Source organism: Peromyscus eremicus, chromosome 16_21 (genome assembly GCF_949786415.1).
Source record: "Peromyscus eremicus chromosome 16_21, PerEre_H2_v1, whole genome shotgun sequence".
Lineage (NCBI taxonomy): Eukaryota > Metazoa > Chordata > Mammalia > Rodentia > Cricetidae > Peromyscus > Peromyscus eremicus.
The window spans coordinates 10707573-10951365 of record NC_081432.1 but is presented as its reverse complement, the minus strand read 5'-3'; the positions used below and the strand labels follow the sequence as shown (position 1 = coordinate 10951365).

Below are 243793 nucleotides of genomic sequence, written 5' to 3'. Positions count from 1 at the left end.
CAAGGCCACACCTCCTAATATTGCCACTCCCTATGAGCCATGGGGGACATTTCTATTCAAACCACCATGGTAAGCCTTTCCAGAGACCTTGGAAGAAAGAAAACACAGCTGCTATGCATCCAAGTCTCTGCCAAAATGCTTATGTTGAGACCTTGCTACATTGCCCAAGTAGCCCCCTCTTCCTCCACATCCAGGTCACCTATAGAATCACACCTTGAAGTTTTAAGATAACCCATAAAATGGTAAGTTATCAGCTGTGGGAGATGAAATAGCAGGAATCACATTTAGAAAGCCCTATTGTGCTGTTCTTGTCATTTGGTTATTTCGAGTAGTGCTGTGGGATGGTTTGTATGTTAAATTGCTCTGGTCAATAAATAAAACACTGATTGGCCAGTGGCCAGGCAGGAAGTATAGGCAGGACTAACAGAGAGGAGAATTGGAACAGGAAGGCAGAGAGAGTCACTGCCAGCCGCTGCCATGACAAGCAGCATGTGAAGACGCCGGTAAGCCAGTAAGCCATGAGCCACGTGGCAAGGTATAGATTTATAGAAATGGATTAATTTAAGATATAAGAACAGTTAGCAAGAAGCCTGCCACGGCCATACAGTTTATAAGCAATATAAGTCTCTGTGTTTACTTGGTTGGGTCTGAGCAGCTATGGGACTGGCGGGTGACAGAGATTTGTTCTGACTGTGGGCCAGGCAGGAAAACTCCAGCTACAGAGCAGGGCCTCTGCCCAGTGTGTTAGCATAAATAAAACGTGTTCCATAGGGAAGCCTTAGAGTCCCATCCCTCTGATCAGGATCCCACAGCACCATAGTCTTGATCTGTGACGTAAATTTCATCCAAATTATAAGCCCCAAAGAAATACAGGGCTTTGGAAACTTTGAAATAAATAAATAATTAACCTTGTTTTCAAGGGATAACTTTTCTACCATAGAGAATACTATGTGCTTTAAAAGGGACCTTTTCCTCAGCCCTTCCTCTGTTCTGCTCTGTCACCTCTTTGCATCTTCCCTCTTTGGCTCTCTTCCACTCTCCCTAGTCTGCAGCTGAGCCTGTCCAGTCGTGAATGTGCTGTCTTTTCCATCAACAAACATTCCGCTCATCACTTTCAGTTTGAACCCCATTTCTCACTTTTATCGCTTACTCTTATACACTACCAAGTATATTGACTGCTGAAGGGGCTAAGGTCCCAAAACCTGGACACATGGGAGAAGTTTAAGGTCCATGTGTCCAAGATCATCTCTGATATCTTGCTCCATTTACCTGAGGTTTGATCATTAACCCCATGCCTACATAAAGATAGAAGTCATCTGTAGGAAGGAAACAGAACCGCCTGAAGCCATGGCTAGCACATTAAGTCCTGGTACTACAGCTCAGCCTGAAGGGCCTCCTGCAATGTCAGAGCGCATTCAAAATGCTGCTGACATCTCTGTTATTGTCATCTATTTCATAGTTGTGCTAGCTGTGGGACTGTGGGTATGTGGGAACCATGCAGGCTTTTTGGGTGGGCACCAGGCTCGGGGGACAGTGTCTTAGAATGGAAGAGGTGTGTCATGGTAAACTGAGACAACAATAGATTGTTACTAATGTCATTGTCTTTCTATATGAATCATTTTCTGGTATGTGGTAGTGCTGGGTGGGCTCATTTTTAAGGCAACATAATTATTATTATTATTATTTTTTTTTTAGTTTTTCAAGACAGGGTTTCTCTGTGTAGCTTTGCGTCTTTCCTGGAACTCACTTTGTAGCCCAGGCAACATAATTATTTGAATAGAGAGAAGACTGAGAACAGCAGACTTACTCTGTTTACATCTCCAGCATCTGGAAAAAAAAAGGGGGGGGGAACGTACTATCTCGTTTTCTTTATTTCTCAATATTGTTTGAATTTCTGACTTGGTGAGTTGGCCACTGAAATCATTAGTGTTCTCTTCATTCATTTTCAGTATTGAATTCTATGGTGCAAATATTCACCCATCACAGCACAGCACCTCATACTGTTTTCGCAGCTCACAGCAAATGGCTGCTCTTCAGAGAGGATGGTTTCTTAAAATCCTCCTGGTCCTTGAATTCCACTGAGCATCGGTCCACGCAACAGTGCTGAAAATCCACTACTGCTCCACCCTGGCCAGTGGGACTGGAGCACTGCACCTGCTGCTCTTTACCCCTCTCTCTTCTTCCTTCCTACTCAGGCAATGGTGAGAAGCAACAGAGGCACTGTTGGAGGCTTCTTCCTGGCTGGTCGAGATGTGTCTTGGTGGCCGGTAAGTGGGACAGAGATTTCTGGAGATACATTCGTTTATTCATTCATTCACTCATTCATTCTCCATGTTTACATTGGGAATATTAATCATTAATGATGTGCTGGTGGCTCCTTTCTGAAATCTTTGACTTCAGGGTTATGGCCAATTATAGAGAAACTGGAGTGCCACGAATTGAGAGGCTCAGCCTTGCCTTCAGGAGTCCTCAATTGAGCTCTACTCATGTTCTTTCCCCAGGAGTATTATCAAGAGCCTTCCTCCTTGGCTTCTTACTAGCTCCAAACACTCTTCCTTTGTTCCCAATCCTGAGCTAATTCTGCCCTGTTTCCAGGTTAGTCTGACTCTGCTTTTCTTTCAATGTCCAGATAAGTCCCTGATCATTCCAGCCCTGCCAGGTATTTCTGGCTAACTCTTATGTTGTATGTAGTCTCTCTGATAGTGTGTTATGCCCTTGTGATGGTGTTTATGGCCATCTTCTTCAACTCTTACCTCTTGGGCATTTTCCTTTCTGTGTTTTAATGTGTAAACATTTTGGCTAGATTTCCATTGTAAGAGGCTGCATCTTTCTGACCCTAGAAAGTGTTAGAGTTGGATTCTGTGTGTAGTAGGTTCTCAGGAAATGACTCTATCAAAAATCTGTTTTACTAGTCTATATTGGTTGGAGGGAAATGGGGATTGGGAAATGACCTAGCTTGCTGCAAGTACAAAATAGACTTTCATTTTTGACATGTAGTCAGACATTGCCTTCCCCAAACATGTATTAGCCAGCCCTAAAGCTGCAACGTATCTCAATTTCATCCAGTTAGCTGAATTGAAAAAGTAATGTGTAGAGGATTGAAAGTGTGGGAGTAGATACAGCACTCTGAGGTTCCCAAATTCCAGTTTTGCTGAATAAGGTTTGGTACTCATCCATGGCCTCTCATAAGACCACTCTTGGCATTTGAGGCTTAAGAACAGCAGATAACAGCACAGAAAGGAAGGTGACTGAAAAGAAGGTCCTAGGCTTGGAGATTGGAGAGGAATTCCCTCATTCTGGAGTATGAGGTCCTTAAGATTGGTTTAAATCATAAAACTCTTATGAGGGCCTGGCAGTGGGCCAAAGGGGCTTATTTAAATGTATATGGGCAGAAACATCAAAGTACCTCAAGGCAGTGCTTGAAAAGCTTTTCTGGGAGGCAAAATTGTAAGCATGTTAGGGTCCATGGGCTGTATAACCTTCAACAACACAGTCCTGCCAATGCAGCACAAAAGGTGCCCATAGTCAATGTGTTAAACCAATGAGCTTGGTTATCTTCCAACAAAACTGTTTACAGAAAAGAAATTTACCTTTATTTCCACTTTCCCCAAAATATCATCACTCTTGAGGTTTTAAAACAATTTAGTCATTCAAAATCTTTAAGTTGCATTCTTCAACCTGTTGTGGAGATAAAGGGTTAGGTTTGCTCTATGTCATGCAAAAATGCATCCTCACCAATCGGCAGGTGACAGGGAAAAACTTGGAAACTCTACAGTTAAATGATACCATAATTCAATGGACCTAACAGCTGTCTACAAAAAATTCCATTCACATAGCAGCCCATGGGGCTTTCACTGAAACAGATCACAGATGAGAATCCAAAGTCAGTCTTACCAAAAATGCATAAGCTATTCTAAAGAATTATAAGAATTCCACACACTGGAAAATCTAAAAAAAAAAAAAAAAATGAATTCTAGATAGATATAACCTACCCAAACTAAAACAAGATGATGTAAATCACTTAAGCAGAAATATGATTGTTGTGGTTAGATGTTAAATTGGTGTGAAAAGAAATTCAGTTCCTATGAGAATAAGCAGTCAGTGTACCAATGAAGTCTTTAGCACTAGTCAAGTAGGAAAAAATGCTTTAGCGATTGGATGGTTAGAGTTTCTTCTCCTCCTTCTCCTCCTTCTTCTTCTTTTCCTCCTTCTCCTCCTCCTCCTCCTCCTCCTCCTCCTTCTCTTCCTCCTCTTCCTTCTTCAAAAGAGATCTTTTGCTTTAAATTTTTTTTTTTAAATTTGAGACAGGATCTCTGGAACTAATTCCTAGGCTGGCCTCAAACTCAGTTCTCCTGGCTCCACCAGTCAAGTACTGGAATCATAGGTATGCACTGCTCTACATGGCAGAGCAACCTGCTGTTTGTTTTGGTTTTTGTGAAGTAGGGTCTTAGCGTACAGCAGAGGCTAGCTTTGAACTTGTGATTCTTTTACTTCAGCCTCCCACCTGCTAAGTTTTCATGTGTGTGCCACCACATCCAGCATGCAAAGTAATTGTTTTACCCTGTGTATGTGTGTGGTATTTGGTATGTGTGTGGATGCATGTCTGCATGTGTGAGGGTGTATGTGTGTATGAAGCTGTGCATTTGTATGGGTATACTCTCATGTGGGGGCCTAAAGTTTACACTGTTTCTTCCTGGGTCACTTTCCACTTCATTGATTTAGACAAGTCTCTCCCTGAACCTGGAGCTCACCACTTCTAGCAAGAATTAGTTTGACCCCAGTTTCCACCCTTGAATCCTGAGATTAAGGTTGCTGACACAACTGTCTGGATTTACTGGGTTCTGGGGTCTTAAGTGCAGTCTTCAACCTTGCACCAAAAATGCTTTATCTACCGAGCCATCTCTCCAGTCCCTGTAAGGCAATCTTTAAAGGAAACCATTGGAGGGTATTTTTCATTGATATTCAATGATACATTCTATGTAAACATTTGGTTTCCTTCTGCCTCAGATAGTGTGTCTTTTGTTCAATAAAACAAAAGGACTCCTCCAAAATCTCTCTTTGTCTCTGCCTCTCTGCCTCTCTGTCTGTCTCTGTCTATCTGTCTGTCTGTCTGTTTCTCTGTCTCTGTCTCTGTCTGTCTCTCTCTCTCTCTCTCTCTCTCTCTCTCTCTCTCTCTCTCACACACACACACACACACACACACACACACATATGCACACACAATTTCAGACCATTAACTGCAGTTGATAGAATTCTGTTCTAAGAAGTGATTGAAACACAACATCTTCTGTTGTCAATAACTCTACTTTGGATCTTTTTAACTTCAGCCACACTCTTTATTTTGCATTTCAGATGGGTGCCTCTCTCTTTGCCAGTAACATTGGCAGTAACCATTTTGTGGGTCTGGCTGGAACGGGAGCAGCTTCAGGGATTGCCACTGCAGCGGTGGAATGGAATGTGAGTGATGTCAAAAGATGTCCTATAACTCAACATCCGCTTTCACTTCCCCAGGACCAAATGAACTCTCAATTTTCTCTCTCCTTCCTGGACCCCATATTTATAGGAATCAACTACATAAAATACAAAAGCAATGGTTCCCCCTTGTGAGAAGCTTCCAAATGACCTCAGTGGTGTAGAGAACATTGGGAGAGAATCTGCACAGCATACTGAGGGACCCTTTGAGAGGACTTCCCTCACAGACAATGTTAAGGACTTAGCACATGCTGCAGGAGCTTGATCTTATCTCTGCCCTCAATGTTTTTGTGTAGTGTGTGCATACTGGTGAGTGGAAGACACCAGTGTAGAAGAAAGTCAGATCATGGTCAAAGTCTAGACAGACCATCCCTAGATGGACTTAGGAGTGACTGGGAATCACCATAAATACCTTGCTCTTCCCTTGTTATGGATATCTCCTAATTTTTATAATAGTAGCATGAGGGCCTCCAGTATATACCCATCCTCCAGATATGCCCTTTGGCTAGAGTTTGATTCTGATAGTGCCATGGACTTTGCCTCTAGAGTCACGTTCAGATGGCCCTCGGTGTGACCCATGGGCTGCAGATAACTCAGCTGTCCCCCTTTAGCCTGTGACACTGTGCTTGTCTAAACTCTATGAGGTGCAGTTTCCACTTCTATAAGAATAACTGCTTAAAGTAGCTGCCTCACTTGGTTGTTGAAGCAACATGGGTACACCTGTCAAGAACCTACAAACGCCATGTGGTAACAATTGGTTGTGTCTTTGCTATTGTTTTGTCTTGGGAGGTATGATTAGCACCCAGAATCTTCATGTAGCTCCAGATTTCCTTTTGATTGCTTTATCCATTCAAGAATATCTTGCTCACTGCCTACCATTCAAGGGTAATACTTTGTGATAAGATTTTATGCTTTTCCAGTGGCTAAACTAGGCCCCCCTCTGCCATGTAGTCTGATCATCTTTCATCTCACATCTTGGGTCATATCCTATGTCTCAGGAAGTGTTGGCCTCTGAATCATAAACACAGAGGAAAGGAAGTAACAGTTGTCAGAGGATCTCAACTGTTCAGTAGGACAAGATATAATGAAATATCTTTCTCTGGTTTTCTACTCAGTGGTGTATGTCTCCCAAGCAGTACCTCTTTAACTTTACACTCCCTCCTCGGTTTCTTACAGGCCCTCCTTATGGTGCTAGTTCTCGGGTGGGTGTTTGTCCCCATCTACATCAAGGCAGGGGTGAGTATCCACACATCTACAAATGAGCATTCCAGAAGTAATCTCCAGAATGCTTTTCTTCACTAACATCTTTGGAGTGAAACTTAATATTCAACCTTCTCCTGGTCTACTGCTAAAAATATATGGGTGACAAAGATCCCATTCCTTTCCTGGAAGGGGTCAGTGCAGAATGTGGCCTCAGACTGGTGAGAAATCTGTAAGGCCCTGTGTCATGACCACTGTGGTCATCTTTACCTGGTGTGGGAAGCTGAGTCTAGGACCACCCATGTGTTTTAAGAGACACTCATCAGAAGGAATCAGAAATGACCTGGCATTACCCTGAGGGGCATCTCCTTTGTAGGCAGGAAAAGTCAGATCCCAGAATGCTAGAGAAAACATTCAGAGGCTAAACATCATGAAAGATCTTACATTGTTTGGAGGTCAGTTAAAAAAAATAGAGAGCATGTGCAGGAAGTGTGGTAGGAGACTGAGGTAGGTTTGCGTGTGTGTGTGTGTGTGTGTGTGTGTGTGTGTGTGTGTGTGTGTGTGTGTGTGTTGGGGAGCAGTGTGTGGTGGGGGTTCAATTGTGAAAGACATTCATCCTCTCACCTTCTGGGAAGTGAGCATCATGGATGTTCAGAAACTCAGGGTTCATGACCAGATTCATATTTTAATCCTAATGCTCTACTAGATCAGCTGAGAGGAGAATCAACTTGTTTAAGTGACCTCTGGGTGGCAATTTAACAAAGACAGTACAAAATAAACCATACTTTCATAGGAGGGGAATAGATTGGAAAGGGAGATCTTCCTGGGACAGAGACAATAGGCTTAATGACAAATGATAATTGAGGGTGGATTTGGTGTGGAACCTCCATTAGTGGAGCTGAGATTACAATGGGGTGATAAGGGGTTAACAGGAAAAGCAATGACTCCCCTTGGGAATGGGAATAGGTGCCTTTGGTGTATGTGTTAGTTAATTCCATGCATCTACATTTTAGTTTATTTCATGCATCTGTGTTTTAGTTCATTCCATGCATCTGTGCTTTAGTTAATTCCATGTATCTATGTTTTAGTTAATTTCATGTATGTATGTTTTAGTTAATTTCTTTTCTTTCTTTTGTTCTTTTTTTTTTTTTAACTTATGAATGCCCAGCCTTAGCATGGTTTGTTTCTAGCCAGCTTTTCTTTCTTTTTTTTTCAATTAAAAAATATTTTAAAATTTATTTTACATATTAACCACAAATCCCCCCTCTCATCCCTCCTCCCCCTCGCCCGCCTTTCCCTCCAGCCCACCCCTGATTCCCTCCTCCAAAAGGATAAGTCCTCCCATGGAGGAGACAGCAAAACCTGGTACATTCAGTTGAAGTAGGACCAAGCCCCTCCCCACTGCATCAAGGTTGAGCAAGGTGTTTGACCATAGGCAATGGGCTCCAGAAAGCCAGCTCATACACCAGGGATAGATCCTGATCACACTGTGATCAGGGGCCCCTCAAACAGACCCAGCTCCACAACTGTCTTCCGTATGCAGAGGGTCTAGGCCGATCCCATGCATTTCCACCACTGTCTGTCTAAAGTTAGTGAATTCCTATGGTCTTGGTTCAGTTGTCATCATGATCTTGACTCCCCTTGCCCATATAGTCCCTCTTCCTTCTCTTTGACTGGATTCCTGGGGCTCGGCCTGGTGCTAGTTGTGAATCTCTGCATCTGCTTCTATCAGTTACTGGATGAAGGCTCTATGATGACAGATTATTCACCAATATGATTACCAGGGTAGGCCATACCTCCTAATCACTGAGCTTTCAGGTGAGAAATGTGATAAAGACCTCCCATTGAGTGCTGAGTGCTCCGAAGTCTTTTATTCTCTGTACATGGACCACTTCTGGATCTCTGGCAAAAAGAGGCCTCTCTGATGAAGGTTGAGTGATGCACTGATCTATGGATATAGGATATGTCATTAGGAGACATTTTATTGCTTTGTTCATTTGGCAGACTAATAGTAGAAGATTTTCCCTTGTGGCTTATAAGCTGTCTTATCTCAGGTTCTTAGCATCAGTAACAATGTCAGTAATGGGCCCATCTCTTGGAACAGGGCTTAAATCCAATCTAACATTGGTTGGTTACTCCCACATTTTTGCCACTATTACACCGTGGATATATCTTACAGCAAGTTACTATTATAACTCACAAGGTTTGTAGGTGAGTGAGATTGGTGATTGATTTTCTCTCCCATTAGTTTTTAAACACTATAAACATCACTCAGTAGGGGTAAAGCTAGTTGAGCACCAACTCTACCTATTTTGTTCAATGACATAAGTATGCAATAACTTCAACAATAAGATCTTACCATTAGGCTGTGGAAGGTAACCAGTAACACTGACAATAGTCTGTAATATTTGGAGTGGGGTTTGGGAACCCATTGGCCAATGACTCAAAAAGATATAAATCATTTCTAGTACTGGGGGTTTTATTTGGTAAGATATGATGTCTAGTTAGGGTATTGGTACACAAGGAAGGCAGTTGTAAGAGGAAATTTCATAGGTTTAAAGCTTCTCTAAAGTGAGCTGGGTGAGGTTCTGATCTACAGGTATAGCAATATGTCATTAGGAGTCATTTTATTGCTATGTTCCTTTGTCAGAATACTAGTATTAGGTTTCCCCCTAGGCCTGTTGCCTACCTACTCAGGTTCCTGGCCTCTTTAGCACTGTCAGGTGTGGATTCCATTTCATGGAGTGGGCCTTAAAATCTGATCACAAAGTATTTGGTTACTCCCATAACCTTTGAGTCACTATTACACCAGTATATCTTATAAGCAGGTCACTGTTGTAGGTCATAACATTTGTAGCTGGGTGATTTTGATGACTACCTTTCTCCTCCAGTGGCATGCAGTGTACTCTGCAGTACCATGAATGCTAGTCAGTAAGGGTAAAACTTCTAGTTAGGCATCAGCTTGACTTCTCTATGATATAAGTAAATGTTGTCTTCAGCAACAGGACATGCCATCAGGTTGTGGAGAATAACCAATAGCCTTGGCAATAGCCTGTGGTATTTGGGGGTTTACACGAGCCCCCTTGCCAATGACTCAAGAAGATATAACTCATCCCTGGCACTGGAGATTTTACTTCACAGCATAAGGTATCTAGTGGAGCATTGTCTCCCCTGTTATTTGGTGACTCCATTTAGATTGTGTTCATTTATATACACATTTTAGGGCAGTTTCTACAGTAGTCAGTTTCTATATGTTTTTTTTCAAATGGCCTCTAGTGGTAGTTTTCCCTCCCCACATTCCCTCCTTTCCCTTCTTTTCCATTTCCCTCCCTAGTTAATCCTCCTAGTTTCCCTTTTGTATCTCCATAACAATATATTCACCTTTTCCTTCCTTAGGAAAGCCTCCCTCCCTAAATCCTTTACTTGGTACTCGACCTCTGTAGTTATTTGAATTGTACCACACATTTCAAAAGCTTAAAAAGCTACCATCCACATATAAGAAAAAAAAACAAAAAACAAAACCCAATATTTGTCTTTTTGGGTCTGGGTTACTTCAGGATGATTTTTTTTCTAGCTCCATTCATTTATCTGCAAATTTCATTTTTTCTTAACAGCTCAGTAATATCCCATCGTGTAAATGTAATTCCTTTTCCTTATCTATCCACCAGTTGATGGACACCTAGGCTGTTTCCAAATTCTGACTGTTATGAATAGAGAATCAATGAACATGATGAGCAAGGATCTCTGTAGTAGGGTGTAGAAGCCTTGATGTATATACCCAAGAGTGATATAGTTGGATTTTGAGATAGATCTATTCCCAGATTCCTGAGGAACCACCACAAAGATTTTCATAGTGGCTGTAGTTTTGATTTGCATTTTCCTGATGGCTTTGGGCACTGAACCTTCCTTTCAGTGTTTCTCAGCCACTTGTATTTTATGTTTTGAGAACTCTGCTTATTTCTGTACCCCATTTTTACATTGGGTTATTTTTTTCTCGATATTCAGTTTTTAAAATTCCTTATGTATTTTAGATACTAATTATCTTTTAGATACGGGGTTGTTAAAGGTCTTTTCCCATTCTGTAGGCTGCTGCTTTGTCTGAATGACAGTGTCCTTTGCAGCACAGAAGCTTGTCTGTCTCATGGGTCCCATTTATAAATTGTTGATCTTAGTGCTTGTGCTATCTGCTTAGTTTTTGTCTGGACAATCTGTCTTTTGGTAAGAGTGGGGAACTGGTGTTACTCCCTCTCACTGTGTTAAGGTCAATGCATGATTTTTGATGTCATAGTGTTTCTTTAAGAAATTGTGTGTCCTTGTGTTTGGGGCATAAATGTTTGGTGCGTTAATATCTTCTTGGCGGATTTTTCTTTTAATGAGTAGATAGTGTCCTTCCCTGTCTTTGGTTAGTCTTCACTTGAGGCTATTTTGTTTAATATTAAAATAGCCACACCAGATTGCTGCTTGGTTCCATTTGCTTTCAATAACATTCATCATGCTTTTGCCCTAAGGTGGTTTCTGTCCTTGATGGTTATTTATGTTTCTTGGATGCAGCAGGAAGATGGATCCTGTTTTCTAATCTAATCTGTTAGTCTGTGTCTTTTAAATGAGACAGTTAATATTGAGGGTTATTACTTATCAGTGTTTAATTCTTGTAATGTTGTTGCTTTTACTTCCTTTGGTCAACTGTTCTGGGGTTATTTATTCCTTTTGTCCTCTTGTGTACAGCTAACCTTCATTTCAGGCTTGAAATTTTCCTTCTGGTGTCTTTTGTAGAGCTGTATCAGTGGACAAAATTGGTTAAATGTGTTTTTAGTGTATAATTTTTTTTCTTTCTCCTTCGATTGTGGGAGATAGTTTTCTCTGGGTCTAGTAGACTGAGCAGGCATCTTCAGTCTTATAGAACATCCATCTAAGCCTTTCTGGTTTTCAGAATCTCTGCTGAAAGGTCAGATGTTATTCTAATAGGTCTGCCTTTACGTGTGAATTGGTCTTTTCCCCTGGCAGCAGCTTTTTATTTTTTTATTTTTTATTTTTTTATTTATTTATTTTTTTAAGAATTATTTATTATGTATATAGTGTTCTGCCTGCACACCAGAAGAGGGCACCAGATCTCATTACAGATGGTTGTGAGCCACCATGTGGTTACTGGGAATTGAACTCAGGACCTCTGGAAGAGCAGCCCGTGCTCTTAACCATCTGAGCCATCTCTCCAGGCCCAGCTTTTGTCCTTTCTTTGTTCTGCACATTTAATGTTTTGATGATTATGAGTTGTGGAGAGTTTCTTTTCTGGCCCTGTATTTTTTGGTTCAGTGTGCCTCTTGCACCTTGTAGGTACCTCTTTCTTCTATTATTTGAAAAGTCTTCTATTATTGAAAAGAATATTTTCTGTGCCATTGACCTGGGTTTCTTCTCCTTCCTCTATTCCTGCTATTCATAGATTTGATCTTTTCATAGTGTCCCAGGGTTCCTGGACATCTTGTGCCTCGGTTTTTCTTTTCAGATTGAACATTTTATTTGACTGAGCTATTGGTTTCTCCTACCTTATCTTCAAGATCTAATGTTTACCTTCCATTTCATCTAGTCTGTTGATATGGTTTTCCTCTGAGCTCTGTGTTTGCATTCCTGAATTTTCCATTTTGAGGTCTATTTCAGTTTGGCTCTTCTTTAGTAATTTTATTTCTTTGCTAAGTTCTGTTTCCATGTCTTGAATTGTTTTTATTATTTCATTCAACTGTTTGTGTTTTGATGGTTTTCATATGATATTTGTTCATATCCTTGTTAAGGTCCTTGAACAAACTCATAATTGCTGTTTTGAACCCATTGTCTTGTGCTTCCAATAGATTGCTTTTCTTGGGGAATTTTGCAATAGTGATGCTGGCTTCTGGAACAGGAATGCTGTTTTGGTTGCTCGTGTTTGTGGTTTTGCACTGGGATTTAAGCATCTGAAGTTATGACAGTCATAGTATTTCTTGGTGTGGATATCTGGTCTTACTTTTTTTGGGTGGATATTTGGTTATTTGGTTTCTGTTACTCCAATCTGACAGGTTGTTGACCAGCAGAGTGATGATCTGTTTTCAGTCTTGGGACCACTCTGGGCTTCAGGTTTCAGATTCTGACTGGTCCCAGATCTTACATTTTGGTTGGAACTCTGAAGTCAGACTCTAAACAGTCCCAGATCAGGGCAATGGGTGGTGTGGGTAATAGTCTAGCAAGAAGGGGAAGGGAACTGATGCTGGAAGTCTCTTAAAGTAGGGTTTGGGGTCTGGCTCCACGGAGGACAGCAGAGGCAGAACTAGGGGTATCCTGGGTCCAGCCACAAATGTCAGTGAGTTCCAAGGGAGTGGAGATTGTCTAAACAGAAGGGTTGAGTTGGAAGGGTTAGAAATACCCTAGAGGGGCTAGAGGGACAAGGTAGACTAGCCTACCTTGTCAGATATGAGAGAGACAGAGACAGAGACAAAGAGAGAGACAGAGAGACACACAGAGGCACACACAGAGATTCACAGATAATAAAAAGATATTTAAAACTATTTTTCAAAGGTCAATACATCTAGTAAATGTCAGGAAGCAATCATAAGATGATCTGCCTCAAGTCCCCATGATGATTGTGATTCTACCATCTTTCCCACTTGATTATTCCCAAGACACCATAAATAGTACTTAACTGTCCATAGGTGCTTAGCAGACTTAGGCTCTGAGGTGAATTCCTGTTGATGTCTGTCTCTGCAGGTGTTGACCATGCCAGAATACCTCAGGAAGCGGTTTGGTGGGAAGCGGCTCCAGATCTACCTATCAGTCCTCTCCCTCTTCATCATGGTGGCCATCCAAATCTCTGTGAGTGCGATGCCTCCTGACAGTGGAGCTGTCAGAGGTCACTTGACAGGATTGGGGTGACAAGGTCACAAGATGGGGTGTGTGCTTTCTTAACAACCTTGAGCCTTAACTTCCTTGAGGTTTTTCTATGAAGCATCAGTGGGATAAAGGGGAACTTTAGAGATGTTGTATCCATAGAGGTGTAGACCATCAAATCCTATGAGCCTTAAGAGTGTAAATCTGCTGTCAGTAAGGATATGAAAAATGGATATATATGTATATATATACATACATATATGTATATGTAACATACATGTGTAATATATGTATGAATGTATATGTAATATACATACATAGTAAAACTTCTCTTTAAGCAAGAGCTATTCAGCAATAGAGAGGGCACATCTTATGTCTTTCATAAGGCTGGAGACAAACTGTACAGTCAGAGGAGCTAGGCAGGGTATAATGCCTTTCCAGGTTTTTTGTTGTTGTTGTTGTTCCTGGTTGTTTTTTTGTTTTTGTGATGGGCCTGTACATATATATCACTTGGTCTTTCTCTCTTGTCACTGTCAATAGCCTTTCTTTATTCTGTACATTTAGTCTTTTGGCTATTATCTGACATGGGGAGTTTCTTTTCTCTTCCCATCTATTTGGTGTTCTTTACAGGTTTTGGACCTTGATACACATCTCTTTGTTCAGATTTAGGAAATTTTCTTCTGTGATTTGTTGAAAATATCTTCTTTGTCTTTGACCTGGGGTTCTTCTCCTTCTTGTTTACCTACTATTCATAGGCTTGATCTTTTATAGTGTTCTGTTCCTGGTTTTGCCTTTTCTTTCTTTTATTTAACATTTTCTTTGACTGAGTGATCCATTTCCCCTACTTTGTCTTCAAGACTTGATATTCTTTCTTAATCCAATCTGTGTATGATACTTTCTGAACTCTTTAATTATCTTACAAACTATTAGGTTTCCATATGACTTTTTAAAAAACGTATCCTTAGCATTGTCTAAATCTTCCTCCACCCTCTCTTTTTACACATCCCCCTTCTTCTACCCTCTCTTCTACTGTCTGTCCCTGGTATTCCCTTTGCTTCTACCTTCATGTCCTAGGTGTCTCCACAAACACTCTAAGAACACAAATCCAAAAATTAAAAGCTAGGATTCACATATAAGATAGGACATGTGGCATTTGTCTTACCCCCGTTAGTATATTTTAGTTTCATTTTCCTGAAAATTTCCTAATATCAATTTTTTATATAACTAAATAAAATCCTTTTGTGTTATGTGCCACATTTTGATTATCCCTTCATCAGCTGGTGGCCATCAAGGCTGATTCTATTCCCTAGCCACTATGAAGACAAGCAGCGACGAACTTGAGTGTGCAAGTATCCCTGCATTCTGCAGTAGAACACACAGTATAGACCCAGGAACGGTATAACTGGATCGTATGCTAGTTCCCTTTTCAGCATTTTGAGAAACTTCCACCCCGATTTCCATAGCGACTTTAGATAGTGGTTTATATTCTGTCAAATCTGTCTTCATTTTAGTAGCTTTCCTTCCTGTCATATCGGGGACTTGTATTTATCACACGCAGATTTTCAGTTTTCTGGCTGAGCAGGCCATACCTGATAAGTTTTGAATCCCTGGTTGTTATGTATCTGCTGCCACTGATGTAACAAGCCAATTAAGCCGAATTAATGAATCCAGGTTTAATGAACACAGCAAAGCAACCCAGGATGACCCTTGGAAAAGCAGGGGAGGAGTCACATGGCAAATATGGTTCCCAGACCTTAAGTAACCTGTAGTTGTGGTCTTGAGCAGCCCCTGGGGGAGGAGCTGGCCTTTGGCAGGCTTTCTGAGTGGGGAGGGTCTAGGGAGAGAGAGAGAGGTGGGGCTTCCACCTAATCAATACCAGCCTCCTGAGATCCCTAAATTTGTATCCATGTACTGGCTAATGTTCTAGGTGAGGTGGAACATGTCTCCCAAGTCTACTGAGGTGGGGAAGCAAACAAAACACGGAGAAACATGTGTCTGGATACGTTTCTGTACTTTCAGAATCTGCTAAGCATTGATTTCACTGCTAGAGAGATGTAGCTGTGGATGTCAGGTGGTTCAGAGTTCTTGGTTTCCTCAGAAGTGAGACTCTGGGGAAACAGGTTGCTCCAGAGGGTCATCTCTCTGCTGACCTTAGGGATATCGAATTCCAAAGTCATAATCAGTTGATCAGGTCTGCTTCTGTTCACCAAGGGTGGGGTCCCTCACATCATTGCCCGAGCTGAGCCTCCTGCTGCCCCTGCGTTGCTACCTACTCTTCACATTGCACCCAATGGTTACCCCTGAATTTTGAGCTGAGGCAGGTTGATGAGTCCTCCATGTTCTCAGGTCTTGGGTAGCCCAATATTAAGCAATAGGCTCTGTTCTGGTTGGCTTTATGCCAACTTGATTCAAGCTGGAGTCGTTAGAGAGGAAGGAGCCTTTGTTGAGGAACGGCCTCCATGAAAGCCAGCTGTAAGGCATTTGCTCAGTGATCAATGAGGGAGGACCCAGCGCATGGTGGGTGGTGCCATCCCTGAGCTGGTGGTCCTGAGGTCTGTAAGAAAGCGGCCTGAGCAAGCCAGGGACAGCAAGCCAGTCAGCAGCACTCCTCCATGGCCTCTGCATTAGCTCCTGCCTCCAGGTTCCTGCCCTGCCTGAGTTGCTGTCCTGACTTCCTTCAATAAAGAACAGTGCTGCGGAAGTGTAAGCTGAATAAACCCTTTTCCTCCCAACTTGCTTTTTTGGTCATGGTGTTTCATCACAGCAATAGAAACCCTAACAAAGACAGGCTCCCTCTTCCTCTGCAGATGGCAGGTGGCTATGCTCCTTTTAGTCATGGGGAGTGACAGAGAATTCCTCTCTGCGCTGACACATCCTACCACAGGAGTCACTGTGAGGGCTGGGAGGATGCGTCCTGTGGGCACCGCCAGCCTTTTCTCAGGGCTGTCTGGCTTACCTTCTGGATTTAGCTTTTGCTTGTCCTTCCCCTCCTGGGGAGAAGGAAGCTCTGTGTAGCTTGTTTCCCAGTGAGTCAGCTTACTTCTCCATGTTTTTACTATCCTTTCACGCCCTCCATAACTTTTTTTTGTTCCTTTTCCTGTCTTGCTTTGGGAATAGTCTGTTCTTTTTTTTTTTTTTATCCCGACTCTTCTTTTCCAACCCATCCTAGAGAGGAAGCATCTCATCATCTGCATTGCCACCCAGGAGTCACACTGTCTTTACTGACAGTCAATTTCTGAAGAGTAATTTGCTTTCACCAGCTTCATATATGTGTGTTTATTCCTTCTTTCGGAATTGAGAAAGCTGGCAATCCAAGCAATCTTTTGTTTACCAGTGTTGTATATCAGGTATGGGTTCATGTGGGTTCATAGAAATCATCTAAGGATAATTTTTAGCTTTTCCAGCTGCAGGGGGAATCAATCTCTCAGGACTGACTTACTCATAGCTTAGCAAAGGGCTTTTTTTTTTTATTATTGTTCTCCAATTTACACCATTAGCAAGTTAATTTTCATATCCCAAAATCTCTTATCTAAGCTCCCCAGAGGGACAATGCCAAATGCAAATTCTCAGTTAAGGAAAACCATAGTTTTCTGGGTCGTTCCCCAATCAAGTTTTGCATAGGCTTTGTACCTTTAGAAAACTCTCAGACAAGATTCACATAGAAGGTACTGGAGGCAATAGGTATTAATCACAAAAAGCAGATTAAACCTATGTGCTAACACTCCAGAATCAAACCAGCTGCAGCTCTGCAGGAATCCCCCCCTCCCCCCCGCGAGCAGACCAGTTTTATAATACATCAAAAAAAAATTTTTTAATGCCTCAACCATAGCACAAAAAAAACTTAATTCAGGATTTTTTGTAAGTCTTCTATCCAAACAAGACTAAAGTGCATAGTCAAAGGTAGTGTTGATTATTTTACTACAATTTATCCTATTTCTGGAAGTTTTCCTCAGTGAAAATCCTATTGTCAAAGTGAATTTCACCTAGTCTCTTCTGACTTTGTTCAGAACATAAGATGATACCCTTACAATCACCTACAAGTTACAGAGAAAATTTTGACTAACTTTATCTACACTTTTAAAATTGATTCATTGCTTCCAAACTAACAGATGTTGGCAAGATGAGAATGTCTAATTCTTACATCCTTCATAAAGGTCATCATCTCTCTCTCCTTTCTAGACTTTTCTATCATTATTAGGGCTAAAGTCAATTTGTCCATGTGCCTTACATGTTTGACTCATGTAATTATCTTTTTCTTGTTAGTTTGACTATAAAATTATTTTGTCTAATGTAGTAATTCATGAAGGTTCAAAAAAAAAAAAAAAACCACCACTGTCTCAGCCACAGCATCCAAGGATAATGTCTGTATTTCATTAAGTGAACTCCCACAAGAGCACAATAACAAAGTGCTTAATAGTCTGGGATTTGGAGGAGCATCATACAGGTTCAAAACTTCAGCTTACAACTATCTGTCCGGGTGACATAGGCCAAATAGTCTGAGCTTGAGTTTCCTTGGCTTCAAAATGATTGTAAGAGCAACACCTGTATAGGATCCTGCCCTCACTCCCGTACATGCGCAGCTCGGGATCTTGCGTCTTACATCATGGGTGTGTGTGTGGGGTGTGTGGGCACATGGCTTGGTCACAGAATCTGCGCCTTAAAAGCCAGATGCAGACCCCCATGCTCTTTCTGCTCTCTTTCCGCTCTGCTCTGCTCTCTCCTCCTCCCACCATCATTCTTTCTCCAGGCCTGGATCTTCTCTGGGTTCTGTGGTGACCATGACCTTTCCACACGGTAACCAGCACCATGTGCTGTTTAACATCATTTCAATGGGTAACTTAGGAACAGTAGAGAAGTGTGGCTGTGAATTCTTTCAAGAATTCTATGATAAATACATCCTCAAAGTTAAAATATTTTCACAGCAGAGAAACAAATTCACCCCAGCCATTTTTTTGGAGCAGACCTAACCCTCCATGTGAAAAATAAAACCTTATAATCATAAAGTTTTCATTGATAGAATGCTAATGTTAATATATATTCTTTGTTGATCTCTGATCAAGAGACTTTCTATAAGCAATTGCTGAGCCTCTCTAACATACAGAAAAAGCTTTTGGGACATTCCACTTAATTTCCTGTCTTGATTGAGTAGCTACTATCAATGTACAGAAGAGAGAGTGAAAATTGTTTGACGACTTGCAAGGATATTGTCATAGGACCGCCTCAGTGGTGTCCCAACAGATTAACACAAGTCTATCAGGAAAAGGACACGTAGATGTTAGAGTACAAAAAGCGGATGTCTGAAATAATGCTTCTTTCTCATCTGGACTGTTGCTTTTTTAGTCGAGCATATTTTCCGGAGCCATATTCATTCAACTAGCTTTGGGATTGAATCTTTACCTGGCAGTCTTCATCCTCTTGGCTATCACTGCTGTTTACACAGTGGCTGGTGAGTTCACAGTTTGTTTTACTCATTCATACTGTGTTCTGTGCATCTTTCCCCAATTTGTGATTAGCAACCTTGGTTGTAGCCTTCTGATGGCCAAACTAAGGGTGCCATTCTATGGCCGCCATGGGAGTAAAGCACAGGATCAGAACCACAACTATAGTAAACACAACAGAATGCCCGTAATTAGATTCAAGGGGATTGATCAAGAAAAGATGGATTGGGGAAGTTATGGTCTTGCTCAGCTGTGTGTTTGGCACCTAAATCACCGTTTAAGATTATGCTGATGGAATACAGCTTGGACAAGGGAACAGTTGCAATATAAGACTGGAAAACACAATGTGAGGCTGAAACTGCTATAGAATGTCAGATCACAGAATGTCATAATTGATATGGAGGAACTGCAGGGGTAGGTTGACTGTGGAAAGTCTGTGACAATAGTCCAAACAGGCTCCCCTGAACCTTAGATGTTGATCTAGTGTCTCATGCATGCTAAACTAAACTCATTTCATACATTTTAAATCAGCTGCTATAGTTTATGGTAGCTGACTTGGAAGAATTAAGATAATCTGAGGTGACTGTTGTGCATTGAACACAATTTCAGATTCATGAGTGATGGGCCTGACCTCTGATTTCCCGGGTCATCCTTGTCTCCTCATCATGCTCACCAAAAGGAAACACCTTTGGATGGAAAATCCAATGAGTCTAGAATTTAAAGAGGATTTTTTTTTTTTGCATACAACATTGTTACAAAGCACAAGCCAGTCATTATTTCTGGACTCCAACTAATAAAACAGTGATGTGTTCCAAACAAACAAGGTTTGCTACATTTGAGACAGGATATACCAACCTAAATGGGGGTAATTAAATAGATAATTGTGATAAACTTGCAGGGTATAAAATCTTCACTTTTCCCTTATGCAATATTCAAAAACTCAGCAAGATGGAACTTCACCATAATTCACTGAACTTTGAATCTCATTAAGACAAGAGAAAGAGGAAATGAACTAAATACATAAATAAGCACTTAGGAGAACCTGATGTCAAGACAAGTTTGTGGCTCACACAGGAACTATGATATGCTGTCTGTTGACTCACTTCTGTGTTTGAGATAGAGTACAACCCACAGGTGAAGACAGAGAAATCAGAATGCATGGATAAAATGTTCTGATTTATTATTTTCTTTCCACAGGGGGCTTGGCCTCAGTGATCTACACAGATACTATCCAGGCTTTTATCATGCTGGTTGGTTCTTTAATTCTCATGGGGTTTGGTAAGTACAGTGTGCTGTACCTGGGCTGGGAAATTATGGAAGAGGTTTCTGTCTGTCTGCTCTGTAGTATTGCCTCTCAGTTTTACTGGGTCATATTTTCATATCCTATAGTTCCATTGATGGGAATGTTAAGAGTCAGCTAGCTCTGTCCTTCAGCTCTAGTGGATAGAAAACGTGGGTAGACAAAGAAAATCTCTTCAGTCCCAGTAGTGCCAGGCCCATTTATCTGTTGATCATCACTGTCATATGAACTTTTCCTAGGTAGATGTGAACAAATATCTATTCACCCCAGATAGGGCACTAAGTAACAACCCCCAAAATGTTTTCATCCAAGTCTAACTTAATGGACCAATGCATTTAGCTGGGTTACCTGTAGGAGCATAGGCCAGGTGATACCTGCAGTAACAAGAGCAAATTACTAGTAGCTACACCACTGAAGAAAATGTATCCCTTCAACCAGCAACCACTAACTGCTTACTTTCTCAGGGATGGGAGGAGCCTTATGCATGTAGTGTGCTGCCTTGTGAACCCTCTTTGCTCTCTACTAGAGAGCACTAGTGGGATCTACCTTGTTAGTATAGCATATATGTAATCACGGCTGCCCTTGGTTTCGAGATGGGAATGGTCCTGTCATGCCAGAGAACAGAGTTCCACAACAGGCACCTAGGCTGACTAAATAAAATTGTGAATGGTGCCGTGATAAAGGGGTTTACAGGTGTTTATTAACTTTGTTTTTTTTTAAGGCATGTATCTGAAGCTATATCAGGTGGTAGTTCTATTTTTAACTTTGGGGAGAACAGCCTTACTCACTTCTATAGTAGTTGGACTAATTTGCATTCACATCAAGAGTAAAAATTATAACTTGTCCTAAAACCTTGCCAGAATTGAGAGGGAATCCTAATATAGTTTGGTTTGGATTTAACTGATGACTCAAGATGTTGAGCCATTTTGTCATATTTTTAATGGTCAATTATTCTTTGTTTGAAAACTGATCACTCCCATTGCCTACTTATACCACTAAGCTGAATTTTTCTTCTGATGCTGAAGTTTTTGAGTTTATTTTTTTTTTTTAAAGTATGGTCTAACTACGTGGATCAAGGTGCTTGAGACTCACTAGGCTGGCCTCAAGATCACGATTGTCACATTCCTCAACCTCTCAAGTTCAGGGAGGTTTTATGCTTTTAAAATATCCAAGATGCTAATTCTCTGTTGGCAAAATACCCTGCAAAGATTTTCTATTATTGTATCCATGCCCAGAAACATGTCTCCTAGGCAATTCTAGATTTTGTCAAGTTCATAAATGTCAAACCATCATACCCACCATGTTGAATTCTTTTTGGGGAAGCCTTTCCCCTATAGCAAGACCAGCTCTCCAGGGCAGCCATCACTGAGCACCAGCTCTTTACTATAGGTTCCCAGTATTAGGACAATGCACAGAACTTTGATTTTTTTTTTGATAGCTGGATTTTTTTTTTATTTGAGATTATAATACAGTTATAACATTTCTTCTTTCCCTTTCATCTTTCTAAGCCTTCCTATTACCCTCTTTGTTTTCTTTGAAATTCATGGCCTCTTTTTTCCCCATATACATATTCCTAAATATAACCTGCTCAGTCTGTATACTATTACCTATATGTATTTACATTTTAAATGTCAACTTGCCAAAATTTAGAATCAGCAAGAAGAGCACCTCAGTTAATGAACTATCTATAGCAGGTAGGCCTGTGGACATATCTACATGGGTTGTTTGAGTGTTAGTTGAGATGTAAAAACCCACCCTGGGTGTGGATGCAACCATTTTCATGGCTGTTGCCTGAACTGAGTAATAATGAAGAAAACTGCCTAAGCATGAGTCTCTTGGGTGCGTTAGTTTCTCTCTGCTCCTGTCTGCGGATATGCGGTAGCCAACTGTCTGAAGATCCTGGCCCTTTTTCCTTCCTTAAGATGATGGACTATAACATGCAGTGTGGGCCAAATCCCTGCTGTTGCTCTTTTTCTGGGGGGGGGGGAGAGGAAAAGAGTAACAGAAATGAAACAAGTCACAATGTGTTGCCTCAAAATTGTTTATGAAGTCCCTAAACATCACTGGAATTGATATGTAACTCCTGGTGTCCATCCTTCCTTTTCTTCTTTTATTGAAATTAGATTTTTCATACAGTATATTCTGATTACAGTTCCATTGCCCTTTCCCTCTCAGTTGCCCCCCCTTCCACTCCCACCCACATCCATTCCCTTACTGTCTCTTGTTAGAAAACAAAAAGAAATCTAAGGAATACTAATAACATAAAATGAAAAGCAAGCAAATAAGAATAGAAAAAAAAAACAACAGAAGAAAATGAGCAAAAGAAATACATATAGATACAGTGACACATGTTCACACACACAGGAATCCCATAAAAACCCCAAACCGGAAGCCATTACACACACACACACACACACACACACACACACACACACACACACACACCCCACATATGGACCTGTAAGATAGGAAGAAAAAAAAGCCCTAAAATAACATCATGAGATGAAGAGTCTCATCTTCATGTTATAGGTTGGTCATCTACTGCTGGGCATGGTGCCTACCCTTAAGAGTGGTTTGTTTCCCCAGTGAGATGCCCTTGGAGAAAACTAAGTTCTCATTTCAAGTGCTTATAAACTGGAGATAGCTTCTGGGTGAAGGATGGGGGCTTGTGTTTACTTCTCCCTTCAGCTCTGGGACCCCAAATAGTGCAGACCCTGTGCATGCTGCCGCAGTCGCTGTGAGTTTATATGTACATTGGGCATGCTGGGTTCAGAAGACTTGATTCCTTGGAGTCTTCCATCCTCTGTGGCTCTCACACTCTTTCTGCCTCCTTTTCTGCAGAGTTCCCCGAGTCCTGAGGGAAAGGATTTGATGGAGACATTCCATTTAGGGCTGTTCCTAAGTCTCTCACTCTCTGCACATTGTCTGAGTGTGAGTATTTTTTCCCATATGCTGCAGGAGGAAACTTCTCCAATGATGGTTGAGCAAGGCATTGATCTACAAGTATAGGAGAATGTCATTAGGAATCATTCTATTGCTACATTCCTTTAGTAGAACAGTAGTGTTTGGTTTTACCGTAGGTTCTTGGTCTATCTAGTCTCAGGTTCTTGGCCATCCAGCCAGTGTTAGGTATGGGATGTAGCTCATACAGCAGGTCCTAAGTTCAGTCAAACATTTGTTAGTTACTCCTACAAGCTTTCTGCAACTACTGCACCGGTGTATCTTACACGCAGGTCACCACTGTAATTTGAAGGGTTTGTAGCTGGGTTGGTATTTACACAACCTTTGGTAGTGTGAACAGTACCCTTCCAGTACCATGAACATTAGTCCACAGGGGTGAAGGCTCTAGATAGGCACCAGCTCGACTTCTCCATGTTCAATGAGTTGTATAGGTATTGTCTTCAGCAATGGGGCCTTACCTAACTCAGTTTGTGGAGAGCAACCAATAACTTTGGCAACAGACTGGGTTGTTTGGGGGTTCCATGGGACCCCTTTGGCCAACAACTTGATTAGATATAACCCATTCTTGGCACTGGAAGCTTCATTTGGTGATGAGAGATGTCTGTTAGGGACTGTGTCTCCTCCATCATTTGGCCCATTTAGATTGCCTTCGTATATGTGTGTATTTTAGGAAGCTTCTACTGTATTAGGTTTCCATATGACCCTTCAAATGACCCATAGTTTTACCTGTCCTTCCTCATACTCCCTCCCTCACCCCTCTTACCTTCGCCTCCCTGTTTGATCCTCCTTTTCTAGTCCCCTTATTTCATCCATTCATTACTATCTATTCCATTTCCCCTTCCAAGGGAGAACCATCCCTCCCCTAGTCCCTTACTCTATACTTTTTTTCCTTTATTTTTTCCCTTTTTTTAATTAAGAGATTTTCTATTCATTTTACATACCAACCACAGATTCCCCTGTCCTCCCTCCCCCCCGCCCCAGCCTTAACCTTTAGCTTTTTTTTTTTTTCCCTAGCTTACTAAACCAGTAAGTTTACTGAGATCTTACAGGAGTTTGGGTAAAAGGTCACTAGAAGAGCCCAGTTGACCTGAGAGGCAGCTGCCTCCTCAGAGCTCCTGCAGAACCCGCAGGCAGGCAGCTGGAGACAGCCCTTTTCCTGGCAGTTGTTTAGGGCTTCTAGCACCTTGGGCAAATGCCTTGTGAAACTTGCAACTTACTAGCTTTCTGAGCCTGGAGAGCTTCATTAGCTTCCCTAATCTTCCATTTATTCATTTTAAAGACAGGCTTTCATTGGGTAGTGGTGGCACACGTCTTTAATCCCAGCACTCAGGAGGCAGAGCCAGGTGGATCTCTGTGAGTTGGAGGCCAGCCTGGTCTACAGAGTGGGTTCTAGGACAACAAGGGTTATACAGAGAAATGCTGTCTCAAACCAAACCAAACCAAACTAAACCAAACCAAACCAAACCAAACCAAACCAAACCAAACAAAAACCCCAAGTTCTCACGATGCAACCCTGGCTGGCCTCAGATTCACAGAGATCCACCCACCTCTGCCTCCCCACTGCTGGGATTACAAAGGCCTGTGCTGCCATGCCAGGAAGCTATCTCTCAGCTTTAATCTGTGGTAGTCAGATAGGGTGCAAGATGTCATATGAATTTTCTTATATCTGTTGAGACTTGCTGTGTACCTGAGTATGTGGTCAGTTTTGGAGAAAGATCCATGAGGTGCTGAGGAGAAGATTTTTGTATTTAGGGGGCATGTTCTATAAATATTTTTAAAGTCCATTTGGTTTATAGTGTCTGTTAGCTCCGAAATTTCTGTTTAGTCTTTGACTGGATGATCTTTCTATTTTTGAGTGTAGATTCCTCCCCCCTCTTTTGATTTGCTTTTTTCTCAGTATCTGACCATAAGGACCACCAGAAACAATTTGTTTTCACTTGGTAAAGCCAGCAGTATACATTTACAGTTTTCTCTCAAGGCTATATGAACTCTCCAGCCATGTGTCATAACTTTGCTCAAAGGGATCTTGATTGTCTGTCTCTCTCACAAAATGTCACACTGATCCATCACATTATGACAGGCCAATTGGACCATTGAGCAGGAGGTAGCAACCACTTTGGACTTGATGGTGACATATATATTAAAGAATGTGAAATAAGGGGCTGGAGAGATGGCTTAGCGGTTAAGAGCACTGTTCTTCCAGAGGTCCCAAGTTCAATTCCCAGCAACCACATGGTGGCTCACAACCATCTGTAATGAGATCTGGTGCCCTCTTCTGGCATGTAGGCATACATGCAGGCAGTACATTGTCTACATAATAAATTAATAAATAAATAAATCTTTAAAAAACAAAGAATGTGAAATAAATCCAGCCAAAATTCAAGGGTCTTCTACCTCAGCGAAATAAATTAATAAATAAATAAATCTTTTAAAAATGTGAAATAAATCCAGCCAAAATTCAAGGGTCTTCTACCTCAGCAAAATTCTTAGGAGTTCAGTAGTGTAGAGCATGCATATTCCTTCTAAGGTGGAAGGTAAGTTACTACATCTGGCCCCTCCCACTACCAAGAAAAAACAATGTTTAGTGGGCCTATTTGGATTCTGGAGACAGTACTTTCTCCTCTTAGATGTGTTACTCTAGTCTATATACCAAGTGACTCAGAAAGCCGTTAGCTTTGAGTGGGGCTCGGAATAGTGGAAGGCTTTTCAACAGGTCCCGGCTCTTGTAAAGATTGCTCTACCATTTGGACTATGTGATCCAGATGACTTGATGGTGCTTGAGGTGTCAGTGGCAGATAGGGATGCTATCTGAAGGCTTTGGTAGGCCCTTATAGGTGAATCACTGAAGAGACCCTTGGAATTTTGGAGTAAGGCTTCACCATCATCTGCAGACAACTAACTACTCTCCCTTGGAGAGACAGCTCTTGGCCTGCTATTGGGTCTTAGTGGAAACTGAACATTTGACAATGAGCCATCAAGTTACCATATTACCTGAGCTGGGTGCTGTCTGACCCATAAAGCTATAAAGTAGGATGTGCACAATACCAATCCATTATCAAATGGAAGTGGCATATATGTGATCAGGCCCAGCAGGTCCTGAAGGCACAAGCAAGTTACATGAAGAAGTTACTCACATGCCTATGGTTTCTACTCCTGTTACGATACCTTCTGCTCCCAAGTATGCACCTATAGCCTCATGGTGTATGGTGTATGGTGGGTTGACTGAGGAAGAGAAGACTAAGGCATGGTTTACTGATGGTTATGCATATTGTACAGGCACAATCTGAAGTGATCAGCTGCAGTATTACAGCCCTTTTCTTGGACAATCCTGAATGATGCCTGTGAAGGGAAATCTTCACAGTGGGCAGAACTTTGGGCAGTACACATGGTCATACATTTTGCTTGAAAGGAGAGATGGCCAGATGTGTGATTGTTTACTGGCTCATGGGCAGTAACCAATGGATTGGCTGGATGGTCAGGTATGTAGGAAGAACATGATTGGATAAATGATGAGAAAGATATCTGAAGAAGAAATACATGGATAGATGTCTCCAAATGGGCAAAGGATGTGAAAATACTCACATCTCATACAAATGTTCACCAAAAGGGGACTTTAGCAATAATGAAGTAGTTAGCATGACACATTCTGTGGAGAATTAGCCACTTTCTCCAGCCATCTTTGCCATTGCCCAATTGGCCCATGGTGGCAGAGATAAAGGTTATGCATGGACTCAACAGCATGGACTGCCACTCATCAAGGCTGACCTTGCTATTGTTGCTGCTGAGTTCCAGGTCTGCCAACAGCTGAGATCCCAATATGGTACCCTTCCCTGGGTGACCAACCAGTGACCTGGTGTCAGATTGACTGTATTGGACCACTTCCTTTGTAGAAAGGGTGGTGACAGTTTGTCCTTACTGGAATAGATATTTATTCTGGTTATGGATTTGCCTTTCCCACATGTAATGTTTCTGTCGAAGCTACCATCCGTGGACTTACAAAACGCCTTATCCACCTTCATGGTATTCCATGCTGCATTGCTTCTGACCACAGCTAGAAGAATGTAACAATGGTTCCATACTCATGGAATCCTTTAGTTTTGCCATATTCCCCAATGACTTGAAGCAGCTAGCTTGATAGAAAGGTGGAATGGCCTTTTGAAGACATACCACAGTGTCAGCTAAGTGGCAGTAGACTGGAGGGCTGGAGCAGGGTTCTCTAGAAGGCAGTATATGTTTTGAATCAGCCTCCAACTCACCAGTTCAGGAATCAAGAGGTAGAAGTGAGAATGGTTATTATCACCCCTGGTGACCCACTACAAAAATGGCCTAGAAGTTTTGGTTCCAGACAGGGAGTATTACTACCTGGAGACACAAAAAATATCCCATTGACCTGGAAGCTCAGACCTCTCCCTGAGCTTTGGGTTTCTTTTGCTCACAAACCAACAGGTTAAGAAAGGGATAACAGTGTTAGAAGAGGTGATTGATGCAGACTACCAGGGGAAACTGGATTGCATCTCCACAATGAAGATAAGGAAGATTATATCTGGAGTGCAGGAAATACTTTAGGAAGACTCCTCATTTTACCATGTCCTGTGATTAAAGTCAATTGGAAACTATAACATCCCAAATCCAGGCAGGATGGCAAAGGGCCCAGACCCTTCAGGAATGAAGGCATGGGTCACTTCTCTAGGAAAAGAAACAGGATCTACTAAGATGGAGATTGAAGGAAGTCAGAAGAGTATAAGAAGAAAGTAGTTATAAATACCAGCTAAGGCCGTGTGACCAGCTGTAGGACTGTGGATTGTAGTTGGCGTGAGTGTTTCTGTCCCCTTTTGTTTAAAATTGTGTCCCTGCATATATATATACTTATATTAAGCAATGTCTGTGTTTTCTTTACTCTATTTTCTCATTATGTAATATAACATTGATTGAGATAAAAATCAGTAGTTACTATCACATATAAGTTATGAGACACTGAAGGACTAAACATTCCTCAAGGGATATTACCACCTGTTCTGAAATATATAATGTGTTTGTGGTTGTATGTGGGATATTTATATCATGTTAGGTGGAATTATGATCTGGTTATTGTTTTCATTTGGAAATTAAGCATGACATAAGGAGATGTGATTGTGTGTCAACTAGACTTGTGATGGCTAATCTTGGTTGTCAACTTGATTACATCTGGAATCAACTAAAACCCAAGCATCTGGAAACTCCTATGAAGGATTTTTTTTTATTGAATCATTTGAGGTGAGAAGAACTACCCTAAGTCTGGGCCACCCCTTCTGATGGCAGCCCACAGAAGAGGACATAGAAGAAGGCTTCTTGGTCTCATTCTCGCTGGCAAGTTCGTCTGTCCTGCTACTGAGGCATCCTTCACTGGTGTTAGAACCCACTTCTTGCACCACAACCTGTAAACCACTCTAATAAATCCTTCTTTAATAACACACACACACACACACACACACACACACACACACACACACACACACAATCAGTTCTGTTCCTCTAGAGAACCCTGACCAATATACAGCTATTTCTTTCTTCCTGTTGCTTTTAGAAGAAACTGGAATTTCTCATACTTCACTATGAAATTTTCAGGAAAAGTGGATGGACTTAAAATGCATATTATTAAGAAAAGTGTCCTATTCTTTTGCCTGCTCTTGGGACCCCTTTTCTCCTACTGGGTTGCCTCATCCAGCCTTGTTATGAGGGTATGTGCCTAGTCTTATTCTAATTTGTTATGCCATGTTTGGTTGATCTCCCTGGAGGGCCTGCTCTTTTCTGAAGGGAAAGAGGGGAGGAGGAGGGGAGGAACTGGGAGGAGTGAAGGGAGGGGAAACTGCAGTCCAGATATAACATATGAAAGAAGGATAAACAATTAATAAAGAAGGAAAAGTAAGTAAGGAATAAAGAAAGAGAGAGAAGGGGAGGGAAGGAAGGAAGGAAGGAAAGAAGGAAAGAAAGAAAGATATCTTAAACTTACAAAGGAAAATGAACAAACAAAAATGTATGTTCTTTGTCTAACAGAATCAACTAATCAGGGCCCATGGAGCACACAGAGACTGAACTGATAATCAGGGATCCTGTATGGGTCTGACCTAGATCCTCTGCATTTATATTATGGTTGTGTAGCTTGGTGCTCCTGTGGGACTCCTAACATTGAGAATGGGGGCTGTCTCTGACTCTTTTGACTGCTTTTGAGACTCTTTTCCTCTGCTGGGTTGCCTTGTCCATCCTTAATATGAGGGGATGTACCTAGTTTTATTATAACTTGATATGCCATGTTTGGTTGATATCCCTGGGATGCCTGCCCTTTTCTGAAGGAAAATGGAGGAGGAGTGGATCTGGGGGAGATGGTGGTGGTGGTGGTGGCAGGGGGAGGGACTGGGAAGAGAGGAGGGATAGGAAATTGTGGTTGGGATGTAATATATGAGAGAAGAATAAATAAACTTAAAAAATGTGTGTTCTCTCTGATAGGAAGATTTTAGCCTAGGAAGTATTCTTGTATATATGTAAACAGGTATATGTGTGGGTATAGGATAAGGTGACTAAGAAATGTTCATGAGGAAAGACAGACTGCAGACCAAAGAACACGTGAGTCATGAAAGAGGATCTAAAGCTTATTACCTTCTAGGTTCAAAGGTCATAGATTTGTGTTTGCATGTGAACATTGGAGCATGGTTGATAAATGAATAAATATGTAATTGATAGTGAAAGTGTAAAACAATAAACAAAGCACTATCACTTCAGAATGGCCATTATAACTATATAGAAAGTTCACTGAGCTGTACAGAGTTTGGTACTGGGCAAATTGCCTATTTAAGGGCAAATGCTATTAATGCTATCTTAATTGAGTTGTCTAATTTATTTTTACTTGTGAATTCATTATAATAAAATGATTTCATTAAGTAAAAAGAAACAATATTAAAGAATTATTTGTGTTGAGTACTCTGTGAAAGTCATTATTCTACCATGGACAATCCCAGTGGAGAAACCATAAAGGCATGCATGGATCATTGGGAAAAGTACTGAAGACATGACTATACTACTGAGTAGTACTCAAGTACTTCTCTGCAATGTACATGAGGTGTTTGAAATTCTCACACATTTTATCTGATGCCTTTTTAGCATTTGCTGAAGTCGGAGGCTATGAGAGCTTTACAGAGAAGTACATGAACGCCATCCCCTCTGTAGTCGAGGGGGACAACCTGACAATCAGCCCCAAGTGCTACACTCCTCAGCCGGACTCCTTCCACATCTTCCGAGATCCCATCACTGGAGACATTCCATGGCCAGGACTGATATTTGGAATGACCATTTTAGCTATCTGGTACTGGTGTGCAGACCAGGTGAGCGTGTATGTTTGCATGTGTGACTGTGTTTATGTGTATTTTTCTTGTCTCGTGTAAAAGCATCTAGCTTCTATTTTGAACACATAAACAGTATTTAAAGTGTCCAACACTTTCATATGTCTCATCTTGTAGAAACTAGATGTTTTGGTCCTTCCTCACTGCACTTGTCTCACTCACCTGCAGAGAGAGAAATGCGTTCAGCTCTTTCACTTAAATGTTTCAGTATTCCCTAAATTATTGTATTTAGTATGTTCTGTGACACATAAGAATCATTGTTATTTCTGAAGAAATAGATACCCTCCAAGTGTACAGTGACGCATGAAATCAGAATTTTATCATTAACTTTCCTGGAAGTGGAAGTGATTCAAATGCTTTAGAGAGATTTTACTTTTAGGATTTTTCTGTTGGTTGAGTATTCAACTTTCCTTCTTCAGTTCCTATCTATCTATCTATCTATCTATCTATCTGTCTGTCTGTCTATCTATCTATCTATCTATCTATCTTTCTATCTATCTATCTATCTATCTATCATCTATCATCTATTCAAATATTGTTGGATGTGTAGTCTTCCACTGGAGTATTGTCAAATTATCATGGGCTAAACTCATAGAGGAAACTGTCTCTTCCTCTCCCAACAGTTAACAATTGTCATTTTTTCCATGGTTAGGGGTGATGTTGTATGCCCAATCCCCCTCTCTATGCTGGGATTTGGTCTGGCTTGGACTTGCACAGTTTTGTGCATGGTATCACAATCACTGAGTTTCTATGTACCGCTGCCCTATGTGTTCAGATGTTTCTTTGCAGTCATTCACTTCCTCTTGTTCTTACACTTTCTGCTCCCTCTTCTGCACTGATCCCTAAACCTTGGAGGGAGTTAGGGGTAGTATATGTTCCTTTTTAAAGCTGATCAATCTGCACCTTTTCATTTGGCCAAGTATGGTTTTTCTATGTTAATCATCATCTACTGAAAATCTAAGATTCTCAGATGAGAGTTGAGTTATGAGTATAAGGACAAGCCATTAACAGTGAGTTTAGTAATAAGTCCACTTAGCAGCATAATAGTATTAGCTTCTCTTGTAGGACCAATATTTTGTCTTAGCTGTAGGTTCTTGGGATGATAGCCATCCAAGTATGAGCTTCATGTTATGAAGTGGGACCTAAATTCATTTATAAAGTTGTTTATTCCCATGATGTTCATGTTATACTTCACCAATCAATGGTCATGTCTTGCTAGGCCAGGCATTATTATAGCTTGCAGGGTTCACAACTGAGTAGGACAGATGATGACTTTTCTTGTTTAGCACCTTCCTGCCCTATGAAAGCTAGCCAGTAAGGATGAAGTTTCCAGGTCTGCATCAGCTTGATTTTCATCACTCAACTATGTGATGTCTTTAGCAATGGGATCTTATTGTTAAGTTCTCAAGGGTCACCAAGAGCAATGGCAATAGCCTATAATTTTGAGGAAGCTCCATGGGACCTCATTATCCAACACTTTCTAAAGAAGTAGCCCATCCCTAGCACTGGGCTATTTTTGGTTTGTTAGCCTAGTAGTGACTTTCCTGTCCTGTTATAGGGTAACTCCATTTTAACTTTTATTTTTTATTTATTTATTTATTTATTTATTTATTTATTTATTTATTTATTTATTTATTTTGTGTGTGTGTGTATGGAAACTTTTTATAGTAATGTGTTTCCATATGTCTTTTCAAATGATCTTTAGTGTTATTTACCCCTTCCCATAGTCTCTCTTCTACCTTCCCAGTTTAACCGTTCCTATTCCATTATTCCTCCCTTTATCCTTTATAACAGTGTATTCTATTCCCCATGAAATCCCATAGCCTCTTAGTAACTCCCTGATCTCTATAGATATTCCACATGAAACACAAATATCTTAAGATTCAAAGCTAATATTCATAGGTGAGAGAAAATTTGTGACATTTGTCTTTCTGGGTCTGGGCTACCTCATTCAGAATGATCATTTCCAGCTCCATCCATTTACCTATCAATTTCATTTTTTAATAGTTGAATACTATTCAATTGTATAAATACGCCATATTTTTATTATCTATTCATCAACTAAAAGGGATTCATGTGGAGAAGCAAGTATTTCTAGAGTAGGATTAAGTCCTTTGTTCAGAAACCCAAGAGTGGTATAGCTGGATCATATGATCAATCTATTTTTAGCTTTTTGAGGGACCTCCACGTTGATTTTCATAGCAGTTGTCTCCATTTGCATTCTCACCAGCAGTGAATAAATGTTCCTCTTTCTCCACATACTCCTCAGTATTTGTTTTGATTGTATTGTTAATCTTAGCAATTCTGATTGGGGTAAGATGAAATATTAAAGTAGTTTTGATTTCCCGGGTGGTTAAGGATATCGAACATTTTAGAAAATGTTCCTCAGCTATTTTTATTTAATCTTTTGGTAACTCTGTGTTTAATTCTATGCTCTCTTCTTAATTGGGTTGTTTGTTTTCTTGTTTAATTTTTTGAGTTCTTTATACAGTCTAGATACTAACCCTTTGTCAGATGTATATCTGGTAGAGATTTTTTCCAACCTTATACATTGACTCTTTACTCTAGCTATGATGTCCTTCGCTATACAGAAACTTTTTATTTTATGAGGTCTCATTAATTAAATATGGGTCTTAATGCCTTCACCATCAAGATCTTGTTCAGAAAGTCTTTTATGTGCCAATAAGTTCAAGCATAGTCTCTACTTCCTCCTCTATTGGGTTCAGGATAGCAGGTCTCACATTGAAGTTCCTGAGCCATTTGATGTTGAGTTTTGTGAAGGGTGAGAGTTAAAAACCTGGTTTTATTCTTCTACAAGTAACTATCCACTTTGACCAGCACCATTTGTTAAAGATGCTGTCTTCCCCCAATGTATATTGTTGGTTTCTTTGTAAAAAATCAAATGGATGTGTGAGTATGGGTCTGTATGTGGGCCCTCAATTCTATTCCACTGGTCAATGAACTTGTTTCTATGTCAATACCATGCTGTTTTCATTACCATAGCTCTAGAGTATAACTTGAAATTAAAACAAAATAAAAACTTTCAGCAGTACTCTTTTTTTTCAGGATTACTTTTGTTCTATTTTCATATTAAGTTTAAGATTTTTTTCCAATTTCTATGAAGAATTATACTGTAATTTGATTAGGGATTTCATTAGCTTTTGGTAAGATGGACATTTTCACAGTATTAATCTTACCAATCCATGAGCACAGGGTGTTTTTCCATCATCTGATATCATTTTTAATTTTATTTTTGTAGTGTTTTAACATTTTCATTATGCAAGTCTTTTACTTCCTTATGGGACTTATTCCAAGATTTTTTTGAAACAATTTTGAATGATATTGTTTCATTGATTTCCTTCTTGGTATATTTATCATCTGTATATAGGAAGGTTACTGATTTTTTTGTTATCAATTTTGTATCCTGCTATTTTACTGAATGTATTTATTACCTATAAGTTTTGTCATATATATGTATATATATGTATGTATGTATATATATATATATATATAAATATATATATATATAAAATCATCTGCAAATTGAGATTCTTTGACTTCTTCCTTACCTGCTTATATTCTTTTTGTCACCTTCACCTGTCTTATTGTTCTAGCTGGCACTTGAGGTACTATGTTGAACAGGGGTTGTAAGAGTTGACATCCTTTTCTTCATCCTGATTTTCTGTTAAAAGATTTATTTATTTATTACATATGCAGTGTTCTGCCTGCATGTATGCTTGCACGCCAGAAGAGGGCACCAGATCTTATTATAGGTGGTTGTATGTGCATATATATAGCATGCAATAACAATTAATGAAAGAAAAGGCCACAAATTTGAAAGAGCTCAAAGAGTGATATATAGGAGAATTTGAAGGGAAGAAAGAGAAAGGAGAAATGTAATTATATTATAATCTCAAAAACAAAGTGAAAATAAAAGATATGTCCCCTATGTCCCTATTCTCTTCAGGACATTTAACAAAGTATTTATTATTTATTTTTATGTGTATGGTTGTTTGCATGTATATCTGTACAACATGTGTGCCTTGTGCTTGCAGAAGCCAGTAGAGGACATCATACCCCCTGGAACAGGAGTTACAGGTGGTTGCTATCCACTGTGTGGGTCCTATAACTCAAAACTAGGTCCTGTGAAAGAGAAACCAATATTTTAAACCACCAAGCCATCTCTTTCCAGCTCTTTCCTGGACTTTTACTATGAAGAGATGTTAGATTTTGTCCAAAGACCTTTTCTGATTCTGATGAGAAGATCATGTGGTTTCTGTCCTTTAGTCTATTTATTTGGTGGATTATAGGTATTGATTTACATATATTGAATCATCCTTGCATCTCTGGGATGAACTGATTTTATCATGATGAATAATGTTTTTGATGTGTTCTTAAATTTGATTTGAAAGTATCTTATTAAGAATTTTTGCATCTGTGTTCTTTAGAAATAATGGCCTATAATTGTCTTTTCTGTTGTTGTAGTTTTTGATTCCTCGTCTGGTTTTGGTATCAATGCAATACTTTAAATACACTTTCCTTTTCTAGTTTGTGGAATATTTTGAGGAATGATGGTAATAGTTCTTTTTTTGAAGCCTGGTAGAATTCTTTACTGAATCCATTTAGCCCTCACCTTTTTTAGTTGGGTTATTTTTACCTATTGCTTTTATTTCACTGGGTGTTTGAGTCTATTTAAAAATATTATTTCATGTTGGTTTAATTTTGGTAGTGTGTAAATATCTAGAAGATTATCCATTTCTTTCAGATTTTCTAGTTTGGTGGAATATACAACTAATATACTAAGAACAAAACAGTGGGTGTTACAAAGAGTTCAGGGTACCTGAATGTCTCTTGGATGATGAGAGAAACAGATTTCACACAAGAACAGTCAACTTAAATTTGGAAAGCTGGCTCTTTTATTTAATACACAGAAACCCACAGAGGGATTGAAAAAAATGTAGAAAATGGAAAAGATTTTCCAACTAATAGTAAGTAAAATATCTGTAAATGGTTCATAATGAAATGGAGATAAGTGATATATCTAACATAGAATTCAAAAAGATGCTTACAAAGATCGGTGGCAGGGGGTGGAGAAAGCAGTTTATGGACATGCTTGTTATCCTATCTCTGCTGGCCTTATATTTTTCCCATTTTTCTATCTCTTAGCCTCTGATCTATTTTTAGGAAATATTTTCCTCCAGTTCTCTTGACTTTGTCTTTAAAGCTTCAAAGATCTTTCTTGGTTCTGTTGCTTCCTGGAAAAAAAATATATATATATAAATATATATATATATATTCAGCATATATGTATGTATATATATAGCAAGATTTTGCATTTATGGTATATACCCCAAGAGGGGGACTATTTAGTTGAAATCACTGTGTATAGCCTCAGCATGTGAGAAACCAAGGAATAATTGGACTATACTATATAAAGCTCATGAGCTGAAGTGAATTCAGAGTCAGGCTCAGTGTTGTGAGGATAAGCTGTGAAACTTTATAACCGGTTATGGTGTCTTTTGCTTGTTTGTTTTTTACTATTTTTATTATTCAAAACAATTTTAAATTTTGATGCAAAAATACTCAATAAAATATTGGCAAACCAAACCCAAGAACATATCAAAAAATTATCTACCATGATCAAGTAGGCTTTATCCTAGGGATGCAAGGACGGTCCAACATAAAAAAAAATCTGTCAATATAACCATATAAACAATCTGAAAGAAAAAAAGACACATGATCATCTCATTAGATGCTGAAAAAGCCTTTGACAAAATCCAACACCCCTTCATGATAAAGGTCCTAGAGAGATCAGGAATACAAGGAACATACCTAAATATAATAAAGGCAATTTATAGCAAGCTGACAGCGAACATCAAATTAAATGGAGAGAAACTCAAAGTGATTCCACTAAAATCAGGAACAAAACAAGGCTATTCACTCTCCCCATATTTATTCAATATAGTACTTGAAGTTCTAGCTAGAGCAAAAAGACAACAAAAGGAGATCAAAGTGGTAGAAATTGGAAAGGAAGAAGTTAAACTTTCACTATTTGCAGACGATATGATAGTATACATAACTGACCCCCAAAAATTCTACCAGGGAACTCCTATAGCTGATAAACTCCTTCTGTAATGTGGCAGGATACAAGATTAACCCCCCAAAAATCAGTAGCCCTCCTATATACAAGTGATAAAAGGGCTGAGAAAGAAATCAGAGAAACATCACCCTTTACAATAGCCACAAATAACCTTGGGGTAACTCTAAGCAAGTGAAGGACCTGTATGACAAGAACTTTAAGTCTCTGAAGGAAGAAATTTTAAATATATTTTGATTTTATTTTTCTCTTTCCCAAGTTTGTCCAGCTCCTCCTCCTCCTGACCCATATATTTCCTTTTATATCATCTTGGTTTGGTTTTTGCCTTTGTGTTTTCAAGGTCTCTTCTTCCTGAAAGTCTTGGTGAACTTGAGTAGGACTGACATCTGTTTTAGCATGTCATGAATCAATGGCTGTGTTTTTCCTATGAAATAAATGATTTTTCTCAACAGATCTTGCAAGAAATACACCATTTCACCTCAGATTTACAGGATCATCTCTATTCTACATATACTTAATGTATTTAATTTCTGAATCCCTTACCTAAATGGTCCTACATTTCCACTTAGATGTGATACCTGACCATGGTAATCTGTAGACTGGGTTCCCTCCTTATCCTTGACTTGTGTTTATCCTCCATGTGTTTTAATGGTCCTCTAAAAATAATATACTTTGTGATACTGAATGTTCCTGCTTGTGTTCCTATTGAACTGTTTTCCCTTAAAAAAAGAATTAAGAAAAAAAGGCAACTATAGCTTCTGAGGGACCTTGAAAAGAAAAATGTCATGGATTTATGATATCATTGGAAATTCTACTCTTCTTTCTAGGAAAATAATTAGTGAAAAACCACATAAGTAGAAATTATGATATTATAAGAACACCTACCCCATCAATTCTATCACTTTTAATTCATAACTAGATGAGTTTTCAGAATAGTCTAAAGAAATCAAGGAATAAATGTTTCAAAGTGATTTTCTCTTGGTTTCCTGACTACAGTGTTTCCATGGGAACTGGCTTGACTGCCTAGAAGTAAGTTACCTGATAATAACAAGGACAATGATGATGGGTACAATGTTCAAGACAAGAACACACAGCTTATGGCAGCACCAGTAGTGGCAAATCTGTACACTGAGGAGCGGGCTGCCTTGTTGTGTTACAATCTGAGTGCTATAACCATGCTTTAATAATAGATAATGTATATTATTTTCTATTTACAAGGGGTCATGTGCACATTGTATGAAATGTTTACAACATCCTGTGAGAACTATTCCTACTGTAGAGATGAGAAACAGAAGACTCACAGAGGTCAAATACTGCAGACTTGGTAGTAATTCAAATCTTGAGGCTTCTACAACATCCATTGATTTCCACTAACCATACATTTTTTAAAAATGTCTTTAGATTTATTTATCTTAATTACAAGGGTATGGATGATTTGCCTGCATGTATATATTACAATATGTGCATATCTGGTGTCCATGGAGGTTGAAAGAGAGTGTCCATTTCCCCTGGAACTGGAGTCATAGGTGGTTGTGAACCACCATATGGCTGCTGCGAACTGAACTGAACTGAACTGATGGTTCTTCATCACTGAACCATCTCTCCAGTGCCAACAATATGAATTCTTATTATGAAATTAAACTTGAAAAATATAGTCTCACTCTCCTGGAAGTCATTACTGGATTGTTGTACTAGTATGTTGTGTTTTCCTGGCAGGTCATTGTACAGCGCTGCTTGTGTGGCAAGAACATGTCTCATGTGAAGGCTGCCTGCATCCTCTGTGGCTACCTGAAGCTGCTGCCCATGTTCCTCATGGTGATGCCAGGGATGATCAGCCGGATTCTGTACACAGGCAAGCCATGGATGCACGCATCCTCTTCTCCTATGCTTGATGCCTGTGGTTTTCAAGATAAGAACAACTTTGATACGTTAGAATGAGAGATGGAGAGAGGCACTTCGGAGGGAAGGGTCAGAGGTGGAACATTTGGCAAATTTGGCACTTCTCTGTATCACTTCAAAATTTTGCCTGTCTGTTTGTAGACATTTGAAACCATGTGTCTTAGTTAGGGTTCTGTTGCTGTGAAGAGACACTAACACCATGGCAACTCTTATAAAGAAAAACATTTAATGGGGGCTGGTTTACAGGTCCAGAGGTTTAGTCCATTATCAACACGGTGGGAAGCCTAGTGGCATGCAGGCAGACATGGTTGGTGCTAAAGGAGCAGCTGACAGTACTACATCCAGATTGGCAGGCAGCAGGAAGAGAAAGTGGCACTGGGCTTGGCTTGGGCTTCTGAAACCCCAGTGCTCACCCCCAGTGACACAGTTCCTCCAACAAGGCCACACCTCCCAATAATACCACTCCCTGTGAGCCTAGGGGGCCATTTTTATTCAAACCACTACACTGTGCATCCTGTTCCCGTGAGTGGATTTAATGTAAGATAGTCCAGAAATGTACTGGGCGATGAAATGGAATTGAGCTAGGGTAAGTTAGAGGAGCTGTTGTGGTTAGATGCAGCAATGTTTTTGACCAAGAAGGTCTTAGAGGAGCATGCTCACTTCTTGGTCCCTCTGAGACAACCACAAAATTAAATACCTTTTTGATGTTTAGAATCATGTTGTTTGGCAAAAAAGGAATTTCTAAGTTAGATGAGAATAAATACTTGTTGATATTTTTCCTTGAAATTTTATTCTATTTTTCTATGAAATACAGCCAATCTGTTTTGATGAATGGAATCACCAGCTTACACAGCAATCACTGTGTTTTCCTAATTAGGCATAAGTGTGGTTCATTTAAATTCCAAGATGACCTTCAGTGACCATTATCTCATCCTTTGCACCATTGTTTTATTGTTTATAACAATGAAGAATGTAGACATAGCTAAGGGGCAAGGAATAGCTTAATAATGATTGTAACCACTCCCCCACCCCGGCCTTATAGAATACCATACACAAGATCTTGAAGGCTGTGTCAAAGCTTTGGGAAATATTGAGATTATTATGTTAAATGTAGAAATAAAGACCCAAAATATCTCAATAGCGGTCAAATAGGACATTTATTCAGGGTGAGTGAGGTAGCTCAGTCTGTAAAACGCCTGCTACAAAATCATAAAGATCTGAGTTCAGAACCCCAAGAACCCTATGAAAGCCAGGTGAAGCATCTATAACCCCAGTGTTGGAATGGCAGGGGCAGGTCGATCCCCAGAGCTCATTGGCCACCAGCCTAGCCAAAACAGTAGGCTCCAAGCTCAGGGAGAGACCCTGCCTCAAAAATCTTGCTGTGTAAGCATGAGGATCTGATTATGGGCATCCAGCACCCAGGAAAATGCCAGGCATGGAAGTATATGGTGTAACTCCAGTCCTGGGAGGCAGAGACAAGAGGATCCTATGTCTTGCTACCCAGATAATTCAGCTGAAATAGTGAGTACTTGGTTCAGTGAGAGATGCTGATCAAAAGATAAGGAGGAGGGCTATAGAGAAAGATACTTAATACTGACCTCTGGCCTACACACATGCACATACACACAGATGGATATACTGCATACATGAATACTCTTTCTTGGTGAACAAGAATTATAAATGAACAAAAACAATTTTTGAAAAGTCAATGTGTTCAAGTATTCTTGGTTTAGGTGGTTCTTTATCAGATTTTTTTTTAAACAATCATTATAATATGCTCCAAGTTAAAATTTCATCAAGGTATTGTACACATCTCAAAGTGACAAATGCTATCACCTACTGAATTGTCACCCAGATGATCCTCGTGAGTAACACTTTAGATGCTTAGGACTGGATAAGCGTGACTGGATATAGGACGTAGCTTCCTGAGGGGAGGAGGTGTTGTTTATATTTAGAATTCACTGCTTCTGAGAAAACTGAGTCTCATCTGAGGATGGGAATGTCTCCCATGTCTGTTCTAATGCTAACTATGTCCAAAAGGGATCCCTGCCCCTCAGGTCAGTGCCAGGGGAGCTACCAGTTTGAGACACTGTGGGAGGTTCTGTGCCGAGCAAGGAGTAACTAGACTCATGGTATGAAATTCAAAGTTTAGTATCCATTTCTAGGTGATTATAGCTTCTCTCATCTATGATCTTGCATCTTACCTCTGTCCTGTTTGCGGATTGTATTGAGTTGAGTCCTGCTCAATGAACTGTATCTCTTTCTAGATAAGGTGGCCTGTGTTGTGCCTTCTGAGTGTGTGAAACAGTGCGGCACCGAAGTTGGCTGTACCAACTATGCCTACCCTACACTGGTCCTGGAATTGATGCCTAATGGTTGGTAAACATCCATATCATGTCTCAGAGGGAAACATGGGTCATGAGGAAGGGCTATGGAGGAATTCAGTCCTAGTCATCAGATGTCTTTTGAGAATCAGTCACAGTCTACTAATCACACACTGGTTGGGTCTGGAGATCTCGGAGAGGAGCTAACTTCTGTTAGAGGATACTGTTTAGGGTAGAGACTATCTCCCAGCTCAGTTAGCATTAAATGATTTGTTAGCCAAAGAAAAAGTTACAAATATGCAAACTCAGGAGACTAGAAGTTAAATTTACCTTGACATCTTTAGAACAATACCTCTCAATCTACATGCTTTATACCTAAGTGCATACCATTTTCAGACATTGCTTTGGATCTTATAATTCATCAGTAAAGTAAGCACAGTTGCCCCACACCTTGGAACTCATTGTAATTTTGCAGTATAGATAATAGGCTGCATGAGGTTCAGATTATTCAAATTTCCAGCAATGATCATTGCTATGGGCAACACAGAGAAAGATACAGAGCTCAGAAGTGACTGGGTGGTCTGGGATCTTGTCTAACGGTTTTGTGCTAATTTTCCTCCCTGATACACACAAACATATTCAGGATAAAAGGAATATACTCCCCAAACTCAAAGCAGTGTGCATGCCATCTACCCTGTACTGGGAGGCCTGGAGTCATTACTAATGGGTGGAAGTAGCTGAACTGTGAAGCTTTCACAATGATTTAAAACAAGCTTTGCCCATAAAGGTTTATCAGCAATATCACCTGCCAGGACTCTTATCTATCCAGTTCTCAAAGTCTTCAGGAAGCCAAGAGTTTCTCCTCTAAAGAAAGATGGTACCATATTATTTCTGCTCTTCCAAAGTAGTTTCTAGCACATGACCTTTAAGTAAACATTTAGCACTAAATTTATATACTGGATCATTCTTAGATTACTAGAGGAAAATGCAATAATGGATGATCTTGTGACTTGCCTAAGAAGAACATACCCAGAGTGTGACTTTCTGTGCCCCTCTTTCATGCTATTGTCAGGTATGGAGGCCCAACATATGTCACTAGACACATCCATCCCTGCTGAGGGCCCTTACCTCCCGACCCCATCCCTAGGCATAAATCCTAGACTCCCACCACCAAGTCCACCCACCCCATAAATTCTACCCATTCCCACTGTGCACACTTGAGCCCCTTTCTGGACAGACACAAGAATCAGGCCCCCAACTCCATCCATCCCCATGACCCAAGGACTGTTCCTCTCCCGATAGAGTCACTAGGCATACACCAGTAACTCTACCCTCTGCAATGACCTACATTCAAACATTCGCATCCCATGGCTACAGTGCCTCCTCTTCAAGTAGGGATCCTAGAAGCATATCTTCAACTCCATCAGAACCCCTTGCCTGAGGGAAAAGTCCTGAGTACCACCTCTATGGTCCTTGTTCAATAATAAGTCAACATTAATGCTCTCAAATCCATAAAAATGAGACATAAACTATCATATTGGAGCAGAAAATAACATCCATCTTTTTGCTGCTTCCAAGAAACACAATCACCACCATTGATAGTCACCACCAAAGGGTAAAATGTTAGGAAAAAGTATTCAAAGCAAAGGGAACTAAGAAACAAGCAGGAATAGCTATTCTAATATACAATGAAATAGACTTCAAACCGAAACTAGTCAAAAGAAGTAAAGAGGGCCACTTTATACACATTAAAGGAAATATTCAATGATAGGATAATACAATTCTAAATATATATGCACCAAAATGAAGAGATACTCAGTTTCATAAAATAAACACTATTAGATTTAAAAATCATAGTTTGATCCCAACACAATGATAATTGATAATTTTAATACATAACTCGATCCAATAAATGGATCAACTGGAAAAAATGAAATACAGAAACTCTGTAGTTAGTGGCATCATAAATCAAAAGGACTGAATTGTGTCTATAGAACATTCCATCCAAACACTGAGAAATACACATCATAGAATTTTCTCCAAAATAAACTACATATTATAAAAAAAAAAAAGTCTCAACAAATTTAGGAAATTTGAAATCACATCTTGCATTCTGTATGACCACTATACATTAAAGATGGATATCAATAACACAGGAATGGGAGAAAGTACACAAATCAATGAAAGTGAAACAACACACTACTCAGCCAAGTTGGCTGAAAGAAGAAATCAAGAAAATGTTTTTAAATCATAGAACTGAATGAAAATGAAAACACAAAATACCCAAAACTACGGGACATGATGAAGGCAGCCCTGGGAAGAAAGTTTATATCTTTATATACCTACATCTAAAATTTTAAGAGATCTCAAATTAATAACTTAATGATGTACCTGACAGCTTCAGAAAACAAGAATGGTCAACAATCCCCCACCAAATAGTCAAAAATATATAATCAAAATCAGGGCTGAAATTAATGAAATGAAAACAAAAAATAATGATACAAAGAATAAATGAAATAAAGAATTGGTTTTATGAAATGTTTAACAATATTGACAAACATTAAAATTATCCAGAAGAAAGAGAACTGTGGTCCAAATAAATAAAATAAGGAATGAAAAGGGAAAGAAATTCAGAGAATCATAAGGATATACTTTAAGAACACATAATCCATCAAAGTGGAAAATCTAATAGAAATGTATGAACTAAATACATCCAACCTATCAAAGTTAAATCAAGATTAAATGAATAATTTAAATAGACCATAACATCCAGCAAGATAAAAACTATAATTAATAATCTCCCAACTAAAAAACAAGGCCTAGGGCCCGATGAATACACTGTAGAATCATACCAGAATTATGACCAATACTTCTGAAACTATTTTGCAAAATAGAAAAGGAAGGATATTTTCCAAATTCCCTCTACAAATCCAATATTATCATGATACCAAAGCAAAAAAAGACCCAATGACAACAAAAAAGAAAATTACAGACCAATATCTGTCATCAACATCAATATAAAAGTTCTCAATGGATTGCTTATAAACAGAAAAGGACACCACAAAAAGATTATCCACTATGATCAAGTCAACTTCATCCCAGAGAAGCAGGGATAGTTCAACAAACATAAATTAATAGGCATAATTCACCACATAAATTGATACAATTGCAAAACCACACATTCATCTCCTTAGATGCAGAAAAGATCTTTAACAAAATCCAACATCCATTTGTGATAAAAATTCCTGGAGGAAATAAGGTTACTGGGAACATATCTCAGTATAATAAAGGCAATATATAGGAATCCCACAACAAAAATCCTCAGCAAAGAAAAACTCAAGGTATCTACACACACACACACACACACACACACACACACACACACACGGAACAAGATGTGAATGTCCACTTTCTCCATACCTACTCAACATAGTACTTGAAGTCTTCACTAAAGCAATAAAACAAGTGAAGAAAAAAAGAATACAGATAGGAAAGTAGAAGTAAAAGTGTTTATTTGTGAATGATGATTTTTCATATAAAAGACCATAAAGATTCTACTAGAAAACTCTAACCGATTAAAAACTACACACAGAAAATTTGCAGAATACAAATTAAACACACAACAAAACCAGTGGCCTTTTTATATACAAATGATGAACACACCAAAAAAAAAATACCAAGGAAGCAATAGCATTCCAAATACCCTCAATAAATTATCTTTGAAGAAATCTAAGTAAGAAACTAAAGGACTTATACAACAAAAACTTTAAAGTACTGAAAAAATTGTAGAAGGATACCAGAAAATAGAAAGAGCTCCAACACTCATGAATAGGTAAGATGAAAATTTTGAATATTATGAAAATAGCCACCCGTCCTACCGAAAACAATTCTCAGATTCCCTGCAATCCCAATCAAAATTCCAACACAGATTTTAAAAGAAATTGAGAAAATAACTTGAAACTTCATATGGAAATATATAAAAACAAACAAACCATGATAACCAAAATAATCTTGAACAGCAAAAAACTGCTGGAGGTGTCACTGTCCAAGATTTCAAGTTATACTACAGAGCTAAAGCAGACTCATTGATCAAAGGGATAGAATTGAGGACCCACATATAAACCCACACTCCTACATCCACCCGATGTTTTCTTTTCTTTTCTCTTCTCTTCTCTTCTTTCTTTCTATCTTTTTTTTGACAAAGAGACTAATGGTACAATAATGGAGAAAAGTTAGTGTCTTTAAAAATAATGTTTGTCAAATTGGATAGCTATACAGTGAGATCCCCTTTTTATCATCTGCACAAAACAGAACTCCAAATAGATCAAGGATCTCGAGTCTGACAGAGAAAATTGACTTGAACTCATCAGCTCAGGAAAGGACTTTCTGAACATGAATTTGATAGTGCAGGCATTAAAACCATCAATTAATAAATGTGACCTCACAAACTAAAACATTTGTATACAGCAAATGACATAATCAAATGAAGTATTCCAGAGAATGGCGGGGTAGGGGGGAATCTTTATCAACTATACATCTGACAGAGGGTCAATGTATTTCTTAATCTGAGAAGTTTCTTTTTGCAGTAGAAGGTAAATAGAATAAGAAACTACAGAATGCTTAGTCCTAAATGGAGCAAATGAACCATAGCCCCTTCTCTTAATACTCAGGGATCATTATAGAAGAATGTAAAGACAGAGTGTGATAGACAGGGGCAGCAAGTGGCTACAAGAAAACAGTGTCTTCTGGGCAGTTACATATAAGAGCTCAAGGCAGTTGTATTAGCATGTACAAGATCTGCAAAATCCCCAGACAGACAAAGCCCAGCGTAGATATGGGAGTTGAGCATGAACCCTCATAGCTGTTGTAAGCTAAGCATGATCCTATGGAAGACAATACATCCAAAAATGTTTGGGTAGTGCAATTTGGTCTCGATATTTTTGGGTTTTGGTTTTTTTAGATACAGAGTTGGGTAGTTAGAGAAAGGGAGATGAATCTGGAAAGAGTTGGAGGTTGGAGTAAATATGGTCAAAACTCATTGTAGGACACTCTAAAAGCACTAGTAAAATTTTGAGAAGAATTCTCAGACTGAGAGTTTGCAAAATCCAGTACTTTATTTTCAGCAGAATCAATTGAATTTATAAAATTTAGTTTCAAGTGTATACTTCTTTTTAAGAAACTAATTCAGTATCAAAAGACACACTAAACTGAATCTGAGCAATGAACCTCAGAAAATATTTGCATTATAAATCTAGATATTTACATCTTAAGCTAATTTTAAATTATAGAAACTAACTAGCCACATGATGGCTTTGTATTTTAAAAATTAAATTCTCAGATTAAAAGTTAAGCATTTCACTACCACATTGTTTTTTTATATTCAAGTATGGTTAATTTGATTGAACCTTGTTATAAATATTCTGTAATGGTGTATTCACTTTACATGAATAATCATAGTATCCAACACACGTTGAACCTCTACTGTGTTTCAATGACTTTCTAAACCTTTTGTGTGCTTTAACTGGTTAAATTTCCAAGAAAAATTCAGTGATGATGTACACTGATAATTATATTATCTAATAACTTTGTAAGTGACCATTTTGTCTTTGCATGACTGACTCTTTAATGTAGTAAATCACTCATAAGCCATGACATCCCCTCTAACCAGAGCTTTACCTTCTCCTGACCCCAGGACTTCGAGGCCTGATGCTGTCAGTCATGTTGGCCTCTCTCATGAGCAGCCTGACCTCCATCTTCAACAGCGCCAGCACCCTCTTCACCTTGGATCTCTACACCAAGATGAGGAAGAAGGCATCTGAGAGAGAGCTCTTGATAGCTGGACGGTGAGGGAACCTGGTCTCTGCCTAGCACTCCTCTGAGGAGGGTGCATATAGATAGGAACTACAGACCCCTGGTCTCTGGATTCAGTGAAACTAAATATGTAGTTCTACAATGGGAAGAATCATCGGGGAATGTTCAATTCAACCTTTCTCTTTACAGACACAAAAATGTTAGCCATACTTACTTATTCCTTTCCCTCTTCATTGTCCCTACACCATATCTTCACAAAACTCCATCCATGTTTAATGGGATATATTTCACATTGTAAGTCTGATAGCTAACTGTGTTTCCTTTAACAGTTTCTATGCATACCACATGGAGATGAGCAACTTCCTCATCCACATACTTAACACAGGGAAGTTTACCAACTACATTCGCTAAAGGATGAGCATGCTAGACAGAGACAGACCCCCCCAAAGAGATAAAATCCAAGAAGCTGCCTGGAGAGTTTTGTCAACCCAATAGATCCTGGTAGCCTGGGGGCCTTGAAGACAGTAAGATGGAAGGAAACAAGAAGAAATAATAGCCAACATGATATCCTTTTCTCCTTTTAATTTTCAAGCAGAATCAATACTGAGATATATTTTAATTTTTAAGTTATTATTTATTTTAATTAAAATACAGTTATACAATTACCCATCCTTTTATTCCCATAAACCCCCATTTCTCCCACCTCCAATCCCTTCCATGTAGCTAGAGTTTTCCTGCCTGACCCACAGTCAGGACAAATCTCTGTCACCCGCCAGTCCCACAGCCTCTCAGACCTGACCAAGTAAACACAGAGACTTATATTGGTTACAAACTGTATGGCCATGGCAGGCTTCTTGCTAACTGTTCTTACAGCTTAAATTAATCCATTTCCATTAATCTATACCTTGCCACATGGCTCGTGGCTTACCGCTTCACATGCTGTTTGTTCTGGTGGCGGCTGCCACTGTCTCTCTGACTCAGCCTTCCACTTCCCAGCTTTATTCTCCTCCTTGTCCTGCCTACATTTCCTGCCTAGCCAATGGCCAATCAGTGTTTTATTTATTGACTAATCAGCAACACATTTGCCATACAGAACATCCTACAGCACTTCCCCCCCCCCCTTTTTTTTTTCTCAAAAAGGAAGGTTTTAACCTTAACAAAGTAAAATTACATATAATTGGGGAATTTGGGCGTAGCTTCTCTTACTACTTCCTGCTGGAGGGGGGTGCTGTATCTTATGGGGGCACAAAGAAAATTTTAGGATTATAAAATAGTCCATGAGGCTGTATCATCTGAGCCAGATGCCTTCAAACCATTCTGGATGTTGGATCATCTGGGCCATGGTGTCATCAGAGACCTTTCAGGGGGTCTTGGCTGGTCAAACCTGATGTATCTTAATCTTGAACAAATCCATAGCCTTTGGCTTTCTGTGGGAACAAAAGCAGAGACTCTTTTCCAAAGCAACATATCCTTATATCCAAATTTTGAAGTCAAGGTATCTTTGAAGTCAAGGTATCTTTAAAATATGCATATTGGTTTAACTCAACATCTTTTACGATCAAATGTTTTTCTGCAGTTAAAAATCCCAAAGACAACACAATCCAGATTCTCTGTGTAATGTTCATCTCTATGTGGCTTATTTTTTATACTACCTTTACTGTCTCTTTAAAGACTTTATTTTTAAAAACTATTTATTTCTTTATATAACTGTATATATTCCTTTTTCTCTCTCTTTCAAGCCTACGTACATTTTTACACACATTGTAAACTATTAAATCTGAATCTGTCTTATTGTGAATCTATTGCTTTAAACTGCAGCAGCTGTGGCTGCTGGCTCCACCCACCTCAGCTTCCCAACATGGCCACATTTACCACCAGCTCTGGGAGCTATCGGGGGTCTATGCTTTTATCCAAGCAGCGTGTAGCCCAGAAAACTTTTTTTGTTTTGTACCTGCAAAGGCTAAATCCACCATGCAGCTTAATGTGCCACTTGCAGAGGTCTCATTCCCGCTATACAGCAGCAGGTCGAGCGCACAAGCTAGAAACCCGCCAGTAGCTCAAATCAGCAGCTGCCGCTCATTTGAGAGAGACAATTAGGAACTGTTTTTAGCTCCGTTTTAGAATCTTTTTTCTCAGTTTTTAGGTGGAAACTCTTGCCACCACGTTGGATACCATTTGTAGCTAGAGTTTTCCTGCCTGACCCACAGTCAGGACAAATCTCTGTCACCTGCCAGTCCCACAGCCTCTCAGACCCGACCAAGTAAACACAGAGACTTATATTGGTTACAAACTGTATGGCCATGGCAAGCTTCTTGCTAACTGTTCTTACAGCTTAAATTAATCCATTTCCATTAATCTATACCTTGCCACATGGCTCGTGGCTTACCGCTTCACATGCTGTTTGTTCTGGTGGCGGCTGCCAGTGTCTCTCTGACTCAGCCTTCCACTTCCCAGCTTTATTCTCCTCCTTGTCCCGCCTACATTTCCTGCCTAGCCAATGGCCAATCAGTGTTTTATTTATTGACTAATCAGCAACACATTTGCCATACAGAACATCCTACAGCACTTCCATGTCCTGCTATACACCTTCTCAAATTCATGGCCTTTTTTTTAGATTATTATACACACACACACACACACACACACACACACACATCCTGCTGAGTCTGTTAGTGACACTTTTATGTATATAATTTTAAGTCTGACCCCTTGATAACTAATTAGGGGACTCATCCCTGGGGAAGACTAATTTTCCCTTTCAGTAGTCATTAATTGCTTATAGTTCTTTGTCTAGGGGTAAAGGCACTGTGATATTTCCCCCTTCTGTATTAGCACGTCTGTTCATGTTGTTATTGTTCAGGTTTTGTCTAGGCAGCAATAATGTTCATATGTCATGGGTATAGCTTCCCTGTCATTTCTAGGACACATAATCTCATAGGGATATTCTAGTCCTCTGGCTCTTATAATCTTCTGTGATAATCTCAGAGCCTTGGGTGTAAGGATTTGTGTTGTAGATGTATTCTCTGGAGATATGCATGCCAAGATCACCTGATAACTGCATTTTGACCAGCTGTTTTCTGTAATTGAATCTACCTGCTGCAAAGAAAAGCTTCTTTAATAAGGGGTGAGATGTATACTTACCCATGAATATAAAAATAAGTACATAGAATACAGTTAGTAATTCTGTGGGCTTAGTTAAGCGGTATAGTATGTTCTCCTCTAAGATCTATGACCTTACTAATCCAAGGTAATTGACTGGGTTCCTAGTACCAGGCATAATTTTCCTCCCCATTGAGCCAGTCTTAAGTCCAATTAGAGAACCGTTGGTTACAGTCAAACCATGAGTGCCACTTTTGCACCTTTAGGGTATCTTGCCATGCTGGTCGTTGTGAGTCATAGGTATCATAGGACTACTGATTGCTTCCCTCCCTTGGCAGCTTGCACAGAACATTTTAATACTAGGAAAAATAGACTTCAGGGAAGAGGCTTTCAGGTTAGATCCAGCTTGAATCTTCTGAGTCCTTGTCCAGAGACTATCTATGGTGTCTTGGGGAATAGGACCTTACCTTCTACCTCTGGGAAGGAGCCAACAGCAATAGTAATAGCCTATATTGTTTTATGTATCTTCTGGACTACCCTGATCAACAACTCAGGGGGAGCGTTTTTGTGCCAGACACTGGGGTTTTTGTTAGATGACAGCCTATGGCTCTCATAGAAAGTTATGTCAGCCCAACTGTCACAACTTCATTTAAAATAGATGTGTCTACACAAACATATATATGTAGTATATGTAATTTTAGGTAAATATATAAAAAGATATGAGGTCTTATTAAGGCTGTTTCAAGCAAGCTCAGAGTTATTTGTCCCCACTCCCTTCTACTTCTGAACTGACCTCCCTTCCCACTACCCAATAAAAGCTGCCTGCTCATTTTTCTCACTTCCCACAACATAGCGACTATATCCAGGTAGTTCCTTCTTCAGTCTCTTGGCTCCCATATTCCTTTTCACTTTCTGCCATTTTTCCAAGTCATATACTCACATATGATGATTTGAAATAAAGAACCACAAATTAGAGAGACATTTGTGTGTGTGTGTGTGTGTGTGTGTGTGTGTGTGTGTGTGTGTATATATATATATATATATATATATATATATATATATATATATATATATATATATATATATATCACATTTTCACTAGCCATTTGTCAGATGAAGATCATTTCTGCTGTTTCCATTTTCTAGCTATTGTAGATAGAAAGGCAATGAACATTGCTTATCAAGTATCTGTGAAGTAGGGTATTGAGTTCTTTGCTCATATGTCAAAGTGCGGTATATCTGGATCATATGGTAGATTTATTTTTAGCTTTTTGAGAGTTCCCCACACTGATTTATAAAATGACTGCACTAGTTTACAATCACACCAACACCAAGGGCTCCTGTTCCCCCAAATCTCTCCAGAATTTGTTGTTGAATGTCTTGTTGATATTAACCAGTCTGACTTGGGTAAGATGGCATCTCAAAGTTGTTTTAAATTACATTTCACTAATTGATAGAGCTGATAAATATTTTTGAGATACTTTTTTTTTTTTTAGCAATTTTATTTCTTCTTTTCAGAACTTTCCATTAAGATCTGTAGCTCACTTTCTCAATGTGTCTTATTTAAAAACTTTTTTAAAAGTTATTTTTATACTCTGGTATTAATCCAATGTCACATGAATAGCTGGCAAAAAGTCTCTTCCATTCTGTAGGCTTCCTCTTCACTCCACTGATTGTCTCAGTATCTTTTAATTTTCATGAGGTACCGCCTATCAATTACTAGCTTTAATCCCTGGGCAAATGGAGTTCTATTGAGAAAGTCCATTCCCACACTAGTACCATGTAAGTTACTGCCTATCTTTTCCTCTAGTAATTTCAGTGTTTTTCACTTTCACTGAAATTCAAGTTGGGTTTCACACTCAGTTCTTTAATCTTTTGTAGTTAGTTTTGTGCAAGGTAATAGTTGTGAGTCTAATTTCATCATTCAGCATGTTTGAATGATGTTCAGTTTTCCCACTACCATGTGTTGAAGATGTTATCTTTCTTTGGGTGTATGTTTTTGGCATCTTTGTCAAAGACCAGAGAGTTGTAGTTACATACACTCATGTTTGAGTCTTCTATTTTATTCCATTGGTCTACACATCTGTTTTTGTGCCACTACAAAATGTTTTTATTAAAATAGATCTATAATATATTGAAATATAGAATGATTTTCACTCCATCAATTTTTTTCCCTGCTCAGAATTGCATTGGCTATCCAGGGTCTTTAAGGTTCTGCATATGAATTATAGGATGCTTTTATTTTTGTGAAGTATGAGATGGATTTTTATTGGGATTGCTTTTAATCTATAAATAGCTTTTGGTAGGATGGTCGTTTTCACAATATTAATACTACTAGCCCATGATCATGGAAGGTCTTTCCATTTACTAGTGTCTTCTCAATCTCTTGCTTCAGAAATCTAACATTTTCATGTTAGAGCTCTTTTACCTTCTTGGTTGAGTTTATTACACAATATTTTAAGTTTTTGAGGCTCTCATGGATAGAGCATGTTCACAATCTCTTTCTTGGTGTTTTTTGTAGGTATATCGAAAAACTAATGTATTTTTGTGATTTGATTCTGTTTCCTGCCACATTGCTGAAGGTTTTTTTTTTATTATTATTTCTAGAATTTTTCTGGTGAAATTTTTGGGATCTGTTATGTATAATATGTCATTTGCAAATAGGGATAGTTTGACTCTTCTTTTCCTATTTGTAACCCTTTAATTATCCTTTCTTGCCTTTGTGGTCCAGCTAGTACTTCCAGAACTATATTGAAAAGGAGTGGGTATAGTGGGCAGCCCTGGCTTCTTTCTGTTTTTAATGGGATTGCTCTGACTTTTCTTTCATTTAGGATGATGATGACTATGAGTTTGTTGTGGATAATTTTTTATCATGTTAAGATATGTTCCCTCCAGTCCTATTCTCTCTGAAACGTTTATCATGAAGTCATTGAATTTTGTAAAGGCCTTTTCTGCATCTATTAAGATGATCATGTGACTTTTGTCTTTAAGTCCATTTATATGATTTATTACAATTAGGAGTTGTGTATGTTGAACTATTCCTGAATCTATGAGATAAAGCCAACTTGGCTATGATGGATGATTGTTTTGATATATGTTTGTATTCCGTTTGCAAGTATTTTATTGCAGTTTTTTTTCAGTCATGTTTATCAGGGATATTGGTTTATAAGTTTTGTTGTCTGTTGTATCTTTACATTATTTTGGTATTAGAGTAATCCTAGCTTCATGCAAGGAGTTTGGAAGCATTTCTTCTGTTTCTAATTTGTTTAATAATTTAAGAAGTATTAGCTGTAATATTCTTTGAAAGTTTGGTAAAATTCTGCTGTGAACCCATCTGGACCTGAGCTTTTTTTTTTTAGTCAGAATACTTTTTTTAAATCACTGTTTGTAACTGTTCCAACACCTAAGATCAAATTCTAGCTATTTTGAGCATCCATCTTCTACCTTCCATCTTCTATACAAGAATCAGTGGACAGGATATGATAATTTTTGTTGAAAACAAAGAGACAGGTTAATACATAGGGGCATGTGAGAGTGATACAGCATAAGCTTAGCATGGTAGACAAGAGACACGAAACAGGCTCACTTACTGACAGCACGGATTTAGGTTTGATTATGTACGTGACAGGAGGCACTGGAGTTAGGTGAGCTGGAGGGGCACATGTTTGTTTTCCAGTGATAGTTACGAATATGGTGGGGATAGTTAATTGAATCATTAATGTTTTTGACATTATGCTAAAACTTTTCATTATTCGTTGTTCTAATGTTGTTAAGAGTATAGTGGTTTATGAAGTTTGAACGGGACACTTATCCATCTATACCCTGACAAGTTGGGCTCCCATGCATCCCAGTACTACTGTTTGCTCAGGTGGACACACTGTCTAGTAAATTGTTTGTTGACAAGCACTTAAGACACTAGGGTTTAAAAATGAAGTCATCTCCCACAGAACGCAGCTACCTCTGACAGCTTTTTACCTCTTAACAGTATTTTTGACACATTTGTTTTTGTTGCTGCAATACTCTAGTTAGGAAATGCATGCATAGCATTTCTTGCCATGACATGCAACATTCTTAGATACTTGATATTTTAATTTGAGTCTATGCAAATTGGATCAATTTCCCTCAAGCTATGAAAAAAGCCAAAATATAAGTCTGCTTTATTTATAATACAAATGATTACTGATAGGTAGAAATAGTCTAGTGTTTCTTTCTAATTGATGTATATATTACAAACTACTAATTACTGCAGTTTCGGATGATTTTGTGAGTGGGAAGTTAAGGCTATACATAAAAATGTAGTGGCTATTGAAAAGAAGTTTATTCATTGACATTTTACTACCAGGTACCCATTGGGCATGGTGTTGGTTCATGCAAGGTCAAGCAGCTTGACTTTGCCTGGAAAACTAATGAAAGAGCAGAAGAATAGCTTAAGGAGCAGTGGAGACCGACATAATGCTTTTGCTTAATCTTTAAATCACCGTGTTTCCCGGACAGGCTCTTCGCCATCGTTCTAATCGTCATCAGCATCCTGTGGGTCCCATTGGTACAGGCATCACAGAATGGACAGCTGTTCCACTATATGGCATCATTTTCTAGCTACATCGGGTCTCCCGTCGGTGCCGTCTTCATGCTTGCCATCTTCTGTAAAAGAGTCAATGAACAGGTAAGGGGACATTTGCAAGAACAAGGCAAAAATTAGAACTTCTTCTGGGATGGGAAAAGGCATTCTTTTACTCAGATGCAGTGGCCCACACCTATAGTTCCAGAATCTTATTCAGGAGCTTGTGTCAGGAAGACATCTTGAATTCAGAAGTTCAAGACCAGTCTGGGCAACACAGTGACAATCCATCTCAAAAATAATGCATTCTGTCCAACCTATGTCTATCACTTAAGGGCCATTTCAACTTCAGTTGTGGTAAGCCACAATTTATAATCCTCACAGATATGTATGACTATACAGTGCCCACTCAAATGAAAAGTCTTTACATTTCTCATAAATTACGTACATTCATGGCAAAGTGTTGACTAAAACACATTTTGGAGAGACTTCCAGGGTCTGGTCTTAGCTCTACAATTTTAGTATATCAACCTCAAGTAAATTATGCAAACCTGTAATACAAAATCAACAGTGGTACCTACCTTATTTGAGTGCTACTAAGACATGTAAAATGTTTACAAGAAAAAAATCTACTATATTAGTACTAACTCAAGTAAGTTAAATGCTATTGTTCTATAAATGATTGATTCTTGCAGACCATTACCTTAATCCATGAACTGTTCATGAGTGTTAGTCCTATTAATATAACCATCATTTAAGGAACACCTGGAGAAATGGATGTCTATTTTGCCTGCCATGTCTTACTTAATAAGTAGGGTGTTAGGATTCAGATGTGGTCTCCTGCGGTCTAGAACCCATGATCCTAGTCACCAGTCATGCTAGTTCCCAAGAGCAGAACTGAGCGCAGGTATTTCCAATACCATCGATCTCTGGGAGAAAAGGGAAGCTTTGACTTGTCAAACATACCTATTATCAGCCCTGAAAGTTGTGTAAGTCATAGATCTGCTTATTTGGAGAGATAAGTAGCAAGTGTTTAAACCTGTAGATTGAAAAACAAAAGTGAAGAAAACCTCAGCTTTGGTTAGAGTACACAGCAGAGTTCTGGAGTTTAAAAAAAAAATTAAAATGTGATGTTGAAGTATGGAAATTAAATAATTTAAGTCATTTTGTAATATGTACATCATAATATAAACTATTTGTACCTATAAGTGTATGCAAATATCATTTGTCAATAATGAATGGAATATAAGAGAAAGAAATGCACATTAGAGAGCCTGAGAGATGGTTTAGAAGTTAAGAGCACTTGCTGCTCCTGCAGAGGACCCAGGTTGGTTTCCAGAACCCACACTTGGGCGCTCTTCATGGCCTGTTAACTCCAGGTTCAGGAAATCTAGCACCCTCTTCTGGCCTCTGCAGGTACTTCGTGCATGTGGTACGTCTACAAATAAGCAGGCACACACACATAGACATAAATCAAAACAAACAGGTATTAAAGTGCTCTGGCACCTGAGAAACAAGGACAACAATATCCCACGAGTGCAGACATATCTGAAACTTTCTTTGAAAATCTGTCTTCATGGTTTGCCACTTACTTTTCCTTGATGGAGCAGAAAGCATGGCAACTGTGCTTACTTCAAAGATCTCACGTTTTCTGAGCACTGATTTCATTCTTTTTTTTTTTTCTTTTCAGGGAGCATTCTGGGGGCTAGTGGTTGGAGTTGTGATAGGCCTTATTCGTATGATCACAGAGTTTGCATATGGAACAGGGAGTTGCTTAGCTCCCAGTAACTGTCCAACGATTATCTGTGGAGTGCACTATATGTACTTTGCCATCATTGTGTTTTTTGTGACCGTATTATTAGTCCTGGGAATCTCCTACCTAACAAAACCAATTCCTGATGTTCACGTGAGTAATGAGTGATGACTCCATGCTAATTTAAAAATCGCATTTCCTCCCTTCCTAGCACTGCTGGCTTCTGTACAGGCTCAGGCAATGGAATCAGGGTAACTCTGGAGCTAGAATCCATCTAAACAACAGCTTTGCACCTAGCACATGCAAAACACCAGAGAACGGAGATGTGAGATTAGAGAATGAACTGGGAATTCAAAATCCTCATAATGGAGCTTGGAGGAAGCTCTATACCACTGTTTCAGGATACCAGAATGACAGCATTTGCTGTTGCCTAAGAGACCACAAAATACCCAAGGACAGAAGAGGCACCTGAACTGGGCAGACACAGGGGCAAACCAAATATCATCCACAACATGAATAGAGATAAAATGCACACAGCAACAGGGGCAAGAACATAGGAAATATGATATTCATTTTTGACCAAAAAAATGTTCAGTGTTGGTAAGAAAGTGGGAAATTTTCTACAATCCACACTTGTTGGTGAATGTGTAAATTTTATGATTTGTAAGAGGGTAATTTGTATTTGCTGTTAAAAAATTCTTATACCTATGAATTAATAATTCTACCTTTAGTAGTTTATGTAGAAATATATACACAAAAATAAGAAATATAAGAAGTCTTTCTGCAAATGTTTCTAAGTAAAAAAATAGATGCAATCCAGATTTCTATCAGTAAGAGAATAAATATACAACAAGGAAGCACTAATTTATATTTAAATGTTCATAACATGGTTGAATCAGGAAAAAACAATCAGAATATTATACTATCCTATAATATCATTTAAAAATAAAATAGACTTGTCTTTAAAACAAGAGACACTAATCCTTTAAAAATATGTATACTAATTATTTAATAACAATGTTTCAGTTTATTACTAGCATGTAATAATACAGCTATGTATTTTGTGTTTATCATTCACAATCTTTAATGTAGCACCTATTTGCATATATGCTTGAGGAGTAGCCAGTTCAAGATGTCCATTTTGGGAACTTGAAACATGTAGCAGCTAAAAACAAAACAAAACAAAAAACTTTATCAGTGACATGTTACCAGAATTCATCACTAAACACTTTCGTTAGATAGTGGGCATGGAACAAAAGCACGCAAGAAAACACCTACTCACCAAGGCAAAATGTAAATATGAAGATATATGACAATAGGAATACTCATAGCTTAGTCATAACTTTTAAAGAACTGGTCTCAGGAATGAATGAGATCATCATTTGGATCAAATGTATTGTGAACTTTCAACTTCTGAAGCAGACCGATCAGAATCAAGAGCTGTTTCACAGATAGCCATGAAAACTGCTGCAAACTCACCTACCAAAGCAGTGACGGGTACGCCAGGCAACAGGGGAAGTCTAGAATGAAGCCAGTGCAAGTCAGGGTTAGAATTCAAGGACTCTGAAGAAGGATGTTTTAAAAATCAAGTGGATTAATATAATGAATGATATTTTAAGTGTTTATAGTATATGGTAAGGGAATCTTAGCGATAACATAAAAGCGTTTAAGTTTTATATCAAGAACAAACAAGAAAGCTAAATACTCACAAACTGGTAGAAGAAAATCATGGACCAATTTGCATAAGTTTGACAACATTATCGTTATAAATTAGGCTAACCTTGAATTCATAGAGTCTTCTTGCCTCTCTCTCCCTAGTGCTGGTATTAATCAACACACAGATCAAGCATGAAAATCTGAAATGATAGCAATCAAAATGAAAACAAATTTAGTTTAAAATCACGGTTGGTAGAAGTTTGCATGTGTGTTAAGAAAGGCACGTGGAAAGGTGGAAATCAAGAACAGCTCACAGATACTATCTAAGCATGACGGATCCAGAAACAGAATCATTCAAAATGTTTGGTGTGTTTTGGTGACAGAGTTTGTGGGACACCTTTCCTCTTTAACCTATACAGTCCCGGCACAGTTATGTTTTTAAAACTGTATACTAAACAAGGTATCACTGGATCATGGTAAGTATCTCCCCATCACTAATGAACTTGTGTGTTGTCCCTGGTTAGCTATACCGCCTGTGCTGGAGTCTTTGGAACAACACAGAAAAGCGGATTGACTTAGATGCAGAAGAGGAAAGTCACGAAGAAGTTGGTAGTGCTCTTGAAGAAGGTAAAATATCTGGCTTACATTTGTTCTAATATAAGAACGCTGTGTATGGTTTGGCTGTGTGGGCTTTTATGGGTTATGTTTGCTTTTAATCTCTCTAGATTCAGCTGCTGAGATTTAAATGTGTGTGTATAAAACTAAAACATTTAAAAACATGTTCTCAACATCTAAAGCTACTGATCATTCAATATGAGATTCATTTATTCATTTCCAGTTCATCTACCCATCCATCCATCCATCCATCCATCCATCCATCCATCCAACCATCTATCCATCCATCATGTATCCATGAAAATGAGTGCCAGCTGCCAAAATAATAATTAGTTACAGACTGTCCTGTCTGTAATTACATATTGTGTTCAACAAATCAGTCTCAGTTGCTCACGCCTGAGTATCTGACTCGGTCTCCTCTGCACCCTTATTCCTCACTATTCTTCCCAATACATCTTCTAGTCCAGGCAGGCAAATTCCTTCATAAATCCTGATTAAGACTAACCTAGTCTATTTTTTTTTTTTATCAAGGAACTAGCTTTTAGGTTTGTTTCTCTTGAGCATTATTGTTCTGTCTTATTTTGTGACCTTCTGTCATTTGTTTATCCTTCCATTTATAGTATTTAGAGTCCCTTTATTTGATATGGTTTCTAACTTAGTTTGGATGTTGGGTTGGGAATTTATTTTTAGCCTCTTAATTTCAATCTCTTTTAGAAACAAAGCTCATTGGCTGTTCGCTATTACTCCAAATACTTCTGTTGTGTTTAATAGGTTTGCTTTGTATCAGTTTCATTACCATGTATTTCTGTTTTGTCTTACTTTTATTAAAATTTTTCATAGATTTCTGTTTAGAAGTATGTTTCAAATTTTTCCAATTCTACAATGAAGAACATTGCACACAACTTTTTTTTATTTTATAATTTAATTTTACATATCAGCCACGGATTCCCCTGTCCTCCCTCCTCCCACCTCCTCCACTCTCCCCCCCAACCCACCCCCCATTCCCATCTCCTCCAGGGCAAGGACTCCCCTTGCTCAACCTGGTAGATTCGATCAAGGCAGGTCCAGTCCCCTCCTCCCAGGCTGAGCAAAGTGTCCCTGCATAGGCCCCAGGTTCCAAACAGCCAGCTCATTCACTAAGGACAGGTCCCGGTCCCACTGCCTGGATGCCTCCAAATAGTCCAAGCTAATCAACTGTCTCACTTATCCAGAGGGTCTGATCCAGTTGGGGGCTCCTCAGCTATTGGTTCATAGTTCATGTGTTTCCACTAGTTTGGCTATTTGTCCCTGTGCTTTTTCCAATCATGGTCTCAACAATTCTCAATCATACAATCCCTCCTCTTTCTCGCCGATTGAACTCCTGGAGCTCCACCTGGGGCCTGGCTGTGAATCTCTGCATCTGCTTTCATCAGTCATTGGATGAGAGTTCTAGCACGACAGTTAGGGTGTTTGGCCATCCTATCACCAGAGTAGGTCAGTTTGGGCTTTCTCTCGACCATTGCCAGTAGTCTATTGTGGAGGTATCTTTGTGGATTTCTGTGGACCTCTCTAGAACTCTGCTTCTTCCTATTCTCATGTGGTCTTCATTTATCATGGTCTCTTATTCCTTGTTCTCCCTCTCTGTTCTTGATCCAGCTAGTATTTCCCACTCCCCTAAACTCTCTTTCCCTTGATCCTTGCCCTTCATTACCCCTGCCCCTCACGTCCAGTTTTCTCATGTAGATCTCATCCATTTCTCTGTCATTGGGGGATCTCTGTGTCTATCTCAGGGTCCTGTTTTCTAGGTAGCCTCCCTGAAGTTGTGAGTAGCAGTCTAGTCATCCTTTGTTTTACATCTAGTATCCTCCTATGAGTAAGTATATACCATGTTTGTCCTTCTGAGTCTGGGTTACCTCACTCAGGATGATTTTTTCTACATCCATCCATTTGCCTGCAAACCTCATGATGTCATTGTTTTTCTCTGCTGAGTAGTACTCCATTGTGTATATGTACCACATTTTCTTTATCCATTCTTCAGTTGAAGGGCATCTAGGTTGTTTCCAGGTTCTGGCTATTACAAACAATGCTGCTATGAACATAGCTGAGCAAGTGCCCTTGTGGTATGATTGAGCATTCCTTGAGTATATGCCCAAGAGTGGTATAGCTGGGTCTTGGGGAGATTTGTATGTGACCCACTATACCATTTGAAGATTTGAAGAAGCTTGACTGTTGGATTGAAGGGCGAGTGCCTATATAATTTTGCTGTATTCTCTAAATTCCCATAATTAGGAGTTAAATTTCTTTGCAACAGCATATAATAATTCCTGTTTCCACACAGACTTTCTAACACAAATATAAAACCTTATATGTTTATTAATGACGGAGAACTAGTATTTTGAAATACTTTAATTTAAATACTTCTTTGATGAGTGATTTATATATATATATATATATATATTTAACTTTTTATTGTTTGTGAATTTCACATCATGCACCCCAATCCCGCTTATCTCCCCATCCCTCCATATCCACTCACCACCCCTACCTACAACCTCTCCTCCAAAAGAAAACAAACAAAAGTCTCACTGTGGAAGCTGCAGTATATCACACAGCATACCCTTTTGCCCACACAGCTTTAGATGCAAATGTTCATTGCAATGAGACATTGGACTGGTTTGAGGTCTCGGGCTTCTGCTACACCATCAATGCTGGACCCTCACCAGGACGACTCTTGGATATCTTGTTGTTGCCCTGTGTCATAGAGATGCTGCAGCTTTGGTTCCGCACAGCTGACCCCTTCACCCACTCCAGCAGTTCATGGATAGCACAGATGTTGGGGTGGGCCAAGTCTTAGCCGTACATCTGGCCCTGGGTGCTAGCTGAGTTAGCTAGTCAGCCTGTCTGCTCTCCTGTACCCATGCCACCAGCGCCAGCTTTCCTGCTTTGCTCCAGGCGAGGGGTGTGCCCAGCTCTCCTGCCTATGGCAGCAGCAAAGGGCAGGACCAACTCTCCCATGCCCATAGCACCAGGGCAAGCTCTACTGTGCTGCCCAGGCGAGATGTGGGTCCTGCTTTCCTGAGTGCTACAGCCAGTGTGTGGGGGTTGGTGGGTGAGTGGGGGAGGCAATCTCTCCTGTCCTCAGGTGGCAGAGCAGGTCACTCAGATCAGCATGACTCCCAGCAGCAGCATGGCCCTCTGTTACCAATATGGCTTCAGGTGGCTGCCCAGATCACACTGTATGACCTTTGGTGGTAACTTGGGCCATGGACATCAGTACAGACCCTGGCTGCAGTAGGACCACAGATATGGCCCTTGGTGGCAGCCCAGGCCTGGACATCACCATGGCCCCAGGTGGCAGCACAGGACACTCAGATCAGTTTGGCTCCCCTCAGGCAGTAGCCCAGACCATGGATATTCATGTGGCCCTTGGTGGCAACATGGACCATGGACATCACTGACCCCAGTTGTGGCAGGGCCGTGGACCCAGACATGGCCCTTGGTGGCAGCCTGGCCTCCAGCATCCCCTGGACCCAGGACAGCAGCATGGCTTTACTTGGCAGGGCAGGCTCCTCATATCGGCCTGTTCCTCACCACCATCATATCTCCGGTTCCACCTCTTTCCACAATGCGCAAAACACTCCACTTATCTTTCCCTCCCATCTCTCCATCACATACTCTATCATTTTTATCTCTCTATTATATATTTGTTCACTGTAATGACACCTGCTGCCCTGGCCCATGGGGACGGGGCAGGAGCTTGTGTGTCATCTTCCGGCTGCTGAATGACTTTATGAACCATCTGTCATTGTTCTTTTCATGGTTTCTTCATCTTTTTAGCATGTTTACATGAGGTTATTGATAGTCCTTTTATCTGTTTTTAAAAACTCATTGATATTATTATTGTTACATATATACATATATGTATGTGTATTTGTAACTAGAGTTTTCCTGCCTGGCCCACAGTCAGGACAAATCTCTGTCACCCGCCAGTCTCACAGCCGCTCAGACCCAACCAAGTAAATACAGAGACTTATATTGTTTAAACTGTTTGGCCTAATGGCTCAGGCTTCTAGCTATCTAGTTCTTACATCTTAATCCATTTCTATAAATCTATACCTTGCCACATGGCTTGTGGCTTACCAGCATCTTCACATGCTGCTTGTCATGGCGGCGGCTGGCAGTGTCTCCCTCCACCTTCCTGTTCTCTCAATTCTCCTCTCTGTTAGTCCCACCTATACTTCCTGCCTGGCCACTGGCCAATCAGTGTTTTATTTATTGACTGATCAGAGCAATTTGACATACAGACCATCCCACAGCATGTATTCATATATATATATATATATATATATATATATATATATATATATATATGCCTGTAGTTCTTTGTCAAGGGGTGGGAGCCCTCAAAATGTTCCCCCTCCCATGTTCACATATCCGTTGATATGGTCATTGTTCCAGTCTTGTTTAAGAAGCCATTTCTAAGAGAGACTGTTTCATGGTAGATTTCTTGGTACTCTGGCTCTCATAGTCCTTCCTACCTCCTTCATGATGCTCCTGGAGCCACAGATGCAGGAGCCGTGATGTAGATGTATCCACTGTGGCTAAGGTCTTCACAACCTATCAATCTCTGCATTGAGTCCAGTTGTGGTTTTCTATGGCAGTCTCCATTTGCAGCCTCCACTTGATGAGGGGTGGCAGCTACACTCGTCTGTGGCTATCAAGATGAGATTTAGCATATAGTAAGAAATAATGTTGGTCTAGCAAAGGGGTGGAAGTAAGTTCTTTCCTAAGGTCTGATGCTCTCACTCTCACTGGGAGGTTTACACTTCTAGCCATGATCTCCTTCCTGTTGGTGGACCTTAAGTCCAATTAGCTATCACCTTGAGAATGGGAGGTTCATGGATGGGTACAAGGGAGGCCAGTTGGAGCTGGAGGGAGGAAAAGGAAAAAAAAGTGATATAACTCTATTTCAATGAAAACATTTTAAAAAAGAAAGAATCCAATATACAGTAACTGTAAAAATGCTCAAAATTTCTCTCTTAAATAAACACGTTATAGTATTGAGATAAAAAAAATTATTGTGATATGTCAATGCCACTACCACTCATTTCATTTTACTTTGCTTATTAGATTCTTACCATGCAGGATTTTCTATTTTATATAGTCAAATTTAACCATATTTTTTCCATAGATTTCCATGGTACTTGTAAGTGGTGACATGGCCAGTCATTTGTACAGCGCCAACAATGATTTCAATTTCCTGTCTTTAGTGATAATGCATCCATGCGTTTCCTGTTTTAGATGATTCTGAGCAATCCCGTGGATGTCTCAAGAGGGCATGCGGCTTATTCTGTGGTTTGCAGAATACAGGGCCTAAGCTAACCAAAGAGGAGGAAGAAGCCCTAAGGGAAAAATTTACTGACACTTCTGAGAAGCCCTTTTGGAGAAATGTGGTGAATATCAATGCCATCCTCCTCCTGGCTGTGACTGTCTTTGTCCATGCCTATTTTGCCTGAACTCTGAATGAATTGAAGAGTAACTGTTGAACTTCCTTTTATAAACGTTTGCTCTGTGACAAACTTAGATGACCAATTGGAAATGTTAAATAATAGATTGCTATGCAAATTTCTTGTTTTTAGCATTTAGCCTTTGTGTCAATGAGGTAAAAATTATTTTTCCCCTCTCTATTTAGATATAACTTGAAGTGAAAATTGTATATATTTAAGGTATACATGGTGATTCGAAATGTACACACACTTTGAAATAATTACCATGATCAGACTAATACATCTATCACTCCATTTGGTCATTTGTATGTTTGTGGTGATAATGCTTAAGAGCTGTTCATTTAGTAAGTTTCAGCTACACAGACTATTTTTATGTATGGCCACAATTCCAAGAATTCTTTTTTTTTGTATATGAAAGTTTATTCCCTTTGATCATATCTCCTTCTTTCAAAAGTTACAACTTATAAAAACTTGGACCATCAATATTTGTGGTGGTTTGAATGAGACTGGCCCTTACAGGCTCATATATTTAGGTATATAGTCACCAGGGAGTAGAATTGTTTGAGAAGGATTAGAAGGATTAGGAGGTGTGGCCTTGTTGGAGAAAATGTGTCACTGGGGGCAGGCTTTGAGGTTTCAATAGTCTATGCCAGGCCCAATGTCTTGCTCTCTGCCTGCTGCCTGCTTATCAGGCAGATATAGAGCTCTTGGCTACTGTTCCACTCTATGCCTGTCTGCTTCCCATCATAATGAGCATATACTAACTCTCCAAAACTGTAAGCAAACCACCAGTGAAATGCTTTCTTTTATGAGTTGCCTTGGATATGGTGTCTCTCTACAGCAGTAGAACAGTAACCAAGACAGTATTCATTGGATGTTATGTAAAATGACAATGAGTCAGCGTCATGTGGCTGCATAAACAAATGTGCTTTCTACTGTGCACACGATTCAAGACAGTTTCTCCTCACCAATTGTTTCTGAGGAGTGAGCTTCCTTATGCTTTATATCTGTAACTTACAAATATTTGTTATACATTTGTATATTTGCCTTGTGTATATACCACCTCCCCAAAAAAAGAATTTGAGTATGATAACAATGAACTAAAACTCTCATTTTGTCTTTAATAGAAATCTCTACCCTCATCTATACACACATACGCCTTTTCCTAGGGAGATTATGTGGCTCATTTATATTCACACAATCTGATCGTGGGTAGTGCTTGTTCATAAATCAACGTTTCCAAAGTTCCACGTAGGTACCTTTGTACAAAACCTCATGGTTATCCTTAATTACACAGGTTCTGATATTTAACTCTAACCAGGACAATAGACTGAATTATGCATATTGTGCTCTGATAAAGAAAGTCTGTAAAATGTGAAATTAGCATGTGATTGGCCTGTACTAGGACTTGATATTTTTCTTCAAGAGAGAGAGAAAACATTTTTTTCATTCTTTTATTCCTATAATTTTCTTCCTGGATGAAATCTACTTAGTAATACTATAGCACCCTTGATGTGAAACCATTAAGAAAGAATTGTTTTTAAATGCATTATATATTATATATATAAATTTATTATACATAATATATATATTATATAAATAATTTTTCTACACATATATATGTATACACACACAAATACTTTAAAAAGAGTATTTTTAAACCAAAAATATTGAGTAAACTGTGAAGTTTTTTTTCTTTAAGCTCATTACTGGGTTGCTGACTCAGGATCTCCCTAGAGCTTCCTGGTGGCCCTTTCAGCCTTTCCTTCTAGCCCATATCCAGTCATTTGTGATTCCATAGAACTTTACTCTGCCAGGGACCAATAGCTGACACACTAAGCTGGGACTCAGGTAGGAGACATGTATCCTCCTTTGTGTCCTCCATTATGGCCTTTCCAGACTTCCCCTTAGTATTATTGTACCCTGCCCACAGGATACTCTTCTTCCAACCCAACTCCATCCTCTTGGGACTTGGCCTCTTGGTGTGAACCTAGGGTCCCTTCAGCTCTTCCTGACTTCCCTTTTAACCCTTTCCTTCTAGCCCACTCCCATTCCATCATGACTCTCTGCCAACTTGCAGAACAGATCTGCCAAGGACCACAGGGCCACCACACTAGGTTTGGACTCAGGGACCCCACAGCTGTAATACTTGGCTAGGACCCAGAGTGGGAAACAGTAATCAAAGAACAGAACATCATCCACTAAAGAAGACCTGTAAGAATATCACCTTACTTTTCAGTGGCAATTCTGAAAGCTAGAAGGACCTAGACAGATGTTATATATGTTGTAAGTGACTACAGATGCCACCCCAGACTACGATACCTAGCAAAACTATCAATCACAATTGATAGAGAAAGAAAAACATTTCATGATAAAATAAATTTAATAAATTTCTGTCCTCCAAACCAGCTCTATAGAAGACACTAGAAAGAAAACTTCAAACTGAAGAGCATGTTAACCATATCCAAAAGGACACAAGGAATACATCATCTGCAACAGTTAGTCAAAGAGGCAGAAATCTATACCACCACAGCAAAATAATAGGGATTAATCAAAACTGTTCACTATTAATTCTCAATATTAATGACCTCAATTCCCCAGTAAAAGGACATAAACTAACAGATTAAATTAGAAAATAAGATCTATCTTTCTTCAGTGTCCAAGAAACATACCTGTGACCAAGAACAGGCATCACCTAAGGTAAAAGGACAGAAAATATTACAAACAAATGGAGCCAAGATCAAACTAATCATAAGAGATAGGGAAGGGCACTCCATAGTTATTAAAGGAAAACCCCACTAAGATGCTGCAAGCTGTAGGAAAATGTAGTGGAATTCAGAAAATGCTTTCAACAAAGTCTAGTATCCAAGTATGATAAAATTTCTTAAGAGACTAGGGATACAAGGGACATTCCTCAACGTAATAAAGACAATACACACTGACCCCAAAGCTAACATCAATCTAAATGAAGAGAATCTCAAAGCATTTCCACTAAAAGTAGGAATAAGACAAGGTTGTCCTCTCTCTGTACCTAGTCAATATAGTACTCGAAGTCTTAGCTAGAGCAATAAAACAACTGAAGAAATCAAGGAAATAGGAAAGGAAATCAAAGTATTCTTATTTTCAGGTGGTAGTGTTTTATGCATAAAGGACCTTAAAGACTCCATCAGGAAAATCCTACAACTTATAAACACAATCAGGAAAGTAACAAGATTCAAAATTAATACACAAAACTCAGTAGCTTACCTACATACAAATGACAAAATACTGGGAAAGAAATTGGGGAAACTACTTCTCTCAAAAGCCTCAAAAATATAAAGTATCTCAGAAAAAAATTATAGACAGATTATAAATTCATCTATGCCACCAAGGTTAAACAAATGAGAGGTCAACAACTCAAACAGACCCATAAAAAGAAAATTAAAACAGTAATAAAAAGTCTTACAACTATAAAAAGTACAGACCCAGATAGATTCATAGCAGAATTCTAGCAAACTTCCAAAGAAGATCTGCATCCAAAACTAAGTTATTCAGAAAACTAACACAGAAGAAGTTCTTCCAAATGCCTACAAAGCCAGCATTACTCTAATATCAAAACCAGGTAAAGACAGAAAAAAAAAGAAAGAAAGAAAGAGAGAGAGAGAAAGAAAGAAAGAAAGAAAGAAAGAGAGAGAGAGAGAAAGAGAGAGAGAGAGAGAAAGAAAGAAAGAAAGAAAGAAAGAAAGAAAGAAAGAAAGAAAGAAAGAAAGAAAAAGTTACAAGCCAACATTCCCGATGAACACAGATGTAAAAATTCTTTAAATACTTGCAAGCCAAATGTGGGCATATATCAAAAGAAATCACAATCAAGTTGGCTTTATCCTGGAGAGGCAGGGGTCCTTCAAAATAGGTAAACAAATAAATATAGTAGATTAAACAAATACACTTTAAAGACAAAAGTCACATCATCATCTCAGACACACACACAAAAAGGCTTCTGACAAAATCCAACATGACTTCATGATACCACTCCTAGAGAGAAAAGGACTATAAGGGACAAAACCTCAGCATTAATAAGGGCTATATACAGCAAAGCCACAGAACATCATCCTAAATGGAGAAAAACTTGAAGCAATCCAATATAAATCAGGATCCTCACTTTTTAAAAATATAGCACGGAGCTGGGCGGTGGGGGCACATGCCTTTAATCCCAGCACTCGGGAGGCAGAGGCAAGTGGATCTCTGTGAGTTCGAGGCCAGCCTGGGCTACAGAGTGAGTTCCAGGACAAGCTCCAAAGCTACACAGAGAAACCATGTCTCAAAAAACAAAAACAAAAACAAAAAAACAAAACAAAAATATAACACTGGAAGCACTAACTAGAGTTATAAGACAAGAGAAGGAAAATAAAGTGATATAAATAGCAAATGAAGTCAAGCTTCTTCTATTTGCAGATGATACAAAAGATATCCCAAAAATTCCACTAGAAAACTTCTAGAAATGAACACAACAAAGCCACCTTACAAAAATTTATGGCATTTTTGGATACAAACAAGAAGTATGCTTGAGAAAGAGATCATGGGAAAACCCCCATTCAATAAAGCCTCAAAAAGATAACAAAGATAATATAATTAAGGAATAAACTTAACCAAGGAGATGCTGAGAAAGAGATCATGGAAAAACCCCCATTCAATAAAGCCTCAAAAAGATAACAAAGATAATATAATTAAGGAATAAACTTAACCAAGGAGATGAAAAACCACTATGATGAAAACTTTAAATCTCTGAAGGAAGAGATTGAGGAAGGCTCTACAAGATGTAAAGTCTACCCTCATCATACTCATAGATTGACAGAGTTAAATTTGAGAAAATGAACTTTATATCAAAAATAAATTTACAGATTCAATGCAATTCCAATCAAAATCCCCATTACATTCTTCAGAGAAACAGAAAAAAAAACATCCTAAAACTTATATCAAATCACAAGAGACCCCAGAGAGCCAAAGCAATCCTGAGCAAAAGAAAAAATGCTGGAGGGATTATACTGGATTTCAGGGTATCTTACAGAGATATAGTAATAAAAACAGCCTGGTACTGTCACAAAGACAGACATGGAGACCAGTGGAACAAAGTATAAGAGCCAGTCTTCAATGTGTATAATTACAAACACCTGAGCCATTTGACAACTATACCAAAAACCCTCCTTGGAGAAAAGGCATCTTCAACCAATAGCGCTAGGAAAACCGATGTCCATGTATAGAAATGAAATTAATCCTGTATCCATTACCCTGCACAAAAATCAACTAAAATGTATCAAATATATTATTGTAGAACCCAAAATGCTAAAACCACTGGAGGAAAATATAGACATTAGACTACAAGTTATAGATGTAGGAAAGGATTCTCTGAGTAAGACTGAATTTACATGGGAATTCAGGTCAATTGATAGGTGGGACCTCATATAACTAAAAAACTGTGCAGAAAAGAAAACACTCAGTAAAATGAAGATCAAGCCCATGGAGTGGGAGGGAAGTTTCGGCAGCTATACAACTGATATAGGACTAATACCCAGAGAGTTCATAGCCTTGACCTAGATCTAATCATTCTATCTTCTTTAGTGTTAGCAGTAAAATGTGTTATCTCCCAGCTTCTTATCTTCATGCTCATTCTGCCAAGCCTGCATCCTGCCAGGTGTCCACACCATGTGCACTTTTACCCTCTGCAAGCACAAGCAAACAAGAACAACAACAACAACAAAGACCTCTTCCTTCTATAAGGTGCCTTGGTCGTAGTATTTCATCATAGCAACAGAAATGTTTGAGCTGAGAGTGGGCTGTTCCTGTAAATAAACTGATCATGTTATTTGGGGAAGAATATAGAGGATGTTGGGATTTTGGACTAGAAAAGCAGTTGGATGTTCTCAGTAGAGCTTACTAGCCCATCCTAGCAGAAGTCTGGAAGACGGCAGTGTTAAGAGTAAAGAGGAGTCAAAAGGCCCAACCGAAAAGATTTCAGAAGGAAGCAAACCCTTTAACAGAAACCGGGCTAAAGGCTATTCCTGCGATATTTTGTCAAAAAACAATCCAGCCCCATCTGCCCTTGTCCTAAGAATTTTGCCTGAGGCTAAATTAAGAAGTTAAAGATTCTTTTTTTTTTTTTTCTGGACAGATAATATTTCAAGACAATATATCTTGAGTCTGTGTTATGGTTTCTACTTAGAATATGCATGCAAATAGATAATGAAAAAGAGCAAGTAGGGCAGAAAGAAATACAAGATGTACATTTTGGAGAGAAAAAGAGAACTAGGTATCTTAATGTTACAGTCAAACAGTGCTGAAAGAGAGGCTGTAATCGCTAAGCAGATTAATAACATTAAGGAGAGGACTGCTCAACATAGGAACAAAGAGAAACAATAAGAAAGATGCCCAACGGGCAGGATCCCACCCGGATAGGCTTCCAAATAGTGAAGAGAGCCTAAGGGGTCTTCCTCTTCTACAAAAGAGAAATAGACAAAAGCTACTAGAAATATTATTCAAGGAGACCAGGGTGTAGGGTAAAAAGAGGCAGTGAAAAAACAAACAAACAAACAAAACCCTGACCCTGAGACCAGAGCCAAAGAAACACACTCTGCCCCTAACTAATCCAGGAATTGAAAACCAACCAATCCTGAACATGAAATGTAACTTATCTCTGAACTTGTCCCAAGCTCAGGAATTGAAATCCTACCAATCCCCAGCCTGAAAATCTCCACCTTGGAAAGTTCTGCCACTTAGAAATCGTATATAAGCCCTGTACCAGTTCAGTTTGGGGCTGCCCCTTTCCACCTTGACAGAGGCAGCAGCCACTCTCTTAAATTCCTCCCTTCTAATAAATCTCTTCAGTGATGTTTGTGGTAAAGACCTTCTTTTGCCAGAGCAGAACAGAGATATAACAACTTTCACCAGGGCAGAGCAGAACTGCTGCATTTCTGAGGGGAAACACCCTTAGCTGAGCTGAATTGTAACAACTTTCCCCGGAGCACAGCAGTACTGTAACAGTTTGGCTGGGGAAACTTTCTCTTGCTGGAGCAAAGTGTTACACTCTGGGGATACTGAGCAGAGCTGTAACATTTCCCTGGGGCACCGCAGAGCAGATCTGTGTCAGCCTCACTGGGGAAATCCTCCCCTGCTGGAGCAGGTTTGTTACACTTGCATTAGGGAAACCTTTCCTGGAGCAAGGTCTGTGACACTCTGCTAGGGAAACCACCCCCACTCCCACCCTACCCCCCAGAACAGAGCTATAGGTACTCCTTGGCTTCCAACTGCCAGAATACCTTTCCCTTTAGAGCTGTAGGTAATTCTGGGCTTCTGACTGCCAGGATACCTTTCCCTTCAGAGCTGTAGGTAATCCTGGGCTTCTGACTGCCAGGATACCATTCCCTTCAGAGCTGTAGGTAATCCTGGGTTTCTGACTGCCAGGATACCATTCCCTTCAGAGCTGTAGGTAATCCTGGGTTTCTGACTGCCAGGATACCTTCCCCTTCAGAGCTGTAGGTAATCCTGGATTTCTGACTGCCAGGATACCATTCCCTTCAGAGCTGTAGGTAATCCTGGGCTTCTAACTGCCAGGATACCTTCCCCTTTAGAGCTGTAACACTTGCAGGTATTCCTTGGCTTCCAACTACCAGGATACTGTAGCTTGAGTTTTCCTGCCTGACCCACAGTCAGGACAAATCTCTGTCACCCGCCAGTCCCACAGCCTCTCAGATCCGACCAAGTAAACACAGAGACTTATATTGCTTTCAAACTGTATGGCCGTGGCAGGATTCTTGCTAACTGTTCTTATAGCTTAAATTAATCTATTTCTATAAATCTATACCTTGCCACGTGGCTCGTGGCTTACCGGCATCTTCATATGCTGGTTGTCATGGTGGCGGCTGGCAGTGTCTCTCTGACTCAGCCTTCCACTTCCCAGCTTTATTCTCCTCCTTGTCCCGCCTATACTTCCTGCCTAGCCAATGGCCAAACAGTGTTTTATTTATTGACTAATCAGCAACACATTTGCCATACAGAACATCCCACAGCAGGATACCTTTCCCTTCACAGGGTGCATCCTAAAACGGCTACTGAACTTGGTGATGTCATCCATGTGTTACTGGCTTTAGCATCATGAAGGTGCACAAATGAAGAGGTTGTGTAGTCATCTACTGAATTTTCCAAGAGCCTCTAAGAGCAGACACCATGGAGCAGGGAAATTCCCATGTGAAGGCTGTGAGAGAGCAAGAGGCTATGAAAAGCTGCTGCAGGCCACAGGAAAATGTAATGGAATCCAGCTATTACCACAAAAGCGATGACTTGGAAAGGTCAAGGACTTTTCTGAAGGTCAAGCCATGGCTTAAGAAGTCTTGGTGATATTTTAGCATATCTTGGTGAGAGTTGTTACATCTCTGTTCTGCTCTGGCAAAAAGAAGGTCTTTGCTACAAACTTCCCTGAAGAGATTTATTGGAAGGGAGGAATTTAGGAGAGTGGCTGCTGGGGGGGAGCAGAGAGAAAACACAAAGAGAGTGGGGGCTTTTTAAAGTGGGGGTTGCATAACCACACAGCTCCTGCTGATGATGTAAGACGCAAGATGCCAGACCCCGAGCTGCGCATGTACAGAATCCTAACAAACACCCTTATGGAAACAACACCCGTCTCCTAGGACAGGCTTTATTTCTTGTGCAATTTAAACTGAGATCTTCCTTTCTTATACATCCTTACTAACATTGTAGACTCCTAACTTTTTACCTAACCACTTCTAGGAATGTAGATTGAGCACATAAATTCCCTTTCTGATATACTAACCGATGATTAGCTCTCAGTTGACCTCCCCCTTTAACCACTCCCTTTTTGGGTTGTAAAAGAAAGCCTGACAGTCACTGCCTGAGGAAAACTCTTACCTGCCTTTTTGACCCTGTAGGAATTCAAGCCTGGTGACCTGCCTGGAGCGGGAGGATTGCTATTGCTTGGGTTTATAACTGAATTCCTGAGAGACTTTGGGAGAACTTAGAGCAGGATTTTGACTAGAGAACTTGAGGATGAGATGGAAGATGAAGAAGAGCCAGGTGGGGAGGTACTAGATAGGTAAGAACGAGATGAGAAGAACCTAGATGAGGCAGAATTAAGATGAGAGAATTAAGATAGAACTTAGAGGGGACAGCAGATAAGGTAGAGAGAAATCGGGCAAGAAAGGAGCTAGGCATGAGAACAGAACTGAAGCTGTGTAGACAGGATTTTATCCCAGAGGAATAAAGTAGATGGACAAAGAGCTCGGTGTACTTAGATTCATTTCCCAAAAATAATTCTCGCTGTTCGTAGCTTCTCTTCTGGGCCCCTGGGAAGAATATTCTTTAAGGATGGTACTTAATAATATTCAAGAAAAAGCCATTGTGTGAAGCTGTGAACGTGAAGCCAAGTTGCAATGGAGACCACAGGATGCTGGAGATGCCAGAGCCATGGGACATCTGGCAAGGAGAGCTGAGAGTGGAACCAGCCCCACACTGAGATCTATGCTGCAGGCAACTGTGAACAAAAATTCCCGAAAGAAGATGTGTCTGGCTGTGAACATGAAACTCCTGCAAGAAGCTTCTACATCAGCAGAGGTTGATGGACAGGTTGGAATCTCAGCACTGTGGAGAGATTGGAAATTTGTAGGTTCAGAAGCTAATTACTTTATTTTGAGCTAGTGTTAGCCTTCTGAATCAGCCAGTCCTTGCCCCACTCTGTATGGGACCTGACACCTTGTGATAATAAATAAAAATCTCATAGACAATACCAACCTAAAACTAACACCTCGTGATACTAAGTAAAAACCTCTTAGAAGCTATCAACTTAGCAGAACACTAGCTTCCACCAATCCAAGACCTAAGAATGTCATGAGTTAGCATCTCGGGTCTATAAAATAGCTCCCCCATCTCGATGTGTATGGTGAGCCTGTCAGGTTCAAAGGAAACTCCACCCACCCACCCACAGATGGTTTCCTCTACCAAAGGAGCCATTCCTCATCACGACCAGAGGGCTGTCTGTGGTGCCTATTACCATAGCAAAGCTTATTCTGGCCTCTGTGATCACTCAGTACCTGTGGCTCTTCTCAGCTTCTCTCACCCTGCCCCCTACCCTAGACTTCTCCAGCTCGTGGACTTCCCTTCCCCCAGCTTCCCATTCCCGCATAGCCCTGCCATTTCAGCCATGCACCCTCATTTCGTCTCCCCCTCTTGGCTCCTCTCTTTTGCCTCTCTCTTGGTTTGATCTTCTCTTCTGCTCTCCTCCCCATCTCTCATGGCCAAGTCCAGTCTGCTGGTCATGTTCAATCTACTACTTCCTCTATATTCTGGACCCTTCCAGATGCCTCTGGCTGTTCTCTCCTTCCTATCTACAATAAAAAACCTTTTCCTCAACCACAGCTTGGATCAACCACATCACCACTTTATACATCCAGTTGCCGAATTCTTTGTGTGGGGCATCCTCTTCTCCTAACCAAACCAAGCTGCTGGTTTGGGTCTCCTAAGGTATGTATGGATCAGTTGGTTCGGCTGGCTTCTGTCACCCACCATATTTGACTCCAAATTCTGGAGTCTGCCTCTTCAGCAGCTTCTCCCCTCCACCTCCTACACTCTCTAGGCCTCTCTGGCTGCTGGAGCCTGCTAGACCTCCCGGGCACCCATCACATGGAAAAGCTCTGAGCCACCCTCTGCCTGCTCTCTCCTCTTCTGCTAGGTAAGTGCCACTCTGAGGCTGCCTGCTTTCTCTTTATTGGCTCTCTGGAGCCTACCAGTACTATAAAAGCCACAGCAGTGTGCCAGGACACTCCTGAGCCCCATCCTATGGAAAGGGAAGCCTGTCCTCTATGACAAGGGACATTTCTCTCTGACAAGTCTCTCAGTCCACTTGAGGACACCCAGGATTGAATTCTTGTCACCAGGATGCTATCCTTCTCTCTCCCACCCACCCCTATGCCTCCAATCTGTGTTCTCTCCAGGAGTTTATTGGAACCCTTCCTCTGGCAAAGTTTGTTTGGCAACACTTTCTCTCCCTCTCTGAGCCGCCCCCCCCCCCCCCCCGTGGACTCAGAGATTTCATTAAAACCTTACTGTCTTACTGAAAATGGCTTGGCCTCATACAGCTCAATCAATGGTCAAAAATGGCATGCTTGATCTTCAAATTCTCACATCCTGTTACAACTTCTGCCCATTACCCAAGCAAATGATCCCTAAAGGGTCTTATCTCTAAGTCTTTTTTACTTTCCACCTTTGAAAATCTTTTATCTCTATGCTCTCTTTGCTATCAAAAGAAAAAACAATCTCTTACAACTGTTGTATAAACCGGGTGGTGGTGGCGCACACCTTTGATCCCAGCACTCAGGAGGCAGAGGCAGATGGATCTCTGATTTCAAGGCCAGCCTGGTGTACAGAGCTAGTTCTAGGACAGCCAGGGCTACACAAGAAACTCTGTCTTGAAAAACAAACAAAAAAAGTAAGACTAAGTTTACCTAGGCATGTTGAGGCACACCTTTTATACCAACACTTGGGAGGCAGAGGCAGATGGATCTTTGTGAGTTCAAAGCCAGCCTGCTCTACAAAGCGAGTTCCACAACAGCCAGGGCTGTTACACATAGAAACCCTGTCTCAAAACTAAGTAACTAATGAAATAAGTAAATAAATAAATAAATAAATAAATAAATAAATAAATCTATTGTGTAAATGCTTTTTTATTTAAAAAATTATTTTTATTCATTTGATACACCAACCACAGATCCTTTTCTCATCCCTCCTCCCACTCCCCTACAGCTTCCCCTCCCAACCTACCCTCTGTCCCCTCCTCCAAAAGGGTAAGGCCTCCCATGGGGAGTCAACAAAACCTGGTACATTCAGTTGAGGCAGGACCAAGCCCCTCCCCCCTGCATCAAGGCTGAGCAAGGTAATGGGAACTGTTGTGTAAATTCTTTATCCCGGGGGTTTGTAAATTCATTGTGTCTGGTTAAAAAATTTGTAAAATCTGTTGCAAAATGTTAGCTTAAAGCTTGTAATAAAAGATTGATAGTTAAAAAAAATCCATGCATAGGCAATCAATTTGCTGCAGCATGTTATATATGCAATTTAACTCTTGTTTAGAAAAATAGATCTGCTGTATCATGCTGTATATGTGACTCAGATTCAACTCTCACTGAGGAAAATATATGTTTTTCAATAGCAACCATGTGGCTTGCCTCCAACTTGGCTAATGACCTCATCAGGATAGAAGAACCCACTGGCAGCCATCTTTACTAAGGTTAAAAGAAGAGTACATGCCATGTAACTTCAAAACCACCTTGATAGGATGACTAAGTGGTATAAAGCAACCAAGGCAGCATTCACAAAACTTCTCAGGCCTACTAAGCCCTCTGCTTATCTTTGATTCTCCTTGTTAGACTAAGGAGGCAACAACAGATCTCCAAGATATTTTGGATTAGGGTGGATTTTTGTATAATGGTTTTTGTCCTGAGAGTAAAAAATTTTAGGAAAGGAACAACATATGTTTGAATAAAGTATTTTTGATAAATAAGGTTGATAAGTTCCTCAGGTTATAAAGGTCTGCTTAGATTCACAAAAGCTGACTTAGAGATGTATATCTAAGCATTTATATCTTACTAACTGTGTTCAACACCAGGCTTCTAGGAAATCTAAGATAAGGAACAACACATGTTTGATTAATGAGATATGTTTGATAACTAAGTACTATAAATTCCTCAGGTTATAAAGATCTACTCAGATTAACAAAAGCTGACTTAGAGATGTGTGTTGGCACAGCCATATCCAATGGGAATGGCAGAAGTCATAAAGCCAGTACAGCTGCTTGACAAAGATCTAGCAAAGCTGAGCCACATGATGGCCGCCATGCCACCTTTGGCTTTCATCTCCACCTGTTGCATACTTGGGGCACTTTTAGTATTTGTACAATTTGGGGATATTGGATTGATGGAAAATTTGTTATGAATCATTTTTGCCTTCTCCTAGGAGTATTGCTTCTAAGCATCCTCAGGAAAGTCCTGAACATACTACCCCTCCTGCTTTTAGGGAAGATATCCTTATCTACTTGAAGGTCTTTATGCCTTGGAGGTTGTGACACAAAAAGAAGCCAGCAGTTTCTTTATGAGGCTATGAGACATTCTTTAAACCTCTGTTTCTGTACTTACTCAGGAATAAGATACTCAAAACAAAGTAAACTTAAAAAGGTCAACAAGATTTGGTGGGCTAGAGAAGATCAGATTGCAAGCCTCTTCCCATTATACACTCAGGCAATTATATGACGTATACAGCAACAAAGTTAGATCAGCTGAAGTTACCTCTGCCCTACACAGAGACTTATATTGATGAGCAAAAAAATGGAGCAGAAAGATGACAAAAGAATGATATGTCAGGACTTCCCTTTTTTAGAAAAGTTAGTACATGAAGAGCCACTGTGGTGTCATATGGCCAAGGAACAACAGAATGCCAGGATTAGATATATAAATACATTCTATAAAGATATAAAGTGTAAACATTGTATTATGCCAGAATTTGAATAATAACTGCAGCAGTTTTGGCCTGAGGACTTTTCTTGGGCACTCTGACCATTAAGAATTAATAATACACTGCCTGGAATATGGCAATCTGCCCAGGCTGGCTTGGAAACTTTGTTTTGGTGTAGCATCCTTGAAGCAACCAGCACGACCAGCCTGAGAACAGACTGTCATATGCCCCTAGATTCTTAAAAATTGGGTTATGGGGTTAATGAGTAAAAATGATGATAACTCTGTTTATCAATGGTGTCAAATCTTGAGGGAAAATGATTGGAAAAGATAACTGTTCTGTCATAATTTACGAATGAGGACTAAACCAAGAGCAAGAGGAAGTGAAACACATGTCCAAAACCAAAAATGATATGATCTGATACATCATGAATGTACCCCTGCTAACTAAATTCTGTATAAATAAACACTCTGGCTGCTAGTCAGTCAGGCTGCAAGACTCTCCTGGTCATCATGCCTGGCTCATCCTTCCCTTGCCAACTCTTTACCTCCTCTTTGGGACCTGCCCACCACCAGGGATGGCTCCTGGAAGTAACTGTGTTCAACACCAGGCTTCTAGGAAATCTTAGATAAGGAACAACTTGTGTTTGAACAAGGGATTTTTGATAAATAAGGTTGATAAATTCCTAAAGATTATAAAGGTCTATTCAGATGAACAAAAGCTGACTTAGAGATGTATGTCTAACCACTTATATTTTTTTCTAACTGTGTTAAGCACCAGGCTTCTAGGAAATCTTAGATAAGGAACAACGTATGTTTGATTAGTGAAGTGTGTTTGATAACTAAGGACTGTAAATTCCTAAGGCTATAAAGGTCTACTCAGATTATCAAAAGCTGACTTAGAGATGTATGTCTAACCACTTATATTTTTTTCTGACTGTGTTCAACACCAGACTTCTAGGAAATCTTAGATAAGGAACAACATATGTTTGATTAATGAGGTGTGTTTGATAACTAAGGACTATAAATTCCTAAGGTTATAAAAGTCTATTCAGATGAACAAAAGCTTACTTAGAGATGTATGTCTAACCACTTACGTTTTTTCTAACTGTGTTAAATACCAGGCTTCTAGAAAATCTTAGATAAGGAACAACAAATGTTTGATAAATAAAGTGTGTTTGTAAAAAATTCCTAAGATCTGCTCAGGTTAACAATAATTGACTTGAAGATGTACGTCTAGCCTTTTTGTCCTTGTTAACTTTGGTAAGCTTTAGCTGTTTGGATAAACTGAGTCATACAAGAAACTGTGATATTCTGTAAAGGTTCACTATGAAAGGACCAGTAAAGTTTCTAGTCTCTCTGTGGGCTATACTATGGTTTAAAGATTTATTTTGATGCTAAAGGATATTAAATTGAATCTTCAATTTTTACTGCCCAAACTTAACAGGGATGAAACTGTAAAATCTTAATTTTATAAAAGCTACTAACTTCTTATAAACTGTTCAAGACAATTTAGACATGCAAATTAATGGTAAGTTACCTTATAAATGATCAAATTCTTCACTGTGTTCAGAACTATGATTATATTCATGCTAGTTACAGGTATGATTCATTTTACAGGGACAAGCTTTATTTAGCCTTCTGTATATATCTTCAAGGTTAAGCCTGAAACAAGTAACTAAACAGAAGAAAACTTTATTTAAAATCAGATATACTTAATAGATGATGGCCCTCAAACTCCTTGAAGATCTGCTGAATACAGCATTTAAAATGTTTAATTAAAAAACTTCCCATGGTAGACAGAAATTCTAGCTCCTAGCAGCAATCCTAAGGTCTCCTCCAAAAGAGGCAATGAGGCACAAACAACTCCATGTGGACTGTGGCAATGTTAACCACTAGGCAAAGAACCACTCAGTGCCTTGCCCACTGCCAGGATGCTGTCAAAACTGTGGACACTGTTGGGTTGACTGCCCTACTCAGCCTCACCACAGCAGGTCAGTGTCTAAGTCAGTGAAGAGACACCATGACCATGACAACTCTTATTTAAAAAGTATTTAATTGGGGTTTACTTATAGTTCAGAGGTTTAGTCCATTGTCATCATGGAGGACAGCATGATAGCATGCAGGCACAAATGTTACTGGAGAAGTAGATGAAAGTTCTACACCCAGAATAGCAGGAAGAGAGAGAGAGAGAGAGAGAGAGAGAGAGAGAGAGAGAGAGAGAGAGAGAGAGAGAGAGACTGGGCCTGGCATGGGCTTTTGAAATCTCAAAGCTCACCCCCAGTGACATACTTCCACCAACAAGGCCACACCTCCTAATCCTTTCAAACAGTGCCACTTCCCAGTGACTAACCATTCAAATCATTGAGTTTATGGGAGTCATTCTTATTCAAACAACTGCAGTCAATTTTCCCAAGTTCCTCCTGTATAAATTGAGAACATGACTGCTCCAAGGTATGGTTGAAGAAGGTTTGTATTCAAGATATGAGACATCTAGAAGACATCTAGAAGAATCCAGAGAAGAGAGAGAAAGTAGTAGACTAAACATGGTGTGGTGGTTTGAATAGGTATGGCCCCCATAGACTCATATGTTGGAATGCTTGGCACATAGGAAGTGGCACTGTTAGGAGGTGTGGCCTTGTTGGAGCAGGTGTGGCCTTGTTGGAGGAAGTGTGTCACTGTAGGGGTGGGTTTTTGAGATCTCAGAAGCTCAGTTCTCTTTCTGCTGCCTGCAGATCAAGATGTAGAACTCTCAGCTCCTTCTCCAGCATCATGTCTACCTGCATGCTGCCTTGCTCCCTGCCACAATGATAATGGACTGAACCTCTGAAACTGTAAGCAAGCCACAGCATTAAATATTTGCCTTTATAAGAGTTGCTGTGGTCATGGTGTCTCTTCACAGCAATAGAAACCCTAAGACAGATTTGAAAACAGAATTCAACAAAGAAACTGAAATACTGAAGAAAAACTAAACTGAAACAATACCAGAAATGAAAAATTCATCCAGAAGGGGAAAGAAGCCTCAGTGGACCCACTAACAGATGAAGTGTGTCAGAATGTCACAGCTTGACCATAAGGAATAGGAACTGGATCATTTAGATCATTCAGGTAAATCAGTGAGAATTTTCCTTAAAAACATATGAATGAGTCACCCACAGGGCCCTTTGAACTGCATCCAACCTCTTCACCGGCCATATCTCACATGTCCTTTGCCAGACTCTAGCCTAGTAACTCCTTGACATCCCCATTCACAACTTCTCCCCAACCCACTGTATCTGTCCCAGATTCCACATCCAGTGAGTGAGATGGCATACTCTGGACATCCTCCACCTTCACTGCAGCCATGGTCTAGGCTTCTGCAAGGACCTACCCTACCTGTTACAGGTCCCTTCCGCACTGCATCCAACCTCTTTGCCCGTCCAGAGCTCTCACTTCCTTCTCCAGGGTCTAACCTAGTGAGTCACTGTAACCTCCCCATCCACAGCTACTCCCTAACTGCCAGCTCTAGACTAGATCTCACATCTAGTGCCCCAGCCTACTCTGGACTCCCCAACCTGCACCAAAACCTATCTCTAGTATCTCTAGGCTTCTGCCAGGAAACTCACTACCTAGCTTCCAACCAACAGACCCTTCCCCTGTAAACATCCAACCTTTTCATCAAGCCAGATTTACCCCCATCATTCCAGGCTTAGACCAAGAGGCACATCCTGTACACCAGCCCAGTCTCCTCTGTCCATGTTAGAATTCCTGGCCACTCCCCCAGCTGCATGACTGCACATGCACAGTTCAGTAGCCAAGCAAGAGGCCTTATGTCATGTCATCCACGGTCACCCAATCTGCACATGTGTAGTGTAGCTCCATAAGCCCACGTGTGCATGTGCAGGGAAATCCTTAAAAAGTGGGTCGCATACTCCCCCCCTCACTTGTGGTCTCTCCTCCTCCCCCACTCTTCTGTCTTCTGTGCCCCCCCCCCCGCCAATAAAACGCTGATACTGGGTTTTGCTGATACTGGGTTTTGTTGTGCCTTGTGGCTTTTCTCGCAAGATAACAAGCGCCGCATCTAAAACCAGCATTGGTTCCGTGATGAAACAGGCTGTCCTAGCGTTCTGCATCCGGGACCCTGTACCAAGGTTTCTTGGATCTATGACTGCCCACCTTTTTCATTTGCCCAGCCACTGGACTACTACACACAGCATCTGGTATTCCCAGGCGGTCTCCCATCCAAATACTAATCAGTCCTGACCCTGCTTAGCTTCTGAGATCAGATGAGATTGGGTGCATTCAGGGTGGTATGGCCGTAGCAGTCCAGACAAAATCCCAGCACTGAAAAGGGGAAATAGACACAAGTCCCCTTCCTAACTGTGAAGCTGTTTGCAATTGATACCTGCTGGGAAGGAAAAGGAGTTTCTCCAATGGACTGTCACTGAGTATGTCAACCACATTGCAGGGCAGGTTCATGCCCATTAGTAGTAGGTCAAGGGAAAATGGGCTCTGTTTTATTTATTTATTTATTTATATCTATTCTGATTTTTTTGTTGTTGTTTTTCCTGATTCTCCTTCTTCTTCTTCTTCTTCTTCTTCTTCTTCTTCTTCTTCTTCTTCTTCTTCTTCTTCTTCTTCCTCTTCTTTTTCTTCTTCTTTTAGAGAGATAGAAAGACAGAGAGAGGGAGAAAGCATGAAGTTGGATGGGTAGAGAAGTTGGAATGAGCAGTGAGGAGTTGGGGGAGGGGAAAGAATATGATCATAATATATTGTATGGAAAAAAAGTTACTAAATGTTTTTAAATGGCGCTGAAGAAACTGAATATCCACATTTTGAAGAATGGAATTAGATCCATATCTCCCTTACCCTGCACAAAATCAACCCCAAATGAATCAAAGACCTTAACCTAAGACATGGAAGTCTGAAACTACTGGAGGAAAATGGAAGAGAGACAATTTCAGATACAAGTCCAGGTGTTGGGGGAATTCCTGCAGAGCTGCAGCTGGTTTGATTCTGGAGCATTAGCACCTAGCTTTAATCTGCTTTTTGTGATTGATACCTTTCGTGTCCGGTACCTTCTATGTGGATCTTGTCTGAGAGTTTTCTGAAGGTGCAAAGCCTATGTAAAACTTAGATGGGGAACGACCCAGAAAACTGTGATATTCCTTAACTGAGAATTTGCGTTTGTCATTGTCCCTCTGGGGAGCTTAGATAAGAGGTTTTTGGGATATGGAAATTAACTTGCTAATGGTGTAAATTGGATAATTTACAATAAAAAAGCCCTTTGCTAAGGGACAAAGTCAGTCCAGAGAGACTGATCCCCCCTGCAGCTGGAAAGGCAAAAATTTCATCCTTAAAGTGCCTTTGTGCCTCTTTCCAAGGACCCACGTGAACCCACACCCAACATACATTTGCCTCGCTAATGGCAGGCTTGAAGAAGGACAGAGGATCTGGACATTTTAAGGAGTGGAGGAAAACTTGCTCTCAGGATAAGAGGACTCCAGGATTGGCAGGGTTATGGGAAATTTCCCATCTCAGGAGCAACAGTATGTGCAGTTATTAAAATGCCTGTTCAAAGGAAATGGAGTGAAAGTGAAGGAAATAAGGCTTACTGCGTTTTTGGTATTAATTAAATGACATCGTCATTGGTTTCAGACAACTCCTCATGTTCAGTTAAAACTGATGATATGAAAGCAAGTTTTGAGAGCTTTGAGGAGAGCTCATAAGAAAGGAGAGCCCATGCAATTGAAAATTTGGTCTTTATGTAATTTAATTTCAAATGCTCTAGAGCAGTTGCAGAGCGAGGAATCACTGAAAGCTGGATCTGAAGTAGAACAGGAAAGTAAAAGGAAAGACATTCATTCAGGCTAGAAACTGTCAGTCAGCAGAGGAGAATATTCCTTCCCAGGACAATAGGAATGCTGTTTTGGAGGACAGTGAAAGTGAGGAGAGCCAAGATACTGGAGATAACTCTCCTCTTTTATCAGATGAAACGGATTCAGGAATGAGAAAGGTTAAAAGGCTAACTGCATGTTTAAAAATACGAGCGCTCCTGAGACAAAGAATAAAAAAAGAAAAAGGAAATCTTCCCAGTAGAAAACAGAGAAGGAAAAAGTGTAAGGATTCTGTATACGCCCAGCTCAGGGGGCTCATCTGGCGCCTTATTACATCATCAGCAGGTGATTGTATCCCAGCCTAAAAGCCAGACATGCACGCCCATGCACTCTCTCTGCGCCCCTCTCTTTCTGTGTCCTCTCTGCCAAGCCTGGCTTCTCTTGTCCTATCCCCTCTTCTCTCTAATAAAGCCCATTCTAACTCTGGTAACCATGGCTCGTGTTTTTCCACTTGTGACGCTTTCGCCACAGTATCCAGCGTTGCTGCGGCCCCCACGGTATCTAGAGCCAGCCACTAGTACCACATACCCGCGGTATCCAGCGCCAGTCACCGCCGCCACTACCGTATACCCTTTCAAAAAGAATTAAAAAGAAAATTTTTCCAATAGAAAAAGGATCTCCCATGGAGACATCATTGATTGGAGCCCTTATGGTTCCCCTAAAGAAAAATATTCTCATTTAGAGTTAAGATGGCAGGGGTATAGTTTGAATGGAACTGTAGAAATTAGTTCTTCTGTTAATGAACCTATCCAAATGGCATGGAGTTAGAATGTCAAGTTCTCTCCTGCAATTTGGCAATTCAATTCAGACTAACTTGTGGAAATTAGCAAGTGCTTTCCACCCTCTTAAAGTGTGGGAAGGAAAGTTAAACATTAAGGATGATAAGTATACTTTGTCTTTTAGACCAAATCAAAGTCATCCTTTTATGGCATGTGTTCCATGAGTTACTTGCTACTAAAGAGACCTGTAAAATGGCACCCTAATGATTACAGCATCACTCGTGAATGCTGTCCCCTCATACCTCTGTTAATTCTAGTATGTCTTTAAACTTAACCTCTGAAAGTTTATACATTCTTAGAGCAAGGCCAGAAATCTGCATACCAGTGAACTCGTCAAGGCCATGGCAAGACTCACCTACAATGATCCTGGTACAGAAGCTCGCTGAAAGAATATCAAGAACACATTGAAGGGTTGGACTGATTATTGCAGTTATTATGGGAATTATTGCACTGACTGATACTGCTGGAACAGCCAGAGTGGCCCTTCATGAAGAAATTCCAACTGCTGAGTTTGTTAGAGACTGGCATAAACATTCTACAGAACTTTGGACTGAACAAAATAAAACAGATAATGAGGTAGTTAATAATGAATTAGCTGATTTGAGACAAGCTGTCATATTGTTGGGAGATGAGTTAGAAATATTGAAGGAGCAGATAAAATTAAAATGTGATTGGAATGTTACATCTTATTGCATTACACCTTTAAAGTTTAGTGAAAGCAAGTATGACTGGGAAAGGATTAAGATGCATTTGATGGGTCACCCTAATTCTTCTCAAATGATTTATGATTTACAGCAAGAAATTAAGGAAACTTGCAAAAAAGTGACCTGATATGACAGGAATGGATGTTACGAAGGCCTTGCAGATACTATAACCTCATTCAATCCTGTGAATCACTTTAATAGATTTCTTGTTTTAGCAAGTGTGATTCTTGTGCTAGCAATAACAACCATACTGGCTTTAAAATGTGTTTTGGCTTACTGACATAAGATTGTAAAACAGAAGGTAGAGAAAAAGCTGTATATGCTGTAAAACTACATAATCTGCATTAATTAATTGTTGCATATAAAAAAGGGGTTATGTTGGGGGAACTCCTGCAGAGCTGCAGCTGGTTTGATTCTGGAGTGTTAGCACCTAGCTTTAATCTGCCTTTTGTGATTGATACCTTTTGTGTCTGGTACCTTCTATGTGGATCTTGTCTGAGAGTTTTCTGAAGGTGCAAAGCCTATGCAAAACTTGACTGGGGAATGACCCAGAAAACTGTGGTTTTCCTTAACTGAGAATTTGCGTTTGTCATTGTCCCTCTGGGGAGCTTAGATAAGAGGTTTTTGGGATATGGAAATTAACTTGCTAATGGTGTAAATTGGATAACAATAAAAAAGCCCTTTGCTAAGGGACAAAGTCAGTCCAGAGAGACTGATCCACCTGCAGCTGGAAAGGCAAAATTTCATCCTTAAAGTTCCTTTGTGCTTGCTTCCATGGACCCATGTGAACCCACACCCCATACAACACCCAGGTAAAGACTTTCTGAAGTTGCCAAATAGTGAGGCAACAGGCAAATGGAAACTCAAGAAATTAAAGAACACCTGCATGAGAAAAGAAAGTGAATTGAAGAGACAGCCTATAGAACAGGAGAGAAATCTTTGCCAGCCTCTACTTTGGACAGAGGTAAGTTTTATGTCATGCATTTTAAATGTACAACCATGGAGAAGAATGCTCCGAGACGGTACTTCCAATGCCAAGCAGGTGCCTTCAGAGTATCCAGGATGCTGGGCCATGAGGATCACCAGCACATGGCTGTAGGTTCGTTCACTCTTCAACACCTCTGACTCACCCACCTCCCAGCCTTGTTCACACCCTCTGCATAGGTAAGGGTGGAGCAACTATCCCTTTCTGCACAGGCTGCTGGGGTCTTGATGTGGTCTATGACCTCCACCTAGTCCACCTGTTCTGGGTAATTTCCATTTCAAAGGACAATTTTTGCTAGGAATTTCATGTCTGGTAAGGATACCATGTATCCCATCTAACATTATTCTGTTCTCCTTATGTCTCTATTCCCTTGTCTTCCTTTAATCTCTCCTTTGTGTTCCCTTGTACTAGTCAATTGTCTTAAATATCCTCTTCTTTCTTAAATACTTCTCACGTCATTTTCCATCTCCTGTTCTCATTCTCATCTCTGGATTCTCACCTTGATTTCCAAATTCCACTGAAGCCAGAACTAGTCACTGAAAGGTGAGAGCCTGAACATACAGGAGAGGTTTAAAGGTCTCCTGTGGACAGAAGCTGGCTCTGATATCTTTCCCCACCTACCCGAGGCTGATCATTAACGTAGTACTTCTATATAAAGAAGTGCCAATGCTTGCAATGGGGACAGTATTGCCTCCAGCCATGGCCAGCACACTAAGCTCCAGTACCAGCACGGCCAGCTCAGAACTGTCTTCACTGTCAGAGAACATCAATAATGCTGCTGACATCTCTGTCATTGTCATCTATTTCGTGGTGGTGATAGCTATTGGAGTGTGGGTATGTGGAAGTCCAGTGAGATTTCTGGGAGGACACAAAAATTGCAGGGGAAAACAAGTCATGGCAGACATATAGAATGATGAGTTGAGGCAATGATTTCCCAAGTATCATTGTCTTTCTGTCTGAATAATTTGCTTGTGTGTGGCATGAATAACGTTAGCACTGAATGAATTCATTCTCCCAGCAAGTCCATTATTTGGACAGAACCAGGGTCAGGTGCTTGCTCTGCTTGGCATGCCCAGAACCTGGCATCAAAACCACAAATGCCATTTCTCTTGTCTCATTTTAATGACTTCCCTTTGCTATTTATTCACTTTCTCACTTATTGAGTGAGAAGTTTAGATCATTTGTATTCTGATCATTCCTTTTTCAGTATCCAGTTTGAAGCTCAAAATCTTCTTCCAAAGACAGCTTTAGAAATGCCTAACATTGTTTTCATAAAATAAAATAAATATCAGGTTTTCAAATATAGTTTCTTGAAGTTCTCCAAGTCATTACTAAACCATGACTTTCATGTCCATTAAAAACCGATGCTGTGTTACTCTATCTAGAAAAGCATGTCTCTCTGTGATATCAATGTCAGCATGCTGTGTGGAGCAGCTGGGGAGTCTCTATGATCTTGGGGGTGCACCTATTGTTTCTAACCCTCTAATGATTTCCTTTCTGCTCAGGCAATGTTGAAGACAAACAGAAGCACTGTTGGAGGCTTCTTCCTGGCAGGTCGAGCTATGACCTGGTGGCCGGTGAGTCAGAAGTTTCTGGAGGTATACGTTGATTGATAAGTCAGGGTGGCAGCAGGGGTACCTGCCAACTTGCTTTTTTTTTTTCCCTATAATAATCCTCCACTTCAAGACTGTGACCTGGAATTCCAGAAAGATTATAGCATATAATCAATTGAGAGCAGCTTTAGTCTAGCTGCAGGAGACCTACCTCAGTTCTGTTTCATGTGCCTCTCCTTGGTTCTCATGAAAAAGCTTCTTAGTTTCTATTAGCTCCCTGAATTCCTTTTCTGCTCCCAATCCTGAGCTAACCATGCTCCTCTCTGGGAAATTATCTTCTCTCTCCAGTGTCAGCTTGCTCCCTGATCACTCCAGTCCTGCCTAGAACATCGTGTTCTTTTCTACACATTTACTGATTGCCGGCCATGTTCCCTATGGTGATGTTGACAGTGATTCTCTTGGACAGTTGCCCACCAGATATTGTTTCTGAGTTTTGGTATACGTCTCCCTCAGACAGATTTTTCATTTGTAGTAGAGGCAACATGTTCCTCTGTGAATCTACAGTGGCAGCGTTGGGTTGGACACACAGTGAGTGCTCAGAAAATGATCCCTTCAACAGATCTTCTGCCTTGTCTAAATACCATAAAAGGAAATGGAATTAACCATTCTGGTGGGGATAGTAGGAATAGATTTACTCAGGGCACACAATCAACCTCACATAGCCTTCCTGTGTTTCATGAATCTTAAAGAGTCTTTATTAATAAAACAAACCCGGAGCCAAGTATTGGGTGAACACTGGAAGATCAGAGAGACAGAACAAGCCACAGCTAACCTCACCTGGCCAACTTCTCAGCTGATCTTGTTTCCTCAGACTGGAAGCCTCTGTGTCCTCATATCTGAATGGCTCTCAGCTGAACTGTGTTGCTCAAAACCTAAAAGCTTAACCAGCCAAATGCTTCTAGTTTCTGGTCCTTGGGCCTTATACACCTTTCTGCTTTCTACCTGGGATTAAAGGCGTGAGTTATCATCTTGGCTGTATCCTTGAACAGATGGATTTCTGCCTCTGGAATGCTAGGATTAAAGGCATGTGCTACCACTGCCTATCCTAAGTATCTAGTGGTTTTTCTGTTCTCTGACCCCAGATAGATTTATTAGGGTACACAATATTTTGGGGAACACAATACCACCACATTTCTGCTGCTCTTTTTGTGAAACATGCAATTCTCAACTAATCCTAGAGTTGTAATCCAGCTCCATCCCTCCCTGATCCCAAACACCTTCATGCAGGAGTGATTGTAAAGAGAGATGTAGAACAAAGGCCCTGCAGGATCTCACATCTAATTCTGTTCTTAGGACTAGCACTAGTCTCTGCCCATTGAAGAGCTCTTTTCATCTTTGACTTTATTGACAGGAATCAGTGTGGTGGAAAATGTAACTAATGGGAACATGGTGCTATGGCTGGGAGGACAGAGAATTCTCTATGGTGCAACTTTGGAGTCTGTTACTACTTAGGAGTCAAGCACTGGTAGGAGATCTGGAAGTCTGAGGCTCCAAACAGAATGCATAGAGGGATACACTGATGGTTCCATAAGGCGGCGTTCATTGAGGTTTTCTGTAAAAGGCCTAATTGTAAGTATCTTGTGCTTTAAAGGCCAGAGTCTGTTATGACCACACGGCAATGTCACTGCAACACAAAGCACCTGTAATCTGTATGCTGTGGCATATAAGAGTGATGGCGGTGTTCCAGCACAAGTATGATGGACACTAAATTTTAAATTTCACCTAACTGCAAATTTTCAGTTCACTCTTCAGATGTTTAAAAACCATTTTAAACTATTCACAGTGTGAAACGTGTTCCTGGCTCATAGGCCAGAGAGTAACTGGTAACAGAAAGTTTTTGTCCATGCATAATTATTTGCTGCTTTTGCTTCAAGAAGCAGCAACCAAAACATCTCAACACTCACTTGTTTCCAAGGAGAGGAATTCAGTCTTTTGAATCTAACTTTAATCTAATTGCTTGTCTTGTAGATGGCTGCCTCTCTGTTTGCAAGCAACATTGGCAGTGGCCACTTTGTGGGCCTGGCTGGGACAGGTGCAGCTTCAGGAATTGCTGTTACAGCATTTGAATCACATGTAAGTGAAAGCAAATATATATAATATATATATTAAAAGAACATACACACACATATATTCTTTTAAGTCAAATCCATGTCTGGGTATTTTCGATTGGGTATATATCTCCGGTTTTCCTGGAAGTCTGTATCAAATATACTCCCTTTGTTCTGGTTTTTATTTTCCCCTCAACTAGTCTACTCTTGGTTTGTCCTTGAGCACCTCTGTAGCTTTGTTCTTTTCCTAAGTAGTTATTCCTACCAGGATTTCATTTCTGTTCAGTTCAAGCCTCACTTTCACTTGGTCCCTGTGACTATTTGAGCTCTTACGTCTCTTTGCTGATGTCACACTCTATGTTCATTCCTGAAGCAGAAGTAAAGATTAAGTCAAAGAAAACATGCTGGGAGAGGCTCCAAGGTGAATACACTTGCCACACAAGCAAGGGGACTGAACATCAGATCCCTAGAACCCACTAGAACACTGAGGAGACATGGCAGCCCACCTGTAATACCAGCCTCAGTGGTGGAGACAAGGGATTTGACAATTTGGCTAGTAAGAAGAGCTGTATCTATGAGCTTTTAGTTTGATTAAGAGTCCTTGCCTCAAAAAATAAGGTGTAAGAGCAATTTAAGAGGATTCCCAACATCAGTCTTGGGCCTCTGTACCTATGTGTGCACACCATAGACACACTGAAAGGTTAATAAGTAGCTCAGGCATTTGGGCTGTAATCCTAGCACTGAATGGCAGGGACAGGGACAGGGGCCAGGACAGGGGCAGCAGCAGGCATATTTCTGTGATTTGGAGAACAATCTGGTCTACCTAGTGAGTTCCAGACCAGCCAGACTACATAATGAGACACTGTCTCAAAATAAGTAAATAAGTAAATAACAGGAAGAGCAATGCCCCCTTCTTGACACAGTTTATGATCAAGTGGAGCAGACAAGCATGCTCTAACTACGGTGTGGAAGGCACAGAGACAGAAGCATTTGCCACATTGAGAGGTCACACCATGTAAATGTTTGCCTGTGCCGTTTTTCCTGGTAGGTTGAACAGTCCCAAGTGGTCAGCATTAAACACATATACGTTCCAGCAATTCTAAATGGACTAAGCAGATCACACACACACACACACACACACACACACACACACACACACACACACACACACCAATAATAAAATAGATCATGAGTGGGAGTGAGGAGCACAGAAAAAGACAGAGAGGAAAGAGGAACTGACTGGGCTGCATAGGCAATTCTTAAAAATCATTTTACCAGAGAGATCACACAGGAGGTATATCCATCGCAGACAATAAGGGTTGTTGGCACATACCATGAGGGTTTACAGATGCTTGTGCCAGAAGGATGAAGAAACACAAATGAGGCCTTGGGAGGAAGTGGCACGGAGGTAAGGAATAAAAGCTTTGAAAGATGACATACCAAACCCACAGGACTTCATGACCGACCTGTTACCATTCTACAGACGCTGCATCCCTTAACTAGACCCTAAGTTCTTCAGAACAGAGAACATGGCTTCCCTCCACCCACATCACTTTATCACACAGCCGGGCATGTGGTGAGAGCATCATGCACAGCTCATGAGGAGTCTGCCTTTTCACTGTTCTCCACAGTGCACGTCAGAGCACGCATTTCAGGAGTCTGTTCTTTTTTCTGACATGGGCTCCAGGGATTAAACTCTGGTTGTGAGGCTTGCGCCGTTGGTGCTTTGGCCAACTAAGCTATCCCACAGGCCCCCATCTTACCCTTTCCAATGTTCTTGTATATGTGTATATTGGTAGAATAGACAAAGTTGGACTCCAGTGCAATTTTAAACAAACTGCCCTAGATGGACATTGGAAATGACCTTGCGTCACTCATAAATGCCTCTGCCTTTCCAATGCTGAAGATCATCTTGTTTTGTTTTTGCCTATTTTTACTTCAGAAATACCAGGCTCATACCCAGACTTTGGCCTGATATGCCTTGTGGCCTGAGATTTGATCGGATAGTGCCATGAACTGTACAATGAAGGTTGCCTCCATAGGCATGAAGAAAACGCCTATAACCCAATGTATATCACTATCGTGTTGTAGACATCTATTTTTTATAGTTTTGAACTTGAATTTCTTTAATTTTAATAAAGCTCACATCCTTCCTATATAAGACCTTGATAACTCTGCTCATGAGACTGGCTTCACTAGTTGTGGCAAGAACAGCGGTTGTTATGTATGGAGATGTCATAAAATCTGCACTTTAATACTAGATTATATCGATAGCTATATTTGGCAAGACTTAAAGGAACCTGAGGATGTTCTTTTCTTTCCTCAGTTTTTTTCTCAATGCCTTGACACTCATGGATAATTCTCCCATCTAAGATCATTGATTTTGACAAAGGTTGTATAATTTTATCTTAGTCAGGTGAATTCAAAACAATTTACCTTTTGCTTGTTTTGACAAACAGTAGATATTATATTGTATAATACTACATTAGACAGGAGCTAAGGAAAGTGATGGGGTTAGTTTGTCTCGAGCTTCAGAGGTCATGACATTACAAAGTCACAAGCCAAACTCCTTTAACTTCACGCTGCCCTTGGTTTGTTACAGTCGTTTCTCTTGTTGCTGGTTCTGGGGTGGTTTTTTGTCCCCATCTACATCAAGGCAGGGGTAAGTATCTGATGTATTTATTTATTTACCCATTTGTTCCTTCTGTTAAATCATGAAACCCGGCTACTTGTTCTTCATTGGTCCCATTGCTAATAATATACAGAAAAAAATATCAAATTGTTTGACCATAGGGTCTCCCAATACACAATGTGTTGGTCACCAGGTGAAGTCAGTGGTTCCTCTGCCCAGTGATCACTGTGGTAGATGTAAGCCCGAGGTGGGAGCAAAGCTGGAGTCACAGGCATGTCTTGGGAGAAGCGCTTCAGTGGTGATCTGGTCTTGGGGGATAAGGCTGAATTCTTCAGGTAGAAAAATTGGATGGTGGAATCAATATATGGAAGCTGAAAATCTTTCTTTCCTGGAGTATTTGGAGGTCAGTTAAAATTAAGGCTAATTAGAGAGTTATGTGGGAGAAGAGTGATGAGAGGTAGAGGAGTCAGTAGGCACAGTGGGGGTGGGGTTCAGTTGTGAAAGTTCCATGTGTTTCCTACCTGGGGAGAGGGATGTGAGCAGTGGAAGAGGGGATTGTGCAAGAGAAAGTAATAGAGGGGAGACACTCAAAGTCTGCTTGCATGCATGTGAAAATATCACAGTGAAGCCCATTGTTTTATAGTGTGCTAATTATTAAAGTGTGCTAAAAATACAGTGATATAGGGGCTGGAGAGATGGCTCCATGGTTAAGAGCATAACTGCTCTGGCAGAGGCTCCAGATTCAATTCCCAGCATCCATCTGTAACTCTGTAACATCTGTCTGTAACTCCAATCCTAGTGACTCCAACACTGTTTTCTGACCTCCTCAGGCACTGCACACATATAGTACACAGACATGTATGTAGGCAAACACTCATACCCATAAAATAAAAATTACAATGATATAAAGTTATTATATACTTAGTATAATGGCTAAAATTTTAAAACTATGATATCATTTAAAAAAGAGTATCCTAGGATAAGGCAGCTGTCTCAGTAGGTAAAGGCACTTGCTGCCATGTGTGATTACCTGAGTTCAGTCCCAAGGATCCATGTGTCGAAAAGAGAAAATCAGTTCCTGCAAGTGTTCCTCTGAACTCCACTTACAAACCTTGGTGTGTGTGTGTGTGTGTGTGTGTGTGTGTGTATTTGTTTGTATACATGTATACACAAAAATAAATTTAATTAAACTTGGAAGTATTCCATATTCTCTTGGAAATGGGAGGTGCAGGGCTTTCAAGGATCTTTTCAAGGTCATGAATAGATTTCCATTTTATGAAGTTTCACTTGGGCATCTAAGGTGGTCTGCTAAGAACCCTTCTTCTTGTTTTTGACAAAAAGGATGTGTGTGTGTGTTTATTAACATATTTTTATATCTGAAGAGATTAAATAATGAGCCCAATCACTCTGAAAAACACAGAAAGCTACATTACTTATTCTAGATGTCCCGTGAGCAATCTTTTACTTCAGTAATAAAATTTAAGATTTTTCTCTAAGTTCATACTTGTAAATCTTATTCTCAGTAAAGGGAATTATATAAATACATAATCTAATGTATCTTACAATATACTCAATAATCAATTTGTTACGATTATATTACAATTTATTTTTTACAAGTATTATTTTTGCTGTACTGCAGCATTACTAGTAATAATAATAAAAATATTTGTTGAGTGTCATACAGATATTTGGTAATGCTGTAGGTACTTTATACTTTAGCACTAAGCTCCTACTTTAAGAAAAAGGAAGTTCAGAGACTGTAATTTGCCAAAAGTGTCATAACATGTAGTAAACATCAGAGTCAGGAAGATATTGTTATTCTGCCTCTGGTGCTTGAGTTTATTCCATAATTGACACTCTACTGGGGAATTGTGTCTTTCTTGCATCTGTATCCCCAAGATGTCTTGCATACTGCTTAGCTACCTGAAGCAAATGTAAAAATCATCTGAATGCACTAGGCTTGAGGTGAATTCCTGTTGATGTCTGTCTTTGCAGGTGATGACCATGCCAGAATACCTCAAGAAGCGGTTTGGTGGGAAGAGACTTCAGATCTACCTATCAGTCCTCTACCTCTTCATCTGTGTGGCTTTGAGGATCTCAGTGAGTTCCCTGCCTCCTGGCATTGGAGATTTCATAGTTGGCCTGTTGGGGCCAGCTCCTGAAATCAGACACTAGTGTGAATAGACTGTGAATAACACTAGCAGGGTCAAAATGAGATGCCTCAAACTTCCTGAGATTTCTCTCAGATATCTTCCTGGGTGGGAAAATGCTTAGGATATCCACATGCCTAGAGCAGCAGACTTTCAGATCATGAGAACTACAAGAGTGTAGATCGACAATCTGAAAGCATTCCATGTGTTAAAAAACAGGTGTGGCCAGAGCAAATGTCAGTCACCCAAGGAATATTGACTGCTTCCTACAGGTGCCTCTTGGCTTCTGCCTTGCCTGCTGCACAGTAACTTTCTCTGAACCAGCTGACTTACATTTTTCTTTTTAGTTTAATGATCAAATAAGAAGGAAAGTACTTTGTATCATTAAACCTACTTAACTTTGCCTTATCGAAGACGGCCCTTGTAAAACCTGTATCACAAATGAGTGGCTAAAATGATTATTCCTCGGAAATTATCTCTGATGAAAGATGACAGGCATTTGAACTTTGAGCAGCAGTGAAGACAGAAAGAGTAGCTTATTTATCCATATGTATCAATGCCTAATAAGACATCTGAGTTCATAGCCAGGGCACCTTTATCAGTGGTTTGGACAGAAAAGTTGCCTTTGCTGTTGCTCTTCTGTTGGCTGAGTTACTGCTACAAGTAAACGAGCTGCTGGGCCCAGATGCTATGGGCTGTCCTAAAGCCATGTGAGCATTTTTACCCTGTATTGAGCTGTGCTTAATGTTAACAAAGATTCCCAAGCAACGGGTGTTACCAGAGACCAAGAAGATGAGAATTTACACGTTAATACTTGGCTACTTATGAGTCCATAAGCAGAAGGTGTGCCCTGAACAATCAGAAAATGTGTTGGTTCCTGCCAGGTGGAGTTGGTAATGGCGTTTTGATTAGTCCCTGAGGTGGGAAGGTTAGAAGAAACAGAAGACCTCCTTGGTGCAGGAGACTTTGTGTTCACGTGTTCTAAAAATGGGTAGGACTTGCTAATCTTTGAGATCCTCTCAGACATCTACAGCTTTATGGTTCCAAAGATCATGAGTGTGTGCTGAAACTGAAGGGCAACAGTTAAAGGAACCCTTGAGGGATGTGGCCTTTTGGGGTACATGGTTCTGGGTGGTATATAGGTAAGCTGGGTGGGGTGCAAGAAATTCACGTGCACGTGAGTGTTTTCCACGTGTGTCTGTAATCAGCTGATGGTGTCCAGCAGTGCTTTTGTGCCTACAAGGTTATGTCTTGAGTAATATTAATAATAATAATTAACCTTAGATATGTTTGTTTATACATGCATACCCATTGATAGACAATTCTATCCTGGCTACTTATTAAACTAATCATTATAAGACCTTAAGATTTCTATCTTAAGTTTTCAGAATCTCCCCTGCCAGGATTGAGAAAAGATCCATCTCAGGTTTCAACCTCCAGGAGCATAGATACTGAGACTCATTAGTGGCCATGATGTCCCATAATCCCCAAGTATTTCAGTTCACACTTCCAAGAAGTACTGCTGCTCTTCTGGAAAACAGTAACACTGGGAAATGAACACAGCTACAAACTACTAATTTACTGAGTTATTAGCAATTGTTCCAAAATGGTCTCTTTTAGTAAAAGAAAATCCCATGTCATTAAAATTCCTCTTTATTAGAAATGTTTCTTTTTCATTGTTTTCTCTTTCTCTCAAGACTTTTCATGACTTTATTTTTAACTAGTTAGTTAATTTTCCCACATGTAATTTTATTATTTCTAATGAAAATAGATTTTTCACACACAATGTGTTTCCACTCCCTCAGCTCTTCCCCAGTGCTCCCACTTTCCCACTCATACCCTTTATTTTCTCTCTCACTGGAATAAAACAGGCATCTAAAATAATAAGCATAATAATAAGAAGAAAATAAGAAAAAATAAAATAAAAACAAACAAATCAGAATAGGACAAAATAGAAAATAGAGAAAAGAAAACACACAAGAAATACACAGAGATGCTGACACACACACATTTGCACACACAGAAAACCCATTAAAACAAAATTGGCAATCATAATATATAAAGAAAAGATTGTAATGGAAAAAGGAAATAAAGAATGCTCAGATGAAGCGTTGTAAGACAAAACAGAAAAAAGAAAAAAGCCCGCCAACAATACCATTGAGTTGGTATTCTTTCGGCCATCTACCACTGGGCATGGGACCTGCCCTTAAGTGTGCTTTGTATACCCAGTGAGACTCCATTGGTGAAGACTAATTTTTCCTTTATTAGTGGTTACCAATTGGAGGTAGCTTATGGGTTAGGAGTCGGCTCATGTGTCCAGTTCTCAATCAGCACTGGGACCCTCTGGTCAAGACCTGTATAGGTCTTGTGCATGCAACCTCTGTCTCTGTGAGTTCATATATGTGTCAGTCCTATTGCGTCTAGAAGACCTGTTTCCTCGGTGTCCTCCATCCCCTCTGACTCTTACAATCTTTCCTTCTCCTCTTCTTCAGAGTTCTCTGAGGCCTGAGGGGAAGAATTTGATGGACACCTCCCACTTAGGATGGAGTGTTCCAAAGTATCCAGTTCTCTTTTTCTTTTCAAGTTCTCTCAACATTGTCCAGTTGTGGGTCTCTGTATTATTCGCATCTGCTACAGGAGAAAGCTTCTCTGAGGATGGCTGAGCAAGGCACTGATCTATGAGTATAGCATAATGTTGTTAGGAGTCATTTTATTGGTATGTTTCATTAGGATAATTTAGTATTTGGTTTCCCCTTCTGACCTGGAAATTTGTAGTCTCAGGTTCTTGACCAACCGAGCAGTATCAGGTATGGGTTCCATCTTACAGAGTGGCCCTTAATTACAATCAGACAGTGGTTGGTTACTCACACAACTGCTGGGGGCACCCCCTGTGGTGGCCAGGTCCCAGAGTGAGATAAGGAGTTGGTAAGGGAGGATTAAGTCAGGCCATTGTTTGTCAAAGTATCTCACAGTCTGACTGATTAACAGACAGAGTACTTCTTTATTTGTACAGAAGTCAGAGAGCAGGGATAAGTTCATATTGTTCCAAAACATAGATCATGTCATTTTTTCGTTTTGAACATACATTTAACTTATTTCATTTGTACATCTGGGGTCACAAGTTTAGTCATTGTTGATAAACTATGACAGAACTGAGTTATCTTTTACACTTTCCCTTAAGTTTAGTCATCATTGTAAACAGAGTAATTTTTTACAATCATTTTCACTCATAAACCCATAACCTAATTTTTAAGAATCTAGAGGCATATGACAGCCTGTTATCAGTCTGCCAGCTTTTGTGGCTTCAATGACACTATACAGAAAGAATATCTCCAAGCCAGCCCTGGGAGATTGCCATGTTCTGAGCAGTGTATTAACTCTTAATGGTCAGAATGCCCAAGAAAAAACTCAGGCTAAAGCTGCTGCAGTTATTATTCCATTTCTGAAATAATACAATGTTTATATTTTATATCTTTATAGAATTTACTTATAGGTCTTATCCTAGCATTCTTTTGCTCCTGGTTTATAAGACACCACAGTGGCTCTGCATGAGTTAACTTTTCAAACCTCATTCTTTTATTATCCTTCCACATCACTCTTTGCCCATCAAGATAAGCCCCTTTGTAGGGCAGAGGTAGCTTCAGCTAATCTAACACTGTTGCTGTATATGCCACATAATCACTTGAGTGTCTAGTAGGAAGAGGCTTGTAATCTGATCTGCCAACTCCTATTGTCACTGAATCTTGTTGACCTTTTACATTTACTTTGTTCTGTTATCTTGTTCCTGAGTAAGTATGGAGCAGATGTTTCAAGAATATCTCAGAACTTCATAAAGAGCCTTCTGGTTTCTTTATGTGTGTCACAACCTCCAAGGTATAAGGAAAACCTTCAAGTAGATGAGGATATCTGTTGTTGTTTATTTTACTCTTTTGCTCTTTAGGGGGCCCACCACCCTGCTCCCAAATAAATACACATGGAGGCTTATTCTTTTTTTTTCATTTTTCTTTATTAAGACATTTTCTATTCACTCCACATACCACCCACAGATCCCACCTCCTCCCTCCTCCCACCCCCAGCCCTCTCTTCCTAGCCACCCCACATCCCCATATCCCTCAAATCAAGGTTTCCCATGGGGAGTCAGCAGAGCCTGGCACACTGAGCCTAGGCAGGTCCAAGTCCCTTCCCACTGCACCAAGGCTGTGTAAGGCATCACATCACAGGCACCAGATTCCCAGAAGCCTGCCCATGCACCAGGGATGAATCCTAATCCCCCTGCCTGGGTGTCCCCCCAAACAGTCTGAGCCAAACAATCATCTTCCATATCAAGAGGACCTAGTCCAGTCCCATGGGGGCTCCACAGCCACCAGTCCACAGTTCATGGGCTTCCACTAGTGTGGCCTGTCATCTCTGCATGTCCTCCCATCATGATCTCGATGTCCCCCGCCTGCAGAATCCCTCCTCTCTCTCATCAGTTGGATTCCCTGAGCTCAGCCTGGTGCCTGGCCGTGGATCTCTGCATCTGCCTCCATCAGTCACTGGACAAAGGCTCTATGATGACAGTTAGGTTATTCCCTAGACTGGTCATTAGAGTAGACCAGTCCAGGCACCCTCTGGACCACTGCCAGCAGTTCAAGGTGGGGTCATCCTTATGGATTGGAGGCTTATTCTTAATTATGAATTCTCGGCCTTAGCTTGGCTTAGTTTCTAGCCAACTTTACTTAACTTATCCCATCTATCTTTTGTCTCTGAGCATTTTCCCATTCTCTTACTTCTGTAAATCTTACTCTTACTCTGTGGCTCACTGTGTAGCTGGGTGGCTGGTTCCTGGAGTCCTCCTTCTCTGGCTCCTAGCTTGCTCTTCTCACTCCAGTTTTCTCCTTCTATATCTACTCTCTGCCTGCCAGCCCCACCTATCTTTTCTCCTGCCTCACTATTGGCTGTTCAGCTCTTTATTAGACTATCAGGTGTTTTAGACAGGCATGGTAACACAGCTTCACAGAGTTAAACAAATGCAACATAAAGTAATACACATTAAAATAATATTCCACTACAGATATCTCCCTGAAAGTGGGAGAGGTGTATGTTAAGGAATTTCCTGGGGAAGCTTAGAAGCAGTATTCCTGGGAAAAGGCATAAATGATTTGATATTCTCATCCCATTCTCCCTTAATCATACATAGAAATCTGTTCTATTTCCCCTTCCTAGGGATAGCCATCCTTCCTTCCTAGTCTCCTAACTCTATACCTAACCTCTGTGATTATAGCGATTATAGTCTGCTTATCAAAGACTTAATGGCTAATATCTACATATAAGTGAATACATACCATTTTTGGTTTTTTGGGGGGGGTCTGGGTTACCTCACTCACCTATGTGGATGCAGGTGCCAGATGCTGGGCAACAATTTAAGCAGACATTCTCTGTTCCACCAGTCAGTTCTGTCCTGCCAGGTGGCTCCCAGATAACCACACAGAAACTTATTATTAGTTATAAATGCTCAGCCAATAGCTTAGGCTTGTTAGTAACTAGCTCTTATATCATAAATTAACCCATATTTAATATCTACGTTCTACCATGTGGTGGTAGCTTTTTTCAGTACAGCAAGTTCATCTCCTGCTTCCTCTGCATCTTCTTGTAACTCCCATGACCCATCCTTCTTCTTCCCATCATTCTCTGTTTGGCTCTCCCATTTAACCTCTTCCTGTCTAGCCATTAGCCAATTAGCCCTTTATTAAACCAATGAGAGCAACGAATATTCATGGTGTACAAAATGATTGTTCCACAGCACATATACTCACCTACAACTCCAAAGCTGAGGGACAAGGCAGGAGAAAACAGGAATCAGTGGACTTATGCACCACCTGCCTACCTGTAACTTTCTGAAAGACCCTGTCTCAAGGAAATAAGGTGAAGAATGATAGAGCAGGATAACTGATATCTCCACTGCCCTCTACACACATGCAGATACCCATACTCACATACAGCACCAAAACACACTAGACATATTTTTTAAAAAGAATATATATTTTGCTACATCAGAAGTCAGAGATTCCCACTGGTAACTAATTAGCATCCCTAATCCTCATGGTAAAGAGAATTTTCAAGCCATGGCACCTCACTTAATAAGTGCCTCAAGGGAGCAATGAACTAATTGCTTAGAAGCTAAGTAGTGAGTGAAACTGCTGTTTGAACCATCTTCTGTTAGGAATATGTATGTAGTGTCTTCAGGGGTGAATAGGAATTCACCAGGGAAAGAGTGGGGCATTGAGCCTTGAAAAAAGAAGCCAGAGGCCTGAAGTACATGCTTTTCCCCATCTTTGCTGTTCCCTTTCTAGTCAAACATATTTTCTGGAGCCATATTCATAAAGCTGGCATTCGGACTGGACCTTTACCTGTCGATCTTCATCCTTTTGGCTATCACTGCTGTTTTCACAATCACTGGTGAGTCCTCTGTGTCCTTGTTGAGATGTGCCACCTGCTGCTGATCCCACCCATGTGTGTGCACATGTGTTTGTGACTGTATCATAGTGAAGAAAACATAGCCACTAAATAAGACAGTCCGTTAAGGAAACAATCATATATTCCCAACTAGAGCAAACATGGTTTTGCTGGATGGCTTTGCACAACGATAGCTAAATAGGAAAATTAAAGTGATATTAAACTTTTGCCCTTTCTCCTACTTTATATTTATAATTAAGTCTAACAGTGAAACCACACTGTAAGAGAAACCTTGAATCAGACAGATACAAGACAAGAGATATTCATGGTATCATATCCCATTATTCTAGAGCTAAGGAAGCTGAGACAGAATTGAGAGTTCAAGGCCAACCTGGGCTACAGAGCAAGGGCCCTGTCAGGAAAAAGACAAAGTTGAGGGAGAAGGGCCAGGGAAGTGAGGGGAGGAGAGGGAATGGGAGGAGAGGGGAGAAGAGAAGAGAAAACAAAACAAAAAAAGAATAGGCTAGAGAGAGATTAGAACTAATGAAAGACACACTGGGGAGATAATGCTGTGGAAACAGGTTTATTTAGGTATGGTAGCTCACACTTGTAATCCCAGGAATGGGAAACAGGCAGAAGGACTGCCAGGAGTTCAAGACCAGCTTGGTCAACATACAGACTCAAGGCAAGCCTTGGCTACATCATAAGACTCTATTTCAAGCACAGATAAACTAAGAATGAAGCTTGTGACTCAGCTAGGAGCTTCTCTGTTTTCTTGCTTTGTTTTTTTGTTACAAAGTCTAAGCTACCCAGTCTGTCCTTGGACTGAATCTGGACCTCAGAGGACCTTGAGGCTTACACTCTTTTGGCCTCAACCTCCCAGGTAGCTGGACTAACAGGCTCACTCCTGGCAGCCAGGGGCTTTGGATGTTTCTTCCTGCCATTTTTAATATTTCCTTATGCATCTGGACTGGAGGAGAAGCCAGTTCTGAGGGCAAACACATAACTGCATGTGGATAAAAGGCTGGTTCCTCTCTTTATCTCCACAGGGGGCTTGGCATCAGTGATTTACACAGATACTATCCAGGCCGTTATCATGTTGATTGGATCTTTCATCCTCATGGTGTTTGGTAAGTCAGGACTGCATCTATGGATCCCTAGATTCTTGTTTCTGTCTATCTGTCCATTATTGCTTCCTTCAAATTCTCCTGAGTCATATTTTCCTGTCATCATTATAATTCCCATCGTGGAAATGTTTGCCTAGCATCTTTCTTGTTTTATATTATTGAAAAGAAGAAATGAATGAGTTTCATTTCCTTTAAAAATATTGCTTTGGTTATTTATGTTATTTAACCTCCATTTCTTTGTCTTCAGAATGGATGACACCCCATGGTTGATAACTTCAGAGGCGTATTGGTGCATTGGATTGAAAGTATAAAAACTTTTGATTTCTGTTGTAGTTAGATCAGTAGGACAATAACTGTTAAAGTAAAGGAGGCCATTGTGAGTGAAGCAAAACCCCTAACTAGACCACTCCATGGGTAAAAAAAACAGATTATTGGGGAGCAAACTGCCAGGTTATCTCACAGGAATAGAGAGCGGCTGCTCAGCAGGAAAGCAAGTGGATTTGATGTGGTGATCAGCAAGATGTTTGGTCCTTTGGCTGATGTGGACTGCTCTGGCTAATCAGGAATAGATGCTCTTTGCCCCTCAGTTGACCATTAGGTCAGAGAAGAGAAGTAGTGGCTTCCCTGACGAACAGACGCCTGACATAAAGTTTTCTGAGGAATGCTGAGTTTAGGTTTCTGTTTACCTGGGACAAATCCTTATGTTTGTCCAGTAAAAACCAGGCTGGGTTGGACTTGGGCCCTCATCTTATTACATTGTCAGCATTGCCATTTGGGGGCCTGCTTCATTATCTAGAGAAAGAGAGAGAGAGAGAGAGAGAGAGAGAGAGAGAGAGAGAGAGAGAGAGAGAGAGAGAGAGAACAATGATGAGTACAGGGGAGGGATTGGAGTAGAAAGAAGAGAAGAGTGAAAATGAAGTTACAGTTTCAAAAAAAAAAAAAAGCTGTGCAATGGTGGCCCACGCCTTGAATCCCAGCACTGTACTCTGGAAGCAGAGGCAACAGATCTCTGACTTCAAGGCCAGCCTGGTCTACAGAGTGAATTCTATAATAGCCAGGACTACACAGAGAAACCCTGTCTCAAAAACAAAAACAAAAAAGACCAAAATAATCAATTCAAAAAACAAAAACTTACTAAAATAATTTTTAGATTTATCTAGAACTTTTACTAAATAGAGAATTAGTATTAGAAAATTTCAGGTAACTATTAACCAGTTGTACTATTTTATATAACAATCTATTAAAAGGGGGTACTCTCTGAATCTCTTGCCTGTTCATAGGATACTTTTCCTCCTACTGAGTTGTCCTTATCCAGTCTTGATATGAAGATTTGTGGCTGGTCTTATTGTATCTTGTCATACCATGTTTGGTTGATATCCCTGGGAGGCCTACTCTTTTCTTAAGGGAAATGGAGGAGCAGTGGATCTTGGGGAGAGGAGAGGTATGGGGACCGAACTGAGAAGAGTGGAGAGAGGGGAAGCATGGTAGGGATGTATATCAGGAGAGAAGGTCACTGAGGTTAGCATGGACTCCACTTCAGGGAATAATTATTAACAGCAGCTCTCTGCAATGTGCAGGAGACATTGTATTTCTCTAATGCTTTTGCAGCATTTATTGAAGTTGGAGGCTATGAAAATTTTACAGAGAAGTACATGAACGCCATCCCATCTGTAATTGAGGGGGACAACCTGACAATCAGCCCCAAGTGCTACACTCCTCAGCCGGACTCCTTCCACATCTTCCGAGATGCTGTCACTGGAGACATTCCATGGCCAGGAACTGCATTTGGAATGGTTATTACAGCTTTGTGGTACTGGTGCACAGACCAGGTAAGTGATAAGAATGTGTGTGTTTTTGTGTGTTGCTTCTTCTCATCTCATAGAAAAGCATCTAGATTCTGGTTTCTACACACAAACATCATTTTAAAAAACCAAACATTTCCAACTACTGAGGGATCTGGATGCAGAGATCCATGACTAGGCCCCAGGTGGATCTCTGGGAGTCCAATTAGCGAGAATGAGGAGGGTTTATATGAGAGAGAATTGTTGAGACCAAGGTCGGATAAAGCACAGAGACAAATAGCCAAACAAATGGAAACACATGAAATATGAACCAATGGCTGAGAGGTCACCAACTGGATCAGGCCCTCTGAGTGGGTGAGACAGTTGGTTGGCCTGATCTGTTTGGGAGGCATCCAGGCAGTGGCCCTGGGTCCTGTGCTCATTGCATGAGTCGGCTGTTTGAAACCTGGGGCCTATGCAGGGTCCCTTGGCTCGGCCTGGGAGGAGGGGACTGGACCTACCTGGACTGAGTCTACCAGGTTGATCTCAGTCTGTGAGGAAGGCTTTGCCCTGGAGGAGATTGGAATGGGGGGCGGGCTGGGGGGAAGGTGAGGGGGGCGGGAGGGGGGAGAACAAGGGAATCTGTGCCTGTATGTAGAACTTAATTGCATTGCAAAATAAAAATTAAAAAAAAAAAAAAACAAACATTTCCACAAGACCAGTGAAAAAAGCTTCCTGGTGCCACACCCTCCATCATATCATGTCCCTCCGAAGCAAACAGAGCAGGTCCCTTCAACTAAGTGTTTTACTATTTATCATCATTCTTCTTGTATAGAAAGAGTGGTCTGTAAACCATAAGCACAGACAGGACTCCATCACAGCTATTCAAGATTTTGAGTTTAACATCATTGATATGAAACTTTTGCTTTACTGGGACAGTGGATACTGGTCAGCTGGGGCTTTGAAATCAGCCACGATTAGGAAGCAGCCAGCATCATTGATGTCAAGTGTTCTGGGAAGTGTTTCCTTAGGGCTGACACACAGAAGCTGTGGCCCAGAAGCAAGGCTGTACCTAGTGCTGGCAGCCAAACTTAGTAATGTGTAATAGTTTTCCAGGTGGTACTGGTTTTGAAGTCATGAAGGGGCTGTGGGGAGCCACTGAGGCTTGGCACTGTGAGAGTTCAGGAGAAAGTATTAATAAAGGTGCAGGCTTAGTTGCAGTAGAAGCCTCAGGATTGACAGGGCCATGGAAAGAAGTGGAGGCTTGGTATGATGTGACAAAGTCAGAGTCACCCAAGAGAGGCCAGAACATGATACTGGTGAAGGTGCAGTTCAGTTGCAGTAGAGACTCCAGCATTTTGAAGATGCAAGGATCACAAGATGACCACCAAGGGTAGAAGCAGGAGTGGGCTGAAACCTGCCTGAGCCTAGGAGACAAGTTGCATGTGCTTCTGTCTTAGGATTTCTATTTGCTGGGATGAAACACCATGACCAAACAGCAAGTTGAAGATGAAAGGTTTTATTTGGCTTACACTTCCACATCACTGTTCATTATCAAGGGAAATTAATGTAGGAACTTAAGCAGGGCAGGAACCTGGGGGCAGGAGCTGGTACAGAGACCATGGAGGGATACTGCTTACTGGCTTGCTTCCCATGGCTAGCTCAGCCTGATTTCTTATACAACCCAGGACCACCAGCCCAGGGATGGACCCACTCACAGTGGGCTGGGCTCTCCCCCATCAATCACTAAGAAAATGCCTTAAGGATGGATTTCATGGAGGCATTTCCTCAAGTGAGTCTGCTTCCCTCTGGTGACTCTAGCTTGTGTCAAGTTGATATAAAAAACATCAGCTAATACAGATCCAGATGGCAGGTCCAGTGAAGAGCTGCTGCCCAAGCCATTTGGAGCTCAGAGGATGATGAATGAGTTCCAGGCATCAAGCACTGAGCTTATAATACTCTTGAGTCTTAGCTTTGCTTCGATCTGATTGTGACCATGATTCTTCCTGCTTTGGGTAAGAACTACATACTTTTGATTTTTGGAGATCCCACAGTCAAGAGACTTTGGAATTTTAGAGAGACTTTGGCTATTTTAGAGAAACGTTATACTTTAAAAGAAAATTTGGGGATGATTTGGGAGGAATTGTGGGAAAGGAAAGACATAATTAGAATATATTTTATGGGAAAAATCCATTTTCAATTAAAAATTATGAGAAAAAAGAATACTTTGAATTTTTTAAGAAACCAAACTTTTAAAAATGTTTGAAATTTTAAAGACTGAGGGACTTTCAAAACTTAAAATATTTTATAGTATGATATTAATATAAAATCTTCAAGATAAACAAGGAAGAAAAGATTGCAGTCTGTCAGTGATGTGTCAAGTTGAAAAGGGGTCAATTTTGCTACATAGCTTTGTGTCAACTTAGCACAAGCTAGAGTCATTTTAGAAGAGTGAACCTCAGTTGAGAAAATGCCCCCCCAGACTGGCCTGGGGAAAGGCCTGTGGTGCATTTTCTTAACTGATGGTTGATGTAGGAAGTTCTAGTTCACTGTGGGCAGTGCCGCCTCTGGGCTTAGGGTCCTGGATGCTCTAAGAAAGCAAGGTGAGCAAGCCATGAGGAGCAATCCAGTGAGCAGCACTCCTTCATGGCCTCTGCTCTACTTCTTGTCTCCAGGTTCCTGGATTCCTTCCCTGGCTTCCTTCAGTGATGGACTTATAAACTGTAAGGTGTAATAAATAATTTTCTCTCCAAATTGCTTTTGGTTGTGGTGTTTTATCACAACAGTAGAAACCCTAACTAAAGGCAATAGTCAGAAGAAAAGATCCCTATTTTTGACAATATTTTTGTAGTTTTATGAGGAGCTTGGGATAGACAGCAGTAGAGCACCTGCCTGGTGTTTTCAAGACCCTGGGTTTGAACCCCCAGCACTACAAGAGGTGGGAGGAGAAAAGAGAAGTATACAAGACATTATGGAATCGTTTTTATCCATCATGCTTTTCTACAGAACTCTTAAGAGATTTGCATGAGTTCAGTAGAATATAATTTAAATTTATATTCATTCTTCTCTGAGGATCATCATAACTAAATATGATTCATAGCTAGGTGTTCTCAGAACATTCTAAAAATAATCTACATGGATGTCTCAGTGATCTACTTACTGCCTGATTATTGTGTTCCCATAGCAACAGGTATGACTAGTCTAAGAGGCAATTACCTCATAACAGCAGGGAGATCCTGATGATGCCTACAATATTTATTCACAGCTTAAAACAGAACATGGGGCAGAATTACTACTAATAGGGACTATCTAATGCAGCCTGGACACTATGCATTCTCATGAACATAGGCACATACTTGTCACAGCACACCAGTAGAGGTCAGAGGACAAGCACAGATGTCAGTCCTCACATTCCACCTGGGTCTCTTGGTCACTGCTTCATATGCCAGGCTAGCTGGCCAGCAAATTCCTGAGGGTTTTCCCATCTCTGTCCCCCATTATTCATAAAAGCACCAGGATTACAGACAGATGCCACTCTGTCCAGGTTTGCGTGGATTCTATGGACACAAACATGAATCCTTGTGCTTTCACAGCAAATGCTTTACCCACTGCGACATCTCCCCGTGAGTGTCTAAACACATGTTAACTATAGCTAACATGTATTGACTTCTATATACCAAGAGTCTTACACACATTGCTCATATTCAGAATGTTATGAGAGGGGTATGACTGCTTGAGGAATGAAGCCACATAGTATATTAATTAAATGGTACTTCAAATTATAATATTCCTCCAGAGCTCATTAGTTTCCACTAACATCATTATTTCTTATTGCCATTTTAAACTCTGAAAGACAGCTTGGACATCATTTTCTGGTTCTCACTCACTGTATTGTGTTCTCCTGGCAGGTCATTGTACAGCGCTGCTTATGTGGCAAGAACATGTCCCATGTGAAGGCTGCCTGCATAGTGTGTGGGTACCTGAAGCTGCTGCCCATATTTTTTATGGTAATGCCAGGGATGATCAGCCGCATTCTATACACAGGCAAGCCACAGACACACTTAATCTCAATTTTATGTTTAAATTCTTATAAGTGTTTTAAATTATTTTTAGATTTATTTTCTGTGTATGGGTATTTTGTCTACATGTATGCCTGTGTGTTACATGCATGCCTGGTGCCCACAGGGGTCAGAATATGACATCAAATCCTTTGAAACTTGAGTTATGGATGATTGTGAGCTGCCGTGTGGATACTGGGAACCAAACCCAAGTCTGCTGCAAGAACAGCAAGTGCTCTTCACTGATGAGCATCTCTCCAACTCCAAGTATTTTTAAGATATAGCAAAACCTTAATAGAACAGGAAACCTGTTCTAGGTAGAAATAAAAGGAGAACTCAAGGATGAGAAAATAGCTTATACCAGTGTGTCAGAGGCAGGAAAATCAGTTTAGTGTATTTGACACCGTTTCTCTTTATACTCTGCTTGTTTCCTTTGAGACATTTGAAACAGTAAGTCCTGTTTTCAGAAGTTTAGGGAATACAGTAGAAGGGACTGTAGGATTTGTCAGGTAGGGTTTGTCAAGGATGAATTGGTGAGCTGCTGGTGTTGAGTGTGGGAAGGTACACAAGATGGACCTATTTCTTGCATCTCTGAAACAGGTGGGTTTGAATAGGTTTCCTCTGCCAGAGAATCAAGTGTTGGTAAATAGATTAATTTCTGAAAAGCTGGGCGTAACTACACATTTGAATTTTTCTTTTAATTCCTTTTATTTGAAATAGATTTTTTTCATCAGTATATTGTAATTATGCTTTCTCCTCCCCACAACTCCTCCCAGTCACATCCCATCTCTCCTCCTATCTGAATGCACACCATTTTATGTCTCCTGTTAGAAAACAGGCATCTAAGGAATAAAATAAAGGAAGATAAAACAAAAAACAAACAAATTGAAATAGGATAAAACAAAGGAACAGAGAAGAGCAAAATAAAAAGCACAAGAAACACATATAGACAAAGAGACACAGAAGACTGCACCCATGGAATCACACACACACACACACACACACACACACACACACACAATGGAAGCCATAATACCCAAAGGACCTCTAAAGTATAAATTATCCTTTCAAGTTCAGTGAAAAATTGTGCTGATATTTTGATGGAGATTGTATTGAATCTGTAGATTGCTTTTGGTAGGATGGACATTTTTCCTATATAAATCCTACTGATCCAAGAGCATGGGAGATCTTTCCATCTTCTCATATCTTCTTCAATTTTTTCCTTCAATGTCTTTAAGTTTCTATCATTCACTGGGTGGTGGTGGCACATGCCTTTAATTCCAGCACTCGGGAGGCAGAGCCAGGTGGATCTCTGTGAATTCAAGGCCAGCCTGATCTACAGAGCACGATCCAGAACAGGCACCAAAAACTACACAGAAAAACCCTGTCTCAGAAAACCAAAAAAAAAAAAAAAAAGTTTCTGTCATTCAAGTCTTTCACTTGCTTGGTTAGAATCACTCCAAGATATTTTATATATTTTGAGTCTATCATGAAAGGTTTTGTTTCCTTGATTTCTTTCTCAGTCCATTTGTCTCTTGTGTCTAGGAAGGCTCAAAGTTTGTGAGTTAATTTTGTATCCAGCTATAGTTTGCTGAAAGTGTTTAGCTGATATAGGAGTTTCCTGGTGGAATTTTTAGGGTTACTTATGTATCATACCATCTGCAAATAAAGATACTTTGACTTCTTCCCTTCTGATTTGTAGCCCTTGATCTCCTTCACTTGCCTTATTGCTCTAGCTAAAACTTCAAGAACTATCTTAAGTAGGTATGGAGAAAGCATAACCTTGTCTTGTTCATAATTTTAGTGAAAATGCTTTGAGTTTCTCTCCATTTAAGCTGATGTATACTATGGGCTTGCTGTAAATTGTCATTATTATATTGAGGTATGTCATTTGTACTTTAATCTTTCTAAGGCAGTGGTTCTCTATTGACCTCTCTTGGGGCCAAATGACCCTTTCACAAGGGTTGCCTAAGACTATTAGAGAACACAGAGATTTATATTACAACTCATAACAGTAGCAAAATGAAAGCTATAAAGTAGCAACAAAAATAGTTTTATGGTTGGGGGTCACCACAACATGAAGAACTGTATTAAAGGGTCACAGCATTAGGAAGGTTGAGGACCACTGCTCTAAGGGTGTTAGATTTTGTCAAAAGCCTTTCTTTAGAGATGATCATGTTTCAGAATGTTTATATGTGGATTGATTTTTTTTTTAATTTATATGTGTTGAACCATCTCTGCAACTCAGGGATAAAGTCTACTTGATTATGGTGGATGATATTTTTGTGCGTTCTTTGGTTTGCAAATACTTCATTGAGAATTTTTGCATCTACATTCATAATGGAAATTGGTCTGTAATTCTCTTTCTTTGTTGGGTCTTTATGTGGTTTGGGTATCAGTGTAACTCTGGCCTCATAAAAAGAATTGGGTAACGGTCTTCTCTTTTCTATTTTGTAGAATATTTTGAAGACTATTTGTATTAATTCTTCTTTGTAGTTATGGTAGAATTCTGCACTGAAACCATCCGGTCCTGGAAAACACACACACACACACACACACACACACACACACACACACACCACGGAGGCTTAATGACTGCTTCTATTGTACTAGGAGTTATACATCTATTTAAATTGCTTATCTGATTTTCATTTAACTTTGGTAGTTGCTATATATTGGGAAATCGTTTTTAAAGTATCTCCTTATGGTTCTCTGATTTCCTCCATGTCTGTTGTTATGTTCCCCCTTTCATCTCTAAATTTGTTAATTTGCATCTTCTCTCTCCGCCTTTGTGTTGTTTTTGTATCTTCAGCACAGTGGCTACACCTAATCTTATGGAACCTCAGCTGCTGACTGCACCTCCAGAGCTGCCACCTGGTCACCTCCAAGTAGGGAAACAAATGTGGCTTTGAACAAAGTCTCTATCCTTTTATCAATAAAGATTCAGGAGCCAGGTGCTGGGGTGAAAACTTGCTAGCTCAGAGAGACAGAGAAAGCAGAAAGCTGACCTTCCTCCTGTCCCCAAAAAAGAGAGCTTCTTTTCCACTGTCCCAAACTAAAAAAGACCACCAAACTCAAAGTACCCTCCTACTATTCCCTGTGTGTCTATTTGTCTTCCTGATGCCTCTTACTCTCTATAACTACTTCCTATTAACTAGCTGCTTGCTCTGCCTCTTGACCTAAATTGTTGATTTTATTTAATCCTGTTTATAATAAACAGAAAGCTCTTAGATTAAGACTGTATACTAGGGCTGGGCCACACCAAGCCAGAGGCAGATTTTCTCTGGGTTCACAGTGTGACAAATATCCTGCAACATTTCTCCCTTTTTGTCTAAATAAATAGGAAAGGTTTTAACTCTAACACAGTAAAACTATTTACAACAATGAAGCTATTTCTGCCAAGCTTTCTACAATGTCCAGCTTTGTTGTATTTGGCAGTTTTAGGATTAAATATTTTTGAGTTCAAAGTTCTGTAAAATGACCATGTTGGTCTCATATGAACTTGGAGGTTTGAATATCCTGAACAGTTTGTAGTCTGAAGCTGATCTTTGGGTGGTGTTTATCAACTTTAGTGGCAGTACCAAATACAAGTGGGTTCCTCATTGCAGGGTCTCATCATCGTCTTGGACACCTCATAGGTCACTGCTAGAAATGGTCATGGTTCACTGCAGAAAAGTTAAATATTTCAAATGCCATATCCAGTATATCTCTGAAAGGTTAGAGGGACATAATCTATTAAGTACATTCGGGCTACACAAACTTAGGTCTTAGTTACCTGCTTCAGACTCAAGCCCTAGAACATGTACAGGAAGCTAGATAAAGTTTATTTCTATAATTAGTTAGTACTCTGTATGATCACCAACATCATGACAGAAAGTTTATATATACATAATAATCTCATAGATTTTGAGATAATATTTACACCTTAAGAAGTTTGAAAGAGTCAAATGAAAACCAGAGATTAGTGGCAATAGAATAGTCCTTTATTTTTTTTCTTCCTTCCCAAACCATATAGTTCTTCTGATGTGAGACAGAGATTTTGGATTTTCCTTTAACAAGCATATGTGGTTTTAGAGAAGGAGAGAGCCATGCTCCAACCCCAAAGCCAGCAATTAATTTTTAATTGAATTGGGATCACATAAAGGCCATTTCTCATTTATGTCTGTAGAGGGCAGCAGAGACGAGCAAAAGTCTACCCTGTTGGAGGTGGGCAATACCATTTGGCCAATTACTCTTTTTCTTGGGAAATTTTCTCTTGATGATCAATCCTTTTTTTTTTTTTTTTTCCTTCAGATCTTTCACTTGTTTTCCTTAGTTAAATGCTTTTATTCTGGAAAGATAAAAGCAAAACCCTGCCCCGACCCTAACTTGGTTGTGGGGGTTGAGAGGGAGATCCTTTCTTTGGCAGGTTATATCTTTCTTAGGGCAAAATGTTTTTGGGTGGCAGAAAAAGTATTATTCTTCAATTAAAAATTCTTTTGAAATTTTGAAACTAAATATTCTTTAGTATGTGTGGATAAATATACTTATATTCCCCTTTCTCTTTATATATAAATTCAAAGTTAAAGTGTTTGTTTTGGGATCACAAGGGACATTCACTATGAATTTCCGCCTGCCTTTTGCAAGTGGCTATAATTTAAATCACTTTATATTTAATTCTTATGAGCCTGCCTCTGCCTCCCAGGTGTTAGGATTAAAGACCCCTGCCTCTCTAGTGCTGGGATTAAAGGTGTGAGCCACTGCCTGGCTATAGATTCCTTATAAAGTTATTCTCATAGCATTGTCCTCGTTTAATTTGGTTCTCCATTTTCCCCTTACTTTTCAATGTTAGGGATAAACTTTCAAGTTTTTTCACTGTGTAATCTATCATTCTTTCTGATTTATTCTGAATTTGTTCCCTGGCAAATTTTAATATTCTAGTCTTAATTAAGTATGATGCCAATTTGTACCCACTGTTTTATTGATTTCAGACTTTCATCTGTCTTGCCTGTATGAGCTATATAAAATTTTATGTTTTTGCTGAGTTTTACCAGGTTTTGCCATTTCTTTCCATTCATGCCTCCCATGACCAGATGTCTTTGCCATTTGTCTGCCAGTTAGTGGTTTTCCGTTTAGATGACCATATAGCTAGCTATACCGTTGCACACGCACTGTGTATTGGAGAAGATAGAGATTCTCTTTTTGCCCAAGAGAAAAATTAGATGGAAGCAACTGGTTTTCAGAGTCTGTGGTCCTGTAAGCCTTGCATGAATGGGGTTCCTTCGTCAGAGAATTATTCATCTGTTGGGTTGACACCTGAATTATCAATTGCCATCTGCTATATATTCTTGTGGCCTCTGGTAAAGACATTGCTACCAGCAGCTTTCAGCAATCAAACATTTTTTCCTAAGATATCTACATCTGAATTAGCCAGTAAAATATTATCCATAAAATGGTAATTTGTAGATTGAATAAATTGTTTACAAACTATTTCTAATGGCTGTTGTACAAAATATTGGCACAAGGTTTGGCTGTTTAGCATTCCTTATGGAAGAATTTTCCACTGATATCTTTTAGTAGGTTGAGCATTATTATAAGTAAACACTATGAAGCCAAATTTTTCTTTATTCTGTTCTTGTAAAGGTATAGTAAAAAAAATAATAATAAAGGCAGTCTTTTAAATCAATCACTATAATACATTATTCCTTAGGTAATATAGAAGACAAGGGAATTCCAGGCTGTAATGAACCCATTGCCTGAATCACCTTATTTACAGCTCTCAAATCTGTTACTGGTCTCCATTTTACATATTTATTTTTAATGACAAATATAAGATAATTCCAAGACCTGGTCAATTCTTCAATATGTTGAGCATTTAGCTTCCCTGTAACAGCTGTACTAGTGCCTGTAATTTTTCTGATTTCAATGGCCATTGTTCTACCTACCCAGGTCTGTCAGTTAACTATTTTAAAGGTAGGGAGGTTGGTATCTTTGAAAGACCATCAACTGTGGTACCCTGCTTATGTACAACCTGAATGGTCTTAATAATACTTTTTAATAATTTTATCTGAAGCATTCTTTATTTTTTGGATTGTTTCTGAGATTGGAGGAATGTTAATCTGTGTTTTCTATTGCTGCAACACATCACATCCCCATAAATTCTTGGCTATGTTAGCCACATATAGCTTTAATTTTTCTATCTATCCTTCTGGCCCTATACACTCAACCCATCTTATACTTTCTTTTATCTGATAATAAGTTCCAATCCCTAGAAGCTGAATATTTACCTCCTAAAGAAACAAGTCTGGATGCCAAGATTTTGGTGAAATTATTGTCACATCTGCTCCTGTGTCTAATAATTCTTCAATTTCAATTCCATTTATTTGTATTTTTAGCTTTGGTCTTTGATCATGTATAGCAGGTTTCCAAAATACTTGTTTTATAGTTTTTCTGTTTTTTTGTTTTATCTACTGAAGCGGTTCTGTCCTTGATTACATGCAGAGTACTGTTGTTTTCAACAACAGGCATTATGTCTTTTCATTGTCTGTGGATGAGTTTCTCTGGTGCTGACAGGGAATAATTGATAGAGGGGCCTGTAGGAGACCCCCTAGAGTGCTTCCCAATGGCAAAGGGTTACCTTGCCTGCCCCTTGTTGATCTCTATTCATTAGCTCAATGCTGGCCTTTGCTGCACCTTCTGCATACTCCAGAAGGCTGGAGCTTTCTGTTTGTTTTATCTGTAGAAAAAACAATGTTGTTCCTAGGAACACCTTGTCTATAATCCCTTTTCAAATCACATTGATTTCCACAATTAAAACATCAGACATTTTGATTTCTCTTAAAACTTTTATAAATTATTTCTTTTTATCATAGTAGCATCATAAGCCTGAGATCTAATATCAGCCATATCCATCATTTATTGGTGTTGATCTTGCCTTTAAAGGCATAATCACCCTTTTGCATTCTGAATTAGAAAATTTGTCAATTTTTGTAAAAAAAAAAAAAAAGTAAGTTTCTTTCCTTATATAATTTTAGTAAATGATTCAGACCTCTTCCCTAACTCTTAAACCATATCCCAAGCATTTGAAGTTGCTAAATAACATAGTGCTAAGGTATGGTCATTAAATTCAAGCTGCCTTTGCAATTCAGGAGATTGGTCTTCACCTAGAACTGATCTTGGGAAATATTAATGCCCCTAGCCCTATTTCATTGTTCTAACTTTCTCTTTCCACCATTTTTTTTTTTTTGGTTTTTTTCAAGACAGGGTTTCTCTGTGTAGCTTTGCGCCTTTCCTGGAACTCACTTTGGAGACCAGGCTGGCCTCGAACTCACAGAGATCTGCCTGCCTCTGCCTCCCAAGTGCTGGGATTAAAGGCGTGCGCCACCACCGCCCGGCCTCTTTCCACCATTTTTGCCATTGTAACTAAGGACCAGCTTCCAGTATTGCTGTAGCTAAATTTTTCCTGTCTTGGGGGATAATTCTGTTCTGAGTTTACCAGGAATTTAACATCTGCTTCACATGGGCTGAATGCATGCCATATATCAACTGCTTTCTAAAATATCCCCAAATCTAATATATCTGTCAGATGCCATTTTATTTCCTGATAACCTTGTGGGTGTCTATCATCTCCTAGTAGTTCCTGTATAGTAGTAACTGGATAAACTGAGGTTGGTTTTCTAATAACCTTGGGTCACTGCCCTTCTTCAGTTTCATCATGCAGTGATGCTGTAGGTTCTTGTCTCAATTCCCCTCTCTGTGTCTGAGTATTTTTCTTATTTTCATTTATATATCTTTCTAAGGCTTGTATCTTATCAATCTACTTTTCATATTTGGCACAATAATCCACTATGGCTATTAAGGATCCACCTGTTTTGAGTTCCTGTCCTGACTTCCTTCAGTGATGAACAGCAATACTGAAGTACAAGCCAAATAAACCCTTTCTTCCTCAGCTTGCTCTTTGGTCATGGTGTTTTGTTTTAGCAATAGAAACTCTAACTAAGACAATTGGTGATGCTTGCCTCTGAGGTTCCTGTTAAAGTTCCTAAATTTTTGATTTCCAGATTTCCCTCAGTTTGTGTTTTCTTATTGGTTCTGTTTCCACTACAATGTTTTGAACTGTTTCCTTTGTTTCATTCCAATGCTGTGTGTGGTTTCATAGATTTCATTAATATATTTAGTCATATCCTCTTTAAGGACTTCTAACATATTCACAAAGGCTATTTTGAAGTCTTTTTCTTGTGCTTTGGCTCTATTGCACATTTTAGTAGAATTTCTGGTCTCTAGTGGAGACATAGTGCCCTGGCTGTTATTGGTTGTGTTTTCATACTGGTATCTAGGCATCTGGGTTTGAGAAGACTGTAATTCTTGATGTTAATATCTACTCTTGTCTTTGGTGAGTGTTTTGTCCCTTAGTTTCTGTGCTCTCTCTGGTTCTTGGGGGAGTGTGGTGGCTGTGGGTTGCCTGGAAAGGAGTGTTTCCAAGATCCTGCCTGGTGTGGACACTGGGGTCCTGGGTAGAATGTCTTTCTAGGTTTTGGGAGATGACAGAATGGTAATGAGATAGAAAGGGAAGTGAGGAGGTCCACAGGAGGGAGGAAAGAAACATGTGCCACCAGGATCTTTGTAGTCCCCCGAGAATGAAGGTAGAGAAGGAGAGGCTAGAACAGTCAGTCTGCTACAGAGATGGGGATGGGGTATTAGATTTGGAGCAGAGGACGAAGAGTGAAAATTATCTCCCTGATTCTTTGTGACTGGCAGGATTCTAGAGAATGCATCCAGATATTGTGGCTGAGACAAAGGGATGGGGTAGTGAGGAAGGCTGCAAGATTCACTAAAGATGGGAGCAGAGAAGAAAGAAATGCCATGACAGGTGATATGCTACAGAGCTGGGGGTGGAACTAGGGGATTGGATTTGGAGGAGAGGAAGGGGAGTGAAGAGCATCAGCTGCTTCCCTGGCAGTGGGTTTTCATGGAATTCTGGAGGGTGATCAGCAACTCCCACATGCTTTCAAGTTTTAGCTGAGTCATACCTAAGGGACAGTCCTGCCTGTTGGGTCCATTGAGATCTATGAAAATGAGAAAATGACAACATTGTGGTCTGGAGAAAGAGGTACCAGGCCTTTGACATAAAATTTAAAAAAATGAATCTCTATTTCCAGGCAAGGGTCTTTTCTCCTTCCTCTTTGTCTAATGGTTACAAACTATGCCTTCTTGAGTCTAGCTCACTGACCTCATCTCTGAATATCTCCTCAGATATGGTGGCCTGTGTTGTGCCTTCTGAATGTGTAAAGCAGTGTGGTGTTGACATTGGTTGCACTAACTATGCCTACCCTATGATGGTGCTGAAACTGATGCCCATGGGTAAGTAAAAGCCTGGACTCACTTAGCCTCAGATGCTCTGTCTGTAGATGAGCATAGAAAGGGTTGTGATATAATCCTCAGCAACTATTAATTCAATTCCATTAGTTCAGCTCTGTTCATGGACATTTCTTGGGCACCTTTTACATGTTACCAACTATATGTTGAGTGTAGACATTCCAGAGATACTCCAGGTTTCTTCTGTTAGGAGAATCTTGACTCTTTAGACTTAAGACTCTTTAAAGAAAATTAAGAATATTTTAATTTTCTTTTTGCTAGTAAAAAGCAATTTTTAGCCACAGGCCTATATTTCCAGACAAATCAAGGTTAATTATGGACCACTGACACTCAGGTATTAGATCATAATCTATTCAATTTATAATCGTTTATTGAATGTATTCTGTCCCAGGCACTAGCTTCGGTGTCCAGAAACATTGGTGAAGTTTCAAAAATAAGTTCCCCTACCATTTAGAATCCACATTTCAGTTTCCTGGGATATAAAATAAGCTGCATATATGAAGTAAATAAAATATTAAGATGCTGGAGAGTGACTGTGGTGAATTGAAGCAGGTAGAGGTCAAGGTAGAGAACTCAGGTGTGACCAGTTGAAAACTTGGGTTAACACTTCCATGGCCCTTTCTCCATCCTGCTACACATGAACATTTTCAGAATGAAGGGAACATAGCCCACAGATCTGACACAACATTCCCCCATCCTCTGTTCTAGAAGATGTGGGGCCAAAGGGAACTAGAGCATCAGGTTCCTATAATGATTCCAAACTCTTGGCTTTTTCTCTCCAAAAACAGCAGAACTATTAACTATATTTTTCCACTAACTCTTTGTGTGGTCAAGAGATCACTGAAAAGAAAGATGGCATCACAGAGCTTATTCTGTTCTAAGAGTAGGTTTCAGTACATGACATCTGAGTTTGTACTGGGAACTAAATTCCCCATTGTGTGATACTGAGATCACCAGGAATTATGCAAGAAGTGCCACATGCATTTCTATTACATGTATATTTTGATATCTGCTCAAATAGTCAATGTTCCAGACAAATCCATTGTCTTGAAGCAATGCCCTATTTATAGTCTGGCATTCACAGGAAATGATATGCAGCCACTAACCAGAGCTTGCACCCTCTCTTGACCCCAGGACTTCGAGGCCTGATGCTGTCAGTCATGGTGGCCTCTCTTATGAGCTCCCTGACCTCCATCTTCAACAGTGCCAGTGCCCTGTTCACCATGGACCTCTACACCAAGATTCGGAAGAAGGCATCTGAGAGAGAGCTCCTGATTGCTGGACGGTGAGGGAACCTGGTCTCTGCCTAGAACCCCTCTCAGGAAGGGAAGATGGAGTGATGAACTAGAGGTTGCATATCCTTGGCCTTAGTGAAAATAATCATCATTCTACAGGGGAAGAAGGAACACTGTCAACAGTTTAATTCTACCTATCTCTTTACACATATAAAAATTGAGGCCATTTGAATGAGATGGTTGCTTTTTCACATTTTAAGTGCTTAAGGTATTTTTTTGTTTGTTTGTTTGTTTGTTTTGACTTTTCACAAAATACCACCTACTCTTAGTCCTTCATCCAAGTGTACCACATGCAAGGAATAATGAATTAAGTTACTACCACAAATGAGATTATCAACTTGATATTCTTTAAGGATTTGATATTAGAAAGGGACCGACTTGGGTAAGGTAAGAAGTTTCTTAGAGTGTTATGTCAACCAAACAATCCCTAAGTAGTCTGGGAGTCCAGAACACAAATGGAGTAGAAACAAACAACCAGGGAAAATAGTTAAGAAAGATCCCATTTTACTCTTCATTACTATCAAGTAGACCCAACACTGTCATAGCATTTTGTAAAATGAGTTAAAGATTAAAGTATGACATTTGTACAGAGGACATGGAGAACATAATTATATAGTTCCATGATGTATCTCAAAAGGAGCACACAGGTAGTTACTGTACACATTAGTATTAATTACTAATATTAATACATAGTATAATAATAATAATACTCAATAATAATTATGATCACCCTGAAGTCCCTCAGTTCCTGTCTTTCCAAAGTTAAACTAGAACTTCTAGTGCTATTAATTGAGTCTTCCTGTTTTAGCATAAATACAGAAAATTGGCACACATTGTAACACAAATTCTAAAAGATCTTTGAATAAAAAACCCTGAGCCAGATATTGGGGTATATGCTAAAAGATCAGAGAGACAAAAGAACAAGTCACAGTCACCACCTCTTAATTCACCAACTCATCATCCTGAAAGGCTTTCTAGCCAAAAGGCCTCTAGTTAAAAGGGATTCCTCAGCTGAAAAGCCTTTAGTTTCTGTCTCCTCATGCCTTATATACCTTTCTTCACCCAGCCAGCATTTCCTGGGATTAAAGGTGTGTGTTCTTCCCAGTACTGGGATTAAAGGTGTGTGCCACCACTGTCTGGCTCTGTTTTCTCTCTTAGACTGAGTCATTCTCATGTAGTCTATGGTGCCTTTGAACTCACAGAGATCCAGACATATCTCTGCCTCCCAAGTGCTAGGATTAAAGGTGTGTGCCACCACTGCCTGGCCTCTATGTTTAATCTAGTGGTTTGTTCTGGTCTCTGATATTCAGGCAAATTTTATTAGAGTACACCACATTTCCCCTTTTCTGTCTAAAATAATAAAAGGTTATAACTAATATAAGAAAAATGATGTACAAATGATATTGACAGATTCAGAGAAAATACTCCGTTATCTATCCTATTTTGGTGAATCCAAAGTGTTGTACCTAATTTACTTTCTATCCTAATTTGTATTACCAACTGAATACTATCTTTTGATGTCTTTCAAACTTATACACTTTATACCTCTTTAGGGAGTTTCCTTTCTGAATTTGTTAAAAGGAAAACTATAACTAAAGCTATCTAGTATACTTTTCATGTTTTATGGCTTCTTTGGCTCATCTTATTATTGTGGCATTCAGACATGTTTCCATGTACAATTTGTTTCAGTTCCTTGCTGTATGGTACTCCATTATCTCAATGCCTCAGCATTATCTGCTCTATTGTTCATGCCATGTTGCTTTGGTTTAACTCCCTCAGTGATTATGACTTATTATGACTTAGATAAAAATAGATTGGTAAAACAGGTGGTAAGATAACAGATCAATCATTTTCCTTTTATACTTACCAATATTAAATAATATACTTAAAGTATGTCTTTCAATATGAAAACAAGTTAACATTCACCTGTGAAGTAGCACTTTTAAGTTCATGTCTGGACTTCTCAGCTATTTAGAAGAGAAACTGGAGTCCTAGTCTTTTCCCTTATGTGGATTCTGCCTGTTCCCCATGGTTTTCTCATTGTGGTTTGGGGCTAGAAGCACAGACTACTGAGAAGTGCAGTGTCTATAAAGATCAGTCTTGGAATGGCACTGCCTACTTTCTTGTCAAATTGGTATCAACAGAAACTCACCACCCATTTATATATTCTTCTTTGCTTTTGAAAGTAACAATAGCTTTACGAAATTAAACACTTGGAGATGAAAATCTGAAGGACCTCACTAGGCCCAGATCTTGACTGGATAAAGGCTGTAGGAGCAGAGAATGGAGTGGCATAATTTTGTTTATTTGTTTGTTTTTCTGGGCTGGTAGTCAAGATAGATCCCACTAGTCGATACATCATCTTGGACACAAATCCTCTTTAAGTCTCAACGACAAAGTAATAACTTTCTTTTTTTTCTTTTTTATTATTAAGAAGTTTTCTATTTATTTTACATACCAACCACAGATCTCCCCTTCTCCCTCTTCCCACCCCCGGCATCCCCCCCCAAACCACCCTCCATTCCCACCTCCTCCAAGTCAGAGTTTCCCATGGGGAGTCAGCAAAGCCTGGTACATTCAGTTGAGGCAGGTCCAAGCCCCTCCCCACTGCACCAAGGCTGTGCAAAGTGTCACACCTTAGGCACTGGGCTCCAAAAAGCCTGCTCATGCACCAGGGATGGAACCTGATCCCCCTGCCTGGGGGCCCCTCAAACCGTTCAAGCTAAACAACTGCCTTGTGTATCCAGAGGGCCTAGTCCAGTCCCATGGGGGCTCCAAAGCTATTGGTCCACAGTTCATAGGTTCCCACTAGTTTGGCTGGCCATCTCTGTATGTTTTCCCATCGTGATCTCAATGTCCTTGCTTATAGAATCCCTCCTCTCTCTCATTGATTGGACTCCTGGAGCTTGGCCTAGCTCCTGGTGGTGGATCTCTGCATCTACTTCTATCAGTAACTGGATGTAGGCTCTATGATGACAGTTAGGGCACTCACTAATCTGGTTACTGGAGTAGACCAGTTCAGGCATCCTCTCAACTATTGCTAGTAGTCTAAGGTGGAGTCATCCTTGTGGATTCCCGGGAACCTTCCTAGCACCCTGTTTCTCCCTATTTCTATGATGTCTTCATTTATCATGGTATCTCTTTCCTTGCTCTCCCACTCTGTCCCTGTTCCAGCTCAAACCTCCCATTTTCTTATGTTCTCATCCCCCATTCCATGACCCCCCTCACTCCCAGTTTGCTCATGTAGATTTCATCTATTTCTCCTTCACTGGGCTATCTATGTGTCCCTCTTGGGGTCCTCCTTGTTAGCTAGCTTCTCTGGAGCTATGGGTTGTAGTCTGGTTATCCTTTGCTTTACATCTAGTATCCACTTATGAGCGAGTACACACCATGTTTGTTCTTCTGAGTCTGTGTTACCTCACTCAGGATGATATTCTCTAGTTACATCCATTTGACTGCAAATTTCATGATGTCATTGTTTTTTTACTGCTGAGTAGTACTCCATTGTGTATATGTGCCACATTTTCTTTATCCATTCTTTGGTTGAGGGGCATCTAGGTTGTTTCCAGGTTCTGGCTATTACAAATAATACTGCTATGAACATAGTTGAGCATGTGTCCTTGTGGTATGATTTTATCTTTCTTATCAAATGTCTATCTCTCAAAATAAAAATGTGAAAAAAATAGATGTTACAAAAATATTTGCTTCACGTAAGCCAGTGATGCTTCTGTAGAGAAGGTAGATAAACACAGCTACAGCAGGTTGAAATTGTAATCAGAATAAATTTTATGAAAAAATCTATTTTCAATAAAAACAGAAAAATAGGGGTAAAGGAGGATAAAAGCAACTCAAAATAAAAGATAGCACTGACCTAATGCAAAATGCTAGGAAACCTTCCTGTGGAGGTTGCACTTGAGCAAAGTCTTGAAATGGGGGCAGGGAAGTGCACAGCTCTGTGGGACAAGAACAGTGAGAACATCTTGTAAGTCATGTGTGAGGTAGCTCTGTAACAAGGAATGAGGCTGTCCCCAGGGAGCAAGTAAGAAAATGAAAAGAACACATCTTAACAAGGTATCCAGAAGCCAGATCATGCTGGGCCACTTGAGTGTGTGACGGAGAGCAATCCAAGTGGGCTGGGAAGCATCTGTTTTTCTTTCCAATGGGCACAACGACAACAGTAATGGTGTACTTTATTGAATCTTTACTGTGTTCTGGGGTTCATGATTGTCACATTTGTTGCAAGGTAGCAGAGACTTCATAAAGTTTAAGTGGACATTGGTGTCTTGGTCTTCTGCTCAAAGAGTTGTTCATCCATTCACCAACCACCAAGTCCATATTTTAGATGAATACAAAGATGATGAGCTTTCATGTAGAAGAATCTTGTTAATTATATTTGCTCATTTATTCATGTGCAAAGCATAGACGTCCCTGTGTGTAGAAAACCAGATAGCTCATCTTTGTGGATCCCAGGAACTTCAAGTCAACATTTTAACCAACACTTTCTGACAGGAGAACACATGAACTAGTATTTCTTTTCAATTCATCTACCATTCTGGGAAAGATAGAGGCTGTTTTAATCCTTACTAATGAAAACTCATTTAGTTTTCTCTAGCTAAGAAAAAGATAAAAATTTGATTCTACTTTATTATACAAGTAACTACCAATTAGTAAAACTAATATAGTATTACTTTTAAGATATATACATTGAATTAAAGAATGATTAAACAACATCTGACATTTGACTTATTAGGAAGCATTAATCTTAGAAGAAGCCTTTATGACAGGTGTAGATAGTATTGTTGACATTGAATTAACAGATAATTAGCACAGCATGGGTTCATATCAGGTCAAGAAACTTAGTTTTATTTTTAAAATGAGTGAATGAATGGCACAAGGATATATTTTTAAAAATCAACAAATATGGTGCTCTTGTTTAATGTCTGGATTATTTTTATAGGCTGTTTGTCACTGTATTAATTGTCACCAGCATCTTGTGGGTGCCAATAGTAGAAGTATCTCAAGGTGGACAACTGATCCACTACACAGAATCAATTTCTAGCTACCTTGGGCCTCCTATTGCGGCTGTCTTCCTGCTTGGCATCTTCTGTAAAAGGGTCAATGAACAAGTAAGTGAAAAATGGGATTTTCCCTGTGAGTGTAAGAAAAATTTGTTTCTCTCCCTGGTGCCACAAAATGCATTCTTGCTCTTCTATGTGTACACCCAAGGCCTGTTTCAATTTCTACTGTGGTCACCACAATGTCTGATCTTTCCTAAAGTGTGATTTAACACGTGTTCTCTCCATTCATAGTACAGTCTTTACATGGTTTATAAAACATCAATTGCATGGTACAGTGCTGGGGAGCATGAGTTGAGGAGATGAACTGTCAGTGTCCCATCAGGACACTAATATACTGATATGAAGCAAATAACTCCACTCTGTCCAATGAAGATGATAGTAGTGACTACTTTATAGGAGTTGCTATGAGGATCAAATGAGATAGCATAGTAAATATTTTTTAAAAGCTAATAAAAAATTAAAATATGTGCATTGCTATTGTGGTGGGAATAGTTGATCTTTTTACTTTATATGTCTAATCCTTTATGTGTCTCTAGCTGTTTACTATATTATGTGATTTTCAGGCAAGTGTCACATTCATAGCACTTAGTGTCTAGTGATTTCTTAGCTTTTCAAATTGTGTAGCATGAATATCATTAATTCTACTTGTTCTCCAAAATAAAGCACAAGCTTTTATTCTGTATATATAAGACAAATCAGGACATTTTTCATTTTGGGTCAGTGTTGACAGTAGAGTCCTGTGGTTGGACAGTTGACAGTCTGATGGTATTTCAAGACCACAGAGGACAACTTTCACTGATAGCTTGTATTTGCAATTATCCCAGTTTTTTGGTCCTTATGCAATAAAATTGTAGTAATTAATTATGACTTACCTGAATGAGTGTCTCATATTTCCTAAGCACTCTTGGTTGTGTTCTTGTTTTGTTTTTAACAGGGTGCATTCTGGGGTCTGATGGTTGGACTCGTGATGGGCCTTATCCGTATGATTGCAGAGTTTTCTTATGGGACAGGGAGTTGCCTGGTCACCACTAACTGTCCCAAGATCATCTGTGGAGTGCACTATCTATATTATGCCATCATTCTCTTTTCTATGTCTGTGTTGGTTACTCTGGGAGTTTCTTTCTTAACAAAACCCATTTCTGATGTACATGTGAGTAATGAACAAACTAGTAGTTCTTTGCTTTCATAATTTGCATAATGGCAACTTCAGTTAATGCCAGGCTAATGGGATTGTTGATTTAGGAGGAACCTGAAAGCTAACCAATCAGTTATTCAACTGAACAATTTGATCGAGTATGTGTGAAGCAACAGTATATTGCTAAGAGGCTAGGAAATGGATGTACCATTTTTAGTGCCAGTGTGATGTCTCCACAGTTAAAAGGGCTTTCTGAGCAAGCCCAGGAACAACCTGAGTTGTCCCTGGAACCCACAAAAAAAGGCTGAAGGAGGGCACTGACTCCACAAAATCATCCTCTAACTGCCATGCATGTCTATGAGTATACTCATAAACGTATCACACACAAATAATACAAAACAGTGAGCACACTACTTCAAACACTCCATGATGCAGGTGGAAAGCATATCTGTGCCATTGTGATACACACTGGGAAGGGAATAATCACTATTGTTTAATAGATGGAGAATGATCTTACAAGAGACCTGGCTATCTGGACTGGGCCTCTCTAGTGTGTAGTTGTTTTTTTATTCTTTGCTCTTTGGGGGCCTGACATTCAGCCCCCAAATAAATACATGGAGGCTTATTCTTATGAATATACAGCCTTAGCTTGGCTTTTTTCTTGCTAGCTTTTCTTAACTTAAATTATCCCATCTACCCTTTCCTCTGGGCTTTTACCTTTCTCTATTCTCATATGCCTTCCTTTCCTTCTTACTAATGACTAGCTCTGTTGCTGCTTGGCCCATGGCATCCTCCTCTCCTTCTCCTTTTCTTGCTCCTATCTTTTCTAGATTTCTCCTATTATTTATTCTTTCTGCCCACCAGCCCCACCTATTTCTTTTTTCTTGCCTAGCTATTGGCTATTCAGCTCTTTAGTAAATCAATCACATGTTTATGCAGGCAAAGTAACATACCTCTACAGAGCTAAGCAAATGCAACATAAAAGAATGCAATACATCTTTACATCATTAAACAAATGTTCCACAGCATGAATGGATGTAATACATCTTAAATTAATATTCCACAACAATTCACCCTTTTGTCTAAATAAAAATGAAAGGTTTAACTTTAACATAGTAAAACTATACACAACAAAGACAGTTATCAAATAAGAATTACATTTAGAATATCCAGTACATTAGTATTTAGCAAGTTCAGAGGAAATACTCCATTGTCTATCTTATCTTAGTGATTCCAAAGTTTTATACCTAATTTACTTTCTATCATAAATAAGAAAAACTATAGCTCCTAACTATCTAGTCTTTAACTCCATCAAAGATTCCAGAATGATGTAATATTACCTAATAACAGAGATATCTGGCTGCCTGAACAGTCACCCAAAGTTCCTCTGCAATGTTGGGATATCCATCTTCAGCCTACAGGCCTAAAATATCTGGCAGACTTTTCAGTGAAGCAGGAAATCTGAGGGGCTGTCTTGCCTTGTATTATCAAAGTTCTTCAGATGCTTTCCTCCATGTCCTGCAGAATATCTGGCAGATTCCTCTGTGAAGCAGGAATCTTGAAGGACTGTCTGCCTTGTTTTGACAAAGTTCAGCAGTCTTTTCCTATGTCCTTTTTACACTGAAAGCAAACTCTATATGGAGTTTCTTTGATGTCTATCATCCTTCTAATAAGTAAATTGGTTCTGCCAGGAGCAGATGTGTCTCATTGTCATCAAAAAGCTTAGGTTAAACATCTTAAATGCCATGTTCTGTGTCTTTGAAGTGTTTGAAAATCATCTATCTATCTAAAATATACCTGTTTAACCTTGAAATCATACCTAATGTGACTACAAGTTTGATTATTATAGGTTAACTACTAACCTCATTTTTAATTATAAATTGCATTTTTAATGAGCTGCATAAGCACAATACCACAAATATGAGTAGGATCATATATACAGTATAACAAAAATAACTTTAAATTTGTATCAATATACCAAAATCCATGCCAATCAAAGTATATGAGATTAATAGTTGTTTTTTATCTTTGTCTTCTTACATATATGATAAAAATATTACACAATAACACATGTTCCATATATTTTCAAAAGTTTTAATACAAAAAGCAAGAGAAGCTTGACCATATAATGGACAAATGATAGTCAAAATTCCATAAAACTTAGAAGTTTAAAATAACAATAGTGGACAAAGTTCAAAGGTGGGATGGGAGAGGGATGTGTGATTACATTTGAAATTCAAGAATTGAACACAGGTAGCTGTCTAAATAGAATGGATGCAGAAATAGAACTTACAATATGTCAAGTGGCATTGGCAATCCCCAGTCATCACAGAATGGGAAGGGGAACAGGAGGGAGGGAGGTCAGATAACAGTTTCCAACATAGACTGTGCTGGAGAAATAACTCCTGGCATTCTACAGAACAGAGAAGTGATGATACTTCACAGAAATCTGTTCTGTAGCTTATAAGGAAATGGAGGAAAGAGAATTGAAGGCTTTCAACACACTCACAAAAGGACTGTTGAAAGAAATGGAAATGATAATTTCCTTGATTTGATAAATACATGTTGCATATATATGTCAAATTAGTGCTCTCTGCCACATAAATATGTATAATTATTATATGCTAAGTGAAACCTTTAAGCTAGGAATGATGGTGCACCAGCACCTGGGAAGTGGAGGCAGGAAGATCAGAAGTTCAAGGACATCCTCAGCTACATGGCAAGTAGAAGGTCTGTGGGAGCCCACAGAGGTTTCCTATTGAGATCTGAGCTTGTTTTACCCAGCAGGGCTGCACAGGGGATGGACTGACCATGTGAATGGTCACCAGGTGTTTGGGATGGTCTGCACTTGGCTGTGCTAGGAGGAAATTTTTGCTCCACTCCTTGGCATTTCTATAAATAGCCCTTTAGAAGAGACAGAAGGGGCTGGTGGGTTTTGACTCAGGCCCTATGAGTCTCTCTATCTGTCTCTCCTCTCTATATTTCTATCTAAATATTTCTTCTCCCTACTCAAGAGTACCCTGGGGGAAAAAGTGGGAGCAGGTCTCCCACAAAGGTCAACCTAGGCTACACAAGAACCTGTGTAACAAACAAATAAACACAAACAACAACTAAATTAAATGAAAAAAGTAATCTCTAGCCAGGCTGAAGATAGCAATGAAGTCACTATTAACAATTAGACAATAAGGGCAATGAAATAACAATGAAGTTACTGTTCACAGTTAAACAATAATGACGATGAAGTTATTATTGAAAAACAGAAGGACAATAACAATGAAGTTATTCTTCACAGTTAAACAGTAAAGACAATGGAATAACCATGAAGTTACTGTTGATAGACAATAAGGACGATGAAATAACAATGAAGTTACTACTAATAGTAGACAATAAGGACAATGAGTGAAGCCAAGGTGTAACAGTCTAGGTTAATGTCCTACTTTTCTGAAAGTATAAAAGCCCAAAGTAAGAGTTAGAAATTTTGAATTTTTAAATGTTTCCTTCCCAAATAATTAAAAACAGAAAAGATTTTAAATGGTTCGTGTGTTTTGGAGAGTGTGATATGGCAGGAGCACCTTTCATTACAATCCATTACACTTTTTCGTGCAGTCTGGTTTTTTTAATTGTACAAAACTGAGACTATTGTTCAGTGTTTGCAAACATGGGCCTTTTGCTAATTAATGCTCTCTGTGGTTTCCTCTCAGCTGTATCGCCTGTGCTGGACTCTTCGGAACAGTGAGGAGGAGAGAATCGATTTAGATGCAGAAGACAAAAGGGAGGAAGGAGCTGATGATGGGACTGAAGAGGGTAACGTCTCACTTGTGCATTGGTTTTCATGGTGTGGCTTACTGGGGATTTTTATATACACTTTTAATTAAAATGTAATTACATCCCTTACTCTTTCCCTTTCCTCCTTCTTGTCCTGTAGCACAGATTGTTAGAAGGTCTTATTAATAAAATCAAACCCAGGAGCTAGGTATTGGGGTGAATGCTGGAAGATCAGAGAAGCAGAACAAGCCACAGCCACCTCACCTCGCCAGTTCCTCAGCTGATCCTGTTTCCTCAGACTGGAAGCCTCTGAGTCCTCATCCAAATGGATCTCAGCTGAACTGCTTCTCGAAAGCCTGAAAGCTTAACCAGCTAGTTCCTGGTCCTCACTCCTTATATACCTTTCTGCTTCCTGCCATCATTTCCTGGGATTAAAGGCTCTTGTTACCACGCCTGGCTATTTCCAGTGTGGCCTTGAACTCACAGAGATCCAGGCGGATCTCTGCCTCTGGAATGTTAGGATTAAAGGCGTGTGTGCTACCATTTTCTGGCCTCTATATCTAGTGGCTGTTCTGTTCTCTGACCCCAGATAAGTTTATTAGGGTGCAAAATATTTTGGGGAACCCACTATCACCACATTGCCCCTCCCAATTCTTCTCTTCCTCCAACTCCTCCCATAAATTAGAACTTCTTTTTCTTTAACAAATACTATTACATACATTCACATGTGTAGTCACAAATACATAAATGCAGCCTGCTGAGTCTGTTTCTGTTGTGTGTATATGGTTTTAGGGCTGACAGCTTTGTGCTGCATAACCAGTTACAGGGATAATCCCCAGGAGAGGTTAATTCTCCCATTCTTGGCAGTCATTAGTTGCCTGTAGTTTTTTGCCTAGGAGTGGAACATGGTGAGACATCTCTCCCCTTCTATGTTAGCAAGTCTATTAATATTGTCATTAGTCTTGTCTTGTTTACACATCCTGTGCTGGCTAGTTTTATGTCAACTTGATACAAGTTGGAGTTATCTGAAAGAAGGGAATCTCAATTGAGAAAATGCTTCCATAAGATTCAGCTCTAAGGCATTTTCTTAATTAGTGATCGATTATGGAAGGCCCAGCACACAGTAAGTGGTGCCATTCCTGGGCTGGTGGTCCTGAGTTCTATTGGAAAGCAGGCTGAGCAAGCCATATGGAGCAAGCCAGCAAGCAGCACCCCTCTGTGGCCTCTGTATCAGCTCCTGCCTCCAGGGCCCTTCCCTGCTTGAGTTCCTGTCCTGACTTGCTTCAATCATGGACTGTTACCTGGAAGTATAATGAAATGTAAACCTTTTCCTCCTCAACTTGCTTTTTGGTCATAGTGTTTCATCACAACCATAGAAACTGTCACTAAGACACAGCTATTTCTTTGAAAGAATGTTTCACAACAGGTTTTCTGGTGTTCTGGATCTTACAATCTTTGTGACTCCTCTTCCAAGATGTTCCCTGAGCCATAGATGCAGTAGCTGTGATGTAGATATATCCACTGGAACTTGGCTTGACCTCTGCATTGTGTCAGGTTTTGCTTTTTGGTCATGACTTCATGTACTGTGGAGAAAAGCTTCTTTGATGAGGGATGACACCTACACTTAATTGGGCTTCTGCAGTTATCCAATTCTCAGGAAGTTGTTGTTTTTATAACAAACTAAAACATTCAAATCTCACTGGCCCAATGATGAAGATAACTTGTTAGATATGACATCTATGCATCCACTCACCTACATGTGCATCTTTCTGTCCATCCATGGTACTTACTACCTGCCAAGTTCTGAGATGACATTCAGTTACTTGCTAAATTCTCTATCTTTGTATCTTGTGATTAGTATCTAGCCTCAACTTCATTTCTTAGTATTCTCAAGGCCCATGTTTGCAAACACCCATAGCAGGACGGATGCCTCAGCTTTCATTACATACACCAGCCCCTAGGATATTATCACAAAGACTCCCTAGGATATTTTCATGAAGCACACTATTGGAATGTTTGCCAATTATGACAACTGGTATTGTAATATAATTTTAATTTTTAAAGTGAGCTTAAGATAATTTTTTCTTCTCTTAAGTTGTTTATCAACTCTATTGTATCTTTAAATGGATCTCTAAATGGCCCTGTCTTTCTTTTTTTTTTAATTCCAAAAACCCATTGTATATTGAGGTAAAAAAGCCTCTATGGTATTGTATGCAAATCCCTCCCCATGTTACCGCCATTTTTGCCACTTAAATTTACTTTTAAGGTTAGTTTTCAGTTTTTATATAGTCAAATTTATATTTTCTCAGAATTCTATTGGCTCTTATAAAAACTGTGATCACTGTTTACAGACATCTCTACAGCATTTGTGAGATGTTCTACACATCTTTGGTGATGCTTTATTTTTCTTTCTTGTTCCAGACCAAACTGAGAAACCTCGTGGATGTCTCAAGAAGACTTATGACTTATTCTGTGGCTTGCAAAAAACAGGACCCAAGCTGACAAAAGAAGAGGAAGAAGTCTTGAAGAAGAAACTCACAAACACATCAGAGGAGCCCTTCTGGAGGACTGTTGTGAACATCAATGCCATTGTCCTCCTAACTGTGGCAGTTTTTTTCTATGGCTATTTTGCCTGAATTCTAGCTCATTCACGACAATATTGGCTAAGCAAAGGATCATTTTATACATTTTCATTTTAAAGATTGCTTTCCTGCAAAGGTACATGAGCAATTTGGTAATTTTATCTATTAAGGCTACATCAGAGTTGAATTTTGTTGTAAATAAAAGTTTATAATTTACAAAACTACTGAAGTGCCTTAATGAAAGTATGTGAAGTAGGCAAAGAGCCCAAAATCCTTTTTTGTACTTTTATGGAGTATTATCATCAACTGAAATGTTATAGATTTAAGATATATAATGTGATATTTCATACATAAGTTATGAAAATATTACCAGAATCAAGTCAACTGGCACATCCATATCCTAATATAGTTGCTCTTTTGTATTATACACAGAGAAAACACTGATCTGCTCTCTCAGCAAATTTGAAATACACGGTACATTATTATCCATAGACACATGCTGTCCTTTATTAAATTGTTGCTGCCTTTTAAGCCACGGCTGTCCAAATGAGCACCTGCAACTCCACCAGCTGTGGTTAGGCTGCAAGAGCTGTGGCCTAAGGGAATTCTGTTCCCTCAGGCTCCAACTCTTTCAAAGCCATGAAGGGAACTTCACTCAATCTCTATCCCTCTAAAGAACTCAAGATTCAAAGGCTGAGATAGAATTTGCTCCCCAGAAAGGCTGAATATCAAGTAGCTCAGCTCCTCTCCTTCCTAGCCTCTTCCCAAAAAGCTTTTGTGCGCCTCCTTGCCCTTCCTTAAAAAACCCTTCTCCACCTGGCTCCTCCCTACCACTTCCTGTCAGCTAGTTGCTGACCGAGCCTCCTGACCACTGGTGAATTTTATTTAACCAAACACATCTTTGCATCATTAAACAAATGTTTCAAAGCATAAACAAAAGTACCACACCTTGGGGCTGGAGAGATGGCTCAGAGGTTAAGAGCACTGGCTGCTCTTCCAGAGGTCCTGAGTTCAATTCCCAGCAACCACATGGTGGCTCACAACCATCTGTAATGAGATCTGGTGCCCTCTCCTGGACTGCAGTCATACATGCTGTATACATAATAAATAAATAAATCTTTAAAAAAAAAAGTACCAAAAACTTTAAATTATATTCTACGACAGGCACAATGCTGTGTATTGTTAGACCTTGGTAACATCTTACAGCCAAACATTATACTCTTTAACTATCATCTCTCCTTTTTGTCCCATCCCTGAGCCCCTGGAAACACCACTGCTGTAGAGTGTGTTTGTGTTTGTGCTGCTGTAACAAAAACGAATATTAAAAACTATGAAGAGCGGGGATTTGTTGGTTTTCTGGTTTTGTTTTGTTGTTTGTTGCTTGTTTTGTAGTTCTCGAGATAAAGAAGGACAATATTAAGAGCCAGAATCTGGAGAGGACATTTTTGCTACATCATTCCTTGGTACAAAGTGAATGGTAAAAAAAAAAAAAAAATCTGTGATGGAAAGGGAAAAGAACCAAATTTGTCTTTTTATCAGAAACCTACTCCTGTAATAATACTGATTTGTTCCTGAGAGAAGAGTCCTCATGAGCTGGTCACTCCCCAGAGGTCCCTCCTCTCTGCACTGATACTAGGAATTGGGTTTTCAACATAGGAACTCTGGTGGATCTTTTAAACTATAGAATTCTCTCCAACCTCTTATATTCAAATTATATCCATTTCATTCTGGTGACACCAGAGGTATTAATTTGTTTGCAGAACAGCCCAGAAGTCAAAAAATTTATGTAAATCAGATATGAATGAGACTCAAGGCATCAATTTTAGAACACCCCCCTGCTGTCTTCCTGGGAAACCAAACATGGTACTTGCAGAGCACACTGGTGGGGTAGGAATAGAATAGACATTCTCATTCCAAAAGGGAGACAAAGACAAGAAGAAAGGAGTCACTGGTCCCCAGTTGGCCTTAAGGCCATGAGGTAATTGCCTTTGACTTTATACCCTGCTTCTCAGGCACATGAGGTCAGAGGCTGGGCCCCCAGAGCCTCAGGCAATGTTGCCCCAATGACTCAACTGTCCGTCTTTTTTAGAAAAAGAATCATCCATGTGGAATCTGTGTATAAAGATGGTTGTTGCAGTGTTTTTCATGGTGTCTTAAGATACTTCCCATTGTCTTCCCTTTGGAAACAAATCCCTTAGTCTAATCCTCATTAAGCAAAGGGATTATACTTGTCCATAAAGAAAAAGGAGAGTAGACTATTGGGACCTTTCTTAGAGAAGTGAGTCACAGCAGCAACACTCTAAATAGCCCACCAAGAAAACAGAACAGAACTAAACAGTTCTCAGCAACCAATCGAATAAACAGAGTGTGACGTACCTGAAAGGTAATAAAACAAACCAGTGTGGATGGATTACAAGCCTTATGTAAAAGAAAAAAAATGCATCTATTTCTACTAGGTTATAGGTGGGTCAAAACTAACCTATAATGACAATGATTGAAGACTTGTCCTTGGGGACATTGACAAAAAGGCAGTATGAAGATTTTCTGGAGTTGGAGACAAGGAGTACTATAAATATTGATTGAGCTGCAGGCCATGGGAGAACATGCCTTTGTAAAAATTAATTGAACTGTAAGGTTAAGGTATGTTAAATTCTACTGCTTATATTGTTTCAATAAAATCCCACTGTTTATACTGTTTAAATAAAATGAAAAAGGAGAACACAAAATTGATGTTGTCCCTACAAACAACAACAAAAACCTCAAATTTTTCTACCAGGGTCCTGGTATAACAGCAACAGTAATGACTGGTTGTAGATGTAACCGTCTTGTTAAATAAGAAACACAGAGCCAATGCAGAGATGAAAGCCCAAGAGGTCAGAGCTAAGAGCCTTACCCTTCACTGCTGCAGCTGTCCTCTTCAGCCAATGGACCTACATCCTGTGTGTTTGTTCTTTTTATTGACTTTCTATTCTGCCTTCTCATTGGTTGTAAACCCAACCACATGACCTCCTAGTCACTGCCTGTCTGTACAGACCTCCGGGTCTTCTATGGTTGGTATTGAGATTAAAGGCATGTGTCTCCATGCTGGCTGTATCCTTGAACACACAGAGATTTGCCTATCTCTGCTTCCCAAGTGCTGGGATTAAAGGTGTGCACCACCACCGCCAGCTTCTGCTATGGCTTGCTATTAGGTCTGACCCCCAGGCAACTTTATTTATTAACATACAATACATGTCTTTTGGAGTTTGGCATACTTCCTTCAGGATGCTTTTTCTAGTTCCATCCATTTACCTGCAAACTTCATAGTTTCATTTTTAACAGCTGAATAATATTCCATTGTGTGAATTTATTAGATTTTCATTATGTAATAAATGAAATATAACAGGACATCTAGACTGTTTCCAAAGTCTGAGTTAATGCTCTTTTCTAACAATCACTTCCCTCCTCTGCAGCACCTGTACAGGAGTCACTAACAAGAGCATGTTTGAGTGAAAATTTAAGATGTTAGCAAAGTCATGCATCTCCCTTGAAGCTATTTGACTAGTCAAGAGATCTTTGCTCCAGATATCCATGTGTAATATCATCTATAATTCAAGGGTCTGAGTGAAAATCAGTGCATTTCTCTTAAGTTCTAGGAGTTTTCACATTTGGATCTGGATGTCCCTCAGAGTCATTGTGATAAAAGCTGCCTCTTCAGGGTGCTAATTTGGATGGCAGTAAGACTTTCAAAATTGAGGTCTAGTGTTAAGTCTTTAGGTCATTAGTAGTGTGTCCACGAGGAGCAATATGGGACCCTGATCCCTTTCTTTTTCTATTTTGTTTCCTGGCCCTGAGATAAGCATCAATCTTGTTCTACCATACATTGGTAAAGCAACAAGGCCAGCCTATCATGAAATGGAATCTCCAAAACTATGAGCCAAAGCAGACCTTCCCCTTTTATAAGTTGATCATATCATGGGCATTTTGTTATGATGACTAATACATGAGACCTTCCTCCTTCCAATGCAACCAAGGAAAGAACTATTGGTTTGTAAAGTTGAATAAAGAATGATAAACACACACATCACTTGATGCTAATGATAGCAAAGAGACCAGTTTACTCAAAATCTATTGCTTCGTGTAGATTACAAAAGGAAAACAAATGCCAACTATCACATGTAGTGATCACTGCCACTAAGATCTAGAGAGAGAGTAGGGCTTGGTTGAGTTGGGAACTGACAGATCAAATGATTTCCATCCCATCAATCCGTCTTCATCCATCTCCTTATTAAATAACCAACTTCCTCAAAAGGGATGACAGACCTGAGATTCTGTCCCTCACCCAAAGCACATGATGAATATTCAAAGTATTTCTGACTGTTTTAAGCATGTTTGGATGACAAGCAACAACATTTAACCACTCAAAAGGATTTTCATTCATCACAATCCATAAATAAAGCCTCACCTTAATTCAAAGAAGAGAGTGAGAATTGATAGTCTGAAGTATTGAAATGCTTAAGAATAACAGCACTGGATTATTCTATAAGTATTCAAGCCGCTTTGCACACTTAATGGGAAGAGATCTGTGTAGAAAATTTGTGTTAGTGGCTCCCACTCTTGGAGATTAAGTCAAAAGAAAAAAAAAAAAACAATTGTTCAGTCAAAACACTCACTTTGCTCAGTAAAAGATAAGCTTGAGGGGCTGCCAAGGATGAAGAATGTCATCATTGTCAAAAGCCCAGAGAAAGACAAAGCACTTGAAACAAGTGGTGAGAGTGCCCCCTTGTGGTGATGACTAATTAGGGTGGCAATTTGAGTGTCTGATTATTCTTGCAACACCTACATCAGTCTGTTTAATTGGGCGGAAATTGCTGAGAAAAACAAAATGTATTTCAGTCCAGATTTACATCTCAGCCTATCTAAGATATCAGTTTTCAAAAGCACATGACTTCTCTCTTTTGATCTCCTGGATCAAAAGCACACCATTTAACAATCAACTAAATGGAGAAGGCCTCAGGCCTTCTGTCTCATTCTATAGTTTGGGTTCTGTCATGGAAGACATTACTAAACAAATACGTTCATTAATGCAGCATTTGTTACAGGAAGCAAAGCATGATAAACTCAAGAAGCAAAGTGAGGTTACCTTTACCTAACAGAAATGGTATTCACATAAAATCATGTAAAAGTCTCTCACATGGTGTGTGAGTAACAAGGACAGAGAAGAGTATTCATACTTAAAAAGAAAAACATCAGCTCAATGTGCAGTTGGAGCTTAAAGTTAAAATTAACGCCCAAGAGCAAATGGAAGTGTGTTTGAAGAGGCTGAATGCCTCATGAAAACCAGACACTGTGGCTAACCCTCACTCTGAGTGACAGGCAGCACAAACAAAAACACATAAGCACACCCACTGGGCCACACACAAGTACATTCCAACTCCAGTGGTGAGGAAGCAATGAGTCCTCACATTCAATGGAGATAAGTGAATGGAGTGGAGACTTAAAGCTTCCTGCTCTGTATGTAACAAGAGGAAGAGCTGGAACCAACAGAAAAGTTGCCAGCTCTGTTTAGACCCGTAAGAGAAAGGAGGTCACAGAGCAAGAGCCATTCCCCAAGATTACAGACACAGGCTGTGAGAACCACAAGGAAACAAGATAGAATCCTCTGTAGGAAGCAGGGCGATAGAGAAAACCCTGAACTGCACTGATGGATTCCTGAAGGCTAGGTGTGGACAAGTCTTGGGGTGAACATGAGCTGAGCTACTAACCTACAACCAGGTTTGCTGCTAGGGAACATAGTATGGCCTACCTTGGGGAAAGTGGCTGGGTCAGAGAGGCAGAGGGAAAACTCACCTTCTCATAGGGTTTTTCTACTATACCGCACTGATGTAACATTCTTGTGTCTGGGATGTGGGCCTTGAACTCTTTCCACTGCTTATCTTTTTAACCCTCCCAGCCAGCTTTGTCTTTGGTCAGCATTACTCTCCTCATGACTGCAAGTTCTCTCTGGAGTGGCAAGGTATACGTGTGGGGGGCGGGGCACCCAAAACAGCTTGACCACACAACTGCCATGACAGGCTTAGAGGCCCAGACACAGCTTCTGTAACAGGCCCACTGGCAGGTAACACCCAGGTCCAGAAAAAGCTGTGAGCTGACGCTACCCACGGAGGGCCTGCATCTCAGGGGAAATACCTAACGTTCCAAACATTCCCTATACCCTTAGACAAATGTCAGCCAATCGGGGTTCTGAACCCTGGAAATCCCCTCACCCCAACCTCTGCTATGATAAAAACCCCACCCTGCCTGGGCTCGGGGCTCTCTGCTCTCACCGCTGCTTATGACAGAGAGTCCAAGCTCCTAGCTTGAAATAAAGGCTCTTTGCTTTTATATATGGGATTCGGTCTCCATGGTGATCTGGGCATAACAATATTATTAGGGCAGAATCCCTTTTGGAAGCTCATCGATGCTCTGCTGGATTGAGGGAGAATGTGTGATGGGACCTAATTTGGTGAGGATCATTACTGAAAAGAAAAGGAGCCTAAACAAATGAGTAGAATGTCACAACCTGAAAGAATAAATCACGGTGGTCTATCAGTGACGTGACTAGAGTTAACAATGATGTGTATTTCAAAATCGCTAAATGATTTTAATTGTTGTACCACAAGGAAATGGTAAATAATTAAGGTAGTAGATATGTTAATTTTGATTATATATGCATATATGTACACATACATGTTTTGAAACATCACACAGTGTACCCTCGTAAATTTGTACAATTTTTTCTCAGTAATTTTTTATTTGTTGGTTTGTTTGTTTGTTTTTTTAAATTGGAAAACAGAATGGGAGCAATTCATGATGTACTCCTTCTTCACAGAACTTGCATTGGCATTAGGACTACAGTGGATGGTGTCAACTGTCAATTTGACAGAATCTAGAATCCTCCAGGAGATAAACCTGTGGGCACACTTGCATATCTAGATTAAGGTTAGCCTCTGAGAAAGTCTGTGAGGGATCATCTTGATTAGGTGAATCTATGTGGGAAAACTTTTCAACTGTAGGCAAGACCATTCAGTCTGTGATCTTGGCCTGCATAAAATGGAGACAGGGAGCCAAGTGCTCACATTTTACACTCTCTGCTCCTCCACTGTGGATGTGATGGGAGCAGCTGAAGGCTCCTGCCACTTTTCCTCCACACTATGATAGGCTGTATGACTGAACTGTGTTTCTAGACGATCTATGTTCCCAAGTAAAGAACAAAGGTTCCTTAATTTGCCTGTGCCAGGTGTTTTATCCCAGCAACAAAGGTAGACAAAGGATCCTCCAGCACCCAGGATCAAGCTGGCCAGCATCCATGAAAGCAGGTCTAGGTCCCAGGGACTTTGCCATGTGATGCAGGCACGTAGTACATAGCAAGCAGCTATGTCTGGGGAACAACTGTCCCCTGTGGAACCTGGGCACTGAGGCATGAATTGGGGGCGGGGGGGGGGGGGCCGTGTGTGTGGCTGTAGGAACTGGTTGGTAAGACTGGAAATTTCCAGGACTGGAGAACAAAGGAGACGTTCCTTGCTGAGAAAAAGACTGTTAACAATATAGAGGGTGCCACCTACTGGCAGAATCCAGAAGAAAAAAAAAAAAACAGCAGAATTTCGATGAGTCAGTCCTTCAGCTTCCCTTTGTAGGAGGAGAAGACAAATAGAAATATCAGCAACAAAATCAAGACATCAAATAACTCCCTGGGCCAAACTTGCCTGTCATACATCCAATCATTCACACAGTTGGCCAGCCATTCATTCATTCATTCAAGTGAAACCAACACCATGTCTCTCATGAGAGGCAGAACCACGATACAGAGTCCCCCACTATTGGCACCTCAACTTAGTGTGAGAGGATTAGGAAAAGAGTTTCTCTCAGAATTTTTTCCCAAACTGGGAAGCGGGCTCCCCCAAAATGGACCTCTCTAATCTCAAAAATGATTCTCTCCATCCTACACTTCCCTCTCCTACCCTCCCCTCATTCAGATTTTTAAAATGGGCCACAAACTGAATATTAAAAGTATATCTGCCTGTGGTTATCAAACTATATATTTTCTACCCTCTCGGGAAGATTGGGAGTTAGAAATTTTTTTTTTTTAAGATTTATTTATTTATTATGTATACAGTGTTCTGTCTGCACATATCCCTGCAGGCCAGAAGAGGGCACCAGATCTTATTACAGATGGTTGTGAGCCACCGTGTGGTTGCTGGGAATTGAGCTCAGGACCTTTGGAAGAGCAGCCAGTGCTCTTAACCTCTGAGCCATCTCTCCAGCCTAGAAATTTTTCAAATAACTTACAAGTGTGTGGTTATTCTCCTAAATAGATGTATAATTCCCCCACTTTCTCCAATATAGCACCCATTTAGTATATAGTATTTTACAAATCCTAGCACTGTGAAGCTTACAAAGCTGAAAGTGGCATGGGACCCTGCCCTGTGGGAGCTTTCTCTTGAACTGGTGGGAAAGTGTCAGCTAACACCAAGGATTAAGGACTGTTGAGTGTTCCACGGTTAACTTCCAGAGTCTGCATGGAACCACTGGTACTAGCCTTAGAGTTCTTCTGAAAGTGGGAACAGTAATGATTTAAGGTTGTTTTGTAAAAGTTGGTACAAAATGGTGTGTGTGTGTGTGTGTATTATAAACACGTATATGTAGTAAAGCTATTGGGGAAATAGAATTCCCATGCTACTTGTCTTTATTCCTGGGCATGTAATTGTTTAAATATTTAAATAATATTTTGTCTGGCCATGTGTGGTAGCTCAGACTCTCAGCAATAGGGAGACTGAGGTAGAATCCTTATGGGGATGACAAGGGTGACACCTCTGATAAAAGCGTATCCCTCTTTTGTCTGGAGGACTCAGTACCATGCATCTGAACACCCCATCTAACTGTGGGGTGAAAAGGCACTCCTGGGTGCACACACACACACACACACACACACACACACACACACACACCGGTGCATCCATCCTAATACCCCATCTAACTGCAGGGTGAAGAAGCACTTCTGGACACACACACACACACACACACACACACACACACACCAGTGCATCCATCCTAATACCCCATCTAACTGCAGGGTGAAGAGGCACTTCTGGATACACACACACACACACACACACACACACGACAGTGCATCCATCCTAATACCTCATCTAACTGCAGGGTGAAGAGGCACTCCTGAATACACACACACACACACACACACACACACACACACACACACACACACAGAGTAACGCATCTGAACACTCCATCTAACCACGGGGTGATGAGGTACCCCTGGGCACGCACACACACCAGACCCTGTTTTGCATTTATTCTGCTTCTGGATAATTCCAGCTCTAGATGCTTCCTGAGTCGTTTTACCTTTTATGACCCAACTTTTGGGTAATGACCTTTTTTTAACATTTTATTTTATTTAAATTTTTTCATTTTACATACCAACCACAGTTACCCCTCGCTCCCCTTCTCCCACTCCCCTCCACCTCATCCCCACCTCACCACCACATCCATTCCTCATAAGGGGTAAGGCTTCCCTTGAGTAGTCAACACAGGCTGGCATACCAGTTTGAGGCAGGACCAAGGCCCTCCTCCCAGATCAAGGCTGAGCAAGGCATCCCACCATAGGGAATGGGCTCTAAAAAGCCAGTTCATGTACCCAGGATAAATCCTGGTCCCTCTGCCAAAGGCCTTCTGAGTGAGGTAACCCAGACCCAGAAAGACAAACACAGTATGTACTCACTCATAAGTGGATATTAGAGGCAAAGCAAAGGATAACCAGGCTACAATCCACAACCCCAGAGAATCTAGGTAAAGAGGAGGACACTAAGAGGGACACACATGGATTGCCCCAGGAAAGGGAAATGGCTAAGTCCTCCTGGGTAAACTGGGAAGTGGGGGTAGAGGGGAGAGGAGGAGGGTTGGGGACATGAGGGATGGAGATGGCCGAGTTGGAGGAGGGACAGAGAGGGATAGCAATGAAAGAGATATCTTTTTGTTTTGTTTTGTTTTGTTTTGTTGTTTGTTTGTTTGTTTTTGTTTTTCGAGACAGGGTTTCTCTGTGTAGCTTTGCGCCTCTCTTGTAACTCACTTGGTAACCAAGGCTGGCCTCGAACTCACAGAGATCCTCCTGGCTCTGCCTCCCGAGTGCTGGGATTAAAGGCGTGCGCCTCCACCGCCCAGCAAAAGAGATATCTTGATAGAGGGAGCTGTGGGAGCCTACAACTGACTCAGTTTCCCAGTTTGAATCTGAAGCCTATTTTGAGTCAATAGAGTTCAGGCTTGCGTGCTCCAGGGCTGTGAGAAAGTCCTGATTAGCCCATAGAGTCTCCTTGAAGGGCTGTGAGAACATCCCGATCAGCCCACAGGAAGGAACATACTATCTAGCTAGATGCAGGCTGCTGACGCCAGCTGGAGGTACACTGAGATAGAAAATGAAACTGTCTGCTCCTTGGCGAAAAGCAGGATAGATAGTGGTTGAATGCCTGTGCTGTGCATTGTTCTACTTCAGTCCTTCAAGGCTTTTTACAAGCTGGCTGTGAAATAAACTTGAGACTGTCCAGCACTGACCGGCAGACCTCTCAACTCTGTTCTGTCTTCTTCATTGTCTCTACACTCCACATGCCTCCACCCAGCTACCCAGTCCACTGGTTGGCAGGCTCCGATAGGGAGCCATTATGAGGTTTAGGAAGAACCTCATGCTAGGGAAATCCCCAGGAACCCACAAGGATGACCCCAGCTAAGACTCCCAGCAATGATGGAGAGGGTACCTGAACTAGCTTTCCTCTGTAGTCAGATTAATGACTACCCTGATTATCATTATAAAACCTACATTCAGTGATTGACAGAAACAAATGCAGAGACCCACAGCCAAGCACTTGGCTGAGATCCTGGAGTTCAACTGAAGAGATAGAGGAGAGATTATAGGAGCAAGGGATGGGGTCGAGATCATCATGGGTAATGACCTTTAATGCCTGCAGTTCTAATTGCCACATGCAGGTTCCCTGTCAGCTAGCAGGATGCATTTTTCTGAAGGCTTCCTCCACAAAGATACCAAAATGATTCAGGAAAAGGGATGATAGGTATGGACCTGGAAAGACCACTTCAATGTTCTTCAATGAAACAAAAACAGCTGGTCTATGAAAGTAAGAGGTCTCTACCAGGAACACTCACTGAGAAACTTCCGAAGCAGACCAGAAAAATCCAAGGCTGTTGTCCCCCAATAGAAAACTGGGTGTCTACTACCAGTCTCCAACACACCTTGAAGAATCAGGAACATTCAGGACCCTTAGAAGGAAATCCTCATAAGGAGAAAGTTAATTTTCTTTTCTAAAATTGCTTGACAACACAATGACCTAGCAAATGGAGAAAAATGACCAAAAGATGACACCCTCCTCCATGACATGTAGTTCCACTGATATGCCTGAGGGGTGTTGGAGGACACAAAGTCTCTGCAGGTGGTTGTGTCTCAACCTGAGTGCATGTCCTGTGTGCAATTGTGTGCTTTTTGTTTTATTTTTGAGGCAGGGTCTCACTCTGCAGCTCTGGCTGGCCTGAAACTCTAGAAGCTGTGTCACATGAGCATTTGACACTTACCTTCTTAAACCTTCCACTTCCTATTATATGAAAGGAAAAACATAATTTAGATTTTATAGAAATCTAAAAATAGCACTTTTGAAGATTATAATGATACAAGACAGGCTGGGCTAATCATGGCAGAGGACACACATTTGTCACAGTTCTTAATAACAACCCAGAGTGGTCTCCCTGAGATCCAGCACCTACAACACATGATTTTACAAAAAAAAAAAAACTTATTCTTTAAGATATTGGGTCAAGTATAGAAGTGGCACCCCAGCTCAGAGAGATAGACAAGTACCTTTTGTGCTGGTGGCCAAGTCATAGGAGCAGCAGGTGGTGACTGAGGTTCAGGGTGTCAGCCCACCAGGAGGCAACCCCCTGATGGGTAAGTCTTAGTTAGGCAAGGCCCCCAAGACCACAGACCCTGGAATATCTTTTGCTTCTGCTGTGCCATTACATGCTTGCTGTTGCTATCTTTCTCTGACATGGCTGAATCATGTGTGTGGTGATTCCCCACTGCCTATAATATAATGTGTTTAATCTCATGGAAACATCACATTCTACTGGGCATTTTTACCTGTGGATTACTATGAAGATGATTTCTTCTTAAGCTATACTGTCTAATTGATAATAATAATGTTTGCTTATACAGAGTTTTGATGAATAAAAGTAAATATAAGGAAATGTTACATGGTTAGAGCCCACGAGTTTCACTTAAGGAGCTGCCTAGATTGTAGCTCAAGTTAGTAATTAAGAAAAACAGTTGAGTCCCAGGAACCTACTGGCTCAAATTCCTTTGATCTTAATACTGAAAGATGCTAACGCTGAAAGATGCAGTCACAGGTTTTAATGTGCATCATTACCTGAAACAAAGCATTTTTACCTGTACTCTGTAGGAATTTAGCAGAATCAGTGTATGGGATAGATATGAACAGATGTTTTTGAGAAGTACCTTGACCCTGAAGAATTCTTGTGGAAAACAGTGATTGTTTTGCTGAGGGGGCCTTGTGGCCATCCCATGACTTTGGTCACAAGACACCTCAGACACACCTGGGACTCTTGTATGTCTAGAGTCATGGAGGCATGTGATGCTCCCATTCAGTAAGACATCTAAATTAAGGTTAGGGAACTTTGGTATGAGGAAATACTTTGTGTAACAATCAATAAATATTCCTTTGAGTGGCTGTCAAAAAAAAGAAGGAAGTCCAATCCAAGTCAAGTCCAATCCAGTCAGTCCATCAGAAGAGGCTGGACCTTCCTGCTGTCACATAGGCCTTAAAGAATACATAAGAATAGAGAATAGGGGCTGGCAAGATGGCTCAGAGGTTAAGAGCACTGGGTGCTCTTCCAGAGGTCCTGAGTTCAATTCCCAGCAACCACATGGTGGTTCGCAACCATCTGTAATGAGATCTGGTGCCCTCTTCTGGCCTGGAGGAAGAAGAGTGTATACATAATAAATAAATCTGAAAAAAAATAGAGAATAAAGAAGGAAACCATCAAGAGAGTGTGTGAGTGTCTTTTTCCCTAACCCCTCAGATAAAAAAAAAAAAGTCAAGTTCCCACCAAAGCTGTGGATTTTCCCTTTGAGCCCTGTGCTGTCTGGAGGCTGCCCTCTCCCCAGGTAGCAATAGCAGAGTACAGCTAGAGACATCTGGAAGAATCCAGAGTAGAGTGAGAAAGTAGTAGACTAATCATGGTGTGGTGGTTTGAATAGGTACGGCCCCCATAGACTCATAGGTTGGAATGGTTGGTACATAGGAAGTGGCACTATTAGGAGGTGTGGCCTTGTTGGAGCAGGTATGGCCTTGTTGAAGGAAGTGTGTCACTGTGGGGGTGGGTTTTGAGGTCCCAGAAGCTCATCAGTTCTCCTGCTGCCTGCAGATCAAGATGTAGCACTCTCAGCTCTATGTCTGCTTGCATGCAGTCTTGGTCCCCAGCATGACAATAATGGACTAAACCTCTGAAACTGTAAGCAAGCCACAGCATTAAATATTTGCCTTCATAAAAGTTGCTTTGGTCATGGTATCTCTTCACAGCAATAGAAAGCTTAAGACAGATACAAAAACAAAATTCAGCAAAGAAACTGAAATACTGAAGAAAAATCAAACTGAAACAATACCAGAAATGAAAAATTCATTCATTCAGAAGAAAAAGGCCTCAGTGGACCCACTAATAGATGAAGTGTGTCAGAATGTCACAGCTTGACCATAAGGAACAGGAACTGGATTATTTAGATCATTCAGGTAAATCAGTGAGAATTTTCCTTAAAAACATATGAATGAGTCAACCACAGGGCCCTTTGAACTGCATCCAACCGCTTCACCAGCCATATCTCACATGTCCTTTGCCAGACTCTAGCCTAGTGACTCTCCTTGACATCCCCATCCACAACTTTTCCCCAACCCACTGTATCTGTCCCAGATTCCACATCCAGTGAGTGAGATGGCATACTCTGGACATCCTCCACCTTCACTGCAACCATGGTCTAGGCTTCTGCGAGGACCTACCCTACCTGTTACAGGTCCCTTCCGCACTGCATCCAACCTCTTTGCCCGGCCAAAGCTCTCACTTCCTTCTCCAGGGTCTAGCCTAGTGAGTCACTGTAACCTCCCCATCCACAAGTTATGCCCAGGAAAACACAAACATGAGGTTGATGGAAATGATGAAGACACAAAGACACTCCAGCCCTTGAGAACAAAACTCAATAAGGAGATAGAAATACTGAACAGGACTCAAACTGAAATGAAGATAGAATCAAAAACCCAAACAACTCAACTATAAAACTAAAGCAAAAGCCCTAGAAGTAAATGACTCAAGCAAAAGATAGACTTTATCAGAAAAGATAAAGTAGGCAAGATCTAGACCCAATAGGCAGGGAATATGAAAAATTAATTTAAAAAACACACAGGAAAGAAACATACAGCAAATGTGGAAAACCATGAAAAAAAACCCAATCTTTGGTTTATAGGTGTAGATGAGGGAGAAGAATGCCAAATCGATGGCACTCTTCAGAGACTGACAGATCTTCAGAGACAGACGACATGCACAAGACCTGCATGGGCCAAAGCAAACAAAATCCCAGCACTTAAAAGGGGGAAGAGACACAAGTCCCCTTCCTAACTGTGAAGCTGTTTGCAATTGATACCTGCTGGGAAGGAAAAGGAGTTTCTCCAATGGACTGTCACTGAGTATGTCAACCATATTGCAGGGCAGGCTCATGCCCATGAGTAGTAAGTAGGTCAAGAGAAAATGGGCTCTGTTTTGTTTTGTTTTTTATCTGTTTTGATTTTTGGTTTTTAGTAGTTTTCCTGATTTTTTTGGTTTTTTTAGAGAGATGGAGAGACAGAGAGAGGGAGAAAAAATGAAGTTGGATGGGTAGAGAGGTAGGAATGAGCAGTGAGGAGTTGGGGGGGGAGAATATGACCATAAACATATTGTATTGAAAAAAAAGTTACTAAATTTTTGAAAGGTTGCTGGGGAGGCTGAATATCCACATGTAGAAGAAAAGAACTAGATCCATATCTCACTTACCCTTTTTGCACAAATCCTAAATGGTCTTATAATAAAAACCCTACACAAAATCAACTCCAAATGGATCAAAGACCTTAACCGAAGACATGGAAGTCTGAAACTGCTGGAGGAAAATGGAAGAGAGACACATTAAGATACAAGCCCAGGTAAAGACCTTCTGAATAGAACTCCCCTTAGTCAGCAAATAGTGTGGAAACAGGCAAATGGGAATTGAAGAAATTAAAGAACACCTGCATAGGAAAAGAAAGTGAATTGAAGAGCCTATAGAACAGGGGAGAAATCTTCCTCAGCTTCTACTTTGGACAGAGGTAAGTATTATGTCATGCATTTTAAATGTACAACCATGGAGAAGAACGCTCTGAGACGGTACTTCTAATGCCAAGCAGGTGTCTTCAGAGTATCCAGGATGCTGAGCCATGAGGATCACCAGCACATGGCTGTAGGTTCATTCACTCTTCAACACCTCTGACTCACCCACCTCCCAGCCTTGTCCACACCCTCTGCATAGGTAAGGGTGGAGCAACTTTCTCGTTCTGCACAGACTGCTGGGGTCTTGATGTGGTCTATGGCCTCCACCTAGTCCACCTATTCTGGGTAATTTCCATTTCAAAGGACAATTTTTGCTAGGAATTTCATGTCTGATAAAGAAACTGTACCATGTATCCCACAAGACTTTTTATCCTGTTCTCTTTATGTCTCTATTCCCTTATCTTCCTTTTTATCTCCACTTTGTGTTCCCTTGTACTAGTCAACTGTCTTAAATACTGTAAGATAAATTGCTAAATGGTCTTATTAATAAAAAACCTGGAGCCAGATGTTGTGGTGAAAAACTGAGAGATCAGAGGAATAGGACAAGCCAACTTCACCTCACCAACTCCTCAGCTTCCAAAGAGACCTACTTCCTGTATACCTATATGCCATTCTATTCTGCATCTCACTTCCTCTCTCTGCCCTGCTACATCACTTTCCATCTGTCTGTACAGACCTCCATATGTCTAGGGTTAGTGCTGGGATTAAAGGCATGTGCCACCATGCCTGGCTCTGTTCCCAGTATGGCCTTGAACTAACACAGATCCAGAAGGATCTCTGCCTCTCAAATGCTAGGATTAAAGGTGTGTGCTATCATCGCCTGACTTCTATGTTTAATATAGTGGCTGTTTTTTTCCTCTGATCCTCAGATAAGCTTTATTTGGGTGCACAATATATTGGGGGACACAATATAGTACCACAAAACACACATTTCTTTCTTAAATACTTCTCACATCATTTTCCATCTCCACTTCTCATTTTTTGTCTCTGGATTCTCACCTTGATTTCCAAATTCCACTGAAGCCAGAACTAGTCACTGTAAGGCGAGAGCCTGAACATACAGGAGAGGTTTAAAGGTCTCCTGTGGACAGAAGCTGTCTCTGATATCTTTCCCCACCTACCCGAGGCTGATCATTAACGTAGTACTTCTATATACAGAAGTGCCAATGCTTGCAATGGGGACAGCATTGCCTCCAGCCATGGCCAGCACAGTAAGCTCCAGTACCAGCACTTCCAGCTCAGAACTGTCTTCACTGTCAGAGAACATCAATAATGCTGCTGACATCTCTGTCATTGTCATCTATTTCGTGGTGGTGATAGCTGTTGGAGTGTGGGTATGTGGAAGTCCAGTGAGATTTCTGGGAGGACACAAAAATTGCAAGGAAAGACATCTTGTACTGGGAGTATGTGGGAGCCAGCAGGATCTCTGGGTGGGCACTAAGATTGCAGGGGAAAACGTGTCATGGTGGATGTGTAGAATAATGAGTTGAGGCAATGATTTTCCAAGTATCATTGTCTTTCTGTCTGAATAATTTGCTTGTGTGTGGCATGAATAATGGTAGCACTGAATGAATTCATTCTCCCAGCAAGTTCATTATTTGGACAGAACCAGGGAGGGTCAGGTGCTTGCTCTGCTGGGCATGCCCAGCACCTGGCATCAAAAACACAAATGCCATTTCTCTTTCTCATTTTAACGATTTCCCTTTGCTGTTTATTTTCTCACTTATTGAGTGAGAAGTTTAGATCATTTGTATTCTGTTCATTCCTTCTTTTCAGTAGTATTCAGTTTGAAACTCAAAATCTTCTTCCAAAGACAGCTTTAGACATGCCTAACATTGTTTTCATAAGCTAAAGTAAGCATTGGGTTTTCAAATATAGTTTCTTGAAGTCCTCTAAGTCATTACTAAATCATAACTTTTATGTCCATTAAAACTAATGCTGAGTTACTCTATCTAGAAAAGCATGTCTCTCTGTGGGAAGCATTGAAATATCAATGTCAGCATGATGTGTGGAGCAGCTGGGGAGTCTCTTCGATCTTGGGGGTGCACCTATTGTTTCTAACCCTCTAATGATTTCCTTTCTGCTCAGGCAATGTTGAAGACAAACAGAAGCACTGTTGGAGGCTTCTTCCTGGCAGGTCGAGCTATGACCTGGTGGCCGGTGAGTCAGAAGTTTCTGGAGGTATACGTTGATTGATAAGTCAGGGTGGCAGCAGGGGTACCTGCCAACTTGCTTTTTTTTTCCTATAATAATCCTCCACCTCAAGATTGTGACCTGGGATCCCAGAAAGATTATAACATATAACAATTGAGAGCAGCTTTAGTCTAGCTGCAGGAGACCTACCTCAGTTCTGTTTCATGTGCCTCTCCTTGGTTCTCATGAAAAAGCTTCTTAGCTTCTATTAGTTCCCTGAATTCCTTTTCTGCTTCCAATCCTGAGCTAACCATGCTCCTCTCTGGGAAATTATCTTCTCTTTCCAGTGTGAGCTTGCTCCCTGATCACTCCAGTCCTGCCTAGAACATCGTGTTCTTTTCTACACATTTACTGATTGCGGGCCATGTTCCCTGTGGTGATGTTGACAGTGATTCTCTTGGGCAGTTGCCCACCAGATATTGTTTCTGAGTTTTGGTATACGTCTCCCTCAGACAGATTTTTCATTTGTAGTAGGGGCAACATGTTCCTCTGTGAATCTACAGTGGCAGCGTTGGGTTAAACACACAGTGAGTGCTCAGAAAATGTTCCCTTCAACAGATCTTCTAGCTTGTCTAAATACCGTAAAAGGAAATGGAATTAACCAATCTGGTGGGGATAGTAGGAACAGATTTACTCAGGGCACACAATCAACCAGACATAACATTCCTTCTGCTCTTTTTGTGAAACATGCAATTCTCAACTAATCCTAGAGTCGCAATCCAGCTCCATCCCTCCCTGATCCCAAACACCTTCATACAAGAAGTGATTGTAAAGAGAGATGTAGAACAAAGGCCCTGCAGGATCTCACATCTAATTCTGTTCTTAGGACTAGCACTAGTCTCTGCCCATTGAAGTGCTCTTTTCATCTTTGACTTTATTGACAGGAATCAGTGTGGTGGAAAATGTAACTGATGGGAACATGGTGCTATGGCTGAGAGGACAGAGAATTCTCTATGGTGCAACTTTGGAGTCTGTTACTGCTTAAGAGTCAAGCACTGGTAGGAGATCTGGAAGTTTGAGGCTCCAAACAGAATGCATAGAGGGATACATTGATGGTTCCATAGGCGGGGTTCACTGGGGGTTTTCTGTAAAAGGCCTAATTGTAAGTATCTTGTGCTTTAAAGGCCAGAGTCTGTTATGACCACACGGCAATGTCACTGCAACACAAAGCACCTGTAATCTGTATGCTGTGGCATATGAGAGTAATAGCTGTATTTCAGCACAAGTATGATGGACACTAAATTTTATATTTCACCTAATTGTAAATTTGTACATCTCACTCTTCACATGTTTAAAAACCATTTTTAACTATTCACGGTGTGAAAGATGTTCCTGGCTCATAGGTCACAGAATAACTGGTAACAGACAAGTTTTTGTCCATGCATAATCATTTGCTGCTTTTGCTCCAAGAAGTAGTGACTGACCCATCTGAACACCTACCTGTTTCCATGGAAAAGAATTCAATATTTTGACTCTAACCTTAGTCTAATTGCTTGCCTTGCAGATGGGTGCCTCTCTGTTTGCAAGCAACATTGGCAGTGGCCACTTTGTGGGCCTGGCTGGGACAGGTGCAGCTTCAGGAATTGCTGTTACCGCATTTGAATCACATGTAAGTGATTGCAAATACATTTTTTTCTTTTAAGTCAAATCCATGTCTGGATATTTTTATCCCCAGTTTTCCTGGAAGTCTGTATCAGATTGTACTCTTTTTCTTCTGGTTTTTATTTCCCCCTCAGCTAGTCCACTCTTTGTCCTTGAGCTCTTCTGTAACTTCAATCTTTTCCTAAGTAGTTATTCCTACCAGGATTTCATTTCTGTTCAGTTCAAGCCACACTTACACTTGGTCCCTGTGACTATTTGAGCTCTTAAGTCTCTTTGTTGATGTCACACTCTATATTCATTCCTGAAGTAGAAGTAAAGATTAAGTCAAAGAAAACATGCTGGGGAGAGGCTCCAAGGTGAATATACTTGCTACACAAGCAAGGAGACTGAACGTCGGATCCCTAGAACCCACTAAAACACTGAGGAGACATGGCAGCCCACCTGCATTTCCAGTCTCGGTGGTAGAAACAAGGGATTTGACAATTTGGGTAGTGGGAAGAGCTGTATCTGGAGCTTTTGGTTTGATTAAGAGTCCCTGCCTCAAAGAATAAGGTGTGAGAGCAGTTGAAGAGAATTCCCAACATCAGTGTTGGGCCTCTGTACCTATGTGTGCACACCATAGACACACTGAAAGGTTAATAAGTAGCTCAGGCTTTTGGGCTGCAATCCCAGCACTGAATGGCAGGGGCAGGGGCAGGGGCAGGGGCAGGGCCAGGACAGGGGCAGCAGCAGGCAGATTTCTGTGAGTTGGAGATCAATCTGGTCTACCTAGTGAGTTCCGGACCAGCCAGACTACATAATGAGACCCAGTCTTAAAATAAATAAATGGGTAAATAACAGGAAGAGCAATGTCCCCTTCTTGACACAGCTTGTCATTAAGTGGAGCAGACAAGTGTGCACTAACTCCAGTGTGGAAGGCACAGAGACAGAAGCATTTGCCACATTGAGAGGTCACACCATGTAAATGTTTCCCTGTGCCTTTTTTCCTGGTAGGTTAAACAGTCCTAGGTGGTCAGCATTAAACACATACATTCTGGCAATACTAAATGGACTGAACAGATCTCTCTCTCTGTCTCTCTGTCTCTCTGTCTCTCTCTGTCTCTCTCTCTCTCTCTCTCTCTCTCTCTCTCTCTCTCTCTCTCTCTCTCACACACACACACACACACACACACACACACCAATAATTAAAGAAAAAAGGTGATGAGAGGGAGTGAGGGGCACAGGAAAAGATGGAGAGGGAAGAGGAATTGACTGGGCTACAGTATGCATAAACAATTCTCAAAAATCATTTTAAAATAGAGATCACACAGGAGGTATATCCATCGCAGACAATAAGGGTTGTTGGCACATACCATGAGGGTTTACGGATGCTTGTGCCAGAAGGATGAAGAAACACAAGTGAGGCCTTGGGAGGAAGTGGCACGGAGGTAAGGAATGAAAGCTTTGAAAGATGACATACCAAACCTACAGGACTTCATGACCGACCTGTTACCATTCTACAGACGCTGCATCCCTTAACTAGACCCTAAGTTCTCTAGAACAGAGAACATGGCTTCCCTCCACCCACATCACTCTATCACACAGCCGGGCATGTGGTGAGAGCATCATGCACAGCTCATGAGAAGTCTGCCTTTTCACTGTTCTCCACAGTGCACGTCAGAGCACGCATTTCAGGAGTCTGTTCTTTTTTCTGACATGGGCTCCAGGAAATAAACTCTGGTTGTGAGGCTTGATCAGCTGGTACTTTGTCCAGCTAAGCTATCCCACAGGCCTCTATCTTACCCTTTCCAATGTTCTTGTATATGTGTATATTGGTAGAATAGACAAAGTTGGACTATAGTGCAATTTTAAACAAACTGTCCTAGATGGACTCAGGAAGTGACCCTGAGGCCCCTCACAAATGGCTCTGCCTTTCCAATGCTAAAGTTTGACTTGTTTTTGTTTTTGCCTATTTTTACTTCAGAAATACCAGGCTCATACCCAGGCTTTGGCCTGATATGCCTTGTGGCTTGGGATTTAATCTGATAGTGCCATGAACTGTACAATGAAGCTGCCTCCAGAGGCATGAGGAAAAGACCTATAAACCACTGTATATCACTATCATGTTGCAGACATCTATATTTTTGTAGCTTTTAACCTTGAATTTCTTTAATCTTGTTGAAGCTCACATCCTTCCTATATAGGACCCTGATAACTTTGCTCTTTAGACTGGCTTCACTAGTTGTGGCAAGAACAACAGTACTATGTATAGAGATGTCATAAAAATCTGCATTTTAATACCAAATTATACTGATATCTGTATTTGGCAAGACTTAAAGGGGCCTGAGGATATATTTTTTTCTTTCCTAAGTTTTGTTCTCAGTGCTTTGACACTCATGTATAATTCTCCCATCTAAAACCATTATTTTGACAAAGGTTGTATAATCTTATCTTAGTCAGGTGAATTAAAATACAATTTATCTTTTCCTTGTTTTGCCACATAGTAGGTATTATATTATATAATACTATATTAAACAAGAGCTAAGGAAAGTGATGGGGTTAGTTTGTCTAGAGCTTCAGAGGTCATGACATTACAAAGTCACAAGCCAAACTCCTTTAACTTCACACTGCCCTTGGTTTGTTACAGTCGTTTCTCTTGTTGCTGGTTCTGGGGTGGTTTTTTGTCCCCATCTACATCAAGGCAGGGGTAAGTATCTGATGTATTTATTTACTTATTTGTTCTTTATGTTAAATCATGAAACCTGGGTACTTGGCCATAATAATATACAGAAAAAAATCAAATTGGCCATAGTTTCTCCCAGTAGAGAATGTATCTGTTGCCAGGTTAATGGTGGTCCTGTCTAATGATCACCATGGTAGATGTAAGCAAAGTCTATCACTGAATTGGGAACAAAGCTGGAGTCACAGGCATGTCTTGGGAGAAGTGCTTCAGTGGTGATCCTGTCTTGGGGGATAAGGCTGAATTCTTCAGGTATAAAAATTGGATGATGGAATCAATATATGGAAGCTGAAAATCTTTCTTTCCTGGAGTATTTGGAGGTCAGTTAAAATTAAGGCTAAGTAGAGAGTTATGTGGGAGAAGAGTGATGAGAGGTAGAGGAGTCAGTAGGCACAGTGGGGGTGGGGTTCAGTTGTGAAAGCTCCATGTGTTTCCTACCTGGGGAGAGGGATGTGAGCAGTGGAAGAGGGGATTGTGCAAGAGAAAGCAATAGAGGGGAGACAGTCAAAGTCTGCTTGCACACATGTGAAAATATCACAGTAAAATCCACTGTTTTACATAATTAAAGTGTGCTAAAAATACAATGATATAGGGGCTGGAGAGATGGCTCAATGGTTAAGAGTATAACTGCTCTGGCAGAGGCTCCAGATTCAGTTCCCAGCATCCATCTGTAACTCTGTAACATCTGTCTGTAACTCCAATCCTAGTGACTCCAACACTGTTTTCTGACCTCCTCAGGCTCCTCAGGCACCGCACACATATAGTACACAGACATGTATGTGTGTGTGTGTGTGTGTGTGTGTATTTGTGTGTATATAAGTATACACAAAAATAAGCAAATAAAACCTTGAAGTGTTCTATATCCTCTTGGAAATGGGAGGTGCAGGGCTTTCAAGGATTCAAGGGTCATGAGTAGATTCCATTTTATGACGTTTCACTTGGGCGTCTTAGTGGACAAGGGACTTGAACAAAAGTTCACGCTATCTGGGGCTGGGACAACAGCTCAGCCAGTGAAGTGCTTGCCCTGCAAACATGAGGTCATGAGTTTCACCTCTGTAAAAATGCTGGGCATGACAGCAGGTGCTTGTAATCCAGCACTGAGGAAGCAGAGATGGGCAGGTCCCTAGGGCTCCCTAGACAGGCAGTCTAGCTCAATCACCAAATTCCACCTGTCTCAAAAAGACAAGGTGGATGGTACCTTAGGGACAACACCCATGGGTGTCCTCTGGCCTCCACATGCATACATACAGACACGAATGTTCATGAAATCTTGGCTATGAAGTATAGAATATGCTTGTAATACCAGAATTTAGGAGGCAAGAACAAAAAGATTAGGAGTTCAACATCATGCTTGGCAATACATCAAATTTGAGGCTAGCCTGGGCTACCTGAGACTGTCTCTCAAAAATAGTAAAAGTTCATACAATTCAAAGTGAGGCTCAAGGAAGGGAAACAGAGAGGAAGGGAAGCCATTTCTTGGTTACTTATGACATGTTTGTTAGCAGATTCAGGGTAGAGGCAGTATGAGTAATTTGAAGCTTGAACTTCTGGGGATCAGGATCCATGAGTCCTCCATAAATGGAGCAAGAACTACAGGGAACAGGCAGAGATGGAGAACAGGACAGTAATGAATTAACAGAGTAACTCTATGTGTGTGTGTGTGTGTGTGTGTGTGTGTGTGTGTGTGTGTGTGTGCCTATAGGATGTACATGCAGAGATGTGCAGGTTGATCAGGAGGGAGAGGTGTGTGAGAATCAATATGGGCATCCTGTTCTTTGGAAACATGGCTTCAGACCCTCGTATAGCTTTGAGGATGCCTCAGTGAGCAAGCACCAGGTCTTCAAATGGCCTTTCTTCAGGATGGTTGTCTGAAAACCTACCCTGGATGAGGAGCCCCTCCTTTGCACTTCTGCAGAGGGTGGCAAATTTATTCATTCCTGATATCCCTGTTGAAAGATACTATCCTTGGTTCTAGAGCGCATGCCCCAGAAGACACATGTCTGTTTTTGGCTGTAGCTGGCCATTTCTCCAGGGCTGCTCTCCATTGGTGGTCTGTGAGGAACCCTTCTTCTTGATTTTTGACAAAAAGGATGTGTGTGTGTGTGTGTGTGTGTGTGTGTGTGTGTGTTCATTAACTTATTTTATGTCAGAAGAGATTAATTAATGAGTCCAATCACTCTGAAAAACACAGAAAACTACATTACTTATTCTAGATGTCCAAAGAGCAATCTCTTACTTCAGAAATAAAATTTAAGACTTTTTTCTAAGTTCATATTTGTAAATTTTATTTTCAGTAAAGGGAATCATATAAATACATGCTCTAATATATTCTTACAATATACTCAATAATCAATTTGTTATATGACTATATTACAATTTATTATTTACAAATATTATTTTTGCTGTACTGTGGCATTACTAGTAAAAATCACAAAAATATTAGTTGAATGTCATCCATGTACTTTATTTACACTTTGCACTAACCCCCTACTTTAAGGAAGGGAAATTCAGAGAATATCATTTGCCAAAAGTGTCATAATATGTAGTAAACATCAGAGCCAGGAAGATATTCTTATTCTGCCTCTGGTGCTTAAGTTTATTTCATAATTGACACTCTACTGGGGAATTGTGTCTTTCTTGCATCTGTATCCCCAAGATGTCTTGCATACTGCTTAGCTACCTGAAGTCATTGAGCAAATGTAAAAATCATCTGAATGCACTAGGCTCGAGGTGAATTCCTGTTGATGTCTGTCTTTGCAGGTGATGACCATGCCAGAATACCTCAGGAAGCGGTTTGGTGGGAAGAGACTTCAGATCTACCTATCAGTCCTCTCCCTCTTCATCTGCGTGGCTTTGACAATCTCAGTGAGTTTCCTGCCTCCTGGCACTGGAGATTTCATAGTTGGCCTGTTGGGGCCAGCTGCTGAAATCAGACACTAGTGTGAATAGACTGTGAATAACACTAGCAGGGTCAAAACGAGATGCTTCAAACTTCCTGGGATTTCTCTCATATGTTTTCCTGGGTGGGAAAATGCTTAGGATATCCACATGCCTAGAAGAGCAAATTTTAACATCATAGAAACCACAAGACTATAGATCGACTCTCTGAAAGCATTCCATGTGTTAAAAAACTGAGCAAATGTCAGTCACCCAAGGAATATTGACTGCTTCCTACAGGTGCCTCTTGGCTTCTGCCTTGCCTGCTGAATAGTAACTTTCTCTGAACCAGCTGACTTACATTTTTCTTTTCAGTTTAATGATCAAATAAGAAGGAAAGTACTTTGTATCATTAAGCCTACTTAACTTTGCCTTATCGAAGACTGCCCTTGTAAAACCTGTATCACAAATGAGTGGCTAAAATAATTTATTCCTTGGAAATTATCTCTGATGAAAGATGACAGGCTTTTGAACTTTGAGCAGCACGTGAAGACAGAAAGAGTAGCTTATTTATCCGTATGTATCAATACCTAATAAGACATCTGAGTTCATAGCCAGGGCATGTGTATCAGTGGTTAGGACAGAAAAGTTACCTTTGCTGTTGCTCTTCTGTTGGGCTGAGTTACTGTTACAAGTAAACCAGCTGCTGGGCCCAGATGCTATGGGCTGTCCTAAAGCCATGTGAGCATTTTTACCCTGTATTGAGCTGTGCTTAATGTTAACAAAGATTCCCAAGTAATAGGCGATGAGGACTTACATATTAATACTTAGCTACTTATGAATATAAAGCAGAAGATGTGCCCTGCACAATCAGGAAACATGTTAGTTCCTGCCAAGTGGAGTTGGAAATGGCATTTTGATTAAACAGTCCCTGAGGTGAGAAGGTTAGAAGAAACAGAAGACCTCCTTGGTGCAGGAGACTTTGTGTTCACGTGTTCTAAAAGTGGGTAGGACTTGCTAATCTTTGAGATCCTCTCAGACATCTACAGCTTTATGGTTCCAAAGATCATGAGTGTGTGCTGAAACTGAAGGGCATAAGTTAAAGGAACCCTTGAGGGATGGGGCCTTTTGGAGTACATGGGTTTGGGTGGTAAATAAGGAATGGAATATAGGTAAGCTGGGTGGGGTGCAAGAAATTCATGTGCACGTGAGTGTTTTCCACGTGTGTCTGTAATCAGCTGATAGTGTCCAGCTGTCCTTTTGTGCCTACAAGGTTATGTCTTGAATAATATTCATGATAATAATTAACCTTAGACATGTTTGCTTATATACACATATGCAATGATAGACAATTCTATCCTGGCTACATATTAAACAAATCATTACCAGACCTTAAGATAGAAGAGTTTTCAGAATCTCCCCTGCCAGGATTGAGAAAAGATCCATCCCAGGTTTCAACCTCCAGGAACATAGACATTGTGATTCATTAGTGGCCATGATGTCCCAAATTCCCAAGTATTTCAGTTCATACTTCTAAGAAGTACTGCTGCTCTTCTGGAAAACAGTAACACTGGGAAATGAACATAGCTATAAACTACTAATTTACTGAGTTATTAGCAATTGTTCCAAAATAGTCTCTTTTAGCAAAAGAAAATCCCATGTCATTAAAATTCCTCCTTATTAGAAATGTTTCTTTTTCATTGTTTTAACTTTCTCTCAAGACTTTTCATGACGTGTTTTAACTAGTCAGATAATTTTTCCACTCATAAATTTATTATTTTTAATGAAAATAGATTTTCACACACAATGTATTCTTATGGTTTCCACTCTGCCAGCTCTTCCCCAATGCTCCCACTTTCCCACCCACACCTTTTATTTTCTCTCTCATTGAATAAAACAGGCATCTAAAATAATAATAATAGGAAGAAAAAGAAAAAAATAAGTAAAAATAAAATAAAAACAAACAAATCACAATAGGACAAAACAGAAAATAAAGAAAAGAAACTACACAAGAAATACACACAGATACTGATGCACACACATTTGAACACACAGGAAACCCATTAAAACAAAATTGGGGGCTGGAGAGATCGCTCAGAGGTTAAGAGCATTGACTGCTCTTCCAGAGGTCTTGAGTTCAATTCCAAGCAACCACATGGTAGCTCACAACTATCTATAATGAGATCTGGTGCCCTCTTCTGGCCTGCAGTCATACATGCTGTACACATAAATAAATAAATTTAAAAAAAAAAAGAAAAACAAAACAAAAACAAAATTGGAAATCATAATATATAAAGAAAAGATCCGTAAGAGAAAAAGGAAATAAATAATGCTCAGATGAAGCATTGTAAGACAAAACAGAAAAAAGAAAAAAGCCCTCCAACAATACCATTGAGTTTGTATTCTTTCGGCCATCTACCACTGGGCATGGGCCTTGCCCTTAAGTGTGATTGTATACCCTGTGAGACTCCATTGGTGAAGACTAATTTTCCTTTGTTAGTGGTTACCAATTGGAGGTAGCTTATGGGTTAGGAGTGGGCTCATGTGTCCAGTTCCCAATCAGCACTGGGACCCTCTCTGGTCAAGACCTGTTTAGGTCCTGTGCATGCAGCCTCTGTCTCTGTGAGTTCATATATGTGTCAGTCCTGCTGTGTCTAGAAGACCTGTTTCCTTGGTGTCCTCCATCCCCTCTGACTCTTACAATCTTTCCTCCTCCTCCTCTTCTTCAGAGTTCTCTGAGGCCTGAGGGGAAGAATTTTAAGGACACCTTCCATTTAGGATGGAGTGTTCCATAGTATCCAGTTCTCTTCTTTTTTTTTTTAAATCAAGTTCTCTCAACATTGTCCAGTTTTGTGTCTCTGTATTATTCCCATCTACTACAGGAGAAAGTTTCTCTGATGATAGCTGAGCAGGGCACTGATCTATGAGTATAGCATAATGTTAGGAGTCATTTTATTGGTATGTTTCATTTGGAGAATTTAGTATTTGGTTTTCCTCTATGACCTAGAAATATGTAGTCTCAGGTTCTTGACCAACCGAGCAGTATCAGGTATGGGTTCTATCTTACAGAACAATCAGACAGTTGTTGGTTACTCACACAACTGCTGGAGGGCACCCCCTGTGGTGGCCAGGTCCCAGAGTGAGGTAAGGAGTTGGTGAGGGAGGATTAAGTCAGGCCATTGGTTGTCAAATTATCTCACAGTCTGACTGTGTGTAGGTGGACTTTCTCTGTCTCTCCAGTCAGTTCTGTCCTGCCAGCCCACTCCCAAATAACCACACAGAGACTTACAATTAGTTATAAATGCTTGGCTAACACTGTAGGTTTATTTGTAACTACCTCTTACATTTGTAACTACCTCTTTAATTGACCCATATTTAATATCTATAATCTACCACGTGGCAGTACCTTTGGTCAGCATGGTAAATTAGTCCCCTGCTTTCTCTGTGTCTCCTCACAATTCCTGTGGCCCCGCCCTTCTTCTTCCCATTGTCCTCTCAGTTTGGCTCTCCACCTAACCTCTTTCTGCATATCTATTGACCAGTTAGCCCTTTACTAAACCAATGAGAACAACAAATATTCACAGTGTACAAAAATATTGTTTACAGCATTTCCCCCTTTTTGTTTAATTAAAAATGAAGGTTTTACTTTAACAGTGAAATTATATATAACAAAAACAGTTCTCAAGTAAGAATTACAGATATAATATTCAGTCCATTTGTATTTGGCAAATTTAGAGAAAATACTCTATTATCTACCTTATCTTCGTGAGTATAAACTTTTATACCTAATTTACCTTTTAAGTAAGAAAAACTTTATCTAATTATTTAGTCCTTAACTCCATCAAAGACCTCATAAGCGTGTAATGTTACCTAATAACAGGGACATCTGGCTGCCTGGACAGTCACCCAAAGTTCTTCTGTAATATTGGGGCATCCATCTTTGGCCTATAGGCCTAGTACATTTGACAGACATTTATGAGAAGTAGAGGATTTTTAAAGGACTGTCCTACCTTGTCTTGGCAAAATTTGGCAGTCTCTTTTTGTGGGTGTCCTGCTGGCCCATTTTGGATAATATACTTTCTGCAATTGAGACAAGAGCAGTATTTTGCCCAAATGGCTAGCTTTTGCTATAAAGATGGCAACTCCATACAGAGTTTCTGTGATGCCCATCATCTTCTCTGAAGTAAATTGGTACTATGAGGAACAAACATGTCTCACTGTCATGAAAAGCTTTATGTTATTAAAACATTTAAAATGCCATATTCTGTAGGTCTTTGAAGTGTTTGAAGATTACCTATCTATCTAAATTTATCTGTTTAAACTTGAAAACATACCTAATATGACTATAAGATTGTGAGACTAGGAAGCCATGTTTGGCTCTGTTTTTGTGTGTTTGGAACATTTTCTTAAGCTTTCTCAGGTCCTATGTGGATGCAGGTACTGGATGCTGGGCAACAATTGTAAGCAGACATTCTCTGTTCCACCAGTCTGTTCTGTCCTGCCAGCTAACCACACAGAGACTTATTATTAGTTATAAATGCTTTGCCAATAACTTAGACTTGTTACTAACTAGCTCTTACATCTTAAATTGACCCATATTTAAGTTCTACCATGTGGTGGTAGCTTTTTTCAGCACAGCAAGTTCATCTCCTGCTTCCTCTGCATCTCCTTGCAACTCCCATGACCCTGTCCTTCATCTTCCCATCATCCTCTCAGTTTGGCTCTCCAACTTAACCTCTTCCTGTCTAGCCATTGGCCAGTTAGTCCTTTGTTAAACCAATGAGAGCAACGAATATTCATGGTGTACAAAATGATTGTTCCACAGCACATGTACTCACCTACAACTCCAGAGCTGAGGGACAAGGCAGGAGAAAACAGGAATCAGTGGGCTTGTGCACCACCTGCCTACCTGTAACTCTCTGAAAGACCCTGTCTCAAGGAAATAAGGTGGAGAATGATAAAGCAGGATATCTGATATCTCCTCTGCCCTCTACACACATGCAGATACACACACACACACACACACACACACCCCACTCATATACAAAACACATTTAAAACAAAGAATATATATTTTGGTCCATCAGAAGTTACTGAGATTCCCATCAGTAACTAATGAGTATCCATAATCCTCATGGCAAAGAGAATTCTCAGGCAATGGCACCTCATTTGGTAAGTTCCTCAATGGAGCAATGAAGTCATTGCTTAGAAGATAAGTAGTAAATGAAACTGCTGTTTGAATATCTTCCTGTGGGGGTATTTATATAGTGTCTTCAGGAGTGAATAGGAGGTTACCAAGAAGAGGGTGGAGCACTGACCCTTGAAAAAAGAAGCCAGAGGCCTGAAGTACATGCTTTTCCCCATCTTTGCTGTTCCCTTTATAGTCAAACATATTTTCTGGAGCCATATTCATAAAGCTGGCATTTGGACTGGACCTTTACTTGTCGATCTTCATCCTTTTGGCTATCACTGCTGTTTTCACAATCACTGGTGAGTCCTCTGTGTCCTTGGTTGAGATGTGCCACCTGCTGCTGATCCCACCCATGTGTGTGCACATGTGTTTGTGCCTGTATCATAGTGCAGAAAAATAGCCACTAAATAAGACACTCCATTAAGGAACCAATGATATATTCCCACACTAGAGCAAACATGGTTTTGCTGGATGGCTTTGCACAAGGACAGCTAAATAAGAAAACCAAAGTGATATTAAACTTCTGCCCTTTCTCCTACTTTATATTTATAATTAAGTCTAACAGTGAAACCACACTGTAAGAGAAACTTTGAGCAGACAGATACAAGACAAGGGATATTCATGGTATCATATCCCATTATTATAGAGCTAAGGAAGCTGAGACAGGAGAATTGAGAGTTCAAGGCCAACCTGGGCTACAGAGCAAGGCCCTGTCAGGAAAAAGACAAAGTTGAGGGAGAAGGGCCAGGGAAGTGAGGGGAGGAGAGAGAATGGGAGGAGAAGAGAAGAGAAAACAGAACAAAAGAAAGAATAAGGCTAGAGAGAGAGTAGAACTAATGAAAGACATACTGGGGAGATAATGCTGTGGAAACAGGTTTTTTTAGGTATGGTAGCTCACACTTGTAATCCCAGGAATGGGAAACAGGCAGAAGGACTGCCAGGAGTTCAAGACCAGCCTGGCCAACATAGAGACTCAAGAGCAGCCTTGGCTACAGAATAAGACTCTATCTCAAATACAGATGAACTAAGAATCAAGCTTGTGACTCAGCCTGCAGCTTCTCTATTTTCTTGTTTTGGTTTTTAGCTACTAGTCTAAGCTACCCAGTCCATTCTTGGACTGACTCTGGACCTCAGAGGACCTTGAGGCTTACACCCTTTTGGCCTCAACCTCCCAGGTAGCTGGACTAACAGGCTCACTCCTGGCAGCCAGGGGCTTTGGATGTTTCTTCCTGCCATTTTTAATGTGTTTTTTTTTTTAATGCATCTGGGGTGGAGGAGAAGCCATTTCTGAAGGCAAACACATAACTGCATGTGGATAAAAGGCTGGTTCTTGTCTTTATCTCCACAGGGGGCTTGGCATCCGTGATTTACACAGATACCCTCCAGGCCATTATCATGCTGATTGGATCTTTCATCCTCATGGTGTTTGGTAAGCCAGGACTACATCTATAGATCCCTAGATTCTTGTTTCTGTCTATCTGTCCATTATTGCTTCCTTCAAATTCTCCTGAGTCATATTTTCCTGTCATTATTATAATTCCCATCGTGGAAATGTTTGCCTAGCATCTTTCTTGCTTTATTTTATCAAAAAGAAGAAAATGAGTTTTTTTTTCCTTTAAAAATATTGCTTTGGTTAATTTTGTTATTTAACCTCCATTTCTTTGTGCTCAGAATAGATGAAACCCCTTGGCTGATAACTTCAGAGGAGTTTGGTTGAAAGTATAAAAGCCATTGGTTTCTGTTGTAATTGTATCAATAATAACTGTTAAAGTAAAAGAGGCCATTCCAAGGTGAATGGAACAAATCTCCTAACTATACCGCTCCATGGATAGAAAAACAGTTTATCGTGGAGGGAACTGCCTGGTTATCTCACAGGCATAGAGAGCCGCAGTTCAGCAGGAAAGCAAGTGGACTTGATGTGGTAGTCAGCAGGATGTTGGTCCTTGAACTGCTGGGGACTGTTCTGGTTAATCAGGAACTGGGTGCACTTTGCACCTCAGCTGCCCATTAGGGGAAAAGAAGGGAAGTAGTGGCTTTCTTGACAAACAGAAACCTGAATCGTGAAGTTTCCTGAGGAATGCTGAGTTTAGGTTTCTTTATACCTGGTATGAATTCTTATGTTTATTTAGTAAGAACCAGGCAGGGTTGGGCTGGGGCCCTCATCCTAGAATGTTGTCAGCATTGCCGTTTGAGGGCCTGCTTGGTGACAGAAAAGTTTTGCATTTGAGAGAGAGAGACAGAGACAGAGATGGACAGAGACAGAGACAGAGAGAGACAGAGACAGACAGAGACAGAGAGAGAGATGATGAGGAGGAGGATGATGAGGATGATGATGATGAGGAGGAGGATTATGAGGATGATGATGAGGAGGAGGAGGAGGAGGAGGATGATGATGGTGATGATGAGGATGATGATGATGATGGTGATGATGATGATGATGAGGCGGAGGATGATGATGGTGATGATGATGATGGTGATGATGATGATGATGATAACGGGTGCAGGGGAGGGACTGGAGAGAGAAAAAGAAGTGAAAACGATGTTTCAATTTCAAAAAGCAACCAAGCGATGGTGGCTCATGCCTTTAGTCCCAGCACTCTGGAGGCAAAGGCAGACAGATTTCTAAGTTTGAGGAAGCCTGGTCTACAGAGTGAGTTCCAGAACAGTCAGGACTACACAGAAAAACCCATCTCAAAAAATCAAACAATAATAATAATAATAATAATAATAATAATAATAATAATAAATTTCCCAAACCAAACACTTACTAAAATAAAAAACCTTTTGATTTATCTAGAACTTTCACTAAATACAGAATTAAGTATTAGAAAATTTCAGGTAACTATTAACCAGTTGTATTATTTTATATAACAATCTATTAAAAGGGGGTACTCTCTGAATCTCTTGCCTGTTCATAGGATACTTTTCCTCCTACTGAGTTGCCCTTATCAAGTCTTGATATGAGGATTTGTGCCTAGTCTTATTGTATTGTATCATGCCATGTTTGGTTGATATCCCTGGGAGGCCTACTCTTTTCTTAAGGGAAATGGAGGAGCAGTGGATCTGGGGGAGAGGAGAAGTATGGGGACCGAACTGAGAGGAGTGGAGGGAGGGGAAGCTGTGGTTGGGATGTATATCAGGAGAGAAGGTCACTGAGGTTAGCATGGACTCCACTTCAGGGAATAATTATTAACAGCAGCTCTCTGCAATGTGCAGGAGACATTGTATTTCTCTAATGCTTTTGCAGCATTTATTGAAGTTGGAGGCTATGAAAATTTTACAGAGAAGTACATGAATGCTATCCCATCTGTAATTGAGGGGGACAACCTGACAATCAGCCCCAAGTGCTACACTCCTCAGCCGGACTCCTTCCACATCTTCCGAGATGCTGTCACTGGAGACATTCCATGGCCAGGAACTGCATTTGGAATGGTTATTACAGCTTTGTGGTACTGGTGCACAGACCAAGTAAGTGAATAAGCGTGTGTGTCGGGTGGGGGAATGTCTGTTACTTCTCATCTCATACAAAAGCATCTAGGTTCTAGTTTCTACACCTAAACATCATTTTTAAATCCAAACATTTCCACAAGACCAGTGAAAAAAAGCTTCCTGGTGCCACATCCTACATCGTATCATGTCCCTTCAAAGCAAACAGAGCAGGCTCCTTCAACTAAATGTTTTGCTGTTTATCATCATTCTTCTTGTACTGAGAGTGTGTCTGTGAACCATAAGCACAGATATGACCTTAGACCTCATTAGAAGTAAATGCTCTCAGACACTACCCTACCCCTTATTCAGTCCAGTTTTAGAAAGAAAGCAGGCTGAGCAAGCTAGTAAGCAGAATTCTTCTATGGCTTCTGCTTCATTTCCTGCTTCCATGTTCCTGCCCTGAGATCCTTCTCTGGTTTCCCTCAGTGATGGATTTATATGCTATAAGGTAAAATAAACTCTTTTATTCCCAAGTTGTTTTTGGTCATTGTGTTTTATCTTGGCAATAGAGACCCTAACTAAGAAACCCTAACAGAAATTTGTACCAGGTCATGGAATAGTGCTCTGATGGACCTGACTGTGTATTTTGGGAAGGATTGTGGTAGCATTTGAACTTTGGGCTAGTAAATACATTAAGTGCTCAAAGCAGTGGGCTGTTCTGTGGGAGTTTGGAAGATAAGGCTATGGAGAGAAGGGCAGACAATGGGGCTACCTTACAAAGTTCCAGAGGGAAGTTTGAGAGTCCTTTAAGAATTCCATCAGAGCCATTTGATATTTTGTATTTAGCATCAATGAAATGAGACCTTTGCTTTACTAGGACAGTGGATGCTGGTCAGCTGGGGCTTCGAAATCAGCCATGATTAAGAAGCATCCAGCACCTTTGATGTGAAGTGTTCTGGGAAGTGTTTCCTTAGGGCTGACACACAGAAGCTGTGGCCCAGAAGCAAGGCTGTACCTAGTGCTGGTAGCCAGACTTAGTAATGTGTGATAGTTTTCCAGGTGGTACTGGTTTTGAAGTCATGAAGGGGCTGTGGAGAACCACTGAGGCTTGGCACTGTGAGAGTTCAGGAGAAGATATTAATAAATGTGCAGGCTTAGTTACAGTAGAAGCCTCAGGATTGACAGGGCCATGGAAAGAAGTGGAGGCTTGGTATGATGTGACAAAGTCAGAGTCACCCAAGAGAGGCCAGAACATGATACTGGTGAAGGTGCAGTTCAGTTGCAGTAGAGACTCCAGCATTTTGAAGATGCAAGGATCACAAGATGACCACCGAGGGTAGAAGCAGGAGTAGGGTGGAACCTGCCTGAGCCTAGGAGACAAGCTGCATGTGCTTCTGTCTTAGGATTTTTATTTGCTGAGACGAAACACCATGACCAAACAGTAAGTTGAAGAGGAAAGGGTTTATTTGGCTTATACTTCCGCATCACTGTTCATTATCAAGGCAAATCAGGGTAGGAACCTGGAGGCAGGAGCTGATGCAGAGACCATGGAGGGATACTGCTTACTAGTTTGCTTCCAATGGCTAGCTCAGCCTGATTTCTTATAGAACCCAGGACTACCAGCCCAGGGATGGAACCACCCACAGTGGGCTGGTTCCCCTCCCCCATCAATCACTAATTAAGAATATGCCTTACAGATGGATCTCACGGAGACAGTTCCTCAAATGAATTTCCTTCCCCCCCCCCCAATGACTCTAGCTTGTGTCAAGTTGACATAAAAATCAGCTGTACAGATCCAGATGGCAGGTCCAGTGAAGAGCTGCTGCCCAAGCCATTTGGAACTCAGAGGATGATGAATGGGTTCCAGGCATCAAGCACTGAGCTTATAATACTCTTGAGTCTTAGTTTTGCTTTGATTTGATTGTGACTGTGATTCTTCCTGCTTTGGGTAAGAACTACATACTTCTGATTTTTTGGGATCCCATTGTCAAGAGACTTTGGAATTTTAGAGAGACTTTGGCTATTTTGGAGAAACTTTATACTTTAAAAGAAACTTTGGGAATGATCTTGGAGGAAATGGAGAGGGGAACCACAATCAGAATATACAATATGGAAGAATCCATTTTCAATTAAAAAAATAAGAAAAAAGAATACTTTGAATTTTTTAAGAAACCAAACTGTTAAAATGTTTGAAATTTTAAAGACTATGGGACTTTTAAAAATTAGAATGTTTTATATTGTTATATTAACATAAATATGAGATCTTGGGGATAAACAAGGAGGAAAAGGTTATAGTTTAACAGTGATGTGTTTGTGTGTCAAGTTGAAAAGGGGTCAATTTTGCTACATAGCTTTGTGTCAACTTAACACAAGCTAGAGTCATTTTAGAAGAGTGAACCTCAGTTGAGAAAATGCCCCCCCAGACTGGCCTGGGGAAAGGTCTGTGGTGCATTTTCTTAACTGATGGTTGATGTGGGAAGTTCTAGTTCACTGTGGGCAGTGCCGCCTATGGGCTTAGGATCCTGGATGCTCTAAGAAAGCAAGGTGAGCAAGCCATGAGGAGCAAGCCAGTGAGCAGCACTCCTTCATGGCCTCTGCTCTACTTCTTGTCTCCAGGTTCCTGGATTCCTTCCCTGGCTTCCTTCAGTGATGGACTTATAAACTGTAAGGTGTAATAAATAATTTTCTCTCCAAATTGCTTTTGGTTGTGGTGTTTTATCACAACAGTAGAAACCCTAACTAAAGGCAATTATCAAGTGAAAGAATCCCTATTTTTGACAATGTTTTAGAAGAAAATACTAAGAAGTTGTAGTTTTATGAGAAGCTTGGGATATAAACAGTAGAACATCTGCCTGGCAAATACAAGACCCTGGGTTTGAACCCCTAGCACTGCAAGATGTGGGGGGAGAAAAGAGAAGTATACAAGACATTATGGAATTGTTTTATAAATCATGCTTTTCTACAGAACTCTTGAGAGATTTGCATAAGTTCAGTAGGAATTTTAAATTATATGCATTCTTCTCTGAGGATCATCATAACTAAATATGATTCATAGCTAGGTGTTCTCAGAACATTCTGAAATAATCTACATGGATGTCTGTCTCATTGGTCTACTCATTGCCTGATTATTGTGTTCCCATAGAAACAGGTATGTAGTTCAAATCTTAAATGGTCTTATAATAAAAAACCCAGTACCAGATATTGGGGTGAAAGATGAAAGATCAGAGAAGCAGAGCAAGCCATAGCCAACCTCCCCTCACCAACTCCTTAGCCAATCCTGTTTCCATGAATCCTCAGACTGAAAGCCTCTGAGTCCTCACAAGAAAGGTCTCAGCCAAAAAGAGCCTTTAGTTCCTGTCTCCTCAAGCTTTATAGAACTTTCTCCACCCTGTCATATTACTTCCTGGGATTAAAGGCATGTGTGCTTCCCAAGCAAAGGCATGAGATCTCAGGTGCTGGTATTAAAGATGTATGCCACCACTACCTGGCTCTGTTTTCTCTCCTAGACTGAGTCAGTCTCATGTATTTCAGGGTTACCTTGAACTCACAGAGATCCAGACAGATCTTTGCCTAGTCAAAGAGGCAATTACCTCATAACAGCAGAAAGATCCTGGTGGTGCCAACAACGTTTATTCACTGCTTAAAACACAACATAAGTCAGTATTACTACTATAGGGTGCTGTTGATTTTTTCTGCTGTTTTGAGGGGCTTACCACCCAGCTCCCAAATAAATCACACATGGAGGCTTATCCTTAATTATAAATGTCTGGCCTTAGCTTGGCTTGTTGATATCCAGCTTTTCCTAACCTAAATTATCCTGTCTAGCTTTTGCCTTCAGGTTTTTACCTCTCTCTATTTCTGTATACATTTCATTGTTTCTTACTCCATGACTTGCTGTGTAGCTAGGTGGCTAGCCCTTGATGTCCTCCTCCTTCTCTTGCTCCTTCCTTCTTTCTCCCAGATTTCTCCTTCTATATATTCTCTCTGCCTGCCAGTCTTACCTATCTCTCTCTCTCTCCTGCCTTGCTATTGGCTGTTCAGTTTTTTATTAGATCATTAAGGTATTTTACACAGGCACTGTAACACAGCTTCACAGAGTCAAACATATGCATCATAAACAAAAGCAACACACCTTAAAATAATACTCCACAACAATAGGCATTATGTAATGCAGCCTGGACACCCTATGCATTCTCATGAACATAGGCACATACTTGTCACAGTACACCTATAGAGGTCACAGGACAAGCACAGATGTCAGTCCTCACATTCCACATGGATCTTTTGGCCACTGTTTCCAAGGCTAGCTGGCCAGAAAGTTTCCAAGGATTTTCCAATCTCTGTACCCCATTAGCCATAAGAGCACTGGGATTACAGACACACGCCACCCTGCCCAGGTTTGCATGGGCTCTATAGACCAAAATCTGGGTTCTTGTGCTTTTATAGAAAGTGAAAACATCTGAGACATCTCCCTGGGAGCTTCTAAACATATTTTAACTATAGCTAATATGTATTGACTTACATATGCCAAGAGTCTTACATACATTGCTCATATTCAGAATGTTATGAGAGAGTTAAGATTGCTTGAGGAACGAAGCCACATAATATACAAATTAAATGGTATTTCAAATCATAGTATTCCTGCAAAGCCCATTAGTTTACACCAACACCATCACTTCTTATTGCCATTTTAAACTATGAAAGACAGCTTGGACATCATTCTCTGGTTGTCTCACTCACTGTATTGTGTTTTCCTGGCAGGTCATTGTACAGCGCTGCTTGTGTGGCAAGAACATGTCCCATGTGAAGGCTGCCTGCATAGTGTGTGGGTACCTGAAGCTGCTGCCCATATTTTTCATGGTAATGCCAGGGATGATCAGCCGAATTCTGTACACAGGCAAGCCACAGACACACTTAATCTTGATTTTATTCTTAAATTCTTATAAGAATTTATTCTTTTAAATTCTTTTAGATGTATTTTCTGTGTATGGGTATTTTGCCTACATGTATGCCTGTGTGTTATGTGCATGCCTGGTGCCAACAGAGGCCAGAAAATGTCATCAAATTCTCTGGAATTTGAGTTATGGGTCGTTGTAAGCTGTCGTGTGGATATTGGGAACCAAACCCAAGTCCTCTGCAAGAACAGCAAGTGATCTTGACTGCTGAGCCAGCTCTCCAACCCCAAGTATTTTTAAGATATAGCAAAACCTTAATAAATAGGAACCTGTTCTAGGTAGAAATAAAAGGTGAACTCAAGGATGTGAAAATAGCTTGTACCAGTGTGTCAGAGAAAGAAAAATTAGTTTTGCATATTTGACACTGTTTCTCTTTGTACTCTGCTTATGTCCTTTGAGACATTTGAAACAGTGAGTGTAGATAGAAATTTTTCTGTGTCCTGCAGCTATTCAGTCTCAAATAACACACAAAGGCTTATCTTAATTACAAGCTGTTTGGTCTGTGGCCCAGGCTTATTACTAACTAGCTCGTTCATCTTAAACTAACCCATTTCTTTTAATCTATACATTGTCAAGTGGCTGTTACCAGTCTGCTGGAATATTGTTCCTTGGGCAGCTGGATGGCATCTCCCCTAACCCTATCTTTCTTCTTCCTATATCTCTGAAAGATTTCATGCCTAGCTGTCTCCTGTCTTGCCATAGGTCCAAGCAGCTTCTTTATTAACCAATGGCAGCAACATATATTCACAATGTAAAGAAAGACCATCCCACAGAACTTCCCCTTTTCTGTCTAATCAAAAAGGAAAGTTTTAATTTTAACATAGTAAAATTACATATAAAAAACAGTTATCAAGCAAGAATTACAGTTACAATGTATGGTCTATTTGTATTTGGCAAAATTAAAGAAAACATTTTATCATTTATCTTATTTTTCTGAGTCTAAAGTTTTATATCTAATTTATCTTTTTGTTTGTTTGTTTGTTTTTGTTTTTTGAGACAGGGTTTCTCTGTGCAGCTTTGGTGTCAGTCCTGGATCTTGCTCTGTAGACCAGGCTGGCCTTGAACTCACAGAGATCACCTAGCTCTGCCTCCTGAGTGCTGGGATTAAAGGCATGCACCACCACCACCCGGCTCTAATTTATCTTTTATCATGACTAAGGAAAATGATAATTATAACTATGTAGTCTTCAACACCATCAAAGACCCTAGAAGGATATAATATTATCCGAGTAAACAGAAAGTGCATTGCAAGCAACTTCCATAATTCTAGAAATGATAGAGACATTTGGCTGCCTGGAAGATCACCCAAAGTTCCTCTTCAATGTTGGGATATCTACCTTCAGCCTATAGGCTAGAGTCTCTGGCATATTTTTCAGTGAAGCAGGAAATTTGAAGGGCTGTTTGTCTGGCAAAATTCAACAGTCGCTTTTTCTCTGTGTCCTGTAGAATGTCTGGTAGTTTCTTCTGTGAAGCATACACATGAAGGACCATCTCACCTTGTTTTGGCAAAGTTCAGTAGTCACTTTCTTATGGATCCTGCATGTCCAGTTTATACAACATATTGTCAATCAGTCCAGGCAAGATCAGTTTCTTGCTGAAATGATTAGCCTTTTCCACATTGTAAGCAAACTCCATAATGAGTTTCTTTGATGCCCATCATCCTCTTTGAAGTAATTGGTGCTGCCAGGACCAGAGCGTCTCACTGTCCAGAAAAGTCTAAGTCCTTTGTTTAAGTTCTTTTTTATTTAAATTTTTTTCATTTTACATACAAACCCCTGTTTCCCCTCCCTCCCCTTTTCCCATTCCCCAAATCTAAGTTCTTAAAACATTTTAAATGCCATATTCTGTAGGTCTTTGAAGTGTTTGAAGGTTACCTACCTATCTGAAATTATCTCTGCACATCTAGAAAACCTAACTAACATGACTATAAGTTTGACTATTATAGATGACTATTAATTTGTATTTTTAATTATATATTACAATTTCAAATAAACTGTATAAACATAATACCCCAAACAAGAGCAGAAATATACATATAGTATAGCAAAATTAAGTTTAAATTTGTATCAATAAACCAAAATTCATACTAATGTAAAATTTTTTTAGATTAACAGTTGTTTTTCGGATTAAAGTAGATTCAATAATCTACCTTTTCTTTTCATCATTTCTATATTATATGCCCCTTTTTTCTTTAGAAAGAGATTGACTATGACCATTAGCCATTTATATCCAAGCCCCTTTAAATGAAAACAAACATTCATAAACAATATTTTTGGAATTGGGAATAGTTTTCTATACTACTTCCTGCTGATTAGGGTGCTGGTAATTTTGTGGGGATCCTGAGAAATTCAGAATTATGGTCAAGTCCTTACTGGGGTATTTTGTGTGGTTGGTCCATCTCAGCCAGTAGCCTTGAAGCTGTTGTAGATGTTGGATCACCTGGGCCATTGTTACCATCAGAGACCTTTCAGGGCATCTTGCTCAATCAAACTATATTAACCTAGAAGGAATCTGTAGCTTATCTTCTTTGGAAACAAAAGCAGAACCTCTTTTCCCAAGCAACATATCCTTAGACCAAAATTTTGAAGTTAAGAGACCTTTAGAACATATATATATGTTTAACTTAGCAGCCTTAAAATCAAATGTCTCTGTAGTTAAAACAAAATACCAAAGACAATACAGTAATATGCAGTATCCAGACTCTATGTGTATTTTCCATCTTTACATGGCTTTTTAAAAAATTATTCTATTTCTTTTTTAAGGACTTACTCTACCCGGTTTTTCTCTCTCAAGCCTACATATATTTTTAAACATACTGTTTAAAAATCCATCTGAATCTGTTTTATTGTATATCTGTAATCATTTTCTGACCATTGCTTTAAACTGCAGCATGGCTAGGACCAAACAGTGGCTCCACCCTGCTCTTCCTTCCAACATGATAGAGGTACATTCACTGTCAGCTCTGGGAGCCATACTCACTACCCCAACTCTGGGAAGGAGCAGGTTCACACAGCCACCAAGCAGCTTGCAGCACACTGCCCACAAACTTCAGTCAAGTGCTCTGTAGCAGGACCTCTTGAAAGAGCTGTCTGTACTGCCAGCAGGAACCAGGAAACTATCTCATTTAGTGATCAATGGGGGAGGACCTGGCCCAAGGTGGGTGGTGCCATCTCTGGACTGCTGTTCTTGGGTGCTATAAGAAGGAATTGGAGAGCAAGCTGGTAAGCAGCTCCCCTCCATGGCCTCTGCATCAGCTCCTGACACCAGGATCCTGCCTATTTGAGTTTCTATCCTGACTTCCTTCAGTGATGAACAGCAATGCTGAAGTATAAGCCAAATAAACACTTTCTTACTCAACTTGCTCTTTAGTCATGGTGTTTTGATTTAGCAATAGAAACCATAACTAAGAGAGTTGGGGAGGCTTGTCTCTGAGGTTCCTATTAAAGTTCCTAAATTTTTGATTTCCAGATTTCCCTCAGTTTATGTTTTCTCATTGGTTCTATTTCCACTACAATGTTTTGAACTGTTTCCTTTGTTTCATTCCAATGCTGTGTGTGTGAGTGTGTTTTCATTAATATATTTATTCATATCTTCTTTAAGAACCTCTAACATATTCATAAAGGCTATTTTGAAGTCCTTTTCTTGTGCATCAACTATATTGCATACTTTAGTAGAATTTCTGGTCTCTAGTGGAGACATATTGCCTTGGCTGTTATTGGTTGTGTTTTTATGCTGGTATCTAGGCATCTGGGTTTGAGAAGATTGTAATTCTTGATGTGAATATCTGTTGTTGTCTTTGATGAGTGTTTTGTCCCTTAGTTTCTGTGCTCTCTCTGGTTCTTGGGGGAGTGTGGTGGCTGTGGGTGGCCTAGTAAAGAGTGCTTCTGAGAGCCGGCCAGGTGTAGACACTGGAGTCCTGGGCAGAATGTTTTTCTAGGTGTTGGGAGATGACAGAATGGTAATGAGCTAGAAGGGAAGGCAAAGGAGGTCCACAGGTGGGAAAAAGCAGCATGTGCCACCAGGATCTATGTAGTCCCCTGAGAATAAAGGTAGAGAAAGGGAGGCTAGAGCAGTTGGCCTGCTACAGAGATGGGGGTAGGGGATTAGATTTGGAGCAGAGGACGGAAAGTGAAAATTGTCTCCCTGATTCACTGGTCTTTGTGACTGGCAGGATTCTAGAGAATGCATCCAGATATTGTGGCTGAGACAAGGGGATGGGGTAGTGAGGAAGGCTGCAAGATTCACTAAAGATTGGAGCAGAGAGGAAAGAAATGCCATGACAGGTGATATGCTACAGAGCTGGGGGTGAGACTAGGGGATTGGATTTGGAGGAGAGGAAGGAGAGTGAAGAGCATCAGCTGCTTCCCTGGCAGTGGGTTTCCATGGAATTCTGGAGACTGATCAGCTCCTTCCACATGCTTTCAGGCTCTAGCTGGGTCATATCTAAGGGACAGTCCTGCCTGTTGGGTCAGTCCATTGAGATCTATGAAAATGAGACAATGACAATGTCGTGGTAGAGGTAAAGAGGTACCAAATCTTTGACATAAAATTAAAAAATTGAATCTCTTTTTCCGGGCAAGGGTCTTTTCCTCCACCGATGAGCTTACCTTTGTCCAATGGTTACAAACTATGCCTTCTTGAGTCTAGCTCACTGAACTCACCTCTGAATATCTCCTCAGATATGGTGGCCTGTGTTGTGCCTTCTGAGTGTGTAAAGCAGTGTGGTGTTGACATTGGCTGCACTAACTATGCCTATCCAACAATGGTGCTGAAACTGATGCCCATGGGTAAGTAAAAGCCTGGACTCACATAGCCTCAGATGCTTGGTCTGCAGATGAGCATAGAAAGGGTTGTGGTATAATCCTCAGCAATTACTACTTTGCTCTCATTATTCAGCTCTGTTCATAGACATTACTTGGGCACTTTTTACATAGTGCCAACCATATGTTGAGCCTAGACATTCCAGAGATGCTCCAGATTTCTTCTGTTAGGAAAATCTTGACTCTTTAGACTCAAGACTCTTGGAAGAAAAATAAGAATATTTAAATATTCTTTTTGATAATAAAAAGCATTTTTAACCACAAGTCTATATTTCCAGAGAAGTCAAGGTTAATTATGGGCCAATGACACTAAGACATTAGATCTCAATCTATTCAATTTATAATCACTTATTGAATGTATTATGTCCCAGCCACTAGCTTGGGTGTATAGAAACATTGGTGAAGTTTCAAAAATAAGTTCCCCTACCATTTAGAATCCACATTTCAGTTTCCTGGGATATAAAATAAGCTGCATATAGAAGTAAATAAAATATTAAGATGCTGGAGAGTGACTGTGGTGAATTGAAGCAGATCAAGGTAGAGAACACTTTCAGAATGAAGGGAACATAGCCCACAGATCTGACACCATATTCCCCCATCCTCTGTTCTAGAAGATGTGGGGCCAGAGGGAACTAGAGCATCAGGTTCCTATAATGATTCCAAACTCTTGGCTTTTCCTCTCCAAAACAGCAGAACTATTAACTATATTTTTCCACTAACTCTTTGTGTGGTCAAGAGATCACTGAAAAGAAAGATGGCATCACAGAGCTTATTCTGTTCTAAGAGTAGGTTTCAGTACATGACATCTGAGTTTGTGCTGGGAACTAAATTCCCCATTGTGTGATATTGAGATCACCAGGAATTATGCAAAGAAGTGCCACATGCATTTCTATTACATGCATATTTTGATATCTGCTCAAATAGTCAATGTTCCAGACAAACCCATTGTCTTGAAGCAATGCCCTATTTATAGCCTGGCATTCACAAAAAAAGGATATGCAGTCACTAACCGCAGCTTGTACCCCCTCCTTACCCCAGGACTTCGAGGCCTGATGCTGTCAGTCATGGTGGCCTCTCTTATGAGCTCCCTGACCTCAATCTTCAACAGTGCCAGCACCCTCTTCACCATCGACCTCTACACCAAGATGAGGAAGAAGGCATCTGAGAGAGAGCTCCTGATTGCTGGACGGTGAGGAAACCTGGTCTCTGCCTAGAACCCCTCTCAGGAAGGGAAGATGGAGTGATGAATTAAAGTTTGTGTATCCTTAGCTTTAGTGAAAATAATGATCATTCTATAGTGGAAGAAGAAACAGTAGAAACAATTTAATTCAACTTAAATTTTTACACAGACAAAAATTGAGGCCATTTAAATGAGATGTTTGCTCTTCATATTTTAAGTGCTTCAGGTGAGTTTTTTTGTTTTAACTTTTCCTCTGACAACCTCCTCCTATCACATCTTCACAAATTATCACCTACTCTTGGTGCTTCATCTTTAGATTCATCCAAGTACATCAAATGCTTGGGATAATGAATTTACTACCACAAATGTGATTATCAACTTCACATTCATTATGAATTAGAAAGGCACAGACTTGGGTAAAGGACTAGTTCAAGAAGTTGCTTAGAGGGTTTTGTCAACCAAACAATCCCCAAGTAGTCTGGGAGTCCAGAAGACAAATGGAGTAAAAACAATCAGGGAGCATGATCCCATTTTTCTCTTCATTAGTAACAAGTAGACCCAACACCATCATAGCATTTTGTAAAATGAGTTGAATATTAAAGTATGACATACATACAGGGGACATGGAGAACATAACTATACATTTTAGTGGTATATCTCAAAAGAAGCATACATGCAGCTACTGTACACATTAGTATTTCATTACTTATGTTAATACACACAGTATAATGACATTCAATAATAATTATGATAATCCATGTTTCCATATACAATTTGTTTCAGTTCCTTGCTGTGTAGTACTCCATTATCTCAATGCCTCAGCGTTATCTGCTCTATTGTTCATGGCCATGTTGCTTTGGTTTAACTCTCTTACTGATTATGACTTATTATAACTTAGAAAAAATAGATTGGTAAAATAAGTGGCAAGAATACAGATCATTTACCTTTCATACTTACCAATATTGAATAATATACTTAGAGTATGTTTATTCTTCGCTTTTGACAGTAATAATAGCTTTACTAGGTTAAACACTTGGAGATGGAAACCTGGAGGAGCTCACTTGGCCCAGATCTTGACTGGATAAAGGCTGTAAGAGAAGAGAATGGAGTGGCATAATTTTGCTTCTTTGTTTGCTTTTCTGAGCTGGTATTCAAGATACAGTGATTACACTAGTCAATACATCTTCTTGGACATAAGTCCTTTTTAAGTCTCAATGACAAAGTAATATTTGTTTCATCTTTCTTACCAAATATCAATCTCCCAAAATACAAATATGGAAAAAACACACATTACAAAAATACTTGCTCCATGTAAGCAAGCTATGCCAGATCATGCTGGCCCACTTGAGTGTGTGACAGAAAGCAATCGAAGTGGACTGGGAAGCATCTGGTTTTCTTTCCAAGGGAACAATGACAATAGTAATGGTGTAATTTATTGAATCTTTACTGTCTTCTGGGGTTCATGATTGTCACATTTAAGTTTTGTTTCAAGGTGGCAGAGACTTCATAAAGTTTAAGTGGACATTGGTATCTCAGTCTTCTGCCCAAAGACTTGTTCATCCATTTACCCACCACCATGTCCATATTTCAGATGAATATGAAGATGATGAGATTTCATGCAGAATCTTGTTAATTATATTTGCTCATTTACTCATATACAAAGCATAGAAGTCCCTAGGTTTAGAAAATACATAACAGGAAAAATGCATGAACTAGTATTTCTTGTCAATTAATCTAGCATTCTGGCAAAGATAGAGGCTATTTTAATCTTTACTAATGAACACTCATTTAGTTTTCTCTAGCTAAGAAAAACATAAAAACTGGATTCTACTTTATTACAAAAATAACTACCAATTAACAAAACTAACACAGTATTAATTTCTGAGATATGTACATTGAATTAAAGAATGATTAAACAACATCTGACATTTGACTTATTAGAAAGCATTAATCTTAGAAGAAGCCTTTATGACAGGTGTAGATAAATATTGTTGACATTGAATTAACAGATAATTAGCACAGCATGGGTTCATATCAGGTCAAGAAACTTAGTTGTGTTTTGAAAATGAATGAATGAATGGCACAAGGACACATTTTTAAAAATCAACAAATATGGTGCTCTTGTTTAATGTCTGGATTATTTTTTATAGGTTGTTTGTCACTGTATTAATTGTCACCAGCATCTTGTGGGTCCCAATAGTAGAAGTATCTCAAGGTGAACAACTGATCCACTACACAGAATCCATTTCTAGCTACCTTGGGCCTCCTATTGCAGCTGTCTTCCTGCTTGGAGTCTTCTGTAAAAGGGTCAATGAACAAGTAAGTGAAAAATGGGATTTTCCCTGTGAGTGTAAGAAAAATTTGTTTCTCTCCCTGGTGTCACAAGATGCATTCTTGCTCTTCCATGTGTACACCCAAGGCCTGTTTCAATTTCTACTGTGGTCACTGCAATGTCTGGTTGTTCCTAAAGTGTGATGTGACACTTGTTCTGCCCATTCATAGTACAGTCTTTACATGATTTATAAAACATCAATTGCACGATACAGTGCTGGAGAGCATGAGTTTAGGAGATGAACTGTCAGTGTCCCATCAGGACACTAATATACTTTTTTTTTAATTTTTTTTTAAATTTTTATTTTGCAATACAATTCAGTTCTACATATCAGCCACAGATTCCCTTGTTCTCCCCCCTCCCGCCCCCCTCACCTTCCCCCCAGCCCGAGGACACTAATATACTATATGAAGCAAATAACTCCACTCTGTCCAATGAAGATGATAATAGTGACTACTTTATAGGAGTTGCTATGAGGAGCAAATGAGATAGCATAGTAAATATTTTTAAAAGCTAGTAAAAAATTAAAACATGTTCATTGTTATTGTGATGGGAATAGTTGATCTTTTTACTTATATGTCTAATCCCTTATGTGTTTCTAGCTGTTTACTACATTATGTGATTTTCAGGCAAGTGACAGATTCATAGCACTTAGTGTCTAGTGATTTCTTAGCTTTTCAAATTGTGTAGCATGAATATCATAATTCCATTTGTTCTCCAAAATAAAATACAAGCTTTTATTCTATATATAAAAGACATATCAGGACATTTTTCATTTTGGGTCAGTGTTGACAGTAGAATCCTGTGGTTGGACAGTTGACAGTGTGATGGTATTTCAAGACCACAGAGGACAACTTTCACTGATAGCTTGTATTTGCAATTATCCCAGTTTGTTGATCCTTACCTAATAAAATTGTAGTAATTAATTATGACTTACCTGAATGAGTGTCTCATTTTTCCTAAGCACTCTTGGTTGTGTTCTTGTTTTGTTTTTAACAGGGTGCATTCTGGGGTCTGATGGTTGGACTCGTGATGGGCCTTATCCGTATGATTGCAGAGTTTTCTTATGGGACAGGGAGTTGCCTGGTCACCACTAACTGTCCCAAGATCATCTGTGGAGTGCACTATCTATATTATGCCATCATTCTCTTTTCCGTGTCTGTGTTGGTTATCCTGGGAGTTTCTTTCTTAACAAAACCCATTCCTGATGTACATGTGAGTAATGCACAAACTAGTAGTTCTTTGCTTTCATAATTTGCATAATGGCAACTTCAGCTAATGCCAGGCTAATGGGATTGTTGAACTGTTAGATTTAGGAGGAACCTAAATGATAACCAAGCAGTTATTCAACTGAACAATTTGATTGAGTATGTGTGAAGCAACAGTATATTGCTAAGAGGCTAAGAAATGGGCAGAAAGTTTTTAGTGCCATTAAAATGCCTCCACAGTTAAAAGGGCTTTCTGAGCAAGCCCAGGAACAACCTGAGTTCAATCCCTGGAACCCACATAATGGCTGAAGGAGGGCACTGACTCCACAAAATCATCCTCTAACTGCCATACATGCCTGTGAATGCACCCACAAACACATATCACACACAAACAATAAAAAACAGTGAGCGTACCATTTCAAAAGCTTCATGATGCAGTTAGAGAGTAATTCTATGCCATTGTTATAGACACTGGGAAGGGAAGAATCTCTATTGTCCAATACACAGAGGATGATCTTACAAGAGATCTTACACCTCTCTAGGGTGCAGCTGGTTTTTTTATTCTTTGATCTTTGGGGTTCTGCCACCCAGCCCATAAATAAGTACACAGAGACTTATTCTTACTTATGAATATGCAGCCTTATCTAGCTTGTTTCTAGCTTTTCTTAATTTAAATTATCCCATCTACCTATTGCCTCTGGGCTTTTATCTTTCTCTATTCTTATATAACTTTCTTTCCTTTTTACTCCATGGCTGCCTGTGTTGCTGGGTAGCTGGCCTCAGGCATCCTTCTCCTTTTCTCGATCCTCTCTTCTCTAGATTTCTATTATTTATTCTTTCTGCCTGCCAACACTGCCTAATTTTTTCTCTTGCCTAGATATTGGCTATTCAGTTCTTTATTAGACCAATCACATTTTAGGCAGGCAAAGAACACAGCTCCACAGAGTTAAACAAATGCAGCATAAAAGAATGCAATACATCTTTGCATCATTAAACAAAGATTCCAAGTCATAAATGATGTAATATATCTTAAACTAATATTCCACATTTTCCCCTTTGTCTAAATAAAAATGAAAGGTTTTAACTTTAACACAGTAAAACTATATACAACAAAGACAGTTATCAAGTAATAATTACATTTACAATATTCAGTCCATTTGTATTTAGCAAGTTCAGAGGAAATACTTCATTATCTATCTTATCTTAGTGATTCCAAAGTTTTATATCTAATTTACCTTCTATCATAAATTAGAAAAACTATAACTACTACTTAGTCTTCAACTCCATCAAAGACCCCAGAAGGATGTAGTATTACCTCATAACAGAGACATCTGGCTTCCTGAACAGTCACCCAAAGTTCTTCTGCAATGTTGGGGTACCCATGTTCAGCCTACAGGCCTAGAATATCTAGTAGGCTTTTCAGTGAAGCAGGAAATTTGAAGGACTGTCCTGCCTTGTATTATCAAAGTTCTTCAGATGCTTTCCTCTGTGTCCTGCAGAATATCTGGCAGACTCTTCTGTGAAACAGGAATCTTGAAGGACTGTCTGCCTTGTTTTGGCAAAATTCAATGGTCTTTTTCCTGTGTCCTTGCCACACTGAAAGCAAACTCCATATGGAGTTTCTTTGATGCCTGTCATCCTAAAAAGTAAATTGGTTCTGTCAGGAACAGATGTATCTCATTGTCATGAAAAAACTTAGGTTAAACATCTTAAATGCCATGTTCTATATGTCTTTGAAGTGTTAAAAATCATCTATCTATCTAAAATAGAGATAACCTGTTTAACCTTGAAAATATACCTAATATGACTACAAGTTTATTATATGTTAACTCCTAACCTCATTTTTAATTATACATTTCATTTTTAATGAGCTGCATAAGCACAATACGCCAAACATGAGTAGGATCATATATATAGTATAACAAAACCAACTTTTAATTTGTGTCAACATACCAAAATCCATGCCAATGCAAAATATCTGAGATTAATAGTTGTCTTCCTATCCTATATTGCTATATTCCCCTGAAAGATAACAAACATCCATAACCCACCAAATAAACAACAACCTCCATCCCACCTCTTGATAATGTGGGTGTCATCTTCTCTAGACAGCCTTTTGTTTTCTGTGGGTGAAGGAATCTTTAGTGATCCCTGAGAAAAGTGAGATAATGGCCAAGTCCTGGGAAGACCAGCTATAACCTTCGTTGATAGGTATTACCTGTCGAGATTCAGGAGGTCTTTCCCCATCAAACCTGATTCATATCAACCCTGAAGGAATCCACAACCTCTCTTTTCTCATGAACGTAAAAGCAAAACCTCTTCTCAAAAGCAATGCATTTTTTTAGTTCCATTTTAAAGTTAAGGCATCCTTAAAATATCTAGGCTGGTTTATTTCAGCAGTCTGTCTTTCAGTCTCATGTCTGTCAGCAAGCTGTCATTTGCTTACCAGCAATCAAAAAATTCAGAATCCAGACTCACTGTGTATTTCCCATCTCTATGTGGCTTATTCTTTTTTATTACTCTACTTTCTCTTTAAAGACTTTACTATGATGATCTATATTCTTTCTCTTTTTTTCTTAAGCCTACATACATTGTTAAACACACTGTAACCTGTTTAGAGTTTTTTACCCCAATATGGATTTGTCTTTACTGTGTATCTCTATGGTTTTGGTTTTGTTTGTTTGTTTGTGTTTTGTGTTTTGTTTTTTGTTTTTTGTTTTTTGTGGGGTTTTTTTTTTTTGGCTTCATGAGCAAAACACTGCTAACTGGTGCTGCTGGGACCTCTGCTGCAGCTTTGGTGGCTGACTCTGTCCACTTTTTGGAATGTGAAAGCCAAGCCTAAAGCTTGAGGCCAGGTCAGAGGGAGGTAACCGGGAACCACATTCTCTTAACTCTCCAGATCTGGAATGCCCAGCCTTAATTTGATTTATTTCTAGCCAGCTTTTCTTAACTTAAATTATCCCATCTACCTTTTACCTTTGGGCTTTTATTTTTCTCTATTTGATATAACTTTCTTTCCTTCTTACCATGTTGCTGGTTATATGGCTGGGTGGCTAGCCCCTGGCATCCTCCTCTCCTCTTTTTTTCTCTTGTTCTTTTTCTATTTCTTTTCTTCCCTAGATTTCTCCTCCTATTTATTCTCTCTGCATGGCAGCCCTACCTAATCCTCTCTCCTGCCTAGCTATTGGCCATTCAGCTTTTTATTACACCTATCAGGTGTTTTAGGCATGCCAAGTAACAGAGTTTCAGAGTTAAAACAAATGCAACATAAAAGATTGCAGCACATCTTTGCACCATTAAACAAATATTGCACAGCATAAATGAGTGTAATATATCTTAAATTAATATTCCACAACACTGGGGTTGAGCAGAAACTAAGATCCATGATGAAGTCTGATATTGATATGTTTTCTAAAAGCAGAGTAACAGTGATTAAAAAAAAAGGCAAAACACAACAATGGGGTACATCTTTGTTTTTAAAGCTGATAAAAAAATACTTACCACTACTAATATAAAATGTTGGTAAAGGTTTAGGAAGTTTTCAGCATCCAGACTTATTGGTAAATGTGGGAATTGATGCTTGTCAGTATGAATGTGACTGGGTACTATTTATTAAGCTTTAATTCTCACAATTTATGATCATTAATCTTGGTTTCGGGAGCATGTGTAGAGATACTTGTACAAGTAGGAAAAATATATGTATTATGGTTTCTCCTGTAAATGTTATTGACTAGAAAACTAGAAAATTTGAAGTACAACTCCAATTGCCATCACTAAGAAAATAACTATAATAATAGTGTGCTAAATGGTATGTAGGTGTTTGAAGGCAACTCTATTACTTGCTTTAAGAATATCCATAAAGTTGTTCAGTGGGAAAAATACATACAGAATAATATGGGACCTAATATCACTTCTGTAACATAATTTAAATAAGATATGTGTGTGTGTGTGTGTGTCTACATGTAGACAAAAATATACAGATAGGCAACTGAAAATTTCAGCACCATTAACTCTGGGACAGTATCAGACACTGTGGGGGCAATCAAATATTTATCATTTTGCAGTTTATGTAATAAACAATATTAGTATGTAGATATATGTTACATAGTATATTTTAATATTATAAATATATTGTATGTTATATAGTTATAATTATATTTTATTTTTATAAATATTATAAATATTTTAACCAATATTTATTGATTATTGTAAATTTCTTATAATGCTCCCTGATCACATTCACTTCCCAGTCCTCCCAGGTCCACCCCACACCTTTGTGACCTCACTCAAAACAAAAGAAGAAGAAAAAACTAATAAATCCAGTTTGTATTGTTCATATACTCACTAGAGCATGGTCAAACTCCCATTGACCAGCCCCTTAAAGAAAACTGAGTCTTTCCCTACCCCCACCCTCTCCAGAAATCATTTACTGTGAAGAGCTACCTTCAGTATATTTATCACAATTTTTAAGAGTTCTCTTCAATTGCTTCTAGTCTAGACTGTTTCTTTTTTGGGGGAGTGGAGGCAGTGGAAAGAAGTTGTCATATATTACATATTATATTTTCATACTAATATACTATAATATCATTTATTATATTTATTATATATAATATACTTAGTATATTATATATTTCTATTTTATATTTATATATTGTATGTTACATTTGTATACTAGTATTATTTATTACATATACCACATTATATAATATATTTACATACTAATATTGTTTATTACTACCATATTTATGCATTATACAACCTTTTATGTATTTTACATTCATCACTCAATCTTGAAGCAACACTTGTTTGTATTTTTAAGGAGGGGACAGTAGATGATGTATGAAGGGGAAATTCGATGCCTTAGATGTAAAATTTTAATATTATAAATATATTGTATGTTATATAGTTATAATTATATTTTATTTTTATAATTATTATAAATATTACTAACAATGACATGTCACCAGAATTCATAATGAAATATTTACACTGAATATTGGCTATTGACTGAACAAGCACCAGGAAACATGTCATAGTTTCCAAACCAATATACAACATTGAATTCCTTTCTGCTAACATAAATAATCATAATTTATTGTTGATTTTTTAAATGAAATTTTTGTCTAGAGTTCCAGTGAGACTAATTAATTTATGTTTTGTTTTATGAATATACCACAAGAGTTGACCTTTGAAAGTAGGTTCATAAGTGGCAACAGATATTTTATAGTCAGTCATGTAAAATGTTGTGGGCCTCACCTAGTAACGCAATAATGATATATCCTGTGACAGAAGATGAGGCAAGTCTGTGGTAGCCCAAATTAGGGCAGGATTCAAAAAGTCTCAAGAAGATAGCTTTAATGAAAGGAGGGCATGATGATGTCTTAATCCTAGCATTTGGGAGGCAGAGACAGATGGGTCTCTGTGAGTTCAAGTCCAGCCTGATCTAAATAGTGAGTTTCTATTTACAAGCTAGAGATACACAGAGAAACTCTGTCTCAGAAAAGAGCAATGAAAAGGGTGGATTTAATAACAAAAGATGGCTCAAGCTTCTGGAGGTTTGGTAAGGCATCCCAGTACTGAGGTGAAAGCATGTAAGTAAGTAAGTAAGTAAGTAAGTAAGTATTGGCTGTAAGTAAGAAGCCAATAGCAAAATTCAGCAGAGCTGTGTCAAATTCCTGGAAAAACTAAAGCAAAGTGTGACTTTGAGAATATGATGGGTTATAAATCCATCAACATTTAGACCAGTTTCCTCAGTATAACTTCGGTGTGTGTCTTATTTATCCATTGTCTCCAATAACACTTCTTACATATATGGTAAAAAAAAATGACGTGACAACACATATTCCATATATTTTCAAAAGTTTTAATCAATACACAAAGCAGAGAACCTTGATCATATAATGGACAAATAATAGTCAAAATTCCATAAAACTTAGAAGTTTAAAGTAGCAGCAGACAAAGTTCAGAGGTGGATTGGGAAAGGGATGTGTGATTACATTTGAAATTCAAGAATTGAACATAGATAGCTGTCTAAATAGAACGGATGTAGAAATAGAACTTACAATATGTCGAGTGACAATGACAACCCCTAGTCATCACAGAATGGGAAGGGGAACAGGAGGGAGCAAGGTCAGATAACAGTTTCCAACATAGACTGTGTCAGAGAAATAACTCCTGGTATTCTACAGAACAGTGAAGTGATGATACTTCTCAACTATTTGTTCTGTAGCTTATAAGGAAATGGAGGAAAGGGGGTTGAAGGCTTTCAACACACTCACAAAAGGAATGTTGAAGGAAATGGAAATGATAATTTCCTTGATTTGATAAACACATGTTGCATATATGTGTCAAATTAGTGCTCTCTGCCACATAAATATGTATAATTATTATGTGTTGAGTTAAACCTGTAAGCTAGGAATGATGGTGCACCAGCACCTGGGAGGTGGAGGCAGGAAGATCAGAAGTTCAAAAACAGCCTCAGCTGCATAGCAAGTACAAGTTCAACCTGGGCTACATGAGAACATATGTAACAACAACAAAAAAATACCAACAACAACAAAAATTAAATGCAAAAAGCAATCTCTAGCTAGACTGAAAACAACAATGAAGTTATTATTAATAATTAGACAATAAGGACAATGAAATAACAATGAAGTTACTATTAACAGTTAAACAATAAGGACAATGAAGTTATTATTGAAAAACAGAAGGACGATGAAATAGCAATGAAGTTATTCTTCATAGTTAAACAATAAGGGCAATGGAATAACAGTGGAGTTGCTATTGACAGACAATAAGGACAATGAAATAACAATGAAGTTACTACTAACAGTAGACAATAAGGACAATGAGTGAAGCCAAGGTGTAACAGTCTAGGTTAATGTCCTACTTTTCTGAAAGTATAAAAGCCCAAAGTAAGAGTTTTAGAAATTTTGAATTTTTAAATGTTTTCTTCCCAAATAATTAAAAACAGAAATGACTTTAAATGGTTCATGTGTATTGGAGAGTGTATATGGCAGGAGCACCTTTCATTACAATCTATTACACTTTTTCATGCAGTCTGATTTTTTTAATTGTACGAAACTGAGACTATTGTTCAGTGTTTGCAAACATGGGCCTTTTGCTAATTAATGCTCTCTGTGGTCATCTCTCAGCTGTATCGCCTGTGCTGGACTTTTCGGAACAGTGAGGAGGAGAGAATCGATTTAGATGCAGAAGATAAAAGGGAGGAAGGAGCTGATGATGGGACTGAAGAGGGTAACGTCTCACTTGTGCATTGGTTTTCATGGTGTGGCTTACTGGGGATTTTTATGTATATTTTTAATCAAAATATAATTACATCACTTCCCTCATACCTTTGCTCATTCTTGCCCCTCTAAACCTCTCTCCCTCTAACTTCTCCCATGAATTATAGCTTCTTATTCTTTAATTAATATTGTTACATATATGTATGTGTAGTCACAAATACATAAATACAGCCTGCTGAGTCTGTTTCTGTTGTGTGTATACGGTTTTAGGGCTGACAGCTTTGTGTTGCATAACCAGTTACAGAGCTCATCCCTAGGAGAGGTTAATTCTCCCATTCTTGGCAGTCATTAGTTGCCTGTAGTTTTTTGCCTAGGAGTGGAACATGGTGAGACATCCCTCACCTTCTATGTTAATAAGTCTATTAATATTGTCATTGTTCTTGTCTTGTTTACACATCCTGTGCTGGCTAGTTTTATGTCAATTTGATACATGCTGGAGTTATCTGAAAGGATGGAACCTTGATTGAGGAAATGCTTCCATAAGATTCAGCTCTAAGGCATTTTCTTAATTAGTGATTGACTGGGGAGGACCTAGCCTATGGTAGGTGGTGCCATCCCTGAGCTGGTGGTCCTGGATTTTATAAGAAAGCAGGCTGAGCAAGCCGGAGAGAGCAAGCCAGTAAGCAGCACCCCTCCAGGACCTCTGCATCAGCTCCTGCCTCCCGGTCCCTTCCCTGCTTGAGTTCCTGTCTTGACTTCCTTCAATGGTGAACTACTACCTGGAAGTATAATGAAATGTAAACCCTTTCCTCCCCAACTTCCTTTTTGGTCATAGTGTTTCATCACAGCAATAGAAACCCTAACTAAGACAGATCCATTTCTGTGAAAGTATGTTTCACAGCAGGTTTTCTGGTGTTCTGACTCTTACAATCTTTGTGACTCCTCTTCCAAATGTTCCCTGAGTCATAGATGCAGTAGCTGTGATGTAGATATATCCACTGGAACTTGTGCTTTTCTGTTATGACTTCACGTACTGTCATTTGATGAAGGATGATATCTACACTTAATCTGGCTTCTGCAGTTATCCAATTCTCAAGAAGTTGTTTTTATAACAAACTAAAACATTCAAATCTCACTAGCACAATAAGGAAGGTAACATGCTAGATATGACATCTATTCATCCACTCACCTACATGTGCATCTTTCTGTCCATCCATGGTACTTACTACCTGCCAAGTGCTGAGATGACATTCAGTTACTCGCTAACTTCTCCATCTTCATATCTTGTGATTAGTATCTAGCCTCAACCTCATTTCTTAGTATTCTCTCCAGCACACCCATAGCAGGAGAGATGCCTCAGCTTTCTTTACATACACCAGCTCCTAGGATATTGTCGCAAAGACTCCCTAGAATATTTTCATGAAGCACACTATTGGAATGTTTGCCAATTGTGACAACTGGTATTGTAATATAATTTTAATTTTTACGATGAGCTTAAGATAATTTTTCATCTTCTAAGTTGTTTATTAACTCTACAGTATGTTTAAATGGATCTCTAAATGGCCTTGCCTTTCTTTTTTGTAAATTTCAGAAACCTATTGTATATTGAGGCAAAAAAAGCCTCTATGGTATTGTATGCAAATCCCTCCCTATATTACCCCCATTTTGCCACATTTTACATTTAATTTTGGGGATATTTTTCAGGTTTTATATAGTCAAATTTATAAATATTTTCTCAGGATTCTTCTGGCTCTTATAAAAACTGTAATCACTGTTGACAGACATCTCTACACATTGGTGAGATGTTCTACCCACCTGTGGTGATAGTTTATTTTTCTTTCTTTGTTCCAGACCAATCTGAGAAACCTCGTGGATGTCTCAAGAAGACTTATGACTTATTCTGTGGTTTGCAAAAAACAGGACCCAAGCTGACTAAAGAAGAAGAAGAAGTCCTGAAGAAGAAACTCACAGACACATCAGAGGAGCCCTTCTGGAGGACTGTTGTGAATGTCAATGCCATTGTCCTCCTGACTGTGGCAGTTTTTTTCTATGGCTATTTTGCCTGAATTCTATCTCAGTCACGACAATATTGGCTAAGCAAAGGACCATTTTATGTGCTTTCATTTTATAGTTTATCTTACAAGGGGACATTAGCAATTTGCTAATTTTATCTAATAAGATTATATCAGACTGGAATTTTTGTTGTCCCTCCATGTAAATAAAATAGTTTATAATTTATAAAACTACTAACGTGACTTCATGTAAATATGTGAAGTAGGCAAAGAGACAAAAATCCTTTTTTGTACTTTTATGAAGTATCATTATCAAGTGAAATTTTATAGATTTAAGAAATAAAATGTGATGATTTCATATGTAAGTTATGAAAGTATTACTAGAACCAAGTCAACTGGCACATCCACATCATAAATACTTGCCCTTTTGTATTATACACAGAGAAAACACTTATCTGCTCTCAGCAAATTTGAAATATACAGTACATTATTATTCATAGGCACAGTGCTGTGCATTATTAGACCTCCATAACATATTCACCTTATAGCCAAACATTTGCACCTTTTGACCATCAACTTTTCCATCCCTGAGCCCCTGGAAAAATAACACTGCTATAGAGTATCTTGTGCTGCTGTAACAAATATGAAATATTAGGAATTATGAATAGTGGGGATTGTTGGTTTCCTGGTTTTATTTTGATTTTTTTATTGTTTGTTTTTTTCGTTCTCCAGATATGGAAGGACACTATTTAAGAGCCAGAATCTGGAGAGGACATTTTTGCTACATCATTCCATGGTAGAAGGTGGGTGGTCAAGAGAATATGTGATAGAAAGAGAAGGGGACCACATTTGTCTTTTTATGGGGAATCTACTCCTGTAATAACACTAATTAATTCCTGAGGGAAGAACCCTCATGAATTGGTCACTCCCTAGAGGTCCCTCTTCTCTGCATTGATGTTAGGAATTAGATTTCAACATATGAACTCTGGAGGATCTATTCAACTATAGAATTCTCTTCAACACCTTATCTTCAAATTATATCCATTTCATTATTGTGACACCAAAGGTATTAATATGTTTGCAGAACAACTCAGGAGTCAAAAAACTCTAGTAAATCAGATATGAATGAGACTCAAGGCATAATCCATTCTAGAACGCCCCCTGCTGTCATCCTGGGAAACCAAACATGCTACTTCCAGAGCACACTGGTGGGGTAGGCATGGGATAGACACTCATTCCTAAAGGGAGACAAAGACAAGAAGAAAGGAGTCACTGGTCATTAAACTCACGAGGTAATTGCCTTTGACTTCATGCCCTGCTTCTCACACACACTGGAGCAGAGGCTGGGCCCCCAGGCAACCTTGCCCCAATGATTCAAATATGTCTGTCTCCTCTATGAAAACAACCATCCATGGGGATCTATATATAAAGACTATTGTTGCAGTGTTATTTGTGGTGTCTTAAGATACTTCCCTTTGGAAAAAAATCCCTTAGTCTGACCCACATTAAGAGAAGGGATTATACTTGGCCATAAAGAAAAAGGAGAGCAGACTATTAGGACCTTTTTTAGAGATGTGAGTCACAGCAGCAACACTCTAAATAGCCCACCAAGAAAATAGAACAGAACTAAACAGTTCTCAGCAAGTGGCTGAGTCAACAGAGTATGACATACCTGGAAGGTAATAAAAATAACCAGTATGGATGGATTACAACCCTTATCTAAAATAAAAAATGCATCTATTTCTATTATGTTATATGTGGGTTAAAACTAACCTATAATGACAGCAGTTGAAGGTCTGTCCTCAGGAATATTGACAAAAAAGCAGTATGAAGATTTTCTGGAGTTGGGGGCAGGGAGTGTTATAAGTGTTGATTGGGCTGCACACCATGGGAGAACATGCCTTTGTAAAACTTAATTTAACTGTATGGTTAAGGTACGTTAATACTACTGTTTGTATTGTTTCAATAAAATTCCACTATTAATATTGTTTAAATAAAATTTTTAAAAAGCCAGAACATAAAATTGATGTTGTTCCTACAAACAATGCCAAAAAATAACCCATATTTTTCTACCAGTGTCCTGGTATAACAGGAATAGTAAAGATTGGTTTTGAGAAGGTACAAAATTGTCCATCAGTAAGCTATCAGCAACAAATGCATAGTGAAGAAAATAGGGAATTGTGGGTACATACACAAATTAATAGATAAAATAAGATGACAACAAAGATACACAAGGAAATAAACCTCTAAATAATGCATGCATACATATGGTAATACTTGTATATACATGTGAACACATGTAATGTGTAAGCAAATCAATTGAGTAAATAGTTACTGTTGAAATTAAAAGTACAAAAGCTTTCCAATGGTTTCACTAATTCTTTGAGCAGAAGAAAATGTGAAGAAAAGATATGGCATGTAGCATGTGAGGTACTAGGCATGATTCAACATGGCTGGCAGGAAGGATGTTGCATGGGCAGGAGGAGGCTACATGGGCAGGAAGGATGCTGCACTGGCAGAAAGGAGGCTACACAGGCAGGAAGGATGCTGCACAGACAGGAAAGAGATTGGACATACAGGAAAGATGCTTAATGTGCGGGAAGGATGTTACATGGGCAGAAAGGATATTTCACAGGCAGGAAGGATGCTGCAGTGGCAGGAATGATGTTGTACAGGCAAGAAGGATGCTGTACTGGCAGGAAGGATGTTACACAGGCAGGAAGGATGTTTCATGGTCAGGAAGGATGCTGCACAGGAAGGGAGGATTCTTCATGGGCAGGAAGAATGTTGCATGGGCAGGAATGATGTTGCATAGGCAGGAAAGATGTTGCACAGGCAAGAAGAATGTTGCACGGGCAGGAAGTTTTTCACACAGGCAGGAAGGATGCTGCACTGGCAGGAAGAATGTTGCATGGGCAGAAAGGATGTTGCACAGGAAGGAAGGATGTTGCACAGGCAGGAAGGATGTTAAAAAGACAAAAAGGATGTTGCAAAGGCAGGAAGGATGCTACAGGGGTAGGAAAGAGTCTCCACATGCAGGGAGGATGTTGCACAGGCAGGAAGGATTTTGCACAGGTAAGAAAGATGCTTCTCAAGCAGGAAGGATGTTGCACAGGCAGAATGGATGTTGCGTGGGCCAGAAGGATGCTGCGTAGGCAGGAAGGATTTTGCACAGGTAGGAAGGATGTTGCATGGGCAGGAAGGATGCTGGATGGGCAGGAAGGATGTTGCACAGGCCAGAAGGTCGTTGTAGCCAGCCAGTGGTGGCACACGCCTTTAATCCCAGCACTCAGGAGGTAGAGCCAGGTGGATCTCTGTGAGTTTGAGGCCAGCTTGGTTTACAGAGTGAGATCCAAGACAGGCACCAAAACTACATAGAGAAACCCTGTCTCACCCCCACCCCCCAAAAAAAGAAGGATGTTGCACAGGTATGAAGGATGTGGCACAGGTAGGGACAATGTTGTATATGCAGAAAGGATATTACAGAGGCATGAAGGATGTTGCAGGGGGAGGAAAGATGTTGCACAGGCAGGAAGAATGTTGTACAGGCAGGAAGGATGTTCAAAAGGCAGAAAGGATGGTGCACAGGTAGGAAGAATGTTGCACAGGTATGAAAGATGTTGCACAGGTAGGGAAAATGTTTTATAGGCAGGAAGGATGTTGCATAGACAGAAAGGATGTTGCATGGGCAAGAAGAATGTTGTATAATTAGGAATGATGTCACACAGGTAGCAAGGATGTTGCACAGGTAGGAAGAATGTTGCATAGGCAGGAAGCATGCTGCACAGACAGGAAAGATATTGTAAAGGCAGAAAGGGTGTCGCACAGTCAGGAAGGATGCTAAATGGGCAAGAAGAATGTTAAGCAGGCAGGAAAAGTGTTTCACAGGTATGAAGGATGTTGCTGGGGCAGGAAGGATGTTGTACAGGTGTAGATGGAAGTTTCTCCAGTCCTGCCTTGCCCAACAATCTGGATGAATCTCTCCCACACACAATCCTACAGCCACTTATAAAGTAATCTCTCAGAGGCTTATATTAATTGCAAACTATACGGCCTATGGCTTCAGCTTTTAGCTAGCTAGCTCATCTTAAACTAACCATTCCTATTAATCTATATGTTGCCATGTGGCTGTGGCATTACCAGTCTAATAGCATCTTGTTGCTCCTTTGGCAGCAGCTGGCATCTCTGCCAACTCCACCCTTCTCTATTTCTTCTTGGATTTCCTGCCTGGCTGTAAGCTTTCTTGCCATAAGCCAAAACAGCTTTATTTATTATCCAGTGGAAGCCATATATTCATAGCATACAGAAAGATATCCCACAGCATACAGAAAGATATCCTACAGCATACAGAAAGATATCCCACAGCACACAGTCAGGAAGGATGCCACACAGGCAGGAAGGATGCCACACAGGCAGGAAGGATATTGCACTGGCAGGATGGATGTTGCACTGGCAGGAAGATTGATGCTTGAGAAGGAAGGACATCACACAGGCAGGAAGGATGCTGCCTGGGCAGGAATGATGTTGCTTAGGCAGTAAGGAAGTTGTACAGGTGAAGGATGTTGCACAGATAGGGATGATGTTGTAAGGGTAGGAAGGTTGTTTCAAAGGCAGGAAGGACATTGCACAAGCAAAAAGAATGTTGCATAGACATGAAGGATGTTGAACAGGTAGAAAGAATGTTGTTGTATGGGCAGGAAGGATGTTTCACAGTCAGGAAGGATGTTGAAAAGGCAAGAAAAATGTTGCTTGGGGAGAAAGGATGTTGCACAGGCAAGTAGGATGTTGCATGGGTAGACAGGATTTTGCACAGGCAGGAAGGATGCTGCACAGGCAGGTAGGATGTTGCATGGGTAGACAGGATTCTGCACAGGAAGGAAGGATGCTGCACAGGCAGGTAGGATGTTGCACAAGTTGAAAGGATGTTGCACAGGTATTAAAGATGTTGCACAGGTAGGTACGATGTTGCACAGGTATGAAAGATGTTGCACAGGTAGGGACGATGTTGCAATGGCAGGAAGGATTTTGCAAAGGTGGGAATGGTATTGCATAGGTAGGAAGAATGCTGCACAGACTGGAGGGATATTGCATAGGCAGGAAGGACATTACAAAGGCAGGAAGGATGTTGCTCAAGAAGGAAGGAATTGCACAGGCAGGAAGGATGCTGCATGGGCAGGAAGGATATTGCATAGGCAGGAAGGATGTTGCACAAGTAGGAAGAATGTTGCAAATGAAGGATGTTTCACAGGTAGGGACAATGTTGTTTAGGCAGGAAGGTTGTTGTAGGGACAGGAAGGATGTTGCATGGGCAGGAAAGATGTTGCACAGGCAGGATGGATGTTGCACAGGCTGGAGGGACATTCAACAGGCAGGAAAGATAGTGCACAGGTAGGAAGAATGTCACACAGGTATGAAGGATTTTGCACAGCTAGGGACGATGTTGTATAGGCAGAAGGATGTTGTAGGGACAGGAAGGATGTTGCATAGCTATAAAGGATGTTGCATAGTTAGGAAGGATGTAGCTCAGGCAGGAAAGATGTTGCACAAGCAGGATGGATATTGCACAGGCAGGAAGAATGTTGCACAGGCAGAAAGTATGCTACATGGGCAGGAAAGATGTTGCACAGGCAGGAAGAATGTTGCACAGGCTGGAGAGATGTTCAACAGGCAGGAAAGATGGTGCACAGGTAGGAAGAATGTTGCACAGATATGAAGGATTTTGCACAGCTAGGGACGATGTTGTATAGGCAGAAGGATGTTGCAGGGGCAGGAAGGATGTTGCACAGCTAGAAAGGATGTTGCATAGGTAGGAAGTATCTTGAACAGACGGGAAGGATGTCACACTGGCAGAAAGGATGCTGCAAATTAAGGAAGAATGTTACACAGTTAGGAAGGATGTTGCATAGATGTAGTGGTATTTGCTCTGCCCATGACCTTTGGCTATATCATCCAAAGAAAGTAGTGCTTCTTGCTATTGTATATTACCTCTTAAAAAGAATGGGAGATGGGTCATGAGGTGCCTGCTTTCTGCTTCCTGGTGTGATCAGACTGCCATGTGGATTCACTGCCAGATGGATTCACTCCCAGTCAGAACAGAGGACGACTTCAGCTGTTTACTCGGTTCTGTATTCATGAGTGTATTTCCTCAATTTATATCCTAATAAATTCCCTAATACTTCTTAAACAGACTCTCATGGATTTCTCACATTATCTGGTACTCAACCACCTGAATCTGAGCCCCATGAACCCCTACATGCTCCTTGCATGACCAAACACTAATACCAGTGGGCGGCTGCTGGTGAGTTTCTCTGCCCTGCAGAGCCTGCGCACAGCTCAAACCCTTCCCCCAGGTGCTGCTTGACCCCTGCTCAGGTGACCCCCTGCATACAGCAGCGATGCAGAGACCCTTAGGCCAGGCAGCTCATGCGGCCAGGCGGCACATGTGGCAGTGGTTCTTGTAACCACTGCCAGAAGCACGCATGTTCAGCAGCAGATAGAGCATTGTGTCAGAGAGAAAGATGTCCATGCTAGGAGCCTGTCTAGTTCTGTGGCTGTAGCAGCCAGATCGGATCGCAGCCTTTTACCTGATACTAGCTGCTCTGAGTCCTCAGCAAAGCACACCTGCTCTGCAGTCTGAGCACATCAGCAGCATTCCTCCTGCTGGCCCTTGCCTGCTCTGAGTGGGCTCCAGTGGCTGCTGTGAGACCACTGTGGGAGTTGCTGGTACATTCCGCTTGCCCGCCAAGGATCATGCTGCATGTGGGAGTGCTAACAGGCTGCTCCTTTCTTTTAAATCTCTCGGGTGTAGTTGCTTAAGCTCACAGGTCAAACAAATTCAGAACTTGAGCCAGAAAGAGGTATAGTGCTTCAGGACCTGTCTTGGCACTACACCTGTGACACCTGCTGGCCAAATATTGTTACTACACCCAAAAATTATGGCACAAACCAGACCTGCTTTGGTGCCACACTTGTGACCTGCTGGCCAAATACCACTACTACATCCAAAAATCATCACACAAACCAGCCATTCTCCCTACCTGTTCATTAAGAACTTAGGACACTTGGAACACCTAGGACACTTAGGACAATCTCTCAAGGATATTATCTGAGGTTAATTACTTGATAATTTTACACTTAAACTGATTAATAAATAATTTTTCTTTCCTTTGCAAATTTTAAGTATTTCTTAGATCATGGCAGATAATATAAACATTCAGAAATTTTAAAACTTCTTTGTTTAAACAATGAATGAAATTTTACAACCTTCCTGGGATGTATACAATTTTTGCCATAACGGCGATTAGCATAGTAATTCATATCATATCATTAAAAAAACTGGTTTAGCCGGGCGGTGGTGGCGCACGCCTTTAATCCCAGCACTCGGGAGGCAAAGGCAGGCGGATCTCTGTGAGTTCGAGGCCAGCCTGGTCTACAGAGTGAGATCCAGGACAGACGCAAAGCTACACAGAGAAACCTTGTCTCGAAAAATCAAAAAAAAAAAAAAACTGGTTTAATAACAGCACCAAATATGATATATTAATAGGACTGATACAGACGTTGCAAAATGGTAATGAGAACTTAAATCAAAGGATTTATTCTCTGGAATCTGCTTATTTACCACATGAACTTCAAACCATTAATACTATATGGACAACCAGATTTAATTCTATTGAAAATAAATGTGAAAAATTATTGGATAAAACATTAAGTCTGCAAGGCACTCTTAATGCCGTATAGATAATTTCAAAGGAGGAATGGTCATCATTAATCAATAGAATAAAATCTTTGGAATCATATATTTGTGATGAACATAAAAATTTTTTTGGATTCCATGAAGTCACTGCAATCACTTACAGTACAGGAGGTACAGAATTTAGAAAAAGCTGTGGTTAATCGATTTCAAGCTTTACAGGACTCTGTTAGAACTGATAATAAAAATGATAACACTCAGAAGGAAGAGGTTAGAGAGGTTATAACATTCCCAGTGCCTTACAGAGTTAGAGATGACTTACCAAAAGTCACAAGTCATGCCATATATCCTGTTACTATTTATGAAAAGCCAGCAACTGATAAATATCCTGAAGGATATGAAGAAGAAAATGGAAGCCTATATTTATAAGAGATTTAAAGAACATCAAGGAAGCTGTAGTTACCTATGGTATACATTCAACATATGTGAAACAGATGTTAAATACGTGGTCTTCTAGAAATAGGATCACACCAAATGACTGGAATCAGTTAATATCAGTGGTATTAGAATATAGCCTTCAATTACAATGAAAAAGCTGATAGAAAGAAGCTAAGGCCCTTGAGCAGCAAAGTAAGATTAAAGGTTTTTCAGATCTCCCAAGATCAAATTCTTGGTAAGGGCTGCTTTGCTGATACAGATGCACAATCAGTCGGGAAACCAACTGAGCTATATACCAAGGTCATACAGAGGTCGCAAGAACTGATTTTTTTACAAAGATTGACCAAAGTTGCAAACAAGGCAATATCAGATCAAGAAGTTAGATGAGTACTAATTCAATCTTTGGCTTTTGAAAATGCTAATATAGAATGTAAATAGATACATCTTTAAAGATCAGATCAGCACTCACAGAAAAATGAATCCAATACACAATCAATGTTGAGTCTCTTAACTATGGTGATAAGGCTTGGTTGGATAGGGGAGGTGATTTCCAAAGGTATAAAGAGGCATCAAAGTGCCAAATGTTTTAACTGTGGTAAACCAGGCCATATTAGAAGAAATTGTACACAGGACACTCCTAAAAGCAATGCTTCTTCTAGAAATTACCCAAATAGGAGACCCCAACCTTCTTGATTATGCAGAAGATGTGGCAAGGCTAACATTGGATCAATGAATGCAGATCAACAAGAGACATACAAGGCAACCATTTACCATTGGGAAGTGCCTTGGGGGGCCTCTCACAGGCCCCAAAATGGAACATGGTCCAGTAATTTTCAGTCACCGTGGAGGAAACTCCTCCCCAGGACAATTGAATAATCCAGTGCCAAACGTGAAAAAAACATACTGCACTACATGATAGAACAGCTTTGATAGATGGATCAAAAATTCCAAAAAACACCATAAAATGAATATTTTAGCAGACTTCCATAAATGAAGGCTTAGTGGAAACAGGTGCGGATGTGACTATAATTATGCCAAAATCATGCCTGGTGGATTTAACTTTTGCTAGTACAGATGGAAAAAAATGTTTCTGGGCTACACACTGCTTGATGGAAGCATAGACCCACTGCATGGCTCCCAGAGCTGGCAGTAAATGTGCCTCAGCTATGTTGGGAAACTGAACAGTGTAGCTAGAGTTTTCAAGCCTGGCCCACAGTCAGGACAAATCTCTCTCACCTGCCAGCCCCACAGCCACTCAGACCCACCAAGTAAACACAGAGACTTATATTGGTTACAAACTGTATGGCCGTGGCAGGCTTCTTGCTAACTGTTCTTACAGCTTAAATTAATCCATTTCCATTAATCTATACCTTGCCACATGGCTCGTGGCTTACCGGCATCTTCACAAGCTGTTTGTCATCGTGGCGGCTGGCAGTGTCTCTCTGACTCAGCCTTCCACTTCCCAGCTTTATTCTCCTCCTTGTCCCACCTATACTTTCTGCCTAGCCAATGGCCAATCAGTGATTTATTTATTGACCAATCAGAGCAATACATTTGCCATACAGAACATCCCACAGCAGAACAGGGCAGAACCAGCAGCCATAGCCACAAATATGGTCCTACACTCTCAGCTTAACAGTTGAAAAACTCTCCTGGTCAGAAAAGGATTACAGATACACAATAGGACAGATTCAGATGGAAGAAACCTCTAAATAGTTTACAGTGTGTGTAAAAATATATGTAGGCTTGAAAGAGAGAGGGGGAAAGGATAGGCAGTTATATAAAGAAATAGGTAGTTTTAAAAAATAAAGTCTTTAAAGAGACAGTAAAAGTAATATAAAAGAAATAAGCCATGTAAAGATGGAAAATACACAGAGAGTCTCAATTATATATATTATTGTTTTCTTTGAATTTTTTTTACTGCTAATGAGCTAACTGCAGAAAGACTTTTGATTGTAAAAGCTGCTAAATTAAACCAACATATATATTTTAAAGGTATCTTGACTTCAAAATTTGGGTCTAAGGATATGTTGCTTTGGAAAAGAGGTTCTGCTTTTATTTCTACAGGAAATAAGAGGCTGTGGATTCATTCTGTATTAAGAAAAATCAGATTTGATTGAGAAAGACCCCCTGAACAATTCTCCAATGGGAACAAATGGCCCATTTGATCCAACATTTCAGAGCACCTCTGTTGCAATTTCCTCTGAGTTCTGCATACAGAAAGATTTCAAGGCTCCTGGCTGAGATGATCCAACCTTACAGACTACTCCAGTCAAGACTTGATCATAATCCTAAATTTTCTCAGGGTCTCCATAAGATTAACAGTGCTCCCAATCAGCAGGAAGTAGTCTAGAGAACTAAGCCCACATTTCCAAAAATAAATTATGGATATTTGTCATTTGTTTAGGGGGGTTGGTTACAAGTTGCTATGGATTATGGTCAGAAAAAAAGCTGAACAAAGAAGATTAGATTCAGGGATCTCATTCTAAAAAGAAAGGAAGATACAGACATGATACAGATAGATACAGAAATGATTGAATCTACTTTAATCCAAAAAACAACTATTAATCTTACCTATTTTTACATTAGTATGGATTTTGGTTTATTGATACAAATTTAAAGTTAATTTTGTTATACTATATGTATATTTCTACTCTTGTTTAAGGTACTATGTTTATGCAACTCATTTTAAATTGTACTGTATCATTAAAAAATACAGATTAATTAGTCATCTATGATAATCAAATTTATAGTCATGTTAGTTAAGTTTTCTAGGTATACATAGATATATTTTACTTAGGTAGGTAATCTTCAAACACTTCAAAGATCTACAAAATATGGCATTTAAAATGCTTTAAGAACTTGAACTTTTCTGGACATTGAGACATGTCTGCTCCTGGCAGCACCAATCTACTTCAGAGAAGATGATGGGCATCAAAGAACCTCCATATGGAGTTTGCTTTGTGGCAAAAGTTAGTCATTTGGGCAAGAAACCACTTTTGCCTGGACTGCTTGACAGTATATTATATAAACTGAACATACAGAACCCATAGGAAAGTGACCACTGAACTTTGCCAAAACAAGGCAAGATGGTCCTTCAGGTTCTTGCTTCACAGAAGATACTGTCAGACACTCTGCAGGACATTTCTTCTGCAGGAAGAAAATAACTGATGAACTTTGTCAATAGGCAAGACAATCCTTCAAATTTCCTGCTCCACTGAAAAGTATGCCAGAGACTGTAGGCCTGTAGGCTGAAGATGGATGCCCCAATGTTTCAGAGAAACTTTGGGTGACTGTCCAGGCAGCCATATGTCTCTGTCATTTCTAGAATTTTGGAAGTTGCTTATAATGCACTTCCTGTTTACTTAGGTAATATTATATCCTTTTGGGGTCTTTGATGGAGCTGAAGACTAGGTAGTTATAATTATAGTTTTCCTTAATCATGATAAAAGGTAAATTAGATATAAAACTTTAGATTCACAAAAATAAATGATAGAATATTTTAATTTTGACAATTACAAATAGACTAGATATTGTAATCATAATTCTTGCTTGATAACTGTTTTGTTATATATAATTTTACTATATTAAAATGAAAACCTTCCTTTTTGATTAGACAAAAAAGGAGAAGTGCTGTGGTATGGTCCTTCTTTACACTGTGAATATATGTTGCTACCATTGGTTAATATGTTATGGCCTATGGCAATGAAGAATAGAGCCAGGCAAGGAATTCAAGCAGAGAGACAAGGAGAAGGCAGAGTCAGGGGAGACACTGAGTGCTGCTGGGAGAGCAAGATGTAATGGAACACAATGAAGGCACATGGCAAAACATAGATTAATAGAAATAGGTTGAATTAAGTTGTAAGAGCTAGTTAATGATAAGTCTGAGTCATAGGCCAAACAGTTTGTAATTAATATAAGCCTCTGTGAGTTTATTTGGGACTGAACGGCTGTGGGATCGGAAAAACTTCCAGCTACAGATGGCATCCTCCTCCATGACATGTGGTTCCACTGATATGCCTGAGTGGTGCTGGATGACATTAAGTCTTTGCAGATGGCTGTGTCTCAAGCTGGGTGCATGTCCTATGTGCACTTGAGTGCTTTTTGTTTTTGTTTTATTTTTGAGACAGGGTCTCACTATGCAGCTCTGGCTGGCCTGAAACTCGGGAAGCAGACCAAGCTGGCCTCAAACTCAGTGAGAGCCACTTGCCTCTGCCTCCTGAGTGTTGAGAGTAAAGGTGTTCACCCCATGCCTGGCATGCCATCTGTATACTCAGATTCACTGTACTTTCAGTAGTATACTTTATAACAAAATTTTACTCAACATCAAAACAATAAAAAAATGTAAATTTACAGGTAATACTGAGAAAGCTTACGAGACAATAGGGAGTGTGTAATCCTATGTGTCTTCGTTAGGATTTTATTGCTGGGATGAGACACCATGACCACGGGAACTCATAAAAGAAACATTTAATTGAGGCTGGCTTCTGAGGTTTGGTCCATTGTCAGCATGACAGGAAGCATGGTGGCAGGCAGGCAGACATGGTGCTGGAGAGGTATCTGAGAGTTCTATATCTGGATCAGCCGGCAGCAGGAAGAGAGAGTGACCCTACGCCTCACTTGAGCATCTGAAACCTCAAAGTCCACTCCCAGTGACACACTTCCTCCAACAAGGCCACACCTCCCAATAGGACCACTACCTATGGGCCTATGGGGGTCATTTTCACTCAGACCACCACACCATACTTATGAGAAACAGTGTATATGCATAGAAACAGGACATGGAACATTTGTTCATTAAAAAATATTTATTGAGCATGTACTATGTCTCACATATAATTTACCCATACGATGTTACACGCTGCGCTACCTATGCAGAGCCCATTGCACGCACTGGCACCACCAGTCCTTACACTGGGACACAGGGGTTGTTCAACTATCAAGAGCACAGCTCTGTAAGCCACAGTCCACAGGTGGAGCAGCTGGGCAAGGACCTCAGGGACACCACTGACACAACATGTGGACATCACAGTCACAGATACACAGGCTAAAATGTGTGTCTGAGGGATCTACAGCTACTCCCAGCTGGGAACACTGTCACAACTGGCAGGTGATGGGCACCATAGGATGAACACCTACATACACAGCCTACAAGAGAAACGCTAGGAGTGAGCCCATAGGCTTATCTGTGAAGGGCCCGGTGTCACCTGCTAGGTGGAAAGGGGGTCAGCATGGGACAGGTGCGGATGGATGTCACAGCTGGTGGCCAGGTGCATCTTCTTCCACCAAGATGCATACCATGACCACGGCTCCCAAGCAGGGCTTAACTGTCACCTCCAGATTGGAAAGACTTTTTCTCCAACCTGTAAAGTCAGGAGAAAAAAAGAAGTCAATTAAATAATTCACCATAATTTAACACTGGATGGAATGGCATTCCGGCGCACCCTTAAATGACAAACAATTTTAACACTGAATATAAAATTACCACAAAAGAAAACCATTTGATTGTTTTTCTTTTCTCTCCCACATTAACCCTGTATCCAAAAACAGAGCTCCAATTTCCAGTAGCCCTTGAAACTTGAGGCCTGACATCCCACCCAACTCTGTACACCCCATGTCATTCCACATGTGAAAACTTAGTCCTCCACACCTCCACACCTCACACACGTCTCTTCCAGGAAAAGTACAAGTAGTGGCCCCAGGCAGGTGCAGGACTCTGACCAGCTGTGCCACACGAGCATTTGACACTTACCTTCTTAAACCTCCAACCTCCTATTACATGAAAGGAGAAACGTGATTTAGATTTTTATAGACACCTAAAAATAGCACGTTTGTCCTGTGTGAAGATTATCATGATACAAGACAGGCAGGGCCAACCATGGCAGAGGACACCGATTTGTCACGGTTCTTAGTAACCACCAGAGTGGTCTTCCTGAGATCCAGCACCTACAATGCATGATTTTACAAATAAATATCTTACTCTTTGAGATGTGGGGTCAAGTGTAGAAGTGACAGCCCAGCTCAGAGAGACGGACATGTGCCTTCTCCACACCGGATTTCTTTGTAACACAACAGAACCCGTGACCACGTCTCCTGTGTGGACTGGGACAGGGTCGTCCATCATAAACAAGGTCTGCTTCCAGTGTGTGGTGCTGTAAGACAGGGACAGTCATCTATAAGCCTCACCTGGCAGCCCCAACAAGGTCCTCTGTGCTGACAGACTGTCCTGCCCAGGAACCCAGGAATATGGAGGTTAACCCCATGTTCAACAAGGCACAGTGCCGCCCTCCCACAGCTGACCCTATAATCCTAAGTCTTTATGGGGTCTAAACCACCACACAGGGGGCTGACACCCTGCTCCAGGTGCAGCAAAAAAGACAGTACAGAGATAGCTCAGGTTGCAGGTGAGGAAGGTTCACCTGGGTGGCCTGCTGGATGGAAGCCCAGGGTCAAATGATTATATTGGCCCAGAGGACAGGAGTCCACTCTGTCACTGTGCCCTTTTCTAGGCTGTTGATGCCTGGCTGGGTCACCATAGTTAATCAGCAGCACATACAACCAAGCCAGGCCAAACAATCATTTCTGGAAGAGATGTGTTCCATGTGAGCCAGTCAACTGTAACACTACAGGCGGGCAGTCACGGGCTCTGGGATGCTCACTTCTTTGCTTCAGTGCTGTATCTAGCTCTTGTGGTCTAATGTCAGCGCATGTGCCAATAACATACAGCACCCCAGCCTGTGCTGCTCTTTGGTTCTACTCACTCCTCAAATGTTCCTGTTCATTCTCCCCGCTCCCTGATCGGGGCCACAGGGCTGAGGGCAGGGCACACCCAACTGGTCCAACCTACCACCATTACAGAAGAGTAAGAGGCTGGACGGCATCAGGCCAGGCACAGCATTGATCCATGCTTAGGAGAAGAGGGGCTAGGAGAGGTCAGGGCAAAGCCCCAAGTCTATGATGCACTTCTACACTAGGGACACTTTTCAGTAAGTCTAATATTCTGACTGAGGATGACCAAAGCAGAGGCAAGAGCCACCCCACATGGCAGGCCAAGGGTACCTGGAACACAGTGAACTAACCTGTTTCCATCCACTCCGTATCCCCCTGCCCTGCCCCACCTCCTCCCCCAGTCCCTCCAGTAGGGTCACTTACGGGTGCAGTGGGCCTGTGCTGAGTACTTGCTGAGGCTGGCCCTCCTCCAGACTCTGGAAGTGCACACTGAACCAAGCTGTGAAGCCATGCAGGGTACCAGCTTTTTGAATGTCAAATCGCAGCTCACCACGCATGGTCTGCACCCAAACGTAGGGTAACATGTTGGTGCCACAGGCAAATGCCAGTCCCAACCCCAACCCTAACCTCAACCCAGCAAGCCACCCTGGATTGTGCAGATAGTGTTACATAGCTTGGGTTCCACTGACCACATCCATCCCAAACTCCTACACCCACACAGTAGCCACTGGACCTAACTCTAACCATGGGAAATGTGTCAAGAATTTTGTCATTGATAGTGGCTGTAAACAGCTGAAAGAATTTGTTACTCAATTACTGTACTACAATAAATGGAATATAATTTGTATGGTTTTTAGGATGCCAAGAACACTAAATATAATGTAAAAATAACTAAAGACAGTAAAGAGATTAAATATAAATATAAAACACTGAAAGACAAAGGCAAAACAGAACATAAGAAGGAAAAATAGTATCAAATGAAGTATAACGGTTCATTTATTAATGTACCAATCATCACTCAGACACCACCCCCAAACACACACACACACTTGCTGCATGTCAGTCGCTCACCTCCAGGTCGGAGATCTGCACAGTTCTCATGTCCAACTGCAAGATAGTGCATGGTTCAGAGAGACAGTCTTCTGGCTTCAAGATATGGTTAGACTTAGGCTTCGAAAAAAACTCCTTGATTGCCAAAGACCTATGGGGAAAGTTAAAGGAAAGGCTCAAGGCATTGGCAAGGACCTAGCCTAAATATAGTGGGGGTAATAAATGCTCACTGAAGGCCCGGCCTGGAAGATCATCCCCTGCTGGCAGAGCTCACGGCTGTCCAGCCTTGCTGAGCCTCACTAGTCGGCCCTCAGAGCCTGCCAGTCAATGGCTCTTCCTTATCATGTCAAATATAGGGACCTGAACAGTCGGAAGCCAATCATGACTAGTCAGAGGATTCGCGTGCAGTGTGGCTACCTGTACCGCAGAATACTTTCTGTGGACCTCCTACTATATAGAGAACTCAGCAGACATTCCAATCTCTAGCTATTCTCCATGCACACTAGCGGGACTGGAGCAGGTGCTCATGCCTCAATCTCAGGAAGAAAAAAACAAAAAACAAAACAAATAAGAAACCCTGTGTGTTGTAGCTAAGGAAGTGCAGCAAGAGGCCAAGAGCAGGACCCACAGGTGCTGAGAGCCACTCCTACTCTCCCTGTGCATGCACTCCCCCACATCAACCCTCCTCTCACTGGTGCTCGCCACCCCCACTACACCTGCACTGGCCTGCCCCCCCCACCACACCTGCACTGGCCCGCCACCCCCACCACACCTGCACTGGTCCGCCACCCCCACCACACCTGCACTGGCCTGCCCCCCCACCACACCTGCACTGGCCCGCCCCCCCACCACACCTGCACTGGCCCGCCCCCCCACCACACCTGCACTGGCCCGCCACCCCACCACACCTGCACTGGCCTGCCCCCCCCACCACACCTGCACTGGCCCGCCACCCCACCACACCTGCACTGGCCCGCCACCCCCACCACACCTGCATTGGCCCGCCATGATATCGGAATAGCACCTGCAGTGTTTTTAAATTATGCACAGCCGTAACTCCCTAAAACAGCAAACAAGCAAATCTTTTTAATAAAGATTACAGTTTTAATGGCTGGCGTGAAGGAGAAAGTAAAGATACTCCTCCAAAGGGCTAATCAATGAGGAATGTGAAGACTTGGTCCTCACCCCTTCTAACTCAGATCCTCCTTTATCATCCTAAGCTGTCTGCACTCTGCTTGCTTGGAGTCCTGCTCATCTGCCTGAGTCCTGTTCATCGGCTTTTCTTCTTCTGGGGCAGCACTGTTTAGTTATTATAGTTCCACCATGGCTGTTTGTTTGTTTGTTTGTTTTTCTGAGACAGGGTCTAGAATTTGCTATGTAGACCAGACTAGCCTAGAACTCTGCCATGACAGGTCTAGAATTTGCTATGTAGACCGGGCTAGCCCCTAACTAACAGAGATCAGAGATCTGCCTGCCTCTGCCTCCAGGGTGCTAGGTGTATGCCACCATGCCCAGTTCTCCACCATGGCTTTTAAAAGTCTTTACCTTCCGAAGATAGGTAAGGGAAATGCACTTCTCTCTGGGGCACTGGGTAGGTAAACATTGTTAAAATCTGCCAATTTAATGACTTCTGTTATTCACCTCCCTAGACAGACACTGGGGATAGGGCTATTTGACTCCCTAACCAGTATCTACTGGACTCTGTCTTTCTCTTCTGGCTTCCTTGAGCAAAAGCACTATCAAGTTTAACAACCAAAAGACTACACTTCTGCCAGCATCAGTCATCTGGACCTGTAGAGAAAACAACAGGAAGATGACAGCTGACTGGGCCAGCTAGAGCTACTGGTAACATCCTGTAGCAGACTTGAAGCTGATACAAGCACAGATGAACTCTAAATGATCTGTGAACGTTTCTACCCTGGCTGGAGCAGGAACACTTCCCCAGGTTGGCTCACAGAGAGACAACCGGTGTTTAAAAGAAAATGGATTAGTCTAAACCAGTGGTTCTCAACCTGTGGGTGGCGACCCCTTGGGGTCCACTGACCCTTTCATAGGGGTTGCATTTCAGATCTCCTGTGTATCAGATATTTACATTATAATTCATAACAGTAGCAAAATTACAGTTATGAAGTAGCAACAAAATAATTTTATGGTTGGGGTGGGGTCACCACACATGAGGAACTGTATTAAAGGGTCACAGCATTAGGAAGGTTGAGAACCATTGTTCTAAACAAACCTCAATGACTACAGTTGATTGGTGATAAGGGGTAGCATTGTAATTGGTTCAAACAAATGGTTGTGATTGGCCTAAACACTCTCCTGCACTTGACTTTGCTGGTATGGATGCAGCATTAAAAGGCTGCATTTGAGTAGTTTTTTTTTTCCTCTAACTTTCAGTAACACCAACAAGCCACAGAGACAGCAGAGAGTGGCCAAGACAGTGGGTGGTGGTGACAGCTGAGTGGCCAGCAGGCCAAACTGTGTGGGAAGCAAGGCAGCCAACTGCTCAACAGCTGAAGAGACAGTCGTGGAAGAAGACACCAGATCCACAAAGGTGCTGGCAGGTGTCCCACCTCCCAAACATCCTCAACAGGCCTCCCCCAAGGGTATACAGCAGCCAGGTCCTCAGGTAGTCCCAGCATCAGCCATGTTATGCAAGGGGCCAGGGCGCAGAGGATCCACAGAAGAGAGGTTTCAGGCCCTGACCACCAGGAAAACGCCACTGACTGTCAGGCCTTCCAAGGCTCTGGCTGAGAGCTGTAGCAATGGCTGCCGCCGAGCTCTAAGGGTCCCTATGCAGGAGGCCCGTGTCAGGACTACAAACTAGAGGGCACCACTTTCTGCTGCTTCCATCTGTCTCCCGTCACCATTCACCGCTGCGAAACACCGAGGGAAAGGAAGCTGCCAGAGGCCGGCACCGGAAGAGCTCTCCCTTGCCTATCTACCCATGACTCCTGCCTGGGTACAGCAAAAGAACCCTCAACCAGGTGGTTAATAGGATTTTACCATGTTTTTCCAGATGAACTGTAGAACCACAATATACAGGACCCTCTCTATTCCCCTTGGGATGCTGGATGAGGGAACAGTGACTCCATATATTAATTAGGGAAGACATCATACTTTTATATTGCTTTTTTCTATTATTTTGACCTTTTATTTTTTTAAGTGCCTGTGGCACCATGCTTTACCACCAGTACCCCACCCTCCAAAAGTATGAGCAGGGGCCTGGGCTGATCTGGTCCTCCTGGAAGACAGAGGTAGTTTCTTGTACTTGGTAAAGGGGCTTTTCCCTGACCTCTACCTTGTTCTCAAGAGGAAGGAACTAGACCCTTCTATCAGAGGCAGTTATAATAGGTCAAAGGCCTCATTAGGCAATCACCTGGATCAGTATCCAAGGCTGAAGTGCACTGGTGTCCAGCTGGCCAGGAAATCAACTATGTTGAGGCACTTCCATGAACAGCATGGGTATATCTGCTAAGGCTCATTACAAATTCAGAGCGCTCACTGGGAATTAGCATGTGTTCCACACACCATTAAAGACTTCATCATTGCAAATGAACTTCCTCTATTATATCTAGAAACTTAAGATTGTGAGACATGTCAGTCCCATCTTTAAAGACACCTACGGTTATGAGGCAGGCGCTGTATTACTTTTCTGTTGCTATGATAATACACCATGACTAAGCATGACTTATGGAAAAAAGGAGCCGATTTGAGCTTATGGTTCCAGAGGAGTGAAGAGTCTGCCATGGTGGGGAAGCATGTAGCATGCATGGCAGGCAGAGCAGGAAACTGGGAGCCCACATTTTTCAAATGTAAGTGGAGGTGGAGCAAGGCTATAATCTTCCAAAGCCCATCCCCAATGAGACATATTCCTCTGATGAGGCCACACCTCCTAAACCTCTCCAACTCCAGTGCCACCAACTGGAGAGCAAGTGTTCAAATACCAGAGCCTGTGAGGGACATTTCTCATTCAAACAACCACATTCCACTCCTGGCCTCCATAGGCTCATGGCCATATCATAACACAAAATGCAATTAGTCCAACTTCAGAAGTCCTGGCAGTCTTTCAGAGTACCAACACTATTTGAAGGCCAAGTCCCTTCCGAGCCTCAACATAACCTCTCAATTGCAAATCCCTGCAAAGTCAAAAAGCAACTACATGCTTCCAAAATAATGGCAAGGAATATCCATTACCATTCCAAATGGGAAGAAAAGGAGCATGGTGAAGAAATACTGGACCAAAGCAACACCAGAACACAGCAGGGCAAATGCCAAAATCCTGTAGTTCCATGTCCAATATCTGAGACTTTAACTTCAAAGGGATTAGATGGCTCCACCCCTCCAGTTTTGCTGCAATATATATAAATATCTCAGGCTGGTTCCACTCTCTAAATGCAGTTCTACTAGGCAGATATCTCACCGTTCTGGCACTTCCAACATCTTGGGGTCTCCCCTGCAATCCAAGCTTCACATTCACAGCTTCATGCAATGGCCCCCAAGGCCTTCATGTAGGGACTCCCCTGCCACACACTGCCTGGTTTCAGTGGCTCTCTCAAACTATGGAGGAAGAATCCACAACCTCTTTGTTCTTGCATCCTTCATGCCAGTAAAGCCAGTAGATCTCACGGATGATGCCTTAGTTACTCTTCTATTGTCATGGAGAAATGCCATGACCAAGGTATCTTATAAAAGGAATCGTATAATTGGGGACTTGCTTACAGTTTCAGAAGGTTAATGCATGATCATCACCGCAGGGAGCATGGCAGCTGGTAGGCATGGCAATGGAGTGGTAGCTAAGAGTTTACATCCTGGTCAGCAGGCAGCAGACAAAGAGAGGGTGAGACAGTCTAGTGTGGGCTTCTGAGACCTCAAAATTCACCCCAGTGACACACCTCCTTCAACAAGGCCACAGATACTCCAACAAGGCCATACCTCCTAATCCTCTCCAAACAGTTCCACTAACTGGGGACCAAACATTCAAATATATGAGCCCCTGGGGGCGATTCTCATTTAAACCACTGAGGCAGCAATGCCAAGTTTAGCTGCCAGCTTGGGACTGGTCCTGGGTCCTGTGAATCACATTAGCAGCATGTTGCTCCCTCTAGGCAGAAGACCCTTGCAGCTGAGTATGAGAGAGCCAAGCTGACCAGGAAAGAAGAACAGGATTATGGGGAACAGAGCCATTCCCAGCATGCTGTGATGAGCACATGCAATGACACCATTGTCCTTTCCTCTAGTAAACTTCTCAACTTTATGGGAAGTTACACCCTTGTACATACTCTTTGGGGGACGATGGGGGTGCAGTCTCACTATGTTGCTTTGGCTAGCCTGGAACTTGCTATGTAGAGCAGGCTGGCCTCAAACTCCTAAAGATCCACCTGTTTCCTGAGTGCTGAGACTGAAGGCGTGTGCCACCACACCCAGCCCCTTTTTTACCTGCTCTTGCATCTAATGCATCTAATTATAACAGTAACACTGTGGGTAAGGATGGCTCCTAAGAAATCCTCCATCTAATCTAGGAAAGAGACCACCTCAGTCCACCCATTTTTATTTATGCATAGGCTAAAATAACCCTTGACTGCTTGCTTGCTCTGTGTCCTGATGTGAATTCCCCTCCAGGAATACAAGAACTGAGATTGTGGCCAGAGCTGAGACCGGAGGGAAGGCGGAAGGAGGCACCTATAACTCCCCACCTATAACAGGTTCCCACACACATAACCAACTCAGGGGTCAGGAGGGTGCGCAAGGGAAGGCAAAGGAGACGGAAACAAGACAAATCTCAATGTTTCCGAGTCCATTCTGGGTCACTGGAGGATGCATAAGGTGCAACATTCATGAAGGAGGAAAGACTGTCTCCCACAGATTAGCGCGACTATCTCTCAGAAGCAGAGGTGGCACCCTCATCAACTGGCTGCCCACCCAGCTCCTCTCCTCTTGCCAGGAGCCTAGCTACACAGTGGTCAACCGTGCAAGCGGTCACGCACACCTACTTGAGTGCACTGAGGTTGAACTCGTAGGCGTTGTCCCAGAAGAGAACCTTGCTGTGGTAGTCCTTGTCAGCGCTGCAGGGCACCAAGTGCAGTGCGGCTGTGGTCGGCCAGATGACGCCGCCCTCCTTTAACCAGGCATCCCGGGCGTAGAGGATGGACTCGATCATGAACTCAAACTGCATGGGAGGAAAGGACGTGAGCACATCACTGAAGGCTCACACACCACAGCCGGGATGCTACATCGTGGAACTTCAGTTTTACCCCCAAAGTGTCTCAGTCAGGTCAGTCAACCACACTTGAGAACTTGGGGTTTATTCTACACTCTCATGAATATGTTATGTATGTATCACAGCCTGGGTTGGAATCATGTCACTTCCCACTGAACTGGGATTCAAGGGGAGCTAACAGTCAACAGAAATTCTTGTACTTGTCCCAGACCAGCACTGGGAGCCACACCACTAGATTTTAAAGGGCCCCTCAGGGCTGCATGGCTCGACCTAACAAACAAAATTAGTTCGTGGGGAGTATTCCCAGCATTTTCACAACCCTCTGGTCAAGCACATAACCATGGTCGCCTTAGGAGAACAGGTGTTTCACCTTCTCCCATCCTACCTCACCCCCAGCCCTCAGGAAGTCCATCAAGGAAGCCTGTCGTCTTTATGAATCTGTAGGACCAACACACACTTACACACACCAGACTTCCTTTTGTATCTAAACTCAATTCAAACTCAGGAATGAGAGTCAGGACAGGGGCTGAACGCTAATGCCAAAGGTCCCCCCACCTTCTGCAGTCACGGATGGGAAACAACAGAAGGCCTGGCTTTTCTTACAAATTTCCTCAAGTTTTACAACAAAATAAAGACTGTTAGAATGTACGCAATCTAGGAAAAGAAACACAATTAAAATTACATGAAAACCCAGCTCCTGAAGGAATGGTATTATTTTCAAGTATTGTTCCACATGCATTTACAAATATGCACACATATAAAACAGAGATATGATCTTTAAATTTTATTTTCCATTATCAGACAGACCTGCCCTGTCATGGCATACAGCCTACATGAACTTGGGCACCCATGTGATGTGTGCCTGTGGCCATGTCAGGACAGGCAGTAGCTCCATTGACACAAGCATCTACTGGTGACCATGCCCTCCCACCCTGGAGTTCAGGAAACCCTCCTCGTCATCTAAATGAAGTCACACACTGAGGAGTAGCCTTTTAAGGTTGGCCTCCTCCATTCAGCGGTAGTTCTTTGGGACTGTCCACAGGATCACGTGCTTTGTGGTGGCTCCTTTGTAAGGATTTGCCAGAATATCCATTAAGCCTCTGAGGGGACATGGGTTGTTCAGAGTGTGAGTTAAATATAATCAGAACTTGTACAGGTGTGCCTACAGGGGTTTTTGTGTGAACACAGCTTGCACTGCTCCAGGCTCATTTAGGTTATCTACTGCATCTTGGTGAACCGTGGGAGATGGCAACTTTCAGAGGAACGGGTCCACTTTACCTATGCTGCTTCACCCCTGTACCCAGAGGGGACTCAAAGGAGAATGCTCAATCAGGGCCAGCTCAGAGGTTCTTTAGCTCAGTACGGAGCAACATTCCCTGGCATCTGCCCACACCTGCCCCTGCAGTGGGAAGGACAGTCAGGGGCTCCCTGCATCATATCTGGAGTTGAAGCAGGCCACTGCTCTATACACCTCAAAGATGCAAAGGTAAATGCAGTTTGTACACAGTCTGTCTTTTTAAATCATGTTATTCAGCTAAGATTAGTAAAAAAAAATTCTAAACTATTTTTTAACCGTCATATGGATTTGTCATAACTGTTTCCACTGTTTGTAATTTTTTTCATTTGAACATTTTTTGGTAAATATTGCCCAATCTAACCTCAAATCCTTCTGCTTCCAGCTCCCATGTGTTGTGATTATAGATGTATGTATCACACACAGCCATCATGAACATTTCTGAACACAGATTCCCGATCACATCTATTTCTAAGATAATCTTTTGCAGAACATTTGTTTAACTATGTAAAGATGTGTTGCATTTGTTTATGTTGTGGAATATTTGTTTAACTATGTAAAAATATGTTGTATTTGTTTAACTATGTAAAGATGTTTTGCTATTTTACCTTGCCTGCCTAAGGCACCTGATTGGTCTAATGAAAAGCTGAATGGCCAATAGTGAGGGAGGAGATATAGGTGGGACTTCCAGACAGGGAGAGTAAGTAGTAGGAGGAGTTTAAGCTGGAGGAAGGAAGAAAAAGAGACACCAGGGAGACACCAGGGGCCTGGTCAGCCAGACATGAAGGAAGCAGGAAAGTAGGATATACAGAATGAAAGGTAAAAACGCCCAAGGCAAAATATAGATGAACAGAAACAGGTTAGATTAAGTTGAAAGAGCTAGTGGGACAAGCCTAAACTAAGGCTGAGCATTCATAATTAATAATAAGTCTCCGTGTCTTTACTTGGGAGCTAGTTGGTGGCTCAAAGAAAATTCCAACTACAATAATCCTATTTAAAGAATTTTTAAACTAACGTATGCATTTGTGTGTGGATACAGGCAGAGGACAGCTTGAAGGAGCTGGTTCTCTCCTTCGACTGTGTGGGTCCCAGGGATCAAACTTAGGTCATCAGGCTTGATGGCAGAACCTTTACCAGCTAAGCCATTTTGCGAGACCCTCATTTAAAGATACACACACACACACACACACACACACACACACACACACACACACGTATTTTACAACTTGATATATCCTGGCTTATTCTGCTTTAAAGAACTGTACCAATCTACACTGCTGAGCAGCACACAGTCTGACTCCTTAGAGATCCCCCCAATCTTCCCTGAGGCGTGGCTGCGCCTACAGCTGACAAACCCACTGGCCCCCTCCAGCTGCACCCTTGCTGCGCTGAGAAAAGCATTCTCTGTTCTCTACCAAAACTGTAAAAATGCCCCCTCCCCACCTAGTGCACAAGCTGACCCCAGCATGCCCTCCTCTCTCCAGTCAGCTGCAAAGCATGGCCTCCTCATCACATCCCATTGAAATCCCTGACTCCTGATACCCCCTCATCAAGAAATCAACATTTCCTGGACCCTGATTGTACATCAGGTTCCCAGCATAGCCTCCATGCAGGCACATGAGACATAGTTTCCATATCTTTGGATCAAGCATTGGTAGGGAACTGGGCTTCACGTCTCTGGACCTCTGAGATGCCTCCTCTCCTACCCCTGCCTCCCAACCCCAGTGAAAGCTAGATTGTAGCAGGAACCTTCCTGCCACGGGCTTACTCTACCCTCTTCCTGCCCCCGCACCTGAGGCAAGTGGTAAACAAGTATTTACTGGATTAACACGGATCTTAGGGTGAAGGCTGATGCCCATTTCATGGGTTAACAGCACCATTCATCTTTTTCTCCACCATCGTATGAATCTACAGATGTTATTAACAGGTCAGCACACATCATAGACATCAAGTCTCCAAATACTTTCATCTTCTGACAAAATAACTCCAATAGGCCCAAAGTCCAACACCATTCCTTCTGACTGCACCATGAGCTGCAGGGCAGCACTCACCAACCACTCTATTCACGGGGATCTTGCCAGAGGCATAAATTACCATCCAGAGATTAATTTTCTGAACTTCAATACAAAGGCTAAATTTCAGGCTGAGATACAGCATAAAATGCCTTGGGTTTCACAAAGCCAAGCCCAGCAGGACAGGGCTAGACACATAACCACTGCTGATCCTGCCTAATATACAAGACATATATATACTTACTTATATATACATAGCACTTGGCTGGTGGTATGAGTGATGAGGGACCTGAACGATATGTGAACAAGTAACCAGGTCCGTCCCAGTCCTTCCATGAAGTCCTGGGGACATGACAGCCTCAATGAGAGTCCACAGACAGTGCCAGGGCTAGCCTACAGCAAATGGAGCCAGGAAGATGGAAACACTAGTGGCTGAAGAAACAGTCCTGAACTTCTGAAGAGTCCCCAGGAAAGAGCAGGTGATTCAGAGAGCCCAGAAGTGAGTCACATTCATTCTGGACGTAAGTCTCATGGTGTTTGTGTGTTTGTTTTTGTTTTTAAGATTCCAGACACAGAGCCAATATCACTCAATAAATTAACAACACCTCACTTCAGAAAAAAAAATAATTAATTATGATTTTTAAAGACTCCTCAGATGGGCCCAGGGTGCTAGGTCCAGAAGAAATGAGATGCCCACCACCCACAGACCACCACATGCCAGGTATTACCAACAGGCAGGTCCCCATCCACTCAGACACCAGCACGTCCACCTTCTCGGGCAGCACCACATCTTCCACCTTCTGCTGGAACACAGTGATTGTGTCAGCAAAGCCGTTCTGCAGGACCAGCTGGCCTGTGTGCTGTGCCATCTCACTGGCCTCCACAGCATAGACCTGCGGCGGTAAGGGCACCTGTTAGCATGTGTCCTGACCCCACACACAGGTACATGACAGAGATGACAGAGAACTCTGCATGGTGAACGGAGGCCTATGGTGCGTCAAGCCGTACAGCGTCCCTGTGGCCTGGACAGTATACTGGAAAGTGCAGCACTGCTGAGTCCTGCCTCCTGCCTGAGCCTCCTCTGTGAAACACAAACACAACTGCAGGCGGGCAGAAGCTCAGCTCCACTGGGTGGCTCCCCTACACAATACACACACCCCGTAACCACCAAACAAGTGCCCAGAACAGTAACGAAAAGTGAGTATGTTAGAATCTATGGCCCGGGGACAACCACATCCGGTGCTCAAGGGAGAACTGGAAGAGAATCTGGATGCTTGGATGTTGCTCCTGGATGGGCAGTGTCTAGGTACAATCATCACTGCCCTGTAAACTGGCTTTTTGACCACCTTGTCAGGTGGTCATGAGGCCATAGCACAGCTCAGCCCAAATAGTCCCTAAAAGGTGGGAGAAAAAGGTCTACACCAGAGAGCCAAAGGCCTGGACTGCAGCAGATCAACTATGTGGCCCAGCACAGTCATATGCACCCATCTTTTTCTATAGTGAACTAAAGTAACATCTCACAAATGTCCCACTAACAGAATCACTGTCACTTCTGTTCTGTCTTGATCCACTTACATTGCTCATGGCCAATACAGTATGTCACAGTCTCAGCCTCAGATGGACCAGCTGCCTACTTCCCTCCCACAAGCCTAAATCGCACAGGTACATAAAGGCCAAAAAAAATCACCCTGAGAGCGAACCACATGGTGGCCGCCTGTCAAGCCAGCCACCACTATGGCCCACAGCTGGGCACAGATGGAGGCAGACACACTTACTGCCTTGGGCCGTGCATGGTGGGCACAGAAGAGGCTGATGATCCCAGTGCCACAGCCCACGTCCAGGATGACCTTGTCCTTCAGGGACTCCTTGTTCTGCAGGATGACACTGTGGTATTTCGTTGTGCGAGGCTGGTCAGCCAACATTTCCAGGTGAAGTTTCTAAAAGCAACACGTCAGGAGTCACTGCAAGGGCCTGGACCTGAACCACAGATAATCAGGGACATGGCACATGCACCCACCCCTATTCCTAGAAGTATTAGCAACAAATGGGCTTTACAATCAAAAGATCAAATATGCCAACGTATAAAAGTAACAGTGGATAGTGAAAGGAAGCGAAGTTTCTGGAATTGTCCTAGATCAGAACAGAACCATCTCTCGGCCTTCAATGTACTCTTCCTCAAGTTAGTCAGATGAGCAGAAAATGAATGTGGACCACATAGAAGAGAAGAGCAAGCATCCCCACACATAATTCCCAAGGCCAGAAGGACTTTGCATCCTCACCAGGTATCCATCAAGAGAAAACACTGGACATATTGCAGCAGGTGTCAGTGGGGCAACAGGGTTCCCCCAAAAATCTTCTTTACTCAAGCTTAGCACTTGCAAGAACTAAAATAATAGTGGGGGGAATCAACAATGCTCTGGCCACCCCTATCACACTCTGAGGTGGGAAAACATCTGATCTCAAAGAAGCAGAGACGGCCCCTTCGAAGGCTAGCAAGAACCCTGGCTACAGGCAAGGCTGAGCCACTGCAGCACACCCAAACTATAAAGCCAACCTTGAAGTACCACTGGAGGGAGACAAGAAGCAGGGTGAGCACAGAACTGGGGCTGCTGCCTCCCAGGGGTCACCCAGACAATGCCCAAGTGGCACCAACACAAACAGTAGCCCTGATGGCTCCTCCCAGTGACATGACCATAAAATGAATACAAAGGGATAGAGCTCAGTCTATCCTCCATCAGGAAGATGTCTGCACGGACTAAAAAGTCAAAATCCACTCTCCTGCCTACAAGCAACTCGCTTTAAATATAAAACAAAAAGATGGAGAATGTGACATCCTAAAATAAAGCAGGTGGAGCCGCAGTGGCGGCAATGACATCAGACAAGACACTTCAGGCTGAAGAACGTTCCAAGAACACAGAGACGATTCATCAAACGGGCATCAGATTCTAAATACTTTTAGGGACAATAACAGAACTTGAAAACGCACAGAACGACCAAAGGAAACAGAAGAGTAAGTACAGCTGGAGATGCAGGGCCCTCCTTTCACCAGCTGGCTCAGCTGGACAGGACAGCAGGCGGTCATGAAGACCATCACCCAACAGTAACAATGAACCAAGCGTACCCAGAGATGAACTTAGTAAGAAAGTGTACACCTGTACAATAAGCGCCTTAAAACTCTGCAACACAAAACAAGACCTATACACCAGGAGAGGTGAGGTCAATATAAGAGCCAATGCTTCTTTTTAATTACGTGCCCACCTCCATGGTACCAGGCTTGCCATGGAGAAAAGCACAAAATGATAAGAACTGCAAAGCCATAAATGCCCAAGACTACAAGGAAAATGCAAAAGATGGGAGCTCGGACCTTACAGAGCTGTGCTGGTGGTCGGAGCTGTGAAAAAGCATGAACGGGGAGTCCAGAAAGAGACCCCAGAAATGCGATGCGAGATAAACTCAGCACCGGTCCATAACTGGAGCTGGACACAGGTTATTTATAGGAAAAACTAAGGCAAAATACCTTATTCTTAACAACAGATAAATTGCACATTAAGGTTTTCATAGTTTAGCCCAGAATCCTACCTGCTCTAACAACAAGCGCGTTAAGTACACACCGCTGCTGAAAGGGAATTGAGCGGCTGCTGCGGGCTGGGGGGCCCAAAGGCCAGAAGCGCCTTTGTCTCTTTCGGCACATACCTTTCCCAAAGGGACTAAAAGCTCTCTTGTTTTGTTTGTGTGTGGTGGTGGTGGTGGTGGGGAGATTCGTTTGTATTATTTTATGTGTATGGATGTTTTGTCTGCATGTATGTCTGTGCCTGGTACCCAAGGAGGCCAGAAGAAGGTGTCAGAGTCCCTGGAACTGGAATTACAGGTGGTTGTGAGCCATGTAGAGATTGGGAATCAAATCCGGGTCCTCTGGAAGAGCAGCCAGTGCTCTTGCCTGCTGAGCCATCTCTCCAGCCCATGGATGAAAAGCTTTAATCATATACATACACAGTGTTTTAAGATTTAGTCTTGAAATATAGCATGTCTAGGCAAGCCCCCAATTAAATGCTTTCTTTCATGAGTTACCTCACTCATGGTGTCTTTTCACAGCAACAGAAAAGTAACTAAGGCAATAGTCTAGCTCTTCCTTTTTCCACTCAGCATCCAATCTGTAACATTCACCTTACAAGTAGCTAGTTTTTAATCTCTTTGTTGTACCTTGGCCATAGGGTTACTGACCTTCACAGTAGGAATAAAAAGACTTTACATAGTATTGCTGTTGGTTGATTTACATAATTTTTCTATTCAATTTTAAAGTGAAACAGACTACTTTTTTTTAAACACTGAGAGAAGGGAAGTTCAGAATTTCTTGCTCTAATAATATTTTAGCCAGAGTCAGAACATGACAGCTCACAGGTCAATTAGGCCATCAAAAGAAGGGATTTTACATTTTTTAAAATATTTTTCTTTTAAGGAGAAGAAAAACATATTGAGATATGTGACAGGCACATGAATTTCAGATGTCTATGTCCATACATAGTGTTCTGTCCATACATAAGCACACTCACATCAAGTGTCACTCATACACAGCTGCGTTCATTCCATGGTGACAGAGCCAAATGTTTTAATAAGGCCCTGGTGCCTCTAAATGGACAGGAAGATCTGCATCTCTGCTCTAAACACTAGGACCCACCAGCTCCACAGAGAATTTAGAAAGCAATACCAGAGTTCCATAGCTGTCAAAGTACTCCTCATCTTGCCAAGTGTCCTCTGGGTCATACTCCTCCACCTGTTTCCCAAGATGGTTCGCAGGGATGTAGCCACAGCAGCCCGCACGCTCACCCCACCACCAATCAGCTGTGGTTTGTCTCAGGATGAGAATTTTTTCTCCTCTCAAAAAACTGAGCTGGAAAACAGTCACCGAGACAGACAAAAATTATAATTCGAGAAGGAATCCAGTTGATTGGCATCTCACCAATAACTAGGAAGTAAGTCCCCACTGTTGGTGACCCAATCACAATGACCTCAGTGATTACCGACAACCTACAAAAAAATAATAGCAAGATAAAAATGTTGTATGGGGCCTCCATCAGAAAGAATACAATCTAACCAACATTCTTTCCTTACATATACTTGTGTGTGTGTGTGTGTGTGTGTGTGTGTGTGTGTATGTATGTGTGTGTGTATGTGTGTGTGTGTGTGTTAGTTTTCTCTCTACCAGGTAAGCTCCAGGGACCCAGCTCAGGCTGTTAGGCTTTGCAGATAGCACCTTTACCCATTGAGCTATCTTGCCAGCCCTTACTTAACACTTTTTTTTTAAAAAAAGGCAGGAAGCTATGTGTGGCTGATTCAGTTAGGAGACTCCACAGATGTGCTCCTACAATTCAAGAGAACACAATGTTGATAGCCTCGCTGTCCTATGACCAACAGGGCTTTATACCATGTTTTCCAAGCAGGGAGATGTTTCCCTGCTGTGGAATGTCCTTCTGTACACTGTGAATGTGTGTTGCTCATTGTTAATAATAAAGCTGATTGACCAATAGCTGAGCAGGAAGAGATTGAGTGTGAGAGTCAGACTAGGAGAATTCTGGGAAGAGGAAGGGCAGAGTCAGAGTCACCAGCCAGATGCAGAGGAAGCAAGATGAAAATGCCATACTGAGAAAAGGTACCAAGCCATGTGGCTCTACCTAGATAAGAATTATGGATTAATTTAAGTGTAAGAGCTAGTTACTAATAAGCCTGAGCTACCAGCCAAGCATTTATAATTAATATAAGCCTCTGAGTGGTTATTCAGGAATTGGCAGGCAGGAGAGAGTCATCTGTTTACACTTCCCCATCCTTCTGCAGGCATCTTTGTATCCTACTGGGGTAGTTTGTTAGGCCAAGAAGTGAACAGTCACACACAGATCTCATTTAATTGTGGGAACATAATTTCACCATGAAATACGCTGAGATTCATAAGTCACGGTAAGGCGAGTAATGACAGATACCTGAGTCTCGTCGGTGGCAGTATAGTCTGCAATGGCCACGAACTCCTCTGGCTGCAGCTGGAGCTGCAACTGTCCCCCGTCCTGCAGGAGCTGCATCTCACAGCCATAATCCACAGGGTCTTCCTCCTGCCACCACCAAGGAGAGACCCAAGTACGACATCGTGAGCTTTGTTGTCTGTGTATGCCTTTCTCTCTCTATCATGTGATTCAGGTCATCTCAAATCAAGAGTCATGTGATTCAAATCATCTGAGTCACCTTCACTAGCATACTTGAGTGCTGTCACCTTCAGTCCACCTTTGTATCTGTAAGACAGGGTGACTTCCATCCTACAGAGAATGTCAACAGAAGCAGCAAGAAAAGGGAGCTGGTCTTTAGCTTTACTAGTTCTGCTCTCCAAGAGTGATACTCCATTAGTGAGGGAGATACCATTACATGCTAGACACCGGGGACCTTTTCAGACCTACAAGCAATGACACTAGACAGACAGAAATAGCCTATGGAAAGTGCTGGAAACAAGTATAAACCTTCACCTCACCAACAAACAGCCCAGCTAAGACCCATGCTGCTGAGACTTAGGAAGTCTCTGTCCTGTGCCCAATAGTCACCTTCTATCAGAATAAACATGCCTTAAAGACATAGGCTGGGGACTGGAGAGATGGCTCATCAGTTAAGAGTACTGATTTTTCTTCCAGGGGTCCTGAGTTCATTTCTCAGCAACCACATGGAGGCTCACAACTATCCATAACTGTAGTCCCATGGGATCTGATGCCCTCTTCTGGTGTGCACACAAAATACCAATATACATAAGCAAATAAACCTAGAGAGAGACTGAGACTGAAGGTGACAGGGTCTAAAACAAACATTCTAGCCTAATGATGTAACCTTGTCCCGATATGTATATTCTAGCCTAAACAAAGGAGTAATCTACTTAAGCAATGTATAAAAATACAAAACACAGAATAAAAGGTATCTTGTAACCTCATTCCAGGTGAGAAATAACAATGAATACACTGCTATTCATCCTTCCTGATTCAGAAGCACCCACACCACGTCCTACATAGAACATACTGAAATCAACACTACTGAGGCCATACGCAATGTTTCCCATTGAAGCAGGCCTGGAAAATGGGAGATTAGGGAGATTAGATTAGAAGGAAAAGAAGCCCCTCACACCAAAATCTGGCTGAAAGTCAGAAACTTCAATACAGGACTGGGGAGATGGCTCAGTGGTTAAGAGCACTGGCTGCTCTTCCAAAGGATCCAAGTTCAATTCCCAGCACTCACATGATGGCTCACAACCATCTGTAACTCCAGTCCCAAGACATCTGAGACCTTCTAGCCTCCACAGACACTACATGTATGTGGTACACACACATTCATGTATGTAAAACACCCGTATACATGAAATAAAAATAAAGGAACTTTTAAAAAAGACAAAGTAACTTCAATACAACCAACAAAATCAAAACTACCTAGCAGATTAACAGATGTTTATCTTCTCAAATACACCTCAAATGATGATGTTAAAAACAACAAACTATGCTGACTTAGGACCTTCATGGCCTTTAAGTTTAACCATATCAGTACATTTCCAACAACCATAATTATAAAGTGTGTCTCATAAAGCCATCTTATGGTTCCAATCACAAACAAAAACTCATCTAAGAAAAATAAGCAAGCCAGTTCATGTCTCTTTTTTTAACTCTACTCAATTTTAAACTCCTTAAACTTCCTCATAAATTATACCCTTTAAACAATGTGACTTTAAAAGTCTAAATGATCACCTGTTCCTCTCTCAAAGTGCCAGTGCTTTATCTAAAGTATGCACTTTCCCTTATGTGTGTTTAGTAAACTCACTCACTCACTTTGCTTCACTCTGACTCATGCAGAAATTCTTTTCTGTATCAGTCAAGGATGTAGCTTTACCTGTGTGGAGGTACCTAACGGAGAATACCGTGTAATACTCCAATCTATGAATTATCAGAACTTACTTATCCAATCTCCTACATTTGAATATTCAGACTCCTTTCAGTTTCTTCTATCAATTTTTAATTTTCTTAAACACAAATCATCCTGCATGTACCTGAGGAATTCCTGAGAATAAATTCCAGGACTGTAAAACTGGCCAAGACCATCATTTTTTCCTTGTTGTCTGGGGTGTTTTGTTTGTTTCTTGTTATTTTGAGACAGGGGCTCACTGTGTAGACCAGGCTGGCCTGGAAATCACTGTGTAGAACAGGCTGGCCTCAAGTGTCTGTCTCTGCCTCCAATGTGCCAGGATTAGAGGTGTGCACCACCACACCCTGCCCAAGACTTTCACCACATCACCAAATGCTGCCAGGGCTATACAAAGACTCGGTGAGACTTGCTCCACCAATCATAAGGATTCATTTCCCTCATTAATAATAGAAACCGATCACTTTATCTCTGCCAATTTGATGGGTGACAGCATTTTGCATTTCCACTCACCTACCTTAGTGTGGCCATTCATGACTCTCTACGCACTTATTGGCCCTGTTTTAATTTTGCTAATTGCTATTTGTACTCCTGGCATTTCCCTATTACAGCACCATGACTTGCCTTAGTATAGTATGTTTTCTGCTGGCTTGCCCTCCACCCATCATATCGCTCTTTCTAATAATCCCTATTAAATAACCCTTGGGACCTGCTCCAGGCTCAGTCACAAGTGCATGTGAGCCTCCTTCCCTCCCTCCCTCCATCCTTCCCTCCCTCCCATCTCTTCCTTCTTTTTCTCACTCTCCCTCTATCCTTACCTCTCTCCTTTCTTTAAGTAGATTTTCCCTTTCAACATAGCTTTTTTGTGAATACCTTACGTTCTCCACTTTTTTTTTTTTGCAGTTTACTTTTCCTATACAATGTCTTGTACAAAACTCTAATGTTTTCATAAAATACTGAATTCTGCTAGACTCTTCAGCCATCTTCTTTTTCTTGGTATCATTTTCTACCACCATAAAAAAATACCACAAAAGGTTTGTGCGTGTATATCCTTATACAAAGACTTTATTCCTGGGGACAGACCACCAGGCTCAATGGGTAAACCTTTTTCAAGATGTCATACTCTTCCAATTGAGGGCCCACCATTGCCTACTTTGAGAAGTGGGGTGCCCTCTGCCTCAACACTTGGCAACCAGTCATCACCAATGTTTCCACTTATGCCAGAGACTGACGCAAAGGGATTCTCAGCTATTTACTTTCAATTCTTTTTCCATCACATTCCCAGGGCTTTTGTCTTCTGGGTTTTGCGTATATATTCTGATTGCTGCTTGAGTCTGATCTTCTATAAAAGATATACTTACTTATTCTATCCTTTAGATATTTTGTTTCCCTATCAAACCCCCATGAGACTGAATGAACTCTTTTTATAATACAGATCTCGGAGATCCTGAGCAAATGTTTTGCCAAATAGATTTCTCTTCTACTTATTTTGTTTATAATTTGTAAACTCAGAGTCAGGCCAAGAGCAAGAGAAATGCCTCAGTGAGCAAGATGTCTGGTATATATACGAGGACCTGAGTTTGGAAACCAACAACCACATAAAAAGCCAGGTGTGGTTGCAGGCACCTGTAACCCCAGCCCTGCAGGGAGGGAAGAGAGCAGATCACTACAGCTCACTGGCTGCCACCTTACCCCCCAGTTCAGTGATAGGCCTTGTCTTAAAGGAATAAGGCAGAGGACAATAGAGTGGCACACCCAACATAATGGGCAGAAGACAAGGAAACACGGTCCTCAATGGGAAAGAACATAAACTATCTTCAAAAATGAAGGCAAGAGCTAGGCATTGTGGTGGACAAATTTAATCCCAGCACTCGGGAGGCAGAGGTAGGCAGAGCTATGTGAACTCCAGGTCAGTCTGGTCTACATAGTGAGTTCCAGGCCCTGTATGAGTCCCTGTGTCAAAGAAATTAAAGCAAAACATGTTTTCATTCAAACCAAGGTTGTCATAATGAATCACAATAAACTCATGCTGCTAACCACCAAAACAAGCTGTTGAGGCTGAAGGAATGAGCCTACGTGGAAACTAAGAATGCAGGAAACCACTTCTCATACTTCACTACAAACCTTTTTCAGTGTCACGCCAGAAGTGATCATCTCTTCTGGGGTTCACAGCACATGTGAATTAATGTATGTTACCCTGGACTGGAAACTGGAAAATACAACTAACATGTAAGTTTTGTATACTGTAAAGTAGAAAGTCTAGAATGGGTTAAGAATGTGCAGGACAACTCTCTGGAGAATGACTAAGGCAATGTTTAAAAGGTATAGTTAGCAAACCAATAAATACAATATATAAAGTTATACCAATTTTCTTATTAACCCAAAATTGTGCAGAAATGGGAAAAAATATAAATAAGAAATGTAACAAACAGAAAACAAATAGCTATGTGATAAAATTGTACCACTCATTACATTCAATGTTAATTAACTAAAATACTCCCTAAGAAGGCAGACACTCAAACAGAGCAGGATCCCAGAGGCAGAGGCTGATGCAGAGGCCATGGAGGGGAGCTGCTTACTGGCTTGCTTCCCATGGTTTGCTTAGCCAGCTTTTTTTTTTTCATATATATTTATTTTTTTTATTAAGAGATTTTTCTATTCATTTTATGTACCAACCACAGATTCCCATCCTCCCTCCTCCCACCTCCAAGCCTTCCCCCACCAACCCACCCCTCATTCCCACCTCCTCCAAGGCAAGGTCTCCTATGGGGAGTCAGCAGAGCCTGCTACATTCAGTTGAGGCAGGTCGAAGCCCCTCCTCCCTGCACCAAGGCTGTGCAAAGTGTCTCACCATAAGCACTAGGCTCCAAAAAGCCAGCTCATGCACTAGGGACTGGTTCCAATCCCATTGTCTGGGGGCCCCCTAAACAGTTCAAGCTAAACAACCGTCTTGCTTATCCAGAGGGACTAGTCCAGTCCATGGGGGCTCCTCAGCTATTGGTCCACAGTTCATGCATTTCCACTAGTTTGGTTAGTTGTCTCTGTACTTTTTCCAATCATGGTCTCTATATCTCTTGCTCATAGAATCCCTCCTCCATGGCCTATGCATCAGCCTCTGCTTCTGGGATCCTGCTCTGTTTGAGTTCTTGTCTTGACTTCCTTCAGTGATGAACAAAAAAAATATTGAGAAAAAATTGCTGTCGTTTAGTGATTTAGAGAAATTTTTATCAAATGAGTAAAAGTCATCTTACTGTCAGTTACAAACATATGGTAAAATAAAAAATGCCATGTCTATGTGAGACATTCAGAATTTAAAAAAAAAAAGGCAGACACTAAAAAAAAAGATGTCACAAACAACATAAAAAATGCCAGGTGCAGTAGTATGTACATGCAAGCCCAGTGTTCAGGGCACAGGATTCCTGGAGTTCTCTGGAAGAAGCAGGTCAGGCTTAACCGTTGAGCTCCAGGCCAATGAGAAACCCTGCATCAAAGTGGGTAGCTGGTATACCTGAGGATGACACCCAAGCTTGTCCCTCTGGCCTCCACACACACATATGTGCACACACACACATATGTATATATACACAGACACTCATAAAAAGATTTATGACCAAAAACCAACTGACCTTATTGACAATGACAGAACACTATACCAACTGCAGAATACATGGTCTGTGAAAGGGCATACACATCACTCATGAAAAACAGCTAGACTCACAAAGCAGGCTGGAATAAATTTCAAACACTACAATTACAGAGATTTGGGAGATTCTGCTCCCAAATGTGGGGTCAGTAAGATGGCTCAGCAGATAAGGGGAGACTTCCCACACAAGTCAGACAACCTGAGTTCAACCCCCAGATCCTGTGGAAAGGTAGGAAGAATAAACTATTTGAAAGTTGTTCTCTGACCTGCACATATACACCACAGCATTTGCGTGCCCATACATGCATGTGCACAAATCAATAATAATTAAGATAAAATAATTCCCTAATATTTAGAAATCAAGTAAGATACTCCAGTAGTCCAGAAATTTTCTAATTTCCATTGTGGTGCATTAAGAATATTTTAACAATAATGGAAACACAGAACATCTAAATGGGTGAGGTTCAGATAAAGGAACATTTCAAGGCAAAGTTCCCTCAAGTTAAAGAAGAAATATTTAAAGTCAGTGATACAGCCTTCCACCTCAAGATGTCACAAAATGAGAAGATTGGATCCTAAAAGAAGAATAAAATAAAGATAAAAGCAGCAATCAAATAAAAAACAAAAGAGAAATTCAACAAAAACTGAGTCTTTAACAAGAGAAAACTGTTTAGCCCTGATGTGCAGGAAAAAAGAAAACACAAATTCTTCGCTAGGGGGCAGGATTGACAGGCTTGTCGCTATACCACCAGGACTCCCAAGTCACGGGGGCAAGTAGAAGAAGCCATTTCTAACCCACCCAACTGACCACAATTCAAGTATTATCTAGGACATCATCATGGGCTACTGAAGATCTGTGAACTTGTGGAGTCACCTGGAAATTCAAAGTATGTGGTCCTTCCACCCTCAAAGCTCCACAATGCTACCACTGGGAATCTAGCCTAAAGCACCAGATATGGGGACAGGTCCTCACTGCAGCACCGTGGGGAGGTGAATGTGAACACATCTTGAGTGTCCTTTGAGATGTAAACCCACTGCACATTGGCAGGACTACAGCCGACCTACACAAAACTGGGATATACAGACAGAGCATGTGCAGGAGGCCCAGCAGCAGCAGCAGGGCCCAACTGCCAAAATGCTATTACGTAGATGCAGAAACAGCAATACCACCTACACAAGCCTGAGAAAACACACAGAGCAACCGCACACTTTGTTCAGGGATCCTTTGTTCTGATTGTTTTATTGATAAAGGTCCTTGGTGTTTATTTCTGGCTGGCCTGGGCACCCTTAGAAGTTCATAAAGGTACAGATGGTGCAGAAGCATACATAAAGCGGTTGTTTGCCTCTCGAAGTAGAAGGAACGGGTCTGGGTTTAACTACAGTGTTAATCTTACTTGTGTGTATGCTCTGAGGCAACTATGATGAAATGTTTTTTTATCTCTGCGCAACACATACCCAACAACATTATCTTGTAATTGTCTTAATATTTATATTTATCAAAAGAAAAACTGGGCACTCAGAATTAAAACATTTTGCAGCTGAAAAGGAAAAATGATTAACAAAATAAGCCAACTATAAATAAAATTCCTACACATAAAAATACCCAATACATACATACCCAATAGCTGGGCATGGAGACACCTTTAATTCCAGATTCAAGAGCCAGAGGCTGGCATAATTCCGTGAGTTAAGACCACACCAGTTCCAGACCAGCCAGGGATACACAGTAAGACCTTGTCTCAATAAGCTAAGTAATTAAATAAATTAAAACCCAAGGAATGGAAAATCATTAGAATGAAAGAAAATGCTGAAGCTGACACCACAGACATGAAAATCTTTGATTTGCAAAAGCATTTTTATTTGAATATTCACTTTGTTAATTGTACATAATCAATATTCCTAAAAATTGAAGGAGATCTTTCCCCTGGTAACATGAATCAAACTGTATATACGTACCCAAGGCTGAAAACAGCATGCTAACACGGATCTTCTGGAGTACCAAGCATTTTCCTGGTCCTATGCCGAAGACCAACTAAACACAGTACACACTGGAGGTCTGTGGTATTTGAGGCATCCTAAAAAGTTCCCTGAAGTGTTCATAACAGCACTCAGCATGTCACCTAGGGATTAGGCTCATCCCCCTGACTCAGTGCTCTCTAAATTCAAGCATCCTCCTGTTGGCCACTACCTTGAGAGACAAAGAAAACTACATCACACCTGCAACTGGTACTTGCTTCTCTGGACACACATGGCTCTTACGTACCAGGACTGGGACGGCCTGTGACTCATTTCCGGGACAGTCACCTGGTGTCTCCATAGCTCAGTAAGATTCTGCCTCATAACTGCTGCCTTGTTATTGCATTTTCCCTTCCACGTCTACTTGAAAAAGAAAGAGAAACACAAAGTGCTTGTTATACTTGATAATTAAATTCATTTCAGCTCTACAGTTCCATGTATGTGTAAAGAACAGCACAGAATGGAGTTTATCACCACAATTCTTTAGAGCAATGGTTCTCAACCTTCCTAAGGCTGTAACCCTTTAATACAGTTATTTCCTCCTGTTGTGATGACCTCCAACCATAAAATTATTTGTAAGTTCACAACTGTAATTTTGCTACTGTTATGAATCGTAATGTAAATATCTGATCTGTAACCCTCAGATTGAGAACCGCTGCTTTAGGGGGTTTTAAAAATTAAAAAATTCAAATACTGTATGCTTCCTTCTTTAATCTGCTAGGCCTTAATTTTATTCCCTGGAAGCCTGTTTTTACTTACAATACATCACTATCGTTTTTTAAGGAACTCTCAACAGCTTAAACTCCAATTTAAATCCCTTGCCTAGTACTTGACATGTTCACTGGCAGAATTGAAATCTGCATGCCCAGACACCCTCCTACTCTTTAATTCTCCTTTTTCAGGGGCAGTGTCATCCTACTGGCTCTGGGATTAACTTCCATTATAAGCAATTCTTTGTTTAAATGCATGCCGTGCTTCTAGATCAGGACTTCATACTTCGTAATAATTACAATTACGAATACTTCACAATTACATCTTCAGTGAAAAGCTTGGTAACAGGATAAGGTGGGTGCCTAGAGGAAGGAAAACAATGAGTTGGAGGGTCCAGGTCAAGTAGGTGAGGCAAAAGGAGTCTAGAGGCTTGGGGGGCGTGGCTCAGGGGGACAGAGGTAGGTGGGCGTGGTCCTGGGAGGGCGTGGCTCTGGGAGTCAGTGGAGAGGCACTGGGGAAGTGCGGGGCACCACCAAAGGAGAGGGGAGAGAGCGGGCGCTGCTGAGAAGGGGTGAGGCTGGAATAGAACCTTCGAGAGCGCACTCTCAGTCTCCACAGGGGGCGGAGGCCTCCGGACGACAGATACACACATGCATGGCAGACCTTTTGCCTAGCACGTCCGGGCTCACCTGCGGTCCTGCTCTCTAAGCTGTCCATTAAGAAACCTACCTCGGCCGTGTTTCTCCGCTGAATTCTAGGCTACACCAGGGAGGAACGGACGATGCCCACCCGTAGCCTGAGCCGCCGCCCTCAACCTGCGCAAGCGCGGAGGCGCTCAGGCTGGCCGGAGAGCACGCCCCGCCCAGGCCTGGGTGTCCCGCGCAGGCGCAGTCCGTATGAACTCGGTGTGCTGCGTGTACACATCCTAGAGGCAAGGGTTGTCTCTGAGAGCCTGCCACTGAACGCAGGCGCATTTTATGTCCCTGCGTCTGGTCTCAAACCTGCATGGGGGAGCAGGTGAAGGAGTCTAGGGATGGGCTCATCGGGAGGGACGGTGGGAAGGCTGGACGTGGGGTGGGAGGCCACAGGTGGTGTAGACCGCGCCCCCAGCGGATTCCAACCAGGACAGCGGTTGGGAAAGCAGGAAAGCAGAAACAGGAGTGCCTACCAGCGCTGTCCTGAGTGCACCTGGGGCTGCTGGTGTGTTTGGTGCCCTCTGCCTGTCAAATAACCCAGTTTTGGTCTGAATCAGTATCTGCGGAATGGGGCCTCCTACAGGATCTCAACCAAGTTTGGCCTGAGGCCTGAGGTGGTGCGCTGTGCATCCCCGGCCCTCGGTGACAGCACAGCCACTGAGTGAGGCACAAGACACACCAGAGCCCCCAGGTCCTGAAGATCCTGTGCTCAAGGGGGCACTGATATTAGGTGACCCTGAGCAAGGCTTTTCCCTTTCTATGCAAGAAGTTTTTATGTGACTCCAAGTATCTAAAATAGCCACAGAAATCGAACATTTACTGACAATAAATCGGAAAAGAATTCATTTTAAAACACCTTTGGTATATACATAATTTTACCATTTATTAGAGACAAAAGCAGATTTGCATACTAATTAGTTGGGTGTGTTTGTCCAGTATAATTCAGATACTATAACGTGATACATGCCGAGGAATGATGGGAAAATATTAAAATTCTTTGTTTTCGGTAATTAAACCATTACAGTAAAAACACTGCAGCTCATAACATAATGGTTTCAGGCCTGATATGAGGCATCTCGGGCAGCATTCACTGGTTTGCATGGCATAGGCAGTGTACACTGTACCTGTTGTGCATTCAAAACCAAGGCTGCAGTGAAGCTGCACAATGCACCATGGGTAAGTGCTGCCAGAGACACCTTGGAATCATTATGCATTTGAGTTTGAGGTAATTTCCAGTCATTGCGCGTTTGGAAGCCTTTTACCACTGCTCAGTTTTTGTGACTCCTACATTCAGTTTACAGAACAGTGTTACATACCACAATTCAAGAAGTTTGTGGTTACAGCATTATGGGGTGAATGAGGAGCCCCCAAATGAGGCCAAGTTCTGGCTGGTTCTAGGGTGGATAAGGTTGAGCCTAAACAGCAAGATCACAGCCATTGCCAAGGAGGTGGTTCTGTGTGAGCACATGATGTCTTCTCTCAAGACTGTCTGACCAATGTTCAGTTCCACAGGTTGACATTGGTTTCCAACAGTTTTTTAGGGCTGAGGAAACTGTCCTCAGAAGCCCCAGAGGGGCAGGCTGGGCATGGAGATGAATGGACCTAATCTTGGGAGCCTTGCTGGCACCACCTACCTCAGTCCCTGGCACTGGGGTCCACCCCTGACACCCTAACATAGGAAAGGGTACCTGTGGTGGTTGAATGAAGAGTGTGGCCTTGCAAGAACTCCGAAGAAGTGGATTCTAGGGGCTGGAGATGGTTTAGCAGTTAAGAGCACCTACGGCTCTTGCAGAAGACCCAGGTTTGGTTCCCAGCGGCCATGTCAGGTGCCTCACAAACCACCTGTAACCCCAGCTCCAGGGGGATCCATTGCCTCTGGCCTCCATGGGTAGCTGCACTCACTTGGACATTCTCACACACAAACACACACACCTACACATAATTTTTAAAAATAAAAATAAATCCTTTTTTTTAAAAAGTGGATTCTAGTATCTGGAGAGATGTCTCAGTGGCTAAGAGCACTTGCTACTCATACGGTGGTCCTGAATTGAATTCCCAGCATCCATACTAGGCAACTCACAAGACCTGTAACTCCAGTTCCAGGGAACCTGATGCCCCTCTTCCGACCTCCATGGGCACCTAAATGCTTGTAGCACACATATAGACAAGCAGCACACACCTATATTTTGTTTTGTTTTGTTTTGTTTTTTGAGACAGGGTTTCACTGTGCAGCCCTGGCTGTCCTGGAACTCACTCTGTAGACCGGGCTAGCTTCAAACTCAGAGATCCTTCTGTCTCTGCCTCTTGAGTGCTGGCATTAAAGGCATGTACCACCACCGCCTGTCTCCGGCAACATTTTTTAAAAGTGGATTCTAATGCAACTCCCCTTCTTTTAATCCCTGGTTGGCCTTACAACCTTGCCTGTTAACTAAGACACTGTAACAAAACTTGTAACCATATGTAATGAGTGTACATCTTGGTTAATACAAAGCTACAAAGTACAACCAAAAGATAAAAGAGTGATTGAGGAAAGATGTATTAGTCACAGCAAGTAAGGGGAGCTCTGGGGTTATTTCCAAACCAATGCCTCCCCCAAACAACAGAACTGTGGGGATTTTATTCAAGAAGCCTATAAACTTTTTATATAGGAAAGCCCTTTAGAGATAGAGGGCACATTTCTGAGAGTGCAGTTTAAGGCCACAGTCCAAGGAAAGACGGTGGTGACATTTCTGCATACACTTAGCCGGAGGTCATGGACCATCCATGTATTCTAAGGTTAAGATGGTGGGCAGGAACACTTCTGAAAAGGTCTGTTTTTTTTCCACAAAGTTTACCATGAAAAAAGCATGAATATAAGAGTTTGCCACTAAAGGTGTCTTCCTAGTATGGTGGCTAACTAAACTCAGTATGATTTCTGGGTCTTAATTACAAGAGCTCATAAAACTTGTACCTGGTTTTCTCCAGGTACATCCTATATGGGGCAGCTTCATGTAAAATGTCCCACCACACTGAGACCACATTCCAGCCTTCCAATTGTGTATCCTTCAGACCAACTCAAATCCCAGCTTAAGTACCAATGACCTCAGTTGACACTGTGTGGAAGGAGCAAGCCAGCCAACCCAAATCCTAACTCCCTGAATTCATGAGGTTTAATAAAATGTGGATAGGGATTTTTTTCTCTTTATTCATCCATACATTTTGGGACAGTTTGTAGCAATAGCAACTGTTATGTGAATTTATCTTTCCTATGCGTGTGGAACTGGACAGCATAAGTCACTGATGACAGAGTTCTGGAAAGTTCCTAAGGTCTTTAATCGTTCCTGAGAGCTATGAGTAGAACTACATGGAACTTATTAAGTGGAAGATTTGATTGTTATTTATGAGGGATCTGACAGAAGTTCAGTGATTCAAATTACCATGCAAAAGTCGTCCTGCTAAATTGTAGAAATGCTCTTCCAAAAGTAAGGACTGAGGATTCAAACAGGCTCACTGTTTCAGTAACTCAGAAGTGAGAGTAGTTTATTTGGCTTGTGGTTCTGGAGGTGGGAAAAGCCAGTAACAAGGGCCCCATGCAACAGCCTCCCTGTTGGGTCACAGCAGCAGGGGAGAAAGCTAGAGAAGGCTGAATTCGCTTTCATAACAAACTCACTCTGGCAACACAAACACATCAGTGATAAGGGCTTTCAGTCCTTCCAGGGGAGAGAGCATCCAAGGATAGCCACTCTTCCAAGTCCACCAGGGCACACACCTTCTTTTTTCTTTCGCCCATTATCTTTCTTACAAGACTTGCTTTAAATATACGCAGAGGTAAGGGCTGCGAATGTAGTTCATTTGGTAGAGTGTTTGCCTATCATACATGAAACCCTAGTTTGATTCCCCAGCAACTGCATAAAACCAGGTGTATAGTGGTGTATGCCTTAATCCAGAGTACGTAGATTCAGAAGAACTAAAAGTTCAAGGGCATCTTGGCCAAATAAGACCCTGCCTAAAAATTAAGTAAATAAGTAAATACAGAAAGCAAATCAACAACTACACATACACATAATTTACAAAAAGAACTATCATCAAAAAGTTATAACTTAAAAAAAAAAGTCAGGCACGATTGTGCATGGTTTTATATTCCAACACTCAGCAGGCAGAGGCAGGAGGAGGATCTCTGAGTTTGAGGCCAGCCTGGTCTACATAGTGAGTTCCAGGACAGCCAGGACTATGTAGGGAAATCCTGGCTCAAAAACACACACACACAGTTTTTGTATGTACTGCTGAGACTGAAAAATGGCTGAGCCCTGCCAAGGATTTTCTGTTAACTTGGTACAAGCAAGAGTTGTCTGGGAAGAGGACTAACAATTGAGAAAATTCTTCCATCAGATTGCTTGCTGGCATTTTCTCGATTAGCAATTGATATGGGAGGGCCCAGTGCTACTCCTGGGCAGGTGGTCCTGAGTTCTAGAAGAGTGTAAGAACCAGAAGATCAGGGAGTTTTCTGTGAGACTGTCTCCTAGTAATGCTACAGGTCACACCCATAAAGTCTCACCAATATGGCTGCCCAAATGTGAGCTGAACAAGAGTGACACCAATGTACATGCCATGGAGGATGGGAAAAAGCCCAGGAGACTGCAACCCTACACAAAGAACTACAGACAACTGAGGAAAGCTAGGAGTGGGTGAGGTGGTCTTCCTCAGGGAGGAGCACACAAATTGTTCGTCTAGTGCCAAATGCTCAGCCCTGAAAACATACAAGTAGCATCATAGGGACTGAGTAAGTTATATTTAGAATATATATGTATACACATACATGCAAGCAATAACAGCTAGTGAAAAAAGAGGCCATGAATTTCAAGGAGAGATGGGAAGGGCATGTGGGAGAGTTTGGAAGAAGGAAGGGGAAGAGAGAAATGTAATTATGTTGTAATCTCAAAAATAAAAGGGGAAATGAGTTAAAGAATCCTATCTAAAAAGAATCTGTAGTGTTTGATTGGCTGGAGATGAAGAATCAGCTGGGATTAACAAGAGACCAGAACCAATGTGACACCTTTGCTTTACTGGCACAATTGATGCTGGTTTGCTGCAGCTGAGAAATCAGCCGTGATTAAGAGACCTGCATCATTAAAGTGAAATCTTCTGGGGCTGTTTCCTCAGGGTCAGCACACAGAAGCTCTGTGGTCCAGAGTGGGTAAGGCTACATCTCCTCATGCTGGTAGCAGAACTTGGCAATGTGTAAGTCACTCAGGTGGTGCTGGTTTTGAAGGTATGAAGGGACCATGGAAAGCAGCTGAGGCTTGACACTGTGTGTCAGGACTTGAGGTCCTGAAGAGGGCCAGGAAAGATCAATGGTAAGGGTGCAGCGTCAGTTGCAGGGGACTGTACCATATTGGAGATACCAGTACCATGGGATGAATACCAAGGACAGCAGCAGCCACAGAGTGGAAATTAACCGGAGCCTGTGAGCTGATATGTGTGCTGTGGAGAGCAGAGCTGGGCAAGGAGAGCCCCAGGCCCTTTGGAGCCCAGGAGATGTGCGTAGGTTCCAGATACTGAATTTTTTATCCTGTTGAGCTTTGGTTTTGCTTCGTGATTATACCCTGTTTCTTTCTTCTTGAAGGAAGAAAGTATTTAACTTGCCTTTTATTTTATAGGAGCACACAGTTGAGAGACTTTAGACTTTTAAAAAGACATTGGGTTTTTAAAGAGAACTTGGACTTTTAAGAGTGTTGAAAATTTAAAACTTTTAAAGTTGTGCAGAGGTGGCATTGCATCACAGTTGGAACTTGGACTCTACAGGAAGCCCCAAGCTCATACCATAGCTTTAGACACTTACCAATGATACCACTAAGTCATCTGCCTCTGAACCTCAAGTTCCCTCACGACAAAGAAGAGATGCTTTTCCCTGGACAGGCCAAACCTAAGAATGACTGACCTTCTTCCCCTGGCCAGGAAACTTCATTTCCATTGATATGTTGTACTATGAGTGCTTTGTAGCTCTGAGGATAATCCCTGTCCATCAAGCATTCAAAGCTCCCATGAGCAGCTTCAAGCACGGGGACATGCACATCAGTCACCATTTTTACCTCTCAGACCTAGAGCTCTGTACTCTTGATCAGCTCTGCTACCATTGGAGCAATCAGGCCTAATTGCTGAGCACATGGTCCCTGCAGGAGTTCCCTGCCTGGGATGTACACATAGTCATCATGCTAGGTGCAAAACACTGGTCACATATGTCACTATGCTGGGAGGGGGGGGGTCACTGTCACTTATGTTGCAAAGTCTGCCTTGAAAGACACTTCACCCCTTACTGGGTTCAGTGCCTGACTTGTATCCCCATTGCACTGCCTAGTGACAGAACGGACGGGGACACACACACACACACACACACACACACACACACACACACACCACCTATGACCCAGCACACAGACTGAAAGTGAAGCTATTAATGCAGGGGCTAAGCAAGCATGTGAACTCTGTTGTTATTAAGGCAGCAGGTGGCCTCTCTCTGGGAGAGTCAACAGCATCGGTGATTCTGATCCTTGCAGGCTGAGTTTTTGTTTTAAAAGCTCTGATTACATAAATACTGTCTTTGTCTGCCTTTCTGCACTATGGCCCAGCCGGAGGAAGCCCTGCACAGACAGGAAGCAGGTGGGCAGTGCTGGAGGCAGAGCCTCAGGCCCTCCAGTGGGGAACAGTGCCAGCCAAGGCCATGCCAGGGACTACCCATAGGCCGAATTCATAAATTTGTTGCAAAAATCCTGCTCAAGAAATTTTGAAGAGGTCTTCAACAGGTAAAGATTATATTAGTCAAATAAGTGACATAAAAATATTACATGAATATAATCAAAATACATTATGTGCATGTACAAAATGCCACAATAAAACCCATTGTATACAATTAATACATGCTAATATGGATTCTAAAATATCACATAAGATACATTTAGAAGCACGATGATAATTAGTTTTAAATGCTATGCATGTTAACACATCACAAAATATATCAACTTACTCAATTTTATTCCTTTACATTTTATTTCATCTTAGTTTTTGGAGACAGGGTCTCACTAAATAGCTCTGGTTGGCCTAGAACTCACTTTTTTTTTTTTTTTTTTTGGTTTTTCAAGACAGGGTTTCTCTGTGTAGCTTTGCGCCTTTCCTGGAACTCACTTGGTAGCCCAGGCTGGCCTCGAACTCACAGAGATCCGCCTGGCTCTGCCTCCCGAGTGCTGGGATTAAAGGCGTGCGCCACCACCGCCCGGCTAGAACTCACTTTATAAACCAAGCTGGCCCTGAATTCATAGAGATCTGCCTGCCTCTGACTCCCAAGTGCTGGGATTAAAAGCATACACCACCACACCCAGCTGGCTACTTTAAATTTTAATTCCAATAAATAGTTTATCCTTCCTATAATTTTAATTTTTTTTCATTTTTTGTTTATATTAACACTCAGTTGCACTTTTAGATTCTAATTATTCCTTATTTAAATCTCCAAAATAAGTTAACTTATTCCCACTTCCTAGCCTTTCTTATTGGAGCTATGCCAAAATTAGCTGTAGACTTTTCAGTTTTCATAGATCCTAGCAATCAATTGTTCACTTGGAAGGATGCAGCTGAATGTTGTGAGATGTTCTGGGCCCACAGCATCCTAAAAAATGGACAAAGCTACAACACTGTATGAAGAATAATGTTTCTCACTGAGTTAAAAAAACAAATAGGTGAGCCTGAGTTTTTTCAACCTTAAACTTGCCATGATTTGACGGATCACCCAGATTCTTTAAAAGTAGAATTAAAACAAATGCTTGCAGGAGAGTTCCACAAAGGCAGAACACAGTTTTCCTTACATCTTCTCCAGCATTAGCTCAAATGTTTCTCTGACATTTTAGTAACTTTTGGAGTACCAAGTACATAGGAGACAGCAATAGTTCAAAAGGCAGCCTCGCTGGATGTACCTCACATTCCGCCTCCAGCTTTCCCCCAAACTTAGAGGGTTCAAACACAAACACAAAACAATAGTCCTGTTGTTTCTGCACTGGGCCCCTTTGTTTCCCAGGCTCTGTGGATCCAGAGCAAAGAAATGGCAGGGCCCTGCTTTCTGCTCCAAGCTCCTCACTGTGCTTATTCTTCTGGAAGGTTTTACTGACTTCTGAATGAAAACAAATGTTTGGATGGCATTTGGTGTGGTACAAAAATAAAATAAAATAAATGTGATACATGTGAAACACTTCATTCTATAACAATTTGCCAAACAGGGGTTCCTGGACTCAAGACACTCAAATGGGGCCGATGATTTGGCCTGCATGAAGGATCCTAGTGTCCCTGGCTCAGAAGATCATTGTTGTTATTTGTAGTTCTTTGCTTTCTCCGACTGAGGAGTTTGCTTGGTTCTGGAACCAAGTCCCAGCTTCTTCCGATAGACATGAACAGTAATTTTCATAATGTTAATGACCACCAACTGAGTGCACCAGGCACTTCATGCTACACGTGTATTTGTGCTGCTCACTACATGTGCATGTGTAGATTCACATACTCCCCAAACAAACCCATGAGAAATTTGAGCCTGCCTCGGAGATGATGTGATGGCTCCCAGGCCGAGCAGTGGCATCCTGCTGGGTAGGAAGGCAGTTGATTTTTGTTGTGTTGACTGCTCTGCACACAGGACCTTTTGTCTTTTCACCTACTTCCTCCAGAACACAGATCCTCATTCTCCTCCATGGTCATTAGGCATTGTAACCGGCCTCTTGAGCAGCTTGGTGGTGGGTCCTTTGTATGTGAAACAATGCGGCCTTTCCTCCTGCAAATATCAAGCCCGGGCTACCTCTTCCTCCAACTGATGGGAGCCAGTGGCTTAATGAATGCAGGAGGGAGGGCCGCTCTGAGGCACCGGAAGTGAGGATGGCACAGGTGGCAAGGGCTCTGAATAGCCAAAGAAGGCTGCCTGCTGACCCAAGTCAATCACCGGGATGGAAAAACTCTGGCCCAGCAGAAAAAAGTCCCTTTTCCAACCTGACAGTCCTGGACCCTGTAGACTGGGTACCTGAGAGCCAGCTCCTCTAACTCCCTGGGTCAACATGGCCTCACTACTCAATCAGAGGCCACATGGGTTCCTTTGGCATCCAGACATGTTGTAAAACAAAGTGGGATTTGAACCTTCATCACTAGCTCCCAAACATCCCCAGATGCCGCCGACTGAACATGAGTCCGTTCTCAACAGTCCATGAGCACTAGTCACGGGCTGACTCTGCTTGAGACAGCAGTGCTCTCCAGTCCTCCATGCCCATCCCTTCTGACTTCTTGGCCAACACCCACGGTGAGTTTGATGGGACCAAACTCCTAGTTAGCACTTGGACTCTTTGGCATTTTATTTGGGTGAAGGCATACATTTCCCTGACGAATGGGCTCTTTGTGTTTGCAACATTTTATTATACACATTTGGGGATTTTATATATTCAACAAGCAACTTCATTCCTGGCTTCAGGCCTGCCACACAGGAACTGCAGAGGATTTCCTCTATCCACATAACTGAGAAGCAGAACAACCAGAAACCACAGCTCCTCCAGACCCACCAGGAAGTGAGGCTCTGGAACATGCTGTTGTCCCCAAACTGGAAGAACAGGCATTGTCGAAAATGACAGTTTATCTCTGCAAATGCTCCCTGGTTTGAGGTTAGGGAGCCAGGACAAGGAAGCCTGAACTGCCACTGATGACTCACTGTGGAAAAGCCTGTAAGGTTAAAAACTCAAAGGGACCATTGTAAGAGCACAATACCCAGAAACATAGGTGAATGTGTCTGTCTGTTAGATGTGGGGCTAGTCTCTTTCTGTCTGTGAATCGCTAACTCTTGGATAGACTCCCCAGTTCCCCAGATTCCAGGAGACAAGCAGGTGCCATAACTCTCCTTTCCAAGGACGTGTACAGGTTACCAGATTTTAAAACATCAGAAGAGCTACCAGTGGTGTGGCAGCATATCCCCCCCCCCATAGCATGGGTACTCAACTAAATGTGCCTCTCCTCCCCCACATCCTCAGAGCTATACATTTCCTTCTCCAGGACTCAGAACGCACACACACTCATCCCCACCACCTGGGAATCTGTCTACACACCTGTCTATGGTCTACTCATCAACTCTATGGTATGAAACCCCCATTCCTCTGAAGCCTATAAGGAACCCCCACTCTGCCTTATAGGCTTGACCTCTCTTCAGAGGCCCTGTCATGCTGCTGTCTGTCTATAGCATCAATAACTATTCTAATCGCTTGCCTACAATAGTAGTAACTATTCTAATAAATCTCCCGTCTATAGCATTAATAACTATTCTAATAAATCTCCCGTCTATAGCATTAAAAACTGTTCTAATAAATCTCTTGTCTATAGTGTTAGTAACTATTCTAATAAATCTTTTACTTCTTACTCAAAAAGAGAATCTACCTCAGTGTCCCCTGTACCCCAAACCTAAGACTTTTCAGTGCCTTCCCACAATTTCAAATTTTCATTGGCAACAACTTGCCAGAAATTCTTGCTTTCCTCAATAGCCTTGGCTGAGGCAAACACAGGTTCTTTTATTTGTCTTAATTACTAATTACTTAATATTAACTGTCAGATCACATATTCCATATATTTCATATAAACATATATTCGCATATACATACACACATTTATATAGATATAATTGTATCATATATACTCATATATGATACAGAATGGTAACAAAAGGTTAAAGAAGTTTCAAAGAGGCCTAAGAAACTAAAAGGCTAAAGCTGAGAAACTGAAAAATGAAATTCTCTAAGGGGATAAGATAGCATAATGCTGGAGATCTGCAGAGAAGACTGTACACCGCTGTGTACAGTCTTGAGTCCAGGCAAAAGGGCAGGACCAGGTCCAGATAAACCAAGAGATGGATGGATGGACAGACGGCAGGTCTAGATGGATGAACAGGAAAGTAGACAGAGAACAATTTGAGTGGGTCATGTCAAAAGCAGGAGCCAGGCCAAGCCGAAGACTCTGGGATAGAGGGAAGGCACCTGATACTCAGTAGCCCATACTCAAGGTGTGATGGGAAGGCCCACATAAGACCTGAATTCTCATATTTTTTAAAGGAGTGTGTGTGTGTGTACATTGCCTGTGGAGCCAGATCTCCTGTTACAATTGATTGTGAGCCGCCCAGTGCGGGTACTGGGAACCGAAATCAGGTCCTCTATAAGCAGTATGAAGCCTTATTCACTGAGCTATCTTTCCAATACATTTGTATTTTTTTGAGCCCCATTTCAATGTTTGTTGTTGTCTGTTTTATATTATCATCAGTCACTTTAATATTTGGTTATACTTTCCTTCTGGGTGCTTTAGACCATGCAGGTGTCCAAAATTAACTTTAAAAAACGTTAAGGCCAGTTCCATTGGTGATCTATACAACCTGTAACTTACTTTCACTGTCAGCTGCCCTCATGATAGGCAACTGTCATTTTCTGCCAGGGACCCTCAGGATCTCTACAGTCTCTTCAGTGGTAGCCATTTTGGTGTCTGTCTGGGACCCTTAGGACCTCTGCTACTTTCTTTGTGGGTGAAGGGACTGCTTTCATGTCTCCTGCCTCAGGCCTCTGGCTGCCATACTATCAGTGGTTAATCTTGCTCTCCTGAGTGGGTCTCCTTTCCAGGAATGAAGGAATCTTCCCAGCCATGATTATTGTAGCCAATACCCTTAGTTAGCTCCATTTTAGTTTCTGTTGGGGACTAAAAAGAGGAGGGGACCTAATCTTTGGGGACCAGTGGCTTTGATCTCATATAGATAAGTGGCAATGTGCCCCCTGTAATAGGGAGGAACCAGAGCAGGGGTTTATACCTCTATGCCAAAGCTGAAGCATTGCCTGCTGTCTTAGTTTGGGTTTCAATTGCTGTGAAGAGACACCATGTCCATGGCAACTCTTATAAGGGAAAACATTTAACTGGGGCTGGCTTACAGTTTCAGAGGTTTAGTCCATTATCATCACGGTGGGATATGGCAGCGCACAGGCAGACATGGTGCTGGAGAAGGAGCTGAGAGTTCTGCATCTCGCTCCACAGGCAACAGGAAGTGAACTGTGTCCCACATTGCATGAAGCTTAAACATATGAGACCTCAAAGCCCACCTCCACAGTGACACACTTCCTCCACAAGGCCACACCTCCTAATCGTGCCACTCATTTTGGGGGCCTTTGTTTTTAAACTACCATTCCTCAAGGAAAGGTTATACTCCTTGTTGGGAAAACTTTATTCTACCCTTAACATGTCTGGTCAACCTCTTGGTGTCTGTGATGTTTGGGTGACTTTTGTCATGTAGCTCCTCCCACAGCCACTCTGAGGAACAAAGGGACATGCTGTGGCTCGGCTATCCTCTGCTTGGTTAGGAAGCTTGGGCCGATGCTTCCGTGCAATTTGTCAAAAGGACTACTCACTTCGGGGCAAGAAAGAGCCCACACTGGATTCTGTTTGAAGCTCAAATGTGATGTTGCTGAAGATGCTCAAAGCGAACACAGATCGCTTTCTGGGTTCATTCCATGCTGTGATGAGGGGCACAGCACCACCACCACCACCCTGCCTGCATGTTAAAAGAGCATTGGACAGGATATTTTTAAAGCATTTCTGGCTCAGACAACTCATAACCTTTTACCAGGGTAAAGAGAGAGACCTAAGACAGACCTAGCACGTCTTCACTCTCAACAGGATTTTTTCCCAAGGTTCAACAGTAACCGATTTACTGCATGCTGATCCCTGAATACACTGGGCTCAGAGGAGCCCAGGTATAACCATTGCCCAGCACCAACATCCACCACATGTCATACCTCTGGGGGAGGAGGGGCAGGAAACTGGCAGGCAGACAAGATGCTCAAGTCTCCTTGGAAGACAGCCATAGCCACACAGTCCCCTGCACCCCGCACTAGAAGCTTCCAGTTCCTGGCTGCGTTTCTGCTTTCTTAAAAAATCAATTCGCCCATGTCTCACTCCTCTTTCCACACCCCAACCTTGCCTTTGGAGCCACATCAATATTCATGTAATAATTCTTTTAAAAGGCACAAAAGAAGCTGACTCCACACTTCCTGCGCAACAGGCCCATTTTCTTTCTAGATCCCATCATTGTGGCTGCCCAGTGAATCCCCAGGGTACGCAGTCAATGGGGCCCTGTATGCAGGCCTGGCTGTCCAGCACCTCCCCACCCTTGGCCCTCATTGGCAGCCTCAGCCTGCAGTGGACTGCGCCAAGCCCACACCCAGTCCTCTCTGGAGGAGGAATAAGAGGAGGAAGAAGAAGCTGCTCTGTCTACACTCCTGCCACTCGGACACTGAAGCCAGAGAGGACACCGGCCGCAAAAGGTGACCAGGGGGTGAGAAACAACCACTGACAGAGGACGCAAGGAAAACTGCTCTTTTTCTTCTTCCTTGGAGGGTGAGGGGTGGAGAGGATAGGATGGAAATTGAGCTTTACAAAAAAAGGGGGGGTGGCCTTTGGGGACACTTGGCAGCATTTCAAAACTGCCAATGACATTCTGTGATGTAAGCCTGCCTTTACTGTTTCCTTATGACTGTTGTTGACATTGACATTGTCCCTGGTTTTATTTTCATTAAGACAGGGAGACCTTGGGTCATTGTGAATGACTCAGAATAACTACTGGTGTTTTTAGAGGTGACTCATACACTGCTTCTTTTCTAACTCTGAAGGGGAGGTGTTTCTTTCCGGGAGTACAGTTACCCCCAATCCTCAACCAGAGCTCTCCCTTCCTCACAGCAGCTCTTCCCGTGGCCCTGAAGCACCCCTGCAGATGTTTCCAGTTTCTCTATTTGAAATGCCGAGCGCCTACATCTCCAGGCACCATAAAAAAGCTGCAGGAGAGTTTAATCTTTTCAGATAATTATGAATCAGGATAAAGAAATGGGTTAGGAATGGGTGCTGATTTCCATTGTCCCCTCCTGGAGAGGGCCAGTCTCTGTGAGGACCTCTTAGCTTACAGGCAGTATCTCTCCCAGAAACCCAAGTCCTATGTTTTCTTTACAAAAGACTAATGCAGAATGTCCACATGGGCATTCGTTCCATTTGTCTTAGAAGACAGACTACAAACCAATGCTTCTTTAGGAGAAAGGAAGAATAGGAGGAAATTGGAATTTGTAATGTGGTTATGGAAAAAAACAAATTTTATGGAGTTTTCTAGCATATGGGATTTTCTTTTCAAGTCCTAGTCCCCATCCACAAAAAGACCCTTTAACCCTTCCTTCCCCCAGCCAGGACTTTTGAGAAGTGTCAAGCATGATATAGAGTTTCTCAGGATTTTTTTTTTTTTTTTTTTAATCAATAGCTGTGCTGGGTATGGGCCAATAATTGGGAGCAGAGGCAAGAAGATCATGACTTAGAAGAGAGCCCAGAGTCTACGAAACTTTATCTCAATCTTTAAAAAAAAAAAAGCAATTCTGTTCCTGCCCTCCCCACTGTTCTTTACAGGGCACTAAACTTATTTCCTTTCATTAAAAACAAACAAACAAAACAACAACAACAACAATAAACAACAGTAACTGGGGCTGAACAGACGGCCCAGCATCCATACGCCGCTCACACTGCCTGTAATTCTCGTCCCAGGGGATAGGACACCCTCTTCTGGCTTCTGCAGGTACCAGGCATGCATACATTAGAGACATACATGCAGGCAGAACACCCATACACATAAGATTTTTTTTTTTTTTTACTAAAAAAAAATAACCGAAAACTCAAGTGAAGGAACTAAAAGAGAATAAAATATTACACTTTAGTCCATCAGGATAGTTCTACTTACATGAGGTACTTCAGGTGTTTTTGGAATATAGGAGCAAAACAAAGTTCCTTTACTTTGTAGAACTTTAGCAAACCAAAGAGCAGAGCAAGGTAAAAACCTTCAATCGGTTTCCTTTGGGAGATCATTAATAAAAAAATTTTAAAAGTTACTGAAGTTTTATTCCAAACTATTCTAAGATGTAATATACTCAACACAGGAATGAGTTTTCAACCTTTTGCTGTTGTTGTTATTTTTATTATGACAGTGCAGTTTCTGACTTGAGGACCAGAACTCAAGGCCAAGAGCTGTCAAACATTTCTGCCTAAGTCGCTGTTTTCTGAAATGAGCCACAAGCCGCCTTTGTTAATGGAGTCACTCCGAGAACAGAGTAGCCCTCCCTGCATGCATCCCCAGTCTCCTCAGGCTGTGGCTGTGCATCAGGTGCTTACTGCGAAGGCTGTTTGCTTCTCAATGGCATTCTTGCTCACAAAGAAGCCGCTGTGCTGAGGCCAGACTAATGAATACGCATGGACCGCCTGGCTGTGCCTTGGTCTCCCTGTGTCAGGATACCAGCAGAATCAGATGATCTTGGAGTAACGTTTCTAGGAGGTCATTTCACTGCTATTTTGCAAAAAGCTG

General features: G+C 40.9%; 5 protein-coding genes and 1 pseudogene across 10 annotated transcripts in view; 4 read left to right on the top strand and 2 right to left on the bottom strand.

Moving 5' to 3' along the window:
• The first annotated feature begins 1347 nt into the window (after nt 1-1347).
• Nucleotides 1348-64944, top strand: LOC131926416 (solute carrier family 5 member 4-like). Its single transcript, XM_059281817.1, has 15 exons — nt 1348-1482; nt 2196-2267; nt 5353-5457; nt 6649-6708; nt 13402-13506; nt 18862-18967; nt 20157-20237; nt 30355-30575; nt 38407-38542; nt 40857-40964; nt 46606-46756; nt 54318-54486; nt 56072-56287; nt 58315-58417; nt 63686-64944. The coding sequence occupies exons 1-15, from the start codon at nt 1348-1350 to the stop codon at nt 63898-63900; spliced, it is 1983 nt and encodes a 660-aa protein (XP_059137800.1). The 3' UTR covers nt 63901-64944.
• A 16612-nt stretch (nt 64945-81556) lies between these two features.
• Nucleotides 81557-81675, bottom strand: LOC131894001 (5S ribosomal RNA; annotated as a pseudogene).
• Nucleotides 81676-93990: 12315 nt separating this feature from the next.
• On the top strand, nt 93991-130959 carry LOC131926758 (solute carrier family 5 member 4-like). Its single transcript, XM_059282352.1, has 11 exons — nt 93991-94109; nt 100492-100597; nt 101644-101724; nt 103330-103550; nt 107411-107546; nt 116792-116899; nt 118049-118199; nt 123167-123335; nt 124222-124437; nt 128124-128226; nt 130609-130959. The coding sequence occupies exons 1-11, from the start codon at nt 94008-94010 to the stop codon at nt 130821-130823; spliced, it is 1608 nt and encodes a 535-aa protein (XP_059138335.1). The 5' UTR covers nt 93991-94007; the 3' UTR covers nt 130824-130959.
• A 16407-nt stretch (nt 130960-147366) lies between these two features.
• On the top strand, nt 147367-189977 carry LOC131926645 (solute carrier family 5 member 4). Its single transcript, XM_059282195.1, has 15 exons — nt 147367-147538; nt 148293-148364; nt 149902-150006; nt 152626-152685; nt 155479-155583; nt 160980-161085; nt 162135-162215; nt 164034-164254; nt 168977-169112; nt 173850-173957; nt 175029-175179; nt 177321-177489; nt 178502-178717; nt 185865-185967; nt 187809-189977. The coding sequence occupies exons 1-15, from the start codon at nt 147371-147373 to the stop codon at nt 188021-188023; spliced, it is 2016 nt and encodes a 671-aa protein (XP_059138178.1). The 5' UTR covers nt 147367-147370; the 3' UTR covers nt 188024-189977.
• Nucleotides 189978-200886: 10909 nt separating this feature from the next.
• On the bottom strand, nt 200887-228554 carry Prmt2 (protein arginine methyltransferase 2). 6 transcript variants are annotated; one of them, XM_059281754.1, is made up of 11 exons: nt 228431-228554; nt 227238-227353; nt 219375-219500; nt 218108-218290; nt 215178-215339; nt 214131-214295; nt 209870-210045; nt 203898-204027; nt 203250-203386; nt 202078-202249; nt 200887-201460 (listed from the first exon to the last, which is right to left on the bottom strand). In XM_059281754.1, exons 2-11 carry the CDS (start codon nt 227289-227291, stop codon nt 201428-201430), a joined length of 1338 nt encoding a protein of 445 aa, XP_059137737.1. In that variant the 5' UTR covers nt 227292-227353; nt 228431-228554; the 3' UTR covers nt 200887-201427. The 6 variants fall into 6 exon arrangements, with proteins under 6 accessions (XP_059137737.1, XP_059137736.1, XP_059137735.1 ...); XM_059281753.1 differs by having other exon boundaries at nt 227238-227350; XM_059281752.1 differs by lacking the exon at nt 228431-228554 and having other exon boundaries at nt 227192-227298.
• A 13050-nt stretch (nt 228555-241604) lies between these two features.
• Nucleotides 241605-243793, top strand: part of S100b (S100 calcium binding protein B) — a 7618-nt gene continuing 5429 nt past the window's right edge. The window contains exon 1 of the mRNA XM_059281655.1: nt 241605-241727. The gene's annotated coding sequence lies outside the window, so the exon portion shown is untranslated. The remainder of the gene's footprint in view (nt 241728-243793) is intronic.

Excerpts from the sequence above, each read along its gene's own strand:
- LOC131926416 (XM_059281817.1), top strand. The coding sequence starts at position 1,348 with ATGGCTAGCACATTAAGTCCTGGTACTACAGCTCAGCCTGAAGGGCCT. Across the intron at positions 1,483-2,195 it reads TGCTAGCTGTGGGACTGTGG|GCAATGGTGAGAAGCAACAG; the intron begins GTATGTGGGAAC and ends CTTCCTACTCAG. Across the intron at positions 6,709-13,401 it reads CCATCTACATCAAGGCAGGG|GTGTTGACCATGCCAGAATA; the intron begins GTGAGTATCCAC and ends CTGTCTCTGCAG.
- LOC131926758 (XM_059282352.1), top strand. The coding sequence starts at position 94,008 with ATGACCATGCCAGAATACCTCAAGAAGCGGTTTGGTGGGAAGAGACTT. Across the intron at positions 107,547-116,791 it reads CAGCCGCATTCTATACACAG|ATATGGTGGCCTGTGTTGTG; the intron begins GCAAGCCACAGA and ends ATATCTCCTCAG. Across the intron at positions 116,900-118,048 it reads GCTGAAACTGATGCCCATGG|GACTTCGAGGCCTGATGCTG; the intron begins GTAAGTAAAAGC and ends TCTTGACCCCAG.
- LOC131926645 (XM_059282195.1), top strand. The coding sequence starts at position 147,371 with ATGCTTGCAATGGGGACAGCATTGCCTCCAGCCATGGCCAGCACAGTA. Across the intron at positions 161,086-162,134 it reads TGCTGTTTTCACAATCACTG|GGGGCTTGGCATCCGTGATT; the intron begins GTGAGTCCTCTG and ends TTATCTCCACAG. Across the intron at positions 177,490-178,501 it reads GTAAAAGGGTCAATGAACAA|GGTGCATTCTGGGGTCTGAT; the intron begins GTAAGTGAAAAA and ends TGTTTTTAACAG.
- Prmt2 (XM_059281752.1), bottom strand. The coding sequence starts at position 227,263 with ATGAGTCACAGGCCGTCCCAGTCCTGGTACGTAAGAGCCATGTGTGTC. Across the intron at positions 210,046-214,130 it reads GGATGGGGACCTGCCTGTTG|TTTGAGTTCATGATCGAGTC; the intron begins GTAATACCTGGC and ends CCTCCCATGCAG. Across the intron at positions 202,250-203,249 it reads AGCACAGGCCCACTGCACCC|CACCACACACTGGAAGCAGA; the intron begins GTAAGTGACCCT and ends CCTGTCTTACAG.